The sequence below is a fragment of the Sceloporus occidentalis genome, unplaced genomic scaffold (genome assembly GCF_023333645.1).
Source record: "Sceloporus occidentalis isolate IW3139 unplaced genomic scaffold, rSceOcc1.0.p SCAF_4, whole genome shotgun sequence".
Lineage (NCBI taxonomy): Eukaryota > Metazoa > Chordata > Lepidosauria > Squamata > Phrynosomatidae > Sceloporus > Sceloporus occidentalis.
In genome coordinates, this window is record NW_028316984.1 from 189,589,905 (window position 1) to 189,847,291 (window position 257,387).

General features: G+C 41.3%; 3 protein-coding genes across 9 annotated transcripts; all 3 read right to left on the minus strand.

Annotated features, from left to right (window-relative positions):
• Positions 1 to 8,278: 8,278 nt before the first annotated feature.
• PLD4 (phospholipase D family member 4) lies at positions 8,279 to 25,029 on the minus strand. 2 transcript variants are annotated; one of them, XM_089523620.1, is made up of 10 exons: positions 24,953 to 25,029; positions 20,808 to 21,001; positions 19,773 to 19,956; positions 18,900 to 19,020; positions 16,808 to 16,935; positions 14,241 to 14,441; positions 13,283 to 13,422; positions 12,130 to 12,295; positions 10,522 to 10,618; positions 8,279 to 8,880 (listed from the first exon to the last, which is right to left on the minus strand). In XM_089523620.1, exons 1-10 carry the CDS (start codon positions 25,022 to 25,024, stop codon positions 8,654 to 8,656), a joined length of 1,530 nt encoding a protein of 509 aa, XP_089379746.1. In that variant the 5' UTR covers positions 25,025 to 25,029; the 3' UTR covers positions 8,279 to 8,653. The 2 variants fall into 2 exon arrangements, with proteins under 2 accessions (XP_089379746.1, XP_089379747.1); XM_089523621.1 differs by lacking the exon at positions 20,808 to 21,001 and having other exon boundaries at positions 24,953 to 24,986.
• A 6,204-nt stretch (positions 25,030 to 31,233) lies between these two features.
• Positions 31,234 to 152,771, minus strand: CEP170B (centrosomal protein 170B). Of its 4 annotated transcripts, XM_089522660.1 has the most exons (20): positions 152,604 to 152,771; positions 140,269 to 140,405; positions 132,963 to 133,052; positions 118,764 to 118,844; positions 111,120 to 111,176; positions 103,614 to 103,752; positions 74,377 to 74,493; positions 71,351 to 71,827; positions 69,634 to 70,391; positions 67,158 to 67,343; positions 64,841 to 64,970; positions 58,771 to 60,537; positions 53,623 to 53,869; positions 48,787 to 48,946; positions 45,731 to 45,754; positions 41,114 to 41,257; positions 39,591 to 39,679; positions 38,719 to 38,812; positions 38,249 to 38,300; positions 31,234 to 37,545 (listed from the first exon to the last, which is right to left on the minus strand). In XM_089522660.1, exons 2-20 carry the CDS (start codon positions 140,371 to 140,373, stop codon positions 37,304 to 37,306), a joined length of 4,959 nt encoding a protein of 1,652 aa, XP_089378786.1. In that variant the 5' UTR covers positions 140,374 to 140,405; positions 152,604 to 152,771; the 3' UTR covers positions 31,234 to 37,303. The 4 variants fall into 4 exon arrangements, with proteins under 4 accessions (XP_089378786.1, XP_089378787.1, XP_089378789.1 ...); XM_089522661.1 differs by lacking the exon at positions 45,731 to 45,754; XM_089522663.1 differs by lacking the exons at positions 45,731 to 45,754; positions 152,604 to 152,771 and adding an exon at positions 43,676 to 43,714 and having other exon boundaries at positions 140,269 to 140,393.
• A 60,694-nt stretch (positions 152,772 to 213,465) lies between these two features.
• ZBTB42 (zinc finger and BTB domain containing 42) lies at positions 213,466 to 227,173 on the minus strand. Of its 3 annotated transcripts, none has more exons than XM_089522664.1 (2): positions 227,074 to 227,173; positions 213,466 to 221,107 (listed from the first exon to the last, which is right to left on the minus strand). In XM_089522664.1, exon 2 carries the CDS (start codon positions 221,091 to 221,093, stop codon positions 219,639 to 219,641), a length of 1,455 nt encoding a protein of 484 aa, XP_089378790.1. In that variant the 5' UTR covers positions 221,094 to 221,107; positions 227,074 to 227,173; the 3' UTR covers positions 213,466 to 219,638. The 3 variants fall into 3 exon arrangements, with proteins under 3 accessions (XP_089378790.1, XP_089378792.1, XP_089378791.1); XM_089522666.1 differs by lacking the exon at positions 227,074 to 227,173 and adding an exon at positions 223,627 to 223,772 and having other exon boundaries at positions 213,466 to 220,932; XM_089522665.1 differs by lacking the exon at positions 227,074 to 227,173 and adding an exon at positions 222,836 to 222,973.
• Positions 227,174 to 257,387: the final 30,214 nt, after the last annotated feature.

Consider the following 257,387-nt stretch of genomic DNA (forward strand, 5'->3'; position numbering starts at 1 on the left):
TGTACTTTTTATATAATCAATCCATTATTTTGGGGTAATGCTAAAAAATGCCTCAAAAGACCAAAATCCCAATAAGTATAGCAGAGGGCCTAACAAAGAGCTTTCAGCCCTCTGAAGGGGGAGAAGTAAATTAAAATCCGATCCTATAACTCATGCTATCCTTGACATCCTTGGACATCTTGAATCCCAAGATGTTCTGGAAATACACATTTTTAAGGGAAATTGCATGATATTACCTCTGTGAAGAGAAAAGGGCCTAGTTCAAATGTTACCCTAGGCATGGACCCACTTGGTGTTCTTACCCAAGTTATTAATAACCTTTTAGCAGGGTGACCAGTGGTCCTAGCCACCAAGAAGGACATGGCACTGTGAAATGTCAGGCATTCCATAAAGAATGGAAGACATGGAAAAATAAAAGCAAAAAACAGTCATATAAATATAAATTCATGCTTGCTAGTCATGTTCGAAATGAAGGACATTTTGGAATTCCTCCTGGACAGAAGGGTGAAATGGAGGATATGTTTCGGGAGGAAAAGGACATCTGGTCACCCTGCCTTTTAGCTTCCGGCTCAGCACTCAACCCACAGTACAGAGATAATATTAACCTTTTATACAGGCTGAACAAAAGTGTCTACAATTTTTTTAAATGCTGTATGTGTGCTAAAACGCAAAGATATACAACTGAGCACAAAAGTTAGGATCGTACAAGCCATTGTTTCCCTATTAGCTTGTGTGGACGTGAGAGCTGGACAGGTAAGAAAGTGGATAGGAAGAGAATTAATTCATTTGAGATGTTGTGCTGGAGAAGAGTGCTGAGGATCCTGCGGACAGCCAAAAAGACAAACAAATGGGTCCTAGAGCAGATCAAGCCAGAAATCTCCCTGGAAGCCAAGATGATGGAGGTTTTCATACTTCAGACACATCATGAGAAGGCATGGCTCATTGGAAAAAAATAATAATGCTGCAAAAGGTGGAGGGAAGCAGAAAGAGAGGAAAGCCCCATGCTAGATGGATGAACTCTATTAGGGAGGTCATGGGTATGAGTTTGCAGGACCTGGGAAGAGCATTAGAAGATAGGGAGTCTTGGAGATGTCACATCCACAGGGTCACCATTGGTCGAGATCAACTCGAGGGCAGTTAAAGGTGTACTATTATTTTCTCTTCAGCTAACACAGCCTTCCTTCCTCCCTCAACATGATTGCTGCTGCTGCTTTCAGCTTTCTCCCTTCCCTTCCCTTCCCTCACGTTAAAGTTGATATTAACGCAACAGTTCCTTGGGCCAACTCAGAGATCACAAAATCCCAATGCAAACAGAAATATTTTCACAACAAATAACAGTTCTATAATTTTTTTAAAAAAAGTGGGGGGTGTACTCTCATTTCATGCATGGCTCTTAAGGGTATGTTATCTGGTCCTGGCAACTGAACTGCAGCAGAGCACCTATGGTTTGACTAAACTGTATTCACAAGGGTCTGAAATTCAAAAGATACAGCCATCTTCATTGCAGTTTCCAGACAGGTAATCATGTTAATCATTTGCAGCAAATTAACAAAGGGTAGGTCTACACAGTGGTGTCACTAGGGTTGGTATTACCCAGTGCAGTAACTCATGGTGCCACACACCCTACATTGACCTCCTCTCATAACACACCATACAGAATCTTTAGTAATGTGTTTTGTACTAATTTACTTGTAATGGCAATAGTTGTGACATAAACAACTAGCAAAATTAAATTTATACCTTTAAATTATGATATCATACACACAGAATAAATGTGTTCACCTATACATAGTTTCATGTGGTTAAAGTGAACATCTGGTAAAATGTGATGTTTTTAAAGATTTTTTTAAATTTCTTTGTAAAAAATTAAATTTTGATATTTTAATTTTTAAAAAACCATGGAGCCTCTCCTTTCTCCATCCACTGAGTCTCAGCCCACTCACACCATCTCTTCAGCATTTTGAACAGGCAAATGTCACAGCACAGCCCATTTCTGCCAAAATGCAGATGTCTGAGGAGCAGTGGTGTCACCCCCCTTAGGGTGCCACCTGGTGCAGTCCACACCCCTTGCACCCCCTCTAGTGATGCCACTGGGTGTACACTATAGAAATAATGCAGTTTGATACCACTTTAAGTACTGTATCTCCATCTTATGGAATCCTGAAATTTGTAGTTTTTACAAAATGTTTAATCCTTCATTTTCAAAGAAGAGCAGGTGCCTCACCCAAACTGCAAATGCCAGGAGCCTTGGCAGTAAAAGTGGTGTCAAACTGCATCATTTCTGCAATGTAGATGGACGCAAGGAGTTCTATGACACTAAAGACCAGTGGCATCACTGTGGGTGTGCAGGGTGTGTGAGGTGTTCAGACAATACCAGGTGACATTCTAAGGTGGGGTGACACCACTGTACCCCAAACATCTGCCTTTTGGCCGAAACAGGCTGTGAAGTTTGCCTGTGTCCCTTCAAAAGAGATGGTGTGAGCAGGGCGAGGCTCAGTAGGAGGAGAAAGGAGTGGTTTCAGGTTATTTGTTTAATTTAAAATTTCTTTTTAAAATTATTTTTAATAATATAAATTGCTTATTCTTTTTAAATTTTCTTTAAAAACATCACATCCTACCAAATTTTCACTTTGATCACATGATACTATGTACATATATATACAATTAGGCTGTACTTTTGATTTTTTTTTAATATAATATTTTATTGGTTAAAATTCAAAATGTTACTAACATTCCATTGTTTTATAAGCAGACTTTGTAAGGCAAATCATATTACATAACAGCGACATAACATACAACATAAGATACCACCTGACATAATCCTCACTCTAATATTCTGTCCTTTTCTTCTTCGCCAAATTATTCCTCTTCTTTGAATTCTTCTTCATATCCATACTACCTAATACTACTACATGCTACCTACCACATACATATCTGTGCATTTGATATTGTAACTGAAAGGTATAATCTTAATTTTGCTTGCTGTTTATGTCACAACTGCTAACATAACATTCCATGTTATACAGAATTTATGAGTAATTAGTACAAAAACATTACAAAGGATTCGGCATGGTGTGGTATGGGAGGGCGTTGATGGCAGGGGGGTGAAAGCATGAGTTACTGCACTGGATGACACCAAACCTAGTCATGCCACTGCTAAAAACTAATTCATTTATTATTGTACCTTTGTATCCATGGAGGATCAGTTCCTGACACACACACCCCACAGATACGAAAAAATACGGGACTTAATGGCAGTGCAACTTGCTCTCGGCCACTGTTTGGCTGTGTGCACACACCACCACTGCGGACAACAAGACTTGCCGTCCATGGAGGCTTAAATCTGCAGATGGCACGCCTGCAGATAGCAAGGCACCACTGTATATCCTTTTGTGGACTACAGTCCCTTTCATCAGATGGATCTTTATCCTGGGAAATGCTTGACTATCAGGCCTCAAACTGACAATGAACCTGACTTCTCATCCCAAGGATGCCTTGCCTAGAGCCTGCACGTCATCATGAAACTCTGTTATAAGGAAGAAACTTGACTAACCTTCACAGTGTAAAGCCCTCTGGACATTGTAGAATGCAGCTCCCATCACTCCAAGTTGTAATTACTAATGTCCAGGAGTGATGGGAGATGCAGTCTAAAAGTTTGAATGATACTGTTTGGGTGAATGAGAGGGGAGCTAACTAGGCCAGTGACAAGAATCATGAGAACTGATGGCCCAAAGTAAGGCTGCTGCCACACTGCAGAATTAATGGAGTTTGACATCAGTTTAACAGTTATGACTCAATGCTATGGAATGGTGGGACTTGTAGTTTTGAGAGGGATTTGATATAAATACACATTTCTATCACACATCATCATTAACCAGGCTGGCTTCAGCTGCTGTGAACTAGAATTTAGCCACATCTGAGGCCTTTTTATAGGCAATTATAGCAGAATGATTCCACTTCAACTGACAGGGCTGCACCCTAGGAAATCCTGGGGTTTGTAGTTTGGTAAGGCACTAGAGTTCTCTGGCTGAGAATACTAAAACATAATAATAATGTGGAAAGGCCCCTGGTGGGCCATAGATTATATTCAGCTCCATCAGATGAAAAGTTTCCTAGCTGACCTCTACCGACTGAACCTTTGTTAAAGGTAGAAAAACATATGTGCATATGCATACATACTTGTGGTCTTGGGGGAGGGAGGGAGCCCAAAGCCAGACAAGAGAAGATCTCCTAAATAAAAGAGATGGGAGGAATGTGGGATATATTTCCCCATAATAATGCCTTGTGTATGGTGGATTAGAAGCAGGCCAGCTATTGTATTTAACTCATTCTCTAAGCAATGAATCATAGAGCTGAAAGGTAGCTCAAGATTCATCTAATCCAGTCTCTTGCCAATGCAGTAGCAAGAGGTTGCAAGGCTGCAGTGTTATTCTGAGTTTAGTTTTCTGTAGCTCGAGAAAACAGGACCTGGAGCAATGGGTTCATACTACAGAAAAAGAGATTCCAGGTTAGCATTAGGAAGAACTTCCTGATAGTAAGAGCTGTTTGACAGTGGCACATGCTCTCTCAGAGTGTGGTAGAGTCTCCTTCTTTGGAGGTTTTTAAACAGAGGCTGGATGGTCATCTGTCGGGAGTGCTTTGTTTTTGTCTTCCTGAATGGCAGGAGGGTGGATTAGATGGCCCTTGGGGTCTCTTCCAACTCTAGGATTCTATGATTCCTCTGGAATGAGACACTAGAGGCTTACAAATACTGTGTAGTATTTGTGTATAAATATATAGTGGAAGTCAGTTTAAATGGTCTTAGAAGCTGTCCCACAGTTCACAGAACCAACATTAGATCATTTGAGGGGCAATCAGAAAGCTAAGATACTACCAGGAACAAACCAGGTTTCTTCTTAAAAAAAATTGTTCTCACACATCACAGATTGATGACCTTATCCTCAGCCAAAGGAGAGGGGATTTGCCCTGTTCTTCAAAATGGTTTTCCCTTTCTATGACATCCTCCAACCATTTTATTAGTCATTGTTATGGCCATCTTATAAAAAGTTAATACAGTACATAAATATGTATTCTTAAAATGAGGTAAAAATAATCCAGGACCAGAATTTCAAAAAGTGATCTTTTTGGACTGCAGCACTCACACACCCCAGTCTTCCCCTAGCAGTGTTAGCTGGGGGATTTTTACAAATTGTTTTTAAGGAGAAAAAAGGAACACTTCCAAGCTCTGAGTAGGACTCAGAGATATAGCCGTGTTAGTCTGTAGAATCTTTATGTAGAGAGATCTTGTAGCACCTTTGAGACTAAGGGCCAAAACAGAAGGCCTTAAAGAGGTAGCATGACACCACCCTTTTGAACGCTGAATTGGTGCCACAGCAACTGAATTGGCGCCACAGCTGGCTATTTACCAGTTCAAAAAAAGGTAGCAAAATGCTGCTCTTTCAGCCACCGTTGCAGCTTTGCAGCATTTCTGTGGTATGCAGGGTATAAACACCACACTGCTGGAGCATCACAATGCTGCCTGCCATCTGATCAGTCAGGCAGCTTGACGCCGGCTTTGGGGCATCATCAGGGCATGCGTCATCTAAATGCTATGTCCCACACCACCCCTAAGCCAGTGCTTATTGCCGGTCTGTTTGGGACCTAACTGAAAGAAAGAAGTTGGCAGCATGAGCATCCATAGATTTCAGTATAGTTCCTCAGATGCATTCCTCAAAATTTTCTGAGGAAGTAGACTGAAGTTTACAAAAGCTCATGCTGCCAACTTCTTTCTTTCAGTTAAATCTCAAATGTGCTACAAGATCTCTCTACATTCTGGATAGGACTGGTATGCCAAAATCCAGCAATGTGCTGTGACTGTAATTCTCCACCAGTACAGATCTACTGACCTGCCCCTTGTGCTCTGCCAGTGTGCCCCCACAACCATTCAGTGTCTAGGCAAGAACAGGGAATACTCAGGACTTCATCACACCAGGCTGCTATGCCACAATCACATTAGTAGTGTAGGAAATGCAAACATACCGGTTTGGGAACAGTAATTTTTGCACAGTCCCACAGTGCTGCTTTAATCCTGGGTTTCTGCATGCTGGCCTTCACAACACTGCCTTCCTGCGCTATGCCCTTCCCAGCATTCTTTCAACCTGTATTGCTCACCCATTAGTACCTGCCATTCTAATTGATCTGAAAAGTGGGTCCACAAACAGAAAGCAATTCAAGGGCCTGGACAGCTTTTTCTGGATTTGTTTGGGTGACCCTTTAAAAATCCCCCGTTCATATTGTTTAGTCTTAGAACTTTAAATATCTATTCCAGCAACCAAACTCAGACCCAGAAATGCATATTTATTTTATAGTTACTTATTTCATTTATATGCCACCTTTCTTCCCAGAGGGACCCAAAGCATCTCACAGACAAAATATTTAAAATCTCAGTAAAATTCAAAACATCTACACATAATATAAAATCACATAAAAATATACAAAAGTTAAAAATGTAATTAAAAACCCATCTGTTCCATAAAAACCACTCTGCTATGCGTGATATACCAAATGCCTGCCTGCATAAAAATGTTTTTATTTGCCAGCAAATGGACAGCAAGTAATTTAACCAGTCCAACACCCACAGTGTTCGTGTATCCTGCTCCGACATCCTGACCCTAACAAGCTTCAAGGCTACTAAAATTTCTCATCCATTTAAAATTAAGTCCCATGTAATTGCGATCTGACATTAACATTTTTCACTTTCGTTAATGGCCAGCTGGGACACAGATTTGCTGAATACCTCACCAAACTACAAATCCTAAGATTTCATGGGATGGAGCCATGGCAGTTAAAGTGGTGTCAAACTGCTTTCTTTCTGCATTGGGGCAGGTTGAAGAGGAACAGGAATACAGAAGGCCATACAAATTTAATTAAACTACCTGAATTTCTCAGCCATTTTTCCAGAAAGAATTGTGGACACGTTTTTCTAATTTTTGTGGTTCAGTGCTGCTGGGGTCTGTTTGAATTAAGGAACAGTGAGTGGTTTACAAAGCACAGCATTTGATGTTAAAGCCATTTAGCCATGTACGCCAATTTGTAATTTTTTTCAGACATTGCCACCTTGTGGCATTGTGCAAATGCAACAGTTGTTGCATAATTATTACTATTATTATTTTGATCTCTTTAATAGCATCTTTGGCAAGTACTTATCACACTGCTTCTTGTTGTGGTGATGTGAGAGAGCAGGCAATGGTACTTCACCTCTGCTTCAGGCAGTGGGGACCTGTCAATGAAAAGGTGCTCTCCACCCACAACTGAAATGCCAAAGACATTATGTGTTATCCTATTGTAATTGCACTTTGAGAGCCGGCATGGTGTAGTGGTTTGAGTGTTGGACTACAGCTCTAGAGACCAGGCCTGAAATCCCAGCTCGGCCATGGAAACCCACTGGGTGACTTTGGGAAAGTCAAACTCTCTCAGCCTCAGAGATGGCAGTGGCAAGAAACTTGCCAAGAAAACCCCACAATAGCTCTTCCTTAGGTTTGCCATAAGTTGGAAAAATTTGAAGGCACATAACAACAACAATAACAACGGCAACAACAACATTGCACTTTACTAGCTTCATGTGATAAACTCCTTGGCTGCAGTCTGCAAGTTCACACTTAGTGTTTTGTACAATTCCAGTGTCCTTTGTGGTTATGACATCTGGTCATTCTGCATAAGGGCCAATTTTTAGGGGCTCTTGTAACCCAGTATAGGTCTTTGGTCTATCTCCTTTCCTGTCCTATGATGGATTTCCAGAGACAACAAAAGTAGGTTTTGTAGTGGTGTCTCCTTCTTTGGAGTTTTTTAAAACAGAAACTGGGGTGTCTTCCAACTCTAGGATTCTCTGATTCTAAATTTTCTCATCAAGAACAACCTGAGTAATTACGCCTGTTTCTACCACAAATTCATACTGCTCTAGCCCTTCTGCTTTCTACTTAATATATATACCAAATATTCCAGCAGCTAGGATCCTGAGATTTTGGGGTGAAAACCTGAGATCTATGGATTTATTTATTGTTTATTTAAATAATTTATATCCCGCCTTTCTTTCAGTATCGGATGCAAGGTGGGGATGCCTCCCCATTCATGTTTTTAAGCACAATAAATTAAACATTAGCCACTGCTGCTCAGAAGAGATAATTTAAATAATAATTATCAAGTCTAGCAAATGTATTTCTCATGTTGGAAATTAAGTTTATTTTGTTTTATTTTATTTCTAACCCACCTTTCTCCCCGGAGGGACCCAAAGTGGCTCACAATAACAATTCTAAAAACATAGTACCATAAAATAATTAAAACATCAGCTAAAAACAATATAAAATTACAAACATTAAAACCACAATAAAACCACAAAATTCTGCATTAAACCCAAGTTCTGCATTGAACAGAGGGGAAAACAGCCTTTCCCAGATCACTTTTTAACATTTTATCAAGTGCTGCTTTTAAGAGCACATGGGAAAACCAAAGTATGTTTTCCAAGCTATGCTTTGAACAGTAAAGAGGCTACAGTAGCTTCTCCAAAACCATCTGCAGCATTAAGGAGTCTTGAATGGGCGAGGGACATGGACTCAAAGTCTGTGAAAACAGTGAGGCGACTGTAGTAGCAAAGACAAAAATTAGCAACAAAAATAATCTAGTTTTTAAAAAAACTTGTAAAGGTATCTTTCCAAGTACAGTCTTTCTGCCCAGGCAAGTCCTCCATATTTATTGCATATCTGGAATTCCAATCTCGTTCAAAAAGAAATGTCAGTTGTTCCTGTATTGTTGGAGTCTTCCTTGCAGGATTTATTGAAGACTGTCTGGCAATCAATCCCACACCTGCAGTGGTGGTGAAGTATTCTTCTGCCCAATTAGAAGTCCCTGGAGAGTTTACAAAACACAGAATATGAATATAAAAATACAATTTGCCAGTCAGCACCCTCCCACTCACCCACACCATGCAAAGCCCAGCGTTCTCCATTATGGCAAGTACTCATGGTGGACCTTGGAAAAAAATAATTCTATGACTATAATTGCCAGAATCCTCCAGCCTACATGGCTGTTTTGGTATCTGATAATAATCATTGAGATGTTGTTGTTTTTTTTAAAAAAAAAGCCCCATCGGTTGTTTTGAGCGTCCTTCATCCTCACAGGCTCCCAGTGAGGTTGATTTGAGTCAATTGACTCAGAGTCAAGTCACTTCAATTACTCAATTTAGGCTTGGCTCGGCAATAAATGACATGCTAATTCGACTTGACTCACAACTTGTGTATTTTTAGTGACTGACATGCTGGCCAGACTTCATCCAGAAACAGCAAACACATTAGGCAATGGGCTTGAGGCCTTCTAAATGGGAAGAGCCTTCTAAAGCTTTTTCCTAGGCACAACAGAAGGATCCTTCTAAAGCTTTTTGAAAATTTGAGACAGCTTCTCTGATGTGCAGTGAAGGCAGAGTAGGCCTCAGCTCCTGCCACAAGCCCATTGGTTAATGCATTTGGTGTTCCCATCTGAGAAATGCAGTTTGCACTATGGAGGCAAGTCTTGCTTGCTGCTCCTAGCAAAAGCTTTAGAAGGCTAGCTAGAAGCCTGCTTAAATGCCCCAAACCTTTCATCAATCAGTGATTCCCAAACTTTGGTCCTCCAGGCATTTTGGAATTCAGCTCCCAAAAATCCTGACCATTTGCCATGATGACTGGAACTGAAGTCAAAAAGACCTAGCGAACCAACGTTTGGGAATCACAACTACAGTGTCTTTTTTGCAGTAACTAAGGTATACCTAAGTTACATTATCATTGTAAGTTAATGTAACTTAGGATACTATGTGACAACTTTGTAAAGTCAAAGGCTTTCATGGTCGGCATCCATAGTTTTTTGTGGGTTTTTCAGGCTATGTGGCCATGTTCTAGGAGATTTTCTTCCTGACGTTTCGCCAGCATCTGTGGCTGGCATCTTCAGAGAACCCACAAAAAACTATGAATATCTTTACTCTTTAGGATCTTTTCTAGTTCTTTCATATCACCCTCCTCCCACCCAATTCCTAGTCTTCTTCTGATTTCTTGACTGCAGTCCCCATTCCAATCCATGTTTGATCCAAGGTACTTTTACTATTATGGAGCTGTGGTCTTACATAATAATAGCAGAGGCATAGCAGAGGATCAAATGCTAGTTCATGTTGTGCCTCTTGCTTTGTTGTGGGTATCGATACAACAATGAGGTGAATGGAAGGAGACTGTTTGGTATCATAAGGCAGTGTTCTGCAGCAAAGAGATATATGTGGTTTTTAAATGAACTAAAAGTAATTCTTTTAGTTACACATAAACAACAAGAATATAAAGATTTGTTGCTTCTTAAAAATGGGTAAAAAATAATAATGATAATAACCACTTTGTTTATTATTTTAAAAAGTAACTTTCTAGGATCTGGGAACAAAGGCACCAGAAAAGCAGCAGATGTAACCCAAGCTGTAACAAATACTTAGCAAGGTGTCCACACATAAACTTCACTCCAAGTCACAGCACTTACCAACATAGGCTGCCTTCTCAGTAACCATGTATTTGTTGTGATTCAGTCTTGCAAAAGGAATGTTGCTATGATTTCCAATTGGAACAATGAAGATTTTCTGATAAGAAATAAAAAAATGAAGACTGATGAAACCTTTTTATGATTGTATAAAACTGCACAAATTGTTTGCATTTCCAAATAATAGACTACAATAGAATAGCTTATGGCTATGTTACACGAGACTGATAACCTTGGAAATGGTCTGGACTTTTCTGTTCCATTAGCCAGAAAAGAGAATGTACAACTAGAAAGAATGACAGCACTTAGCAATGAATGGTGCTTTTTGAACCTACGTCATCTCAGAATTGCTACAACTCTAAAGGCAAGTCAATGTGATTATTCCCCTGTTGCAGATGCAAGGTCCAAGCTGCAAGAATGGTAGCTTGCCTCAGGCCACCTGGAAAGTTTCAAGCTTCAACCAAGTTCTTCTCAGTACAGGCAATTTTGCCTATAGCATCAACACAGTATGAACGTTTACCAACTGGCCAAATGAGGTAGTTATCTTGCCAAGTAATATGGAAGGTTTATACTACAGATCAGATTGCTATGTGCAGCCAAACAGTAATTTGTACAGATTCATTCAATCAGCTTATTAAGTGGATTCAGTGCTCTCCAATATCAGTTTAAACCCAGCCCTATTATCAGGCCTCTTCAGACAGCTTTTGGATCAGGAAAGGGCAGCAATTTGTTAGTTATTTACTAAGTTCTTGTTATATTCAAAGGGATCTTCTAGCACCTTCGCATACTGATATTCCATGGCTATATCTCTGAATTACTGTTGTATTGTTATTACCAAGGAGGCACTTATGGGATTTTCCACTTCATTTACCCAAAATAATTTGTCTGGGTTTTGTACTTGACTTGCTGGGAACAGAGATGACTTTTACTGTTTTGCCTCAGATAGCAAAATGTGTTCTCTGATTTCATTCTCTGTATCTTCAAGGCTGTAGTTTCTTAATGGTTATGATGCCAATTGTGATGATCATAAGATCAGAAGGTTGGCAGTTCGAGGCCCAAGCATCACATAACGGAGTGAGTTCCCGTCACTAGTCTCAGCTTCTGCCAACCTAGCAGTTTGAAAGCATACAAATGAATGTAGATAAATAGGTACCACTTCGGTAGGAAGGTAACAGGCAATATGGTTTTTACAGGAAACCTAAATTGAATTTCAGCTCCTTTCCTTCTGTGGTTTTCAAAACCAGTAATAGGATTTCTTCTACTCCCTTCTGCCTTCCTTGGTGTATTTCCACACATATACCAAAAATGACTTCAAGCATCTTGTGTGCTTGTTCAGTACATTTATAGGTGGGACAGAAAGCAAAAGAAACCATTTTAAATTGAATGTATGTTTTTTAAAACTTGCATTAAAGGTTGTGGAAAAGATGTATACAGTGTAGACGGTGTAAGAGAATTGTCACATTTTCACATGGCACATAGATATATGATTCACAAAAAGCCTTGGATTCTCTCTAGCTCCTTTTTACTTACTCTCCACTCTATAACAGGGGGGTGGCATGTGACCATCTTAAAAAAACACCCACTAAAGCCCCAAACATATATTTGCTTTACCACTTCTATTGTGATGTTGGCACTCGGATTGTTGAGGACACTCAGTGACTTCAGGTAGTGAAACATGGAAGAATCAGTATGGATCCAGCAGCTGACCAAAAGCCGTATTCGTATATTACAGCAAAGTGCCACATCTTTTAGAGCATTGTCGATGGGTGGCCAGTATCTGCAAAAGCACCACTGTGATGTTAGCAATGGAAAGTCTGTATGCACAGTTATGACTCTACTTTTGGCTCTCAGTTCTGTCTGAAACAAACATGGGGGGGAATGTTCAAATGAAAGATGGTATCCTTTTGCCTGCTTACTGATACCATCTATGTATCTCTGTTTAACTGCATTGATATACTAGTTTGTAGTTTAGGCCATTAAGACTTAATAAGTCTTCACAAGGGATGGGGAAATCTCACTTTCTCTCATGTTCACTAAAAAATCAAATTCTCCAAATATGATGGAAATGTTGGTATATTCTTCAAATACGTATAAAATGATAAAAAAATACACCCCCATCTGCACCAACCAAATTCAGTACATACTGTACAAAGTATGTACAGTACACACTGTATAAAGAAATATGTTGTACCGGCTACCTTGTAAGCATTAAAGTTAAAAGCATTAAAGAAAAAGGGGGGGAAAGAGCTGGCAAATCTAATTTAACCCCACAAATACAGGGTTGAATGTACAGGGTTTGAATCTTGGGTCTGGATGATCCAGTCTGTCAGGGTCAGTTTCTCTCAAATTAATTTTTTTAAAAAAACACCCAGAAACAAATTTCTCAGCCTTTGCTGGTTAATATTTGGTAACACCATCATCTAACTTCAGACCATTCACTGGGAGCAGCCCATGACATACACACATAACCCTACTCTTCTATATAAAAGGCATCTTCTGGTCAATCAGGATTTTGCTATTATTGCTGGAGCATTAGAGAACTGGCTGATCTGGGGTATTAGAGAGCTTGCCCTGCTCAGATTTTAAGATCTTTGTGATAGAGCTTTCTCTGTGTTTCATCACAAGTACAGCTGGTGAGGGCACAAGAGAACACCTTCTCAATAAAAAGTAAGTCCATATAATTCAAATGGTTTGCTTGTTGCTGAGACCACAAAATCAAATGGTATTTAGCTGAATAAGTACACATTCTGATTAAATCTGATACCTTGGTGGATGCCTGAAGCGGCTTGTGGGAAAATACTCCATCATGGAGACATATACATACTCTTCTGCCTCATAGATAACATCAAGAACTGCTACAAGGTCAAAGGTGCGACCCCCTGGGCAAAATGAAGGTGGAGAAGCCTAAAGCAAAGGAAAACTATAATTACTACACCATCATCTATTTATCCCAAGTCCGTTCAATAGCACACACACACATACAAACACACATAAGTCCCAGGTGCAAGAAGGCTTGTTTTAGGTTAATGCTTGCTGTTTTGGGCTCCCTCAAATTATAAAAGACATTTGTTTTTCATGGGCCTCATCCACATTACATAATAAACCAATTTTTGAGTCGAATCAATGAAGCGATTTAGGGCCGAATAGATGTTCACACTATTCAAACTGCAATCAAATCTGTCCATTTCAATTTACTCCACTTCACGTTTACATTCATCAAAATGGAGTTGCTTCACAGGAGCAAAAGATACAGAGAATAAATCAAAATGGAGTTGCTTCACAGGAGTGACCATGCCACAGGGAACCGAATGCAATTCACACTTTTGCTGAATCGATTCATTTAAAAAGATGCAGGGAATGCCGTGGATTTGGAAGAACCGATTCAACTGGGTTTACTGCTGCATCCCCCAATAAACCACATCAGAAATTCGGCGCAAGTGCGAACAACGGTCCTTTAAACTAGTTTACACTGGTTTGAAAATCAGTTTATTATGTAGTGTGGATGAGGCCATGAAATGTGTTGTCTCACCCATCTATGTTGCATTACGGACACTTTTTTTGTGATTGCTCATTGGAAGGTAAACATGATGTTAAATTTGTAAGTCTAAATTGTTGAGGCACATGTCTTTGGAAAGATCTGATTACATGGAAAAACATGCCATACAAAAGAGAATACACATTCTTTTTAATGTCTAGTATGACTCAGAGTCTACAGTACTTACAGAAAAATATGCTTTGGTGGAACTTCCATTGAATTGTACTTCCAAAGGGTTCTGCCTGTTGATATTGGTAGAGTAATTCCTTGGCCATGGAGAGGGGATGGTGGCATTTGGTCCTCCAAGATCCCAGTATGTTTTAAATGTTTTCCAAAGGTCATTAGCTAAGGAACTGCAATTATTGATCAAAACCCCAACCTCTTTCACCTGCAGAAAGCAAAACCCAAGTGAACAGCATTCCAAGCCAAACATACATACAATTTGTCTTCTTTGATATGTTGATACATTCTCTTTAGTACAGTGGATCCTTGGTATCTGCTTGGATTTCAGGACCACGTGTGGATACCAAAATCCAAGGATGCTCAAATCTCATTAAATACAATGACATAGTAATATGGTGTCCCTTATATAAAATGGCAAAATTAAGATTTGCTTTTTGGAATGTATATATTGTTTGAATATTTTCAAATCTTGGGTGCTTGAATCTATGAATAAAGAATCCGTGGATGTGGAGGACCTGACTGTATTATAATAACAGTTTTTAGTAAAAGCCTGCACCAAAGTATTACTTATTTATTAAAATATTTTTACCCTGCCCTATATCCAAAGATCTCCGGACATCATGCAATGAAGTCAGTTTAAACAATTCAAAATAGGAAGAAATAAAAATAATTTACAATTTAAAAATGTAATCAATTATCTAACAAAGTAAAATCATTAAAACCATTCAAAGATATAGCTGTGTTAGTCTGTAGAATCAGTATGTAGAGAGATCTTGTAACACCTTTGAGACTAACTAAAGAAAGAATTTGGCAACATGACCTTTTGTAGACTTAAGTCTACTTCCTTAGATGCATTTGACACTAAATTAACACCAAATGCATTTGAGGAAGTGGATTTAAGTCTATGAAAGCTCATGCTGCCAACTTCTTTCTTTAGTTAGTCTCAAAGGTGCTACAAGATCTCACTACATACTAATTAAAACCATGTACATATACAAATGAGATAACATCATTAGATTCCAAAGGCTTTGACAGAAAAAAACCTGGCACCAAAATGAAGTCAATGAAGGTAGCTATCAGGCCTCTAAGGGGAGGAAATTCAACAACCAGGGTGCGGCAATAGAGAAGGCCCTATCCTGCATCCTCACATAATGTATTCCCTCCCCCTATGGTACATAAAGAGATTACTGCACAGAAAAATCCTATTCTTTAAAAGGTCCTGGAGAAGCCCAGGTCAGGTACAGGATGAGTACTGCCTGGGGATGGAGCTGTTCTACAGAATCCATCCCTGTGCATTTACATCCTGCGCCTAGAGTGAGAATAAAATCTGTGCTAATTTCCGTAAAGAAGGGCTTTCCAGCAGACCTCAGTCTTCAGGCATATATATATATAGATATATATAGATATATATAGGGTGAGGCACTTCTTCATGTGAAAGTACCTAAAATTGCCTACTTTTTAAGGAGCTGAGTGAATCAATTAACTGAGGGCTGAATTCAGCATTTCCTCTGTAATCACATCATACTTTGTCTTTCAATTGATGGGGTGAAATAGATGGCCAGGAAAGTGTGGTCCAATGCCACTCAGCTACAAGCAGCCCAGGGCCACAGCAACTTCGAAAGTAGGCGTCTGCCACTGGCCCCAATGCACACCACCAGGAGCCCAGATTATCCCAGATTAACCCAGCTCATTTTTGCTCCAGTTGTGTTGGAGGTGTGTAGCATATAAATGGCATGCCAGAAGCCACTTCTTTTGGCCCATGCGCTTGGGGCCTATGTTGTTGGTATTAGAGTTCAGTGGTAAAGCAAATATCTGTATGCAGAAAATCACAGGTTCAAATTCTCAACAACTGCAGGTTTTTCTGTTTGTTTGTTTGTTTGTTTTTAAAGGATCAGGCAGTGCATAGAGTTGGAAGAGACTCCAAAGGTCATCCAGTCCAACCCCCAGCCATTCAGGAATACACAAGCAAAGCACTTCCGACAGATTGCCATCCAGCCTCTGTTTAAAAACTTCCAAAGAAGGAGACTCTACCACTCTCTGAGGCAGCATATTACACCGTTGAGCAGTTCTGTCAAGGATTGCCTTTTCTCCCCAGAGTTCAGTAAACATATCTTCTGTATTGGAAACAGTATAACTTTACTTCAGAAAACCCATAGGTGTTAGCAGGATGACATCTGCAGACAGAAGTGCCATCATCCACCAACATCGGCATAACATATGTCTTGCCCAAAGTTGCACAGGCTTCATCTAAATTTGTTCACTATATAAAACCTTCAGGAAGTTCTTCGTAATGTTTAGAACATAATGGGAAATCCATGTTCTTAAGACATGTGGGAGCTGCTACCAGTCATGGAATGCACTACTGGGCTAGACACACAAAAGGTATGAGAAAAACTATGAGACTGCTTTCTGTGTTCTTATGATATCACACTTAACATGAGAACTCAGTGATTCATCAGGAGAAAAGTAGTTCTCGTAAATGACCTTTTAGTACAGATTCAGTCACCTTGTTATATATTGTCAGATCAGTCTACTTTAATCCTCTCAATTTTCTATATTCAAATCTCTCACCTGAGTCAGGGCCCTCCAGTCCACATTGGCACTACCAAGAAAGATGTGTTTCCTGTCTACAATCCAGAATTTGGTGTGCAGGACACCATGAGTCAGCTGGCCAAAGTTTATCCTTTTTACATGGGCCCCTGTGAGAAAGGAAGAGATGCAAGTTTATGCACCAACAGGGGCATTGGCAGGGGATCAGCAGGGAGTGGAATGCGCCAGGTGACAACCTAAAATGTCTGCATTATGGCAGGAATGAGCTGTGGAGTTTACCCACATCCCTTTAAAACCCTGGAGCTCAGTGGAAGAGAAGCCATGAGTGCGGCAAGGCTCAGCAGACAGAGAAAGGAAAGGCCTCAAGTTAAAAAAGATTTTTTTAACTCTTATAAAAAAAATTATAAACATCACATCTTAGCTAATTTTCACTTTAAGCACATAAACTGTGTAAACATAGATACATTTAGGCAGTGTATAAGATATTATAATTTAAAAATAAAATTTTAATTTTGCTTTGTTTATGTCACAACTATTGCCATACAAGAATTACGATTTACAAGTAATATTAATACCAAAAACATTACTAAGAATTCTGTATGGTGTGGTATAGGAGGAGGTCAATGGGGCAGTGACACCATGAATTACCATACCAGGGGACACCATGCCTATGATATCACTGCACCAAGTAAGTCTTCAAACATCACCTAATTCCACATCTAGCCATAAATGTTTCTGGGTCAGACCTGATCCTGCGCTTCTGCAACAGCCCACCAGATTCTAAACTTGTACTATAAGTCAAGTCAGTACATATTGCCTTGAGGTAAAGGATAAGGCAGCTTTTCCATTCCAAGGACAAAAGGTGACAACTGAATAGTACTTGAACACTGATAATACCACAGCATACTGCAGGTCACCTGAGAACAACAGGCTGGTTTATAGGATCATAGAATAATAGAGTTAGAAGAGACCGCAAGAGCCATCTAGTCCAACCCCCTGCCATGCAGGAAATCCAAATCACAGAGCAGATACCTAGAATACACATCTCTGGACTCCAAAGGCCAGGAGGTGCCTCTACTGCTCCTGAGAAATATTGATGCACAGAATTATTATTGATCGTGTTTTAGCTAGGGGGTTTTATTGATGTTTTTATTGGTTTTAAGTTAGGAATGAATGATGGCTTTTATGATGTTGTATGGTTTTATCTTGGGGGGTTCCTATGTTATATAATGTATTGTTATTGTTTTTGTTATTATTGTTAACCGCCGTGATCATTGGAACGGCGGTATATAAATAAACCTTCATTCATTCATTCATTCATTCATTATTGTAGGGACAGAAAGTACTCTTTCACAGAAAATGCTGGGTCTCGTGCAAAAACTTTGAAAACTGCAGTTTTTGAATAAATTGAATAAATTCTCATGGTGGCAAAAAAAAATTGCTAAAATTACTTCATTTGAGTCAAGAATTGCATCTCCCCCTCCCCTAATGGTAGGGCCAGCTCACCTCTATGTACCTTCAAAATGCTAGCTTTCTTGTCCACTCCTCAGCCTCTGTTATCTTTCTTGATAACCATCTTGAACATTGCACCTACATTTTGAAATGCTCAGGAGGTCTGTTTACCTGGTTCTTTCTGTTTTAAATTTTTTGCAGGCAGCAAAGCCATGGTTCTTCTAACAACTAAATTAAAGATTTAAGTCTGGTTGTGTGTGTGTGCTGTTTTGAGCTGCTGAACCCTGGGCAACATTATAGTTTATCTAATTGCTTTGTTTTTGATATATGCATGGCTTTACAACATTATAATCATAGAATCACAGAGTTGGAAGAGACCACAAGGGCCATCCATTTCAACCCCCTGCCATGCAGGAACTCACAATCAAAGCACCTCCAATAGATAGCCATCCAGCATCTGCTTAAAAACCTCAAAATAAGGAGACTCCACCCCTCTCCAAGGTAGCATGTTCCATAGCCAAGCAGCAATTAGCGTCAGGAAGTTCTTCCTAATGTTTAGGTGGGATCTCTTTTCCTGTAATTTGAATCCAGCTGTTCGATGCTTTTGCAGGTCAATCTACTTGGCCAAAGGCAAGGTAGAAGAATTTTCATGTACAATTACCTTTTCTCTCCAGGATCTCAAGATCTGTGGAATGTTTAACTTTAGATGGCACACTTGTTGCAATAAACACAGTGATATTCTCCAAAAGTAGACTTTCAAATTTCTTCAGAATATCTTCACCCTATAGAAGAAAGATACCATGTTCTAAACCAGGGGTGGACAAAAGTGGCTGTCAGGTGCATGCATCATCCCAATGTAGGGTTGCTAGGTTGAACATGGGACACGGCTCCTATAACTTTATTCCTGAATGGATCTTGAAGCAGGACGAAGAACCGTAAAGCTCCCTCAAACAGGATAAAATCCCTGTCCACCATCACCTTCCAAATCCCAACCTGTAACATGGCTATTGCCATTTTATTTCCAAACAAACTGTTTTTCTTTGTTTTTCACTTTCTTTTCTTTTCTTTCATCTTTGTTTCACTAAATCACATTGTCACAACTCGAGAACTGTGTTACCAATACAAATACAAATTTAAAAAATGAACAGCATTCTGGGTAGGGCATAGGGCAGGAAGGCAGGGTTAAGGGGAGTGTGGAAGAGAACTTGAGGAACCATCAATGACAGAAACATCCCCCTTCACGCTAGTGGAAGGATGTGTGGTACGGAAAGCTTCCAATCCATTTAATATCCATGTCTTTACTAATGTGATGGTGGTGAGAACGAGGCTTATGTGATAAAGTCCTAAGATTCTAAAATTCTACAATTTTGTGATTCTATGAATATAAAGTAGGATGTTGAGAATTGTTTGTGGGTACTCTCTGTGCTGTGCTTTTCCAAAAGGAAAAGTTGGCTTGTTCCATGATTTGCCTTCACTCCCTACATCCACCTGCAGAATTTGTGTGTATTTTTTTAAAAACAGCTTCTTATCTTACCTGTTTAGATGATGTGTCATTGACACCGACATCCTCCCCAGTCAATGCCCAATAGTAAGAAGCCACGTGAATGCTTTCCTGGGTCATGTTTAAGAGCTCCATCCATGCTTGGTATAGTGGTTTTGCAGCACTGCTATTTGGTCCATATGGCATGTCCCAAGGGAGGCTTTCCACCAGCTGAAAACTACAGTGGCAAGAGTAAAGGAGCAGGAGCAGAACACGTTATAAACTATCTGAGGCATAAAATGCTATTTGAAAACATTGAAATTCTGGAACATGGCAACAACTATCCAGTCAGAATGCACAGGGAAGCCATTGAAACCCACAAACATCTCCACAACTTCAACAGGAAAAAAGAAACCCTTAAAGTAAACAAAGTTTGGCTACCAGTCCTGAAAAACACCAAAATCAAGACTGAGCCCATGCAAATGAAAACCACCCAGGCTCAAGGGGATTTCCCAGCAGACAATGGATCATTAATTAAATAAACACCCTGAGGCCTTGCCATTCAACAACAGATCAACACAGAGATTAACAGGTAAATCACTTCCTCTCATCCAAGGGTCACACAGTATGTATGTGTGTGTGTGTGTGTGTGTGTGTGTGTGTACCCCACTCACTCCCATGCCAGCATTCTCTGAAGATGCCAGCCACAGATGCTGGTGAAACGTCAGGATTAAACTCTTCCAGAACACAGCCACATAGCCCGAAAACCCTGCAAAAAACTATAGCAAATGAATAGCTGAATACTTTGTACTGTAGTTACAGGAAGACCACTGGAATAGGTTTCTATTCTTGGAGCTGGCTTTCAGACAGAAATGCTAAATAATATTTTAAAATTATTCCTGTCTTCAAGATGATGCCACGACAAGCATAGCCATGACATTGTAGCTAAACTTGCAATGCTACATGAAGAATCTCTGCAAGATTCAATTCTTTATGAGAAAAATACTTATTTGCATTATAAAAAATTGATAAGTAGTCCTGACTTTGATGATATAGAAATATAGATGTAATTTTATCTGGTTAACCTACGTGCATGAATCATTACAGCTGGGCTTGCTGTCCATCGTAGTCATTCTGTCTCTTCCAGTGTTTTGGTCATCATCCCCATGCAGGTATCTGTTAAGAACCATGCCTTCGTCCCTTACAAAGATTAAAGTGGAAGGTTTCATGATGTGATTTATTATCACAACAAGGAGCCCAGCAACTGCCAACAGTCCAAACACCTGGAATGATAAAAGAATTCACCTACCATGAGGGCTGTCAGCACTGAACACTCTCCTCCCAGGTGCAGAATTTGGAGAGTTAGTATTAAAAGGAAATACTGTAATGGCCAGAATTCTGGTAACATCTTATACATGCACAAGCTTTCCTGTGGAAACGATCAGACAGTTTTGTCTGATGTGGAATGTCTGGATTCAGTACAAGGTTGCAAAGGTTGTGTTGTGCATATGGTACAAATGTAGATGCACACATGCAGATGAATACACATTCACTTTTACATTCATTTGTACGCTTGGGCTGTATCTGGACTGCATAATTATAGTGATCTGATACCAATTTAACCCTCACCATCCTATGGAATCCTAGATTTGGAAAGTTAGTAAAGTGCTTAGAATTCTGCACCAGAGAGCTCAAGTGCTCTAATTGAGGGCAATGCACTAAAACTACACTCTACAGATCCCAAGATTACATGTGATTGAGCTATGGTGGTTAAAGTAGTACCAAACTGCTATAATTGTGCAATGTAGATGCATCTTTGATTATGCCATCTTGCCACTCAATACAATGATTGCATAGAACAATCAATGTGAAACTTCATGTGCAGAGATCTATGCTTCACAGTCCGAAAGCAGACTCTTGATATGCTAAAGCCATCCATAACTGAGTGATAACAGAATGATGCTCTGGGGCCAAAAGTGTGATTCAATGATTGCTGAGTTGGGGGTTTTTTCTTCAGAATATCATTATATTCATTCTTCTTAAAAGCAACTACCCAAGCCCTGCTCTGAGTCAGAAAGAATGCAAACTCAGTGGTCCTTGCAGTGGGCAGAGGTCCAGGGGCTGATTCATATTCAGTGGAATGAGCAGAAAGGCTCCCAACGCAACAAACATGACTTGCTACTTTTCGAATTGAGTGAAGTAATAGAGTGGCATAGCAATTTGAGTGTTGGACTGTGACTCTGGAGACTAGGGTTAGATTCCCCGCTTGGCCATAAGACCCACTGGATGATCTTGGGCAAATCACATGCTCTCAGCCTCAGGGGACGGCAATGGCAAGTGTCCTCTGAACAAACCTTGGCAAGAAAACTCCATGATAGGTTTGCCTTAGGATCCCAAAAGTCGGAAATGACTTGAAGGGACACAGCAATAACAATATATATTATTTCTGGGGGAACCAACATTTTTTTCATAATGTACCATATCACATTTGTGCCCCTTGGCTACAACTGTTTCTTTCTTTTCTAGAAATTTTCCATGGACTTGCATCTGAGGTACCAGACTGAGTCTACGAAAGGCCATGCTACAACTTCTTTTGCACAGTTAGTCCCAAAGGCGCTGTAATATCCCTTTGCATACTGACATCCCAGACTAAAACGGGTGTGTCTCTGAATTCAATATACTTGGACCAGCAACCAAATATTTACAAACACTAACCCGTTCAGGGATCACCATTTTGAAGAGCACTGGCCTAGAGAGCCACTCTTCGTTACATCTAGTGCTTGAAAACTACCTGACTCTACCATAGGGATAAAACTTGGGACACCTGCAAGCAAAGAAGAAATGGTAGTAAAACAGCTCGCTCATCCACGTTACACATTTGAACCAGAGCCAAGCCAGATGTCACAGGGGTCTAAGTTGGGACGATGATTTTTTTATTTACAGAAAAAGGGAGAAGAAGTGAAACTTGCCCTTCTTCACAACCACTCTTTCCTTTGGTTTAATCAATTTCACAGCAGCCTGGCTCTGAGACCAGATGCTCACAAAGAAGAGAGTAAAATATGTAAAGCCATAGAATTCAGTGAGATAATGCCTTTCTGGTGCTAACACTGGTCTCATTCCAGCACCCAGTCCAAACCTTCACTCAAATTTTGGGGGCCTCATGGACCATATGCATTGTGTTGCAGTTTGCGTGTTTATTGTTGGTTTATTTGTTTATGATATTTGGCTGCTTTTCTTTTTTAAAAAAAATATTTTAAATTAAACATGTGGTTCTTGTACACTGCCCTGAGATTTTCAGATATAGCACAAGACAGAAATAGCTTCTTTTTTAAAAAAATATCACATGTTCCTTTTAATATAAAGAGTAAAAGCACCCTCTTTTTATGTAAATAGGACACATACGTTCCTAAAATAGACACCTATCATACCTAGTGTGGCCCAGAGGAATACTTAAAACAAACTTGAAGGAGTTATATTATTAGAGCCAGCGTGGCATAGTGGTTTGTGAGACTATGATTCTGGAGACTATGGTTTGATTCTCTGCCCAGCCATGAAAACCACTATGTGACCTTGGGCAAGTTACACACTCTCAGCCTCAGGGGAAGGCAGTGGCAAAGCTCTTCTGAATAAATCTTGCCAAGAAAACTTGTGATAGGGTCGCCATATGTCAGAAATGACTTGAAGGGACACAACAACAATTATAGGATTATTCCTATTGAAAAAGGTGGTGAGTTCAGGCAAAAGGTACTTATGTGGAGCACTGTACCTCATTACATTCCTGCTATTGCTGAAATTTGAACCAAGGACCTTATAACCACAATGGCACGGCAGCTCCCAAGACTCTGAGTAGCCTCCACTGATGCACATGAGCCCATAGACAAGTTAAAGTGTAAATCCTTTCATTCATTAGTATCCAGTGGTTAACTGAATCAGATTTGGTCACTAAAATGAGTACCCAGATTGTTGGGGGCAATTAGCTTACAGTTGTAAACCGCTTAGAGACTGTTTTTAGGTGGTATGAAGCAGTATATAAATGAAGTTGCTATTGCTATTATGTTTCTTCAGTATAAGAATAATACATTTGCATGAACACACACATACACACAGAACTCAACCAGACAAAAACAAATGACAGTGATTGTCTTTCTTTCTTTCTTTCTTTCTTTCTTTTGCAAGTCAAAAAAGCAGTGATTTCAGTTCCCAAATTCAAAAACTAGTTTCATTTATCAAAAAAGATTGAAACTGCCAATCATTAACCTATACCGCATAGATAGCAGGTGGATAGGACTTCCTCTTTATATTTTTATCTTTTCTGAAAGTTAAAGTATGGTACTACCTTAAGGAAAGACAGAAACTCCCTCTCCCTTGTCCAAGCCAAATGCTACTGCCCTGAAACTTCTGTAACTGGAAAAATTGGCACCTGGATTTCTTGTTTTCCTCTACCGTCCCTGTTTTCTTTTCCTTAACTCGTGTTAGAGTATGAGCCCAAAGAAATCAGAACTGGTTTATTTTAACCTCTCGGTAGAAAAGTTTAGGTACTTTATAGGAAGAGGAGAAAGTAGACATCAAGATAACCCTTTCAGGAAAAGTCATATACCAGCTTTTTATTACTGTCAAAACCCTCTCTGAAAGCTACTGCATTTCTGAAAAACTAGGAGTCTACCTACACTGTAGAAATAATGCAGTTTGACAACACTTTAAGGGCTGTAACTCCATTCTATGGAATCCTGGGATTTGTAGTTTGTAGCCATCTCTGTCAGCATGCTGGTGCCTCACAAAACTACAAATCATAGAATTCTGTAAGATGGAGCCATGACAGTTGAAATGGTAGCAAACTTAATAATTTCTACAGTATATATGTACCCTAGATTAATCTCCTTAGAAATAGAAGGAAGTATTGATATTATTGTTTGTCTAAAGAGGCTCAGCGTTTTGGGAACTCCACAAACAGACTTGAACAAGGTAGAGTTTTGTTTTGTACAACATGTAAAGTGAGAAACTGACACTTGGGTCAGATACTTTTACCCTCTGGCAGAGCCACAATGGGGTTGGGAGTCATATTTTACGACTAGAAAATTAATGTTTTTGTTAGCCATATTGGCATAGCTAATGGTGAGGAATATGGGGCTGTGCAGTCCAACAATGTCTGGAAAGGCACACAATTCATTGGCACATCTGGTTTATTGACATTTTGCTGCCTATTTGATGTAACTGAGCTTTATTTTAGCACTTACCACCTGAATGCCTCTTTGCTCATTTGGGTGCAATTTCACATAGAAGGGCCCATTTGATGTAAGTGGTTTCATTACAATCCTTTTCATGACCTGTTTAACAGAGAAGTGTGCCATGAAAATAAGAGAAGCATAATGATCTCAATTGCTGTCAATAAATGCCATAAGCCATTGCTTTTTAAATGTTCTTCAGGATAACCTATCCCCATCAGCTGCATTCTTTCACCTTATTTGTTCAACCTGTATGCAGAAAATATTGTACGCAGAGCAGGCCTAGACTCAGAGGAAAGAATATCAACAGTCTAAGATATGCGGATAACACCATACTGCTAGCAGAAACCTGTAACAATTACTAAAGAACATCAAAAAGAAAGTGCTACGGTAGGCTTAATGTTGAACATTAAGAAAAACAGAAATAATGACCACAGAAGATTTACCAGAATTCACCCTAGATGACAAAAAAATTGAAATGATCAAAGACTTCCCATACCTTGGTTGAAACATTGATCAGAATGGAGTCTAAGACTAGGATTGGGAAGAGCAGCTATGAAGGAACTAGACAAGATACCCTACCTTTCCCCTGAGATGAGTTTTGTAGTTTGGTGAAACATGCCCACTGAGAAGTCTAGATACCTTCCCTAAACTTTCGATCCCAGGATTCCATGGGATGTTTCCATTGCAGTTAAAGTGCAATAAAGTACAACTGTGTAGTGTGAATGGAACCTAAAGTATAGATGGGAACTATGTGGCAAAAGCAACTGGCACTGAATTAACTCAGCAATATGGACAGGATGCTGCCATGGTGCCGCCACCCATATGGACTAGGGTTCCGGAGCATGCGGTTGCCGTGTGCTTTGGAACCTTAGTTTCGGTGCTGGTACACCACTTTTGGCTGGTATGTCTCAGGCCTCAGTTTGAAATAATAGTTTGTTTTGTCTTCCTATTTAAAACTTTTACCCTCTTGTTGCCTGACTGGTCTCTGATGTTGCTTGGCTATATGTGTCCTGCTTTTAATCTATGAAATGTTGTAGGGTATGCAAATACTCCTCAGATAGATTAATAATTTCCACAGGACTGACACAGGAGAGTTAGCATCAGCCCAGAATATGTTGGTGCCTCAAATAAGATACAAATCCTACCGACCCCTCACCAAGCCTAGGACTAACATATCAAAAAGGTCTCGCTATGTCATCTGAAAACCACTCTCTCCCCTGTGTCATATGAGTGAGCCCTGGTGGCGCAGTGGTTAAATGCCTGTACTGCAGCCATTCACTCAAGACCACAAGGTTGCGAGTTCAAGACCAGCAAAAGGGCCCAAGCTCGACTCAGGCTTGCATCCTTCCGAGGTCGCTAAAATGAGTACCCAGACTGTTGGGGGCAAATTAGCTTACTTGCTAATTAGCTTACTTGCTGTTCACCGCTATGATCTTTGGAATAGCGGTATATAAATAAAACACATTATATGAAAAAGCTGTTTTACCATGTTTCATGAAAAGACTTGTTCCAGTACGGGGATTTCCTTATTTCTTATTTTCCACCTTTCCACAGCACTCCTCAATGCTGACTGAGAGTATAGCTATACACAACAATTATATAAGTTTGGTACCACTTTAAGTGTCATGACTCCTTCTGCCAAAATCCTGGGATTTGTGACTTAATGAGGTCTACAGAAGTCTCTGCTAGACCTCTGTCCCTGAACTGCAGTGGAGAATCTCACGAATTGACAAATGCCAGGATCCTGTATGTAGTTAAAGTGGTATCAAACTGCTATACATGTGCATTGTAGATACACTCCAGGTCTAATGGGAAATCCAGTCCAGAACCTTTGGAGGGCCACACTGCATTAGCTAAAGGAGGATCAAGAACTCAAGAATGAGAATAGACTGAAAGAGTGAAGATGAATGGGCTCCTGCTCTCCCCCACTGTTCAACCATCCTTCTGTACTGTCTGATGGCTGGAGATATAAGTAAGTACTACTCAGAGATGGAAGAAACCACCAGGGTCATCTAGTACAACCCCATGACATGGGGGAACACATGATGAAAGCACTCCTGAGAGATGGCTATCCCACCTCTGTTAAAGACTTCTAAAGCTGAAGACTCCACCATGCTCTAAGGCAGTTTATTTCACTGCCATATGGTTCTTAGCATCAAGAAGTTCTTCCTAACATAAGATCATTGTCCTCCTAAAGCAGTGGTTTCCATTCTTTAGTCTTCCATTTGTTTTGGACTTCAAATCCCAGAAGCCATAGTGTACTTAGCCAACCAACAAGAATTATGGGAGTTGAGGCCCAAAACATCTGGAGGATGAAAACTTGGGAATCACTGTCCCAAAGAACATGGGGAATGCATACACTGTCATCATACTGTTTGCTGTTACCCGCCTTGATCCAGTAGAGGGAGAAGCGGGATAAAAATAAATACATTATTATTGTTATTATTGTTGTTGTTATTATTATTATTACAGAACTAACATGGCTCTGAAGGTCTCATAACTACTTCCTATGAAACCGCCATATACATTTGGTCCACCTAGCTCAGCTTTGCCCTCCCCGCCAAGTGATTCTCACCCTTTAGTCATCCACCTAACAGAATCCCTGATCATTGACCAAGCTGGTTAAGCCTTCTGGAAACTGTAGTCCACCTGGGACAGCAGTGTTTAGGAACCATTCAGCCCAGCAACAGCTTTCCAGGGACTCAGGCAGAAGTCTCTTTCCCAATACCTGCAACTCAAGGCCCTCTTTTAATGAGAGGTACCAGAGATTGAATCTGGAATCTTATGAGTTGCTCTGGATCTCTTGTTGGTGGGATAAATGAAATGTACACATGCCAAGCATCTGTTTTGATACTGATCTATGCCCTGTAAGAATCCTGATCCTGACATATCAAGTGGCCAATTGCTTTTTCTGGTGTCCTGAAAAGCATGGACACCAGGAGCAAGTTACAACTCCTGGTGCCATTTCCAAGCTTGTCTTAAAAGTCATCTGTGCCAGGTATATCCCAGATTATTATTTTTTTAAGACATACACTTACCTTCTTGGAAGCTGTCTCCAGGTGATGCAACTTTGCCTTGTTTGTTGTTTGCCTTCAAGTCGTTTCCAACCTATGGCAACCCTGTCATGGGGTTTTCTTGGCAAGTCTCTTCAGAGGGGGTTTACCTTGCCATACTTCAGATCTATTGGGAATGGAAATGGTTGCTATCAGCGCTGCAATAACACTCAGCAACTGTGAAGTGTTACTGGTGAGAGGCTCACCACAACAGATTTTTTCCCCCTTTTCTGTCTACATGCACCACTGGCTGAACTTCCCCTTTACAGCTAAAAAGTCGCAGATCTGATCACTATATATAAATAAAAGTCAGAGAGAAAGTGGCCATCAGACAGAACCGATCTGTGATATGCAACAGAGGCCAAGAAAGAGACAGTGACTTTTACTGGTGACAGTTAATCATTTTTCAAAAGCCTTGAAAATGCTAGGATAGATTTTTCAGGGTGAGAGCCATGTTAAGTTTGTTGTAGCAATAAAGGCTGCAATGGGATGTGAGGATGCCCAAGCCTAAAACCAGTTGAAGAGGCCTCATCTTTACCCTCCAAAAAGAAGTGAATTATTTGAATGAAAAATATTTTTGGATTTCAGGCCTTACCTGGAGGTCCTTTATCTTAATCTATATCATTATTAAATCCAAAATTGAGATATAAATAGATTCCATATTGCCACAAAGTTGTCTTTCACTATTTCTCTTCTTGCCACTTGATGCCTTAGTGGACGATCTTCACCTGAGAATTGATGGGGGAGTGTGTCCCTATTGATGTTTTGGACTTCTCATCAGTGTTTGATATCATCAACTATGGTATCCTTCTGGAACACCGGAGGGTTTTGGAAGTTGGGGGCACCGTGCTTCAATGGTTCTGGTCCTATCATCTGGGTAGGTTCCAGTGGTGCTTGGGGTCTCAAAAAAGAAGCTGTTATATGACATACGACAAGGTGCCATTTTATTTCCAACACTGTATAATATCTATATGAAATCACTGGGTGAGATCATCCAGAAATATGGGTCAGAGTGCTATCAGTATGCCAATGACATGCAAATACACGTCTCCATGCCGTCAGAAACGGCATCAGCTAAGGACCGAGTGTCTCCTCTGAATGAATGCCTGAAGGAGATAATGGGCTGCATAAGGAAGAACAAACTGAAACTGAATCCAGACAAGATGGAGACACTGTCAAGGATCCTAACCTAGGCTTGGAGGTGTGTCAGCCAGTCCTGGATCATGTTACACACCCCATGGAATTCACAGTCACAGTTTAGAAGGGAACAAAGGTTGTAAATTTTATGCATTGTAATTTCTGTATTGCATTTAGGTCTTTTATTTAGGGCTTTAAATTGGAAACAAATGTCGTGATACTATGGAGCAGCCCAAGAAGAAAATACATTGGGACTTAAACTGTGAAGGTCTTTGCAATATTCAGTTATAGCTGGACCCATTGAACCAGAAAGTGGTACACAAGCATTTTTGTGACACATGGAACTCTGGGAGACTTTGTCTCTGTGTGTGCGCGCGCGTGCGCACACGCATGCATCTGCACACATGCACCTTCAAGTTGCCTGTCAATCTATGGTGACCCCATGAATTTCATAGGGTTTTCTTAGGCAAGGAATACTCAGAGGTGGTTTTGCCAGTTTTTTCCTTTGAAATATAGCTCACAGCACCAGGTATTCATTGGTGGTCTTCCATCCAAATACTAACCATGTTCTGGATCCAGTATAAAATACAGTTGGCCCTCCGTAACTACAGATTCTTGATCCACAGATTCAACCATCCACGTTTTGAAAATATTTAAAAATATATAAATTCCAGAAACCACACTTTGATTTGGGTATGTTTTTTCCAGGAGCAACTGAGTAAAAACGCAAGGGAACTGTTAGTCTCACATAAACCGCACGAATGAAAATGGGTACACACTCAACAATTTTTGTGCTGCTCTCTGTTGTACTTTGCTTATTTTACTTATATGCCATCACATGTCCACCTATTTTTGGAACTGCTTCAGACCTTAGCCACCTTAATCCAGTTCAAAGGCAAAACTGTGTATTTTAACATAAAGTTTTTACTGGCAATAACTAAGCCATAAGAGAGGCCTTTAAACTTTTGAGAAGGGAGGACATAGAAAAGCTGGAGAATCACCAAATGATTATGTCATGGGGAAGAAGGTGTGGCAAAACCCAAATAGTCAAAGTGGGAGGGCTATTGTTAACCTCAGGGACTGAGGTTCCCCATCCTTGACACATAAGCTGAGGTTCAATATAGGTGCAACTGTAGATGGGAGTCTTTTGTTTTGGGGATTCCTGTAAAATCCACCCAACTGCCTCAAGACCGATTTCCTATTGAGCTCTCAACACAGCCCACCCCCCACCAACTCCCCCACCCCCATTTCAGACAGCCTTGTTGAGCCACTGTCACTTCCAACTTCCCCTGACTGGAGCTCTGCTTTGAACTGGTAAAAGTATTGCCTTACCTCAACCTTGCTACGCATTACTACCTTTAATTTCATTAGTTCTTTAGTTCATTAGTTCTTGTGTGTGAATGCTACTGCTAGAATAGTGGTTTTCCCCTTTTTGCTGTTAATCAAAAAACCTAAGTGGTACTTTCCACTGTGAGAGTTCTGGTTCTCGGACCTGTTGTACATAGGTGAGATCCCAGATATCGTTATCAAAGATCTCTTGCTGCTCCCAATTGAATAATTTCCCAACTGAATACAATCTGTGGATACCCTGTTGGGACCCCTTGCAATTTAGGTAATATAGGGTCACAAAAATCATAGTTAGAAGCAGCCACGAGGGCCATTTAATCCACCCCCTGCCATGCAGGAATACACAACTAAATGCTCCTCAGATATGGTCAAGCCAATCTGTTTAAGTATCTCCAAAGGAGAGTCCACCTCCCTCTGAGGCAGTCTATTCCAGTGTGAAACAGCTCTTACAGCAAACAAGCTCTTCCTAATGTTTTAGGTGGAATCCCTTAATCTTGGCGCTCATCTGCCCAGTCTCAATCCATCCCAAATCCAATCCTCTGTCCCATAGTGACATGTTCTCTAGTCTTCAGAAGACTGTAGTATATGCTTTCTTGTCTGTTGGCTCCCCAGCATTTAGTACATTGTCTTCCCAAGAATGAAACACTCAAAAAGGACTCCAGAAATTTGTGACAAACATCTATCTCCATTCATAAACTATCTCGCAGAAAACAGAAAGAATGATTTATTATAGCAAATTTGTGATAAAATTATATAAAATAACCATTTATTTTGTTTCGAAAGACATCCACATCATCACTTGGGAACAAAAATGTACAGATAAATTGCCTATCAACCAAACAAAATAAATTACTATTAAAAAAAACAAGAGAAAAAGAAAGCCCCACTCTCTATAGATGGAAGTGGGGGGGGGGGGGGCAACAATGAATCTTAAAATTGTACATCATATTTTGAAGGAGCATGTAGAAATGAAAGAAAAGAAAGACCAAAATAAATTAACTCCATTTAAACAGTTTTGACTTATACAAAGTTGAATTTCAGCTATACTTTCATACAGCTCAGCTTGCATTTGTGTAGCATGCAGATGGAATGGATGATCTTGTGGACATTTTTTTGTTTTTTTGAACAGCAGAAAATATTTTCAGCAGCATAACAACAGCAGATTATTTAGGCACAATTCAGCAAGGGGCACATCAGAAAGTGAACAGGTAGTTAATGTACTTTTTACAGCTGCAAAAGTCATGTGTGAATTTGTTGGATTCAAGAAAGAAAGAACAGAAAAGAAAACAACCCTAGCTTAAGTTTAACAAAATGAAAAATCAGTAGCATCTCGCACTTGTACATCTTTTTAAAAAGTAGATTATCTGTAAACATTCCAAGAAAACATTTTCGTTAATTTGCATAACGATGACACAGGGCCATTCACTCCCAACCACGTTAGCCCACAATCTGGACCTATTCTAAGGGCTAAAAAGCACAAGACAGGGAGCCTGCAATGAGAAGATCAGCAGCATCACTTATGTTGGTGGCACCCCAGTGCGCTCTGAACTCCCCTAGAAATGTCCCTGTAGAAGATGACAGCATTTTAGATTTTCCGTGACAGAAATCTCATGGAACTTCATGCCTGAGTGGTAAGACTTGCAAATAAAGCCCATGTTTAGCTCCAGGTGACTCTGAAATGGGATCCTGAAAACCAATCTCTGCAAATGAAGCTCATGTTTAGCTCATGATGACCAAGCATAAAACTTAGCAAGCTGATCTGCAAGGTACGGCAATAAGAAAAGGTCCTGCTATAACAAGCAGACATCTTTTACCAGCAGTCCTACTTCTAAATGTAGAGTGAACCATCTCTTGTAGTTTGGCCCTCAGTCTTTGAAAAAAAACAACAGACAGTTCAAACTTATGCAAAGACTCTGACCAGGGTAAAACTGGCCCTGTAGATTGCCACTTAATTCAGCTTTATTGCCAGCAGCGGCATAAGAACAGCACCACATTACTCTCTCATAGCAGACTGGCATTCTTTCCAGGATGTACATTCATTCAATCATAATAAAACAAGAAGTTTTTAACAATGATCATGAGAAAGAAAACATTTCTTGTCAAGCTTATAGAAATTTTCAAAAGGAATCCTGAGGCAACCAGACACCCAATTCACCACTGAGCTTCAATGGGATATAGGCTTTTTATTCCCCTGAAACATCACCAGCCAAATGTAGATTTAATTTAAAAAGAAAACATGCAATAACACACCAATAACACACACACACACACACACACACACACACAAACTCATGAAAACAAAATGGCTCATGACTCAGCCAGAGGAAAAACCCAAACACACACACACACAAACCCTGAAGAACTTGAAAGTCATGACCCCAACGTAAATTGGATCTGGACTATTCTAAAGTATCAGATGAAGGGTTAACACATTGTATGCAGCGTAAAGCAGGGAAAATACATATGGTTTGCAGCAAAGATGGGATATCTTTAGCCCTCTGATTGCTTGGGCTAAATGTCCCATCAGCAACCCACTATGTCCAATGATAAGGTATTAGAGGGAGCTGTAGTTCAAAACATCTGGCAAGTCAAATTTTCCTCACCCCTACATTAGGATTCAAAATTGGGGAAAAGATTAGTCATGTGGCTTCCTCTTTGGCTTCATTGCATCTGACACAATACAGACCAAACTGAAATATAAAACATACAGGCTTGATTTGGATTAATGTATGGTGCTGTGAGCAGCAGGATAGTAGGATCATACCATTATCACTTAGCAATCCTAATCAGGGCCCTAGGCTCCCTTAGTATTGGCATAAGGACATACTATGGGCATAAATTATGAGCACACAAAATGCCTCAGCCTCAAGGATCACTGCACAGACTAACATAAGAGAATGAACAAGTTGTTTAGGTGTACATTTGGTTGGTCCATATGTAGGCCCTATGCAAAAATTAGGAGGTGGACCAGATATACTTTTAGCTACAGTGAAGAGCTGGGTGATGGAAAGGTTCTGTGATCCAATTAGCCCTGTAGGCTATTCATTTGAAGTAAATTAAACAACTTTTAGCATAGTCCTGAAGAATAAATCAAGGATTATGAAGAACTGGATCAAAGATTACAAGATAACAATCCATCAAGCTAAAAATTGGTGGATACAGACATCAGTTCATCTTACTATGGCCAGCAAGAAAGTCATCACAAACAAGTGTTTGATCATGTGGTCTCATGAACTTACTATATGCCACTCACTACTTTTATGTTTTATTAACTGTACAGCCTTGAAATAGACATCTTACCACATGCCCACATCCGAACAAGATTATTTTTAAGGCTACATTGTAGTCCAGAAAAGTAACTTTTCCAAGCTCTACCCAGTTCTGCAGAAGATATTTCCCCAACATGGCTAACTGCTCTCAGAGCTGAATTTACGTATAACTACCATACAGGATTGAAAAGCAGATGGGGTTTGACTCTGCAGTCAGTCATTTGGAAATCCTGTCCTGTACTAATAAAAGCACTGATGTTATTTAAGCCCCTCAGAGCCAAGTATCTAAGAGCCTCATTGCATGGCAAAAGAAAGCCAAGATGGCACAACAGAGAAGTGGCTTTCTCCTTGCCTCTCCACATGACATCTTAGCACTTGTATTCTTTCCCAAGGGAGATGGTCATTAAAGTGTGCCTTTTGTCATGCTGGAAACATCCTGTTTAGCAAAAGGCACACTTTTATGATGAAATGGAAGTATGCGGAGCATACAACAGCATGCGGAGAGGCAATGAGAAAGCCGCTTCTCTATCGCTCCATTGCAGCTTTTTTTGTTGTTGTTGTTGTTATGAGATAAGGCTCTAAGACAGGCACACGTTACAAGACCAGATCAAATGAAATGGCATAGATCTTCCACAAGAAGTGTGGAGGGAAACACAGGAAGGCTGCATATTTTGTTCATCTGCCAGGACAATTTGATTTCTATCATCTCAGTGTGTGAAAGTTTAATGACAATAAACTTATTTTTCTCTATTACAGATATTTATACTCACCAATGCCAGGTCTCATGCACTTGTGTCTATCAGTTACAGCAACTTTCTTTTTCTAATCTCTACCTACAACAAACCAACAATTAGACCTTGAATAAGTTACTTTTCTGGACTTCAACTCCCAGAATCCTCCATGGCCAGTGGCTGTAGTGAATGGGATCATTTTTCTACTAGTAGAAATTGCCTTTTCCTGTTTATCCATGTCTCTACTCTGCCTCAAAGACGGTCTCCAAAGCCTAAGCAGATTTGGCAACATTAACTGGGGGATTCTAGGTGGTGTAGTTCCAAAAGGTAAGTTATTCAAGCTCTGGTCTTTCTCATTCATGCTATCTGGTATCCTCTTTGCTGGAGAGGCCAGGAATTGAATCTGGCAATGTCTGCATACTTACCACCTCCTCACCACTGAACTATGGCATCTCAAATATATTCCAAAAGATAAGATCAGTTTAAAACTCAGGAAGTCACCTCCATTGGTGAAAAAGCAAGTATGCAAAACTTGTGACTCTATTAACTTTCGCTCCCAGAACTCCTAGCCAACATGGCTAAACGTCGGGCATTATGGGAGCTGAAGTCCAAAACATTTGGAGGACCAAAGGTTGGGAACCACTGTCCTAACCAATAAAGCCAATGGTGTGAAATGCTGGAAGCTACAGTTCAACCTCTGGAGGGCTGCCTTCCTATTATACACCACCTGTTTTTCAAATGACCCGAACCTGCCTATTTTCAACAATTAAACAAGGGGCTTTTGTTCTCTCTCTCTCTCTCTCTCTCTTTTTTTTCCATAACTACTTCAGAACAAGAGGTATTTTATAAAATGCATTTTTCACTTTGTCAGTGGGCAAAACCAAGCAGTTCCAGCAGATGAACTTTTCATTCCCACCCACCCCCTTACAAACCAGCACTAATTTGGCAAATAGAAATAGAAAACCGTGTCTTTTAATTGGAAAAAAAATCTGGTATTCCTAATATCATGCATCTCAGAATCACTGCAAAATTAATCTTGGTGTTAACTGTATCAAAACATACAGTTGTACTAGTAATACTGTATTTAAGCATCACCTGCTTGATGTATTTATTCTCTTAAACCTAAAAGAAGTCACATATTTGGATACAATGGTAACAGGGTGGCACCAGTATTAGAAGAGAAATGAGGCTTAAGCTATTGCTTTGACAGTGATCCATCATTCTTGCTTTGTTTGCGTGTCCTGACCCACATGTCAAAAATGTATTTCCTTTTGGTATGAACACTTGAAGTAACAATAGTATGTAGAGTGTTGGAGGGAATAAGTTAATTGACATCAACACAGAGAACACACAAGGTTGAAACTATGAACCCCATCTAAGAAAATATCAGATATAATATTTCCAAGATCTCTGGGCACCCACATTCATGTAAGCTATGTAAGGCAATAGCTGGAATCGCAGCATAACCTGTGGCAACTTTTATGATCTTCAGTCTACATTGTGGAGAGTAGAGGTACTGCACATTGCCATGTTTGTGCTTGGGTATCTTCTAGCTCTGTGGCTGGCTCCAGAGAATCCCAAGTTGGGCATCAGAGCAGCACAGGGACCACTGACTCAATAGAGTCACTATTCCCGTTTCATATGGGGCATCCGAGAGTGAACATGAGATAATTCTTGGTGTGTGCACACTTTGTTAGCCAAGCAGTTTAAGCCTGGTCTGACAGCGAATGCTTTGCCCAAGGCCTCAAAAAATCCTGGAGCTGGCAGGACGTAGAGCTATGCCACTTCTGCTGCTGCTCAATACAAGATCTCTCTGAATGCAAGAGTGGCCTGTACTGTTATGTTCTTAAAGATATCAGTGGCATTTAGAAGAATCGAAAGGGATTACAGTTTCAACTATCCATCACTGCCCACTGCTTTTTATTCTCTCTGAAATTTACAGAAGACTCTGTAGATTGTATTAAAAAGCCATTAGGAACACATCAAAGCTTTGTTACACAGCAAATACCATGAAATGGTTTCAGATTGGCAACCTTGTTAGACAAAATCCTGACCACTCTTTGATTTGTGTCCCCTAAACCTCTATATTTGGAACTTCTCTGCTAAAGGAGCATAGGAAAAACAAAGATGGAAACTTATTCACTGGTTCTCCATCATCTGCACATTTTATTACCTGTCCCTAGTGAAATAGTGAAAGCCATCTGTTTGGAAGTAAAATGAATCAATGTCATCTTTGTTTTCTCCTTGTTAAAGGTTTGGAAGTCACTGCTCTTGGAAAAGAAATCTTCCTTTGCTGTGTCACTTACCCTGACAATGAAAAGTAAATTCTGGTCGAATGATTTAATGCTTTGTTATTTAAAAATAAATATACAGCACCAGCAGCCACCCAGTGCCCCCTGCAAGAAGGTACATTTTCAAAATGGAGCCTCTATACAACTAAACAAGTAGCTATGAACAAGCTAGATACAAGAACGTAGTAGTGCTTCGGCAGTATGGAGTGAAAAATATACAAAGCCAGTTTTGCTATGGCACATTGGAGGAATGATGCACTGATAGTTTTCTATTAAAATCGGAGTCTGCCTCTATGCTGAATATGTACTGTTCCACAGTGCTAGTTTCTTCCCACCCCGCTCACAAAAGGCATATACAGAGATCTTTCACTCACCCACCCCCCACACCATAGATTGTACCTTTTTTTTCTTTTGTGCAATGTGTTAGCAATCTAAACAACTGCTCCACGCAGACTTGCCCACAACCACTCATACACAATACTAACACCACGGTAGATTACATACAAGAGGATAAGCACTAGAAAATATTCCATCAGATGACGTATTTCTCCCCATCTGGAACAAACACAGTGCCATCCTGCAGGCTATTAGAACCAAAGTTTGATTTCTGTGCATAATTTCTTTTCTTGACAGGAGATAATGCTTCCAACATGGGTCCTGAAATGCTGTTAGCAGTCCTGACTTTAGCAGCTGCCGATTGTGGCATAGCAGAGGATGTTTTATTATTGGCAAGGATATCCAAGTTTCCACTTGGGTCAATGATGGCGTTTATAACTGCAGAAAAGAGAAAAGAAAGCATGATGAGATCTAGCCAGGAATACAAGCGGACTCAAAGCTCGCACATACTTTTCTTTTGCCCAGTGCCAGAACTCTGTGACTTGAAACCTGCCTACTCATATGCAAGCACAAGAATGTTGTTGTTGTGTGCCTTAAAGTCATTTCTGACTTATGGTGTTTCTAAGGCGAACCTATCGTGGGGTTTTCTTGGCAAGATTCTTTGCCTTCTGTCTTCCTCTAAGTCTGAGGAAAGTGTAACTTGCCCAAAGCCCCCCAGTGGGTTTACATGGACAAGAGGGGATTTGAACCCTGATCTCCCAGTCCTAGTCCAATGCTCCAATCACAACACACCATGCTGCTCCCTCAAACACATGAACTGTTTTTCTTAAAATAATATAACTGAGGCTAAACCTAGCAATATGAATGCTCTGTCTATGGTGTCTAATCTGTGATGGCTCTTTCACACACACAAATCCTCACTTGAATTTGTAGCCATTAAGCACAAAGCATGTTTCAGAAATTAGCAATGTAATGTTTTGGATTCAAACTCCCAGAATCCCCCAGTTGACATGGCCACTGGCCCTACTGGCTGGGGAATTCAGAGATCTGTAGTCCAGAAATTTATGTTTGCAAGCTCTGGGGCTTTTGTGTGTGAAGTGTTCCTTCTAAGTAAAGGGAAGTAAGGGAAATGGCAACAAACCTTCAAGTTGTTTCTGGACTCTGCGTAGCTCCTTCAGAATCGAGCTTATTTCCTAGCATGAAAGAACAACATGGTAAGTAACTAGAACACTGAGTAGGAACTCGGGGGGGGGGGGGATTCTATTGCTTCTTATGAAATCTTACATTTAGTTCTATGCCTGTTCAGCCCTTTCCTCTAAATTTGAATTTTTGTTATTCATTTAAAATGTGTATGAATTAAATGTTTACTTTTTAAGCTTGGTATAGTTATGCAACACAACCCCTTCAAAAACAGACAAGAGGGAATAAACTCAAACCCACAAGAAAGCCAAATCTGTAAATCCCAACTTCAAATAAATATGCTTACTGCCTACATTTAGTGAAATACTGTATAAATGTTTATGAACACAAGAGGCCAAGGATTTCACACAGATAAGATCTTATTTTAAAAGCAAACCACTCAGCACATGTTTTAGGACAAAGATACTGTACCTTATTCGAGGTTTTTAGAATTGGCACTTCATTTTCAGAATTAATTTTGGCTTCCATCTCCTCCCACGTTCGCTCAGTATTCTGGAACAGGATTCTGATACAAACACATAAAGGTTAAAATTTTGTCAAAAGCTTGAAAAACATGTTCAGAAATAAATGGGGCTTTTTAAAGCAGTAAATCATCTTAAGGTAAGAAAGTGTTTACACACAGTAGTCCCTTTTAATGGAATATTACAGAGACTCTTAGTGATCTATCAAGTATTTTTTTAAAAAAGCAAAAGCAAGACTATCTGTGGGCTAATCCAGATCCTTAAATTCATTGTTTGGAAAAAGCTGCAGTTTCTCATCATTGTGGAGGATGTATGTATGTGTTAATTCTCAAGTATCCTGAAGCTATTGGATGAAAAACTGTTTCATTATTCTTGGCATATATTGAGAATCTGAAAAATGGAGATTTATCACACACAACCCTAGATTCCAGTATTTATATGCCTACGTTTTAGCTCTGCCACATTAAAAGTTCATTCCATCTGTGCCTTCCTCTTAAGGAAGCAAAATTAAACAGCTGTCTTAGGCAGCAGGACAGGCAGCTCCTTGGTTCTTCTTCCTGAGACCTCTTGCTTCTGCACCTTGCAAGCTAACCTACTGTTCTAGGTGTGATGGAGAACACTGTCCCATTCTGAGCACTGAAGTAACTATCAACTGCCAGTCCACTGAGCTGATGGATACAAAGTAAAGAAGATGGTATTTTGCCCTTTGTCTCAAATGATCTGGACAACCCCTGCCAATTCTGGTTCAAGAACAAAGGGCAAAATGTGACAGAAGTGGGTGGATAGATCTTGGTGCAGTTCAGATTAAAGACATTCACTTACTTCATTTTCTCTGCCAGGTTCTCTGTGTTTTCTCGGATAGTGTGCGATAACTGGGACACTGGATTTAGCATCAAATTGTCAAAGATTACCTGAAACACAATCAGAAACAAACGATCATGGTAGCATTTCTTGCAATGGGAACTGGTATCTTTTCTAAAATATTACTACAACAGGATTATAATCCTGTGGTTGGGGGAATTTTCCACGGGATTTCAACTAAATCCTGATTGAGTGGTACAAGGGAAGGCAGCCTCTCAACTCTACCTTCTGAGACCCCTTGCTATTCTCAAGTGTAATGGAGAACACTGTCCTATTCTGAATGCTGAAGTAAAGTTCCTGTAGTGTATCACTGCTAGATGAAAACCTGATCTGATAAGTGGAGCTAAAGGGTGGCATAAGAAGCACGACCATCATAAGATCCTAAACAAAAATGCTCTCTTCTGATTTTGGCAGCTGAGCAGGGCCAAGCTTAATACACAGGAGACCACCAGGCAATACTAAAGAAATCTAGGTAGGACAAAAAAAAGAATAAGAGAATTTTAAGAGTTTGAAATAATTCTTACAGTAAATAACTTCTCTCTGCTGTTTAGGTGGAATCTCTTTTCTTGTCATTTGAATCCACTGGTTCATATTCCAGTCTCTGGAGCAGCAGAAAATAAGTTCACTTTATCTCCTCCTTCCCCCATGAGCATGCCTCATCACTTCTTTGATCAGTTTCAAAACTGAGTTGAAGACCATGCTGTTCAGGGAAGTATTCCCAGGCATTGCGTGATTGTTATTTGATGTTTTTAATTTGTTGCTGCCTTATTTTATTGAACCCTTTCCTGTATTAGTATGTAATATTTTATATGTATTATGCTATTATGTCATAGAATTTACGCATGGGCAGGTTTATTTTTTATCTATTTTACGGATTGTATGTACAGTGCTGTGTAAATCTACAGTGCCATATAATAATAATAATAATAATAATAATAATAATAATACCTTCAGATATTTAAACATGGCTATAATGTCATCTCTCAGTATTCTCTTTTCCAAACTAAACCTACCCAACTCCCTAAGCCATTCATCATAAGGCTCAGTTTCCAGACCTTTTGGTCACCCTTGTTGGACACACACCAGCTTGTCAATATCCTTCCTGAACTATGGGTCCCAGAACTGGACACAATATTCCAGGGCAGGTCTGGAAAGCAGAATATAGTGGGAATACTACTTTCCTTGTTCAGGACACCATGCTGCTTAAAACCCCTGCTAATCAGAATTCACAACACTGGGTTAGATCGCCCAGATGGTCTGGTACAATGCAAGGCCTTATAGGTATGTTTCTTGTGGCGTCTTTAAGATTCTGGGTTCAAAATTATAAAAATATGGAAATTTTGATGCCTTGGGCAAGGGGTTATTTTCCCCACAAGGTTTTTGTTTTAGTTTTGACTGGAAGCAGGGGGACATACATTTTAGAAATCCTGAAATATGTGTAATACTTACTTTATTAGCAAACCATCCAAGGGAGATATACCCACCTCTTCCCTGTTCCTTATCCTTGTTTTTCTTGTGAGATCCTCCTCTCGACTGTCATTCATATTTTGGTCAAAATCATGGAATCCCATTGACCCTGGAGGCACCTTCTGGTAGTTCAGACTTGCTTCTGGTATGTGTTGGACCAGCTTTAAAATAACACAGACATTGGAAGACTGATAGTATGTCCAGTTTAGGACAAGAAGTAAAAATATAGATTCAGAGAAAGAACCAAGTATCAAGTTCCCACCAAATACCAACCATAATGGAATGGCATAATATGCACAGCATGCTGATGCTGATGAAAATTGTATCATATGAAATTCTTCCTTTTCTCTCTTGAAATTTATAAGAACACAAACTCTATGGCACAATAACATCACACAGCATGCTTTCATGCCTAAGATCAACATTACTGGTTACAGTTGGCAGGAAATCAGGAAAACTCACAATATGATGATATCACATCACAAAGGGGGCAGGGGAGTTAATAATAATAATAATAATAATAATAATAATAAATTTATTTATATCCCGCCTCTCTAAAAAATGCAATTGGGGTGGCTTACAAAGATTAAAAAATATACAACCCTAAACCCTCAATCCCCCCCTTAAAAGTTGAGAATAATTCAACATATAATTCATTATAGTGGCAATATTTTCAGCAGCATCCTCATGACCTGTGTACTTCTAACCCTAATCAGTCTTTTTAAGTCATTCCAAAGACCTAAAGTCCCCCCCCCCTCATCATTACCTATGGTTAAAATATTATGTCATAAACTATTTAACAGCACATTCTGCTTATAATTCTATATTCAATAAGCTATTCAATTAATACTCCACCATATTGGTCTTTACTTTGTGCATATCAGTCCTACATGCAGTCAGTAAAATGGGTAAAGACGATGTGAGATGGGCTACTAGTGGTATGATGCATAGTAGTGTGCACCTCTTCCATTCCCCAGGTCCCTGCTGAAATGTTTAGATAGTGCTCACTTTAGAATAGAATTCCCATGTGCATAAATCCAATAAACACAAACCCTCTACATATCTTTTCAGCAGCATCCCTCCCCATGTTCACTGAACACATGAAAATGGCAGTGGGGCTGCATTCAGTGCCCTGTTTGGACCCTCACTGTGCCCCCTGGTTCTGCCTCCTGATCAGTGAAAGTGTGAACAAGAAAACAACATGCATGCACCTATATGAGCAGAGGCTGTTCAAAGCAAGTGGGGATCCCAAGTATATAACATTTCTGATTATGAAGAGCAGTGGATGAGGAATGTGTGATCCTTCAAGATGCTGCTGGATTGAAACTCCCAGCATCCCTCACAACTGGGTATGCTAGTTAAGGATGATGAGAGTTGCAGTGTAACAACATCTGGAGGCAAGTAACCAAGTTTGTATACACTGAACCATCAGAAAGCAAAGGTGTCATTAGCTCAACTACCTATGAAAAAAGTCTTGGATTTTTTAGTATTTCAGATTTTGGGATTCTGGATAAGGGAGACTTAGCCTGTATATCAGAAAAGTTAGGAATTCTTGTTACCGAAATGAAGGAAAATCTTAAACTATTGCATTATGAAATTTCTCAACTGACAAGACATCTCTCTGCCCCCCACAATAATATTTGGCATTTAGTATGAGACCCTTTTGCTGCGTACCAAATGATTGAGGGTAGGTCTAATGAGGTTGGCTGGTGCCTGCTTTTCCTATTCTCACCAGAAGCCCTTCGTATCCTGAGGGGTTCCGTTCCGGACACAGAAACCCCCGTAGATGCCAAAAAACATGGGATCTCAAGTTCCATTGGTGTTAATGGTGGCGCACTGTGAGTGCGGGCCTGCAGCCCCACAGCTGCATGCAAACACTGCCATTGGGGTGAATGGGATGGAGCAATCCACAGATAAATCCGTGGTTGGCAAAGTCCATGGTTGAGGTGGGCAGACTGTATGCAAAATATGGGCCCAGTCCTCACTGTATGCATGGAGGTTTCCCATTTAGAACATCTGAATATTCAAGCATCCATGGAAAAAGCTGATGGGAACACTGTTTTTGAGGGTGGTGTGAGCAGGTAGAGCTCTATCCTCTGCCCCACCCCACCCCCATTTAACAACGCAGTCTGGAAAACCCTAAAGCAATAGATTAACAACTATCTATATTTGTCATATGTGCACTAAGCTTGAAATGCATACATTCCACATCAACATTATGTCAAACGTCAGGAGGTCATTGGTCAAGGAAATGGATGCTGGAGTTAAGGGGAAAACATTAGTCCCTAACAAAATCCTTTCCTAACAAAATCCTTTCCTAGCCATCAGTCTTTTGAACTTGGTTTTGAATAAGTATAGTATGATAGGATGAGATGTGTGTATATAATTCTAAAGCACAGAAAAATGAAATTAAAAAAAAAAACAGAAATGAAAAAGGAAAGGTGACAAAGCAGAGAATACTGATATCATGAAGATTCAGAGCATTTTTAAAAAAAGAATTACATTCTTAGCTTAGAACCGATCAACACAGTAAAGAAAACACAGTGAAATGCTTGAAAGTAGTGGGATGGAAAATGCACCTGAGATGAAATTGCTGCCCGCAAAGATGAATGAGCAATCTGAAAACAGGAAGGGAAAGAAAAAAAACAGAAAGAGAGAGAACGAGATCAGTGTTGATCATAAGATTAGGAAAATCTGCACAGACATATACAGGGAGAAGAAGCCAAAGTGCAAGGTACAGGATAGTGTCATAAAGAAGGCAAAAATCAAATCAAAATAGCAGCAATGCTGTCACAGAAAGCTGCAACCTATCACACAAAGTACAAAGATCTCTCATACTGAGCTGGGTCTATTTTGCCCATAGCTATCTCCTCTGACTTCCAGTAGTTCTCTCAAGTAGTTAGTGTTTTCCTAGTCCTGGTGCATAAAATCCTTTTAACTAGAAATATTGGGGACTGAACCCAGAATGGACATACTATGCATGAAAAGTTATGGCTTTACCAGCGAGCTATGGCCCCTCACGTTTATGATATTATTCACTGTGGCAATCCAATATTTGCTAATCAAGGAACTTGGAACATATATGATAAAGTATCCTTCTGGTACGTAACTGTGTCAAAGAGAAAGAGGATTATGCAAAATAAACTGGCTTTTCTCAGTGTAGAATATGGTTTAAAACTGGTGCATAATTTTGATTCTATTTAAAGTCAGAATTAATTAATTAATTAAGGCTAGCAAGGGTGTGCAGAGAGGATGCCCTGCATTAGGAAAACAGACCAACCAAGTGCCACTGAAAAACACAGCGAAGTCTAAGACCATCGCTGTATTACATAGCTGTGATAATCCTTTAACTGTCATGGCTCTGTCTTAGGAAATCTTGGGATTTGGAGTTTGGTGAGAGTTCTCTGAAGACTTATAATTCTCTGTCAAAGCATTTTAGTGCTCTACTGACAGGACCGAACAACCTTCTAGCAAATAATCCTAAATACTATCAGTTAAAGAGGTAACAAATTGTTCTATTTGTGTAATAGCACTGAGTAGTATACTCTGAATGTAAGAATCCTTTGACAGCACACTGTCAGATGTCACCTGGATGGTGGGGCTTAGCTTGTAAAATCCTGGCAATAACTAAGTCTGTAGGGAGGAGATCTCCAATGCTCAAACCTAGACTGTCTCGGGCTACTCATTCCTCCACAACAATCTTTTGCCTCTGACAATACAGAGGATGCAACTGTGAGTTCTCAAAGACATGTTGGAGGGCTGGGGTTTCCATTTCAAGTTCAGAGCTTAGAAAAGTTACTGTTTTGGACAATAACTCTCCATATGCCAGCAGCAGCCAAACTTTATCCACAGCCTTACTACAAGAGCCTTTAAAAAGGGGTGAGCAATTGCATGACAGCTAGAGCCAATTGCCGCCCCCCCCCCAGCCCCTTCCATGGACCACACTCTCCCTCCCAGCAAACCCAAATACCTTTATTTTCCTCTGCAGATCTTTTCAAAATGGCAATCGGATGTGAAGGCACGTCTCTTCCTGTGGCCATTTTGAGAAGTACTGCAGACAAAAACAGAGGCATATGAAGGGAGTTCAAGATTCAGGCGTGTTTCTATGAGTGGGATGGGGTATTTTTTCATGTTTCATGCCTTTGTGTGAGAGGGCTTTCAGCATGATTTTAGGACAAAAACTGTCTGAAAATAATACCAGATTTTTTTTAAAAAAATTGAGAGGTTGAGAAGCTTTGAGGGACAGGTGGAAGAAAACAAAATGGTTTTCAGAGCTGCAATTTGCCCACTAATGTTTTAAAACATTGTGCTTTTTATTCTATTGTTTAATGTAAGGTGATTGCATTTTAATAGGTCTTTCCACTGTGCCCTTTTAACACCTATTATCCTCTTATAGCTTTGCCAGAAATCAGGAATCCCTTTTCTATCTAAATATAATCAAATTAGGTAGTTTATAGTGGGTGTTAAAATATTTTAGTTTCATCTAGAGGTTAGGTAGTTCATCCAGATTTTAGGGTGGGGGACTTGCATGTGTACAAAACACCACACACATACACACACACACAAAGAAGTCTGTATCTCTATTCTAATCTGTGTCATTGAAGGGGGTGCAAGTCTATTAATATTTTACTTACAGGCAATAAAAGGTCCATGTGAAACTGAGAGATAAGAGGAAAAATCATTATTTGGAAGCTCCAAACAAGACCTGCAAGTATGTAATTTAATCCTAATGTTATCTATTGTCTGCTGGAAAACTATATCATAAGACCCACTCCCACCCCATCCCAGTCAACAATACTGGGCAAGGGAAAACCTAGTGAATCCATGGGGGCGGGGGGAAGCAGCAAAAATATTTAAAGGGAAGGGGGCACAAAACCACTTCTAATACTGGGATGACCAGGTTGGGTAAAGGTCCAGAGAGTAGGCATTTTTAATAGACTTGTTTCGTGGTCTTGCCTTTGGGGGTTTGGAGATGGATTTGTACACTTTTATGATACCACTCTTGTAAACCATATAACAGTAAAGGAAGAAGACTTTATTCTAATTCCAGAAATGCAGGGCCAAAGAAGGCAAAGAGATTTTAGTGAAAAGTAATATAATCCAAGGGATGTAATTTTTTTTTAAAAAAAAAAATTGTAATACGAAAAGTGCAAAGGTGTGTGTATTGTTTCCTTCTTTACTCTACCTCCTCTTCCTTTGGTGTTCTCTCATGTTGAATTTTAGAGTGTAAGAACACTGGTGTAGAGACCGTTTGTTTGGTTAGGGATGTAAATCTTTGCATATTCCATTGTCACATGCAAAAACATATGATTTCAGAAATATTCTCCCCACTCCATGAGAATATATAAGTTTCTCTGCAAATTTTTTTGCACTATTCATACTTTGATACCATGCTGGGAAAAATTCATCCGCACAAAAATACATATGGCTTTCTGTGCATATATTTTGTTTTCTGCACCAAAGTCTCAGGTTTTGTGCAGAATATACATGTGGTTTTTGTGCAGTGAAACTACACATAGTGCTTCTGTGCAAAAATCTATGTATTAGCACAAATTGCATGAAACTGCACAACCAGCATAAAATTTACACAACACAAATACATTTCCTGCACAGGAAAACTGCATTCCATTCTCCTGCATGTGTTTTTAATACCAAAAAATGTGCCCAAATCAATGTATTTTGCACAAAAGAAGTCTTCTGGCCCAGAACATATTGTGCAATCAAATTTTCCCCAACGAAGTCCCAAAATGCAAAGGGATCTTGCATCTGATGAAGAATACTTAAGTCTATGAAACCTTATGCTGTCAAATTATTTCTGTCAGTTGGGGTCAAAGGTTTTGCAAGATCCCTTTGTACATTGATCCAGACTAACACAGCTATGTACAATAACATCCAAAACCAACAAAACAGTGATACCTTTATTGGGCCAATAAATAAAGTTTAAATTGTATTTCCTGAACTTTATGACTCTCTGTCTCCCAGAGCACACATAGCCAAGGAGGAGGAGTGGCCTCTGGCTAATGGATATCCTTCCATATCATCTTAACTAAGAATAACTGTATGAGGAATCTTAACTAAAAACAACTGTATGATGTATTGTGTACATTTTGGTTGGTCCAATAAAGGTATAGCTGTTTTGCGGATTTGGGATGTTATTCTACTTTGTTGTATGGCCAACACGACTACCCCTAGATATGTAACACAGTTATGCCTATGAATGTCCTAAAGTGTGAAGAATCTCACAGCTGGTCACCTTTCTCTGATTAGGATGTCTAGAGAGCTGATTCACTTCTTTTCTATCAAGGATATCAATACTAATAAGTATTCTTCACATCTTATAGACATAAAGTTTGTGTGCATTTTAATAATGCTATATGAATGTTAATCAGAAGAAGAACCATCATTAAGCCATAGTCCATCTGGGAGGAAGATGGCGTTCATGCAATCTTAATTGAAGGAAAAATAGTTGCAAATCTAATCTGCACAATGAAATAAGATGGAGAAGAAAATCTGAAATTAATGTAGAAAGGCTATTCTATCCAGTTATAGAATGATGAGGGGTGGGAGATTGTGCTAAATTTTAAATTATAATCTCTAGACTAAAAATTGAGTCTCAGTGGGAAGAGAACTGGACCAGATTAAAGCAAATCTCCACTATCTACCCTCAGAATTTGATAGATGAGACTTTAAGGAAGAAACTGAATACATAATCTAGGATGGAACCAGAAGTGATTCCACCATTTTGTACATTTTCCCCACCTCATCCCAGCCCAACATCAACTAATCTGTAGTCACATGGAACAGAAGTTGAGAAATATGTGATGTGATGATATCTAGTCACACACTTCAGAAACTGAGATTAGCAGAGCCCTGGTGGAGCAATGGTTAAATGTCAGTACTGCAGCCACAAGGTTGTGAGTTCAATCCCAGGGGCTCCAAGGTTGACTCAGCCTTCCATCCTTTTGAAGGTCGGTAAAATGAGTAACCAGCTTGTTGGGGGCAATTGGTTTACAGATCGTAAACCACTTAGTGCTGAGTTCACCGATAAGTGGCATAGAAATATAAACGCTATTGCTAATGCTAGCAGGCGAGAGGGAGATCTAAGCATGAGATTAATACTGTCAACTACAAACCTCTGTCTAGCATCATATCTCATTCAACACATTCTCTGCTCCTGCTTCACATTATTAGTTGCTAATGGAAAAATTGATGAAATGCAAAATGTATCAATGTCATGTTCATGTCATGAGTTTCATTAACAATGTTATGGGGGAAACTCAGTGCAGCACAACAGTTTTCAGTAACAAATTTATTTTTTATTATTTATTTATGTATTTATTTATGGGATTTATATTCTGCCTTTCTCCCAAACTAGATTTAAAACGGCTTACAATAATTTAAAAAGATACACACACACGAACTACTTCTTCTCTTATTTCCCTGTCAACCGAAAAATTAGCCAAGAAACAAAGAGGAGCACCTAAAATTGACTTCACTGAATTGGGATGGCATAAGAGAGAGGCTAAAGTTTCTCCATACTGAACAGAAATAATAGTTAAGGAGAAGGTAGGTAGAAATTCTAAATCCACAAGGATTAAGTAAGAGTGGAGTAGTCTGAGTGTGTGAGAGCCAAGAAAACTTCTTTTTGCTTCACCATTTTGTTTGTATCCACCTTAAGCTGTCATCTTACCTCTTCCCTTGCTGATATAGTAGAAGCTGGGGTGTTAGGCACAGAACTCTGGGAAGTGCTTGGTCCCGTTCCTGATGAACTCTGGGAATCTCCATCTCCAGCAACATCGTGAATCTCTCGAGCAAGAATTGCTACATCCTTCACCAAGGTCTGGCTTAACCTGGAAAATGGCATGAGTTAACTTGTGGGGTGATGAATATTTGGCTGCATATCATGGGAGCACAATCCATTAATCAATCTTATCTATAACATGGACATAGTGGGGAAAATAATTGGAAGAAGACTGTGTACTCTTTCATTGCACTCTTACCCAACGTTCTCCAACCCAGCAGCAATCTTGTACTACAAAAAACTCCTGCAATACTACACAACAACAATCTTGCACGAGCACAAAAAATTGCCACGTAATTTTATTATTCCAGTTTGCTGTTTTCTGGACAAGATTACTATTGTGCTATACTTAAATTGTGCACGATTGCTTTCTTTTTTTCATAGATATACTTGATTGTGTGGAAATTGTGGAGGGTTTTTTTGGGTACACAATTTTTAGGCAAAAAACCACATACACGTCTGCACAGAATAATTTCCTGGAACAATTTGGAGTGTGTGAATACCAGTGAGAAATGTGCAAAAATATTTATTTTCTCTGTATCAGGGTGAAAATTGTGGAAATTCTTAGTCCTCACTTGCCAAGATAAAATGGTCAAACATTAGCATTTCTGCTTCACATCTAAGTAGTATGATATACTGTGCTCTGATAATGGCTTACCAAGTTGTCAGGGACCTGTCTGACCCAATCCTACTACCACCAATTTTTTTTGGAACATAGCACAGATTGAACCTAGGATGCTGAATTCTGTGAGTTATGACTCCACCTTCTTAAAGTGGGAGATAAGGAGATCTTAGCTCTGATTCTACCCACAGTCCACTTCTGTGGGTTTAGGCTTGCCAAAACATGAATCTTTTTTTTAACGAGGACTGTCAACAGATGGAATGATTTTTTGCAGATTATCATAATTTGTTTTTAAACAACTAATAAATTATATGTCAATACATTTGCATTTTTCAATATGGCTCCCTGATTGACAGATTTTAAATTAACTTGCCCTTCAACCTGATTAAAATGAACTAACATTCATTATTAGAAAGTGCCTTTATTGTTTGCTTTTTTAAAAAAATCCTGATTTACTTTGATATAGTACAGTCACATAGTTTTTAAGATTAAACAAATACATCCTTAACTTTCTGCTTCAGTGATGCAGACTGGCCCTTGCTGACTAAAACCGTCACTCCCACTCTTGCAAAGTGAAACTCAAGCACCAGGACAGAATATAGCAACAGCAATAGAAAAAGCATTTACATTTCTAAACCATTTATCAGTGAACTGGCATTCCCTAAGCAGTTTACAATTTGTAAACCAATATGGTGTGGCATGCGGAATTATGCCACAATGGGGACGGAGTCAGGATGTGCGTCATATGGACGCCACGCCCCGACTCTTCCCCCAGGCCAGCCTTAATGGCCAGTCTGCACAGCCCTAAATCTATACTTTTCCTCCCTAGGGACATAAACAGTTAATCAACCCACCTTTAGTTGAGTAACATACTACACGTAGAATCTCTTTTATCTGGAATTCCAAAATCCAAAACATTTCAAAATCCAAAATTATCTACATGGGTGGCTGAGATAGTGACATCTTTGCTTTCTGATGGTTCAATGCACACAAACTTTGTTTCATGCAGAAAATTATGTATGTGTGAAACATAAAAGAATTTCATGTTGTTGTTTGTTTATTATTTATTTATTTATTTATTTATTTATTATTACTTTAACTTTCATTTTTATTTTTACTTCTTTATTTTAATCTGATGTTTACACATGGGTGCCGGTGTCTCATTATGTATATGCAAATGTTCCAAAATCCAAAAAACTCTGAAATCCAGCACACTTTTTCTGGTCGCAAGCATTTCAGATAAGGGAGACTCAACCTGTATTTACTCAAAGACATAGCCTTGTAGTGTGCTGAATCAGTACGTAGAGAGTTCTTGTGAGACTAACTGAAAGAAAGAAATTGGGAACATGAGCTTTTGTAGACTTCAGACTACTTCTAATAATGCATCTGAGGAAGTAGACTGAAGTCTATGAAAGCTCATGCTGCCAATTTCTTTCTTTCAACCTGTATTTAGTGATTCAAGCTGAAGCCCTACTTTTTATGCGGCGACCAGGGTTCTGCACAAAAAGTAACCGAAATATATTTCAGCTGTTTCCTTGGAAACAAAAAGTCACATACACACGACTGAACCAGTATTTAGGAACTGCATGACTAATTGAGTGACTAGGTTTGTCTAGGACTGAATCACTTTTTCCTAATGCTTCAATTACGTGATTAAGCCCAACATAAACAGGGGGAGGATTTCTTTTTCTCTTTGAAGTCTCACTTGCTATTCTGGACTGTGTTTCCCTTTTAATTCAGAAACTACGGCAGCAGAGGTGGAAGACTAAGACTGCAATTACGGGGCAGCCATCCCACAAAATTCAACAGAGCACTTGGCACCCTGATGCCAGGAGAATTCCAGGCAAGCATCCAGCTTTAGCATGTGCACTCCCTTAAGTACTTGTGATAACAATGATTTATTTTAGGAAACAGTACTGCTATCCCCCCTCCCCTTTGACTGCACATGGTGGGATGCAAAACATCTTCAGCCTTTTTGCATGCTCCTTTCTTTAAATGGAAAAATAATACCAACCGATAAACACTGCAACTTCAGTTCTAAAGACAGAAAAGGGGGGCTTTGGAGACATTACTGAGGAGGGGGGAGATCCTGAGGCCGGGATATTTCAGTCTGGGAAGGCCTGCCTGAAGAGATCCGTCTTGACAGCCTTTTTGAAGCTGTTCAAAGATGTTAATTGACGGATCTCGTCCAGTAGGTCGTTCCAGAGCCGGGGGGAGACAGCAGAAAAAGCCCTCCGGGAGGTCGCCACAAGCCTTGATTTTTGAGGCTGCAACAAGTTCCTCCCAGAGGACTGGAGAGCACGGGGAGGATTGTATGGGAAGAGGCGGTCTCTGAGATAGCTTGGACCCAAGCCATTTAGGGCTTTAAAGGTAATAACCAACACCTTGTACTTGTATATCTCCCAACCATCCACAGATGTTTATTTTCCCCTTTATTTTTAATATAAATTTCTCATTCCTTTTAAATTTATTATTTTTCTTTTTTAGATTTCCTTAACTATTTCTTAATATACTCCACTGTCATATCTATACCCCTTTTAGGTGACCAAGCCACCAAAACCCATATAAATCAACCTTAATAACCTTCTTGAATTTTAAAAAATCAACAAGCTTTGTCTTGTAACCCATTGATTTACATTAAACCAATATTAACACCTTAAATCCATAAAAACTATGTAAACTCTTGACTCAAATAGTCCCATTCCTGTCCACGTTGGTTCACTCAGGCCAAGTAATGCAATGTTTATATATTCTTTCATTTCTTGTTTCACTATGCCTAGTTTCCTCTGGTTCATGCTTCTCACATTCCATGTTCCTATGATATCTGTTATGAGGCTTTGGACTTCCCTTTCACCTGAGACTGTGTCAACAGCTCAATGATCTTTTGGCTTGAGTCTAGTTACCTCATTAGACACACTGCTACTTGTAGTTGTCCTCTGCTCTAATCCAGTAGCTCAATGAGTGGTATCTGACCTGGGAGTTTCATGTTCTCATTTTGGACTGTCTCATCATAGGATTTTCATGGTAAACAACATTCAAAAGGTGTTTTCTATGCCTCCTTCTGTGCAATTTTAATGAAGCATTAGCTACAGTGCCACTGTCAGTGTCTCTGAGAGATCCCCTGACAGTGTCACCACCCACTAGTACTGCTGCCCAGTAGCCGTGACACATTTACTCTGATTCCTCAGGAAAAGCTTGTCTGAAATGGGAGACCCTACCAGCAGCACTTTTGTCATCAGCATAGCCTCTTGCTATACAACTACAATTGAAAAAATTAATAATGCAGCTGGTTCAGGCTTTATTTCATTTTAATAATATAAACTAGAAATATTTCTGATATTTCTGCTATACCCATGGATTCTTTATCTACATTTTCAAGTATCCAAGGCTTGAAAATATTCAAAAAATATATAAATTTCCAAAACCAAAGCTTGAGTTTGCCATTTTATATAAGGGACACCATTTTATTATGCCATTGTATTTAATGGGACTGGCATCCATGGATTTTGGTATCCACTAAGGGGCCCTGGAACCAAGATCCAGTGGATACCAAGGGTCCACTATATATTATTTTTAAAGGAAATCGATAATAATTGTTTATTGGTGGTGTTATTATTGTTGTTGCTGCTGCTGTTATGTGTTATTACAGTGCTCTAGGGAACTCAGCATGATCGCAGTAAATTTAAAATAACCTTAAATGTGTATTAGAAAATGATACTGCCTTGTACTGAGTCAAATCTTTGAATTGTGTTGCCAAGTATTACTCTGTTATTTATTAGGTCAAGTGTACTGGGTGCTGCCTGGATCAACACCCAATACCCCAAAAAGGGTCCATGGATCATCCTGTCTTCCTGCTCCCTCTTTACTTTTGCTTCAGGAATCTTACCCACAGTACCCAGGAAAGCCTTCTCTCTCTCTTTTTTTTTCTGACCCATTGTTTCATCTTTTCCTGCCTCTTTTTTTCCCTCAGAAAGCATCTCCCAGAGTAAAAGTTCCACCATACTGGCTCTTTTAATGGCACACAACTGAATCCTTTATCCCTAGTTTCACCACACCTGCCCCTTAACCATGGCTTGGTCCATTGATCAAAACTCCCATCTCACCTGGCTATTTCCGCAATCTCTGCCGTCTGCGCCATAAAGTTGTAGGGATCATGTTCATCAAAATCTTCATCCTCCGTTTCTCTGCTGTTGCTGTGCTTCTGCTTATTCAGCCCGGTGGCTCTTGCTCTGGGCGTCTGGGTGGCTGTTGAAGTATGGGAGCGTTTGTGTTTAGGAGAGCTCTGGTTTGAGCCGTACTCCTCCTCGGAAGTGGAAGTATAATCTGAGCCCTGCTGTCGCCGCCTCGAAGCTTATAAAAATGAATTGGTTTCAGATGGCAGGTGAGGAAGAAGAAGAAAAGCAAAGGAAAGACTTTCAAACCAGCTTCTTAAAAGGAAGAAGTCAAACGTTAATACAAAACAGCCCAAGAAGGAGAGACGGGGCTAGAAAACTTCTGTGCATAAGACCAAGGAGCAAGAATTTTGGATGGATAAAAATTTAAACATTTCTTGTTTTAACTGTGGGTGGATACAGGTGTTCCTTTCGCCATATATTTTATCACACATCTGCACTTGAAAAGTGGTAGAATTTTTACTGCTGCTTGACAGAGTTCCCTGCCATGCATGTGCCCTACAATAAGCAGGATTATGTCATCTGCATATCTTGCTGTGTCCTTTGAGCTTCCAAGTGTGTGGAGGAACTTATATGGTTAAAGGGATCACACAATTCCCCTGCTCCCACAGCTCCACTGGCTACCAATCTGTTTCCAGGCACAATTCAAAGTGCTGGTTGTGACCTATAAGGCCCTACTATACAGCTCACCTCCAGGCTATCTGATAGACCCTATCTTATCATGTGAGGCTGCCCAGAACCTGAGATCCACAGGAAAGGCTGTTCTGCCACCTTCACATTTTGTGGGAATGTGAGAGAAGGCCTTTCCTATGGCTCTCCTTCCTCTCTAGGACAGCCCTTGAATTATTTAATGAGTGCAATCAGCATTCCTGGATGGCTGTCTTTCCTTTCCATGTTTGTTATGTTATTTCTAGCTACAAATCTTGTAAAAGGAATCCTAAGATTATAACTTTTTGCACGTTTTTAATGGTAATCTCCCCATCAGCCCTAGACAGCATAGTCAGAGGACCACACATGCCACATCCCCAGTGTGGTGCTTGTGATCCTTCTCCTAAACCATTCATTAACCCTTCACATAGTTAACTCAAAAGTAAAGATAGGACAATACCAACACGCAAACTATGAACAGGGCAAGACAGCTCCCATTGTTGCCTTTTGGTCATCATTTTATGAACTAATCTATCCCACTGTACTACTGTACTAAGGAGAATTTTATTATTGATTTATTTATTGTTTTAGATCAAGTGCAGAGATGAGATGAAATATATGGCAAAATGCCTATCCACTTCTGTCCTTTCTTACCATAACTTGACTATTTACCACATATAAAGAGGGTGTTCTGTATGAATCTCATGTTATTTCCTGGCTATCTCTTTCCATTCATCCCCATAGAATGAATGAAAGCATCTCCCATTTGTAGGAATTTTCTAACATGGTGGTGTGGTCCCAAATGTCAACCATGCACGGAAGGCCCCAGGAGAAACAAAAGAGCAGGTTAGACTTCCAGGTGTCCTCAGCAAGTTTTCCATTCAGGCAGATTCAGTTCCAAATATAGGTAAGTGCCTCAGGAGCAGGAGAGCAGAAAAAGGTGGTTGTTTACACATTCAGAAGAACTCCAAGCATTTTAAATAGACTGGAGGATAATGTGACAAGAAGCTTGTATCAGGATTGTAACCGGGACCTGCTGTATGAAGAGCAGGTGCTCAGTTGGCTCTCTCTCCCTCTCCCTCTGAACAACTCCATGCTTCAAATACCTTGGTGACAGCAATGTTAAGTCATCATTATCTGGTTATTTATTTCAAGATAAGTTGGGAGCCCCATCATTATCTCGGGACTCTCCTTCCTTATTTAATCTACTGTTTAAGATATTTAACAAATGATGGGGAAGGTTCAATTATCCCAGGATAAGGAACTGTGTAAACAAGCTTTTTAAATGAGAAAGAAAATGTCAACCAAAATTGTAGCCCCATTTTGGCAGAAACTCAGATTATATCCAGGTGACAGTTCACCAGAATTATGTCCATGGCATCTTGCACTGCCCTGCAGTGTTTGCACAGTACATTTTGCTGTACAGGCATTACACCTCTTATGCCCTAAACTACACGGCCCTGGTGGTTACAGCTAGTCAAGGGCAGAAATAAGTTGTTTTGCCTCCCTGGAACATTCTTTTTGCAGACTACAAAACATTCTGGGCCCATTCACACTACACAATCATAGCACTATTACTCTACTTTAACTCCCTTGGTTCCATCCTATAGAATCCTGGGATTTTTAGTCTGGCGAGGGACTAGAACTCTTTGGCTGATCAGTCTACATTATTCTGAACTGCCAATCCCAGGATTCCATGGGATGTTACCATAGCAGTTAAAGTGGAAAAATAGCACTATAATTACGTAGTGTGAATGGCCCCGCTTTCTCAGCTTCAGCACCAATGCTACTGTATTTGATTACAATATAACAATTCTATACAAGGTCCTATCAGATACCCTTGAAAGGAACAGGGCTATAAACTTTCCACAAAAGCAAAGACAGGATTGTATGCATCATTAGTAGAGGCTGAGAGGGAAGACACTATCTATCCCACAAAGCATGGTCTGGGTAGATTAACCACAAGGTCCAAAATCTCTACCAAAGAATTAGTGATGTTAGTAACATTAACGATATATTGTTTAGTAAAGATTCCCAAGTAAATTCTCCACCAATACCCATTAGTTGTTGCCACAAAGCAACAGAAGACAAAACCAATTCATTTCAAATGGCGAGTAGGCAAGTTTAGGGTGGTGAATCTCAGGAAAAACAACTCAGAAGCATTGTCCTATTCACAGGGTTCCATTACAAAATGCATGATAATTCAATCAGCAGAGGGATGCACTGTTCATAATATGCTCCACTATTCCCATCATATTGTTATTATATAGTGTCATTAATTTTAATGCCCTTGAGACATTTTAAATCATTTGGCTGTCAAGTACTGAGACTGAGAAAATTACTGTTTATACTCAACCATAAGTTGGCCTCATGTATAAGTCGAGGGCAGGTTTTGGGGCTAAAATTATGGATTTTGCCATGACCCGTGGATAGGTCGAGGGTAAAACTTGGAGGTTCCTTCAGTGTGTGTATGTGGCAAGAGGGACTCTCATTGATGCTTTTTGCTTCATCGTTTCAGCTTTCCTTTCATTGTTCACTCCCCAGACAGTGGGTGGGAGAGGGACTCTGTTTGTTTAAAAGCAATCACCCAGGACTCTTTCTGCTTGGCTCAAGAAATAAACTGCTTTGCTGACTGCATGGGGAAATGTGAAAGAGCAGCTATCACATTAACATACTGACCTATAAATAAGTCGACCTGGGATTTTGGGATCAATTTTTGAGCATAAATTTCTCAACTTATAGACAAGTATATACAGTACTTCTTTGTACTATGGCTCCTGAAGTGGACATTTTGGTTCAGCCACTATAGCAATCATTTTGCAGGCTCTAGATTCACAGAATCATACAATCACAGAGTTAGAAGTAACTGCCAGGGCATCTAGTGAAATGGCCTGCTGTGCAGGTATGCACAACTAAATAATTTTCAAAACATGGTCATCCATCTTCTATTTAAAGACATCTAAAGATGGCCTAAATACCCTAAAAGCAACAGATCTTGTCTAATCTTGGACGCTAAGCAGTGTCAGCCCTGCTTAGTAATTGGAAGAACACAAACAAAACCTGGTGCTGTAGGATATACTTCAGAGGAAGAACTGGCAAAACCACCTATGAGTATTTGTTGCCTAAGAAAACTCTATGAAATTTACAGGATTGTCACAACTCGACAGGTGACACACACAGATGGAGAATTAATTACTCTCCAAGGCAGTCCATTCCACTGCGGAAGAGCTGTTACATTCAAGAAGTTGCTCTTAATGTATAGGTAGACTCTTTTTTCTTGTAATTTGAATCCATCAATGTGTGTTCTAGTCTCTGAAGCAGCAGGAAAAAGAGCTCACTTCATCTTTTACATGATATCTTTTCAGATACTTAACATATTAAACCTTCTAAAGCAAAAGGCAGTGACTGATCAGTTATAAGGAACTGTACAAGCTCTCCCTCTAGAGGTCCATCAGAGCACAGCAACTTCCCACACTATCCATTTCAGTTGGTGCCAGCTTGTGGAGAGGGGGGCATTGTTTTACTTTTGAACTGACTCCCAAAATCCCCCGACCAAGGGTATGGGAGTTGTAATGCAAAAATAACACTTCAAAAGTGATGGTTAAATGCACAGGAATTAGCTAGTTCCTATAATACAATGTCGCATGACGTTTTCCCCCTAGATTGGGGTAGGTAACACATGGTGGACATGCTGCATATAACCCCTGTGCTACTTGTATTTGAGTCCCCACTTCTACTGAAAACTTTGCTGCTACACTGGTGGCAAAACCTCCACAATTTATCTGTTAAAACAAATTAAAACAAGCCGCCTTGAGTTCCTATACCAGGAAGAAGGCAAGCTATAAATAAATAAAATAATAAAATAACAATAATGAGTTGTGCATTCTCCACGTGCCTCTTTCCACAAAGAAATGAGGTGCCGTGGGAGCATAAAGTTGCTGACATTTAGCATGTTTTCCCTTTTGGCTGCCTGAAGAAGATCCTCCTTCATCACAGGAGACTTGGCAGTAAGAAGCCATTGAATATTCAGAAGTCACAAAGCAATTTGAAAGAAGAGCACTGAAGAGATCTGATAATTCCCCTTACTGGATCAAATCAAGTGAAGCATTTTATCTCTCCATCACAAGCCCACTAAGCAAGCTAACAAGTATAGAGGAAACTTCAATATACTGGGTACAGTGGATGGCTATCCATGTTTCCGAAAGTGGAAGCTATATTGTAAAAGCAACTAACTCTCCATGAAATACAAAGCCAGGGAAAAGGGAATAACTTTTGGGTTGTACACAATTAGAATTTAATATAAAATCCATAAGTGGCCTATGGATTTATTTCCAATTATTTCCTCACTTAGCTTAACTTTTTAAATGGTTAATTTTTTAAAAAATCCTAATGATAAACCATTTAAAGTAAGACACACACACAGCTACTCACTGGAAGAAGAAGAGTACTTAACACTGCTGGAGCGCGTCCTGCTAAAAGGCTGCTTGGAAGCAGCTACTGCTGCTGCCGTTTTCCTAGCTGCATTTCTGGCTTCTGAAACAGGTGGCTTTCGGGTGGAATAATACGACTCTGCACTGCGCCCAGAGAACGCTGGTCTTGGTGGTGCACTTTCAGAGTCACTTGGCACAGTGAAAGACCCTGCCCGTTTCCTTGGCATGGCAAGGATGTCCAGCCTTGACAATTTCTTGGTCTCCACGGGTTGCTTGGATGACACTCCTAGTCCCTCATGGTGAGATGCTGCTTTCTCTGTATCAGCACTCTCATTATCTGAGGTATCTCCTAATCGAGCACGGCGAAGTTTTGAGGCCCTTGTGGGTCTTGGAGTAGATAAACTATTTGACCTAGTGAGGACTTGTTGAATCTTTTGTACTGTTGGCGTTACTTTGCTATTCTCTTCTTTGGTGGACTGTGAGAAAGGCTTCTTTCTGGAGATAGGCCTCGAGATGGTTTGCTCTTGGTCAGAGGAAGCTATTTCACTTGCTGGTGAATAGGGGAGACTCCCACTCCGTTCATCATCTGTATAATCTAGAGACCCACCCATTCCTGTGCTGCGTTTTACTTGGAAACGTTTCGCATTTTCACCTTTGTTTCCCGTCTCAGGGGGCACAGTTTTCCGTTTCTCTGACAGCCTTTCACGTGCACTCGGTTGAACACTCTGGTCTTGAACAGATGGTGCAGAAGACTTCTCTTTCTGCAAACTGGTCACAGGCTTACGCTTTGGAGGTTGGCTTGGCAGGTTTTTGCCGCTCACCAAGCTGACGGTACTGGCTGTGTCCACATCTGATTCTCCAGACAATGAATCTTCTAACTGGCCCAAAGTATTTTCAGGAGCATCAAGCTGGTGAGTCTGGCAGAGGATTTTGGCTTCCAATGCAGCCAGAGCAGTTTCAGTGTCTTTAAGGAGAAGGTGGGTGTCCTGGTTATAATCCATACGATTTGCACGTGCAACATCAAGGTCTTTAAGTAGAGGGTGGCTTGAGATATGCGGTAACCTGTTCTGAGGAACACTGCTGCTTGATTTCTCTTTGGTAAAGCTTTCCTGCCGAACAAAAGATGATATTTCTTTTGTAGCTGCAACTTCCTGCTCTGGAAGAGGAAGACCCTGGTGTAATGAAATCACCATTTTACCATTTGAGCTAATGTACGTATTGCTAACCCCTGCTTTCACGGACGGCTTTCCAACTTTGAAAGGAGCCTCCTCTTTGTCCACCCGAGAAGGAGAGATGCTGGAAGGAAGCTTTGAAGGAACCCCTACCTCCTCTTCCTCATCGCCAATATAGAAACATGTCGATAGTGGATCACTTGATGCTCTCAGTCCTGAAAGCCTTGGCACTGTGTGCTGATGATTTTTGGTTTTTGCATTTTCAGCCCTTGCCTGTTCTGAAATTTTGGTGCCATCTTTGCCTTTCCTGCCTTTTTCTAGGCCAAAGCCATCATCAGATTTGCTTGCATCACTAAGGCTATCGGGATCCAAATCTTCCTGAATTAACAGTCGACTGGTAGGATCTACGCACATTTCTACCCCTTGGTCATTACCAGCATTCCTTGGGGATGCTTCTGTATAAGGCTCTTGACAAATTAAAATGGTTGGGGTTGGGCTTTCAGATTTGTCACCAGGAGGGAGCTGAGGAAGAAGACGTCTTGCCCGCGCTGCGATGGAGTTCTCAGAGTCTCCCACTCTAAAACTGGAGTCTTTCTCTAAGAATGATTAAAAGACATTGATCAAATTCAATAAAGCAAGAAGTGTAAATATTAAACATTCGCCACAATGTAGCATGTTACATACTCATGTAAGTCTTAAGAACCATGGTACAAGTTATACTTCTCACAGGAAAAGCAGCATAGCCCTCCTTGCAAAGCCTGAAAAGGTTACTTCTCTGAACATGTTAGCTGGGGGATGTGGTTGAAAAATCAGACATTCCAAGTTCTCCTTGCCTGTCTGAACTCTGACAGCTCCCTGCCTAAGGGTAAGGGATGGGACAAAAGAGATTAGAATCCTATCTGGAAAGAAGGAACACTTCTTTCTTTCTTTCTTTCTTTCTTTCTTTCTTTCTTTCTTCCTTTCTTTCTTTTCTTTTTTTAATTAAATACAAGTGAGACAAAGATTGACTATACAAACCTAATATAAACATAAAATTATTACCTATTTATCTAGTATAGTAAATATGATAATATGAAAAAGAACAAAGAAAAATAAGGAAGAAAAAGAAAAAGAAAAAAGCAATAAACGTAAAAAAGAGAGAGAGATAAAGGGCAGTCAATGACAAAAAAGATTAAATAGGTAAGATGAACAGAAAGAGAGAAAAAAAGAAAGAAAATAGGAATTACTGTATAGAATTGAAAATTAGAAAAAGGGACTTCCTTCGTCCAACAAAATCCTTCAGCATTCTTTTCATGCTTCTTACCTAATGTCACCTTAATATTTAATTACAAAACAAAAACAAAAACAAAGATCCTCACTTAAATCACGATGAATATCTTTAAATATTGAATACTACTACTTATAATAACATATACAGATGCTTCTTATATGAGCCTAATCAGTCACTCTTTAAAACCACAACTCATTATGTCTCCATATTCATTGCTTATATATCTTATCAGCTGTTCCCAACTTTGCACAAACTTTTCTTTCTATAATCATTTCCAGTTTCCATTGTTGGCTCATTCCCTAGAAGTCAGGGAAAGAGGAACACAGAAGAACATATGAAATGGGATGGTTAATAATGAAAGAAAGAAAGAAAGCCAGACACTCTTCTTCTCTTACAAGTCCATTCACAATTCTTGCTTATAGAGAAGATGGCTTCTGGGAAATACAGCTGAGCTTATTTTCCTTGCTCCTAATTGTTAGGTTCTGCCAGAACAATGTTTGCAGTTGGTTGTACCACAAATCTTTTTTTTTAATTATTTTTGTTTAAATTTTTGAAGTTATTACCTTTTCAGCAGCTATGAACAGAAGAGTTAATCAAGTGTTATGCAGTACAGCCTCACGTGGTCAGTCAGAGACAGAAAAATAAGCCCATTATTGCATTACACTAGGTAAACTGATATATAGGCCTTGGGAGCATTATTTTTTCATCTGCAGTGCCAGAATCCCCTAGTCCCCATGGCCACAACCCATTCAGATAGTGAGGATTCTGGGAGTTGTAATCCAAAAAAGTAATGTTTCCAAGCTTTGCTCTTGAAATACAGCTTAACATAACTGGAGTTAAGAACTAACAGTGTGTGCTTCTAACATTTTCTATTATCTACTGTGCTGCACTTAAATTTTTTTAAAGCCATATCATACTTTCAATACTTTGATTCTATACTTTCTTTAAGACTATTTCCCCATATTTATTTTAAAATTTTATGTGGTTCCTGTAGATTTTGATTGTAAGAGTTTTATAGATGTTAGGTCAAAGGTGAGCAATTGAGGTGGCTCGGGAGCAGTGCTGGTTTTCTATCCCTTCTGGTTTTGGGGGGAAAGGGGACATTTTTGGATGTTCAAAAATGCAGAGCATCCCTTTCACTTATTTTAAAACTGAATTGTCAGTCTTTTGAGGCTGACAGGGAAACAATATGTATCTTTTCTGTAATGTATGTACAAATTCCAGTCCATTGACAGTGGACTGAACAGAGACAATGGCTTCCTGGCACACTATTTATATTATAACACTAGTAAACACCCCAGTCTCATGAGGGCTTTCTTACCCAGTTTATCACACACTGGTAACCTCAGTGCTGGACTTTTCCATTTAAGCTACATTTGTACCAAGTTCAGAAACTTCAATATGGCAGCCATATTGATCACTGGTACATCTGAAGCGAGCAAGAATATCACACCAATACAGTGATCACTCTACTGGCTGTTAGTTAGTTTCCAGCAATGTACAAAGTGTTGTTCATTACCTTTAAAGCCCTATATGGTGAGTCAAAGTGACCTACAGGACCGCCTCCTCCAGTACAATCCAACCCATACACTCAGGTCCTCTGTGGGACATTTAATCCAACTGGCCAGAACTGTCACCGACTGTGGTTTTTAAACAGAGGCTAGATGGCCATCTATTGGGGATGCTTTGGTTCGTGTTCCTGCTTGACAGGGGTTTGGACTGGATGACCCACATGGTCTCTTCCAACGCTATAATTCTAGATTCTAGGAAAAACTCTATGAGTCTTCCCATGAAGAAATATGGAGATTTTCGGATGAAGAAAAGTCAGGAGTAAAAGACATACTCCCGGCTTAATCACTCAATTGTGCTGAATATTTTCAGACGACATCACACTCATCCAGGACTTGTCCAGTGAAGATCCAGGATTGCTCCAGCAACAAATCATTCATGGGACTTTCCCATGAATGTTTTTTTGCTGGGATGAGCATGATGAAGACCTATTTCTTCTGGCAAGCCTACGCAGAATAGGATAATGAATTCTAAATTGGTATATTTTCAATTTTCTGTTGGATGATTTTAATGTGCCCTGCGTATGTGTTTTAACTTAATGTGTTTAAATGGTTTTATGTATTTTAATTTATGTTGTACCTTACCTCGAGCCTTGGGGAGAGGCAGGTAAGAAAGTATTCTTATTCTAATAGCTCCTTTCTGGTTTCCACCTAAGATGACACTACATTTCACTAACTCCCTCCACCATTCAAATTGTTCCTACTGTCCTTGACTTTAGGCAACATCTTTCCTCCTGCCTTTGTCATTCAATGACTATCGACTATCATTAAAATTGAACTTGTCATGATACCCACAAGTTTTAAACTTCTATTGCTATTCACACATACAACCTGCTCGTTCATAGCTATAAAGGTATTTTCCTCAGTACTTCACTCCATGATTCTGATAAATTAGGTTTAAGTCTATGAAAGCTTATGTTACCAATTTATTTCTCTCAGTTTGTAACAAAGGTGCTACAAAATTCCTTGTATGCACACCAGCTCTGGAGGGGTTGTGTGTTTATGTGACTTAAAGGTGTTTGTCAGCTTAAGGTGACACCATGAATTTCATAGTTTTCTCAGGAAAGGAATACTCAGAGATGGTTTTGCCAGTTCCTTCCTCTGAAATATAGCCTATAGCCCTGGTATTTGTTGGCCATCTCCTACCCAAGGACAAAGCAGAGCTGATCCTGCTTCATTTCCAAGATTAGTGGGGATCGGGTTCCTTTAGAGGATTTAGGCCTTCAGTTGATGCTGCAAAAACAGTCCAGTGGGCTAGAGGCATCTCAGACCACACCTTGCCTTTACTAACATATTGAAGTTATGCTGGCAATTTAATCTACCTGCTATAAGATGTTATAGATCTAACCAGGATACATCCCCAAGTGTACAATCTGATGATCGTATAGCCAATTTACACTGATTTAGACAGGCTGATTTTTTTGCCTTTGATATGTGATTGACATCTATCTGCTTTATCACACTAGCGGGCAAAGGGGATTTAAACAAGAGTTAGACTAGATAAAACCAGGAAACGTCATGTGATAAACTTCAGGCATTTCCTGGTTTTCTCTAGTTTAACTCTCGTTTAAATTCTGTTTGCCTACTAGTGTGATAAAGCAGTATATGTGAATCGCTTGGCCTGAATAATTATGTTGATTTTCAAAAACATGTTTGGAAAAAGCTATATTTTAGTTTGCTGCACAAGGAATACTTTCTAGAAAAGTAACCATCTCTCTTAGGAATTGTTGCTGTTGAGTGCCTTCAAGTTATTTCGAACTTATGGCGACCCTAAGGCAAACCTGCATGATTTTCTTGGCAAGATTTATTTAGAGGAGTCTTGCCTTTGCCTTCTTCTGAGGCTAAGAGATTGTGACTTGCCCATGGTCACCCAATGGGTTTTCTTGGCTGAGTGGGGGATTCAAACTCCATTATGATATCCAGCACTCAAACCATTACACCAAAGTGGCTCTCTCTTGGGAATAAATCATTATAAATCTGGAACACTGAATACAGAAATAGGGTTACTTTAAATCATTTTTAAAGAAAAGTCCTTCGGTAATGGGAGAATGCTATAGTTACCTGTTCCAGCCTGAGAGGGCTGCTGGTGGGCATCTCCAACACTAGGAGAAGATCCTGAGTCTGTATAAGTATCTGCAAGGCTTGCCCATCTTGATACCCATTTTTGTCCTCCCGGAGAGGAAGAAGGTAACTACAAAGGCATCGGAGGAAAGACACAGGATTAAAATCATATTATCATCACACATGCATCATAATATAAAATATATCATTCTATCATTTGGCTTTTGGTAGCAACTGTGTAACTGATAGGAAGAGTATCAATTCATTTGAAATATAATGCTGGAGACTGCAAAAAAAAAAAAAAGTTTAGATGAATAGGTCCTAGAGCAAATCAAGCCTGAACTCTCCCTAGAAGCCAAGATTACTAAAATGAGACTATCATACTTTGGACATATCATGAGAAAACATGACAAACAAGGCTGCTTGGCAAAGTAGAAGGTTGTAGGAAAAGGGGAACATCACATTATAAATGGATAGAGTCAAACAAGGATATCCCAGTCCTGTGGGCTTTTTACACTATTTGTTTATTTTTTAAAATAAATATATTTATATCCCACCCCATATTACAAAATCAAAGGAGAGCATACAAGTAAAATAAATTTAAGTGAGTTAAAACAAATTAAATCTATGAAAGTAATTTTAAAAATTAAACAATCTAACAAGTTAAAAACAAGAAATAAAAGGTTAAAACAGTTTTAATTGGTGTTCATAAGAACATGAGTCACTGGTATATGTTGTGTATGTTGTATTAACATATATAGGGAATAGTGTGTGTACGTGCCTTCAAGTCCCTTGTCAATGTATGGCGACCCCATGAATTTCATAGGCTTTTCTTAGGCAAGGAATACTCAGAGGTGGTTTTGCCAATTCCTTCCTCTGAAATATAGCCTACAGCACCTTGCATTTGTTGACAGTCTCCCATTGAAATACTAAGCAGGGTTAACCCTTCTAAGCTTTCAAGATCAGAAAGGATTTGGTCTCTTTTGAGGATTAATCTAAGATTATTTTAAACAAGAAAAAAGATGTTTTTTTAAAAAAAAGTTGCTATGTTGGAGAGATAAGGAGAGTTGATTGTAGTGGCAGCAGCAGTGGTATTCTATTTTTTCTTGTGCATTAATATTTATGTAGGTGCCATTTTGTTCCATCTTGAAGATACAGTCCAGCCTTTGTATCCGTTGGGGTTCCACTCTAAACCTCCCTGGCAGGTGGCAAATTCTGCGGGTCCCATTATCTTCAACTGCAGCAGAACATGCACACAACCATGTTGGCATGGCGCATGCATGTGCCACCATTGAGAAAAGAGAGTCAGGACCATCTGCAGATGCTCCAACATGTGGATAGCAAGCCCAAAGAAAGGAAGAGCTGACTGTATTTATGGCAGAACTTCCTTCAGCTAGTGCATGTCTGAAACAGAACTGGACTCTTGAATTGCAAACCTGTACAAACTTTCTTGGAAGACAGCCCCATAGAATTCAGTGGGATGTACAAGAGGTGCACGAGACTGCACTGTTTTTTACACATATGTACAGAACTGCAGGCTAACAGTGAAATTTTTAATGCTGAAGTCCTATTAAGTTCAATAGGATTTGTCTTATACAAATGAATAGAGGATTGCAATCCTAAACAATTTGGGAGGATCTCTGTCTCTTAGGTAAGTAGGGATGAGATGACAGATCAGTTCATTTTCTGCTCTGTCAATCAGTCATTAGTCTGTTCTGATCCATTCCCACATTAATCACCAATTTCAAAACAAAAACCAGCCCCCAAATTCATAATTCTGAACAAATATTCTTACAAAATATACATTTATAAACACAAAAACATGTATTCTTAATCATTTCAAATTAATGTTTTAAGTGGATTGGTTGTTTAATGCTTTTTTGGTACTATTTGGTATTGTTTTGGTATTGCTATTTTGTTCTAAATAATAAATAAATAAAAAGTTTATTTATATACCGCCCTTCATACATCAGGGCGGTTGACAACATATATCAAAATACAATAAAAACATTCCACTAAAACCAACAATTACACAGAAAAAGAATTAAAAAACACTCAAGCCAGTGGCCATGCTGACATAGAGGAAGAGGTCAGGAAGCGGTCAGGGGCTAAGAGTCAGGGGTAGGCCTGCTCGAATAATGTTTTTAACCCCTTCCTGAACTGGGCTAAGGAGGCGGCAGAGCGGAGCTCGGCGGGCAGCGAGTTCCAGAGGTTCGGAAACAACCGAACCTGTGTTTTGAAACAATTATTTTTTTAACAAAAAATCATGGACACTTATAACAAGGCCTCAATCAAAAACAAGCTTCATTCCTTGTACCTGCATGTCTGCATGATGTCCACTAGCCACTTTGGAAGCAATGACTTGCATCATAGTCATCTTTGGGCCTGAACCATTCTCGCCAATCAAATGATGAGGTCCTAGTTCTTCTTTTTCACCTTTTATAACAGGCCTGAAGGATGAGGAAATTCTTGAAAATTCAGGAGATTCCAAAACACCAAAAACCTGCAAAATCCCAGAGAAAACAGGGAAGGCTTAAAGGAACATCATGAATTCCTAGTCCACAAAGCAATCATACCTACCTTTGTCTAGAACATAAGTTATCAACCTTTTGGTTGTCCAGATGTTTTAGACTTTGGCCCCCCAGAAGTCCTCGCCACTGGCCATGCCCTGGTGGGGGACACCGCTGCTGGAGGATCTGAGTTCACTTACAAAGCAGACCTTCCCAAAATGATCAAACTGATGGCACAGGTGACAAAGCTAAAATACTATCTTTTTCTCATGTTGTTTTCAGCCCTTTTTACATGTCGGAATAGAATTAGGAACTGAGCAGTCTTTTGGGGATCATTCTTATGTCATGAATAAATCTGTTCAATGAACATATATTTCCACTGATCTTTTAACACTTTTCATATTAGCATGTTGAAGTCAAGGGGACCGGAAGCAAGTGGACGCCTTCCATCCAAGCCTTGATAAGGTAAGAAAGCATCCCAACCATATCATTCTTGTAGCAATGTCTTCCAGGGTTGAATCCATGGGAAATCATTTGTGTGTGTGCTTTTAAGTCATGACCCCATAAATTTCATAGGGTTTTCTTAGGCAAGGAAAACTCAAGAGATGATTTTGCCATTTCCCTCCTCTGAAATACAGCCCTACAGCAGCTGGTATGCATTGGCTGTCTCCCCCATCCAAGTACTAACCAGGGCTGACCATGCCTAACTTCCAAGATCAGACAGGATATTTAGGGTATTTAGGCAGCACCCAATAGGAAAGTACAGGCTGAGTCTCCCTTTGGATGTTTTGGATTTCCAAGTTTTTTGGATTCTGAAATATTTACATATACATAATATCCATAATAAGATGCCTTTGGAGATGATACCTAAGTCTAAACATGAAATTCATTTATGTTTTGTATATGCCTTATACACATAGCCTGAATGTCATTGTATACACAATTTTTTAAATAATCTGATGCATGAAACAAATTTGTGTAAATTGAACCCCTTAGTGTAAATTGTCACTTAGAAAGCTTTTGTGGACAACTTTGGTTTTTGGAATATTATGGAATATTATGGATTTTGGAGTTCAGGATAAGGGAGACTCAATTTGTACCACTGCAGTAATGCATGGCTTAGAAATTCTCACATCAACTATATCCACTCCTGGAGAAAATAACTAGTTCCGAACAGGCTGCAGTTAAGGTGCATGGCATGCCTACACAATTTGTGACTCACCAAGCAGAAGTCAGTTAACCAGCCATATATTGTGGTCTGCCAACTGACTGATAGGCTCTTTAATTCTTGCCATTTCATGCAGGCACAGATGGTTTATCAGGCCTAGGCAAGCTGCTCAATACTGTTGGTCAGCTGCATTCACCCTGGTGGGTCACAAACTGTGAAAGCCCAGCTAGGAAAAAGTAGGAATGCATGTCTTTTAGATATAGCTTATACCCTGTGCCAGAATGGTTTTCTCTGGCATTTTGGGGGGAAATATATTTTTTCTTCCAGCTAATTTGGCAAGAAAAATAGTTCTGTCACTTCTGTACATGTGTAAACACATACACACTCAAGTACATAAAAATAATGTGTATGCACATATGCACACTATTTGTCTATCTTCTTCTCTGACTATCTATTTATAGTGTAGAGAAGTATTCCTTTATGAATGCCTTGATCTACAATGAAATGGTGCAGCTCTGAAATTCTTGTCACTTCATCTGTTGTTTGTGACAACTAGACCTCATTTGCTGTAACATTTTGCTCCAGTCCTGGCCTGATAATTCCTATCTTGGATCATGATTAACAGTCTGGGAGAACACTGGACACTGACATATTCCATCTTTCTAACGCTCCCATTTTTTCTCTAGTTTGCAAGATTGTATGAAGTTTCCCTTTGCACCAGCTTCAATTATAGTTACTTCTAACCAGATTTTCTATCATTAGAGTCTGAAGTTAGCAAACTAGAGTTTGAAACCTGATTAAGAGCAAAATGAGTAAAAAAATAACCTGATGTAAGAGAAGGGAGAATTTATTACAAGAACAGAGACTCAGGGTGAAGGTATGTGATCCAATGGCCCACTCCAGAACTTGGATAGGTTACTTTTTGGATTACAGTTCCCAGAATCCTTCAACCAGCAATAGCTACTGGCTGTGCTGATAGAAGAATTTTAGGCAAAATCAGGCATAAGAATCAGGTTAATTACCTTCACACCTAAGTGTTGTCTTACATAATCAGGAAAATTGTCAAGGGACCAAAACACACAAACTTCTCTGTTTCTAAGAAATATGGGGTTTACCTGATCAATCATTTTTCGAGCTTCTTCTACTTCTTTATCCTGTGACTCTGTCTCAATGGTGTAAGTGCCCGTTTCACTCAAGCTGTCATCTTCTTCATGCTTCCTAGTTTTGATCAACTTGGGATCCGCAACTGGCGAAGGGACTGTTTCTGGGGTTGGTGGTGCAACTACTACCCGTGGAGTGAGTGGGGCTGGCATTGGAGGTGGCTTCTCTGCATTGGCTTTTCCTGATTGAGAGCTCTCTCTTAAACACTCCGCAGCAAAATCCTGAGAGATCTTTGACTTCCGCCCAACACTGCCATGACTCTTCCTTGATGTGGAGGATGAAGACAAACTGACTCGCTCCTCTGTCTTCTCTCTCTTAAAAGAACCAGCCCTTGGAGTAGTGAATGAATTGGTTGGCCCTTTGGATGCTCCAGTGGTCAGATGCTGGGATGGCAGAGAACACCCTGGCTTCTCAGCAGGCACGTTAATCTTGCGTTTCTCAACTTTGGTCTTCAACGTGGGATCCACATCATTCTGGCTAGATTGGCCACTGTGGGTGAAAGACTGTGATCTCTTCTTCCGGGGTGTGTCTTCATCAAAGAACTCTATGACGAAGGCCTGCTGGTTGTGCAGCAGCTCCTGCGGGTCACGCCGAATTTGGCGCTGGAGCCTGGCTTGCTCAGATATATGATCATTGCTAGGAGTCTCCTTCTCTTGTTTGGGTGCTACTGGGTCTTCGGAGTCACTCTGGGTCCCATCTTCATGTCTGTTTCCTGTACAGTTGGTACACAATTAGTGGTGTCCTGGGATGGAGTATACTTACTCTTGTGCCAGCTAGAGCTTCAGAAAGTTGCATTTTTGGACTATAGCTCTCAGAATACCACAGCCAACATGGCAGAGAGCTGTAAACTAAAAAAAGCAACTGTTTCATGCTCTGGTACCAACACACAGCCATCTTGCTTCACTCCCTCCAACAACAGAAAGGCTTTTTCCCCCCTGAGTTTATTCAGTGTGTCATATATTTATGTTTATAGTTCTGGTTTTTTAGGCTTTCCTGATAAGCATTGATGAAAACAAAGGGCGTTCTTCCTCCTCTCCTCCCTCTAAGCAAACTTACCCTTCCAAAGGGGCAGGTGCAGTGGTGGAAAGGAGATTTGATGATCCCAAGAGAGGCTTTCCAGCCCTTCTTTCTAGCTACAAATGATGCTTACCACTGGCATTCATAGGATGTGTAGTTTTCTTAGCATTGCAGTTCAAATGATCAGTCAGGAACCACAAAACACTACACAGGACCATAAAACACTACTTCTGCAGAAAGCATTGCTATTGTACTCCTTCCCCAGATCTTGGAAAAGTTTCATTTTTAGAGACTACAATTCCCAGAATCTCATAGCACGAGAATCCCAAGAATTCTAGGAGCATTCAATCCAAAAAAAGGAACTTGTCAAAACTTTGATGTGAAGGGGAAACTAACATAATTTCAAGGGCAGCCAACTCTGACACTCCTCAGGAGGTTATGTTCATGTGGAAGTGCAGAGGAGCCAAGAATGACAGCGTGCTATAATAGCAGGTCAAACTCCATTTTCAACTTGGGCCACATTCCAAATGACTTAGGACAAGTGAGTTCTTGTTTCAAATGAATGTAATTTCAGCTTTCCTCCCTTAGCACTAGTTTTTCCACTCCTTCCTCTTTTTACCCCTATCTGGCAATTCATATTGCATTGGTGCTTACCCTTCAGAGTCCGCACATGAACTGGGAGGTCACTTTTGGTACTGTATACATCATCTCCCGGTGACTGCCTTCTTATGAGACTCGGGTCGTTCTGGACCAGCCAATCTGCCACTTTGCTCTCTGCTGAGATCATTTCTACGTGACCAGCTTCCTTTCCAAGGTTCCGTCTCTGTCTGAGTGAAAATTTGGTGACGTGATCTTTTATCTTGATTTTGCCCGGGGTGCAATCATCAAACTCAATGGTAAATGAAGCATGGCTCTGTACAACCGGCAGCACAGCTGTGTCAACGTCTTTGGTGGGGATTTCATGGACTTGTGCTTCGGGAGACTTCAATGGCTGTTGGAATTCCTTTGTTGGGATTTCAAAGTAGCTAGGTTCCCGTCGGAATGCAAATAGAGCATCACCTTGAGAATCCTTGTAGCCAGTGATATTGCCATTGATTTCTTCTTCGTGTTGGACTATATCTTTTGTTCTCTCTATAGGATCAAAAGCAAAATCATTAAAGATAATGCAGCTGGAAGAGGGAGGAGAAAAATACATTTTTTGCTGCATTTCTGCATATATCTACAGAGACCTGTGCAATCACTAAGGGTGCATTTGCACCACGTGGTTATGGCAATTTGATACCACTTTTACTGTTATGGCTTCATCTTACTGGTATCTGTACTGTGCTGAGGTACATAGAATCTTATGCTACAGAGCTCTAGTGCTCTCTTCTGAACTTCTCCACATGGCTTTTTCAGGCTGTTCTAAAGAAGTGTGTTTTTTTGCAATACAGCTCCTTGGCTTTTGCTGGTTATAACCTCCATATCTGTTCACTACATTCTTTGATGGGGGGATATTTGTAGTGATTGTAGGCTAACTGGCAGACTGTAGCTCCTTGTATGAGCCTGCCCAAGCCCCTGAAATCCTCAGGAGAGGCACATCTCACTGTTACAAGCACTGTTGCTTGGGACAAAAGATGGGCGATTTTCTGTGACTGCTCCTAGACTCTGAAATCCTTATCAGGGAGGTCAGAATGGCTCACTCCTTGCTATTGTTCCATCAGCAGGCAAAGGTCTTTTTATTCCAACAGGCTTTTAAAACAGAAAGGTTTTAAAGAATGGGCTGCGGATGGTGTATGTTTTAAATGAAATTATTGTAATTATGTTGTGGGTTTTTTTTTTACTGCATTTTATCTTTTTAAGTGCAGGTTTGAAAACACTGGAGGTGTCAAGACACACTGGTGAACATGAAAGAAGTGATTCATAGCTGGGATTGGGAAAGGCCGGCCTGACAGAGTCGGACATAGAGCCCTGGTGATGCACACCCAACTCCCGCCCATCAGGGTGTCCTGATGCCACGCATCGCTCTAGATGGCACACAGAATCATGGTGTGCCTCCAGCACTATGTCCAGAAAGGCTGCCATATAGCCGTGCCGCCGCGGCTCTGGTGCCCTTTCGAGGGCGCAAAAATGGCCGGATCTGGGCTGTAGCATGAGGTTGCAGCGACCCTGGCTTGGCTGAAGAAGGGACAGCTGGAGCCCCCCCCCCCTTCAGGGCTGTTTGTACAGCCCCTTTGTGATCCAAATTCTCCAGTGAAAATCTTAACCAGACAGGGATGATCTGACCACAGTCCTACCCCCGACTGGATTACTTCAATTTCGCTACCCTTGAAAATATCCCAGAAGCTTCATTTAGTGCAGAATGTGGCAGCCAATTCTGCACTCCATATAGACAGGCAACTGCTAATTCCAATTGGAGTATACTCATGTAATCAATAGATGAAGACTAGGGGTCAAATCCCGGCTCGGCCCATAGAAACCCACTGGGTGACCTTGGATGAGTCACACTCTCTAGCCTCAGAGGATAGCAATGTCTATCTACCTCTGGAGAAACATACTAAGAAAACCCTGTGCCTTGTGGTCGCCATAAATCAGAAAGGACTTGAAGGTACACAACAACAACAACACCAAGTCAAGACTCAGTAAATCCTAATGGTTCAACTGATCTACTCTATGCCATGACGATCAGTTGGATTTAGGCAACATTACATACATCCTCAAGGAGTTGCAAAAACTGCCTAAGCATTTTTGAATCCTATTCAAGTTTCTGGTGCTTATCTTAAAAGCCCCTTGATAGGCTGGTACCTAAATGCAGTAACCTCTCTTCCAGTATTAGCCCATCCAGGGGTTAAGAACATCAGAAAGGGCTCTTCTCCAACTACCTTGGGAACATTATGTACCAACAAAGGAGAAAGAATGCCTCTTATAGCATACCTGATATGGAATACCCTTCTCATGGAGGTTTGAGTGGTATCAACATCTGCAAGGGCTGTGCTGCTAGGTAAAAAAAACCTTTTGTTTGCAAAGACATTTTAATATTAGCTAGTTCAATCTGTCTTCTTGTTTTTGCTGCATCTGTCTTGATTATATGTTATATGCTTTCTGTATTAGTTTCACCGTCTTGTTATTTTATGGTTTTATTACTATCTGTGCACAGGACTGACATCTCTATAAATGAAAGGCAGTTTGTAACTAGACAAAACAATAAGTTTTAAAAACAGATAGACACAACAATAATTATAATACCGGTATTTCAGCATATAGATCCCCCACAGCAATAAGCTACTGAATAGGTACAGAGGGTTTGCACAGAAATGTGATTCTTTCATTTTTTTTTTTAATCCCTGTGAATGTAGTTCACATTTCCTTCATGTTTTGCACATCTGTTGCCTCAGAGTCCAGATTTATATTCCACCTGCCCCCCAGAAATGAAATTCAAATGGCTCACAAAGAGATTAAAACAGATACAGATAAAAAAAGTTACAGTGTTGTTGTGTGCCTTCAAGTTGTTTCCGAGTTATGGTGTCCCCAAGGCAAACCTATCACAGGGTTTTCTGAGGCTGAGAGTGTTTGACTTGCCCAGTGTTTCTATGGACACATGGAGATTCAAATACTGACCTCCAGTGTGATAGTCTTAACACTCAAACCACTATGCTATACTGGCTCCTTAACCAACATTAAACTAATTCAAATATATTTACCTGAATACTGTTCTTCTGGCCTTCTGTCATCTGTTGATTCCAACTTATTATTGGCATCATCCTCTCCCCACCACGACGGCTGACCATAAAGGGGTGTACGGTAAGTAGTTGTTGTCTCTGGGAATGGAAAAGGGAAACACAAACAAATCAATAGGGAGGAATATGTTTGTTGGTTGCAGATGATTACAATATTCTTCTTTATTCCAAAAATGCCTTTTTTAAAAATTAAAACCAATTTGTTTGTTTTTAAAAAAATAAGCAGCATGTTCTAATTCTGCTGCTCACTGTTTGCATCCGTGATGTTATCATTCCCCTTTTAACCCAGACACCAGATCACTTCAATTCATGTTTCTAGCCTTGGTTAGCTGGAGTGCCTGGATAAAGTTAAAACATGGTTAATTCCAGCAGAAATTCATGAACCAGAGGGGAGCACCTATGTTAGGCTGCTGCAGTAAAAACAACAAAGAGGCTTGCAGCATCATAAAGATAGAGTGTGTGTGTGTGTGTGTTTAGCATAAGCTTTTTGCGTGAAGTTCTGTAGTCCACAAAAGCTTCTTCCAGATAAAATTTATTATTTTACTTTTAAGGTTCCATAAAACCTTGCTTTTTTTCTAGGATACACACACACACACACACACACACACACACTTTAAACAAGGAGTATGTGACCTCAAGCTTTACAAATGTTGTGGACTTCAACTTCCATCAGTCCCATCCACCAGAACCAGTGATAATGGATTAAGACTGTGAAAGTACTCAACAACAAGAGAGCAGAAATTTCCCCACTCCTCTTTCAAACCTACAAATGCCTACTATTTTTCTTTGTAGGTGTTTAAAGAATTAATATATCATTTTGACTGAATCTTCTGTTTCAGTATGAAATGTACTGGCTGTTTTCAATTTGCTGGCAATCTCACCCTTTGCTAAAAATCCACAAATGATCCACAAATTTTTGTTTAATTTTTCGTATTGGACTACCCAAATACCCCAACATTTCCTTAAAGCATTAGCAGGGCTATATAGAGGATTAGAAGTGTGCAATGCAGTCCTACTAGTGTGTACTACAATGTAACCTACACCCCCATTTCAACAAAACTTCCAAGTAACTATTCATAGGATTGAAGTCTCAATGAATTTTTGTTTAATATTTAGACATCATTAATTCCAACACTGTTAAAATGTTCAACTGGTAGTTGGATTCAGAGAAACAATGCAAGATACAAAAGCTAGCTCACAGTCACTTTTGGGCTCTTTTACCCTAGACATTTAAAGCACTATGATTCCATTTTAATTGCCGTGATTCTGTCCTATGGAAACCTGGGAGTTGCAGTTTAGAGAGGGGCATTTAGGATTCTTGTCCAGAGAGCTCTAGTGCCTCACCAAAATACAAGCCCCAGGATTCCTCAGGAGCCAGGAAGGGCAGTTAAAGTGGACTCATAGTGCTATAACTGTGCAATGTCGAGGGGGCTAGTATCATATCTGCACCAGGCTTCAGTTCAGATGATGGGGAACTTTGGTTCTGCAGATGTTTTAGATTACATTTCTCTCATGTCCCTTGCCATCAGCCACATTGGATGAGTCTGATGAGGGAGCACAGGCCAAAATATCTGTATTGACAATGATGCCCTATTCCTGCTTTAATCATGCAATTGCACTGTGTTTTGGGGAAAATAAAGAAGGGAGAAGGGACACCAGGTACAATGTCTTAAACTCAGCGGGTTTTAGGAGGGAATATAAATTCTAACCAACAGATAAATAAAATAAATGATGGGATTTACCGTCCAAGAACATCCATAGGACCATAAGGAGCCCAACTCTGATCTCAACCAAAAGGCCTTTCATTGATTCTTCCCCAGTCTTTCCTCCAGATTCAGTAAATTATTCACATGACATTAAATCATAAAACAGCTTGAGTTGCAGATACTCAAGAGTTGTTTTAGATGTGAGAATAGCCAAGAGAGAACAAGAAACAAAGGTTGTTGAGCTTCCAGTTTTACATACATGCAGATGTTATCATGTCTGGCTAGCTCCACATTACCTTTCTCTTCTACAATCTAGCAACTAAGAAACATCCTTAATTTTTATTTTGTTTTATTAAATTACTTGTTTTTGTGCACCTCAAAATCATTTCCAACTAATGATAACCCTAAGGCCTATCACAGTGTTTTCTTGGCAAGATTTGTTAAGAGGGTGAGTTGTTCAGATAATATAATTCTCCCCATCTGGAACAAACGCAGTACCATCTTGCAGGCTATTAGAACCAGAGTTCGATTTTTGTGCATAATTTCTTTTCTTGACAAGGGATAATGCTTCCAACATGAGCCCTAAAATGTTGTTAATGATCCTGACTTTAGCAGCTGCAGACTGTGGTGCAGCAGAGGATCTTTTATTATTGGCAAGGACATCCAAGTTTCCACTTGGGTCAATGAAGGTGTTTTTAACTGCAGAAAAGAGGGAAGAAAGAATGATGATCACTAATCTAGAATAAAAGAGGAGTCAAAGCTCACACAAAAATGTCTGCTGCTCAGTGCCAGAACTCTGTGACTTGATACCTGCCTACTCATAGGCAAGTGCATGAATGTTTCTTGTTGCTGCTGCTGTTGTTGTGTGCCTTCAAGTCATATCCAACTTATGGAGATGCAATGACAGAGTTTCTTGGCAAAATCTGTTCAGAGGACTTTTGCCTTCCTCTGAGTCTGAGAGCGTATGACTTGCCCAAGGTCCCCCAGTGGATTTACATGGCCGAACAGCATCATGCTGGCTCTCTCTCCCTCTTTAAATAATATTATCATTAAGGCTACACCCAGCAATATGAGTGCTCTGTCTATGGTGTCTATTCTGTGACATCTCTTATACACACAGATCTTCACTTGAATTAGCAGTCATTAAGCACAAAACATGCTATAGAAATTTTTATTTATGGTGACCGTAAGGTGAATATATCACCAAGTTTTCTTGGCAGGATTTCATCATAGGGCATTTGCCACTGCCTTCCTCTGAGGCTCAGAAAGAGAGACAGTGGAATGACCTGCTAGAAGAGATTCAACAGCTGAATACACTGTCTAAATTTAAAAAATTAAAGACTAGTCTCTTCCAACAGGTTTATCCAGATGATTTTTAAATTGTGAATTTTAAATGTGGATTGTTTTAATATGTGTGCATCTTATTTGTCCTTTTAAATAGAAGTGAGGCCCGTTACAAACGGGCCTAAAAGTGTGCACTCCGCGCATGCTAGCGTTAGAAAGGGCCGTCCTTTCCGGATGCCCCCAACCCTAGCATGCGTGGAGCGCGCACAAAATGGCGGCAGCCATTCCACACGGCTGCCGCCATTACGACGTCACAACCATGCTGCCTCTATATGGGGCGGCGCAGACGTCACGCCGTCACGCCGTGCCAGAGCGCATAGTACGCCCCTTCCCCGGCTGCAAAAGGAGCTCCAAAACGGAACTCCTTTTGCCGTTTGCGTCGCTGGGCGCAGCCTTCAGACGGCTGCGCCCAGTGACGCAGAGGAGAAAGGGGCCAAGCGCCCCCTTTCTCCTCCTCCCCACCGCCGCGGGGTGTCCTTGGGGCTTGAAGCCCCAAGGACAGCCCTTTCCAGGCTGCAGGGAAGTGCCTTTTGCCGCTTCCCCGCAGCCTGGAAAGCGGCGGATTGGGGCCTCAGCGGCTGCTGCTCTGGCCATTGAGGCCCCGATCTGGCGGGGAAAGGGGCGGGTGCAGGCCGCCGCTTTTCGGCGGTCTGTAACCCGCCTGAGTTTTAATTGATGTCTTTTTAACTTACATTACTTGCCTGCTAATTGTTGTTATTCCTCATCTCGATACATGGTGTGTAATAATAACATTGTTGTTGTTGTTGTTGTTGCTCAAGGTCACAATGGATTTCCATTGCTAAATGGAGATTTTAATCCTGGTCTCTAGAGTCCTACATAGTCCAATGCCAAACCACTACACCATGCTGGTTCTTGAATTATTTATATTCTACCCTAAATCCGAGGACATTATTTGCATGTATTTAATATATTTAATTCAAAACAGTAAGAGTCATTTAAACAGACAAAAACCAAATTAAACAACCTGACAAGTTAAAACAAATCAGTTTAAAACAAGTTAAACAGTGCAAGACAATTTAAAACCAAGCACACATGCAAAGTGGGATTAAATCAACAAGAACTGCTCCATTTGTATAGTACAAAGGTGGGGACTGTGTGCCATTCCAGAGGTTGTTGAACTCACAGCATTTCACATCACTGACCATGTTTACTAGGTGTTCCAGTCCAAGAATATCTGGAGGGTCACAGAATTCCCACCCCGGTGTAGTATGCTTTGTCAGCAGCAGCACAAAACCAGTCATTCTTTGGAGTTTTCTTTTTTTAAAAAAACCCTCAATTTTATAAAATATGCAAGAAAAGAATACCTCTCTCCACATCTCCACAGCTATAATTAAGCAATTATAATTAAAAATACAGCTCATTTGATTAAATTAGTTAAAGAGGAAAGCAGATTACAAATTGTCAAATCCTGTATTGCTACAAAACAATGAAATATTTCAATTAATGTCAAAATACATTTTGCTAAAACCTTAAGAGAAGTTCTGATAGACCTGATGCTAATGTGAGATCAATAAAAGGAAGAGCTGTTGTTGATGTGTGTCTTTAGTGATGACAGTGAATACCAAAAACATATGCTAAGGAGGTCAAAAGTAGAAATTCATGGGATAACAATGCTTTCTCAGCAGCTGAACACAAAAGATTTTCCTCTACCTACAATTTCATGATGACATCTTTGTAATTTGGCCAAATGGAAAGCAATTACTTCACAAATTCCACCAGGATTTCAACAACTTCCACCCTAATATCATCCTGAGCCTGGAACAATCCACACAGCAAATGTATGGTCTTGACACCACTTACATATCCACCTGCCTCTAGTTTCCACTCAGAATATACTACCAAATCTATTGTTTACAGCCAAGCCCTCTAGTACAACCACATCTGCTCACAAGATCCACAAGACAGAGATTCAGAACTTTTGGATTTACAACAGGCATTCTCAAATTACAATACCCTCCCCTAAAGCGGAGAGGAAACAAACCAGCAATGCAAGATTATTACCCAGGAATCATCTACTAGAAGACAGACAAAAACCACAAAATGACAGAACACTTTTAGTGGCCACCTACAGTCCCTAGCTAAGAGTGATTGTTCAAACGCATAGGCCCGTTACAAGCGGGCCTTTAAATATGGACTCAGTCCGTACTAGGGTTAGGAAGGGGCAGTGCTTCCGCACCCCCCTAACCCTAGTACGGACTGAGTCCATACAAAATGGCGGCGCCCCTTCCACATGGGGGCCGCCATGACGACATCATGTCCACACCGCCTCTATACGGGGTGGCGCGGACGTGACGTTGTCGCTCCGCGTGAGGGTATTTAATGCGCCCTTTCCATGGAGCAGGAAGGAGCTCCATTTTGGAGCTCCTTCCTGGTTTGCGTCGCTGGTTTGCGTCTCTGGGCGCAGCCTTCAGACGGCTGCGCCCAGCAACGCAAGGGAGAAAGGGGCCAAGCGGCCCCTTTCTCCTCCTCCCTGCCACCGCGGGGTGTCCTTGGGGCTTGAAGCCCCAAGGACACCCCTTTCCAGGCTGCGGGGAAGCGATTTGCCATTCGTTCTGGCCGCTGAGGCCCCGATACACCAGGGAAAGGCGCACCTACAGGCCGCCCCAAAGGGGCAGTCTGTAACGCGCCATAATCAATGAGCTATAACCACTTCTGGAGACTAACATAGCCCTCTCATAAGCTCTGGGTGGCAGGTCTTTAGTGGCCTACAGACAACTTCCAAATCCTAAACAACCACCCACTTTAGGGTTGCCATAACTGTCAACCCCAAACCGGGACAAATGTAAAAAAATGTAGGATAAATGTAGGGCAAAATTTAGCCCCAAATGTGGGACATATTTTTAAATGGAGGACATGCGAAAAAATGTACTGATTTTAAAAAGCATTAATATAAACACATGTTTCTTAGGCATGCTCAAAATGGAGGACATTTTGGCATTATTCCTAGGCAGATGGCAGAAATGTACTTCTGTTTCTGGCCAAACACCTCTCCCCCCATTCCAAAACACACACAACAGCACATTAAACATCGCTTTATTTAACATGGCCTCTTGCATATTTCAGAGGCTTATTGCATAACCAAACCTTTTGGGTTTCACACTTAACATGGGTTAACATGACTATGCATATTTAACAGGTCAAGGTGGTTTAACAAGAAGTGGATTTGCCCTCGGTTTCAGATGTCTTACACCAACTGTACTTCTCAGAAGTGTGTATTGGTCAAGGTACTTTGATTTTTCTTCACTGCTCATGAGTTTGTAAAAATCAGAGTAACTTACATTGGCCATGCCTCACAGGATTGCTGATATCAATATCATCATCATCATCATCATCATCACAACAAGACAGACTTGTTAGCATTAAAAGCACAAAAAATACACCAAAAACACACTTTGGAAGGTTACACTCTCACGTTCAGAAACAGTGAGTGCATGCCTCAGAAGCTGACTGATATCAATATCATCATCATCATCACCACCACTATCATTGTCAAAACAAGACAGACTAATTTAAAACCCCCAAAAAACCAAGGCAGACCTGAAATGGCCACTCACCTCCCCACCTCTTCCTCCTCGGCGCCATGTGGCGCCAGGAAAGGGCGCTTTCCCCTCCCCCTGGCCCAGGGACCTACCCTTGGTGGTCCTCCTCCTCCTCCAAAGCTCCGCCTCCTCCTTGACACTGGCCAATGGCAGACTGGGGCTGGAAACTGGCCCGTTCCCACTCTTCTGCCATTGGCCAGCCAGCTTCAAGGGGACGAGCACTCCTTTCTTAGCCCAGTGCGCAAGCAGGGCACCACAAGCTGCCGCCAGCTGTGGCCCGAGGAACTGCTGCGGGTGGCGCGGCTGTGCAAAGGAGGAGGAGGAGGAGGAGGAGGAGGTGGGTGGCTGGCCACATGCATTTAGTGGCAGCATCGATGGCTGCATGAGCAGGGCCCAAAGCCAGGATTTGGCAGCAACCAGGACAGGACAAGCCTGGTACCGCCAAAAACGGGACTGTCCCGGGTGCAGCCGGGATATGGCATCCCTAACTCACAACAGAATACACAACATGGATGGTAATACAGGAATAAGACCCAGCCACAAATCAAGGTGCCAACTGTGTTCCCATATCTACTCTGGCACAATATTACAGGAGCCAACAACATCACCCACAATATGAGAGGTACGTTTTCTTGCTCTTCTTTCAGTGTGATATATGCCATCCTATGCCAGCAACATTCCTCTATGTTCTACATTGGACAAACAGGACATGATCTGTGCAAGAGGATTATGGGGCACAAATCTGGGATTAGAAATGGCAATATTCAAAAAACCAGTTGCAGAACATTTCAACCTTCCCGGATATGATGATAAGAGATTTACATGTTGTGATTCTTGTACAAGGACATTAGTACAAAGGAAGACTAGAAAGAAAAACAGGTATATTCACAAATTCCAATCCATTAGCAGGGGTATGAACAAAGACAATGGTTTCGTGACACACCACATACATTAATACAAGAGTTTTTGATACTACACTTATAGCAAAAGTAATCTTCTGAGAGAATTCTAAACCAAGGGAAACTGAATTTGGTAAGCAGATGCCTTGTTTTCGCACATCAGTGCTAACTGACTGCTATAAAGATCTGAAAGGCCTGTATCATCTTGTCCAGTCTTTGACAATTTAGGGCACCGGATATAATTTTCATCTTTCTGGCTTTTATTACATTCTGTCCAACTCCCACAGCTGTATAAATATGCTTTGCACCTGATGCCTTAATACCACTAACTACTGCATCCAAAGAAGTGAGTTTATATCCACTTATATCGTGCTAAAATAAAATCCAGCTAGTCTCAAAAGTGATGCCACATTTCTTTTCTTTTTTTCTCATCCTCTTTCTTTTTTTTCTCCCCCTCCCTTCCCACTTTTCATGAAGGAAAAAAGGTGACCAAATCAGTTTGAAATTATTTTCTTTCAACTCTTTCCCATTAAGCCTGGCACAATAAGCCAATTATTCCAACAGAACTACTGTTTAAACTCCTTTGTTCTTTGTTGCTGTCCCAGAATTCTTCCTAATGGTTCATCCAAACCTGATCTTCAAGGAGACTGTTCTCTCTTGCAAATATTAGCATTGCTTCTGCTGCAAGCTTTTTCTGTGACATGTGCAGACTTGCCCACTTCCATTTTTATTGGAAACTTCAAACAGCATTTTTACACAGTAGGGTACCTTATTCAGTAGCAAGATATCTTAAAATACCTATTTTGCTTCTAATAGATCAGACTTTGTGGGTAGCATGTCATGGTGCCCATTCCACAGACAGGAAAGTTGAAGATGAGGAAAGGAACAAACAAGACTTGTGATTATCTCTAAATCTGATAGCCAAAAGTCTAGTTCCCTCCTCTTTATATAGTGTTGTTTACCCACATTTTGAAATCATTATGGTCTGCATTCCCTAGCCACATTCTATATCATCTAAATGTTTCGTGGCCATTTTCCATGGAATGCAGAGGGTCTGTTCCTTCCTTCCTTCCTTCCTTCCTTCCTTCCTTCCTTCCTTCCTCCATGTGTATGCCTGTTCCTCCTCTTTCCCAGCTGTCCCAGGCCGTCAGCTGCCTCCAAAGAGGCAGCTGAAGGCCCAGGAGGGTGGAAGGCGTAAGTGCCACCCTGGAAGTCCCATCCCCGGAGGGTGGAGGTCCCATTCCCCATACCCGGTGCCAGAAGGCTTTTTAGTTTGGACACTGTCCATAAAAGGTTTGCCATCACTGCTCTATATCATCAACAGTTGCTAGCAAAGAAACCCAGTATTGGAACTGAGAAAGTTGTATCTGATCAGGGGTGAGCAACTTGCCATGTGGTCTTACATATGTTGCTAGAGTGCAGTCCCCAGCAATCCTCCATGGTGGTCACACTGATAGAAAATGAAGTCCAACAACATATGGAGGGAAGTTGTCTATCCCTGGATGTTAGGAAGCATAGGAACAGAATAAGACTTCATGGCTGCCATCAAAACTATGTGCCGCTTGGCTAGCATTACTTTTAATTTGGCCAGCATGACCAGACATCTTCCTTTCGCAGGACATGTCCTACATTTCAACCTTCTGTCCAAGAGGAATTTCAAAATGTCCTCCATTTTGAGCATGACTAAGAAGTTTATCACACTAGCGAGATCCTGTGGGAAAACAGGAGTTAAACATGATATAATGCATTTGTCCAAAGTTTATCACATGATGTCGCAATTAACGTGAAATAATGCAAAGTTAATCCGCAGTTAACGTGGAGGAAACCAGCAGCTTTTTAAATTCGGAACAAACCAAATGTAAAAAGCTGCTGGTTTCCTCCGCTTTAACTACGGATTAACTTCGCATTATTTTGTTTTAGCAGTAATTACTGTGATAAACTTTCCAAATTTGTAAGTTCTGTTTAAATTCAAATTTAACTTAACTGTCACGTAACTCCTGTTTTCCTGCGGGATCTCGCTAGTGTGATAAACTCCTAAGAATTATGAATTTACATGTATATTAGTGTTTTTAGCTTTTATTTTGTAATGACCTACATTTTTCCTGAACAATTTGCAGTGCCTTGACCTCCTTTGCCATTCTGACATCTGGTCACCCTGAAATTGTCCCCAAAGGATTTCCCTATTGCCAGGCACTTACAACTGCGAAGAGATACAATTCCACATCTACAAGGGCCAATGTGTAAATTGGGAGGGGACTGAACTCCTAGGTTTTTATAATTAACGTTTTGGGTACTTGAGGCCTGAGGCAAACTGGGATCTGTTTTCAGCCCTGCTGACATGATGCCAAAGAAATGATTCATGCTTTCATCCTTGGATTTTTGTGGGGATTTTTGTCGGGTTGTGTTTGGACTCTTTACTTTGGAGGTTCACATCACATGTATCTGTTTATAGGAGTCTCAAATTGCCAGCTCAGGATATCACCTTTTAGAGATCAGCCAAAATCTGAATTACACACTGATGCAAATGTTTAGGAAAGAAAAAAGATATCTAGAAATAAATATGTAACTTTAACTTGGGAAGTAAAGGGATCTTGTATCACCTTTGACACTTTTGACATCACCGTTGGCTTAACCAGAAGGCTAAGACCTACCTGTTCAGACAGGCTGTTAAAATAGAATGTTTTTAAAGCACTGGCTTGGTGCATTATATTGTTTTAACGTGTTTTAAACATTTTTTATCTATTTCAAATGTACTTTATATTTTAACATGCAATTTGTTTTAATATTGTAGTAATTTAATTCTGTTTTAACAAACTATTTTTGTATGTTTTAACTGTACTTTTTAAAAAATATTATAAGCTGCCCCGAGTCCCAATTTTGGGAGAAGGGCGGGAAATAAATAAATGTAATAAATAAATAAATAACTGTGAAAGAAGTTGTAGCATAAACTTCTTTAGCGTAGTTAGTCTCAAAATTACTACAAAATCCATTTGCATACTGATATTCCAGACTAACATGGCTACGTCTCTGAATTTAACTTGGGCAGTTCAGCTTGGGCGACTCTGGGAACTGTAGTCCAAAACAATTAATTTTTCCAGTTTCTGTTTTAGAGTATGTCCCGAGGCCAAAGGTTTGAGACACAGACACACACACAACACCTAGAAATAAAGCAACTGATGAGGCAGGAATTCAATCAGCAGTGCACACAGCATCAATGAAAAGTAACTAAACTGCTCTGTCATTTTAATGGTATTAGGAACCAGTCTATTAAAGCGTGGCTCATTAACCACCCATCTACTGCCCCCCCTCCACAACTTTCGTGCCAGTCTGTCCAGATGGCGCCAATTCATTCAAGAACATTTCTTGGCTCATCACTCCAGGCAGACAACCTAGGGAGGGGCATCCATTTAAACGACAGGATCGAGGTCAGCTGGAGCCCTTGCCTGGATAAATATTGAACTATCGGTGACAGCATGATGCAGTGAAAGCAACCGAGAGGCAAGCATCCTCTGCACAAATCAGTACCTCCAGCTGCAGCTTACTCAAAAGACTTGGGTGGGGGGAAGTCGGAGTGATGGAAACAGTCCTTGGATATTAGAACTGGCAAATGTAATATCGGAGCCATTGGTAATAATGTTTGAAAACTCCTGGAAAACAGGACAAATCCCAGCAGACTGGAGGAGGGCAAATGTTGTCCCCATCTTCAAAAAGGGAAAAAAAGAGGAACCCAACAATTATCGTCCAGTTAGTCTGACATCAATACCAGGAAAGATTCTGGAGCAGATCATTAAACAAAGTGTCTGTGAACATCTAGATGGCAATTCCATAATCACAAAAAGTCAACATGGGTTTCAGAGAAAGAAGTCATGCCAGACAAATCTAATCTCTTTCTTTGATAAAATTACCAGCTTGGTAGATGAAGGGAATGCTGTGGATATAGTATCTTGATTTCAGTAAGGCCTTTGACAAGGTTTCCCATGACATTCTTGCAAACAAGCTTGTAAAATGTGGACTAGACAAAGTAACTGTTACATGGATTTGTAACTGGTTGACCAGCCGAACCCAAAGGGTGCTCAACAATGGCTCCTTTTCATCCTGGAGAGAAGTGACCAGTGGGGTCCCACAGGGCTCTGTCCTGGGCCCAGTGCTATTCAACATCTTTATCAATGACCTGGATGACAGAACTGGGAGCATACTTATCAAATTTGCAGATGACACAAAATTAGGGGGAATAGCTAATACCCCAGAGGACAGGATCAAGATTCAAAATGACCTGAATAGACTAGAAAGCTGGGCCAAAGGTAACAAAATGAAATTCAACACGGAGAAATGTAAGGTATTGCATTTAGAGCAGAAAAATGAAATGCACAAATATAGGATTGGGGACACCTGGCTGAATGAAACTACGTGTGAAAGGGATCTGGGGGGCCAAGTAGACCACAAGTTGAACATGAGTCAACAGTGTGATGCGGCAGCTAAGAAGGCCAATGCAATTTTAGGCTGCATCAATAGAAGTATAGTGTCTAGATCAAGAGAAGTAATAGTCCCACTCTATTCTGCTTTGGTCAGGCCCCACCTAGAATATTGTGTCCAGTTCTGGGCGCCACAATTCAGAAAGGACATTGAGAAACTGGAGCGTGTCCAAAGGAGAGCAACAAAAATGGTGAAAGGTCTGGAAACCATGCCCTATGAGGAACGACTTAGGGAGCTGGGGATGTTTAGCCTGGAGAAAAGAAGGTTAAGAAGTGATATGATAGCCCTGTTTAAATATTTGAAGGGATGTCATGTTGAGGAGGGAACAAGCTTATTTTCTGCTGCTCCAGAGAACAGAACCCGGAACAATGGATGCAAGCTACAGGAAAAGAGATTCCACCTCAACATTAGGAAGAACTTCCCGACAGTAAGGGCTGTTCGACAGTGGAATGCACTCCTTCGGAGGGAATATTCTTCCTTGGAGGTCTTTAAACAGAGGCTGGATGGCCATCTGTCGGGGATGCTTTGATTTGGATTTCCTGCATGGCAGGGGGTTGGACTGGATGGCCCTAGTGGTCTCTTCCAACTCTACGATTCTATGATTCTATGATTTCATTGGACTGTAAGCCCCAGAATCCCTCAAAAGAGAGCTTTTTTAAAAAGCAGACATGAGTCACATCCAGCTATGTTTCAGAGGGCTGTTGCAGGTATGGATGAAAAATTCACCCTGGACCCCAGCTTGCTTTTGTTCAAGTCTAAGGGTTTTTAGGCATTAGATCTCTCTGGCTGAGATTTTTAAATGCTCCTCTCTAAACTACAACTCCCAGGATTTCAGAGGATGTTGCAATGGCAGTTAAAGTGGAATTAAAGTGCTATAGTTGATCAGAATGCAGTTATTAGATGACTGGGAATGGGGAAAGTAGCTAAAAGAACTAGAAAAGCTCCTAAAATGTAAAGTTACGTATACAACTGAGCACAAACGTTAGCATCGTGCAAGCCATTATTTTCTCTATTACCATGTACGGATGCAAGAGCTGGACAGGGAGGAATGCGGGTAAGAAGAAAATCAGTTCATTTGAAATGTGGTGCTGGAAAAGAGTGCTGAGGATCCCATGGGCAGCAAACAAAAAAACAAAAAATGGCTCCAAAAATCAAGCCAAAAATCTCCCTGGAAACCAAGATAACGTTGAGGCTGTCATACTTTGGCCACATTATGAGAAAGCATGACTCATTGGAAAAGGCAATAATACTAGGAAAGGTGGAGGAATGCAAAAAGAAGGGAAGACCACATGCTAAATGGATGGACTCTAGAAAGGAAGTCATGGGTATGAATTTACAGGACCTAAGCAGAGCAGTGGAGGATAAAGAGTCTAGGAGATGTCTCATCCATAGGGAGGCGATGAGTCGGGATTGACTTGAAGGCAGTTAACAACAACAACAACAACTTGTGCAGTGTAAAAGGGCCCTATGTGAGGTTGATTGGGATGCATATTAAACCAACACAGCAATGCTTCTGGGGGAGAATAACACTCATTCCCTCTCCCTAGCAATCGTGTTAAAAAGTCAATGAAAATAAAACAAATTATTACAAAGAGGGCATTGTACCAGCTAACTCCAGACAAAGAACTTGAGAGCTGAGCTAAAAATACTGTCTGGTCAAATCAGAGAAAGGAGAGCTGTGCATTAAATTAGGGCAGTGTCCCAAGAGATGGCTTTTAATTGATGACTCCTGTAGCTCTCATTGTACAGCAGTTCATTCGGTTTTCTTTGAACTCAAAATCTTTGCACACAAGTCCTCCCCTCACCACCACTTACGACTTCCCAAAAAAATAAAAAATTAAAGGGCACAGGAGGAAAAACCTGAGACACCAGCAGAAAAGAAAAGTGGAGCATTCCCTTTGCAACTGAAGGGCATGACAGACAATTTGTAATAAAAGCATTTGTTAGAAAGAAAAATCCATACTGCTGCAGTCTAACTCCCCACCCCCCCCACCCCCGCATTCATTATTAATAGCACTGCTTCCATCTCTAGCAGACAGATATAAAGCATTGACAGCATTGCTCCTGGAGGGGCAAACAATTTGAAAAGAAAAGAAGTTCTCCTTTAATCTTTCAAGGTTTAAATAATTCCTAAAGCCTCTATAAAGACGACCCTGCATATCCAAGTATTCTGCATCCGTGGATTCAACCACCCATGGCTTGAAAATATTCCCCCCCCAAAAAAAAAATTCCAAAAAGCAAGACTTGATTTTGCCATTTTATATAAGGGACACAACAGGCAATTTGAAGGGGTGTGTGTGTGTGTGTGTGTATATATACGCACATACATGCACACAAACACAATTTTACTACACCATTATATAGAACGGGACTTGAGCAGCCACAAATTTTGGTATCCACAGGGGTCCAGGAATTAAACTCAGAGGATACTAAAGGCCACTGTAATCAAGATGGAATCAGAGTCTGAACAAGTGTGCCCTGCTATCTAGGAGATTCTGGAAGGTATAGTACAAAAAAGAAACGTTACCAAGTTCTGACTAGAAAAAGACTCCTTCCCATCCTGATTTAGCTCTATAAATTATATAGGAAAAAGGACAACCAGAATTATGTACTTGGAGAGTTCAATCTTGCCCTCCCCAACTTGGCACGCTCCAGATGTTCTTGATCTCAACTTCCATTCTCCTTGACTAGTTTTAATAATAATAATAATAATAATAATAAGGGCTCTTGTTATCCACTGGGGTTTGGTTCCAGGATCCTGCATAGATACCAAAATACATGGATGTTGAAGCAGTGGCATCTCTAGGTTTTGTGTCACCTGGTGCGGTAACACCCCCCCCACTCCTATTGACATCTTCCTCCCATTTCAAACCATACAGAATTCTTAGTCATGCTTTTTTCTTTTAATGTTATTCGTAAATCGCAATTGCCATATACCCCTGAATGTAATGCTAATAGTTGTGACATCAATAACTAGCAAAACTAAAATTATACCTTAAAATTACAATATCATATGCACAACCTAAATGCATTTACATATACATAGTAAAGATTTGGTTAAGATGTGATGTTTTAAAGACATTTTAAAAAGAATAAAAATGTCTTGAAATTTCAAAAAAATTAAAATTTTAAAAATTTGAAATTTTAATTTTACAAAATTCTGGGGCCTCTCCTATCTCCACTGACCTTCACCCCACTCCCACAATCCCTTAAAGCATTTTAAAGGGAAGCAGATGGATGCCACAGCCATTTCTGCCAAAAGGTATGTGTTTGGGGATCAGTGGTATCATCCCCTCCCTTAGGGTGTCACCTGGTGCGGCCCACACACCCCTCACATCCTTAGTGAAAATATATAAAATGGCAAAATCAAGGTTTGCTTTCTGGAATTTATATTTTTTAAGTATTTTCAAGCCGTGGATGCTTGAATCCGTGGATTAAAAAAATACCTGGATAAGGAGGGCTGACTGTAATACTAATAATAATAATAATAATGGCAATATTCCATTTGCAAGTGGTTCCTTTGCACTGAAAACTGCATTTTTTGCATAGGAAATAGCTTTTTCTGCTATTTAGATGAATTTATGATTACACTTGGCCTTCCATATCCACAGTCTTTATCCACATCTTAGAAATATACCAAAAATATATAAATTTCGAAAAGCAAATCTAAATTTTGCTATTTTATATAAGGGACACCATTGTACTATGCCACTGATAATGGGACTTGAGCATCCACAGATTTTAGTGTCCACATAAGGTCCTGGAACCAAACCCAAGCAGATACCAAGGTCCCACTGCACATCCTTAGTTCTGCACATATGTATGTATGTATGCATTTACATATGTGTGTGTGTATATATATATATATATATGGCTAGGTTCAGTAAGCATGGCATAGCGGTTCAATTGCTGAGTGGTTGTCATTAAGCATGGTATAGTGGTACGACTCTGAAAACCAGGGTTTGATTCCCAGCTCAGCCATAACACCGCTGGGTGACCTTGGGCAAATCACAGGCAGGGGGCGCAATAGCAAACCTCTTCTGAACAAATTTTGCCAAGAAAGCCCCATTGGGGTTGCCATGAGACCGAAACAATTTGGGCACACAACAACATGTATTTGATAACATACACATATTTTATACAGAGATTATTTATTTCACTGTCAGTGATGTGCAGAGTATACACGTGCCTATTCTTTTTCCACCACTGTCACCATTCCCTTTGATTGAACAAGTTTCACACGTTTTTAAAACAATACAAAAACCTGCCCAAACCTGTTAAACAGAAGCAGAATAGGATAATCCTGCCTGCTAAAAACAGCAATCCCTCTTTCACAGCACCTTCTCTTCTCCAAGGAAAAATAAATAAATAACACCCATTAACCTAACAGTAACAGAAAAAGCAGAGGTCCAGCAGAATTCAATGAGATTTCTTTATAAATAGATATGTTTACATTCAAGGCATTAGTGTAGTGCTGATTGATGGAGCAAAAGCATTTTATACCAGCAGCATATCCATGGCACTGTATTTCAAAACCTATGCTTCCTCATGCATGCTCATCACTTCCAAAAGCCTGAAATTATAGCCTGCCTTGGTGTACAAAATTAAAATTTCAAAACCTACCTTTGGTCCCTGCAGAATCCTCTCTTGGCTGAAGAATTAAAGGAGAAGACTCTGAATGCTACAGGATACAGACACATGCTCAGTGGCTCATGGTGTGCTATACCTAGAGGACAATAACTTCTTCCTAATCTAATCAGAGGATCAGCTAATTCTGAAAGCGCAAGACAAGAGTGATCCTTCATAATCTTTTTTAAATGAAACATATTTTTAAAAATATACACATAAAGCGTAGGTTAACTGCTGCTCCGCTTTTCTGTCAATCAATAAATTATACTGGGGACTCAATAAAGTTTACAGGGCAAGTAATTATGCTTGCCAAGGCTTGCTTCGCTAGGGTTGCTGCTGTTGTGCATCAGTCACAACAAATTCTATGCGGGCTTTTTCAAATAATGCTTTAACATTTTTTGTTGTTGCTGTGTGCTTTCAAAGTCATCTCTGAGTTATCATGATCCTAAGGCAAACCTATCACAGGGTTTTCTTAGCAGAAGTTGCTCAGAGGGGTGCTGCCTTTGCCTTCCACTGAAGGCGAGATAACATATCCCAAGGTAGCCGTGTTAGCCATATAGCAAGAACAGTATCACCTAAAATCTACAAAAAAAGTGATACCTTTATTTGGACCAACCAAAACACGCATTACACATGTCACAAACTTTTCAAAACTCCACTCAAAAAGAAGCCAGTAAAACTACGAATCAAGCTGAGAGAGTGCGACTTGCCCAAGGTCACCCAGTGCCTGTCAATGGCAGACAGGGGAGTCGAACCCTGGTCTCCAGAGTCACACATAGTCTGATTCCAAACCACTGTACCACTCTATGGGCCAAAACACATGTCACTTTTAAGATATAGCTAGTGATCTTTCCCCTCATTTTTTTCTCAACAAGATAGCATTTAGCAATAGCATTTGCATTTCTTTTTTTTTTAATTTTTTATTAAACATTTATAAAAACATATAAAACAAACATTAACACACATCCATATAAGATACATTGACATACATTTTAAAAAGAAACAAAGATGGACAACAGAAAACACATAACACTAACGATCCAGGTATATTTTCCTTGTCTAGTTGATAAGTAATTTCTTAGATGGTATTTACACTTCTAAAGCTTACGTTTCTCAAGTTTCTTATCTATTAATGTCATTCCGAAAGAAGAGAAGAAAAAAATGTTAATATACTTCCCAAAGTCGATACAATTTATTTTCTATAGCAACTCCTTTATAGGAGAGGAGAGTAATTACATCTACTGTATGTCTTGTTGCATTGATTCATCATAGTATGCTTTCTCCCAAAGAGAAAAAGGAAAAAAAAGATCCCCTTACTTAACTCGTAATTGAAATTCTGAGATTAGATACTAATTGACAATTAATACTTGGTTTGCAATTTCCTCTTTCATTATTCATACTTTTTCTTTCTCTATATTCTTTAACCAGGCTTTTTCCAGTCTTTTTCAATTAGATTTATTTTTCCACCATAATTTTTTTTCATTCGGGCTGTCAATACATCCATTTCCATTGCCTCGTATAATTTATAATAGAAGCCATTCATCTTCTGTTGGTATCATTGGTTTTTTTCCAGCTTTTAGCATAGATGATTCTTGTGGATGTGACCATGTATAAGATTATTCGCTTATTTTCTTGTTCTATTTTTTTTGTTTATTTCGAATGTCATATTCAAGAGAAAGAGGAGTGGATCAAAAGGTATCGTGATCTGGAGAATGTCTACCATTACCAAGTGTATCTTCCGCCAGTATTTTTCAACTATAATATATCGTCAAGCTCTGTTTTATCTTTGTTAAATCCTATGTTTTTGTTATCTATTTTGTAGTGTTCCAGGAGTTGTCTATAGAGATACCAATCATTAAGAATGTTGTCCATTTTCATTTGATCAAGTGTTTTAAATTCTCCTCTCTCATTCAGAAGGTCTCTATATGTCAACCAGTAGGTTGCCTTGTACGATTTGGTTCTCTGGAAGAAGGCTTCTTGTGTTGAGACCCAAAGAGGTAATTTGTTAAAGAACAACTCTCTGTATCCCAACTTTTAGTAGTGCATTTCTAATAAAGTGATGGGAAAAGTCTCTGTTAACTGTGGATTTATTATACCATAAGAATGCATGATAACCAAATTTTAATTGAATACTTTCTAGTGTCAATAATCTATCGTTTTTGAGTCTGATCCAGTCCTCCATCCAACACAGGCATGCTGCAAAATAGTATGCTTTTAGATTTGGCAATGAACAGCCCCGTCGTAAAGTCTCATGGAGATGGCAGGAGAAGCCTCACACCCCCCGCCCCAGGGAGCAAGCCCGTGACTACAGGGATCCCGTAAACCAGGCCTGCAGCCACAGGGAACCCCACAGAGGGCAGGGGACCAGCTGGGTGTCCCTCCTCTTGTGGAGTGTCACGCGGTGCGGTCCGCACCCTGTGCACACACACAGTGACACTACTGGGTACAGCTTTAAAAAATGAATAAAATGCTTTCTCCTAATAATGTGGCAAATCTATTTACTAATATATTTATTCATTCTAATTAATTTATATACCACCCTTCTCCAAGAAAAGAACCTAAGGCAGCTAACACATAAAATAGTTTAAAACTTTCCAATAAAAATTTAAAAACAATTAAAATTATCTTGCTAAAACCGTATGAAATTACATAAAACATACAAAAAACATAAGGAGAACACACACCCCGCATAAAAGCCTCCCTGACAATGATTATATATTAATCTTGCATAAAAATGTCTTTGCCTGCCAGCAAAACGAAAGCAGGGAGAGGGCCAGCCTTGCAGTTCAGTTTGGAACAAACACTGAACATTTTAAAGGGGGGAATTCCATTTGCAACTACTATCTGAATAGATTAGATTTTTAATATAAAAACATGATAATTTTATGCCAAATGAGATTATATAATTGTATTATATATTAAGCATATACTGTCAGCCCTTCTCATCAACATATTTGTTAGCCACAGGTTCAAGCATCCACGGTTTGAAAATATTTTAAAAATATATAAATTCCCAAAGGAAAACCTTGATTTTGCCATTTTATATAAGGGACAACATTTTGCTGTGCCACTGTATTTAATGGGACCTGCGTATCCACGGATTTTGGTATGCACAAAGGTTCCTGGAACCAAACTCCAGTAGATACCAGGGGCCCATAAAATGTAAACTATAATAAATTCATAAATTACATAAAATTTAATTCATTTTATGTTCCTAAGGTAATAAAGTCCCTTTCAGTCTGTAAAAGATGCCAATATCATATTTTCCCCTCAGTTTTTCTGGGGGGAAAACATTTTTTCCCATGGTTTCCAAATTTCTGGAAATTCTACATTGCTAATAGGACCTTGTGAGATATTTAACCTTCTCTGTCAGAGAGCCCTGGTGCCACAACAAACTACAAATCCCAGGATTCCACAAGATGGAGCCATGGCAGTTAAAGCGGTGTCAAACTGCATTAATTCCCCACTGCAGGTGCAGCCCAAGGCATGCTACAAGCCATAATGAGAAACAAAACAGAATTATGTTATTCTGCTTGCATTTCTTCCTTAGTTTCTTGTGTCTTGTGGACACTTAATAAAGAGAGAAAGCCAACACACCAGTGAGTGAACTTTGATCAGCAAAGTCCTTGCTTTAATTTGCTAGAAGCAAATTACTAAATACCTAGAGGCTTAGCCCAACAGTTTTCTCCTGAAAGCTGCTTTTCTACCATCACTAAGTAAGCCCACTTTGCTGCTAAAGGTATTATGTTCTTCATTCCATTAAATGACTTAAACCCACTGAAAGAAAGATGACATAAAAAGGAGGCGTACGTGAGCTACAATAAGTGCCCAAAGCTGCAAAACCAGAAACCTGATGCATGCACCTTACGCTTCACAAGTGAACAACACTTTGGACACAGTGCCACAGAGTCCTTCTGAGACTGTTCTACTTCAGAGGGGAAAGATGTAGTATGGTTTATGCTTTCCCCCATTTGAATCTCTGCACTGCTATGGGGATCAAGCAATCTGAAAAAACACCCACCAGCCCACTCGTTGCTTTGAGACTGGACATCCCTCAGCATTAGAACTGAAGCAAGTGACAAGTTGTAGGAAAGGTCTTAGTAGTGGAATTCCATTTACGAATTTAATTCCTTCCTTTTATTCTTATGGTAATGGCTGTTACTCATCATTATTCTTTATTATATCATGATGGTTATGATTACAATGGTCCCTTCACATTTACTGTGTTAGGGGTGAAGGACCCCCATCAATGTGGAAAAGCCACAAATAAAAAAACACTATTCTTTTTACTTAAGAGAAGACCTCAAAGTCCTCCAGTGCAACTCTGTAGTCAACATCTGCCAGATGCTGATCATAGAATTATGCTGGAAGTGTTTTCTCTAGGAACCTTTAGGTTCTTCAACACAGCTCTATGGTCAACTTCCAGCAGCATTGCACTGGAAGACTCAGAGAAAACATATTACTGTATATATACTGTATATAATATAATGCTGATTCCCTCATTCCTCCCGTGGCCCTATCTTAGTGATGGTTGAGGATCAACAGAGGGATATCAGGGGTTTTACTTTTTAATTGTTGTTTTTATGCTTTGATATTGTGTTTTTAATATGTTATACTGTTTAATACTGTCTTAAGGGGGGGAGGGATAAAGTGTTTTTAATTGTTGTATTTTATATTTTACTGTTGTCAACCGCCCGGACTGGTTTCCCATAGGGCGCTATACAAATAAATATTATTATTATTATTATACTCATGTATAAGTTTTTAGTGTGAGTACAAGCAGTTATGCCTGCTGGAATTTTGTAAGTTCTTTGGCATTGTTTTCCTTTACTTCATCCTTTATATCCAACTTGCCCCTAAGTTTTACCCTCAACTTATCCATGGGTCGTGTGAATATCCATGATTTTGGCCCCAACACCTGCCCTCGATTTATATATGAGGTCAACTTTTAATCGAATACTGTATATACAGTAATCAAAACCGCAAATAATCAAAGCTGCAAAAGTCAAAGTTGCAAATGTGCAGGACCAACTATATATTATAATCATCATGATTATAATGTAAACATAATATGTAGGTGAGGAGGAGGAAGAGGAGGAAGGAGAAGAAAACATCAGTTAAAATAAGCAGATCACCATCACAACTACAGATTTAAATTTGTTGCTGTGTGCCTTCAAGTAGTTTCAGACTTACGGCAACCCTAAGGCTTGGCAAGATTTTTTCTGACTGAGACTGAGAGCGTGTAACTTGCCCAAGGTTACGTAGTGGGTTTCAATGGCTGAACAGGAACATAAATCCTTCTCTTCAGAACTGTAAGAGATTATCAGACGGAGGTCGGAACGCCCTTGTCCCATCTTTTTCCCATTCTTATAGCGCAATCGCACCCCACTGAATGACCTTTTGGTACAAATGGTTAATTGTCAAATGCCTGTTTCAATAAACAGGTCTTTATACCTGCCAAAAGAAAAAGGCAAAACAATGGCCAACCTTGTCTGTGGGGGGGATCCACAATTTAGGAGCAGCTACCAAAAAGGCCCTCTCATATGCCCTCACTAGACAGACCTGTGAAGAATCTTAAGAATCATGCAAGCTCATTTACACAGACAGCATCTTTCAAGTAATTTGAATCCAAGCCATCATTTCAAATCTTGTTTTTCTTGTTTCATCTCATAAGCACTCAAGAATATTTCAAGAATGGGAGGGTACATTAGTATTTTTAAAGAACAAAAAAGGAGCATCTGCTTGTAGAAAACTAAAAACTTTTTGACCTATTCCCTGGAAAGGGTCTCTCGGGTAATTCTATGACATCAATGTGGAATCTCAGGTCTGAGGCTAGAATTCCATTTGCAAGTTACCTGGCCTAAGGATAACAAAAATCTCTCATTTCACTTTCTCCCATATTCAACTTTTCTCTACTCTGCTTTGGTAAGGCCTCACCTAGAATACTGTGTCCCATTCTGGACACCATAATTCAAAAAGGATGTTGAGATGCTGGAGCGTGTCCAGAAGATGGTGACCAAAATAGTGAAAGGGCTGGAAACCATGCCTTATGAGGAATAGCTTAGGGAGCTCGGTATGTTTAGCCTGGAGAAGAGATGGCTAAGAAGTGACATGATAACTCTGTTTAAATATCTGAAGGGATGTCATATTAAGGATGGAGCAAGCTTGTTTTCTGCTGCTTCAGAAAACAGGATCCTGAGCAATGGACTCAAACTACAGGAAAACAGATTCTACCTAAACATTAGGAGGAACTTCCTGACAGTAAGAACTGTTCAACAGTGGAATGCACTCCTTCGGAGTCTCCTTTTTTGGAGGTTTTTAAACAGAGGTTGGTTGACCATCTGTCGGAGATGCTTTAATTGTGACTTCTTGCATGGCAGAGGGTTGGACTGGAGTCTAAAATCTATGAGTTTCTATCCCAAATATGAAGAAATATGCCAATTCTGGTAAATTCTTCGAGAAAGAACTGCAAATAAATTCCCTTTCATCTATACTAGCCAAATTCAACTTGATCAGCTACTTCCAGCATGGAGAAGACTATATTGTAACTGCCCATCATGTAAGTGTAAAAGATCAGGTGCCTCAAAGACAAAAGAAGTGACAGCATCACTAAAATGACTGAATTAGGGTTTCAAACTTTTAGGAGTTTATCACTCCAAGCCAAGGATGGGTGATTTTATCTGCCGGTTTCTGTTTCTCTTGCATTTTTCCCTCTCTCAATTTCTTTCCCTCTTGAGTCTGAGAAAATTGCTGAATTTTGGTAAATTCTTATCAAAAGCAAGCTGGACAAAATTCTTTACCCAAGGCTTGGAATATTTTTTTAAAGTAATTCATTATTTGCGAATTTTCATAAGTAGCTTGTTGCTATTACTTGTTATTCATTATTAACATACCATTTTTTAAGTAAGATATACATTTCAGTTTCACACCCACTGAATCAATGGGAACTTGGTAAATCAATGCTTATATAAGTTCTGTTGATGCAATGAGTCTACTCTATTTGGGACCAATTATTCTATTTTGGACCCTGAGGTATATCTAGTTGCTAGCCTCAACTACAACACACTAGCATTGTAAAAAAAAAAAAAAATACATATACATTTTCTCATCCTTAATGAAAAATAACCAGCTGCTGTGAGATTTTTCCCATACTTTTAGACTTCTTTGTAAAAAAAAATCATTCACAGAAAGTTTTAAGCAGAAACTGTATTTTGCACAAAACATCAGCAGACAATCTGTATTCTGAGGCTGCTGCCATACTGCAGAAATAAAGCAGTTTGACACCACTTTAACTTCCATGGCTCAATGCTATGGAATTCGGAGATTTGTAGTCTAGTGGGACTCCAGAGCTCCCTAACAGGGAAGGCTAAATATCTCACAAAACTACAAATCCCAGTATTCTCTAGCACTGAGCCATGGAAATTAAAAGTGTTGTCAAAACGCTTTATTTCTGCTGTGTGGCAGCAGCAGTTGGTCAGGCCTGATCTTCTGAATTTATCTAGTCAATGGAAAGGTATCATCTGCTCCAGGAAAATGAAAGAAATAAAAATTGAATGAAATTAAAGAATAAGAATATATTCTTATATATACTCCTAAACACCATTGTAAGACATAGGATAGGCCTCTTAGGGGCTCCGCCATAGAAATAAGGGCTCTGCAAGTCAAAAAGTTTGGGAACCCCTGGTCTAGGTTGAACTCCATCCCCATCTCCAAGAATTCACCTCAGAAGAGAAACATGCATTTCAAGCTACAGTATGCCTTAGGTACAGACTGGGCAAAAGCCAAGGATGGCCTTTGCCCAGTCAAACTTTCTTTCCCCCCACCCTCACCCCCTGCTCCAAACACTTTGGAAATGATACTAAAACTTAGCCCTCAAGCAACAACATATACACAGCTACACACCCATGGCTGCCTTGGGCCAACTCACAAAATACATTGTACAAGTAAAATGAGGAAGGCCAGCCAATATGTACTGTATGTAAGCAGCATGGTTCGTGCTGCTTCCCCTAACGCCATATGCTTATTGGCACATACCAATTATGTTCAGCTTGTTGGCACACACCAATTATATTCAGTATTGATGGGACTTTGAACACACATACCCTTTCCTTTCAGTTATCAACAGAACTACCCAGAGTGTGTTAAAATGGTAGTGCTGCAAAGAGTCAATCCATATGACAATACATGTAGTTGTGTAATCTCCAGCGGCTGCCAGGATGGTCGGGCAATGGATGCAGAAATTAATTACACTGGGGATTAACAACAGGGAGCACAATTATGTCTTGTGACACCAGACAGAGGATATGGTTCACATTACGGCTGCTGCCTGCCATTGGGTGGTTTCATTGGAGGGTGAGGAAAATGGTAACCTCCTTTCACCCTCCTTGACTGTCACAGCTAATCATGGGGAAGGGAAACAGCCCCTGCTAAATATGTCTGGCTTGCTCCTAGCAATGGAGTACGGTACCTGTCACATCCGCTGCAGCTGTCACAGGTAAACCTGACATAGATACACAAGCTATGGTAAGTAGGAGGGTGTGTGTCCTCTGTGCAGAGAGTAGAAAATGAAAAAGAAGTATATGTGTAACACAGAGAGAGAGAGAGCTCGAGTAAAAAACTAACATGGAAAGGACAGCTCTAATGCCCGATCTCAGCTTAGAGGGGATTTTTACAAGGACACAATACACGGCATGGAAGATTAAGGTCACAAGATTCATTGTAACTGGGGCCAGCCTCCCTACAGCCAGTTAAGGATCACATCCCTTCCCTTCCCTCCTTGCAACTGAAACTAGTTTTAACAGCATATGGAACGGATACATCCTCTTCTAACCCACAGCTGTTTCAAGGAGGACAGAAGGTCTTCAAAATGAGACTAACAGTACATTTTTGTTGAAGGGAGGGAAGAGGTCACACAGCCTTCTTAGTTTTAATCAACCCCACACCATGCCCTTTTTATATCAGTTGCGCTACACTGATATGGAAGGAGGGATTGAAAATAAACCCCTGCAATTTATAATTACATTACACTATCCTCCTCGATCTAGTACTTCCCTATCTCTTCAGGTACTCACGCTCTACACAAGCATTCCCCGATCCAGTGCTTTCCTGATTCCTGGACTACAAATCTCATCAACCCCAGCAAATACAGGTTTGTTGGGAATGACAGGAGCTGAGAGGCCTCTGGAGAAGACACTAGAGCTCTTCGACAGAGACTCTAAGTACCTTCCCAAACTACAAATCCCAGAATTTCATAGGATGGAGTCACAGCAGTTAGTAGTATCAAAATACTAAAACTATGGAGTGTGGAAGAGACCAATGATCCATCCAAGCCATTCTTGCGCCTTTAACAAAGAAATAGAAATGGCAGAGCAAAACAGTGGACAAACCTGTCCAGCCTGTATCTTTTTGGAGAAACTAACTCATGCATACAAACTAATATGTGTATGTCGTGTGTGTGTGTGTGTGTGTGTGTGTGTGTGTGTGTGTGTGTGTGACAGAGAGAGAGACGGAACACAACCTTTATGCAAAACACCAGCATCTTGAGAGGTAACACCCAGAGAGGGGAAAAAACTAAAACAAAGAAGAGATCAAATAGATTGGTGAACTTCCATTCATATGTTCTAACACTCACAGAAAACCTAAAAATCTTTTTAAATAAACAATGCTTTTGCTAACAGATAGCTAATGCTACATTATGTTCTATCCTGGGCCCAGTGCTGTTCAACATCTTTATCAATGATTTGGATGACAGAATTGGGGGTATACTTATCAAATTTGCAGATGACACCAAATTAGGAGGAGTATTGAATACCCCTGAGGACAGGACCCAACTTCAGAATGACCTTAATAGATTAGAAAGCTGGGCCAAAGCTAACAAAATGAATTTCAACACGGAAAAATGTAAGGTACTGCACTTAGGACGGAAAAATGGAATGAACAGATATAGGATGGGTGACACCTGGCTGAACGAGACTATGTGTGAAAGGGATCTGGGAGTCCAAGTAGACCATAAATTGAACATGAGTCAACAGTGCGATGCGGCAGCTAACAAGGCCAATGCGATTTTAGGCTGCATCAATAGAAGAATAGTGTCCAAATCAAGGGAAGTAATAGCGCCACTGTATTCTGCTCTGGTCAGGCCCCACCTGGAATACTGTGTCCAGTTCTGGGCACCACAATTTGAAAAGGATATTGAGAAACTGGAACATGTCCAAAGGAGGGCAATCAAAATGGTGAAGGGCCTGGAAACCATGCTCTATGAGGAACGACTTAGGGAGCTAGGGATGTTTAGCCTGGAGAAGAGAAGGTTAAGAGGTGATATGATAGCCCTGTTTAAATACTTGAAGGGATGTCATATTGAGAGGGAGCTGGCTTGTTTTCTGCTGCTCCAGAGACCAGGACCCAGAGCAATGGATGCAAGCTCCAGGAAAAGAGATTCCACCTCAACATTAGGAGGAACTTCCTGACAGTAAGGGCTGTGCGACAGTGGAACAAACTCCCTCGGAGTGTAGTGGAGTCTCCTTCCTTAGAGGTTTTTAAACAGAGGCTGGATGGCCATCTGTCAGGGATGCTTTGATTTAGATTTCCTGCATGGCAGGGGGTTGGACTGGATGGCCCTTGCAGTCTCTTCCAACTATGATTCTATGATTCTCAATGAAGATCCTATTCTACAAACTAACTCCTACTGATTTTAATGGCACTGGCGTTGAAGAAAGCATACGCAGGATTTACCACCATATGTTCATTTCCAGGTAACGATACACTTTGAATGTGAAAAAGGACTTTGGGTTCATGTAAACACATGGAAGCAACCACTGAAAAACAATAGTAAGACCTCCATCCCACCCCTACCCTATCCTTGCTTGCAACACATTAAAATAAAATAAAATTAATGTAAAAAAAACAGTGGAAAAAACACTATAAACTCTATAAACTTACAGGGTTAGCTGCTAATTACATTATCTAAAGCTCCCAGACTCTGGAACGACCTGCCAGACGAGATCCACCATATTACCACCTTGGAAGCCTTTAAAAAAGGATATTAAGACGGATCTCTTCTGGCAGGCCTTCCTAGACTAGGTTAGATCCATTAGACTTGCCTCTCCCCTCTGTTGACACTTCTATTGCTACCGATACCAAAAACGTTTTATACCATCACCTACGCCCCCCCCCCCCTCCTCTAGAGGAAGATTCATTTCTTCCGCTAATCTACCCGAAATTTTAATAGTTTTAATTTTTTGATGTTTAATCTCTTTTTATGGGTTGATCACTGTTTTTATGATTGGAGGGAGTGTTAGGGTTTTGAAATTGTAATTTTTAATAGTTTGATGTTTTATTTATATTGTTGGAATCCACTTTGATTCCATTGTGAAAAAGTGGAATACAAATAATAATTATTATTATTATTATTATTATTGTTATTATTATTGTTATTATATTCACACAGTAAGTCTTACAAAGAGAGAAAATTGTTATTGAAGCTGTTAACATAACAAATGGAAAGGAACTGGGGAAAAGAAGCTGAGGCACACTAAAGTTAGGCATGAGCCCCCATTGACAGGGCTGGGTTCCCACCAAAAACTCACTTGAATCTAGAATGTTCTGATCATGGTTCTGTGCAAGCACAGGACCCATCTGTGTGAGTTGCAGAGATCACAAAGAAAAACTGTTCATCAATGCATTTCTCCTGATGCTCACCCAAAACCTGCCCTCCTACAACTTAAACATGCTAGAACTAGCTTCACCTTCTGGAATTTCAAAGAACAATTTGTTGTCCTCTTCAAATAATTCTTGTTTCAATGTCAAGAAGAAGTGGAAGGCTTTCATGGCCGGCATCCATAGTTTTTTGTGGGTTTTTCAGGCATGAGAAGTACACCATGTTAAGTACATAAGAAGTATATTTCCATGTTAATCTGTTTATTGTGCTGTTGCTGCTGTTTTGCAGGACTGGTAGCCAATCATTGTTGGCAACAACTATCAGGTCAGAATTCACAGGGAAACCATCGAAATCGACAAACACTTGGATAGCTTCAACAGAAAAGAAGAAACCCTTAAAGTGAACAAAGTCTGGCTACCACTCATGCAAAACAGCAAAACCTGGAATAAGCAAATGCAAATGAGAAACGACACAGGGTCAGGGGCTTCCCCAACAGATAACGATCACTAATAAAGCAGATGCTAATCCTCTTTGCATATCCTCCCACCCTGAGGCACTTCCATCAACAACAGAACAATACACAGATTAACATGGAAATCACTCCTCCCTACCCAGGGTCACAGTGTGTGTGTGTGTGTGTGTGTGTGTGTGTGTGTGTGCGCGCGCACACACACACACACACACACACACACACTTCCAGGACAGCATTCTCTGAAGATGCCAGCCACAGATGCTGGCGAAACATCAGGAATAAACTCTTCTAGAACATGGCCACATAGCCCGAAAAAACCCACAGAAAACTCAAGAAGGAGAATCCAAGTTTTGCTGCCTCTGTCCCATAAGGACACTGTCAAAGTGCAAAATTAATGGTCTACACTTCCACTGTAGGGCTGAAGGCTAATCTTTATCAATCTGGTTTTTCTAAGATGGTTACCTGTAATAGCTTTCTTGTCGCCTTTCTCCAACTTGGCCTGGAGGGAGTCAGCGTCTCCACCATGTTCCATCGGCTGCTCTGCCCTTTTCACTGCTGGGCCTTTAAAACTCATCTGAAGTTGGCTGGTGTATTTCTCATGCTGAAAGAAAAAGGCAAGGAATAACAATGAGTACTATCCATTGTGGAGCAAGCAATAGTTGCAACCGAATCTCAGAATAACACCCAGTGTGGCACAGCGGTTTGAATGTTGGGCTATGACTCTAGAGAGCAAGATTCAGCCCCCATCTTGGCCATGAAACCCACTGGGTGGCCTTGGGCATGTCACATGCTCTCAGCCTCAGGAAGGCAATGGAAAATTTCCTCTGAACAAATCTTGCTAACAAAATCCCATGATAGGGTCACCTTAGGGTCATCTTAAGTTGGAAATGACTTGAAGGCACGTAACAACTAAGAACAGGCAAAGCTAAGTGCCACATAATTCTAAAACAAGGGTCTAGTATCCTATTGTCCTACACCTTGATTATTGCCCCCTATTATGCTGACTAGACCTGGTGGGAGCTGCAACCAGCAACTCCACCCCATCCTAGATGGAGGAATATCATCCCACCATGAAGGTCCTAATCATACCAACCACAAAGCCAGTTATAAACTTTTTTCTGTGCAAATAGACTTTCAAACTGAAAGGCCCCTTTTTTCTTTCCCATTGGAAAGATCTAGTTAGCCAACTGGTTTAAAGTTACTTTTTGGCAGGATCTTTGGCTATTTTTCTGTTTTCAAAAGCATTTTTTAAAAGTAACTGAAATGTGTCTCTTATTAAGAATGGTATATTAATAACATTTAATAAATAATAGCAACAAGTTTCTTCTAAAAAAATCACAAATAATTAATTTTTAAAAAAAAAATACCCCAAGAGAAGAATTTTGTCCAATTTGCTTTTCGTAAGAATTCACCAAAATTCTGAAATTTCTTCATACTCATGATGGAAAGAAATTGAGAGAGGAAGAAATGCAAGAGAAACAGAAACTGACAGATTAAACCATCCAGTTCTTTGGCTTGGAGTGATTAACTCCTAGAAGCCTGAGTTTAAATCCCTGGATATTCATTCAGTCATGTTAGTAATACTGAAGTAGGACTGTCACTTCTTTTGTCTTTGAGGCCCCGATCTGTTGTATTTATGTGATGGGCAGATACAATATGGGTTTTTCCATGCTAGAAATACTTGGACCAATTGAATTTGGCTAGTACAGATGATGAGGAATTTTTTTACAGTTCTTTCTGGAAGAATTTATGAAATTTTGCATATTTCTTCATATTTGGGATAGGAAGACATTGACTATAGAATCACAGAGATGGAAGAGACCGCAAGGACCATCAGGTCCAAGAACACACAGTCAAAGCACCCCTGACAGATTGCCACCGAGCCTCTGTTTAAAATCCTCCAAAGAAAGAAACTCCTCCACTATCAAACAGCTCTCACTGTCAGGTAGTTCTTCCTAATTTTGAGGTGGAATCTCTTTTCCTGTAGTTTGAATCCACTGTTTTGTGTCCAAGATTCTGGAGCAGCAGAAAAAAAGCTTGCTCCTTCATCAACATGACATCCTTTTAAATATTTAAACATGACTGTCATGTTACCTCTTAACTTTCTCTTCTCCAGGCTAAACATCCCCAGCTCCCAATATCATTCCTAATCACACAGGGAAAATCAGGGTTTAAACAGTGATTATCCCATGAAAATCACACGATCACGATTAAGATTTTCACATGACACTGATATTAAAGAGCTATTATCCCAGGAATAATCAGGCAATAAACAGCAACAAATCATTCATGGGGAAATCCTGTGAATGATTTGTTGCTGTTTATTGCCGGTTTCCCCCTGATTATTCCCGAGATAACGACTCTTTAATCGCGATACATGTGAAAATCTTAATCTTGATTGTGTGATTTTCCCAGGATAATCACTGTTTAAACCCCTGATTTATCCAATTTTCCCCGTGTGATAAAGTCCATAGGTGATGTAAATCACAGAGGCGCATAACCATTGCTATCTGCCCTGTTAGTTTCTCAATCATGTTAAAAAATTGAATTTTATTTCTATCCCAGGAAGCAATTTCATTCCTCACCTCATTAACATCTGCTGTTTAAAAATAGAATTAAACAAATGAGGGATCTGGCCAGGGGACACCAGTGTCTCTATCTAACATGGCCCTAAAATAACAGCTTTTGACAAGATACTGAAGCAGAGACAACAAGATGGACAAGTGTTTCCTGTTCTCAAACACACCTGTTTCAGGCATTTGAAAACATGGAATAAAACTTGTCTCTACCCTTCCCACCACACCTGTCCTGGGCAGAAGTACACAAACCTCCTGATACAAAAGACCAGTTCCTTCATTTGCTAAGGCAGGATTACCACTATGTATTTATGTATGCACAAAAGCTCTGTTTTGTACAAGATGAAAGATGGAGCAGAAAAGACAGCGAGAAGTCTTGGGGGAGCTGTGACTTGAGAACTGAGTTAGTCCAAAACTGAAAACTAGCTGACAGTTTTCATTTACACAGGGCTAAATCAACTAGAAAGTAAAACTCTGTTAGACTGTGTGTGCCTGAGAGCACAGGGAAGTACAATGTGTTTAGAGAGATATACAGAAGGCCTTGTATATATAGGCGGGTACAAACTGCCCAAAAAGGGTCGTCTGCCCGCGTCTTGTTTTGCTGCGTGAGGAAGCTGCAGTGGACAAACCACACAGCTTCCTCGCACAGCAAAAAGAACCCGCTAAAAGCAGGTTCTTTTTGAAGTGCGACTGTGATGCCGCAGTGCGCCAATGGCACACTTGCGACGCCACAATGGCTTTGTGACATGCGGACGCTAAGCATCCGTTGTGTCAAAATGGTGGCGCCCATCTGTACAGGACACCGCCATTTTGATGCCCTCATCACATGTGAGGGGCAAGGAGCGTCTGGAAGTGCCACCCCTCACACGTGACGATGGCACCCCATTGTGCCCATCTGTCCCGGGCCATAGTCTCCAACAAATTCAAGGTAGCATACATAGTACTTTTCTTCCTCACTTTGGCTTCACAATAACCTTATGAGATAGACCATCTTGAGAGAGATTGACTGAGCTAAGTATATTTCATGGCTCAGAGGGAACTACACTCCAGATTTCTGGAGGTCCAACCCTCTAACCACTACAACACACAACCTCTCTAGCAGATAAAGCATCTCTCTTTAGATCGCTGCCCCATCAACTTTCCACATAACTTGATGCAAGCTTTCCAGTTTTTACTTGCAAATTGAACTACTTACATAATGTTCCAACTAGCAAAAAAAAATAAATTTAAAATTAAAATTTCTTTTTAAAATATTACATATTTTCTCAGTTTGAGTTATCAACAAGGGACTTGCATCCTTCACCACAACTTTGCATGAACCAACAGTTCTCCAAGAATCATAGAATTGGAAGAGACCGTAAGGGCCATCCAGTCCAACCCCCTGCCATGCCATCTCAATCAAAGCACCCCCAACAGATAATAATAATAATAATAATAATAATAATAATAATAATAACAATGTTTATTTAAATTTCCCGCCTCTCCAAAGATCAAGGTGGGATTACAACAATAAAATCATTTTTAAAAATACGAATAATACAAAATACTAATACAATCAATAAAATACTAATATCGAAATTTTCAATTCTTATTAGTTCTCTAAAATCAGTTTATCAGTAGTCAGTGATCATAGTCGAGAGTGGAATATTGGCATAGGTTTTTTTTATATAAAGTTTGGTGGATAAGCCTGCCGGAAGAGATCCATTTTGAGTGCCTTCTTAAAGGCCTCTAAGGTAGTGATGTGATGGATCTCTTCTGGTAGGCTATTCCATAATTTTGGAACAGCTGCTGTAAACGCCCTGTGGGAAGTTGTCATTAATCTAGTATTATGATGTTCCAGTCAATACTTCCCTGATGTTCTGAGAGTGTGGGGCGGATTGAGGCGTCCCCGCAAGTAACTCAGGCCCAAGCCATGTAGGGCTTTAAAGGTGATAACCAACACCTTGTATTGCACCATCCAGACTCTGTTTAAAGACCTCTAAGGAAGGAGACTCCACTACACTCCAAGGAAGAGTGTTCCACAGTCGAACAGTCCTTACTGTCAGGAAGTTCCTCCTAATGTCCAGGTGGACTCTCTTTTCCTGGAGCTTGCATCCATTGCTCTGGGTCCTGGTCTCTGGAGCAGCAGAAAACAAGCCAGCTCCCTCTCAATATGACATCCCTTCAAATATTTAAACAGGGCTTATCATATCACCTCTAAACCTTCTCTTCTCCAGGCTAAATATCCCCAGCTCTGTAAGTCGTTCCTCATAGGGCATGGTTTCCAGACCCTTCACGATTTTAGTCACCCTCCTTTGGACACGCTCCAGTTTCTCAATCTCCTTTTTGAATTGTGGTGTCCAGAACTGGACACAATATTCCAGATGGGGCCTGACCAAAGCAGAATACAGTGGCACTATTACTTCTCTTGATCTAGACACTATACTTCTATTGATGCAGCCTAAAATCGCATTGGCCTTGTTAGCTGCCGCTTCGCACTGTTGACTCATGTTCAACTTGTGGTCTACTTGGACTCCTAGATCCCTTTCACATGTAGTCTCCTTAATCCAGGTGTCCCCCATCCTGTATCTGTGCATTTCATTTTTCCACCCTAGGTGTAGTACCTTACATTTCTCCATGTTGAAATTCATTTTGTTAGCTTTGGCCCAGCTTTCTAATCTTTCTAATCATAGGATTCTCAACATTTTGAGTTATTTTTTAATGAAGTTTCTAGACATTCAAGACAAAAGCTTGAATGTCTAAAGCCTTGTGGCCTAAGGGATAGGCGGAGCTGTAAATTATCATTCTAGAAGCAGCCTCAGCAAAGTACAAATCTGCCAATGCATGCAATGGGGATTAATCCTGATCCAAGATTTTTTCAGCACAATACACTGGGAATTTCTCATGGGAATTATTTCTTGAAATGAATGGGAGTGGTGGAGGGAAAATGTACTTCTGTTCTTGCGTAACTCCTATTCACAGCAATGCAGCTTGTACAGGGGAAACTCTTGATGAACTGTGCACAACCCATGCCACACTCATGAGGATTGAGAGCATGACCTGTCAACTCCAGCCTTCCAGATATCATTCGTGACATTCGTAAAAGATTGGAAATCCCTGATAGACTTTTTGGGAAAGAATGGAAATGAACTGATGGCAGTTGGTTAGTATGAGATAGTAAGGAGGAGGTTAAATGTAGATTACAGAGAGAGGTATGAATTTTTTATATATATAACAGTAAGATAGTTAGTCATCTAAATATTGCCTTGCTTTTTTCTCTATGGTTTTTCTTTTTCCTTCTGTGTTTGTTTTACTTTTCTAGCACTATTTCTTTTTTTCGTGACTTTTGTCCTTTGTTGGTTTAATATTTTTAATGTATGTATAAAACTTCAAAAGAAAAACTTTTAAAAATTCCAGACTTTCAGCTAGAGATTCAGTCAGCAGAATCCAAAAAGAATTCACAAGGATGAGTGTGCCAGAAAAACAGTTGTATTGCATATGGATATAGAGAGACCAGCACATTTATTTTCCCTGTTTGAAACCAATTGTTGTTACAAGAAGTTTAGGGTAGTAGTTTTACACTCACAACCACCCTGTAATGTGGATAAATCTCTGAGACAAGTGACCAACTAAAGGCCACAAAATTTGGGAATTTCAAACCAGCTTGTTCAATACTCCCTTACACCAAATTAGCTTGTTCAAAGCCACACAGGATAGTAGAAAGAGGGTCAGACTGTAAGCAGGAAGATTTGGGTTCACATTTCACCTCAGTCAGTTCCAAACTGAGCTGACCAGAACTTGTGTTCACTCAGTTCAGAGCACGGAAAAGTTATTTTTTTGGACTGCAGCACCCAGAATCTCCCAGCCAGTATGGCCAATCTCTGCTGCAAAAAATCAGCACCAACGAGGGAGTTTATCAGACAAGGAAATTGGAAGTATAATTCAATGGCAATCTGAACGCAATCATGGGGTTTCGCGTTATTGTGTGATAGACTACCACACGCAATTTCAGGCAATGAGAAGTCAGTCCGAACGCAATCATGGGGTTTCACATTATTGCATGAGAGGTGATCACATGCAATTTCGGGCAATGGGAAGTCAGTTCGAACACAATTCGAATTCATGTAAATTTGATGAACTAGCGAATTCACATGAATGTGTTCTGGCCCCACTTTCTTTTCATTCGAAATTAAGTGAAATTCCTCCTGTGTGATAAACTCAGAGGTTATATATATAAACAAATTTAGGGGCTAAAAAAGAATGTTGCCCCAAATATATACACATACATACTAAATAAACAAAATCTAACTCCAATAAAGCTACATAAATGTAACGACAGGGTTAGATAGAAATACAGAATGGTTAAATAAAGTAATAGTTTATTTAAGAATCACAAGATTCTGGAACAACTTGTTTCATAAATACGCTTCTTCAGATTCCTCAGTAGTTTCATGTTTTTTCTTGATACAAGTACAAATACAATTGGGGCTTGTCTACATGGATTCTTTACTCTGAATTCTCCTCAGGCTCACTGTGCCCTGTTTACATGATGCAAGTCCAAAACTCTGAATCAGGTGTGGACTTTTTTCCGCACCTCAATCAGCCTTTCCTCTCCTTATCCCAAACCAAAAACCTTACCTTTTGCTCCAGGTTTTCATTTCTCTGCACAGCAATGATGGGCAGTTGCCTTCCCACATGGTTCCCACATAGACTCGCTGTGGGTGCGAGTCACTCTGAAGTCAGAATGAAGCATCCAGCATCAATAACATGACTGGGCACTTTATTTTGCCCTGAGTGGGAGGTGGCAGACAACAGGGATCATGTGGGAAGGCAGCTGTTCATCATCAATGCAGAAAGAGTATGGGGAAAGTATGCCCCCCGGTACAGCTGTGAATGATGGCCTCCACATCAGTGGAAGACACATCCACTTCTAAATTTTAAGGAAACTACTTTAAGCCCTTTGCTGCGTGCCCATGACATGCTAGGGTTGCACACGCCCCGCAACCCTAGCACGTTATGGGCGCACCGCAGCTGCGTGGCACCATTCAGATGGTGCGCACAGCGATGACGTGCCAGCAGTGCAGTGTCCAAAAAGGGCTGCACCACTGGCACATCATCACGCCATCACTGGTGCTTCCGCGCGCTCCTTTCTTGCTGCACAGCAGCGCTGCACAATTTGGTTGCTATGGCGCTGCTGCAGAGCAAGGAGGGGCGCCTCTCCGGTGCCTCTTTTTGGCACTCTGTACCGCGTCCTTGATGCTGATGCAGAATATGGTTCAACACTTCTGATAGTGCTTTTAAACTTCTGACTACAACCCAGAGTGGATGCGTCACCCCACTGACATGGAAGAGATCAGCCACCACCACTTCTGAATTTTCACTTTTTCATACACAAAATAACACAATTGCTTACCTTTAGTGCTTCTTCTGGGACTTTATGTTGGATGTGTTCTAACACATACATATTAGCATGTAAAGAAAACATTAAGGAAAGACACAGGTTTAGAAAAACTCATATACTGTTACATTAACAGAAACCAGTGGAAACCACCTCCCACAAAAGTACTGCAATTGCATCTCAAAGAGCAGTCATGTTATGAAGTTCTCATACAGAAATAAATCTTTGGAAGAAATATATATTTGGAAGAGTGGTTAGAATAGCAGCATTATTAAGAAAGAAGCAGGGCAGATTCACCCTCTAGTACAATGTTGTTATTTAAGATTGGAGCGTGGTGTACTTTGTAAAATTGACTATTTTGTCAGAGTTTGAGAAGGAAGATAAGCAAATAATTTCTTAGCCAAAATTAGACTTACGAATATCTGGGGAGGAGAAGATATTGGACACCTTTAATGTCCAATCTGCATTAGTGAAAACATGACAGCCAGTGTAGTGTTGGACTTGGACTCTGGAGACCAGGGTTCAAATACCTGCTCAGCCATGGAAATCCACAGGGTGACTTGCACATGTCCCACTCTCTCAGTCTCAGAGGAAGGCAGAGGCAAATCTCCTCTGAACAAATCTTGCCAAGAAAACCCCATCATCACCTTAGGGTCACTGTAAGTTGGAAATGGCTTGAAAACTCACAACACCAACTTAATGAAAACACTACGACAAAGTGCTAAAATGGTGAAGACATTTTTCTGTTTTTATTATTGGTGATGGCAAGAAGGGGAGAAGAAGATGGCAGTCCCTGGGAATAGGAGAATTGATCACAGATGGAAAAGGTTATGAAAAACCAAGGAATTGCAAAAAGACTCACAATATACAGTATGACCCTCATATCTACAGGGGATACATCCCCAGACTTAACATGGAAGCATGAAACTGCAGATAACAGCAAACTCAATTGAAATGAATTATTTTTAGTGGAAGTTGACCACAGAGCCATGCTGGAGGACCTAGAAATTCCTAGGGAGAACACATCTCTAGATCTCTAGGTCCTCTTGTGCAACTTTATGATCAACTTTTGCCAGATACACACCACAGAATTGCACTGGAGGACCTAGAAAATGACTAGAGAGAACATATTTGTTCATATGTGGGTAAGTGAAACCACAGGTACTGGTCCCAAAAATACAAGAGTTGTACTGTATCTGAATAACATGGTTACAGATCAAAGCACAACAGCACAATCACAAAAAATGACACTACTTGGAACATGATTTATAGCTTCTTGGACAGAATCCAAATCAGTGCATGGTCCAATACTCCAGTCAAGAAATCCAGTAGACTGTGAGACTGAGAGGAATAATAATGCAGCAAGAAAAGCAAGAAAATAATAAGCAATCAAGAATAAGGGATGTCGGGAGAAGATTACATCTTTAAAACTCATGTCACAGAACAGTATCTAGGACTTGCCTACAACTAGAACAACCTGCAATAAAAAAAATCCCTAATCATTTCTACAAGGAAATCAAGTACTCAAATAGAAAGGAATGTGTGATTCAGAATCACATGAGAAGGAGAAAGTTAATGCTATGACATCATTCATCCTTGCCCCTTCCTTCAACCCCCACCTCTCCTCCACTTACACCTATCCATCCAGTTGCTATTAGATTAAGCCAGGCTTTCACTGGCAGAAAGAACATTTGCATCATTGCAAATGTCTAAGACATGACCTTGTGATACAGAGGGAACTTTATTTATTCCAAATAAATCTACTGAGGGGATGTTGTTCATGACAGAGCTTAGCTTTTTCAAAGAAATGGTAGTAGAAAGTGCAGCTAAAGCTACAACTTTTATCTGTTCACCTCATAGGAGCTTAGATACACAATAGTATAAACTCCAGTACAGAGCCTGCAAAGGTACCTTTGAAAAACAATTGGTTCCCTATATACCTTACAGAATTTGAGAAGTAATCCATTGCCATTATTCATTGCAATTTGAGGGGGAAGTAACTTGCATTATTTATTCTTCTTCTCGCTCATCTATTACTATTTCCTATTACAGGCAGCCTGTATTTTACGCAAAGGAACGACTTAGGAACCCTTCACATAATTTTAGCGTAAATTCTGGAACTCTATTTCTCTTACCTGAAATGAACAATGAAGTGTTCTCTCTAGGCATTTTCTAGATCCTCCAGCAAGATTAATGGTATACTTCTGCCAGAATTTGACCATGGAATCATGGTGAAAGACCTGGAAATGCCTAGAGAAGTGTTCTCCCTAGGAATCTCTAGGTGCTCCAGAGTGACTCTATGGTCAAAATCCAGCAGAGAAGCATTCAACAGAATCATGCTGGAAGACCTAGAAAATGCCTAGAGAGAACTTATTTTTTTCTGATGTGTGAAAGCGAACCCATGTTATAACCACCTCTATTGCTTACAACTTTTTGAGAGGAAAAAACATGGAAAGCAATGAGAAATGGCATAAAACATGAGAAATTTATGTTAAAATGTCTCTTAAAATGGTACTTTAAAAAGTAACCTAAAGCCATTACAGTACTTATTATATCAGTAAAGTAACTTCATATTTACTTCTCACATCTCTTTTGAAATGCAGTTTTGCTGCACCCTCACAACCCTAGAAAATTATTACCATGTTTGTAAACTCACTACTTTGAAGCTCTGCTCCAGGGCTTCACTGCCGCCCAGAGTAAATGCAGAAGCATATGGTGGTCTAAGTTTTATCTGAACTTTAATACACCTATCTAAGGAGTTATTCAGATGGTGTAAATAATCTGAGTAGAAAGTGGGTTGAATCTGAGAGATAAATCCCAGAGGTCCAAGAGGGTTCAGGAAAGGAAGAGGCACTAGGGACCACACTGCAAACATACAATGGCTAATGGAGCACACCAGGGAATTCCAAAAGAAAGCCAGCATGTGCTTTATAGACTATAGTAAAGCCTTTGACTGCCTAGATCATGAAAGGCTATGGAACGCCCTTAAAGACATGGGAGTACCAACACTCTGATAGTTCTGATGATGAATCTCTATTCAGGACAAGAGGCTGCAGTCAGAACAGAACACAGAGAAACAGAATGGTTCCCAATTAGCAAATAGGTCAGACAAAGCTGCATCTTATCACCCTACCTATTCAACTTATATGCTGTAAAAAAATCAGGCTTGGACACAGGAGGGGGGTGAAAATAGGAGGAAAAAATATCAATAATCTAAGATATGCAGATGTTATAATAGTAGCAGAAAACTTCACAGACCTGGAACAACTACTAAGAAAGATCAAGGAAGAATGTGCAAAGGTAGGTTTACAGTTGAACATAATGAAAACAAAAATAATAGACATGGAGGCCATGGACCAAATACACAAATTCAATCTAGACAGTGAGAAATAGTAAAAGAGTTCTCATACCTGGGAGAAAACACTGAGAGAAACGGGAATAGCAACCAGGAAATCAGAATAAGATTAAGAATGGGGAGAGTGGCTGTGAAAGAACTAAAAAAGATTCTAAAATACAAGGATATACAGCTAAACACAAAAGGTGGAATCACACAAGCCATTGTATTCCCTGTCATCATGTATGGATGTGAGAGCTGCACAGTTAAGAAAGAAGACAGGAAGAAAATAAATTAATTTGACATGTGATGTTGGAGAAGAGTGCTGAGGATCCCATGGACTGCCAAAAAGACAAACAAATGGGTCCTGGAGCAGATCAAGCCAAAAATCACCATGGAAACCAAGATGATACTGAATCTGCCATATTTTAGATACATCATGAGAAGGCATGACTCACTGGAAAAAATGATAACGCTAAGAAAGGTGGAAGGAAACAGAAAGAGAGGAAGGCTGCATGCTAGATGGATGGACTCTATGAAAGAGGTTACAAGTATGAATTTACAGGAACTAAGCAGAGCAGTGGAGGACAGGGGTTCTTGGAGATGTCTCTCCACAGGGTTGCCATGGGCCAAAATCAACTCAAGGGTGGTTAACAGCAAAAAGGTTTGTGAATTGGTCGACTCTGGAGATCAGGGTTTGATTCACTCTCATCTACACAAACCCACTGGGTTTCCTAGGGCAAGCATACACTCTCAGCTCCAGAAAACCCTGTGGTTGGATTGGCTGAGAGTCACCAAAAGTTGGAAACAACTTGAATGCACACAACAACAATCATATCATTTATCTTCTCCAGGGGATTCAGGAGTAAAGCTTCATATCCTAATCTGAGGAAGACCAGTGCTTGAGAAAAGATGACAGGAAGGTACAAAGATCAAGTTAATGGTGTTTAAAACATGCCTATTGCACCCAACAGCCAGGCTGGCATGGCATTTCTAGCCATAAACAAACAGCACAAGGAACATCCCATAAAAAGATGAAATTACAACAAATTCCATGGAGAATTTCCATGGAGAAGACTTTAGATTGGTCACATTCACAGTTGTACAGGACAGTTAGTTTGTCCTTTGTCCACGTGATGAAATGGGGGGAAGGCAGGAAAGATCATTTGCACAAGTCTGAAGATGCAAGAAAGAACTGTAAATGTTGCAGTAAAAAAACTGGCCAAGGACAGGACACATTTTTGGCACAGTTGGGAAAACCTCCTAGTTTTTTACACGGCAGACAGATGCATGCCCTTCTGCACGAGAACACTGCTGACTCAGGCAATGTGAAAAGATGGTGTGAGCCACAAAGAGCTGAATGAGAAGGAAGCTGGCAGAATGTTTTTTAAAAATATGACTAAGACAGTAAATAGTGAAGGAAAGAAACCAATCTGCAGGAATCAGACCTATGATTTTGTTCACAAGTTATTTTATTTCAACAAAAGAGTCCTTGTAATCTGTCCTCACCAACATACACACACCGCAATGACCTCAACACACACAAGGACTTTGGAGAGACCTATGACCAAGATCTAAAATGCCAGCTTTACCATAATCTGCTTAACACAAAAACAGAAAGGGAAAAACACTCAGCAAAACACTGCTTGCCACATAAAAGACATGTGGCAATAATTCTTGTGTTTGCCCAGACACACAGTCAGAATAGACAGAGATGAAGTAAAAAAGGGGAAAAAACAGAGAAGAGATAGGAATCATGACATCATTCAGGAAGTTGTTTAAAATCGATGCCTTACTAATCAGGAGGCAACTTTTGCCACTGACCTGATTATTTTGAACTATGGTTGTTTAATGAGGAAACAGTCAATGGGAGTGAGGGAGGATGAGAAGAGAATAGGAGGGTGCACATGTCTGGGATGCACACCACAGACCATACCATTGTCATATGGAAAGGCTCATCATAGAAAATATAGGATAAAAGGATCTTCAGATCTTTTATAGATAGAGGCAAAAAAATTGCGACATAATCTTCCTATAATCATACCTGTCTCACGCCCACAAATATGGTCAAAACAAGTAAAAAGAAACAAGAGGAATGAACAACAGAACAAAGTGACATGTTGTTTTTTTAGAGACAAAGGATTTCAAAATAATCAAAAGTAATCACATATTGCCTTCAAATAACCATTAAAATAAGCACTGGGCAAAATAACTGTTCTGAACAAGAATTCCCTGCTGAGCATCGGCAGTACAAAAAAGTAATTTTTCCATCTTCGGAATAAAATTCTGGCTAGCTTTCCATCTCGCTTTATCCTCTGTTCCAGTTCCAGTTGTGAGATAAATTGGACCGCATATTGGCTTTGCAGGGCATATCCTTTTTAAGAGCAGGGGGGAGCTCATCTAACAAAACAAGACAACAAGCATTTTGCATGGGATCAGTGGAAGAGGCAGAATAAAGTGAGCTTGTATCTTTTGAATTAAGGTTGATTGGTTGAGCTGTTTAGAAGCTTTTTTTTGGGGGGGGGGGGTTATGCTGTGAACCATATGCTCTACTTGAGTACATAGTTGATGGATGAAGGCTTCAGCTAAGAGGAAGTGAGTAACTGACTTGGTTGGAGACAAAGCTAGCAACCACTAGTCTTATGTAGTTTTCCTTCCCTTAGTTGCTCGGGTTTAGCAAACAGAATGAGGACAGTAGACATTTTGGAAGGACTTTCTGCAGGGGGGTTTGAGAGCAAACACTGGGATGCTGTTATACTGCCTAGATAGAGCTGAACACGGGAGCTATGTTCTTGCTTTGTATGCAATAAGTACAAGCCAGCTGTAGTGCTGGAGGAAAAGATACAACAGATTGAGGCCCATATATCTACATTCAGATTTATCAAAAAAGAGTCTTTCTGAACAGAGAACAGTACACTCTCCTGGAAGAATAACACACAGAAAATGCCTCTAAGGGAAAGGGAGAGGTCCAAGACACAGGAAGCATACATTGGGAAGAACATGAAACATGGAGATGGAACTATTAGGAACCATACTGTGACTCTGAAGCTACACAGTTAATTCCAAGCTCTCTCCTTGATCAGTGGTTATGGGCCGCACAACCACAGTCTCAGTCCTCAGAGATCACAGAAGACCCAAGAACAGTTTGATGGATGGAAAGGCTCCTGTCGTCGGTCCCCAGAGGAAGGAGAGATGTGTGGTGATGGTGAAAGATTCCCTGCTGAAAGGAACAGAAGTAGTGGTGTATGGCCTAACAAAGTGTCTCGAGAGCTGTGCTGTAATTCAGGGGTAAAAATTCCTGATGCAGCAGAGAGAGATGTCAAAATTCATGAAACTCACTGATCGCCCCATTTTGATCCACTTGAGGAAAAAACGATACTGCAAGATACAGCCTTCAACATACTGCAAGGGACTATGACACTCTGGATAGGAAACAGCCTTGGGCATAGGTTGTTATGTCAAAGAATACTAGAAGCAAACAACTGGCTCCACAGATGGTGTCACTGAAATCTGTGGATGGCAAGTCCATGGATACCAAAGACCACTGTACAAGATAAGATTTCAGCTAAACATTAGGAAGAACTTGTAACTGTAAGAGTTGTTCAACAGTGGAATGGACTATTCCAGAGTGTGGTAGTTAATTTATTTAGAGTATTTGTATCCCATTGTTCAGGCACAATGGCTCCCTTGGCAGCTTACAAATCATGAATTTGACAGACCTGGCTTTTCCTTCATTGGATGTCTTTAACCAGATATTGAATAGCCATCTCCCAGGAGTGCTTTAGCTGTGTATGTCATGATAGAAGGTTGAACTAGATGGCCTATAGGAGCTCTTCCAACTCTCTTATTCTGTGATTTTTAGAGATGCAAAATTTACTCTACACTCATAACATAATGTGGTTTCAAATAGCACAGACCTAGGTCATTCAGTGAGTTTCATGGCTGAAGTGGAATCTGAAATTGGATCGTTCTACCACAACATTTTGAGTTCTGCTCCCAACTGACTCTCAGAAAAGCAGGTGCATGAGAGCATGAGGATCAGGCCAGTGAAACGTATCAATGGGCTGCACCCTATACAAACAGCATTAGCTACCCGTGGTAATGATTCAATTCTATAAACCAATTGTCCAGATGTTGGACTGCCAGTCCCAGAAACTGTAGCAGTATAGCCAACAGTGAGAAATGACGAGACTGGCAGCCCAACAACAACTAAAAGCTATATAATATCATCCCCTGCTGTAAACCATAAGAATTAAAAAAGAAAAAGAAAAAAAGATATAAAACATAAAAACTGTGTGCAAGGTACCCTGTAACCCCAAAAGGATATCATAGCCGAAGCGGATCACATCGTTCAGTTTTAGCGTGATGTACTTCTGGTCAGGAATCCGTACGTCATTCACAAAAGTCTATAGAAAAAGAAGGATAAAATGGCATTAAAAAGACATTGCAGGGAGGAAACAAATGAGTAATCAACATGGGAAATTTTTGCAAGAACACCAGTTTGGCCTGAATAACTCATCTGACCTTTCTTGTAAGCAAACATCAGAGGCAACTGGTGACTTCCATGTCAGATGGTCAAGTACTTCACTCTTAGCTTTGGTATGAACTCTAAAGAAGCTCTCTGAGATAATGATAATGATGATATTTTATTTATATTCTGCCTCTCTGCGCAACACAACCAGGGCGGCTTGAATGTATCCCCCTCCTCTCCCAAGATTCAGCACCTTGGATAATTCGTTTAAAAAACTGGATTAAAATCCAGAGCAGATTCATTCCCTCATGGACATGGCGGTCACAAGCACCTCTGCCAAGTATTGGCCAATGCATTCTTTCCCTCTAGCCCTCTTCTCTACCTACTTCCATGCTTCTAAAGAAGTTTCCAACAGTATCAGAACACTTTCCACCCCAAAACTGAGGCCACAGAGAAGCAGCAATCATACTGTCCCAATGCTCTCTCCAGATGTTTTCTTAATCAGAAATATCCATATGCTGCTCATGCTGGCCCACAAAAATGTCATTCTGGAACTCAAATGGAATAACAATAAATACTTAGCATTTCTCTGTCATGTGAAAATAAAAAGCTTTTAAGATGCATCATGTCAATAATCCTTACAACTACCCTTTAAGGTAGACCACTTCTATGATTCCCTATGTTCCCAGCAGGGACCTGGACTTCAAAGATGTTTATTCACCTTTTGAGTTGTTGCCTGTAGGGAAATCTGAATTAATGATGTCCTGTTTTGTGGGCTGGTCTTTTAGCTAGTAAGTTACAGAAGTCTAGAAAGTGCTGTGTCTTAAACTGAAAGAGGAGTCAGAGTTTGGGGGCATGGGATGCTATTTTGATTAGAAATCCCAGAATCCCCAACGGAGCATGACCAGTGGACATACTGAATTACAAGTGTGGGAACTGTAATAGAAAACCATGGTTTTTCTCAGGTCTGAAGGGAGCATTATTTCTTGCCTGAAGTGGTATGTAAAACCCACCAAGGCTCAGATGTCCAGGGAGAAGAAAAAATAAAGAAAAATGTCTTTATACAAGATTGTGCTTCAATAAAGGCGATCAGGTTTCCAGATGCTCCTTGCTTTTAAGTGGTTAATCCTCCTTCAAAACACACTCTGACAGATGAAAACAGATGTCTCTTATTTCTCCTCTTCACAATTTCTTACTATTTAAGAGACAGCATTTATTTTGACTGCTACTATGCCACGTGGATTTGTCAGCCAATGTTTTACTGAGATTGCATCAGTCTCACAGGATTTTCTCTGACAAGTTGAATAGGAGAAGATCCACTCAGAACTCACAGATCTCAGCTTGTAGTCATCCAGTCACAGAGACTGGATGCCATGAATGTGCATCTTCTATGTGCAGATGTAGCCAAAGTATCTCAAAGTGGCATCATCTATCTCTACGCTGCAGCCAGAAGTTCAGATTGCCAGCTCAGGATTATCCCAAGCCCTGACATTTCTGGGCCAAAACCTGATACCAAGGTGATGCCATTAAGCGCTAGGCATTAGCAATACTACACCTCCTCTGAACTATTCTTCCCATGAAAACCCCATGATAGGTTCGCCTCAGAGTCCTCATAAGTCAGAAACAACTGGAAAGCACACAACAACAACAAAAATTAGGTACCAACCACTGTTGCTCACATTGTATCATTTAAAGACCCACATACAGTACATACACACACACACACACACACACACACACACACCATATTTTCCTATTTGGAAATTTTAAGGGAGAAATAAAGTCCTCCCTCCATTCTCACCATCTTGAGACTTGCATCCCTCACTTATGCGTGAGGAACAAACAGAGGGTGAATGAATGGGGCACGTGCCTGTGGTGCGCCCATGCCTAAATTCAAGCCAATGGGGCTTGAATATAAGCGAAACTCTGTTTTCGCAAGGGGGTCTGGAACAGATCCCCCGTGAAAAAGGAGGAACTGTAGTCTGTAAAGAGGCTGCTTCCAAGCCAAGGTGACATGGAGGGATTTTTCCTTCTCACTTACTTGGGAGATGGAATAAGGAACATTTAACCTAGACCTGTAGCTCTCAAATTGTGGAGCAAGACTCCTGGGGCGGCACAAGAGTTGCTTAAGGGGGAACAATACTAAGAGGCTCTGATACCTCCTCTTGCTCCTCTTCTGCCCAAATCTTTTCTGTCCTGGAAAGGAAGAGAAGCAAGAAGGGGTTTGGAGCCTCTGTTAGAGGAGGAGGAGGAAGAGAACTATTTCCGTATAAAATGTTAAAATATTAATATACATGATTGTGTGAACAAAATACACACACTAAACAAATAAAATATTTTTATATAATATGTTGTGGGGGGAGCACAATGTCTGCATGTAGACATAAAGGCTGGGCCACAAGGGTAAAAAGTTTGAGAAACACAGATCTAGCCTACTTCCTTCTAGCCAGAAAAGGCTGATGCAGAGCAAAGTAGAGGATAAGCCCTAACCTTAAAATAAATGGAAGTGAAGGAGGAAGCTAACTAAACAAAAGCATAGACCTCCTGCAAAATCTGTACAAATTGCAGCAAGAAATCAATTAAGCCTTGGAAACTGAAGCAAGCTGCTGCTCTTCTAGCTGAACTGGAGATAAGCATACAACCCCTTGTTCTTTATGGGAGATCAGCTCCCCAAAAGTGGAGGATCTGTACCCTCATGTCCTGCCTGAAGATGACCCTTGAAAACTGGAGACTCAGAGCCAAGCCCTGAGATTTGACAACCCTGAAAGAAACTCACAGCAGTATGATGAATTCAGTATGCTAGATAGCAACCAGTGTCAGGTAATTCTGTTTCCTATTTATTAGAGCAGGGTGTTCTTAAACTTCTGCCTGGAAAGGTATTTCCATAACTCAAGGCCCAAATATTTAAAATAAAAGACAGGCTTCACAAATATAAGAAACACAAAATAGCAAGCATAGTCAGTTTGGCAGAAGAGACTCAGTTTCTAAGGAATAGCCAGGAACAATATGTTTATATCAGGGCTACACTACAAGCTTGCTATGGAGACAGTGTGGCATAGTGGTTTAGGTGCTGCACTCTGGAGACAAGGATCCAAATCCCTGATCAGCCATGGAAACTCAGTGGGTGCCATAGGTTAACTCACACACTCTCAGCCTCAGAAAAACCCATGATTTGCCTTAGGGTCACCCTGAATTGGAAACAAATTGAAGGCACACAACAACAATAAGAAGCTTGTAAGATTTAGTAGGGAAAGATCCAACTGTCCTTCCCACCGTTTAAAAGGGTCCCTCTGCAACTCCATCATTATTCAAGAAATGTCTCTAACCATCAGCTATGGGGACTAAATCCTATATTAAATGGAACCAGACTTTGAGAAAGTCTGCTTTACTAGAATAAAACTTCTGGAAGCTTCAAGCCAGCCAGCTGCCATGCATTCTGGGACATTCTGAGAACTGTAGTCCCAAAAATTAAATTTTAACAAGTGCTTTCTTCCAATAGCTATTGCAGTCCGTATGTCAGCTTTGAGGGTGCATAAGGAACTCCAAAAGAAAAGGAATATTGCCTCCCCTCCACATTACACTGACAGGAATAATTTGGTCAGTGGAACAACGTTGTTAGATCGTGGCCTGTGTTTTGCAGGGGGTGGGGGATGTTTCACTGTAAAAGATACACGTGGCAGTTTTTGCCACTCCCCATCCAGCTGAGAGATTATTAGAGTGACTAAGTACAACATATCATTAAGTCCATAAACTGTTTTGTTTGGACTCTTGAACATATCCACATTTAAACAGCACTTTCTAAATATGGTATAAGATGAAGAGATGCAAGACAAATCATAGAAACAGTTATATGGATTTTTGCTTCCAAACCCATAATGCTATTATCAAAACAAATAATTGTTTCTAAATCATTTAAAATGCTTTTGTAGTTTTTTGTGGGGTTTTTGGGCTATGTGGCCATGTTCTAGAAGAGTTTGTTCCTGACGTTTTGCAGCATCTGTGGCTGGCAACTTCAGAGAACTGCTTTTGTATCAGAGGTGTCTATAGGGTGTGCAGGGGATGTGGGCTACACCAGGTGACACCAAAGGTTCCCCAAACATCTGCCTTCTGGCAGAAACAGGCTCTAGCATTCACCTGTATGCCTTTAAAATGCTGAAGAGATGGTGGGATTGGGACAAGGCTCAGTGGGAAGTGAAAGGAGAGGACCCCAGATTTATTTGTTTTTAAATTACATTGTTTTAAAACATTTTTTTAATTATTCCTCTTACATTACATCTTACCAAATTTTCACTTAAAGCACATGAAGCTATGTACATATAAATACATTTAGGATGTATGTGCACATTCTATTGCAATTTGAAAGTATAATTTTAATTTTGCTAGTTGTTTTACAGCACAACTATTGCCATTACATTCAGTGATGCACAGGAATTAAGATTTATGAGCAACATTAGTGCAAAGAAACATTAATAAGGATTCTGTGTGGTGTGGGATGGGAGAAGGCCAATGGAGGGGATGACACCATGAGTTACCATACCCGGTGACACCAACCCTAGTAATGTCACTGTTTGGTATACAAGCACATGTCCTTTGTTGTTTTAAATTTTTATATATTATCACTGCCTTTATCTCTTCGGTGGGGAGGGGGACCTGGAGACTGTACAAACTGACATTTTCTTTCTTTCGGGCAGCTTGACAATTTACTCAACAAATAAATATTGACTCAGCATCTTTTCTCTAACAAAAAAAACCCAAAACAAAACAAAACCTCACTTCCTCACAGTTTATAAAAATGAATAAATGAATCAGGGTAAGAGCAGGGAAAATGTATTTGTGACTGTCATATTGGAGAGCTCATCACCACAGCTGCCAAAAAAAATATACAGCTGACACTCAAAGGACATTGAACATTTCATCAAACATCATGAGCGAGTCTCATGGACTAATGACTTTAGAAATAACTGGATCCATCTAGATCAGTCTTCCCTACCTTGGCACCTTCCAAGTGTTTCAGTCTACAATTCCCAAAAAGCCCTCACAGGTACATCTGATGGAAAGTTGGGGTCTTCTCAGTAGCTTCTCCCAGGCCATAGAATTCCCTTCTTAGAAAGATGAGACCTCCACGTTATCTTTCAGCAGATGGGTGAAGGCAGTTTTCTTTTAGTAGGCCTTTGAAGACTGATTGCTCAAGGAGAACAAGGCTTTTCATACTGTGTTGTATTGTGTACTGTGGGCTTTTGGTATCCAGTGGGGTTTGGTTCCAGCACAGCGCGTGCATACCAAAATCCATGGATGCTCAAGTCCCATTAAATAAAGTGGCATAGTAAAATGGTGTCCCTTATATAAAATGGAAAAAATTATGTATTTTGTATTTTGGACAAAGGAGCAATTTAATATATGCAGATGGCACCATCTATGGATACCACAGTTCTATGGATACCACAGATTGCTAAAAAGATAAATAAATGGACAAATCATGCCTGAACTATCCCCAAAAGTCAAGTTGACTAAATTGAGACGGTCGTACTTTGGACTTATGAGAAGACATGACTAACTAGAAAATACAATAGTGTTTGGTAAGGTAGAAGGCAGTAGAAAAAGAGGAAGACCCCCTTACAAGGAAGCCATGTCCCTAAGTCTGCAAGACCTAAGCAGAGCTGTTAATGATAGGGTGACTCGGAGGTCTCTCATTCATGGGTAGGCATAAGTTGAAATCGATTTGACAAAACATTAACAGCAAAGCCAACTTGACTCCTGAACAGGAAAATGAATGGGATATAAATAAATATCATTATTACCATCACTGTCATTTACCCTGCCAGCATGGACAACATTCAGGAATGCTGTGAGTTGCAGTCCAAAACCTCTGTAGGGCCCAAAGTCAGGGAAGGCTTGTCGGTATGGCACATACAGTTTCTAAATTGACAAGACCATAGAGGAGATGTATAACAAAGCCAGCATATGACATCCAGTCCTGAATCTGTGCTGTCAGCTGCAAGAAACTGCTCATTCACTATTGTGGATGTGTAACAATATGGTTCACTCTCTTAGTATCAGCTCCAAAAATGCAGATAGATTGCAAACATGTGCTGGCATGCAAAAAAGCTTAGCAGCACATAGCTGCACTTGGCCAGGAAGTACATGGTATTGGGAAATTCAGAGAATCATTATTCTTTTTGCAAATGAGGCTTGCAAAGCAAAGGGAGCCAGAAAATTATTTGCAGTTTTACACTGCTGGATTTACATTGTGGCAGGCACAGACATACTTTTAGAATCATAGAGTTGAAAGAGACCTCAAGGGCCATCCAATCCAAACCCCTGCCATGCAAAAACTCACAATCAAAGCACCCCTAACAAATTACCAATCCAGGCTCTGTTTAAAAATCTCGAATGAAGGAGATTCACTTAATGTGTTTTTGAAAAGAAAGTGGCTAACAAAGCTTGGGAACAGTTAGTTTTTGTACTAGAACTCTCCAAGTTCTACAACTAGTGACCATTCTGTCTGGGAGTTCTGGAAGCTGCAATCTAAAGAAGCTGATTTTTCAACAGCAAGGGACCTTTTGATCCTTCTAAGTATTTGACATGGCTCATATTCCAAATACAGTAGGCCCTTGGTATCTGCTGGGGTTTGATTTCAGGACCCTCCATGGATGCCAAAATGTGGATACTCAAATCCATATATAATATGACACAGTAATATGGTGTCCCTTATAGAAAACAGCAAAATCAAGGATTACTTTTTGGAGTGTGTGTGTGTATGTGTGTGTACAGTGGGCCCTTACATTACGCAGGAGATCCGTTCTGGACCCCCACATAAGGCAAAAAACACACATGCTTAAGCTCCATTGAATACAATGGGACTTGGGCTTGTGGCATCGAACAGAGCGTGCGCCACAGGCACACACTCCATTCATTTTACTACAGTGCGGCTTCAGCGTAAGCTGAAAGCTGCATATGGCATGCCCACATGGCGCAGGCGCACTGTATTTTCAAGCCATGGATGATTGAATCCCTGGATAAAGAATCCGTGGATACAGAGGGCTGACTGTATTTCTTGCATGCAACACTGCCTAATCTCTATACAGTGCGCCCGCGCCATACGCGGCCTTGAGCATACGCGCTCAAACCTCAGCGCGCGCGCGGGGCGGAAGGGGCAGCGCGTCCCATTCAATTGAATGGGTGCGCGCGCCTGTTGTGCCCTGCCCGCGCCCGTGCCGCCGTGCACAAGCCCCATTGTTTCCAATGGGGCTTGAGCATAGGCGGAATTCGCCTTACGCAGAGGGATCCGGAACGGATCCCCTGCGTAAGGCGAGGACGAACTGTACAATTATAGAGCTCCATCCTGCTTCCTTCCCCCTCCCCCCAATATGTATCACTGTCTTCTTCTCTTTCATTTTTTTAAATTTGAAGTTAACTAGAGTACAGCATGACATCTGCACCACCATGTTTGCTAACTGTGATTGGCTTCAAACCATGGTTAGAAGCAGATTCGTACTGCAAAACTAATAAATAGCTGGTATACAAGATCTGTCAAAGGCTAAACAGCAAGTGAGTTTGTTCAATTGGGAAGTGGCCATTTTTGCTCTAACCAAAGCCACACCAAACCATACCTAACCTGGACATGGCATTCAGCCTTCAAAATACTGGTTTGAAATCTCCGCAGTAAGTAAGAAATTGATGGGAGAATCAATACAGTTGATGTCTACCAAAGAGTTGAATTTTTATCAGGATGGGCAACTGTGGTCCTCAAGATGTTGTGACCTACACATGCTAGAGTTGTAAATCCTTTCTTATCTCACTCACATGCATGAGACCAAGACACTGTGGGTTGTTGTTTTTTCTTTTGCCTACAAGACTCTTTTGCCTACAAGACTCTGACATTTTTTGTTCTGGCACTGACATGGATTCCTGCATTTGTAAGAACCACTTTTATGCAAATTGTACCAATTGTGCAAAACTATAACACCTGCTGTCTTGTGGCAAGGGTTCTTAAAATGAGCCCTTTGCATCTTTTGAGCCACACTTTTTGTGATTCCCCCGTGTGTGCTGTAAGGGAAAATATAGTAATTTTGTCCAGACTTTTTGTGGGGATTTTGCACAAATTACAGAAACTTATTCTCCTGCTTAAGGGGAGAATTCTTGTGGAGGCTGGCAGTTTCTCAGCAGACTGTCTCAACATGCCCAAACAGCCACTCTAATTGAGAATGAAAAATTCTGTGAATATTCTTCACATCTCTGCCATATCCTGATGATTATTTAACGCTAACTCCAAGGCTCACCAGCAACCTCAAGGCTTACCAGAGACCCAAATGAATACCATGGCCAGTATCAAAATCTGCTGAGACAGCAAAGATAATCAGACAGAACATAATGTTCATCTATTTCCCAGCAAAAGGAAATCACCAGTGCAACCATAGCAGACTATTTCCTCTATCTTATATCTGTACTAGTTCGTTCTCACACATGTATATCAAGACAGACCATTGAGCCATCAAGCTGTTTATGGACAACACTGATACGCAGCAATTGTTGTTGCTGCTGCTGTTATTTCTTACCCACCTCTCCCCATGGATTGAGACAGGGAACAGCAACAAATTAAAATAAACTGTAACAGGTATCAGTTAAAACACACATCAGTTAATACCACTTTAAAAGAACATATAAAAATAATTCATATTAAAAACAATCAATTCATAGTTTAAAATTCATGGTTTAAAAGTCATCTGAATAAACCTGATGGAAGAGACTGGTCTTTAATGCTGTTTTAAATTCAGACGGGATATCCAACTGTAGAATCTCTTCCAAGATCCCTCCCAGGCTTACATGGAAATTTTGAGGATTGTACCTGGATGCCACATCTGTACTTTACACGGTCAGTTATTAATGTGTGGCCTCTTCTTCTCCCAACTGGAGTTCTCTAAGGCACATGCTGGTCATCACTTTGTCCACAAAGAACAGATGACCCATATGGAAACAGGACTCACTGTTTTACAATGAGAAGGAACTTCAAAAGAACATCACAGTGACAAACCACTGAGTAGAAGAGTGTAATACAGGGCTGTGAATGCTCACTTAGGAGGCCTGAATACCTTAAAGGCACCAGATCCCATCTGATCTTGGAAGCTAAGCAGGGTCAGCCCTGGTTAGTACTTGGATGGGAGGGTGCCAACTTAGTTGGGACACTGCCAGGTGCTGTAGGCTACTGGAGGAAGGAATTGGCAAAATCGTCTCTGGAAATTCATGGGGATGCCTTCAGTCAAAAGATGACTTGAAAACACATACACACACTCACACACTTGGGTTTGTGTTTGCTTGGTAAATGGAAATGGGAAAAGAAAAAGATATAACATCCCGAAAAATCTCCTTGCTGAAGAATTATGAGACTATTATGGTCTGTCTGGGGGAAGCAGAAGGCCAGATATAGTGGTTTTAGCACTAGACTATGACTCTGGAGACCAGGATTTGAATCCCAGCTCAGCATGTAAATCCCCCTGGGTGGAAAACCCCATGATAGGTTTGCCTTAGTGTCATCATAAGTCAAAAAGAATTTGAAAGCACATAACAACAACAAAGTCTCAGAGAAATGTTACACATTTCTGAAAAAAGTGCAAAGTCTCAGAGAAATGTTACACATTTCTGAAAAAAGTGCAAAATGGGGAAATGTTTCTTTGTTTGCATGGATTAGTAAGAATAATAGCACCAGATAGACTGTATCTTTAGTGTGTATGCTTGTGTATTTCAAAAATGAATCCAATTTTTGAGGGAAAAGGTGGGATATAAATTCAGTAAATAAATAAAGGGACAGAGACATTTGTTACTGTAGTACGCCTTCCTGTTGTTTCTGACTTACGGTGACCCTATTATGGCGGTTTCTTACAGGGTGATCAGGTGTCTTCCTTTTCTAGGACATGTCCTACATTTCAGCCTTCTGTCCAGGAAGAATTCCAAAACGTCCTCAATTTTGAGCATGACTAAGAAGCATGAATTTATATTTATATCATTTTTAGCTTTTATTTTGTAATAGCCCAAATTTGTGGTGTCTTGTCCTCCTTGAGACTTCTAGCCATGCTGTTTTCTTGGCAACATTTGTTCAGAGGGAGATTTGTCTTTTTCCTCCCACTGGGTTAGAACCTCTGCTCAGCCAGGGAAAACTACTTGGTGACCTTTGGACAGAGACATGCTAAGTATATTTTGTACAAATTGCAGAAACCATGGTGGGGAGGAAAACCTGTTTGGTGTCTCAGTCTCCCATTGGACAGGAGGTCTCTCAGAGTTGGAGATGCCAGGCTGGGCAACTGTCAGGGCTCAGGGAGCCATACTGACCTCCTAAGGAAACTCTGAAGGCTACATCCCCTGTCACATCCCCCTCAAAAGAAAATCAAAATTGTATGCCCTCCAAACATCCTCTAGGAAGCATGGGGACGCAATTTCACCATGTTGGAGGCTGGCTGGGCCATTTTAGGTCCAAGAGAGAGACCTTTTTTAACAACTGGAAGTTAAGCCAGAAGTCAACTTCTGATGCACTTCCTATTAGAATAGCAATAGAAATAGCAAGCACATTTCTATACTGCTTATCAGTGCACTTAAGCACTCCCTAAGCGGTTAACAAAGGGTAAATTAATTGCCCCCAACAACCTGAGTACTCATTTTAGCGACCTTGGAAGGATGCCTGAGTCAAGCTTGAGCCCCTCGCTGGTACTGAAATCGCAACCTTATGGTTTGTGGGTGAGTGGCTGCAGTACAGGCATTTAACCACCGCACCACCAGGGCTCCTTGGAATTAGAAGACAAAGCCCCTGATGATTTAATATTAAGATAGGTGGGATACAACCACCCCTTTGAGGCGGCCTACACCCACCCCTTTCCCCTCTGGATTGGGGCCTGGGCATCCGCAGCAGCAGCCCCAGACGCCCCAACTCGCCGCTTCTCCAGGCCTTGGGGAAGCTGCAAAACGCCGCTTCCCCGCGGCCTGGAAAGGGTTGTCCTTGGGCCATGACAGCTGTGGGGAAGGGGAGAAAGGGGCCGCTTGGCCCCTTTCTCTCCGCATTGCTGGCATGGCTGTGTAAAGATCGCGCCAGCGATGTGTGCGGCAAAAAGGAGCTCCGTTTCAGAGTTCCTTCCTGCGACGCTGAAAGGGCGCCCCAAGCACCCTGCAGCGTCGCGGGGACATCACGCCTGCGGCATGCTGTTTGGCTGCGGCACGGCCATAACATCATAATGGCGGCGCCTGTGTATACAGGGCGCTGTCATTATCATGCCACCACGACATGCTAGGGTTGCAGGACGTGCAGTGGCACCACCCTTGGGCAACCCTAGGACGTATCCAGGCCGGTGCAAAGCACCTGTCTGGAAAGCCCCATAAAAATATTGATTTTCAAAGGAGCAAAGGGGGAGCAAAAAGCACACATACTGTATTTTACTGTAATAAGTATTGAAATTATGAGTATTATTTGGATTTTGGATTTGGTTTGTATGACAAGAAATAAGGAGGGGGGAAGTATGATTTATGTAATAGAGGGGAGATATAGGTAATGGGGAGAAAGTCTGTATAGAAGAAAAAACAATATGGAAGTTAAAGAAGAAAATATATCAGTGTATTAACAACTGCAGAAATATGCATGATGTAAGTTGATGTAATAATTTTATTCTAGTAAAATCAATTTTTTTTTTTAAAGAAGACAAAGGCCTGAAACAACGTCACAGTTCCTAGAGGAAATTTGGGGGCAATTTTAAAAAAAATAAATTATGGGATCCTGGGGGTCACTAAGATGACCCTGCAGGGCTGCATGTGGCCCACAACTCAAACTTTCCCCACCCTTATTCTAGATAAATTTACATGGTACTCACAGAGCATGAAAACTTAACTCCGAAAGGTCAGAATTCAAAGATATAGCTGTGTTAGTCTGTAGAATCAGTATGTAGAGAGATCTTGTAGCACCCGGAAGTCTATGAAAGCTCATGCTGCCAGCTTCTTTATTTTCTCTGCATACTTACTGTATCCTAAAGGTCAGCCAGCAAACAGCAGGTTTCAGTGTTGTTGTTCTTTCCTCACTCCAGGGCTCACCTTCACCCAACAAGCATTCCGGCCTGGGGCAAAGGTGGTGTGCCTATACTTGAGCATGACTCAGTGGTTCCTCATGCATCTCTTAGAGAAATACTTGTATTTCAAGTGTACAGGCCCTTGGACAGGCTCACTAAGTTCACTGTCATGACATTCCTTCCTTGCTCCAAAGTTTAACTGCTGATATATTGTTTTCTTCTGAGCAATTCTGTAGCAGCTGGCTATTCATAGAAGTAATGTCTAAGTAGTTGGTTATAAGGGGGAATTGCCATTAAACACTTTCCAGAGAAAGGTTTCTCCTGCAAGGTGCCTTCTTTTAATAGTTGTCCATATTTGTTCATTTAATGACAAAGTGTTAGGGATGGAGTTCTTGTTGCACGCCTCCAAGTCATTTGTTACTTGTGGTGATCCTAAGGTGAGAGCCAGTATGGTACAGTGGTTTGAGCATTGGACTCTGACTCAAGACCAGGGTTCGATTCCCAGTTCAGGCATGGAAACCCACTGGATGACCTTGGGCAAGTCACACCCTCTCAGCCTCAGGGGATAGCAATAGCAAGTACATTTCTATACCACTTATCAGCGCACTTAAGCACTCCCTAAGCAGTTTACAATGTGTAAGCCAATTGCCCCCAACAACCTGGGTACTCATTTTAGCGACCTCGGAAGGATGCAAGCCTGAGTTGAGCTTGGATGGCAATGGCGAGCCACCTCTGAAGAAACCTGCCAAGGAAACCCCATGACAGGTCCCCCTTAGAGTCACCGTGAGTCAAAAATGACTTGAAGGCACACAACAACAACAACAAGGTGAACCTATCATAGGGTTTTCTTGGCAAGTTTCTTCAGAGTGTGTTTGCCATTGCCATCCTCTGAGGTTGAGACAGTGTGACTTCCCCAAGGTCACCTAGTGGGTTTTTATGCTCGAGTGGGGAATTGAACTCTGGTCTCCAGCACTGCAGTCCAACATTCAAACCACTACACCATGCTGGCTCTCCCACACAATTATTAATCCTCCAAAATTTATTCAGTGCTATCATTTATTCTGGCACTTATCTACCTGTCTGAATGTGCTACAGACTTAGTTTGGAAAAATACAGAAGACTAAAAAAAGAAAAACAAGCCCAATAAAACTTCTTAACACTGAGAAATACAGTATGGGCAGATAAACATTAACAGGATAGACAGATTTTAAAATATACTACTGGTAATTAAAAGCCCAAAGTCATACTCTGATCTTTCCACTTGAAGAAAGCAGGTGTGAAGCAGGCCCTCCAACTTTTTAAACTAAGCCTCCTGTCCTTGCCATACTGAGAACAACCTATTCATATCAAGCAGAGACTTTCCCTATGGGAAAGGCTGCAGGTCAATGATAAAGCATATATCCTCTGCATGTAAAAGGTTCCATATTTAATCTTTGAATTCCCCAATAAAGATCTCCAGACCAGAAAATCTGCAAATATGGAGAAGTCAAGGCTAGTTAGTATGTTTAACAACAACAACAACAACAACAACAACAGCTTTTTGGTCCTCTAGGGCATTTCTGACATACATTCTATTCCCCCAAATCTGGGGTGACCAACTTTGTAAAACTAGGGTGGGTATGCATTAGCCCCATAGGAAACACTGGAGGATCACTCTGGTTTCCACACAAAAATCAATTTTTAAATTAAATTATTAATTTTTTGCTCTCAAATGTCTTTGGGCTTTAAAAAAAGGTCTAGCTTTACAAACATTACAAAGAACCTAACAGCAGTATGCCTAAACTGAACTAACCTAATCTATCTGACATGGGATTCCACTAGAACATGCTCAAGAGCCTCACAAAGTCAGCATCTTTCTTTGTTTGCTCAAGCCTAGTCACCTTATACCCAAAATGCTCCATTCTCTCCTAGCATACATCTCCAATCTCTTCTCAGCAAAGTAAAAGAAAAAGTGCAATCACAGAAATAAAGCCTGTGCCAATGCAACTTACTCAGCAGCCAAACCAGCTACTTACCCCATTTAAGCTTCCCAAATCCTTCACCCAGTGCTCATCTTTTTCCTTGTCATAGTTGATAACAGCATGCTGCTTATCCACACTGCGAGACTGGGGACAAAAACAAAATTAAATGTGAGGCTTGCAAGACATGAGATAGTTTCAACAAATGCAACAATGAACTTGACACTAGGGGAAAACAACCTACTGAAGGGAAGGAAAATGCAGCCCATGGGCCAAATATGACTCTCCAGAACCTGTATGCAGCACCCAACGTCTCCCTCCAGAGTTTTCAGCCCCAAACCTTAAAAAATCACCATAAAATGTGACAGTTCATTCCCCTTGCTACCGACTACCCATTCCCCCCCCCCTGAAAAAAAAACTCATTAAAAAAATCCAGGCTGAATTTCAGAACCAGAAGTAATGTGATGTTGTACCAGTAGTTGTCCATGTTGTTTAATTAAAGGAATGGCCTCTCTTCTTTCATAGTTTCTTGCCCCTGGGATAGATATATAAAGGACCCCCTGTACCACTTTAAATACCAATTTTATTCATTGTAATTGATAAGTAAATGCACTCCTGCCAAAAAAAAAACCAATGCATTGTACAGCATCACCTATTCTTGTGTACTAAATCCATACCTGATCTTAATACCTATTCCAGTGTGGCAGATCAACACGGATGGTATTTAGGAAACAGTAGAGGAAGTGGTAAACTTGTGTCTAGACTCTACTGTTTCAGAATGCAGTAGAAAGGAAGGTTCATATGACTGTTACAATAAATAGGTTTTTTTAAAAATACTATGAAACAAAAAATTGGGTACTGCAGGTACATGTGTTTCAAGAAGCACTTCTACATATCAAGGAGAACTGATGTAACATATAGCAGCTCCTAGCGATCACCTGTTAGCCTTCAAAAGGGGAAAGCCATGTACAAAGTTACCTCCTTTCAAGTCTTCTCTGATCTGAGCCATGGAATCTCTCCTCATACTTCAAAATTTGTTTTTGTGTTTGTTTTACGGCTTTATGAATTCTTTTGATATGACCTTCATAATGGACACCAAATGCTAGCTAACACAGTGTGCATGGATGCCTATTAAGGGAAGAGGACTTGCTCTCCCTTTCCATATCTCTGTACCCTCCTCTGCCCACTCCAAGAGAGATTTGGGGTGGGCTGCAGAAGAAGAATCCATTCAGCTGCTAGATGGACACTGCTGAAAAACAGCAAAGGTGTTTTGGTAACATCTGAAGCGCAGGTGCTCAACATGGCAATACCTATAGCCACATGTTCTACAATGGTCCAAAAATGCTGGCAGTTGTATTGATCCATATCGTCACATCAATTCTAGCAGTTTATATTTCCACCAGGAGTGTGGCTTTTATGAAGCCAAATAGCCGTTTGCTCTACAATAGGAATCTCTCACAACTCCTACCATTGTTGGAAAAATTCATCCCATTGCAACCATCTAGCTACTATGGAGACTGCAGTTAAGATTAATAGGAAAGAAAAGGGATGGCAAACAACTCTGTTGGCCTTGCTGACCATAAAGTCTCTTGAGTCCTCCTTCTATTACCACATTGGATTCAACCCCATAAAAGCCCATAACTGCCAGGACCAGGAGCAGACAGAAGGGAATGGGTTTTTCTTTTACAATTAATCTAGTTGGGGGCAGGAGGTTTTCAATTCTGGGAGACAAGTGGGATATAAATCCAATAAATAAATAGGTACTTTTTTATTTATTGCATTTATTTAAATTCCAGCCTTTCTCCCAGTATAGGACCCAAAGTAGCTTACAATCATTAAAACAAATTATGGCTTTAAAAACGTATTAATAGAAATGTATTTTTTTTAAAAAAGAAAAACACATCTATTTAAAACACAAGTGAAAACAATTTAAAACCTATTTAAAATGTAATTTCAAAAAGATAAAAGCAATCTGGCTTGGTTGAAGACCAGCTGATAGTCTCTTCTGTTGTTGTTATTGTTGTTGTTAACTACCATCTAGTTGGCTTCCACTTACAGAGACCCAAAGGGGTCAATGAGATGTTTATTATGCGAAGAGACCCCATGATATTCACAGTTTTTTCTTAGGCAGGGTATACTCAGAGGTGGTTTGCCACTGCCTTCATCTAAATACAGCCTATCATATCTGGTATTTGCTGGGGATCTCCCTTTCATTTACAAACAGACCTGCTTAGCTTCCAAAATGAGATGGAATCTGGTGATGTCCAGGAATTTGTTGTGGTGGTCAATTTATGGTGACCACCTAGCATGGAGTTTTCTTGGCAAGTTTTGTTTGAAGGGGGCTTGCCATTGCCTTCCTTTGGGAATGAGTGTGTGACTTGCTTAAGGTCACTCAATATATTTCCATGGTCAAGCAGAGATTCAAACCTGTCTCGAGAGTCCTGTACCACTACTCAAACCACTACACCATGTTGGCTCTCAACCATAGGTATCTTCTTCCTGCTCGTGCTTTTCAATGACTGATACATAATTGTCTCCAATTCTTGAGGAAACCTTGCCATCTTGACATATAATCAACAATAGCGCCATCCTCCAAGAATTTGTCCAGTCCCCATCCAAGCTGGCAGCTATCACCATTTCTCGCTGTAGGAAATTCTACAGTTTAACTCTGTATTGTAAGAAGAAATTATTCTTCTTACCTGTCCCCAAATCTCATACCATTCAGAATATACAGACATTACACAGGAGCTGTTTGATTTTAACTGTCATTGTGGTTCCATCCTATGGAATCCTGGGATTTGTAGTTTGGTGTAGGACTTCAAATTCTCTGCCACACAGCTCTAGTGAAGTCTCAAACCCTGATTCCTCAGATACTTGGGAATTTCAACTCCCTGATTTCTTAAGCATTGGCCATACAGGCTGGTACTTCTATGGAATTGGTCCAAATATCTGGAGGACCAAAGGTTGAGAACCCTGAGCAAACCATCCTTGGCTAGAGTACTAGAATTCTATAAGAAGAGAAAATACAAATCCCAAAATTCCAAGGAGCCATGACATAGTGTGCAGTGTAAATACACCTTTCGGTTCAGCAAACACATTTGGTGGATTACATATGTTGAACAGACAGTCAAGTACAATTACTCATGCCTACTTTGGATAGCCTGTTCTGTGTCTGTAGCCTGTTCATTAGCTGTACGCTTAGCCATCTGTGACAAGTAAACATTGCCTTTGGGCACCCCAAGAGGTCATCACTGTGATAGGAAAGTGAGACAAATCTACTTTGTGCTGCTTTGTGGTTGTCTGTCGTGCCCCACATTTGAGAAAATGTGGTACAACAATTTGTCAGTCATGAGACACTACACCAACTAGTTTTGAAAGGCCTGAACAGACATATCTTTTAAACTTATATACTTCATAATGGCTGGGGAGGGCAAGATTTGGCACAATTGGGCACTTGCCACTATGACTACTAATTCCATGCAATACTTAATTAACTTAGGAAATTCCACAGAGTTAAGTGGAGTCATGTGTAGTACGGCTCTCAAAAACCCACCAGCCATGATGAGTCTAAAACTTAAGCCAACTACGCCTTGCCAGTTTTGGCATGGTTCGGAGTGAGTATATATTAATTTGCATTCTTCCTGTCTATAAGGCAGTTGACAAATCTAGAATCCAAATGCCCATTAAGGCAATGTAGAAACCAGAGCACCAGTGCAAAACAAAAGCAGAAACTAGCAACTCATCCATCAAGCAGCTTTGCATTAAATGGTTAGCACCAGCAGCTTACTTCAGTTCCTCTCACAGCATACTCATTTCTCCTAGTCACAGATTGGGATAATCTCTTTTTTAGACTACAACTCCCACAATCCCTGTGCCAGTACCAATACAATTGTTGGACTGGGGATTCTGGATGCTGTAATTCAAAACAAAAAGTGATATTCCCAAACTCTGGTGTCAACACATATTTTGATCATCATAATGCTACATTAACCAGTTTTCTAAAAAAAAGACATGTATTCAGAAATCAATCCCACTGTGTTCAGTGAGGCTTTCTGCCTGCATCCTAAACAACCCAAAGACATTTGTGGGGGAATTTTTAATCCCTTCCATAAAATTCCTCTTTGGCAGTAGCACCTATGACTAATGCTGGATATTCTGGCATTAACTAGAATGCCTGGAGCATTGATTGGACATGTGTGAACTCCACAAGTCTGGGAGCATTTCCAAGTCTAAATACAGCACTCAAAGCAGACGCCCCACTGAATTTCTGGCAAACAAAAGGATGGCAGGATTTAGCCCACAACAGGCTCCAAGCATCCAGCCTCAACCTCCAAAATAAGGTGCAAATATAATCTACTTTTTCCACCAAATACCAAACTACAAACTGAATTTCAGCACGAACTCTTCCTTAATCCTCACAAGTATTTTAAGTATTTCTAAGCCATGAAGGAAGCACAGAAGGTTTCTGCAGTGATTAAGCTTCTCCCCCAAACTATCAAAATAGATTCAAATTTCCATGCTTATAGGCTACCATCTTCTCCTGCCCTGTACTATCCAAAGCAACTGATCCAGATTAATGCAGGAAATCAAAATGAAAAGGGGTTATATACAGGACATGCAATAAAAAACAGTGAATATCCATGCCAAAAGTTTTAAAAAGAAAACTGACTGTGAGGCATGCTTCCCTGAGCAGAACAGTGGCAATAATGTAAAATAAACAAGTGCTAAAATCTATTTCTGTACTAATCTGCAATATTATTGAACCTATTTTACACTGCCCTTCTTCCAGAGAATTCATCTTTTGTCTGACACATCTTTTATTCTTACAACAACAATCTTTTAATTAGCTGACTACTGTGGTAGCCCAGTAGCTGGGAACAACAGGACCCAAAGAGACACTGCAAGCTGTTTCAGATGCAACATTAAACCATACTTTAGCAATATGAAAGCAAGTTTCAATAAACCTCAGGCTTGCAGCTCATCTCCTTTTCTGGCAGAGTTGTGAAGAGGAATTGGAAAGTGTTTGCTTCCATTTTAAATTAACAGCTTGCTGTGTCTTCTAAAGTGAAACAATGCATCACTTCCTGACGCCCCTAACCCTAGTGCGTACTGGGTCCGTACAAAGTGGCGGCGCCTGTCCACACAGGCGCCGCCATCTTGACATCGCATAGCGTCCTGACGTCACGCAGCGTTAATGACATTGTGAATGTGCTATTGGCGCCTTGCGGCGTCATTAGCGTGCCGCGAAAAGAAGCTCTATTTTGGGGCTTCTTTTTGCTCCATGAGGGAGCCGCGCGGTTTGGCTGCTGTGGCTCCCTCGCGAAGCAACCAGCAGCACCGGCAGACCACCGCTTTTAGGCGGTCTGCAACGTGCCTATGATGAGTTGAAATAAGTCAGCTTCAAACCACAGTTTATGAATCCATCTTGTTTCACCTCACCCACACCTTAAAGCACGTCATCCACACCTTAAAGCTGGTAAATATAAAATTATAATGCAATCTCCACTTTGCAGTTGTTTTGTAGAGGGGGATGGGGAAACCCTGAATAGTCCCTCAATGGCCATTTTGTGACTAGTGAAAAGTATTGAAGATCAGAAAAGTATCTGGCTGTGTCCCTATAAGCAAGTGCAAAATGATTACACTATTTGCTTAGATCTCTGGAGTACCCTAGCAGATCTTTTTCAGAATAAACTATCAGCCTATGTCTGGCTATGAGACATAGCCAGAAGCGTCTGCAATCCCTCCATGCTCTCCACCAATCATGGAAAAGCCATTCAGGCAGGCGATTTTAGAAAAATTCTGAATCCAGAGGTAGGAAGATGCAACAGAGTTCCATCTGCATAACTCTCATGCTATGCTGGGTATTGCAGGATCTTGGCCTAAGTGTTACCAGAAAAATAGAGAACTACTTTATATTAAGTTGGGGCTTTTGGTTCATCTAGCCTAGCATCTTCAACACTGTCTAGCAGCAAATCTCCTGGGTTTTATGCAGGATTCCCTTCAAGCCTTACCTGGAGATACCAGGGCTTGAACCTGGAACATTCTGCATACAAAACACAGGCTCTACCATATAGCTGCTGCTAATAATGATGATATTCTTCTTGGCTTTACTTCGCGAACGAAGATTCAGGAAGGATTCATCCATGCTTTCTACAAGCGTGTTAATGACGTTGGATGTATCCTTCGAGCCTGCGCAATGGATTTTTCTGGTGGAGTGCAGCGTGCACAGAACAGGCCTCACCCTTTAAACCAGAGGTTCAACTGCTGAGGGCTTGACAAGCATGAGTGCTATCATTAAATTAATAATAATAGCATTGTTATTATATTGTCGTTATTTGCCATCAAGTCAACTTAGACGTATGGTGACCCTATTATGAAAGACCTCTAAGAACCATTGGTCATTAACAACACTGCTCAGGTGTTACAAACTCAGGAACACAGCTTCTTTGTGAGTCAATCCACCTGTCTTCCTCTTTTCTGATTGATTTTATTGGGAGCATTTTATTGGGAATTGTTGTTTTAACGTTATTTTAGGGTGGGAGGGAGTTTTAGGATGTTTTTGCTATGTTTTTACTTGTGACTTGCTGTGTAGCATTTTTATTGTTCTTTTGTTTGTTGTTACCTGCCTCGATCCAATACAGGGAGAGGCGGGATATAAATAAATATTATTATTATTATTTTCTGACTGCCTTTCACCTTATCATCTTTCCCAGTGAGTCTTTCCCATATTTCATGGTATGTCCAACATACAACAGCTTCCGTCTAATCATCCTGGTTTCCAGTGTGAGTTCAGGCCTGATTTGCGCTAGGTACTTTTTATTTGTCTTTTGGGCATTCCATGCTATCTCTAGAACTCTTCTCCAGCAATATACTATACAACAGTGTATTGTACAGTACATTATTGGTATTCGTCTTTCTCATACTATTCCATCACCACTTCATGGTGCGGCAGTGACTCTGGTTTCTCAAGGATATGGCAACAGAGCAGAAGCTCGAGCAAATCCAATTATATCTGATAAGATTTTGAGTACAATCCCAGAAATGGGCTGTATAGCTCTTTTGAGTACAATCCCAGAAATGGGCTGTATAGCTCTTGTCTAAGGACCAGTTTAGCAAAGCATAGGAAGACTGAGCAACAGGATGGCCAGCAGATAACAAGTTGGCCACAGCAACTCTGCATGAAATAGCTGCAATCTGTACCAATGGAGGAACTACCCACGCCAACAAAATCACAGATCTTCAAGGTATTTGAGGTACTGTTGTTGTTGCTTCTTTAATCCTTATGTTATTATTCATCTGAACCCTTGCTCTTGCTCAGAATGGAAATACATTGTGTTGCTTTGATCAAGCCAGGGATAGTTACCTGGAGCATCAGTTCACAGTCCTCCCTGCCAACAAATATCATCTCCCGAGGGAGCCGGTGGCGAATGCCCGCACTGCTCACCAGGAACCATGATGTCACACTCATTTTGGCGTTTGGCACTTCAACTTTTCACCATCCTAAATAAGAGAAAGAGAAAAATCCCAATGAGCTAGTAAACAAAACCAAAATTAAACTGAATTAAAACAAAATAAGATGTTTGCTGAAACCCATGTGCACTAAAAGGCAGGCATGTAGTCAAATTAACAGTCCATTTTGTTCTGTGACTGCAAAGGAAATGAGATTATTTGAGCTTGCTGTGTGGGGTGGTGGCTAGTGGGGGGGTCACAATTGGGCCCTGGCCCCCTAGCAGTCGCCTACCCCTATCTACATGAAGGGTAGGCAAAGAATGGCCCTGGAATGCATGTGCCCTCCAAAGTTCTTTCCGTGGTTCTCAAACCACACAGACTCTCCAGACTGTTCTTATTCTACTAAATGCTCTTTAATAACAACTGCTGTTGTGGTTGTTATTTTCTTACCCACCTCAACCTATGGATTGAAGTGAGGAACATCAAATTAAAATACGGCAACAAATAAGACACATGGTGGTAGGATTCAAAGGCCTAGTCATGTCAGTCTGGAAAATCAGTAAGCAAAGGGATCTTATAGATGCAAACTGCAGGAAAAGAGATTCCAGCTCAACATTAGGAGGAACTTCCTGACAGTAAGGGCTGTTCGACAGTGGAACAAACTCCCTCGGAAAGTGGTGGAGTCTCCATTCTTGGAGCTCTTTAAATAGATGCTGGATGGCCATCTGTCAGGGATGCTTTGATTGAGAGTTCCTGTATGTCGGGGGTTGAACTGTATGGCCCTTGTGGTCTCTTCTAACTCTACGATTCTATGATTCTATGATTTGAAACTAACTGAAAGAGACACGTTGCTAGCATGAGCTTTCGTAAGCTTGAGCCTAATTCCTCAGATGCATGTGGTGGAGTGGGACAGACATATATAGCCATCTGTGTGTGAAAATGTCCATAGAAATGCAAAACTTTGTGGGTGTGGAGATGAGGTAACAAAATCAGTTTTAACAATGATCACTGGGGGACAAGGCTATATGTTATGTGTTATAAATGGTTTCCTGGCATGCTAAACACATTCTAACACTAGCTAACCCTCCAGCCTCGTGGGGACTCTTATGGCCAGTTCATCGCACCTGCTTTTTGGTTCCCACACTGCATCCCAATACTCATTCATACGGTTATCTACAAACTTGGGCTTTAGGCAACATCCTTGCCTTGTCCTCCAATGTCCTTATCCTTGCCTTGTCACCTCATCTCTTGTTCCACTCCAACACATGCATCTGAGGTAGGCTCAAGTCTACGAAAGTTTATGCTACCAACTTCTATCTTTCAGTTAGTCTTACAGGTGCTACAAGATCCCTTTGCAAATAGACACATAATATAGTTAAAAACACAACCACAACAGTTAAAAAGCATAACATTAGTTTAAAAGCATATATATTAAAACAATCAATTCATGATTTAAAAATTCATGATTTAGAAACCATCAGGACAGGCTTGCTGGAAGAGACTGGTCTTCAATGATGTTTTAAACTCAGATACTGTGTGCAGTTGTCGATTCTTTTCTTCAGGTCTTTTTACAGTTCCCTAGCACTGAGCCAGGGCAGTTCAAGAGTACTCAAACTAGATTATTTCTGCAGTGTGTTTTGGACCTCTGTCTACTTTATCAGATGCAGTAGGGTCTACAAAAACCTATGCTACAAACCTCTCACTCATTTACTCTCTACTATTTAACATGCTACAAGATGCTACAGACTAACAGTACTATTTCTTTGAATATGAACCCAAATTTGTGGGTTTTGTCACCTCATAAAGCATCCCAGAGCAGAAAACTGGCCCCCAGAACCATCCCATTTACCCACCTCTGAGCAACACTATCTAGCAGTGACTCTTCAGGACTTTCAAAAGCCAAGAAGTCCTTCCCATACCCATTTGGAAATACCAAACATCTTGGAACTGAACTTGGAACCTTCTCTCCTACAGCACTAACAGCCCCCTCAGTTGATAAGTTCATCAAGTGTATATACAAGGGGAGCAGAAAGTATAGCTGCCTATGTAATTTCCATTTGTATGATATGCAAAGCTTAATGTGAGCTAAAGCTCACTAGAAACAAGGCCTGGAACTAGGACTGCCCGACTGTAGACTGCAGGGCGCAGGAGAGTGAATTCAGCAGGTGTTGCTCATCACAAAACCAGGTAACAACCAACACCCGCTGAAATTCCCTCTTTTGCACAACTATTAAATGGACAGGAACCTGCTTCAGTTTTCTGTCTAGAAATCATACCTGGAACATGCTATGAACCCCAAAAATTCAGCTGTCAAATAGACCACCCAATCTAAAGAGCAGTGTCTCTTGATCAAACCGATCTTTCAAAATTCTGTGACTTTCCATTCAGTACAAAGCACATAAGAAGTCCAGCACAAAAGTAAACGATTTCTTATAGGAGAGGGAGATGCAATGTCACTCTGTGTAGAATGGACATACACACATTGTCATTGCGTTCACAGATATAGGTAAATCTAATCATACAGTACTAGTCATAACAGGCTAGTCTGGACAAAAGCAATCTGAGATAAGATCAAAAAGGACTCCTTTCCTAGTATCTGTCAGTGTTACACTTGAGGATCCATCACTCTCTAATATTTATTTATGAAAGCATTTCACCATGCTTTTCTGTCTCCAAACAAGTTTTTTCCAAACTAATTAAACATCAAATAACAAAAAACAAAACTGAAGCCAGAAAATCAAAAGGAACCATTTAAAATCATCAGGCATACACTAAAACCCAAGTGGGAAAAGAATTTTTTTTTTTTACTTTGCAGCTAAACAAGGATGGAGCTAGTCTCAACCCCAAAAAGGTAATTCAGGGCCCGTATAGACAGGCCAAAATAAAGCTGCTTCCGGTCACTTTGGAGGTATGCTGTTTAAATGATGCATGCGTTCTAAGAGGCCAGAAGCCACACCAAAGCCACACTGCAGTCCTAAGGACAGGGTCACAGCTTTGTCACAGCTTCTGGCCTCTTAGGATGCATGCATCATTTAAACAGCATACCTCCAAAGTGACCCGAAGCAGCTTTATTTTGGCCTGTCTGTATGGGGCCTTAGTTTCCAAACCCAGGGTGTTGCTACAGAAAAGACTCTGTCTTGCTAACAGTAGAGCCTCTGTTGTGAAAGGACTGCAAAGATGATTTCAGAATATGGGTACGTTCTTATGGTAGTCCTTCAGGTATTCTGGCCCTAAACTAGAACATGGAAGGCTGGTAATGCTTTTAGTTGCTCCATTGCTTTTGGCTACAGCATAACATAGAGAAACTGAGTGATTACTACTCTCTCCACCTGCTCTCTCTACAACATACCTGTTGTAAGAACACTTGACAAATGCCAGGGAGATTTTCAAGTTGTGACTCTCATTAGATGAGTTGTGCTGGTTACTTATCTCTTAACCCAGGGTTAGGAAACTTTTTTTCCCTTCTACATATTTTGGACTACACCTCCAACAATCCCTTACTGTTAGCTAATATTGGGAGGGTTTGATAACAGGTATAGGCCAAAAATTTCCACATCCCTTTCTTACTGTAATCTACCCTCAAAGCTGTTGTAAATACAAAATGTAGTCTGGCTTCCTCTTAGCTACTTTTGCATGTGTAAACTATCCACGAAGAGGCTAGACATTTTTGTCCAGTTGCTGTGGTTGTTGTCCTTGTTGTGTGCCTTCAAGTCATTTCTGGCTTATTACAACCCTAAGGTGATCCGATCATGAGATTTTCATGAAAAGATGTGTTCATAAGACGTTTGCCATCTCCTTCCCCTGAGGCTGAGAGCATGTGACTTGCCCAAAGTCACCCAATGGGTTTAATGGTTGAGCTGGAATTGAGCCCTGGTCTCCAGAAATGTTCTTGTTGGATATTATTTTAATTGTTGGAAGCCGCTTTGATTGTTTCTTACAAATAAGCGGGATATAAATAAAAGTTTTATTTTATTTTATGAATGAAGGATTGGATAGTAAACATGGATAGTCACATGCTCTCAGCCTCAGGGGAAACCTTCTCTGAACAAATCTTGCCAAGAAAACCTATGATAGGCCTCAGGGTCATCATAAGTCAGAACTACAAGTCACACAACAACAGCAACCAACAATAAAATAAGGGGCCCTTCCACACTGCAGATCTATAATACTTTGATTCCACTTTCACTGTCATGGTTTCATCCTGTGGAATCCTGTGAAATACAATGGCATAGTAAAATGGTGTACCTTATATAAACTGGAAAAATCAAGGTTTGCCCTTGGGGATTTATAAATATTTTAAGCATTTTCAAGCCATGGATGCTTGAATCTACAGATACGGAGGGCCAACTATATAATCTCTGTCTATGTTATGAGACTGCACAAATTTTGTAAAACATGCTGAATTTGGAATAACCCAGCTTTTCCATTTTATTGGGGGTTTTTAAGACAGTGGTAACTCACAAACAAAGATAACTTCATAAACCTGTAAAGAGGTATCTGAATCACAAACACTACTCAGACCCAAGTTCAAATGGCACAAAAGGAAGGATGGTGTTTCCATAGAAATGAACTTCTATTACCTCTGCTACAAACACAGCACACGAAAACAAAGCAAATAGCCAAAGAGGTATTATACCTGCTTACTAGGTGGAACTTGTTTATATGCTGCAAAAGTATAGGTATAAGGGAGAGGGACAGAGTTAGGGGACATTGCCTTCTCCAACAAGAACTTCCCTCAATGAAATTTTCCTTCATTCCAAAAATGTCTAGCATTGCAGTCACTTAAAACTTCAGCTGAGCTTTTAGAAATATAGTTGAGCCATCAAAAGAAAAGGGGCATGAGAACAAAGGTGAACAGGAACACAACAAACTTAGGAGCCCTAGCTATGACCAATTTTCAGTATTCTACTCTGCAAAGGTAGATATTTGAGAACTGAAGAACATTTTCATGGGGATAGGATAGGATAAGACATTGCTGAGGATGGCAATGGCAAACCCCCTCTGAAGAAAGGTGCCAAGCAAACCCCATGATAGATTTGCCTTAGGGTCACCATAAGTTGGAAATGACTTGAAAACATATCACCAGCACAAGCTCAGAATATCTATTTGAGAAAGCAATGCTCTTATTCCCTCTCCACACTTAGCTGTTATTGTTGTGTGCCTTCAAGTCATTTCCGACTCATGGTGACCCTAAGACAAACCTTTCATGGGGTTTTCTTGGCAGGTTTCTTCAGAGAGGGTCTGCCATGGCCATCTTCTGAGGCTGAGTGTGTGTGACTGGTGCAAGGTTCCCCAGCAGGTTACCATGGCCGAGCTGGGATACATGTTACATTTAGCTACCACCTCTGAGCAGCCAGGCAAATGGATACAGAACTGAAAGAAGTTAGCACCACGAGATGAATTGTGGTGCACTGCAGCAAGTTCAGAAACTTCAGATGGTTGAAAACATGGCAGCCAGATTGATTACTGTGACATCCAGGAGTGAGCATAATACAGTAGGCCCTTGGTATCCACTGGGGTTTGGTTCCAGAACCCTCTATGGATATCAAAATCCGTGGATGTTCAAGTCCCATTTAATACAATGGTCTAATAAAATGGTGTCCCTTATATAAAATGGCAAACTCAAGGTTTGCTTTTTGGAATGTTTATATTATTATTATTATTATTATTATTATTTTCAAGCCGTGGATGCTTGAACCTGTGGATAACCAGGACTAGTTGGTGACGATCAGCAAGGTAACTTTTTCTGTGGCCACTCCTAGACTGTGGAATGACCTGCTGGAAGAGATTTGTCAGCTGAGCACACTGTCTGAATTTAAAAGAGCATTAAAGACGAGTCTCATTTGGCAGGCTTATCCTGATGATTTTTAAATTGTGAATTTTTAATGATGAATTTTAAATGTGTCCACCTTGTTTGCCCTTTTAAAATGATGTGTGTTTTAACTAATGTCTTTTTAACTGATGTTGTCTGTTAATTGTTGTTACTCCCCACTTTGATCCATGGGCAGAAGTGGGAAGAAATTATTGTTGTTGTTTAAATGTCAGTATGTGTTGTACAGAAGTGAGTGCTACAATCCTAAACACACTTACACAGAAATCCTATTGAAATCCATGGGCCTTACATCTGAGAGTACAACTACATGACATGTTTGATATGGCTTTAACAACCATGGCTCCATCCTACAGAATCCTGGGATCTGGAGTTTCATAAAAGTCAACAGTGCACTGCAGCAGCTAAAAAGACCAATGCAATTTTAGGCTGCATCAATAGAAGCATAGTGTCTAGATCAAGGGAAGTAATAGTACCACTGTATTCTGCTTTGGTCAGACCCCACCTGGAATACTATGTCCAGTTCTGGGCTCCACAATTTAAAAAGGATCTTGAGAAACCAGAGCGTATCCAAAGGAGGGCGACCAAAATGGTGAAGGGTCTGTAAACCATGCCCTATGAGGAACGACTTAGGGAGCTGGGGATCTTTAGCCTGGAGAAGAGAAGGTTAAGAGGTGATATGATAGTCCTGTTTAAATATCTGAAGGGATATCATATTGAGGAGGAAGCAAGCTTATTTTCTGCTGCTCCAGAGACTAGGACCCGGAGCAATGGATGCAAACTACAGGAAAAGAGATTCCACCTCAACATTAGGAGGAACTTCCTGACAGTAAGAGCTGTTCCACAATGGAACACATTCCCTTGGGCTGTAATGTCTTCTCCTTCCTTGGAGGTCTTTAAACAGAGGCTGGATGGCCATCTGTCGGGGATTCTTTGATTGTGAATTCCTGCATGGCAGGGATTGGACTGGATGGCCCTTTCGGTCTCTTCCAACTCTATGATTCTAAGAGCCTTATAATTCTCTGCAACAGAGTTCTAGTTCACTCCCCTAAACCACATCAGCACAGCTCTTTAACAGAGAACACTAAGGTCCCCATGAAACCACAAATATCTACCTGAAGGGGAAAGTGGAAGTTTTAGAATCACTGATAACAGCAGCATGGTAGCTGAGGAAAGGAGGTGCTGGGTTCTGGAACAACAGGAGAGTCAAAGCTTTTGCTACCATCTGTCCACTGCCATTACAAGATGGTAAAAGTAACTTACAGACATGTAAGGAGCATAAATGAACTAATAGAAAGCACACAAATAGTACCAACTTCAGTGTTAAGTAAAATATGCCAACAAATATGGAAAACAAAACTGTGGCCAACAGACTGGAAATGTTCAATATTTATCCCCATCCACAAAAAAGGAGACACAAAAGACTGCAGCAACTATAGGACCATTGCATTAATAATGCTTAAAAATTCTGCAACACAGATTCCAATAATATATAGAGAGAAAAATTCCAGAGGTGCCAGCAGCATTCAGGAAAGGCAGTGGCACCAGAGACCACATAACAAACATATCATGGTTAATGGAAGGCACCAAGGAATTCCAAAAGAAAATCAGCATGTGCTTTATAAATTATATAGTCAAGCATTTGACTGCACAGACAATGTAAAGTTATAGAACACTCTTAAAGACACAGGAGTGCCACTACCTTTGACAGTCCTGATGAGAAATCTGTACTTAGGACAAAAGGCAACTGTTAGAACAAAATATGGATAAACAGAATGGTTCCCAATTGGCAGTCAGGCAAGGTTGCATTTTATCACCCTACTTGCTCAACTTGTATGCAAAAAATATGCAGAGTAGGTTTAGACTCAGAAGGAGGAGGAATAAAAAGAGGAGGAAGGAACATCAACCAACTAAAATATGCAGATTACACCATATTACTAGAAGAAAACATCATGGACTTGAAACTGTTACTAAGGAAGGTCAATGAAAAAAGTGCAAAGGCAGTCTTGTTACTGAACATAAAGAAAACAAAAATAATAACTGCAGAGGATCTACATAAATTCAAACTAGACAATAAGGAAATTGAAACAGTTAATGATTTCCTGTACCTTGGATCAAACATTGATCAGAAAGGAGACTGCAGTCAAGAAATAAAAAGAAGATGAATAATGGGAAGGGCAGCAATGAAAGAAGTAGACAAGATCCTAAAGAGTAAAGATATAGAATGAAGCACTAAAGTTAGACTCATCCAATCAATTGTATTCCCCATAACCTTGTAAGAGATGGGCAGTGAAGAAAGCAGATAAAAAGAAAATCAACTTATTTGAGATGTGGTGTTGGAAACGGGTGCTGAGGATATCATGGACGGCCAAAAAGATAAACAAATGGGTGTTTGAAGAGATCAAGCATGCTATCTCCCTGGAAACCAAGATGATCAAATTGACGCTGTCGTACTTCAGCCACATCATGAGAAGGCATGACTTGCTAGAAAAGACAATAATGCTAGGACAGGTAGAAGACAATAGAAGGAGAGGAAGAGTGCATGCAAGAGTGCATGCCAAAGCCACACTCCAGTCCCAAGGACTGGACCATAGCTTTGGAACAGCTTCTGGCCTCTTAGGATGCACGCATCATTTAAATATAGCATATCTCCAAAGTGACCTGAAGCCCTGCCAAAGCCACGCTCCAGTCCTAAGGACTGGACCATAGCTTTGGAACAGCTTCAGGCCTCTTAGGACACATGCACCATTTAAACAGCATACCTCCAAAGTGACACAAAGCCGCTTTATTTTGGCCTGTCTGTACGAACCCATAGTTTAGGGCTTCATCATGCCTTCATCTAACTCTGCTTGTAAGCAACCCTTTTTTAAAAATATATTTGTTTCCTTTAACTCCAGAAGTTCTTAAGGAAAGTACTATTCCCTTTTTGCCTTGGCCCATGTCTCGCTCCCTTACCCAACATGCAAATACTATGAAAATACTGAGCCACTTTACGGGGCTGTTGTAAGGATTACATAAATAAGATATGTGAAAAGCTTCAAAGGCTCCTGAAGTACTATATAAAAGCCAAGTATGACCAGGCTTGCCAGAGTGAAAACTGGAGAGAGCTCCTATACCTACAGTGGTTGTGTAGAAGGAATTTTAGCCTGTGTTGCTTGTGTGACAAGTAGGACAAGCAACACCAGCTGAAATTCCCTCTTGTGGTTGTTAATTGTTGCCAAATCAACTTATGGCAGCCCTATGAATGGGAGACCTGCAAGTCACCCTGTTAATTTATTTTATTTATTTACTTACTTTATCTATATGCCGGATTTTCTCCAGGCCAGGACCCACAGCAACTGTAATCAACAACTCTGCTCAGGTCTTGCAAAGTTTTCTGCATGTCTGCATGTGCCTTCGAGTCATCCTGTCAACTTACGGCGAAAAACAAGGTTTTTCTTAAGCAAGAGCTGGTTCTGCCAGTTCCTTCCTCCGAAATATAGCCTATGGCACCTGGTATTCAAATGGCCTCCCACCCAAGTACCAACCAGGGCTGGCCTTGCTTAGCTTCCAAAGTCAAGACTGGTGCCTATAGACCGGACACAAACATGGAATGCAGAGGAGCCCTTTCCAGTTTTCACGCTGGCAATGCTAACCATGACTGAACTCAGGCCTCATTCTTTCTTCCTTCTGACACTAGATTTTCCCTTGCCTTCCCTCCCCAAACCCGCCCTTTCTTTTCTGGCCTGCTCTTCAAATGCATGCAGCCATGCTGCATGGACATGTTGGCATCTGTTGCTAGGAGGAAGGGAATAAACATGCCATACAACCTCCTATTGGCGCACAATGCAGACACAAGTCAGAGCATTAATTGAAGCCTGCAGCTTCTTTTTCTTCTTTTTTATTTTATTCTTTTTTCCCCTTTTACAGCCATTTGGCTGCTGTATCTTAATCAGCTCTCTTAACCCTCGTCCACAGCTAATGCTCATTACGGCCATCTCTCCCAGAAGGAGGGGAAGTTTGAAAGCCAAACACACAGGCAGACACCAGGGAAGGAGGCCACCACAATCCAGCTGATTTCTTTTTGCATTCTATTTTTTGTTCTAGGCCTTCACACACAAAAAAGTGGAGGGAGAAAAAGAACAGAAGGAGGAGGAAAAAAGAAAAGATGGGTGAGAAGGGGAAGGGTGAAAGAGATGGGATTTGTTCAGTGAAAGCACATGATTTGGGGAAGGGGGGAAACCATCACAATAGAGAAGCAGGCAAAGAAAAACATGCTCAAGGATGGCTAAGGGCTGAGCTGCCCAGGGTGGCTGGCAGCCACCAGATGCCAGTTCAACTGGCTGAGCCAGGCAATGCCTCCCAGCTCTGCCATCATTGACAAAGCCAGCCGTCCACACCCTCCTGGGCAAAGAGACAAGACGGGTGGGGAAAAGCCAGAAGCTACCCCACCGTCCCTCAATTAAAAAACAAAAACAAACCAAGGTGCCATGACCGTGCTGCCTTGCTTTATTTCAGCAAGCATTTGGCAGGTGGGCAAAGGAAAGGGGGAGAGGAGAGAAAGAGAGATGCAGTGAGAGGGAGGGAAATGAAGTGGCTTCAGTCCTCTGGGAGAAAGAGGACTAGACTGGCGAGAGAGACCGGCTTTCTTTGTTTAGAAGTGGAGGAGCAGAACAGGAACCAAATGCCATGGTGGAGACCCTGGAAGAACACAAAAAGAGGGCACTGCACAGGTGCAAAGGTCATGATTATTTTGATGGCAACAGAAGGGCCACAGAGCCTGGGAGGGACTGGCGAGGGAAAGGGAAGCAAAAGAGGGAAGCCAAATATTCCTGGCAATTCTGACTAGAGTGGCTCTATTGAATGAACAGGATTTACACTAAAATACAACAACAACAATAATAATAATTACTGTATTTATTTATATCCTGCCTTCCTCCTGGTAATATCCCAAATCCCCTAAACAAGGATACCTTTATTTGGTCAGCTGAAATGCACAGAACGCACAATGTGCTGAAGAAAAGCATCCCTTGTTTTGTGGATTTGGGATGTTATTGTACTTTGGCTACTCCTGACTATGTGTCCAGGGTTTACACCAGAGTCAGTTCACCCTTCTGAGGCTCTACCCCAAAAGGATTCATGCCAAAATTACCACTCACGTTGCGGCCTTCCATAATTTTATTCCCCCCCCCCTTTCCCCCCAGCCTTTTATTTTATTTCCATCTCTCCCAACAGGGCAAAATAAAAGGACAGGCTTCCAGTTGCCACCCTCCAGATGCCGGGCTCACCCGCTCTGCCTGCACCCACTCAAAAAACAACAGCCCCACACCCTACCTGCATCCCAGCTGCAAAAAAAGGATGGGGGCCAGTGGATGGAAACAAGCCCTAGACATCTGACTACAATGAGGCCTTCCTCTCCAATCCAGGGCTGTTTAGGCCATCCTCGGCATACCTCCCTCCTTCATCCTGTACCTCTTTGTTGCTTTGCCCATCTCACCTGGCCTGGCCTCCAAGGATGTTGGTTGTTGCAGTACCATCTCTCCTTCCCGTTCATATCTCCCTTTCCCTTTTCCCCAGATCCCCCATAACTGCATCTCCTCCCTTCCCAATGTCTCTTCTTCCCCCCACACACACCTTTTTTGGGGGGTGGGTCTTGGCCAGTTTCTCCCCCACCTTAGACCCCCGACCCAATGAATGCCAAACCAGTGGCCTGGCCCTGCAGCCCAGATCCTGCACCAAAAGGTGAAGACACCTTCCTTCTACTCTGCAGTCTTTTCCCCCCAGGATCCCCCCTCACAAGAATAGCTGGCTGGTGCATCACCACCCCATCTGATCATCCTCCTTCTCCTGAAGAGAAAGGCCACAGGCCAAAGGCAGAAGGAGGCCCCAGGAGAGAGGATCAGCTGCTGCCGAGCTGAAGAGGTAGACCGGGACCCAGCAGAAGATGGACTGGAAGATGATGATGATGATGGTGGTGGGGGTGGTGGTGGTGGTTGGTCCTTCCCTTCGCCCTGGTCCCTGTGCCCCCCTCCCCAGCCTTTCTCCAAGGTGCCCAAGTGTCCTAAAAAAAAAGCATAAACGCACTCCAAATCTCTTGCTTCAAGCGTTTGGGGGGATTCCTCCTGGACTGGAGGTAGGAATGGCAAAAGGCAGAGCATTCCAGAGGAGGGGGGATAAGAAAATGTAGGGCCATTCCGGACATAAAAGACAAAAAGACGCTCCAATAAAGGGTCTTGGATCCTATTCAAAATGGAAGGCCTCTTGGGGATGGAGGACGCGTCCGGAAAAAGGAAGAGCCAGGCACCGCAAAGCCCAGAAAACCTGTACCCAAGCCAAACCTTTCACACCATTGGCATCAATGTCAGTCCTTGCTTCTGCTCAAAATGGAGGGAGGGCCTTGGAGGGAATGGGCAGAAGGTTGGAAAGGAGGGCGCCCTTACCTTGCCTTGCCGAGGCAGTGGAGGAGCCCAGCCAAGGGGGCTCAGGGGGGCTTTGCTTTGGCTACCACCAGTCCATGGCTCCTAGCCCTCCTCCTCTTCCTGGCCCAGCAGGTTCCCAATTCCAACGTCAGAGAGGCGGCTCCCTGCCTGGGCCCTTTCCTCCTCCTCCTCCTCCTCCTTCTCTTCCCAAGCCCTTGGCCAGGTTAGGGCAGGCAGCAGGTGACGCCGGCTGGGCGGGCGGCGGGGGAAGAAGCCCTCCCCGGCGCAGAGCGAGTGGTGGCCAACTGCAAGAACAGCAGCAGGAGCTGCATTGTGGCCGGCGCTTGGGAGGAAGGGCTTGGGCTCCTGGAGGAGGGACCAAGAGGGAAGAAGAAGAAGGAGGACCCGCCCCTTGAAGGAGGGAGGGGCGGCCCAAGAAGGGGCTCCTCCACAGGCAGCACCAGAAGGGCACTGGGGGGATTGGGAGCCAGCTTGGGGCCCAATGGCTCTGAGGCAACAGCAGCAGCAGCAACAACAACAACAAAGAAATGGCTCTTGTAAGTGAGCAAACCTCCCAACAAACAAGTGACTTGGAGGCACAAACAACAGCAAAGAGCTGACTCAGGAGACCAGGGTTTGAATCCTGGCTTGGCCCTTTGAGTGACCATGGGCAGGTCACACTCTCTCAGCTCTCAGGAAGATGGCCACAGGGGAGAAAAAAACCCTGAGGAAACTTGCCAAGTAAACCTCCATGATAGGTTTGTCATAAGTCAACATGAGAGTCAAAGGCTTTCATGGCCGGCATCCATAGTTTTTTGTGGGTTTTTCAGGCTTGGTGGCCATGTTCTAGAAGAGTTTCTTCCTGACGTTTCGCCAGCACCTGTGGCTGGCACACAACAACAACAACAAATAGGTGACTCCGGAGACCAGGGTTTAAATCTTGGTTCAGTCATGGAAACCCACTGGGTGACCTTGGGCGAGTCACACTCTCCCTGCCTCAGAGGATGGCCCTGGCAAACCCCTCTCAAGAAACCTGCCAAGTAAAGCTCCATGATAGGTTCACCACCTTAGCGTTATTATAAGTCAAAAATGACTTGGATGCACTGTGCACACAACAACAGCAACAACAAATAGATGACTCTGAAGACCAGGGTGACCAGATGCCCTGAGTCCAAAGTAAGACAAGGCAGTGGCATCAGTAGGGGGGTGCAGACTGCGCCAGGTGACACTCTAAGGCGGGTGACACCCCTGCTTCTCAAGCTTCCACATTTTGGCAGATGTTTTTTAAAAATCCTTTTAAAACATCACATTTTAAATTATTTTTAATTTAAAATTTTGAAATTTGAAATTTCATTTTTTAAAAAAGTAAAGCTGGGGCCTCTCCTCTCTCCGGCCCTCACCCCACTCACATCATTTCTTCAGCATTTTAAAGGGACACAGGTGAACGCTACAGCATATATCTGCCAAAATGCAGATGTTTTGAGGAGCAGTGGTGTCACCTCTCCTTAGGATGTCACCTAAGTGTGGTCCATACCCCTTGTGCCCCTAGTTACACCACTCTGCAGAAAGGGGGGCTTCCCTTAGCCCAAAGAAAGAACTGCCTACAGACGTAGTGGAGGGTTTACTTAGTGGACTTAGCTGTTGTGTGAGCCAGCTGACACAATGGTTTGAGGGTTGCACTAGGTGACTCTGGACACCAGGGTTTGAATCCCGGTCATAAAACCCACCAGGTGACTTTGGGCAAGTCACACTCTCTCAGCCTCCTTCCAAGAAAATGGAGGCCATGACCCAATAAAATCTATAAACACTTATATCACAATCAATTTGAGCTGCTTAGTCTTCTTCAAAATGGAGGACTTTTTGGAATTCCTCCTGGAGAGAAAATGGAAATGAAGGACAAGTCCTGAAAAGGAGGGTGTCTGGTCACCCCGCCAGGGTGAGTCACACTGTCTCAGAGGATGAGAATGGTGAACCCTCCACTGAAGCAATTTGTCTGTGACAGGGTTGCCATAAGACAGAAACGACTTAAAGGCACATCACAATGGACCTGTTAAGCAGCAGGGGTGTTGGAAGGTTGTTGTTGTTGTATGTATTTATATCCTGCTTTTCTTTTTCAAAGTTGGAACTCAAAGCGGCTTACAATTTTTAAAAATTCAATTAAAAACATAACAAAAGTCAACACTGAAATAGAATTAAACAGTTTCTTGCTTCCTTGGTTTGTTTGCCTTTCCTCCAAATGAGGTAAGGTGGCATGCCTCACTTGGCTTTCCTCCTCACGCTCCTCTCCATTTTCATCTCCTATAAGATAAAAGTATGACTCACACTGTCTCAGCCTCAGAGGATGGCAATGACAACCCCTCTCTTTTTTATCCACAGATTAAACCATCCATGGCTTGAAAATATTCAAAAATAATATAAATTCCCAAAAGCAAACCTTAATTTGGCAAATTATATAAGGGACACTATTTTACTACTCCATTGTATACAATGGACTTGAGCATGCACGGATTTCAGTATTCACAGCGGGTCTTGGAACCAAACCACAATGGATACCATTGTAGCTGCCATTTCTGTTTAGCATGTCTCCTTTGACTCTGGGTAGTCCTAGGTGGAGGTCTAGCAGAGCAACTCGCTGGTGGTCAGGAAAGGCAAGAACTGTTTCTTTTTTGTGGCTGTACAACTGCAACCAATTTGATACCCAGGAGCACATGCCTCTTGCCACTGACTTGCCACAAAGCTGTAGCTCAGAGATGTTACATTGCAGGAACTGGCAGAAGTATACTGGCAGAGATTTATGCTGTGCCAGCACTGAACAAGATTTTGGCCCAAACTGACAAAAACCTGAAAACACAAATTTATTTCCTTACTTAATTGATGACCACTTTTCTCCTGGTATGGAATCTGAGGAGGCTTACAGCAAACCAACAAAGTGCAGCTTAAAACCGACTTGATACAAATGTTTAAGGAAATATATTTTTTAAAAAATTCTGTTTAAAAATACAAACAGTTTTAAAACACATTGAAACACAGCAAACAACAACAACAACAACAACAACAACAACAATAGTAGCATAAGACACTCAATTAAAAGATCCTTCTGGCACAACTAAGAGCCAAAACCCTGCTTTAAAAAGGGTCTCTGCTGGCAAAAAGAGAGCAAACAGGAGCAATACCTTCCATGGAAGGGAATTCCACAATTTGAGAAAAACTACCATGGAGATGAATTCTGTATTCTCCCATATTCCATATTTTCACATATTCTTATCACATGCACCAGTGATGGTAGCAGACTGGAGAAAAAGAGCTCCCCTAAAGATGCTAAAAGTTGAGCTGGCTCATTTTGGGAGATACAATCTTAAAACATTGCTTTAAAAAGTATAATGCCAATTTGGGGATTGGGACAAGACGGGAGCAGGTTGCTCTCTCATCCTTATTCCATCCATGACCACAGTCGCACAAAAGAAATTCACAGATGTTGTGCCGATTCAGTCATTGTCCCGTCAGTGAAGTGGAATTGTATTAACGGGTTCTTCAGTCAATACAAAATGACAGGAAATGAGGAGACAATTCCACTTCATTCACGGGACAATGACAGGATCAGCGCAACATCATATGAAAATATTTTTTAAAAAATATATAAATGTTATTGAACATAAAATCGAACAGTTACAAACATTTGAAATGAACTGAATTTCAAAAGAAACCTACACCTGTTGTCATTTTTTAATTAAATAAGAATACTTCCTTCATATAACATTTGTCTTGTGTGTTTATTACTGCCATCTTACATCGTTTCCCTATGTATTTGATATCTCCAGATAACGTCAGTATATTTCTCACTTTATTAATTTACTCATCAGTATTATTCTTAGAGTAAAATAGAACTTGCTTATAGGTGTACATTCCTAACTGTTCTCTATCATACAGTACTTCTTTCCATCATTTACCACAAAAAATCTTTAGTGTCTCACATTCCTTTTCAATTTTTTCCTCTTCCTTTCCATGAGCAATGCTTGTCATACAGTCCATTTCCATCATATCATATAGTTTTAATAACCACTCATCAATAGTTGGGATCTTGTTTAGTTTCCAATATTGTGCCAGAAGCAGCCTTCCAGCTGTAGTCATGTAGAGAATTTTACGCCAATGAAGGATTTCTACTGTCTTTGGAAGTTTATTTGCCATATTTTCTCTGGTTCGAAGTTTTCAAGTTCTGCATCCAATCTGAACCTGTTTGACAGTTGATGATAAAGAAACCAGTGTTTTTGTATTTCCATGGGCTTTATTTCTTCTATCGTTTTCAAGCTGTATTTGTTCATATCATTTTTTATTAATAAGCCCTTGTATCTTAGCCATTTGGAGATCTGTGTTCTGTTAAAGAGTGCCTCGTGGGGGGAGATCCATCCAGGGATTTTCCTATAGAAGAGTTGTTCTCAGAGGGGCGGGATACAAATAAATTTTATTATTATTATTTATTATAGCAACTCTTCTATATGAAAGTTTTTCACACAATCACTGTCATTTGCACTTCCTTGATGGGACAATGACAATATCGGCACAAAGTCATGTAAAAGTCCTTCCTGCAATTGTTCAGGAAGGACGGGACAAAGACGGGGAAAGGATGGGTCAGGGATGCCCTTTTCCCCATCTGATAATCTCCTCTTTCTCAACAGCCAGTCAGTTGCTTAAAATGCGCCTGAAAGAAAAGATCTTTACCTTCCAGCAAAACAATGCAAGGGCAGAGCCAACCTAGCTTCCTATAAAAATGAGTTCCACAACCGGGGAGCAACAACCAAGAAGGCCCCCTGTGTCATCCCTAGCAAACATACCTGGGATACTTTGAAAGAGCCAGCATGGAGTAGTGATTTGAGTGTTGGATGACTCTGGAGACCAGGGTTCAATTCCCCGCTCAGCCATGGAAAGCTCAGCCATGGAAACCCCCTGGGTGACCTCGGGCGAGTCACATACTCTCAGCTTCAGGGGAAGGCCATGGCAAACCTCCTCTAAACAAACCTTATCAAGAAAACTCCATGACAGAGTTGCCTTACGGTTGCCATAAGTCAGAAGCAACTTGAAGGCACACGACAACAACAACAACAAACATGCTTTGAGAATTATATTGAGCTGCATATTGACAATGTAACTATTTGTACATGTTCTCCCATTGTAGTTTAACCTACCATATACTTTAAAGATGATGTAAATATTGACCAGAATCATGTTGGTGTCATGCACCTGACTAAGTTCTGGTACACATGTGTTTGTGCTCCTTTTTTGCCATTGTGCAATAGACACATTCAGTTCATGTGATTGTGTAAGCAGAATTCTACTCTTCATTTCACTTAGTATCTTCCTCTTAGTCCTCAACTGCAGTAGAGCACTGTATAAATTTATACTATGCAAGTGCAGTATAGGATCTTGGCCAGGGAATGTTGTTTTGGTTGCTTGCATGTTTTGTTGTTATTGTACACCAGTCTGAAATCTACAGATGTAAGCATCTTATAAATATCCATATATAAATGAAAATCAATAGCACTTTGGACACAAATTGCAATCAAGAGGCAATTTTTAGCTGCAAACCAGAGGACAAAGAAACCCTCTACTGTGCACATAGCAATCTCAGTCTAGATTAGAGGCTTTTTTTCTTGACAGAAAATAACCAGCATAAGAGCACCTTTCTTTCACTCCCCCCACTCCACCAAACATGCTTGACATAACGCAGAGTGTGACCCTGCAAGACCCCTGTGGCAACTAAGAGCTACATTTATCATTCAGGCGTAAGCAAAAACGTGAGCTGTTTTCTGATCAATGCGCATATTAAAGGCAAAAAATAGGAAATGCATGTATTATTTACAAAAACATTGCAGCAAAAAACCCCTCACAGTGTGTCTTTGCAGATATTAGAGTACTCAGCATTCCTGGAAAACAATAACAAATCCGTTAGTGAATCAGAGCCATGTTTTATGCACACTTCATGTGCACTGTGTAGGGTGGCCAGAATGTGAAAAGGGAAGTGCAGCAGTCCTTTCTGCACACAGTTTCACTTACTGTTTATTGCTCCTTTACCTTTGTGATTTGCAAGACAAAAGAAATAATAGTCCTACTACAGATTTTTTGAGCTGAGGTTCAGAGGCTGCAATTTAAGAATATTTGAAAGGCTTAAGAGTAATGCCATCTTCAGCATCCCCCATAACAGCGTGCAGGTGGGTGAGGTGGGGTATAGGAGAGAATATTGGGATGTATCAGCCTGTGAACATTCCTAAAACACTTTCTGTATCCATCAAGAGCACCTCTGTTGAGCAAATATATAGATAAATATGATAGAGCGGCTGTTAGTGGAGACACACCAGAATCTAAGCCTCTTTTGAAAGAATTTCAAATATGTGTCAGGTTTCCCTTCCAATCTTCCTTTTAGGTAGGGTTGATCCTGTCAATTAGGTAGGGTGAGGCAGCTGCCACAGACAGTATGATGGGTGTATGAAAAGGAGAACAAGTGGTTGCTTATTATTGTTGTATTTTAGGACCAGGAATGGTCCCTGTTGGGTTTGTTTGTTTGTTTGTTTGTTTGTTTGTTTGTTTGTTTGTTTTGCCTCATATGCCCAAATAATTTGGCTGGCTTTGGGCACTGTGCACCTTGAGTTGGAGAGTGGAGGAGGTTCTTTGTCATTTTGCCACAGGTTGCAAAGGGTCTTGGGTCTGCCTTACCCAGCCCTGCCCTCTCAGTTGTACACTGTGGACAATGTAGAGGGAAACTGATACTAGCATGTAACTGTCTTTCAGACAATCTTGTGTACTCCATTAACAGTCTTTTCATGGAAATTTTCCGCATACGTTTCCAAGGAATCATAGTGTTACTCAGAGAAAATCAACATCTGTTAGCATTATGGGGTTTCATATTCTGAGAACCTAAACCAATAAAGGATTTTGTGCATGGCTCTGTTTGACCAAGTGCCTTTCTTCCTTGTCTCCATTTAATGCTCTGTATGAGGCCTAAATACCCCAAAGGCACCAGATCCTGTCTGATTGTAGAAGCTAAGTAGGGCCAGTCCTGGTTAGTACTTGGATGGGAAACTGCCAAGGAATATCAGGTGCTGCAGGCTACATTTCAGAGGAGGGACCTGGGAATACTCCCTCTGAGTATTCGTTGCCTAAGAAAACCCTAAGAATTTCATGGCCTAGCCATAAGGCAACTTGAAAGTGTACACACACAAACACATTTAGATCACTATGACTTTCTGAAGCTCCTCTCCCAGTGAGTTGCTGTGTCCATATAGCGTTCTGCCCTGCTGTCCTGCATCAGTGATGGGAGAAGGCCATAGATGTTACATACATTGTGAATGAATGAAACAGCCCTGCTAACAACTCAGACTATACGTCCATCTCAGAGCTTGCAAAAGTTCATTTTTGGACAACAGTTCCTATAACCCCTTTATTAGCAATGACTGCTGTGACTCACATGTCAGCAAACCAGTGAATCAACTCTAGATTTTAGTCTGAACTTAAAGGTGCTATCCAAGGTGCTCAACCCCCACTCTAAAATAGGTTGGATGTCTCCTTTGAGATTTAGATTAAACCCAAAATTGATGATCACCTAACTGACATGGAAACTAGCAGCTGCCACTGTTCCTGTTGTTGCTGTGTGCCTTCAAGTCATTTCTGATTTAAGGCAACCCTAAAATGAACCTATCCTGGGGTTTTCATGGCAAGTTTCTTCAGAGGGGGTTTGCCATTGCCATCCTCTGAGGCTGAGAGAATGTGACTTGCCCAAAGTCACCCAGTGGGTTTACATGGCCAAACCAGTGTTTGAACCCTGGTGTCCAGAGTCCTAGTCCAACACTCAAACCACTATGCCATGCCGGCTCTCTGAGTTCTGAAAATTGTAATCCCAAAATTTCACTGTTTCAAGCACTGGTCCATCTAGTGTTGGACAAAGTAAAGGTGCAAAGTATAGTGTTGGACAAAGTAAATATGCAAAAGATTACAATCTTGGGTTGATCTTTAACAGATGACAGATGGTAAAGAAAAAGGTATGACAATTAATTGCCCGTCATTCATGTACACAAACACACAAAAGAGTTAAACTTTTGCATAGCTGAGATACTATGATAGGTTAGTGTTTAGTCAGATTTGGCTACAATAACATATGCCTTAGTTACATCCCTTTAGATTACTGTAAAGCACTCTGGGTGGGACTGCTTTTGCAAAATGCTCCGAAACTTCCATTGAACCAAAGAGCTGTAGACAAATTGCTAAATGGAGCTGCCAGAAGGAGCAAACAACTACCTTGTCGCAACAGCTCCACTGGCAGTTGGTCCATTTCGAGGAACAATTCAAAGTGCTGGTGATGACCTATAAAGCCCTATATAGTTTGAGTCCTGGCTATTTGAAGAACTGTGATCCAAAACACTCTGCAGAAATAATCCAGTTTGAGACCGCTTTAACTGCTCTGACTCAGTGCTAGGGAATCCTGGGAACTGTAGTTGTTTGTGGCGCCAGAGCTCTCTGGCAGAGAAGGTTCAATGTCTCACAAAACTACAGTTCCCAGAATTCCCTAGCATTGAGCCAGGGCAGTTAAAATGGTCTCAAACCCAAATTATTTCTGCAGTGTGTTTTGGACCTGTAGCCCTCCCTTTATGAGCCCATGACAGTGCTAAGGGCGCCTCTACACTGTAGAAATAATGCAGTTAGGCACCACTTTAACTGCCTTGGCTCCATACTACAGAATCCTGGGATTTGAAATTTTGTACAAAGGTCTCTTCCCCTGGTAGCTTCAGTAGGCACAGACTTCTAGCTTGAATATCAAAACCCATTCCTTCTTAAAAATAACAGTTTTAATTCTATTACAAAGGGTTTAATATGGTTAGTTTCTGGGATTTTTTAATTTGCGTCTGATTTTTAAAATCTGGTTGTGAGCCATAAATCAAACAGATTAATAGATGATTAGAGCCATAAGGGGTGTCCTAGCCCTGAATTAGAGAATTAACAAAAGCATCAACTCTAGAGCAGACTCTCTAGTCTTGACACTTACCTGGGAACATTATAGTAGTTTTCAAAGAAGTAGCTGTCAGTGTGTCTTGAAACAAAAAGAGGGTTATAAAAAGGATGTAGCAGCACCTTTAAAACTAGGTGTTTTACGGATACAAAAATCACTTCTTTGAATGCAGTCTGTTGTTGTGTGCCTTCACTTCAAGTCATTTCTGAGTTACGATGACCCTAAAGCAAATCTATCATGGGGTTTTCTTGGCAAGATTTGTTCAGAGGAGGTTTGCCTTCCTCTGAGGCTGAGAGCATGAGACTTGCTCAAGGTCACCCAGTGGGTGTCGTGGAAGAGCTGGGACTCGAACCAGCTCCAGAGTTGTAGTCCAACACTGAAACCACTACATCATGCTGGCTCCCTTGGATGCAGTCCAGAATGATAATAAATGTATTATTATTATTATTATTATTATTATTATTATTATTATTATATCCCCGTAGCGTCTTACAAGATTAAGACAGCTATTGGATCACCATAAATTAGAAAAGACTTGAAGGCGCAAAACACCAAGAAATTCTTAAAGGTGCTGCTACACTATTTTTCTTTCTCCCTCCCTTCCTTCTTGTAATGCTGGAAACATTAGGAATTACCATTTCCTTAATAGTGTTAATGGGAACTGGCCAACAAATCCTTTGTTAGAGAGATTACCTGTTAATTGGCTGATGGATGCTGACTGTTAAAAGGTGATAGGAATTTAGGAAGTTGTCTTGCAGTGTGTGAGTCAAGCATTGGTCTATCCAGGCACTGTTATTGTCAACTTAGATTGGCAGTCATTCACTCACCAGGTTTTCAGGCAGAATTCTTTCTTAGGAAGATTCCTGGCATTCATTAATGGACCTCTGTCCAAGAACTTAAAGACACGGGAGTGCCAACACATCAAATAGTCCTAATGAGAAATCTGTACTCAGGAGAAGAGGCTACTGTCAGAACAGAACATGGAGAAACAGAATGGTTCCCAAATAATAATAATAATTTCTAAGGGAATCAATTGGTAAAGGGGTCAGACAAGGCTGTATCCTTTCACCATAACTATTCAACTTGCATGCAGAACGTATTATATGAAAAGCAGGCTTGAACACAGGAGAAGTGAAAATAGGAGGAAGTAATATCAACTACGGTATGTAGACGACACAATACTACTGGCAGAAAACTTCACAGACCTAGAGCAATTACTAAGAAAGATCAAAAAAGAAAGTGCAAAGGCAGGCTCGTGGTTGCACATAAAAAACAAATACAACAATCACAGAGAATTTACACAGATTCAACCTAGACAATGAGGAAACAAAAATAGTAAAAGAGTTCTCATACCTAGGATCCAACTTTGATCTGAGGGGGGACTGCAGTCAAGAAATCATAGGAAGACTAAGAATGGGGAGGTCAGCTATGAGAGAACTAGAAAGATCCTAAAATGTAAAGATATACAGCTGAGCACGAAAGTTAGAATTATATATGCCATTGTTTTCCCTGTTACCATGTATGGATGGAAGAGCTAGATAGTTAAGAAAGCGGATAAAAAGAAAATCAATTCATTTGAAATGTGGTGCTGGAGAAGATTGCTGAGGATACCACAGAAGTCAAGAAGTCAAACAAATAGGTCCTAGAGCAGATCAAACCAGAAACCTCTCTGAAAGGCAAGATGACTAGACTGCTGCTGTTGTACAGTGCTCCCGCGTCATACACGAGTGCGCTATATGGCTTTCAGTATCTGCTGAAAGCCGCACAGGAGCGCATGGGGCACAAGGGTAGGTGCGCCCCATTGCAGCTAATGGGGCGCACGCCCATGGCGCATGCGCATCGCCGCATTGCCGCACCGCCATGTTCACAGGCCCCATTCAGTTAAATGGGTCTTGAGCATGCACAGTATTTGCTTTACGTGGGGGAGTCTGCGTAAAGCAAGGCGGACTGTAGTTGAGCCACATCATGAGAAGACACAACTCATTGAAGAAAACAATAATACTAGGAAAAGTGAAGGGAAGCAGAAAGAGAGGAAAGCTGCATGCTAGATGGATGGATTCTATAAAAGAGGTCACGGATGTGAATTTGTAGGAACTAAGCAGAACAGTGGAGGACAGAGAATCTTGGAGATGTCTCACCTGCAGGGTCTCCATGGGTCGAGAGCAAGTCAAGAGTGGATAACAACAACAAAAATCCAAGAACTAAGCAGACCCACCCTTATTTAGCTTTCCAGGGTTGTATGGTGGGCATTTTGACACCATTAAAATTTCTCTCGTGTGTGTGTGTGTATTTTGTTTCCAACTTATGGCAAATCTAATGCAAACCTATGATGGGGTTTTCTTGGCAAAATTTGTTGAGGTTTTCTATTGCTTTCCCCTGAGGCTGAGAGAATGTGACTTGCCCAAGGTCAACCAGTGGGTTTCATGGCTGAGATGGGAATCAAACCCTGGTCTCCAGAGTCATAGTCCAACGCTCAAATTACTATGCCATGCTGTCTCCTAAGATTTCTCTTACCCAAAGTAAAATAAGGAAAGGGAGGGAGAAGATGTGACCCAGCATGGGGCAGGAGACTAGCCATTTGTCCAGTTTTGGAAGAAACAAAGACAGAAGCACCAAGATGCATGGACAACAGATAGCTTTAAGATATTGTGCTGCTCTGTCAGAAGGTCAAAGTGGAATGTTAGGTCTACTGCCTTGCAGAGTAACCTGTTATTTTACTCCACACACTTTCTGTTCAATCAGGGATCCTAAAAATCCCATATGCCTCCTAGTCAGAGATTCTCTCTTCTAAAGGAAAGCAAATTTGGTTCATGCTGCTCCTGGAACTTCTCAGAGAGAAGTTCATGCTGCTCCGGGAATGTCTCCTGGAACTACTCAAGATACGAGTACATGGTTCCAGACCCTACTTCAGGTCTCATATATTACCAGTGGGCTGTCTTATCTAAGAAGGTTGGGAGAGATGAGATGGAACTGAGGTGGGAAATGAGAAAGCATCCTTGAATCAGAACATCTGATCATGTTTTTGGTCACCAGCTGGCCAGTCTATGGAAATTTTTAAAAACTCAACTTTCCCCCCAATCTGGTGTCTTTTAGGTGGTTAGCACAAAACTGGCCATGCAGGCTGTTAATGATGGAAGTTGTAGTGCAAGTTGTAATCTGCTCCTACAGAATGAAGGAACCCTGTTGGAGGAGGGAGGCTATGCTGAATGAGAAGCTTGATCATTTCATTGTCTTCGACAGAAAAGCACATGGTTGTCATTGTTGGAGGATACAATTTGTTGGGGGAGATCTGAGAGGTGCTAAAGGACAACTGAAAACTAGTCTAAAAGGAAGGGCCACCTGTCATTTCCCCCCTATTACAGGAATAGCAGTGTCCCAGGCATTCATTAACAGCATTATATAAATCGACTTGTAATTTCCTCTAGGTAAAGACTGAAATGTTCTCCTATTTGATGAGAAATGAAATCTTGACACTCCATTGAGAAAATGCTCAAGTGCCATAATATCTTCTGCAATTTGTACCCTTTTTGGCACAACTAATTTTGGCAAACAAAAAAAAAGTCTGCACCAGTAACACCTAGTGGGGGGATTTTGTGAGTCCAAAAAAGAAAAAAAATATGCACAGATAATAATTGACAGTGTTGGCTACTTAGTTATGAACACATAAATAAGTAATGACTCTTGCATTCCAGGCCAAAGGGGAAAAATAGTTTTTGAAAAAATGACTGCCAATAGAACATTTCGGGGAGGGGGGTGGGAATGAGGTTTTTTAATGGTGCCAATAAAAATCTCCCAACACAACCATCTAAACTTAATTTCATGGATTGAGAACTATTTTATGTCATGGAAGAAAAGGTGAGGGAGAGACAATGAAAGGAAAGATATGTAGAAGAAGAGAGAGAACTGTGTAGATGAGAAACAGAGAAAATTGGACTTCTTACTGCTGTTAACTCCATGATGGGGTTGCCATAAATTGGAAATGACTTGATGGCACATAACAACAACAGCAATAACAACAACAACAAGGTCACCCAGATTTCTCTTGCCCAAAGTATAGTAAGAGAACGGTGTAGATTTCCTTACTTTGGAATTTGGTCATGGGTACTCAAACTCTGGCTGCATCCACACTGCAGAAATAATCTGGTTTGACACTATTTTATTTGATGCTACAGAATTCTGGGAGCTGTAGTTTGTTATGGCAGAGCTCTGGGGCTGCAACAAACTACAGCTTCCAAAATTCCATAGCATTGAGCCATGGCAGTTAATGTGGTGTCAAACCAAATTATTTCTGCAGTGCGTTTGCAGCCCCTGTCTTATATCTTGGTCATGAGAGAGGAGAAGCACCCTTTGACCGTTGCATGTTGCCCACTCTTGTATTAAGTAATTTATTTATCACCTTTCAGGCATCCAGGGTCCATGAGACAATGCTTAGCAGATAAAAACATTTACATCCCTAAATACTTAGATAAAAATGTTCAAAACAAACTTTAAACACTCCTTACAAATAATTTAATAATTTACATGGGGTGGTGCAGCCCTCTGGGCCCCAGAACATGTCCTCACTTGCATTTGCTCATTGTAAATCATAACATTTTTTAAAGGGACATTTCTAGTTACCTCAGGTTGGAACTACTCCGTTTGCTACTCAACCAATTTAAACTGGTATCACTATCCAGCTAATGGTAGAGATTCTGTGCTGAAGAGATGGAATGTAAATTGCGCTGGCAGAGTTGTGCATCCCGACTTCATTACTAATGCATTTGTTCATCTGCACATGTAACTATGAATTATTGGTTTGGCCCTTTGACCAGGGAAACCCTATGGAGGGCACTGTACTCTCTAGCTGAGTTCAAAAAGAGAGGGGGAGCTGAAGAGGGTCTGGAGCATTCAGGGCACCTTGAATAGGGTTGTGGGATTTTCAGTTATGTATTTAGGAGGGAACAAAAGGGGTACATTCCTTGTGGTGTAATTTCTATATTACATTTGCACGTCTTCTATTTTTTATTATGATTATTATTTAGGGCTTTAAGATTGCATCCAGATGTTGCAGTACTGTACTAGTGAGTAGCACAAGTGAAAGAGTTCTGGCACCTCACTGGATGCATAGATCATTCGGGACAGTGCATATGCTTCAAATTTAATATACAGTTTGTTGCATTGTCACTGAATATATACATTGGGACTTAAATTGGGACTGTGTTTGCAATATTCAATTACAGTATATGCAGCCCCATAGAACCCAGAAAGTGATACACACACACACACACACACACACACAATATATCTGCATGTACACTGAGCAATGTGCATGAGTACATACCTATATGCATTGCACATCAATACACACTGCACATTAGTGTGAGTGGCACCATATGCGCAGCTCCACTGCCACAAGCTTGAACAGAATACAGATGTTACAGGTGAGTCAAACCACTTCCATAGGAGAACTTAAATGCATGTAAGATACCAAGAAGATGCCAGTCAGTTTTTTTCTGATTCAAGCTCAGTGTTCAGCAATACGCACTTTCAGAAAGGTATCAAGCTATACACTTGAAAAGAGTCTGTGGTAGCAGCTTATTTTTATCAATTTATTTTTTAATTTAATATTTTATTTGTTTTATAACAATAATATAAATAAACAATACAAAAATAACAAAAGGCCTTGAAAAGTCATATAAAAGCTGTGCAGAATAACAATCTGAGTACTGTAGAGGTAGTATCAGGTCCCCAATAATACTCCTTTCCAAGGCCAACATATAAAATGCAAATATCTAAATATAACAGTAATAAACTTTAAAAACATTGTCACTTTAGGGTATGTAGGCAGTACTCTTCATAAGAAAATTGCACCATCCACTCTGCTCTTCTGATATAAATACTGTACTAGGCATTAAGTCTCTTTCACTGATATCTGGATGGCAAGGAGGGTGAAGGAAATTATCTCTGTATACCAGCAGGGTGATATTTTCTCTTCCTCTTTCTGACATTCCCTTTTCTTCTCTCTCTCTCTCTCTCTCTCTCCCTCCCTCCACCCAATAGGAGGGACAGATTGCTCTTGCCAAAGGTCTGAACAGATTGCTTGCAGATGAATTTTGAAAATAGGCTGCAAAGCCCCAAGCTGCAAATCGTGCACTGGTGACATTTTTTAGCCAGACGCTGCTGCCACTTTCCTGATGAAATAATTCCCTGCTTTGTTTTTGACTACAAGGTTCATCGATATGGATTACTGTCTCACCGCTTGAATATACAGAAGTTCTGATCTTGACGAAGTTACTTTATTGGACTGCATAACTCCCAGTATCCCACGCCTAGGGTTGCCATAATTGTCCACTAAAACCTGGGACACAATGCAGGACAAATTCTAGACCAAACTGTAGGACAACTGCAGGACAAAACTCAGCCCAAAATGTAGGACATTTAAGAAAAATGGAGGACCTTAAACGCCCAACATGGCTACTGGTTAGTGGAGCTGAAATGTTTCTGAGCTCGACAAAATATTGTTAATAGGCTTGCCTACTGACCATGAAAAGCAAAACAATAGCCTCTCTTGATCCTGTATCCTTGCAATCCTCAGAAGCAAGGAAGAGCAGTCAGAAGGGTGTCTGATATATTAAAAATGCTGTGTACACTGCCTGAGCAGAGGACTCCATACAGTTCGCATACATCATCCAGACAGCTGCACAGTGCTCAGGATTATTTTCCCTCTTCTTTTAATGAGCAATGGACAAGCACTTGGCAGTCCTCCAACCTTCTCTTAAACATGTAGGCTCCCTGGGGAAGAGTCTGGTCTCTTGCTGAATTTCACCTGCAGGCTGCCTAGTCAGGTTTAGAGCAGCCATGTACAAAATAAAAAAAGGCTGCCTGTGTTCCTTACAAAGTGTGACCAGAAGCTGTAGAAAAGCTGACTTGTTTTCTGCTGCTCCCAAAACTAGAACATGGCCCAATGGGTTCAAATGACAAGAACAGAAATTCCACCGAAATATTAGAAAAAACTTACTGTAAGAACTGGGTTCATTCATGGAACGGACTCTCAGAAGATGGTGTACTCTCAGATCTTCAAACAGAGGTTGGATGGGTATCTTTTGGGAATTCTAAATTCCTGCATAGCAGAGGGTTGGCCTTTGTGGTCCCTGAAGATTCTATGATTCTACTGAGTCAGAGGCATTTTGACTTGTATCAAGTCTACAGTGCCGTTGCATTGTATTGCATTTGTTAATTTATACCTTGCTTTTTCTTCCAGAGGTGTGGTTTAAAGTGGCTATCTGAGACTCATCCCTGGTCCATATAGTCATGTCTTCTGCACCCTGATACTGACCAGTGAGAAACCTCAAAGGTTACTAAAGACAGGCAGCTGCTTTGTAATATTTGCATTCATTTACAAACATACAAGCTGAGCATAAGGTGGATGTTCATAGGAGTAAAACCCCAGCAGATGCTGCAACTTTCTCAGCTCCCCCATCAGATTTTCAGGGAGCAGAGGTCACTTACCCAGCCTGCATCTTTCTTCATTGACTCTACTCCAAACCTGTTTCTCTCCCTGATTTCCTGCATCCACACAGAACATCCATACACTCTTTAGAACAAGAAAGAAGTTGGAGGAAGAGACATTGCAATATTTGCTGGCCGACAGAAACCATTCAGCAGCCATTGGAGGATTTGCCAGGCTAAACGTATGCTTATTAAACTGGTCCTGCATTAATTCCACCACCTTTCAGTTTGTTTGAAGATCCAGTTCAAGACATTGGTTCTTATAAGGGACTAAAGCAATTTGGTGCCAGGATACATGAAGGGTTGCTGCTCGTGTATGAAGGTATACATAAATTACAACATTAATCAGAAGTCCTACACACACATTAAAAGTACTCACCAATATTTATACACAATCGAAGAATGCACAACTACAAATGAAACAGTTTCCCTTACAGAACTCTGCATTTGCAACTGTGAACTGAATGTATCTATCAAGTAAAATCCAAAGAACTACTCTACAAACACAGGTGTAAAGGACCTTACATATGCCTATGATACCAACAGCATTCCAATAATTATTTTTAGTGTCTGCATGACTTTTGATTGTTCACAGGTGCTACTTTTCAAGAGTAGAATCAGTAGCAGATCCAGCAGTAATTCATAAGTAAAACATTGCTTTGAATGTCCTGGAGATTTGAAAAGCTGATAGGCAGAAAATGTAATCTGAGGCTTGTAAATCAGTCTCTTGGAAATTTGCACACTGCTGTTGTCTGAGGGAAACACACCCTGGGTTGCAAAAAGGCTTTGGTTTTGTGACCAAGGTCATTCAGAATAATGCTGGCAAGGGAATCAGGATTCTCAGTCTTTTGGCACAAAACACCGCCAGAGGTGGATGGGCCCTGACAGATAGCGGAAGAATGTGTGTAGAACATGACCCATTTCTTAAACCTCCTGTACTGGATCTCTATTTTACGGTGGGAAAATGATGGAACAGAGAGTGACAGAAACCTTGAACAGATAACAGCTCATGGCGAACTGTACAGTTAGGAAATGCCATCAGAAAGCACATCAGACAAAAGCAGAAGGATATGTCAAAGCAGCATTAAGAAGCAAATCTCATTTCTGTTTCCTGCTGCAGCAAAAATATCCTATGATAGCACCTAAAAAAGCTCCAAAAATGCGTCTCGCACACATTCAGAGGTGTAGCATAATGGGAACAAAATTAGGGCATTGCTCTGCCAAATGAAAATTCTGATCCCCAATGAAATTTTATTTCAGTCCATAAAGTTCTAGCATTGCAAAGAGTGAGACATTAAAAAATACAGAATCACAGAATTTTAGGAGATTATCACACTGCTTTTTCCCCAGTGTGCAGTGCAGATGTAGCCTACATGAGATCCTTTCAGACTGCAGACTGTGAGTTGCAGAGAACTATTCACACCTAAAACTTTAAATCTGTTGTGTCCATTTTCCTCAGGATCTTTGCCCAACCCTTTCACTTTGGATCCCTAAACTGCATTTCTAAATGCTCAACTAAAGTTTTACATTACTGTAAAGCTAGAAATTTGGATCCTGAAGGAAAATTTTCATTTATGGAACAGAATTCTTATTTGGAGGGGCAATGCCTTCATTTTGCATTCCCCCGCCCTGAGTAGTTACACCCCTGCACCTGTTGTGTTCCTTTCTTATATTAAGGCTCTGGCAACTCCACTGTGAGCTGGTCTACACTGTAGAAATAATGCAGTTTGGCACCACTTTAAGTGCTGTAGCTCCATCCTATGGGATCTTGGGATTTGTAGATTTACAAGGTCTTTAACCTTCTCTGTCAAAGAATGCATCCAGGGAGGAGCCATGGTTTTCAACCCTTAACCCTATTTTGCTCCAAAGTAAGCAGTCAGTGAAAATCCAGAGGTTTCCAGGAAATCCTGGAGTACCTCTGGTTCATTTGTCCATGTGGAGAGTTGGACTGGGTCTGATGCAGCAGATCCAGTTGTCCACACAGCAAGATCCACACCATCTCCCTTACTCTGTGCTGACTAGCTAAGTAGCTCCCTGCAAGTCCCTGGTTGGTGCACCACCACTTCACCTGAGGTCAGAACATGGAGCCCATGAGATTCATGAAGAGGAGGTAGAAATATGAGGGGGAAGTCTGGCCGAAGGTGATGGATGTGCACATATTTCACACCACAGTCCGACATTTACTGAGCGTTCTTATCTTCCTGGAAAACCATTTGGGCTGTGAGGTCATCCTTTCATCCCAAAGAGCACTGCCCCGGGACATGATTTTTTGGATATTTATACCACTTTATACCACTGCCTGGACACTAGCAATTCAGTCTAGTTTATAATCAGGCAGACACTCTGTCAGTTTTGACTTGGTACCTCATTAAACCGGCCAACCCACTTGCCTCTGTGGCTATTGAGCTTTCTCCGTTCTATTTTCCCATTGGCTTCAACCACACTTCCAAATCAATAAAGTATCACCGTTAGCAAAGCCTCCTCTATTCACCTTCTCACACCTTTGCTTTGTTAGTTCTTGTGTGTGCTTGTGTGTGTATTGATTAACTTCCTAATAAACTACAAAGCTCATTTGGAAATTGCCTCTGGAGTTCTGTGTGATTTGAAAATGTTATACAAAGGGTTGAAATCTCAAAGCTGTTCATTGCCCCAGCCAAAACATAACTGAACTAAGAAAATTCCCCTAAAGCATATTAATTTATGGGTGCCCTTCAGGGACCCCAGCATTTTGGTTAAGAAGATTGGTTACCAAATCCTGGAGATGTCACAGCCATCACACACACACACACACACACACACACCACACATTGTATGGCTGGACATCTCATAGAAGGGGATGTCTGATTGATCACAGGAGAACTTCATTCTGTCCTCAGCAGAAATGACAACATAACAAGCAGGCTTTACAAGGAGTCCCTGCCCATGACGAAATGGCAGTAGCAGCTTCAGAAACGGGACAGACCAGTGTTTGTCTGATGCAGTGTTGGCCAGCTGGCCCATGTGGACAATGACACACCATCATCACATCAGATTTGGCCAGGCGCTGTGGCTGCCATTGTGGTTAGTCTGGGACCAGTCTGGAGCACAATACTCCAAATTTGCCCTGGATTAAGCAGCCAGTGTAGACGAAGCCTTTGAATATGATTTGTGGTAAAGCCACTCCAGTAATCTAGGCACCCAAAAGAGAAATCCTTAACTGCCACTCCTGACACTCAGAGGCCACCTGCTTTATAATCCAGTCAGTGGAATAGTTATCCATAATTCTCTCTGCTATTTTTTTCCATGACACAAACCATCCTGGTTGCTTATTGTGAAGACACACCCAACTAAAGGTGGTGGCAGGTTTGGGTGTGCAACGCCAGTACCCTGGTGAGATCAAACTCTTTACCCAAAAAGGCTCTGAAGCTGAATGTAAAGTTCAAAAGGGGGGAAATTTAATTTAAAGAACAAAAATAAAGAGTTTTCTCCTCCCCAGCTCTAAACAAAAGATACTTTACAGTTTCAGCAATCTTCTGGATGGCATCTTTCTGGGTCTGACGTTGGTTTGCTCTCCTCACTCAATGGAGCTGGTGCAGGGTCTTTCAGCTCCTGAATTCCTTTATTCGCTTCCTGATGGTAACTAATTTGGCTGAGTACTTGGTAACTAAAATGGCTAAAGTACTTGGTAACTAAAAGGGCAAAACTGGTAACTAAAATGGCAAAATAGGTAACTAAAATGGCTAACGTGTAAGAAATGCCCTTTCTGGCTGTCTGGGCCTGTTTGCCACCAAAAGACAGCCCTCTGCCCGCTCACAGCAAAGACTGCTCCAAACTAAAAGGCTTCCAGCTACAGCAGAGCATGCTGGGAAAGGGCAAACCAAACCTGGAAATAATGCAGGGGATCCTACAGCTCCTCCCACAAACTAATACAAAGAACTTTTCTACACTAAACATACTATGGCCTGAACCAATGTGAAAGAAAATGCAGGGGGAGATTCAATCAGTCCTGGAATCCAGTCAGTGGAATAGTTATCCATAATTCTCTCTGCTGTTTTTTTCCATGACACAAACCATCCTGGTTGCTTATGTTATGTAAAAGTTGCCGAGGTACTTACTGAAGCCTTTTCATCCCAGCTTCTCCAGGAGCTGTTAGTCATCCTTCAGCTGGCAGCAGGAAAGTGAATACCGAAGACTGGAAGCTTGCTATGCTGAATACATGTTACTTGATGTTTTAAACCTAGGGTTGTTGGATCCCAAGGCCGCCCCCCCCCCCCCCTTGAATCTCCAGTTTTCATGGGTCATCTCCAGCAGGAGATGAGGGCACAGATGCTCCAGATTTGTGGGGCTCTGCCCCAGGGAAAGATTTCATAGGACTTTATGCATATCTCCCACTCAGCTAGGAGAGCAGCAGCTTGCTACAATGTACAAGACTCTCGATTTGTTTCTAAAACTTGTCAATACAACGGACCCTCCACATTCACTAGGGTTAAGGCACAGGACCCTTGTGAAAGTGAGGAAATTGCAAATAAAAAAGCACTATGTTTTTACCTGAGAAAACAACCTTCTAGGGATCTCTAGTTCCTCCAGGGCAATTCTATAGTCAAGATCTGCCAGACGTTGACTATGAAATCGCACTGGAGGACCTACAAATGCCTAGAGAAGTGCTCTCTCTAGGAACCTCTAGGTCATTCAGTGTAACCTTTTGCTAAAATTGACAGCAGAGTCATGCTGGAAGACCTAGAAATTCTAGAGAGAACATATTAATCAAATCTCTGAATAATCGAAGCTGCAAAAGTCAAAGCAGCAAATGCGTAGGGCCAACTATACTCTTCAGGGGGCTTACGTATTTATTTCATTAAATTCTTTTTCATGTCCAGTCATTGTAGTGCCAGGGCACACCTTCCACTCTGCTCTTCACCCACCTTTCTGGCTAGAAAGAAGTAAAATAGATTAATTGTTCTTATTCTATTTCCCAACTAAGTGAAAAGGAATAATCCCTTCATGTCACCTTGACAAGGAAACAGCCAGATCTCTTAAAATTTCCAAGTAGGATAATATGTCTTGGGTGTGTGGGTGGGTGTGTCTTTAAATGATAAAGGGCCCATACAGACAGACCAAAATAAAGCAGCTTTGGGTCATAGTTTTTTGTGGGGTTTTTGGGCTATGTGGCCATGTTCTAGAAGAGTTTCTTCCTGACATTTCACCAGCATCTGTGGCTGGCATCTTCACAGAATGTTTGCCTGGAAAGGAGTGTATTCTCTGAAGATGCCAGCCACAGATGCTGGCAAAACATCAGGAAGAAACTCTTCTAGAACATGGCCACATAGCCTGATAACCCCACAAAAAACTATGGATGCCAGCCATGAAAGCCTTTGATTCCACATGCTTCAGGTCACTTTGGAGATATGCTGTTTAAATTATGCATGCATCCTAAGAGTCTAGAAGCTGCGCCAAAGCCAAGCTCTAGTCCTTAGGAGGGCCAAACTGTGAGCAACTATTGGTACCTAATGCATCACCAGTGGGCATCCCTATGTCTTAGATTTTAATCCTAACACCTCGGGACCTGGGACAACTCTGAGCTGGCAAACCTATTTTCTTCCTGCAGTGTAGAGGAGAATGAACCTACACATTGATCCTTTGACTGTGTCTATACATACTGCCTGAATGACTACGAACTCTGAGATGTGCGAGTTCTGAGAAGCTCTCAGAACACAAGTGTCTCAATTTATGTTGGGGTTGCATTCCTGGACTTGCAATGTAAATTGAGACTGGTGTAATTGTAAAGGGAGGGAGCTAATTACCTACGGCAGCGGTTCCAAACCTTTTGTGACTTATGGGCGGGATACAAACCGCCGCTTTGTGGCGGTCTGCCGCCGCCGCCGGTTAGTCCGCGGGGGAGCCGGAGCCTCCATACGGTGCGACTCCCGCGCGGAGCGAAAAAGAAGCTCCAAAATGGAGCTTCTTCTTGAGTCGCGTTTGCAACGTAGTGAGGCGGCAGGGGCGCACTCGCTACGTCACAATGCCCGCAACACGTACGGACGCTCAGCGTCCAATACGTCAAGATGGCGGCGCCCATGTGGAAGGGGCGCCGCCATCTTGTACGTATAGGATACGTACTAGGGTTAGGGGGGTGCAGAAGCACCGCCCCTTCCTAACCCTAGTACATATTCTATACGTACTAAATGGCAGTATGTATCCCGCCATGGAGCCCTTTTTAGAATCAGGTTCTATGGTGGAGCCCCTAAGAGGCCTACCCTATATATAGATTGTAATTTTCCTGGAGAGGCTATGGAGTATCTGGGAAGTGCATGAGGCGCCCTAAGGGCTCCTCAGAGCACAGACTGGGAACTACTGCCCTAGAGAATAATTTGAGACCAGGGGGATGTGTTCCAACAGAGATGAAATAGGCACTTAGGGGCTGTGCAGACTGCTCCTGAAGGGGTGGCCTGCAGCCACCTCCATCTTCCCCACTGCATGCTGCAGCCACAATCTGGCCTTTCCACAGTGCTATAGCCATGGCACCACAGCTTTAAGGTGCTCCTTTGGCACTGCGTTGTGTAAACAGCACCATGTGGAGTGGCACACAGCATCATGCCACCATGGAGGCAGAGTCAGGGCATGTGTTATATGGATGCCATGCCCTGATTCCACCCTCAGGCTGGCCTTAATGGCCGGTCTGCACAACCCCAAAGTTTGCAATTGTACTCAACGCACCACTAGTTTTAAAGCATTTTAAACCATAAAACATCAAAGCTCACCTTTCCCAGGCTACAGAAATGTGCAGGTTCTCTGCAGGCAGGCAGAAGAAATAGCAGCTGCTTATCCCAAAGGGGGTTGGCTGAGGTGAGCTGCCTTGCCAATAGACAAAAGTTCCAGTTCAGAGCATTTGGGTGTTTATGTGGATGCTATATTGTGAATGAATAGGTGTTGTGCTTTTTTTTAATTCATGCTCTTTTCAATATGCTTTTAATTTCATTACATTTGATCTTAGCCAAAAGGCAGGAAAGCAACCTATTTGATAATAATTACAACGACATCTGGAGAAATATCAAAAGAGAGATGCAGAAATGGTCACGATTAAAATTCTCATTCTCAGGAAGAATCGCAGCTGTAAAAATGTCTATATTGCCTAAATTCAATTTTCTGTTTACCAACCCACTAATAATTGTGAACAAAACATCTTTCACCACCACATTGAATACTGAACTAAAAAAAAATTCTTTGGGAAGGAAAAAAACTGCATAAGACGGAAAACTCTAACAGACTTTAGAATTAATGGTGGCTGTGATCTCCTCCACTTAGAAAGCTACTACCAGGCAAGTGTACTTTCCTACCTTATAGATCTGGAGTAAACTTAAAAACAAAAAACTTTCAATCTTTTCTTCAGCTGGCATGCCTACATGTGGTATAAAAAAACCAAGCTCCCACAAAGACTTTACCCATCTTTTTTTTTCTTTTTCTTTTTTTTACAAAAAGCCATTTAAAGAAGAGATCAAAAACTTATTTTATGGAGAAATACTAGGATGGGTCTCCCCACAGGAAGCCTTCTTGAGAAGAAGCAGTAAAGATAATTTATGGTTAACATATAAATATATAATTAGGAAAAACAATCAGAACATATGGGAGATAATAATTATACAAGAAATTAAACATGAAAATCTTAAACATCACTGGTTTCTTCTAAAACAACTCCAAGAAAGATTTTTAAAAGATTCGGGGGGAAAAGGATTCACACACACACAAAACGAATTGGATAAAATCTTGGAAGAAAGTGAAGAGAAAACAATTTCCAAACTCTACAAACTATTGTTAGAAAGGAATTTAGAGAAAGAGACTATAAAACACTTCATAATATCATGGGGAAAAGATTTAGGGAAACTGCTTGAACTACAAAGTTGGCACCTAGCAAGAACAAGAACATTTCAGTTTACTAAAATGTCAAAGAATCTGTGAAAACTACCTTAAAATGGCCTATTGGTGGCATTTAACACCAGAAAAAATAGCAAAAAATTATAAAAATAATCAACACAACTGCTGAAAATGTGGAAACGTAAAAGGTTCTTGGATTCACATATGGTGGAAAATTATCCCCTGTAACATATGTAAGACCTTAAAAATAAGTTATAAAATGACTCCAGAAACATACCTGTTTAACATGATGGATAAAATATACAGTTTTCAAACAAGAAAAAAGTGGAAACAAATTTTATACATGATTTCAATAGCAAGAATCAACTTTGCCCAAAAAAAAATGGAAAGAGAAAGAAACCCCAAGCATCGACAAATGGCTGATAGACCTATTGGACGTTATTAATATGGATAAATTAACACATTCAATAAACAAAAAATCTTCAGAAAAAGTAGGAAAAGAATGGGAAAAACTAATAAACTTCTGTAAAAACAGTTGGAAATGAACTGGAATAATCAATTGTCAAAACATCAAAATAGTTTAAATAGCAAACATTAAGATGTTTGCACGCACCGCAATTGGATACAGCACAGGCTTGCCATCTGCAGATGCTCAAATCTGCAGATGGCGAGTCTGCATATACCAAGGTCCCACTGAACTCAATTTTATATCTTTGCTCTTTGGGATCTTTCCTAATTCCTTCATAGCTGCCCTACCATTACTAGACTTCTTATTTCCTGATTGCAGTCACCTCTCTGGTAAATGTTGGAAGCTAGGTAAGGGAATTCTCTGACCTCCTTGTCCAGACTAAATTTATGTATTTCTTCTGTGGTCATTATTTTAGTTTTCTTTATGTGCAACGTTAATCATGCCATTGCACTTTCATCTTTAACCTTCCTTTGTAGCTGTTTTAATTATGTGATGTCTTTCACCAGTATTATTGTGTTATCCTCATACCTCAGGGATGTTCCTTCTTCCTATCTACACTCCTCCTCCTTCTGAATCTAACTCTGCTTTTCTGATGTTTTCACCATATAAGTTGAACACATGGGGGGTTATATGATGCAGCCTTGCCTGACCCCTTTACCTATTGGGAACCATTCTGTTTTACCAAATTCAGTTATGACAGTGGTTTCTTGTCCTTGGTCCAGATTTCTCATCAGGACTATCAGTTGCAGCCCTTGAGTGCATTCCATAGCTTTTCATGATCTATACAGTCAATTGCTTTGCTACTGTCTATAGCACATAGAGCCAGCGTGGCATACTGCTTTGAGTGTTGGACCATAACTCTGGGAGACCAGGTTTCGATTTCCAGCTCGGCCATGTAAACCCACTGAGTGACTTTAGGCAAGTCACACTTTCAAGTTCAGAGCATGGCAAGGGCAAACCCCATCTGAAAAAACTTGCCAAGAAAACCCCTTAATAAGTTTGCCTAAGCGTCTCTATAAGTCAGAAACAACTTGAAGGCATACAACAACATAAAGCACATGTTGATGCTGTTGCATTAATATAAAAATACACTAGAGGGTACCCTTGAGTCATCATTAAGCAGATGTGTGTCTTGTCAGATCACTTAACTTGCATCTTTTTTTAACAGCTTACAAGAGAGAGATTAGTAGAATCTGATGCATTTACACTGAGGGAAAGGCATAATGCAAGAATAATAAAGGATTCTGATAAGCACATTCTTGCAGCTTAAAGGCTATTAAGATCTGATATTTTATAAAACATAATCCTGCTACTTACTGTCTCTAAAATGGTGAAAGGATCTGGTTGTATCAGGATGATTGTTGAGGTTTCACAGCAGTAAAGTTCATACTGAGAGCCAGTATGGTGTAGTTGTGTTGGATTGTGACTCTGGAGATTAGGGTTCAATGCCCCACTCAAGCATAAAAACCTACCTAGGGCAAGTCCTACTCTCTCAACCTTAGAGGATGGCAATGGCAAACCCACTCTGAAGAAACTTGCCAAGAAAGCCCTATGGTGCATTTGCCTTAGGGGCATCACAAATCAAAAATCAAAAATGATTTGGAGGCACACAGCAAAAACAACAACAACGACAACAACAACATTCATACTGTAGTTTTTTTGTGGGTTTTTCAGGCTATGTGGCCATGTTCTGGAAGAGTTTATTCCTGATGCATCTGTAGCTGGCATCTTCAGAGAATGCTGGTATGGAAGTGAGTTGGGTATATACTGTGTGATTCTTGGTTGAGAGGAAGTGATTTAACTAAGCATGACACAGTATATATGCCCCACTCACATCCATGCCAGCATTCTCTGAAGATGCCAGCCATAGATACTGGCAAAACGTCAGGAATAAACTCTTTCAGAACATGGCCACATAGCCCAAATAACCCCAAAAAACCTATGGATGCAGGCCATGAAAGCCTTCAACTTCACAAAGTTCATATTACATTTAAATCAAATATGGTATAAAAATGCAGAGCAGTGTTGCTGGAAATTCCTTTCAATGTGTATAACCACAATTTGTTGGAATTATACCAAAAAGAAAAGACACACACTGAAAGGAAAAGTCTCTTATTTCTAGAAGTATAATTGCAAATTTATTTGATATTGGATTGCCAATGCCTTTGCTATAGTTCATAGGGAATAGCCTGTTCCTTCAGTATAAGAGAATGTTCAATTCACATGATGAGGAATGAAATGGAGAGTAATGATTACAGTGACACTATTTCAACTATCAGCTACTTTGTACAGAAATACACAGCAAAATCTAAAATACTACTTTTGAATATATTCATTTCTTTTCCAGAGAAGTGATATAAGACCATTTAAGGTTTCTTATATGGTCTTATACCACTTCTCTGGAAAAGAGAAAACTTGGAAGTGATGTGACTGTTATGATGGTGGTGTGCCTTCAAATTGTTTCCAATTTAGGGAGACCCTAAGGCATGGGGTTTCCTTGGCAAGTTTCTTCAGAAGGGATTTGCCATTGCCTTTCCCAGAGGGTGAAAGCATATGACTTTCTCAATCACCCAGTAGGTATCATGACAGAGCTGGGAACTGGACCATGGTCTCCTCAAATATCTGAAAGACTGTCACATAGAGGATGGAGCAAGTGATTTTTTGTGTGTTTGTTTATTTTTGCTGCTCCAGAGAGTAGGATTTGAATCAATGGATTCAAATTATAAGGAGGTTCCAGCTAAACACAGAATCATAGAATTGGAAGAGACCACAAAGGCCATCCAATCCAACCCCCTGCCATGCGGGAACACAAAATCAAAGCACCTCTGATGGTCATCCAGCCTCTATTTAAAAACCTCCAAAGAAGGAGACTCCACCACACTCCAAGGCAATGTATTTCACTGTTGAACAGCTCTTACTGTCTGGACGTTCTTCTTAATTTTGAGATGGAATACCTTTTCCTGTAGTTAGGCAGCTTTGTGATGGTACAAGCTCTTTCATGGTGGAATGGTAGACTTCTCATTCCATGGAGGTTTCTAAACAGAGGATGGATGGCTATCTATGAGGCATATTTCAGCTGTGGATTCCTGAAGGGGCATGGAATTGGTCTAGATGAGCTTTCAGGATCCTTTCTAACTACAGGTCTATGATTCCCAGGCATTTGAGGAGATGTGACAGGCCAGCTATTAAATAGTGGCCTTTGGTTGATTTCTAATGTCTTTTTCCTTGGTGGGAAATATTGTTATGTATTTTATATTGTGTTCATCTTTTAATATATTTCTTTCAAATTTACTCAGACTACCGTCAAGGGAGGAATTAGATATGCTCTGCTTCTTGTAATCGCAGTCACTGATGATCCAGCCTTTTTTCCTGTATAATACTAGCCTGACTTCTGTTTCTCAGTTAGGATTACAAAAATTCACGGAGAGTAAGACTTTCAGCAGGTATTATCCATAGTGATGGGTTTATACTACCTACAAGGAGAGAGGTATCTTACCTTGGAATATCAACTGCTGGACAGCAACATCAGGAACAGGTTGATACCTCACACCTCTTGCTTGCAGGTTTAGCACATAGGGGGCTGAAACACTGACATTTTTGCTCTCTGATGTTCACAAACTTTTTTCCATGCACAAAATTATTTAAAATATTACCTATAAACCTACCTTCAGGCTATGTTTATAGGGCATATATGAAACATAAATGAATTTCCTGTTTAGACTAGGGTGCCATCTCCAAGATACCTCTTTATGTATATGCAAATATTCCAAAATTTAAAAGCACTTTCCAAGAGTTTCATATCATTGCAATTGTCTTGATTTGAGCTAAGGAATCAGCTCTACTGTTGTTCATCATGTTGTAAGGAAAGTCCACCACCCTCAAAGGCAGTCCATTCCATTGTCCAACAGCTTTTACAATAAAGATGTCCTTGCTAATATTTAAGTAGAATCTCTTTTCTTGTAATTTGAATCATTGCTTTATGTTCTAGTCTCTGGAGCTTCGGGTAAAAAGCTGACTCCAACTTCTAGAAGACATTCCTTCAGATATTTCAAGATGGCTATCATGTCATCTCTCTGTCTTGTCTTCTCCAGCCTAAATATACCCAGCTCCCTCCATTGTTCTTCATAAGGCTTGGTTTCCAAACCTTCGATGATCATGGTTGCCTTCTTGATGGCTGGACCTTGTGTCTAGAGCTTGGAGAGAAAGTTGTTTGGTTCACAAATGTACATTATAATATGCTTTCATGCCTATGCACAAACTGAAATTAAAATTTCATGCTAAGTTAGGGGTGGGAATTGCGTGGTCCTCTAGATGTTGGCAGACTGCAAATCCCAACATACTTCACTGCTGCTTGACAGGTTGACAAGGTGTGCTGGGCGTTACAGTCCAACAATTTCTGGATGCATATAATTTGCCCATCCTTGTACTACAACCACACTTTCCTGAATTCTCTCAGTGGAGTTCTCCAATCAGAAGTGCACACAGAAATATGCCTCTTAAGGGAAAGAGGATGTAAAATTTGAGTATTAGTAAACATAGTAAATATATTCAAAAATGCATTCAATTAGGTATGCCAGAGCTAAATATTATGGAATAGGAGAAAAGCACACACAAATGCACACACATATTTCTATGAGAATCTTAGGATAAATAATTTGCAGATTTCAAGAGGAACCAAATTTAAGACTGGAACAATTTTCAAAGCTTAAGACAAACCATATTTAACATTGTTTAAAAAAATAAAGAAAAACAATAATAATGGGCAGAAAAGAACACTCAGCCATCCTGCCTGGGATCTATGCTTGTTTTTTAAAAACAAAAACAATCACATACAGAGATGATTAATTCTGGCTAAATAACAAAACCAAGTTAGTAACAGAAAAGCAACAAATCCAAAAAGCAATGAATTAGAAAATGCATGACAGAGAATTGTCAGCACAATAGAGTTTTCTCCAAAGAACAGCCTCCTCTTCCCATCTCATGCCACATTCCAAGCTGTTTCCAAATGATGCAGCACAGAAGTGATTGCTGTTCAGGTTGAAACCACACTGTATTTTATGAGCATAAAGGGACTCCCATTTGTAAACTACCATCTATAATCTCTACCAGGGAAGGGAGTGGGCTGCCTCTGAAAATTGATCAGAAACTGCAACTGGCACAACTCTGAAATGGCATTGGCCACTTGGAACCCATTACACTAATTTTACAGCAATTACGCTGGCTCCCTGTTGATTCACATGCATTATTCGATGTGCTGATGTTGACCTTTAAATCCATGAATGGACAGGATGCATGACATGTAATGTTACAGACTTTGGTGGGGTAGAAATATTGTGTTTATCAGATAAATGATGGTAAATTGTGGTCATGTATAGTAGACATAATAAGGTAAGAATCTGTTATTAGATCTACCACACATGTCCATGTTATTGTTGTGTTCCTTCAAGTTGTTTCCAACTTATGGCAGTCCTAAGGCAGCTGTGTCACAGAGTTTTCTGGAGTTGAAATTGTCACCAACGCCACCCAAAAAATAGAATTTAACTGTGAAATGACACTTCCTAATTCACTAGCTTCCACTGAGGAAACATAATTTCTCGGGTAAGTAATTGTCTTTAAAAAGACAAAAGAAACCAAATATTGCAGAAAAGTGTGTTCTGCTTGTTCAGGAACAGAGTGTGGAAAAGTTATTTCTGTGGACTACCGCTACTAGAATCTCACAGCCAGCATCATTTATTGTGATCAAGATAAACTACTTCCCCTGCATTCTCCTGATCTACTAAGCTTGTAAGATAATACTTTTCTCCTGGTCAGGTAAGATCAATCTGTAATTGAGTGACAAATGGATGAAACTAAAGAAGTATGCAAAGGTCAGAAAAGATAACACAGGGATGGAGAAACCTCAGTCTCAAGGCTGAATATGACCCTCCTAGGATCCCAATCCACCCTTTGGGGGCCTATGTCCCCTTCATCATGACAATAACATGTCATGCCAAAAGAGTTTTGGCAACTGAATATGTATGCTGTTTTTAGTTAAAATCTTATTACGGTAAACGTTTAAAACAATTAAATAAACAATTCTGTTAAAAGCACAGAGTTAAAACATTGCTATATATTTTATATTTATTATCCTATTATTTCTTAGATTGTATGCCATAGGAAAGTTTACTCTTTTATATTTATTGTTTTTATGTACAGCGCTGTGCAAATCTACAGCACTATATAAATAAATAATAATAATAATTTAACAACACATTTAAAATTAAGAAGAGGAGGAGGAGGAGGAGGAAGAGGGACAACAACAACAAAGACAAAACCTCAACACACTATATTAAAAGACCCTTCCACCACAATGAATTAAGAGTCGAAGATCCATCTCAATAAAAAAAGGTCTTTGCCTGCAGGTGGAAAGAGAGCAGAGAAGACCCACTCTCATAGAAGGGGTCTCACAGCCTGGAACTCCATTCTAAAAGCCTGAAACTCTTCTCCCGAGGCTTTGTTACTGCTCATAAAAGATCCAGCCTAAAATAATCTTGTATTTCTTGTTCTCACCTTTTGCCTTTGGGCCCACCCACCACTGGAATGCAAGTTCTGAGAAAAATTGGGTTTGGCCTTCAGTCTCACTTTATAGTAGTATGTGGTAATTGATACCAGCCCTTATACACTAAAGAATTGTAGCACAGTTATTCCATGTAAACTGCCATGATTCTCCAGGAGTCTTTAAGATGGAACCAGGACAGTTAAAGTGGGATAACATACCTCCAACTGTCCTGATTTGGCAGCTATGGTCCTGATTAATCCTCTGCCATCCCATTTTTTCAGGTGCATTCAAAATGCCCCAGTTTCTCTTCCTCCTCCCGCTTTCTCTCTTTGGCCTTGGCTTATATCAGTGACTAAAAACTGAGTTCCAAGTGCAAAATTAGTTTGCACTCGGTTCAGAAGAGGGGAGGGAAAATGCTCAGGCGACCCCTCTTAGCTTGTCTGTTATTCCTCATTAATATAGTTTGTCACCTTGACCACCCTTTGATGTAGCTTAGCCACACATGCCCCAATAAGGATAAGAATAATAGTGCTATAAGAGCCAGAGTGGTTTGAGCACTGGACTATGACTCTGGAGAGCAGGATTCGAATCCCCGCTTGGCTATGGAAACCCATTGGGTGACCTTGAGCAAGTCACACTCTCTCAGCCACAGAGAATGGCAATGGCAAACCCCCTCTGAAGAAACTTGCAGAGAAAACCCTGTGATAGGGTCGCCATAAATTAGGAACAACTTGAAGGCAAAACAGCACACACACAATTTAACCAGGGTGGCTTAGTGGGTTGACTAGGACAACTAAGACCAGGGTTCAAATCCCAGCTTGGGCATGGAAACCCACATGGTGACCTTGGGCAAGTCACACTCTCTCAGTCTAAGAGGAAGGCAATGGCAAACCTCCTCCGAATAAACCTTGCCATGAAATCTTGCTATGAAAACTCATCATCTTAGGGTCACCATAAGTCGGAAACTACTTGAAGGCACACAACAACAATAAATTGTGCTATAATTGTGAAGAGGCTCCTGGTAACTTTCAAGAGCACCCTCTGACTACCCACACAACAGTGAGACTAAAGGAGTCTCCTTCCAAGTTAACATGGCTGTTCAGAGACTGAAAGTGAAACCCACAGGTCCCTCCACATTGAGAGTTTAATATAGTGTTTGTCCAGGCTGATCCAATGGGACCAAAATAATTATTCCAAAGAGAAAAAAAAATTAAACATATAATGCTTGATTCCCAGTGACAGTTTTGTGGGCCTTGGACAAAAGGTTTTTCTATTATCTCAGTGACTCACTTCCTGTCAATATTTACCGGGTCCTTTTCGATGCATTGCGGAAGCAGCTTGTTCACATCAACTGCTGGCTGCCAAAGTTTCTGCCCAGTTCATTATGCTCAGTGGTTTAATTTGAGTCATGAGCATGATTTGGCATTCAGTGTGTCCGATACTGTGTAATGCATGCAAGCCCAGCAAAGTGAATCAGCAATTCTTCTTTATAAAATTGCACTGGTCGCCAGTGCTGTTCAGGCTAAAGGACATTGTTCATGACTTGTCCCACACCACGTTCATAACCACCCACACTCTGTCTCTTTTAAGAGTATAAGGAAGCTCCACTCCTTGGTGATCCATGACATTGGGCCATTATTTTTCTCTCTGACCAGCCTCCAGGGGTACTGTGACAAGAGAGGCAAAACTGCCGCCGAAATAAGAATTTTACACTCCCAGTGATTCCCCCCCCCCCTCTGGTCCCCAAATTCCTAGCAATGCAATAACTTAGAACCCCAGTTGAGCATTTAAAAATATAGGAGTATATCACACGGAGCTTTTTGGTGGTTTTCTGGCTCAGTTCCAGCTCAGTTCCGGCTCAGTCCCGACGTGACTGCACTTCCAATGATGTGGTTTCATGTCGTAACATGAGTGTGTTATCAGACGCCATTCCTTTCTATGGGAGCTCCTTCCGAGGTGCTTCCTCAGTATTTCCAAAGTGACCCCTCATTTTGGTAAAACCGGAAAAAAAGTGACTTCAGAGAATTCGCTTCCAAGCACCCTTCGATTGCACTGCGATTTGATCTGCTGTGGAATGCAGCTTTGCTACTGCTCTGGTACTCCACTGCAAATGCCCCAGCTTGCAAATTTCCCATGATGCGGCACTGCAGTTTCCCCCCATTCCCTTCCAGTGGTCCTTCCACTTTCAAGGCAACCCGAGGGTGGGGAGTGATCCCTCCATTGTCGTTGGGGGTATTCCCCGGCCTCAGGCACACTTCCCGGGTGCTATGTTGGAGGGTGAGGTGTGTTTCTGGAGTAAATCGTGTGGAGTGTGTGTGTGTGTGTGTGTGTGCGCACGCGTGCCTAAATGTGAATATACAGATGTGTGTGTTTGTGTGAATGTGAATATACAGATATATATATATAATATCACATTCACGCAAACGCGCACACACACACACATATATCTGTATATTCACATTCACGCAAACACACACACACATATATCTGTATATCCACATTCACGATCCCCTGCCTTCTCCTGCATCCCAATCCTGGCCCCAGGGACCCCCAGCAAGCTATCCCATCATCCCCTGACTGCTTCTTCACCCTGATGAAGGATGACAGCTAAGGAGGGGGCAGGGAAGGAGGGCAGCATCCAGAACCCCACTGAGCATGTGCAAGGGTGCCAATTCGAATCGTTGAACCCTTCAGTGTGGTAATACAATGTGCACTCACTCCCCTTTGCTTGAATCCGCATCACGTGACTTGCTTGAAATAGAACTGACTCCACTTCCCCCTCAGTTTGGAAGGGCAGCAGAAAGGCAACCAGGTGTGATAAAACATCACGATTTAACATGAATTCGCATTGCTAGACAGGAGTGACTCTGGATCTGGTTTGAAAAAGCATCACACTTTGCATTGCTAGAACAGGAGTGACTGCGGATCCGAGCTGCAACCCCCCCCCCCCCCCAACATGTGATAAGGTCCATAGTGTTGGCATTCAAAGAAATGGTGCAGGCAAATTTACCCTGGGAATGCAACCACAGCAAGTATAAGAAATCTGAGTGTAAATGATTTTCAACGTCTCAGGCTGCATCTGCACTGCAGTTTGACACTACTTCAGCTGCCATGGCTCCATCCTATGGGATCCTGGGATTTGTAGTTTGTCGTGGCACAAGATCTCTGACAGAGAAGGCAAAATAGCTCACAAAATTATTGATCCCTAATTCCATAGCATGGACCCACTGCATTATTACTGCAGTTTAGGTGCAGCTGCATTCTCTGCAGTGTTAGAAACCTGGGAACTGCAAGGCAATTTAATGGGTGATGAATCCTTATTGGTGTGTGTGTGTGTTTGTTTGTTTATTTATTTATTTATTTATTTATTTATTTATTTATGGGATGTTTTCATTTTTTGTCTGAAGAAACTTGCCAAGAACACCCCATGTTAGGGTCGCCATAAGTCAGAAAGAACTCATACAACAGCAAACTATACATTAAGAGGCATACAAACCAAACACATCCCAAGGGTGCCATGTTGGGGAAACTGTGAGTCTCTTCCACAATTGTTTCCAAGCAAAGGGCAGTCTGTGGTGCATTGCCTCTGAATGTGGAGAATTTTTAAGAACAGAAGAACTAACACGGCACTATGCCATCCTAAATGCAACTGATCTTGTCTGATTTTGGAAGGTAAATAGCTTCCATTGACAGTCTTATCCTTCATGAATCTGTCTAATCCCCTTTTAGAGCCAAGTCACATCAGACTGTGGTCAAAATGGTAAAGAAGAACACACAGGTTAGGAGAGTGTGCCACAGTTTGCTTTTGCCTAAACCCACTGGGAAGGGGAAGTCTCTGTCCCCCTCACCTCTTCCCCCTGCTGAGATAAATAAGTACAAACTATTTTTGCACTTTTGGATTCAGTTTGGAAGTAAGCTGAAGACAAAGGGGATAAGTGGGAGGAAGAGAAAGGAACTGGGATATTTTGAAATCAGTTGAAAAGGTGGGTTGATTGAAGATCAAGCAGGACTGTCTTCTGCCAAATTGGGACAGTTGGTGGCTATTATATGTCTTAAATTGATCACTTCTAACATCACCAAATGACTTTGTGTTCCAATATTATGAGGGAGATAATATCCCCATCCTCTCTGCAGTTATCTTGTTGTGTGATTTCAAGTTGTATCAGACTTACAGCAACCCTAGGGACAACCTATCATGGGGTTATCTTAGCAAGTTTCTTCAGAGGGGATTTGCAATTGCCATCCTCTGAGGCTGAGTGAGTGTGACTTGCCCAAGGTCACCCTGTGAGTTTCATGGCTGAGCAAGGGATTCGAATCCAGATCCCCTGGAGTCTTAGAAGTTTATCGCATGGGGGGGAAAAAGTCCCCCGAAGCATTCTAACGAGCACGAGCACAGGCGCGCATGGAGCGTGATGGGAACCCGATGGGTCCCAGAATGCTAGTTTACTGCACGGCGGAACGCCGCCGCCGCCAACGGGCGTTCCCATCAGGTTCCCGATGTGTTCCAGGAGGTGCCATTTCTGAGAACAGTTTCAAAAGCATTCCCAGAAATGGTGCCTCCTGGAACACATCGGGAACCCGATGGGAACGCCCGGCGGCGGCGGCGGCGTTCCACCGTGCAGTAAACTAGCATTCTGGGACCCATCGGGTTCCCATCACGCTCCGTGTGCGCCCACGCTCATGCTCGTTAGAATGCATCGGGGGACATTTTTTCCCCCATACGATAAACTTCTTAGTCCAGTGCTCAAACCACTAGTTGTCTAATCCTCCTTTAAAGCTGTCTGATCAAGTGGCCAATAGAAAATCCAATACACTGATTATGTGATGCATGAAGAGGTACATCCTATTATTTTGTTCACTTTTTCTGTGCTGTGCATTTGTCTTTCAAGACATTTCTGGATCCCTCCTCCCCCACCCCCGAAAAAAATCCCAGAACTAAAATGCCCCAAATGTTTTGGGCCAAACCAGAAACGTATGGATTTGTTTACAAAAGACACGCTTTGCGGTTTGGCTGGGTATAAAGTGTGCAGCACAGAGAGAGATGTGCTCAGACAAATTGAAAATGCATTGAAGACTCCTGCAATGCAGCAGGGGACTTTGAAACATGGACTTAGAGCTGGAAATTGTGCTGCAAGAAAAGGGCTTTGGGGAAGGACCACAGCTCAGGACAGAATGCTTCAATCACATTGCATGAAGGCAGTCCCAAGTTCAGTCTGAAATTTGGCTTTACAAGCCTAATTCAATGGCCTGCAGTGTTTTCCTCTCAAAATATTTAATACACAGCATGCAGACTACATGACTGTTCATAGTGTCACTTCCTCCCTTTTAATCCTGGAATCCATTCACACTACAGAATTATAACACCATGGCTACTTCTGCACTGCAGAAATAATGAAGTTTGACACTGTTTTAACTGCCATGGCTCAATGCTCAGAAATCCTGGGATTTGTGGTTTGTTGTGGCACCAGAGTCCTCTGACAGAGAAGGCTAAATACTGTAGTTCACAGAACTACACATCCCAGAATTCCATAGCATTGGGCTACAACTATTTAAGGTGCGTCAAACTGTATTATTTCTGCAGTGCAGATGCAACCTATTATTCCACATTTACTGCTATAGTTCTGTCCTGTGGAATCCTAGGACTGGCCATTAAAGAAGAAGTATTTAAAATTCTCAGCGAGTTCTAGTGACTCACCAAACTACAAATGCCAGGATTCCATAGGAAGCAGACACAGCAATTAAAGTAGTACCAAAGTGTTGTAAATGTGCAGTACAAATGGACCCCTGCATGCTTTTTTTTTTAAAAAAAAAGCATATTTGCTTGATGAATAAACTTTGATTTCCAAAGTTTGAGCAGAAATTTTTCAGACATTTTGAATGGCCTCATAAAGAAATTACCGCGTTTTGGACTTTGTCTTACAGTGAATACACGGCTATCCCTGCATCTGTAGATCTGCATATCTAGAGAACTGCTGCCAGTCAATAGACATCCTGGTTGGGGATGGTGGGAGCTCTAGTCCCACACACCTAGAGGGTACCAGTTTTTAGACAACCTGAGTTAATGGATCAATTGAGTCTTTATTGGGTAGCCTCCTCCAAGAACCTAAACCTTCGTTCAGTAAGCTGTTATTTTCTGGCCAATTCAAACTTCAGAGACATTTCTTTTCAGAGGGCTGGGATGTACAGAAAACAGACCAGGGGGTGAACCACCCCCCCCCCCCCCCAATATCCTGGTATGAGATGCCATTATGCTGCCTGTCTCTGCTTGTGAGCTAACCTAGCTTCAAAAAAAGGTGGATCAATTATTCATTAAGTGAAAATGAAGACTTTTATGATACCAGATGTTTCTCAGGATGTTTGACACTGCCCATTAACTCACCCTTTGGTTTTAATTGCTTTAACTAATGGTTATATTCAAGGTTAAATAACTTCTAATTTGTTTTTCCCATAGTGACAGCCAGGAGCAAGAGCCCAACGGAAAAAGAGATGAGGCCCAAAGAAAGGATTAAAGTTGGAGATGTAGGACTAGATCTCTCTTTCTCTTTTCCTTTCTCTAAAAGCAGCAATGGGAAGACAATTTGGATTGAGGCCACACAGTGGGCAGATGGGTTTTTCCCTCTTCCCTGCCTCTGTCCATGCCAATCCCCAATGCAAATTGTTTTAATGATGGAGTAAATTGTTGATACTGATAGCTTCCCTTGAGTTGTCCCAAATCATCACTGTGGATGAAACATCTCCAAAACGCCATGTCCTCTACTCACTACTCAAATCCTCCAGGATTAGGCCCATGGTCTCTCTGACTGAGTCTAGCCATCTGGCTTCTGGTCTTCCTCCTCAGCATCATTGCCTTTTCTAATGAGTCTTTCCTTCTTGTGGTGTGTCCAAAATACAACAACCTCAGTTTAGGCATCCTGGCTTCTAGGGAGAGTTCGGGCTTTATCTGTTCTAGGACCCATTTGTTTGTCATTTTGGCCGTCCACAGCAACCTCAGTCCTCTTCTCCAGCACAACATCTCAAATGAGTTGGTTATCTTTCTGTCTGCATTCTTCATTGTCCAGCTCTCACATCCATACATTGTGATGGGGAATACAATGGCTTGGAGAATCCTGACTTTAGTCTTCAGTGTTATGTCTTTGCACTTTAGGATCATGTCTAGTTCTTTCATAGCTGCTCTTCCCAGTCCTAGTCCTCTTGTGTTTTCTTGACTGCAGTCTCCACTTCAATGTTTGAGCCCAGGTATGGAATTCTTTTGACTATTTCTATTTTATCATTATCTAGGATGAATTCATGTAGTTCTTCCATGGTCATTACTTTTCTTTTCTTAAAATTCAACACTAAGCCTACCTTAGCACTTTCTTATTTCACTTGCTTTAGTAGTTGTTCCAGGTCTTACAGGAAGGTAGATTTAGACTGAACATTAGAAGATTAGAAGAAATGTCTTGACAGTAAGAGCAGTTCAGTAATGGAACCAATTACCTAGACAGTTGGTGGGATCTCTTTCACTGGATGTCTACCAAAAGAGACTGGATAGTTACCTGCCGGGGATGCTCTTTTTGCATTGAGCTGGGGGTTGGATTTGACGGCCTATGGGGCCCCACCGACTACATGATTACTCTTTCCAGTCCCAGCTGTGACAAAGCACAATAGCTCGGAAACGTTTCTTTTTATAGTCCTTCTTCTATTTACCCTTTCCCCAGTTTGGGACTGAAGACACCTTACAACAGATTAAAATAAATATAGTCAATAGTTAATAGTTAAATGAAATATAAAAGTTAAAAAGTGATTTAACTATTTAAAAAATGAAAACCATTTAAAAACATAAACCATAAAAAACAGCACAACAAAGGTAACAAAGAGAAAATCCAGCATATTGTTTAGGCAGGGCAAGCCATGTATAATCAATCCTTAAAAACCTGTCAAAACAGAAAGTTTCCTGTCTTCAATAAGAGAGTTCGGAAGATACCAGTGTAACCTCTCTGGGAAGGGGGTTCCACAGCCTGGGAGCAGCCACCGAGAAGGCCCACTCCTGTGTTTCCACAAAATGTACTTGTGAGGGTGATGGGACAACTAAAGGTCCTCTGCAACAGATCTCAAAATATGGGCAGATATGTAAAGCAGAATAGGGTCTGCCATATGCTTTTTATTTCAATTCCTAGTATCCCCCAGCCAGCATGGCTGTGTAGGCTGGGAAATTCTGAGACTTGTAACTCTAAAACTGTTAAGAGTTCCAATCATTGTGGATCTCTCGCGTCAGGAGACCTGTAACTAAATAGATCTTTTGCTATTTCACACACTCCATATACACATATGGGTCAGGGTTTTTTTGTGGTGGGCAATGATGTTGACAGAGCCAGCATGGCATAGTGGTTTGAGTGCTGCATATGACTCTGGAGACCAGGGTTCGATTCCCTGCCTGGACATAAAACCCACTGGGTGGCCTTGGACAAGTCACATGCTCTCAGCTGCAGGGGAAGCCAATAGCAAACCTCCTCTGAACAAATCTTGTCCAGACACCCCAGTGATAGATTCGCCTTAGGATTGCCATAATTTGTAAATGACCTATGCCAAGTGCCATTATGTGGCAACTTCCAAGAATAGTTCTTTCAGGCACAGAGAATAAGAGTGTTCACTTCCTGCAAAGACATGTTGTAGAGTTAGCGTATTGCCCCTAATAACATGCAAACCTGGAAAACCTGTTCAATCCTCTGATTGCTCAGGATCAGCAGTATTTGGGAGGGGGGTTAACCCCTTTGGGTGGTTATCTGGTAGATGCCTGTGTAAAGCAAAATAGCACTGAAGTGAAGAATGAAACTAAAGGGAGCTAACCGAAAGCATAAGTGTAGGAAACATTTGAATCATAGAGTCATAGAATCATAGAGCTGGAAGGGACCGCAAGGGCCATCCAGTTCAACCCCTTGCCATGCAGGAAATCTCAATCAAAGCATCCCTGACAGATGGCCATCCAGCCTCTGCTTAAAGACCTCTAAGGATCAGGTGACTTTGATGTTTACACAAACTGATCAGATTTTCTATCAGGTATCTGAAATGACACATGTGCAAATGTCTACTGAAATACAGTGAAGGCAACACGAACAAGCAGTGGCCGAAAACGAAGAAAAAACCTTTCCTATTCCTTGAAAGGTTGCAAATGTGCTGAGGAAAAAACAGATCTCTAAAAGAAGGGAATTCCATAAATAGCGGTGTCACCAACAACTAGACCCTGCTTCTTTTATTTCTTATAATGTTTACATTATAAAGGGACCCAGTGTGGCATGGTGGTTTGAGGTCTATGACTCAGGAGACCAAGAGTTGATTCCCAGATGTCCTTGGACAAGCCACATACTCTCAGCCTCAGGGACAAACCTCCTTTGAACAAATCTTGCCAAGAAAACCCCACTATAGGTTTACCTTAGGGTCATCATATGGTTACCTTAGGTTTGCCATAAGTTGGAAACAACTTGAAGGCACACAGCAACAATAAAACATTATAAAGGATAATAATAATAATAATAATAATAATAATAATAATAATAATAGGATTTATTTATATGCCGCCCAATTACTGGGAATCCGGGCGGTTTACAACAGAGGGGATAATAGACAGTTCCCTGCCCTCATGCTTACAATCTAAAAATATGTGGATAGTCAAGAAGAGAAACAAATGAGTTCTAGAACAGGTCAAGCCTGAATTCTCTCTGGAAGCCAAGATGACTGAGACTGTCGTACTTGGTCACATCATGAGAAGGTATGATTCATTAGAAAAGAAAGTGATGCTGAGAAAGGAAGGAAGACCACACACCAGTTGGTTAGATTTTACCAGGAAGGCCCCCGGCCTGAGACTGCAGGACAAGGGATCTTGGAGTAGAGCAATTAAGGACAAGGGATCTTGGAGATGTCTCATCCATGAGCTGAGACTGACTCAGTTAATAACAACAACGTGTACACTGGCTCACCCATTACATACACAGAGATTACAACTAGAACGAAAGGAAGAAGAGATGACTCTTGGCCTTGTGATGCTTGTTTTCATATTTGTTGCCAAAGTGGGCTCCTTTCATTCCACCAACCATGTTTCTGAGATCATAATATTTGTTGTCAAATTACCTGGCACTTTGTCTTGATTAACCCAATGACATAAAGATGTGTTCAGCATGACTTCTTTTCCAGGGAAGTTCAAACCCACCCAGTGGGAAGTAGCTTCAGCAACAGTAGCACTGACTAGTGGGTGAAAAGTGACATTTAAAACCTTGTTGGAACATAAGAGGAAGGAAAAATGGCTTTGTAGAGAAAACAAACAGCAAGATGTCATCATACCTTAGCAGTGCTTTGTTTTAAGGATCAACAAGTCTTATAGGAGGCTCCTCCACCTGCTAAACAGAAGGCTGCTTTGAAATCTGCAACAACAAATTAAATTCACAAACTTCCAACAAAGGAGAGGTCACCACCTTCTGAGACAGTTAACTGCGTTGTCAAACATTTTTACATTGGCGCTGTACAGATGGGTGGATACGGCGCCCCCGTCACGTGCTAAGGGTTGGCCAAGGACGCAGCATCCGTACCGGCCTCACACCTAGTACGTGATGGGGGCGTCAAAATGGAGGTGCCCTGAACACAATGCCGCTGCCATTTTGACATAACGGCCGTGGAGCGTCCAAACGGTGCGGTGCAGCATGGCTGTTACGTCTTGGCACCCTTTCAGCGGCGCCAAAAGTAGCTCCAAAAAGGTTCTCCTTTCACGCCGCATATCGCTGGCGCGGCTTTTACACAGCCGCACCAGTGATACTGAAGAGAAAAGGGCTAAGCAGCCCCTTTCTCTGTCTCCGAGCCGCTGTTGGGGTGTCCTTGGGGCATGAAGCCCCAAGGACACACCTTTCCAGGCCGCAGGGAAGCAGCGTTTTGCTGCTTCCCCAAGGCTTGGAAAAGTGGCGTATCAGGGCCTCTGGGGCAGCTCAGGCCCCGATCCGTCGGGGAAAGGGGTGGGTGCAGGCCACCCCAAAGGGATGGTCTGTATCCCGCCTTAGTGCTAATAATAATAATAATAATAATAATAATAATAAATTTTATTTGTATTTCCCGCCTCTCCCTGCGGATCGAGGTGGTATCACAACAAAAATCAACATTGCAAAATACAAAGTACAAAATACAAAATAAACAACAATATTATCTAAAATACAACAATACAGCCAGCAACATTACTACCAGTGAGTTAAAATACCCAAGTCGCCGTCTGTTTCCCATGCTATCAAATCAGAAGTGGGAGTGTTCTTTGGATACAAAATATCCAGAAATTTTAACACTGGGGAGTGACAGTTTTCCTTCTTCTTTTTTTTAAGGTTAGGAAAATTGGATTTTTTAAAACATTGATTTTTTGAAAATGCAATATCAGAAGACTTTCCATAATGAAAATCACTCTGTTATTTTAGGAACATAAAATCCACTGTATAACCTGCCTTGGCAGGTGTCATGCTTGATATATTAAAGCTGTAGTCTATTTGGAAAATGATTACAATTTAATTTACTTTTTAAAATATTCTGGTTACAAATGGAGCGACAGGGTCCTAAATAATAAAAACCTCTTTGTTTTTGCCAATTCATGAAGAGCAAGCAAAAAGAAATCTATTAGAGACAGAAGAAACCAACATCAATGAAACGAAATTATTTTGTCTCTTCTAGTGCTTCATAATGCCAAGCAGACATAAAACACTTGTTCCCATAATAAAGAACTAAGGGGAAAAAGAGCAGGCATTAAGTGGTGTGAGATACAGTATATAAACATATGGTACATAAAAGTCTACCTGTTATATGGGTTTCAGGGGGAGAAAGTGTGTGTGGGGGGCCGGGGTCAATATGTTTACCTTGTCTTGACAATGTTTTATTCATCTTTCTAAAATAAAATATTCCATAATCCATTTTTAATTTTTTTATGGAAAAAAAGGGGGGGGGGTATTTTTTTAACGTTTCTATTTTTTCCAGGCTTTCACATCTCTACTTGTACTCTTCCTAATCTTTAGCTGAAATCTTCCTTGTAACTTGAATCCACTGGTTCGGTTCCAGACCTCTGGAGCAGCAAAAAAACAACCTTACTCCATCTTCCATGTGACAGTCCTTCAGATACATATTTGAAGATAGCTATCATAACACCTCTCGGTTTTCAGTGTTTGGTTTCCATATCATTTATCATCTTCATCTCCCTCTGTGCCAAAACAGGAATGGCTGGCAGTTGAATCTGGCATCAGGACATCATTGTCCACTGTACCTGAGAGCACAAGGCTAGCTTGGTACATGGTCAGACTGTACATCTCTTATAGCTTTGTCCAACAAAATGGGTACTGGACTAGGTGGAATGGTTGAGGGGCTGCCAGGATGAAAACATTCATTTTTTGGACTACAGTTCCTAGAATCCCCCAGTGACCATGCTGGCTGAGGATTCTGGGAATTATCATGCCAAAAATGTAACATTTCTAAGCCTGTGGGGAAGGACTATCACTTCTATCTTCTTTCCAGCATTTGTTCATAGAATCATAGAATCTTAGAGTTGGAAGAGACTACAAAGGCCATCCAGTCCAACCCCCTTGGCATGCAGGAAATCTCAATCAAAGCATCCCTGACAGATGGCCTTCCAGCCTCTGTTTAAAGACCTCCAAAGAAGGAGAGTCCACCACATTCTGAGGGACTATATTCTACTGCCAAACAGCTCTTACTGTCAAGAAATTCCTCCTAATGTTGAAGGGGAATCTCTTTTCCTGTATCTTCCATCCATTGTTCCAAGTCATATTCTCTGGATGAGCAGAAAACAACCTTACTCCATCCTCAACATCACATATTTAAACAAGGCTGTCATATCACCTCTTAACCTTCTTTTCTCCAGGCTAAACATACCCAGTTCCCGAAGTCTCTCCTCGTAGGGCATGATTTCCAAACCCTTCAATATTTTGGTCGCCCTCCTCTGGACACGCTCCAGTTTTTCAACATCCTTTTGAATTGTGCTGTCCAGAACTAGACACAGTATTCCAGGTGAGGCCTGACCAAGGCACAATAGAGTGGCACTATTACTTCCCTTCATCTAGACCCTATACTTCTATTGATGCAGCCTAAAATCACATTGGCCTTTTTAGCTGCCGCATCACACTGTTGACTCATGTTCAACTTGTGGTCTACTTGGACTCCTAGATCCCTTTCACACGTAGTTTTGTTCAGCCAGGTGTCCTCCATCCTATATCTGTACATTTCATTTTTCCGCCCTAAGTGCAGAATCTAACATTTCTCCATGTTGAAATTTATTTTGTTAGCTTTGGCCCTCCTGTCTAATTTATTAAGGTCATTTTGGTGGAATCTTGCCCTTCCCTGTAGGTTCAGGAAAAAACAAACTGCTCTAATTTTTCCCAGTTTGTGCATTTTTCCTCGTTAATGACTTTTGCCATCTTGGGTTGCTTGTCCACACGTGTCCCAGTTTTCATCTATGAAATGCTGTAAGGTAAAATGGGCCAGAGTTTGCTCGCCACTCAACTTTAAGAACTTACAGTATTTTTTTCCTTCACAAATGTCAGCATTGTTGTTAACTGCCCCCAAGTTGATGCTGACTCATTGTGACCCTGTGGATGAGACATCTCCAAGACTCCCTATCCTCCACTGCTCTGCTTAGGTCCTGCAAATTCAGGACTGTGTCCACCCTAATTGAGTCCATCCATCTGGCACGCAGCCTTCCTCTCTTTCTGCTGCCTTCTACCTTTCCCAGCATTGTCTTTTTGAATGAGTCATGCCTTCTCCTGATGTGGCCAAAGTACAACAGCCTCAGTTTGATCATCTTGGCTTTCAGGGAGAGTTCAGGCTTGATCCATTCTAGGACACATTTGTTTGTCTTTTAGCCTGTCCACGGTATCTTCAGCACATCTCAAATTAATTTTCTTCTTATCCACTTTCTTCACTGTCCAGCTCTCACATCTGTACATGGTGATAGAGAATACAATGGCTTGGGTGATTCTGACTTTAGCTCTCAAGTGTATATCTTTACACTTTAGAATTTTATCTAGTTCTTTCATCACTGCCATTCCCATTCCTAGTCTTCTTCTGACTTCTTGACTGCAGTTTCCATTCTGAACAATGTTCGATCCAAGGTATGGGGACTCTTTAACTATTTCAATTTCCTCATTGTCTATATCTCAGTATATTGGCCCGGGACAGACCATCCCAAAAGGGCAGCCTGCTGGTGGCCTATTTTCCTCCGCAGGGATGGCGCAGCCCCCTAATGGCACGCCATCACTATGGAGGAAAAAGAACCTGGTATTTCTGGGTTCTTTTTTGGGTGCCGCAATGAAGTTGCAAGTGCGCCATTGGTGCACTCATGACATGGCTTCTTGTCCTGGGGGACCTCAACATCCCCTTCGAGGCCAGTTATGGTCCAACTGGTGCGGCTTGGGAGTTCATGGCTACCATGACTGCCATGGGCCTGTCCCAATTGGTCTCAGGGCCCACGCATTCTGCTGGTAATACACTTGATGTGGTCTTCTGTACGGACATGGAGTCTCCTTGGGCAGAGGTAACTAATATCTCTGCCCTGTCATGGACGGATCATTTCTTGGTCGAGGCTAGTATCAAGGCTACTACCCAGATCCCCCCCGGGGGTGGCAGACCTATTAGGATGGTCCACCCTCAAAGGCTGATGGACCCCAAAAGGTTCCAAGAAGCCCTAGAGGGGTATATGGTTGGCACTGACGGTGATTCTGTTGACGCCCTGACTAACACCTGGGATGCTGATCTCTCCAGGGCTATACACAGCATCGCTCCCAAGTGTCCTTTCCGGCCTGCTTCCAATAAAAAGCCCTGGTATACGGAAGATCTCAGGGCAAGGAAGCGGGCTGTGCAACAACTAGAGCGCAAATGGTGGAAACATCAGCACTTATCCGATAAGACACTCCAATAGATGCAGCTAAGAATTCGTTCTATGCTGCACGTATTGCGTCCGCGGAGTCGCGTCCAGCAGAGCTGTTCAGGGTTGTGAGAGAGCTTACTCAACTGGCTCCCCCCTGAACCCAATATTGGAGTCATCTAAAGCCTGCTGTGGCAAATTTAACAACTTCTTCGCGGATAAAATCTCTCGGATAAGGGCTGATCTGGACACTGTTATTGGTTCAGAATCGAGAGTAGAGGCATCCAGAGCTTCCGTGGACTCAGTTGTACTGGATCATTTTGAGTCTGTAAGTACCGAGGATGTGGACAAGATCCTCAGTAGTGTTAGGAGGACGACATGCTCTCTCGATCCCTGTCCTTCATGGCTGGCAGTTCAAGGGGGAACGGTGGTAACAGAGATGTTGCACCGAATTATTAATTCATCTTTCAGGGAGGGCCGGTTTCCATCCAGTTTGAAAACGGCCATTGTAAAACCTTTGTTTAAAAAGCCCTCCCTTAACCCCCTAATTCGGAATAATTATCGGCCTGTTTCACTGCTGCCGTTTTTAGGGAAGGTGATCAAGAGAGCAGTTGCCTTCCAGCTCCAGGGGATCTTGGATGACACTGATTTTCTAGACCCATTTCAAACCGGCTTCCGGGCGGGCTATGGGGTTGAGACTGCCATGGTCGCCTTAGTCGATGATCTCCATCTGGGCATGGATGGGGGTAGCGTGTACCTGTTAGTGCTCTTGGACATCTCAGCAGCCTTCGATACCATCAACCATGGTATCCTTCTGGAACGCCTGGGGGGAGCTGGGTATCGGTGGCACTGCTTTGCAGTGGTTCCTTTCCTACCTCTCGGGTAGATTCCAGATGGTGGAGCTGGGGGACTGCCACTCCGATAAGAGGGCCCTTACATCTGGGGTCCCTCAGAGAGCGATCTTGTCCCCTATGCTATTTAACATTTACATGAGGCCGCTGGGAGAGATCATCCGGAGACACAGGGCGCGGTGTTATCAGTACGCTGATGACACCCAAATAGTCTTCTCTGTGTCTCCGACTGATGCAGTGACTAGGGATGGCATCTCTCCTCTCAATGCCTGCCTGGAGTCGGTAATGGGCTGGATGAGGGAAAATAGACTCAGCCTGAATCCAGAGAAAACGGAAGTACTTGTGATAAGCTCCCCCGGTCCAGGGATGGAAATTTTTCCACCTGTCCTGAACGGGGTCACGCTCCCCGTGAAGGACACTGTCTGCAGTCTGGGGGTGCTTCTGGACTCGTTGCTTCACCTGACTTCTCAGGTGGACGCGACAGTTAGAGGTGCCTGCTATCAGCTTCGGCTGATACGCCAGCTGCGACCCTACCTGGGCCGGGGGGATCTTGAAACAGTGGTACATGCACTGGTAACCTCTCGACTTGACTTCTGTAATGCGCTTTACATGGGGCAATGGGGCAACTCTTGTACCAAACTCGGAAGCTACAGTTGGTTCAGAATATGGCAGCAAGGCTGGTCACTGGTAGCTCCAGGGCCAGCCACATAACACCTATACTGGAAGATCTACATTGGCTGCCAATTCGCTTCCGGGCGCAATACAAGGTGTTGGTTTTTACCTATAAAGCCCTAAATGGCTTGGGCCCAGAGTACTTGGACGACCGCCTCTCCCCATATAATCCACCCCGCACTCTCAGGTCGGGCGGGAAACAACTTTTGAGAGTTCCTAATGTGAGGCATGTGGTGTCTGCACATAGGGCTTTTTCTGTTTCGGCCCCGCAGATTTGGAACTCTCTGCCTGACGAGCTCTGCTCGGCCCCCTCCCTGGAGTCTTTTAGGAAAAATCTAAAGACTTACCTCTTTCGCCAAGCTTTCCCTCATGCTTTCTAATGCCATTCCTCTCCCTTGTGTATTGTATTGTATTGGTTGCAATCATGCTATAGGTTCTTAACTGGTTTAACTAAGATTGAATGATGAATTTTTTTATATTGTTTGCACTGTACTGTTTTTTAATTTGTGGGGATTTTTTATCTGACTGTGTAACTTTTGTATGTTTTTACTATTGTTGTAAACCGCTGTGATCAAGGGAATAGCGGTATACAAATAAAGATTAATTCATTCATTCATTCATAAACGCCGTGCAGATGCTGTGCGATGCTTACGTCACAATGGTGATGCCCATATGGGTGGGACGCCATCATTGTTACGCCTCCACTGTGTACTAGAGTTAGGGACCATGCGGTTGCTGTTCAGTCCCTAACCCTAGTATCATCACCAGTATGCTGCTTGTTGGCGGTGTGTAGTGACTTGTATAGTTCCTGAATTAATGTCATCAGACTGAACTTCTTTTTTTCCCTCAAGGAGTCTCAATAGTGAATGAGTAGATCACTGCCACTGTTCTGAATGTGTACATTCTTCCCACTGTTGCATATGGGGGACAGACAGGTTTTGCAGGTTTTTGAAATGCAAACCTCTAAACCATGTCCCATTTTACTTAAGATGTGATAGTAGCAGAAACAAAAGTAGCGCACACACCACAGGATACAAATCCCCTTCATAAATAATTTTCTAGGTTGTATCTGGTTCCAACTAGAGGAGACCCACTGCAGTAAAGGAATTTATCTAGATACTGGTTCACCATTGATTCAATGAGTCTATTCTGGTTAGGTATAACCAATCAGTTTTTGGGTCTCAGTCTGTCCAGTTCCTCACAGACTAAAAAGAAACTCTATTTTAAAACTACACAATTATAACACCATGATTCTACTTTAAGTGTCCTGGCTGCATCCTATGGTTTGTAGTCTGGTAAGGCACTAACGCTCTCAGGCTGAAAATTCTAAATTTGTTGTTGTTGCATGCCTTCAAGTAGTCTCCAACTTAGGTGATCCTATGAAGGGATTTTGTTGGCAAGATTGTTCAGAAGAAGTTTGCATTTGCTTTTCTCTGAAACTCAGAGAATATGGCTTGCTCAAGGTCACCCAGTGGGTTTCCAGGGCCAAGTGGGAATTTGAACCCTGTTCTCCAAAGTTGTAGTCCAACACTGCAACCATGACACCACACTGGCTTCCTCAACTTCAAATCCCAGGATTGCACAGGAGGGAGCCATTGCTATTAAAGAGGTATCAAACTGTTACAACTGTGTAATGTTAAAAAGAACTAAGTCTCACAACTCATCACAACACTGTGTCCAAGAACAGAAATCTCATACCAACTTTGGACAATTGTGCATGGCTAAGTTGTGAAAGGGCCTTCTTAGTGGCTGCCCCAGGATCTGAAACTCCCTTCCAGAGAGGTTAGACTTGCTCTTCCCTACTCTCTTTCTGTAAATCTTTCTTTTTCAACCATCCTTTGAGGACTGATTGTACAAGGCCAGTCCCACCTAAAAAATATGCTGGATTTTCTATTTGTTATCTTTGTTGCATGGTTTTTTTTTATAATAGTTTGTCCTTTTAACTTGGTTCTAAGTTTTGTTGATAGTTTAATCACTTTATAACCATTGTATTTTGTGAAATTTTAACTATTTCTTTTAATCTGTTGTTAAAAATAATAAACAACAGTAGCTGGATTGGAGCCTGTGTGTTGCAGGGGCCTGCATTTTCAACTAGGTTTCTGGGAGACCAGGGTTAGACTCCCTGCTCAACCATGGTCACCACTCATCGGCAAGTCACATCTTTCAGCCTATGTTGTTATTTTATGTCAAGTCAACTTTGAATTATGGTAACACTATGAATAAGAGACCTCCAAGCTTCCTGGCCTCAACAGCTCTGCTCAGGTCTTGCAAACTGAGGCCATGGCATCTTTGAGCGAGTGAGGTTTCCCTCTTTTCCTACTGCCTTCCACTTTACCAAGGAAATGGAAGACCGCCTTGGAATATATTGTAGTTGACTTGGAAATACACAACAACAAAAAATAACCATTTCACCTGGAGATGTGTTGTTAATGATTGCCGCACAAATGTGAGACACTTTCCCCCAAAAAAACCACATGAACTAGCTTCTCATCCTCTATTAATAATTTCCTCTTCATCTGAACAGTCTTTCAAAGGTCAAACTTAATGCATTAGAATTAAAGATTTTAACACTCACTTCCTGGATTTGATTTCTCACCTTTGGCAAATGCTACCTGTATCTGCTTTTAATCATACTTTAAATTGTTTAATCATTTTGAAATATAACCACCCACCCTAATGTCTTCAAGATGGAATGGAACTATAGTGTTGTCCAGGGGTGGGGAACCACTAGCTGTCCAGATGTTTTGGCCTACAATTCCATCAGCCTCCCCCAGAGAGGGCCGCAGTCAGGGATCATGGGAATTGTCATCCAAAACATCTGGATGGTGAAAAGTGTCTCACTCCTGGTGTAGGCTCTATACCTTTAAGCAACAGACGAACCAAAACACTCCCAATATTTCACCAGTGTTGGATACTTTTTGATTATTTTTGCTTCCTCCCCTTCCCAAAAAAATCTATTCACTGGTTTCCAAAAGCTTCACAAAAAAAAACTTGCTTTTTCGCTCTCGGCTGCCCTCTCTTGCCCTCTCTGACATCATCCAATTAAAGCTGATTGGCTACATCGAGTTCTGATGTCATCCCTTTATCATGTGATCCCTGATTCGATAAGATCACCCATGTGGCTAATCCAGGTAAGAGGAAGAAACAATACCAGGAAAGGAGCAGGGGAACTTTCAAGGCAACTGCAACCAGCAAAAAAGGGCAGGAAGCAATATTAAAAACATTAAGATTCATACAATACTAAAGCAGGAGGGATTCTGACTTGCCAAAATGGCTAATTTCTCCCCCTCAATCAAAACTGCCCCCCTGTATCTAATTCAAATACAATAAATTAAATACAAGTAACACCATCCATTTATTTGCTGGCACCCAGAAGATCTGGACCAGACTTTTTGGATAAAAACTATCAGCTCTGCTCGCAAAAGTAGCCTCTCATATTGAGATCCACCTATTTGAAGCCAATCCACTCAGCTAATTCCTATACCTTTTCCTTGAATATCAGATTTCTGGGTACAGACCTAAGCATTTGACTCTTTGTTCTTGAGCTCATTCTTTCCATCACAGGGTCCAAAGGAATGCAATCTGTCCAGATGCCAGCACTTCTTAGGGAACTGGAATAGAGCAGCTCTGTGGTTTAAAGGGCTTATTCATAAAAGAGAAACCAGGGAAAGCTAGGAGTGTGTAAGGAAACAGAGTGCATCCTAAAGACTGGAAACTCCCTTAAAGCAGGTTGCCCATCCAGGACCTTCACACTACACAATTATAACACAGTTATTCTTTCCTATGGAATCTCAGAACTTGTAGTTTAGTGGGGCACTATTGCTCTCTGGCTGAGAATTCAAAATGCACCTCCCTAAATTGCAAGTCCCTGGATACTGTGCACATACCTTGCAATTATCCCAATTCAGTAGGGACAGTCCCAAATTATCCTTTGTCATCCCACTTTTCCAGCTGTTTTTAAAATGTCCTAGTTTCTCCCTCCTCCTCTTCCAACTTTTCCCCTTTGTTCTGGTTTATTTTAGTTGCTGCAAACTTGAATTCAAAGTGCAAAAGTAGTTAGCAGGGGAGACAGGGGAAGAGAGGTGGGATCTTGTGCTTTGCAGTAGACACAGGCAAAAGCAAACCGCTGAAGCCTCTGCTAGCTTGTCCTCAAAGAACATTAGTCTCTTGCAGCATAAAATGGAGCAAGGAAGGGTGGGAAAGTCTGGAGGAAATGTGGCTTTTGTGGATATAAACCCACTTCTTCAGATGCTGTACAAAGTGGTACCAGTTTGCCTGTTCTCCCTCATTAATATCTTTTACCATCTTGACCACATTCTCAGGTCGTTCAGCCATTTTGTGGAATATTGAAAGGTATGCTATTGGTGTGTGCTAACCAGAGCATAATCGGCCATTTCAATTTATTAGCTATGGGTGGGGAATCTTTGACCCTCCAGATGTTATTAAGACTCCAGAACCCGCTGCATAGCCAGTGGTCAAGCATGATGGGAATAACAATTCACAATCATCTGGAGAGCCACACATTCTCCACTACTGAGCTATACCAACATCAATGGCTCAAATTATGAAGGAAGACATTTAGCTAAAGGAGCACTCCATTCCCCAATAACAAAGATATACTCGATCACACTGTGATTTTAATCAAATGATGGATTCACTCCTTTTGTAGTGTAGTAGTAACTTTTAGTTACTTTTACAGTTACAAGAGTGGTTGTTGTTGTTAGCTCTCCTCGAGCCGACCTTGACTTATGACAATCCCATGGATGAGACATCTCCAAGCCCCCCAATCCTCCAATGTTCTGCTTAAGTCTTGGAGATTCAGGCCCACGGCCTCCCTAACTGAGTCTGGCCATCTGATGTGCAATCTTCCTCTCTTTCTACTTCCCTCTACCTTTCCTACCATTATTGTCTTTTCTAATGATGTGGCCAAAGTATGACCACCTCAGTTTAATCATCTTGGCTCCCAGGGAGAGTTCAGGCTTGATTTGTTCTAGAACCCAATTGTTTGTCCTTTTGGCTGCTTGTGGTATTCTCAGCACTCTTCTCCAGCACCACATCTCATATGAGTTAATTTTCTTTTTATCCACTTTCTTCACTGTCCAGCTCTCACACCCATACATGGTGATACAGAATACAATGGATTGGACAATTCTGAGTTTAGTGTTCATTTGTATATATTTCCTCTTTGGCATCACTCTGAGCCCTGGTGGCACAGTGCTTAAATGCTGGTACAGCCATGACATTGTAAGTTTGATCCTAGAGGAGGGCTCCAAGGTCCACTCAGTTTCCATTCTTTCGTAGGTTGGTAAAATGAGTTCCCAGATTGTTGGGGGCAATTGGTTTACACATTGTAAAACGCTTAAGGAGGGCTAGTGATAAGCGGTATAGAAATGTACTTGCTATTATTTTAGCATCTTGTTTAGTTCTTTCATTGCTGCCCTTGCCATTCCTAGTCTTCTTATTTCTTGACTGCAGTTTACTTTCTGATCAATATTTGATCCAAGGTACAGAAAATCTTTAACTACTGTATAAACTCATGTTTAAGTCTAGAAATTTTAATCAAAAAAATTGACTGAAAAAATCTGAGTCGACTTATCCATGGGTCAATGTAAGATCTGTAATTTAGCTCTTATTAAGAAAAGGAAACATCTCCTGGAAAAAGGCAGGGACTAATCCCCCTCTACCCTCTCATACATCCAACCTTTAGTGTGAGCACACCTTATGCCTGATGAAATTTTGTAAGTTCTTTGGCACTGTTTTCCTATGCTTCATTCTTTAGATCCTTTGTTACATGCCCCTAAGTTTTATCCTCGACTTATCCATGGGTCATATCAAAATCTATAATTTTGGTCCCCAAACCTGCCCTTGGCTTATACATGAGGTCGACTTATAGTCAAGTATATATGGTATTTCGATTTCCTTATTGTCTAGGTTGAATTTATGTAGATCTTCCACTGTCATTTTGTTTGTATGTTCAGCAGTGTAGACTCACTGAATGCCACAAGAACTCTCATGTGGTTCAAGGGCTGCCTTGTGCTCCTGCCTCATGCTCTGTTGTAGGTGTTGAAGCAACAAAGAAATGGGCAGAAGAGTGTTTTCTTCTTGTAATTTTCAGAGGTGCTTCCTTTAAAGTAATTAAAACTAACTCTAGAATTACTTTTGAGAAGGTGTTACTTTTAAAAATAATAAATATAATGGCAACTAAATACTTTGAGGGCTTGAAACTATAACTAATTACTTTTAAAAAACAAGTTTCCAAGCTCTGTTACTACCCATGTAATCTATCTGTTTCCACACAATTCTTGAGCTCACATAGTGTGATGTAGCGGCAAAAAAGCCAATGCAAATCTGAGCTGCAACAACAAGAGTATATTTTCCAGATCATGGAACAGAACAATAGCACTTTACTTGGCTTTGGTTAGGCCTCACCTGGAATACAGTGTCCAGTTCTGTGCGCCAGTGTTCAAAAAAGATATTGGCGAGCTGGAACATGTTCAAAAGAGGGCAACCAGAATATTTAAAAGTCTGGAAAACAAACCTATGAGGAACAGCTAAAGGAGTTGAATATATTTAGCTTGGGGGAGAGAAGACTGGCAGGTGATGTGCTGTATTTTCATGTTGGGCCATTTAACAACAGAAGGTAACGGGTTACATGTGACCACATTTTGCTCTCCTCTGGGTTAGAGAGTAACTCCTTGTTTCCCATCCAGCAGAGGCATATGCGCATGTTATATCACTAATAGGATGCCATTGTATGTGAATAGAACACTAGATTAAACAAGACTCTGGTCTGATCCAACATGGCTTTTCTTATACTCTTACCTAATGGATGCAAGAGCCAACTTGGCCTCTGTGACTACTGACTACTTTACTTTTCTGTTGTTAGTAGAGTTGAAATTGTATTTCTTGCTGTTTTGTGTACTTTCAAGTAATTACCAATATATGGTGACCCTAATATGAATCTATAACTGGGTTTTCTGGGGCTGAGAATATGTGACTCGCCCAAGGTCACCTAGTGGCTTTCCATGGCCAAGACGGAAATTGAACCCTCATTTCCAGAGTCATAGTCCAACACTCAATCAACTACCTATCTTTTTATTGCCCTCCTGGTCTCCACATGACCAAGAAAGGGAATAGCCTCTGCTTGAGCTGAGATCCCTCTAAACCAGCTGTTCCCAACCTGTGCTCCATTGAGCCTTTAGGGTTCCGCAAGTGAAAAAGGTTGGGATCCCCTTCTCTAGACTATCTTAACTGAGAACAGGAGAACATCTAAGACAAAATACATTTTTCTTCTCCTGTATTCTTCTTTGCCTGATGCCAGCAAAGCTTTGATAGCTTGCATGATGTAATTTTTTTTTTTCATTTCAGTTAGCCAATAAAGATATTGTTCTTTTGTAGATTTTGGGTTTTGTTTTATTTTTTATTTATTTTTGTATTTTGCTACATGGCCAACTTTCCTGAATACGTTGACTGGCTAAAAGATTTTCGTATCTCCCAAGGCATTTCCAAGACATGAAAGTTGCACTGTTGTTAATTGTTATACAATGTGGCATAGTGGTTCAAGTGTTGGAATGTGACTGTGGAGACCAGGGTTAGATTCCTGGCTCAGCCATGAAACCCACTGGGTGACCTTGGGCAAGTCACACTCTCTCAGCCTCACAGGGAAGGCAATGGCAAATCTCCTGTGAACAAATCTTGCCAAGAAAAAATCCGTGACAGATTCACGTTAGGGTGGCCATAAGTTGGGAGCAACTTGAAGGCACACAACAACAACGGTTCTTTGCATAGCACAGAAAAGAAGACAGAATGGTGAAGAAGAAACTGGAGGAAGGAGAAGAGGTGCAAGCAATTGGAAGGTCTTTTTTGGTGTTTGTCATATGCTTCGAGTTGCTTCCGACTTATGGCGACCTTAAGGCGACCCTAGCATGGGGTCTACTTGGCATGATTTGTTCAAAGGAGGTTTGGCATTGTCCTCCCCTGAGGCTGAGAGTGTGTGACTTGCCCAAGGTCACCCAGTGGGTTTCATGGCTGAGCTGAAAATTGAACCCTGGTCTCCAAGGCGGCTTGGGGGAACCAACAAAACCAAGGAGTCTCCATCCAGCAAAGGGCAAGAGGGAAGGCCTAGACTAGTGAATTCAAGCACGTGGCTGGATGTTACTTTGTTTGATCCTTTGGAAATGTTGTCATTTCTGGCCAACATAAGTTATTTTTGGCCAAGAAGCTGCCACTATTTTACTTTTTTCCCCACCCACCGCAACTCCGATTCCTCCTCCTTCTCCAGCTTGTGTCAATCCTCAACGGAAATATTGCAGTAGCTGTCGCTCCCGAAACACATAAAGGCCCAGGAATATTAATGGGTTTACTTGTTGTCGTCTTGTTCAAACCAGGTTGGCAAGTCTTAATTTTCTAGGACAAATCACTCTGAAAGGACACAGGCGCCAGCTGTGTGTGCAGAAGTGTGCAGCTGTGCTAAAGAAGGGGTGGAAGAAGCAAACAGGGAGGGGAAAAAATTACAATAAGCAAATTGTTTGGCTCCCTCAATTAAAAACGGGTTAGCAAATATTTTTAATGTGGGATGAAAGAAGCTAGTCAGTCGCTTGAGGAGACCTTTGTTTGGCTGCAGGATTGAGAATGGCAGCGCTCTCAGGATTTTGGGGCTGTGCCTAACCTCCCGGCTATTCTGTGATAATAAAAACAGTTTTTGTGTCAAAAGAACTTCAACCAATGCAGACGAAGACCACTGCAGCTTAGCTCGGTCTGCAGGGCTCAGTTCTGGAAGGTGAAAAGACGAAGTAACATCTTTCAAACGTGTGCAGAATGTTCCCATCACAAGATAGTATTGCAAGCCACCTCTGTGGATGGATTGGGTTCCCTTTTCACAGACTGACATTCTTCATACCAGTAACCTCAGAAGCAATGGCTATCACTTTTGTCACTCCATCAACTCAAAAAGCATCCCACAGATGGTACGGCTCCCTTTCAGCCACTTTTCCGGTCAGCTTTCCCCAGCTCTTGTTATTTCTGGATTTCTTGTGGGAAAGAAATACAAGTTATAAGAGGGGAAAAGGAAGTTCATGACCTGTATTTTCCTCACTGAGCAAGTACAAGGAGGGCATGTAGAGAGACTGACAAACATTGCCAGTACTTAACTCTCCTCCTTCCAAAGTAAATTACACTTAGTTCATCCTCATATTCATACATACTTCATTTTAATAGATGAAAACTTATAATTATGCGAGCCAGCATGGCGTAGTGGTTTGAGCGTTGGACTACAACTCCAGAGACCAGAGTTCGAGTTCCAGCTTGGCCATGAAACCCACTGGGCAAGTCATGCTCTCTCAGCATCTGGCAAAGGGAATGGCAAACCCCCTCTGAGTCCCTGTACTGGGATGAAGGCGGGATATAAATAAACATCATCATCATCACCATCATCATCATGCCAAGAAAACCCCATGAGAGGTTCACCATAGGGTTGCCATAAGTCAGGTACACAAAACAACAACACAATTGTGGTACTTTTCTCTTTCCCATGGGAGAAAGCAAGTATTATTCCTCTATATTCTCCCCTTATTCAAATGTCCCAAAGTGTTGGGGAAGAATTATTCTGTATAACAAAACATATAGTTTAGATCATGTTATTCCATTTTGGATATTTCTTCATTGGTCACCCATTCCTTCTATGATGCAGTACAAGCTTCTTGTTTCAGTGTTTAAACTCCAGCCCTCATTTATGTTTACTAGCCTGCTATAGATTTGCATTTTAAGACTTATAGGCTTCTTACACAACCAAGGATTTCCTCTTCCTTGGCTTGGCTCTGTCCTTCCTCATTTGCTGCTCCATACTCTTGGAATCGTCTCCCTGTACATTTGCAGACTGTTCCATCCCTCACTATTTTAAAATCTCAATTTAAAACTTTCTGGTTTTCTCATGCATTTGGAACTTTAGCTTAATAGCAGCTTCATTTCTATACTGCTTCATACCACCTAAACACTCTGCAGTTTACAACTGTAAGCTAATTGCCCCCAACAAGCTGGGTACTCATTTTAACAACCTTGGAAGGATGCAAGCCTGAGTCCAGCTTGAGCCCTTGGCTGATATTGAACTAACAACCTTGCAGTTTGTTAGTGAGTGGCTGCAGTACAGGCATTTAACCACCACACCACAGGTATTTCTCTTTGGCAATTATGTATCCATTCCAGTGAGATCACAGGCCTCTTTGTTGGCAGAAAACAATGGATTTCTCAAGAAGTCTCTAAGAAGACTAACGTCTCCAATTGTTTTTCCCCCCCTCCTGTTTGATTTGTAACATCTTGCCTGATGAAGAAGACCCTGGAGCTTCAAGCTTGCAACAATTATATTGTGTAAAGCCGAAGGTTTTCATGGCCGGCATCCATAGTTTTTTGTGGGTTTTTCAGGTTATGTGGCCATGTTCTAGCAGAGTTTCTTTCTGACGTTTTGCCAGCATCTGTGGCTGGCATCTTCAGAGAATGCATTCTCTGAAGATGCCAGCCACAGATGCTGGCAAAATGTCAAAAAGAAACTCTGCTAGAACATGGCCACATAACCTGAAAAACCCACAAAAAACTATAATTATATTGTGCATTTTGGTTGGCCAATAAAGGTATCACTGATGGACAATTTTTATAGGTTCAATAGGGATGCACAGATTTGACTTTAGGGGAGTAAAGGGTTCCAAGTCTCCAAAATTCCCAAAAGCTTCCGTGTTTTATACAGGAATGTGGTGTCAAAATTGGAAGCTATTTTAGATGGAGACAGTAGAAATGTGCCAACTTCGACTTCAAAATCAAAACTAAAAGGCATTAATCAGCCCCCCAAATCCACAGATTTTTTATCCATGGATTCAAGCATTCACGATTTGAAAATATTTTAAAATGTATAAATTCCAAAAAGCAAACCCTGATTTTTCCATTTTATATATGGGACACCATTTCACTATGTCACTGTATTTAATAGGACTTGAGCATCCACGGATTTTGGTATCCAAGGTGGATCCTGGAACCAAACCCCAGTGGATACCAAGGGGTCCACTAAACATTTGATAAATATACCATTTTATATTTTACCTTTGTAAAACGTACTGCCAAGTTTGTTGTATATTTACTTTCACAGCAATTAAGGAATGTTTCCCTGTTCAGGAATTTTAATCAATTTATATATTTTAATGGTCTATCAATGTAAATAGTGTGATGATTCACATGGGAGTGATAAAATGCTGTGTGCTAACCTTTTACTACAATCAGTCTGATAAATAATTAATATACATTTGCCATATAAGTAGGAGTCAGGGCTGGACAGTGGAAAATTGAAGAGTTGAAGGTCTGGTGTACAGTCTTGGTTTTACAAACCTTTCAAGCACTGATGTGAATCCTTGAAGACTCTAAATGATTTGAGGTCAGGCTACCTGACAGATCACTCTTATCCATATTTTCCCACTCATATACTCAGATCTGCTTCAGGTGACCTTGTTTGTTGGGCAAAACTGGTCTGGTTGGCGAGTATCAGACAGGGTTTTCTCAACTGATGACCCTATTATTGTAGAAATCCCTTCCAGTAAACTCTGGCTGCTGCCACACTGCAGGAATAAAGAAGTTTGATACTGCTTTAACTCCCATTGGTTAGTGCTATGGAATTCTTGGACTTGTAGTTTGGTGGGGCACCAGAGCTCTGGAAAGCAAAATATCTCACAAAGCTACAAATCCCATACTTCCATAGCATTGCCACAGTAGTATGGGGGTGTCAAGCTGCTTTATTTCTGCAGTGTGGATTCACCCTTAATTCCTTCAGTACAAGAGGCCTTGAAAAATTCACTCCTGCTTTTCTTTAACTATGTGGATGGCTTATCAGAGAGATCTTGGCCAGAATCCTGCTTGGGACTTACCTCCTCATAAGACTTATGGTGCAGGAATTAGAATTGGGCAGTTATGTAACATCTGTATCCACTGAAGGGCTGCTGTACTATTATTGTGTAGAGCTGCCAGCAAAATGTGCACTGGGATCACAGAATCCTAGGAGACCACAAGGGCCATCCAGTTCAAGCACCTGCAATGCAGGAATACACAAAGCACCTGAGACAGATGGCCATCTGATCTGTTTAAAAACCTCCAAAGAAGGAGACTCCAACAACCTTCGAGGGAGTGTCTTCCACCTTCAAGCAGCTCTTACCGTCTCGGAAGTTCTCTTCCTAATGTTTAGGTGAAGTTTCTTTTCCTGTAGTTTGAATCCACTGCTCTGTGTCCTAGTCTCTGCAGCAGCAAAAAACAAGCTTGCTCCATCATCAATATAGCATACTTTCAAATATATCAACATGGTTATGTCTCCTCTTAACCTTGTCTTCTCAGGCTAAACACACCCAGTAGTCAGAGGGCACGTTTTCAAGACCTTTCACCATTTTGGCTGCACCCCTCTGGATATGCTCCATCTGGTCAACATCCTTCTTGAATTGTGGTACTCAGAACTGGATGCAGTATTCCAGGTGAGGTCTGACCAAAGCAGAATGAAGAGACACGATTACTTCCCTCAATCTAAACACTCCTATTGATGCAGCCTAGAATTCTCTCGGTTTTTCTAGCTGCCGTATCACACTGTTGTATCACGTTCAGCACGTGGCCTACTAGGACTCCTAAATCCCATTCACATGTACTGTTGTCAACCCAGGTGTCCCCAATCTTATATCTGTGCATTTCATTTTTTTTCTACCTAATTGTAGCACCTTGCAATTCTCCCTGTTGAAATTCATTTTGTTAGTTCTGGTGGCCCAGCTCTGTAATCTGTTACGGTCATTTTGAATTCTGATCCTATTCTCTGGATCAGGTATTAGCTACCTGTTCTGCATTGGAACACAGAATAGAAAATGCCCAGACATGTTGGGATACTTTGGCTGGCATCCTGTTATTCATCTTCACAATCCATTAACAGGGTTTCTTAGTGCCTCTGCTACATAGTTAAATATACATAAACAAAAGTAACGTACACTGTGATAAGAGGATTCTAGCCACAATTTTCTTCTCTATCTCTGTTCACCTACCTAGCCAAAGTCCTTATTTCATGTGGCATTATATTTCTCCGTACATTTTTATGTGGACACCTTCACCACCCTCCAGGACTTTTTATAGAGAGAACAGACAAATAAAAAAGGGATTTCATTTATAACTCTAACATGTTTTATTTAATAAAGACAGCGGTTCTAATCACGATTGTCACAGTTTTTTCCTTTTAAAAAAACAGCACATACCAACACACAATTATATAAAAAAAAGAGAACTCCACACAGAAACTAAACACTAAGGGAAGTTTGTCGAAATCATTCTTTTTATGAGATTGTCAAACCTACACTAAACACAGCATAGAACTAACACTGAGGGAAACAGGGGAAATAGTTCACTATAAAACAGTGAAAGAATCTTTTTTTAATATATAAAATATAGTTCAATCCAGTAGCTTCTCTACATACTGTATACTATAAAAACTCTCCCACAAAAATTAGTGTCTTTAAATATACATATTTGAGTCTGAACTGCACCAAGATTAAAAGCAATTAAAAATAACTGATTTCTCTCTGGTTCTTTTCTGTCTTTCAAAACATTTAACTTCACAGTATCAGCTTGGAGAAGAAGACAAATCCAGTGTTTTGTTTTTCTTTAAGTAAAGCAGTATTAAGGTAAAATTGCAGCTCCAGTGAAATCAAAACCACAACGGAGCCAAAAAGGTTTCCAATTAGGCTCTTTGCAAGACAGAGCAGCTGCTGCATAATAATGAACAACCTTAAGTGTGCAATGTTTTAGTACTTTTCTATAGAGTAAGGAACATTTTAAAAATGAACAATCATGCTCAGAACTATTGCAACCTTTTAAAAAAAAATCCAAAGAACAAACATCAAAAAGTATTTAAAATAAAAGTGCAAAATTCTTTAAAAAAAATCAACCCAGAAAGACTGGGAAAGAACAATCTTTAACAGAAAGACAACGCTTCAACAATTCACTTAGGATGGGCACATCTGCCAGCTTTTTCACTCTAGTTGCATGCCCTTTGTTGATGTTTAAAACTGCCAGACAAGAGTCCGATGCAAACTTGTTTGAGCTCTGTTGCACCAGTACACTTCAATGGTATCAATATGGCACTTAACATTTATTTTTCAAAAACACCCAAAATACTTCTAAGAGTTATCATTGGGAAGAGGAACCAAAATCCCAGTCCAGAGACTGAGGCACTTGTATTCTTGCACTGCTACCCTATTAATTACAATAAGAGATACCAACTTGTTTGTAAAACCACATTCTCCACTGTAAATTATCGGGGTCATTCATCCAAGTGTGAAAAAAATTGTGCTCAAATGGCAGATCCTCCACATTATATGTTCACTGGCATCAGCAGAAAAAAAAAGAGGGCTACATTCTATGCACTCTTCTACATCTTCTCTCACTCAATTTTTAAACATGTAAAGAAATAGTTAAAATTACAGTTTTCAAGCTTGTTATTCTGAAAAAGCTCCAAAGTAAGCATTCCATTTAAAAAATCTAATAAATACTATATCAAGTATCATCAGGAGGAAAATATATATATATAACTTAAAATTTAAACAGAAAAAAAAATAACTTAATTTCTGAAGATTTTGTTCAGTGCTATTTCCAATCCAAGGGCAAAAACCCCCACCATGAAGTAAGACCACAGTACCACAGTCACACATCACAGGCATAAAGCACTCTGATATGTCTTGCATGTATTACCAAGAATATTTGTACAGTATCAAACGAAATTAGATTTAAACATACTATAAATAGAAGGCAATGTTCACATTATATGTGCACTCATCATTTAAGGGAAGAATAAGAGAATCTTACAATATATCATTTCTTATTTGAATATAAAGGAGTTGCTTTCTGCACTACTTAACACCCCCTCCTGCCCTACAGTGTTACTACAATGCTGTTGTTGCATTGCTCCTTCATAGCAGGAATTCCTGAACATGTGGACTGGGAACAAAAAGAGAGAACACATGTACACCATTGGAGGGGATCCACAACTGAGCATTAGTTCCTCTTGCTGAAGAGACAAGTCTTTTTTTTTTTTTTAATTTTAGAGGCTTGCCTCTTCAGAAGCAGGTATCACTGAAGCAAAAACAAATCAAGACTTCCGCTTGGCATGTGATGATCTCCCATAGCAATATGTCTCCCCCCCCCCCCCTTCTGTATGGGAATCTCAGTCACTGAAAGTAAATGCTGGGTCATGCTCTTTTCTGCAGCATAGCAGAATCTTGCCCTTGAGGATAAAATTATTCCAGTGCTTCCATAATATTCAACTTTAACATAAAAACAATCCAAGAAAGGGGTTTTCACTTTAAGGTAACCCCAAAATGTCAATACATTTAATTTAGTTCTCCTTTTCCACCTAGTCACTGAATGCCAATCATACAGAAATATATTCAACAATAGATTATTATGTTTAAGTGTCAGAGATTCAAAAATATAGTTTGCATGGGTATCAGAAGGCATAACTTGACATTCAATGATATAAGCCGACTAAGAGATTCTGGAATTGTGCAGGAATATGTAATTTTATTCTCCCAGAATTTTTTTCTAACTATATACGCTTTCAGTCCTTCCAAACCACGTCTCATTCATACCATACATACAGATCCCCCTGCAAAAAAGCTGATAATTTTTTGCTCACTCAGAATAAATCCTGTGAACAGCCAAGATTAACCATTTCCATAAGCCACTTGCTAATCAAAAAATAAATTGGCTAATTTGACCTATGAAGATAAAGCAGTTAAAATGCAGTCATGTGGCGAATGTAACTGAGCCTCTGCTATGTTCGTGTAGGAAAAATAGTTCATTTAGCATAAGCCACTGGTACCAATCCACCACAAGGAAATATAATTTCCTAGAATGCAACAAGAACATCCCAGTATTTTGAAATGCTAAAGGTTTATCTTTGAGGGAGATATCTAAAACTGCTTACACATTACAAAAATACGTTTAAATATTTGGGTTCTTTTCCCTTTAAAGGAAACTATATTTTAATGCAACTCCCAGATGGCACCTCTCTTTGAGGATCTGACCCCCTTGTAACTTCCTTGAGGCCCCATCCTTTTGGCCTTATCCTCCTTTTTCTTCAAACCCCAGGCCTCTCTCTCTCTCCACCAGCTGTTCCAGCCAGATGTGCTCCCTATAAGGGTCAGAGACAGCCCAACTCTTGCATGAGTTTCCAAAGAATGTTGAGGTGGGAAACAACAAGAAACACACAACAGTGCTGTACCCCCTACACAAATTATTGCAATACTTGAGCTTTGCTTCCATTTACAGCTCCCAGAATGCCCAGGTCAGCAAGGGAGATCCTGGGAATTGAAGTCTTCCCTCTTCAAACATTTCCACACTGTCTGTTTGTGTGGTCTATTTTTATGCAGCACTCATTAAACTGGAGATGCTCTCAAGTGCGCCAACCCAAGAGGGAGTCAATGAATAAGTGGAAGTATGTATGTGTGCAAAAGAATGATGATGATTAGTATAAGAAAATGTATGGCTATCTGGGTAGACACAGTTGTGCACCAGAATACATGGATGGTGTGCAGAATGATAACTTTTACTGGCTCACTTGAACATATTTAATCAGGCATGTGAATGAGGACTAGGGTTCCTAAACTCTTTGGAGCGGGGAGAACAAACTCGGTCCCTGTGTTTAACAAAAGTCTGAAATGTAGAAAAATTAAACCTAGGATGAGCTGCAAAGCAGGGCTGCACATGAAACCACTGCAAAGGGCCCAGCTACATGAAAAAGCTAGCTCAGAGGTGGAGACTCTATACTAAATCTCAGGTTTTCAATGACACTCCACAGTCTATTAGTGAAGTGGAAAGAAATGGCCCAGCGGCCACATGGAGTCCTCTAGCTTCTCAAACTTGCTAACTTTTATTTGTTTTGGACTTCAGCTCCCACAATCCGTCACCACTGGCCACCCTGGCTGAGACTTTTAAGTCCAAACCATCTGGGGGATCCATGTTTTGAGACCAGCTGCTTTAGATGGCTTGTACTATAACCCTCATAAGCTTCTTGCCATTACTAGCCATGGTACATGGAGCTGATGTGTATTGTAGTCCAAATTATCCCATAATGCTATACGTAATGCTATAAGTAAGTGAGGGCAGTGTTTGCACACCCATACAGCAGAAATGTGGGAAAAGAGTGGAATTGGATGGGGTAGTCAACACGGGTCACCTTTCACAGGCAAGATCAAGCCATGTAGGCATAACGCCACACTAGTGCTAAAATGCCAACCAGCCTAGCTGTCAAGCTCTCCTCAGCTTTGCTAAGCATATTGTGATTCAACATTCATGACAAACTGGATGGATGGGGGGATGAAGAAGAAAACGTTTGTGGACTGGGACCTCAGAACATATAAAATGGATCCAATGAAATATCTGAAAGGCTTACCTCCCTCCTACTGGAGATTTACTTGCCAAAAAGTGCTTTCTGGGAAGTGGGGGAGAACTAAAGAAAGACATTAACTGAGAAATATAATACTTGTAATGTATTCAGCATTTAGTAAGGATGATCAGAACTTATTGGCTAGGGGTTTAGCTAGAGGGTGGGGGCAAAGTGAAGGCATGCTCTCCCAAATAGGAATCCACCCCTCCTGTTAAATATCCCATCAGTTCCCATATTTCTAGCAAAGCAATAACTTAAAACTTCTGTTGAACGTTTGGAAACATGGTCTATGAATCCAAAGAAAAGGGACAGACAAAGTTAGAAAAGGGAACAGAAAAAGCAGTAAATATGAGTTCTAGGAGTGAAGCATTTTCAGTGTCTCACTCTCCGCAATATTAAAAATTTGGGGACCAAATGAAAATTTCTTACAGAGGGAACATAATTCTTATTGGGGTAGGAGAGCCCCTCTTTTGTTGGCTCTACCAAGGTCATTATGCTGTTAGCAGAGATGAAGGTGTCAAAGGACATGGGCATAGCAGAGGCAAGGAAAGGATGAATAAGACAGTAGCAGCTTGGCATGGGCAACCATCCAAGTCACCTTTCCCAGAGTGCCTTGGCTCTGAGAACTTCTTCCCCTGGAAGCCATATATGTGAGAAATAGCAACATGGAGTTGGCACCCATCTTCTTCTTTTGCCACTGCTGCTTGTCCTCTATATAAAAGTGTGGTGAACATATAACCACAAACATAACAGACTATGTCAGAATGCCTACTCCGTCCTAACTAGCCTCTCTCCTGTATTTTATACTGTCAATTAATGCAAACCCTATACAAGTAGGGTCCTCTCCTGTCATTCGCATGCCCTGTTTTTTGTAGGGGACAGAACGTGATAGTGGGGCCATTAATCTTTGCACATGGAGGCCCACATTCACACAAAAAGTTCTACACATATATTGGATGGCAAGGTATCCCACTCCAAATAAAAACCCCACATAATTATACTCTACAGAGGAATTAAGAACAATTCAATAGAAATGAAAAGGGGGGAGTATTTGTGAAGGCAAAAAGAACAGCAGCAAGGCAAGTGTGATTTGTTAGTGTTTTCAAAAGACAAAAAACTTTTACCACCTTCTGATAAAAGGAAGGGAATCTTCAGAAGTAGCATTACTTCAAAAGCCTCTTCAGGTTATAAGGATTCTAGACAGTCCCCTTGAGGCACACAGAACTCAAGATTTCTCTTCAGACACACACTGTTAAGTAAGGAGAACTCTGTCCTAGATAGCCCATCCTGCTTTTGAAATTATATTTCTGTGAAGCATACTGAAAATAAAAAAGTTTGGATCAAAAAGATTACATCCAGAGTAGGAGAGATATGGAGGTCATTAAGAACCTACGTGAGGGATGCACAATAAAGGTGTAAGTGATAATCTGGGGGGAAGGGGAGGTTGCTGTATTGACAGCACACTGTTGCACCCATGGTGCAGTTTTGATCAAGGATCATACTTTCTCTTTCACAGGATTTCTTTACCACATTTCTAGCTTGGTAAGAGAGCACCCACAAAATGAGAATTGCAACCAAGTATCCTTAGCATCAGAGCAGCCCTCTCTATACACCCAATTAAGCCAATCAATCGGGTTAAAACTAGCGTCCATCCAAGAATTTTGGATTAAGCAATCTGCAGATTTGCTAAACACAACATTACGGGGTAAGTAGCTGCAGACCTAAAACAGGGTAGGGGACGGGAGCAATGCATAAAGGCAGCCTTTCTCCCATGAAATGTAGACCTACATTCTCCCACCCACCCATCCCCTTTGTGATACCATTCACCAGAAGCAAACCGGCACATCCTAGGAAGTTGACCAGCATCTCTCTTAACACAAAAATACAAGAACTCAAACCACCAGTGACTTCACAAGGCCACAGTGGAATTTGCGGATGTGTCTATACAGGTCGCCCGACTGGGTGAACCGTCTCTCGCACCACTTGCAGCCATGTGGCTTCTCCCTGGTGTGGACCACTGCGTGGCGGCTAAGGTTGTGAGAGTACTGGAAGCTCTTCCCACACTGGCCACAGGTGTATGGCTTCTCACCCGAGTGAGTTCTCTCATGTCTTTTCAAGGTGTACATGCAGGAGAAAGTCTTGCCACAGAGAGTGCAAGTGGGTACTGACCCGTCAGGGGAGAGTCTGGTCCTGGAGCCATCCTTATCGCGGAAGTGAGAGCTGAGATGCAGCTGGAGGACATGAGGGCTAGGGAAAACCTTGCTGCACAATGGGCAAACGCAGATGTGCCCCGGGGGCACAAGGACACCTGAGGATGAAATGTCTGAGGAATCCATGTCATCCTCGCTCACTTCCCGCTCATGATCTACTTCTTCCTCCGGAATGTGAGAATCGCCGTTCCCCACAAACACACTTCCTAACCCTGTCATCAAACTCTTGGCAGAATTTTCAAAATGCCGACTCTCGGGGCTCCTCGCCTCCTCATCCGACAGAGACAGAGACTCCGGCTCATCTTTAATCAGAGGCTTGCTACCCTCCTGCGGCTCCTGCTCCTCCTCCTCCTCCGGCGGCTGGCCTTCGGAAGCCAGCTGTCCAAAAACGTAGGAGGGGTGGAAGGAATCTCTCCCAGCCACAGGCTTGAAAGACAGATCTAAAGCGCATTCTACATCACTGGGAGCCAAAGGGTGGTTAAGAGACCTTTGGGACAAAGGTCCCACCAAACTACTGACATTAGCTCTTGTTTTTCCAGCTGCCATGGTGTCAGATTCTGCATCAGTTAACACAGAGCCGGTGCTTCCAAGTTCGGAGGACCAATCTGGATAACCGCCACTCTTCTCTTTCTCAGCTGCCAATCTTTCATATTCCGCCACGATTAATTTTTTCTTATTATCCGGGCTGAGCTCATGCCCTAAGGACGTTCTGTCATCCAGACTCCGCACATCCAAACGGGCCACCCCGCCATTCATTTTCTCATCCCCGCACAATTCCTTATCTTTCAGCTTGCCCTTGCAGACTTTCACAATGTCGTACATGTGAAGGTAGCTGGCTGCAGCCAGCACATCTTCCACCGGGAGGCTGTTGAACTCCAGCTTGCCTTCGTACATGAATTCAAGCAGCAAGCCGAAGGCTGGGGCTGTGACAATGTCACTGTTCAGATGCACAATGTCCCTTTTGTCTAGCTGGTCCCTGTAGAAAAGATGGAAGTACATGCTGCAAGAGGCGAGAATGGCTCTGTGGGCTCGGAACTGAGCGTCTCCAACTAAAACAGTACAGTCACACAGGAAGCCCTGGTGACGCTGCTGACTCAGACACTGCAGTAACTGCCGGCTATGGTCTGGGAACTCCATTCTTCCTTCATAACCTGTTCAAAACAGGAAAAACTTGAATGCTACTATAAACCACAGGGCTTCTAAGCAGCTGTTAACAAGCAAACAGATTTGGCTTGGGGGGTGTAACTGGAGCCTGGGAGATAACAGTTCAACTGCGCATTGTCTGTACATTTTTTCTCCTTTTAATTTCCCTTCTCTTTAAATGTCTCCCCATGCCAGAACACCTGCTTCACTAAGGGGGGGGGGGATTCAGGAAAAACTACAATCTTAAAAGTAAAGTAAAGCCTCTAAGGCAGTATTGCCTGCAAGCTTCGTCTCAGCAATGTTCAAAAGGTTTAAGGTTGGGGGCGGGGGGAGAGACTTCAGAATTTTAGGCATTACTGGAAATCTTAATCTTCAGGGCAACACTGTGGTGACTTTAATTGAAACCAATGTGTTTTGCACACCCCACCCTCTCTGCCAACACTTTTAACTTTGTACACGAATAATTGTAACACACTGTTGTTTTTAAGCATGCTTCCCCCCCTTCCAAAACACACACACATCAGATAAACACAAACAGACACATGCCATTTGATAAAGCAAGAAATCACCATGGTAGGTCCTAAAAACAAAACGCATGATGAAAAAAGAAGTCTCTCTCTCTCTCTTTCTCTCTCTCTCTCTATATATATATACACATATATACACAGAGACACATAGACAAAATATATTTTGTGTATATATAAATGCATACACAAATTCTATATGAATATATACATTCTTATAAATACAAACACACACTTGTAAACATATACACAAACACACATACTTATAAACCCATGGACATGTTCTCTCAGGTCAAATACCCCCCAGTCAAACTCTTCCTTTATAATTCAAAGACAGAAGCCATGGTAATCTGGAAAATAAAAAAAATCAGTATGCAAAAAGGGACCTTGCAGCACCTTTGAGACTAACTTTGCATACTGATCTCCCTTTATAAACCAGGAGAAAGCCATCTTTCCTGACCCCCTTACCTTGAACACCTGGAAAGCAGGGTCTGGAGGGCTCATGGGGGGGGGGGGGGAACAAGACACTCCACAAAAAGCAACAAAAGTTGTAGAAGAGATCTAGTTGGGGGGGTGCCTGTTTCTGTTTTCTTTCCCCAGCTTTGTTTTGCAAGTGAGGTGCTTGGGATGAGAAGGGGGCTTTTGGCTAGCCAGGGGGAAGGAGGTTTCTCTGTGTGTATGGAGGGAGAGGGGGAAGAGAAGAAAAAGAGGGAGGGAGAGAAAGAAAAGAAAAGAAAAGAAAGAAGGGGGGAATGAGCCGTATGGGAAGGAGGGGAGGGAGTGCTCCGTTTGCTAATTACACCGCAAGCTGGAGAGTCAGCTGCTCTGACTTCACTGCGCTGGAAATGCTACCTCCAGCTGTGCCCCTTTTAATGCCATATGTTCCTTCAAATCTAGCTACCAGCCAACCACAGCTTGCTGCCTTTTAAAGTTCCACCAAGCCACCCCCCCTCCCCATTTATAGCCACCCATTCCACCCTTAAACTTCCACTGATCCCTTCTCTTGGTCCTAAAAATCCTCCTCCCCAGGCTTTCCATAACAATCTGAACCCCTGTGCAAAGGGATCCTGGAGCACCTTGGAAACTCACTGAAAGAGAGAAGAACTTTTTATTTTTGCAAACTCCAAGGTGCTCCAAGATCCCTTTGCACAGTTTCCCCCCCCCCCCAAACCCAGATGTTTCCTAACCACAAAGGAGGACCAAGCACCTTACCAGAAAAGAGCTGAAAAGCTTTCTTCTAACTCTAAATCCCTGCTTCTGAGTCAAAGGTGCTCCAAGTGGAGGGCATTTTGGTATTCCTCCCTGGGACCGAAGTTGGAAGTGGAGGACATGTCCCTGAAAAGGAGGACTCCTGATCACTGCCAAGCCAAAAAGCTCCACACATTTCTCAAAACACAACCCCTTGCTTCTGAGTCAAAAGTGATCCAAGTGGAGGACATTTTGGCATTTCTTCCTGGGACCGGGGGGATTTGAAAATGGAGGACAGGTCCTGGAAAAAGAGGACGTGTCCTGGGAGAAGGAGGACAGGATTAGGGCTTTGAATTTTACTCCTTTTCCTGGAGAGTTTGCCCTTTGGAGCGCAAAAGGAAAAGTTCCCAAGTTTGGGCCAACTTTCCTCCTCTTCCTCCTTCCCCACTTTTGGCAGGATCCCTCTTGGATCGGGGGGGGGAGGATTTTCCTTGGGATGCTCTCCGTAATCCCTCCCCATCCCCACCAGATCCGACACACACACTCTCTCACAACTTTGTCAAACAATCCCCCTTTTGTGTGCTAAAAAACAAAACAAAAACCTTGGCGCAAAGAGAGAAGGAAAGAGAAAGAGAAGGGACCCCCAAACCTCTCCAAAACAAGAAAAGCTCTCCAAATTACGCACAAGCCCCAACTCTCCAACATTAGTGGGGGGCTGCCTAGAAAAGGAGAAAGGCAGCCAACCCCCCCCCCCCCAAACCCTGCTTGTAGGGGAAGGGAAAGGGGGTGCTTTCCCCAAAGTGGCACCCACTCACCAGCCAGCTCTGGTCTTGGTCCTGGGTGCCACTGGAGAACTGCATGGGCTCCACTCTCTTCTTCTTCTTCTTCCCCAGATGTGAGAGTGCGCTTTCTTGTTGCTGGCAACCGACCCAGCAGTGCTTCTCTCTCACTCAATCTCTGGTGTGTGTGTGTGTGTTGTAAAGCAGGTTGTTAGCCAGGGCTGGCTCTCGCGATACTTCCCCCCTTTCCTCCTCCAACCAGTGTGTGTGTGTGTGTGTTTTCTTGTTGCTTTTCCTCCACCAACACACACACACACAATGGAAGAACCCTGACGCCTGGAAACGGCTGTTGCTGGCAAGCCCAATAATTTGGGGATTTTTTAAGGGGGGAAAGAAAGACAAATAGGGGATGGGGGAAGCCTGACTCTTTTCTCTTTCTTGTCCTCTCCACTCTTCCTTTGCATTGGTGAGGAAGGCGTTTCTCTGCTTCCACCAGCCCCTGCATGATGACCCCACCAAATGCAAAGGAAGAGGGAATCCTGCGTCCACACTGGCATGCCCTATCCCGCGCTGAATGCGTTATAAGCTTTCAGAGGGGCGCCTCCCTGGCCTTCCTTCCTTCCTCCTCTTAAGGCAGCAATGCAGTTTTTGCAAAGAATAAAAAATCATAATAACCACATGGTTGGGGAAGAAGGATTTTATTTTTATTTTAAAATATTTTTATTTATTATTTTATTTATTGTCTGCCAGCACCCAGAGGACCTTTTCGGCAACTGCTCCCAGATTATGGAACGGCCTGCCGGAGGAGATCCGTCACAACACCAGCTTAAAACAGCTTTTAAAAAGCTGTTCAAACGGATCTCTTCTGACAGGCCTTTCCTGAACAGATACCAACCACTATAACTATAACCTGAACTTGTTATCCCCTGAACTCTGCTATAACCACTGCCTGATTTGAATGCTTATTTTAAAGTATGTTTTAATTTTGTATTGTTCAATCGTTAGTTTAGAGGTGGGTGTAGGGTTGCCATAAGGCAGGACCTCCAAACCGGGACAAATGTAGGACAAATGTAGGGCCACATTTTCAAATGTAGGACACGTTTTTTAAAAAATGGACGACACATGAAAAAATTGATAATTTTTTTTAAAATGTGAATATAAATGCATGTTTCTTAGGCATGCTCAAAATGGAGGACATTTTGGCATTATTCCTAGACAGAAGGCTGAAATGTACTTCTCATTCTGGCCAAACACCCCCCCCCCCCCAAATTCTACAAGAACATTTCCCACTTCCAAGCTAGCATTTGCAAGATCACAGGCAGTCCCTTGTGCCACTGAAAACTACATTTCCCACTCCCAAGCCTTCTTAGCAATTCCCCCCTTCCTCCTTTTCCTTGCCCCCTCCAACCCCCCCAAACCCCTCGCCCCCTCATTTTCCCAGGTATGTCTCAACTTAGGAGGGATTTATGGGACAGATCCAAAGCCTTTTTTCTTTTCTAATGGGGGCAAAGCCTTGAGAAGCCCTGGACCCCTGAGAAGAAGAGGAGGGGGGCTTAGAGAGAGGAAGAAAGAGAAAAAGAAGATGAGGAGGGGGGAAGAAAGGAAGAAAAAGGAGAGGAGGAAGAGGAGGGGAAGAGGAGGAGGAGAAAAAAAACGGAATAACAAGAAGAAGGGGAAAGAGAAAGAGAAAGAGAAAGAGGGGAAGCAGCTTGCCTGAATGCAAATTCCTCCCTGCTTGGATGTTGCCCAAATAAGGAAGCAGAGGGCTGGCCAATAGAGGCAGGGCAGTGCAGCAGACCCCGCCCCTGCTGGTTTCAGTCCTCCTGCTGCTGCTGCTCCAGACAAACTGCATAGGCAGCACTCTATAGAAGGCAGGCAGCAGCCCTGGGAGCTCAGAGTTGGGCAGCCACCCGGGAATGGGGGCGGGGCGGGACTGGGCACGCCCCCCAGGGGGCGGGAAAGTCCCGCCCACCACCGTGAAATGGCAACCCTAGGTGGGTGGGAGATTGGAATATGGGCTTGTATTGTTTTAACTTGTAAGCCGCCCTGGTTCAGTTGCACAGAGAGGTGGAATATAAATGAATTTTATTATTTCATATATATATATATATACTGTATATATGTATAATGCACGCACACACACACACACGAGAAAAGTTGCATTGGGGATGTAACTTTGTAGGAAATGGAGGAGATCAGTAGGCAAAAGTGATCTATCTCCTTTCGCATGGTTGGTTTTTGCATGGAGGATGTAACTTTGGCAAAAAGGGGAGATCAGTCTGGAAAGGGATCTTGGAACACAGGGATTTTATAAGTGTTGCCAATTTCCGGGAAATTTCCCAGGAACAGGGAATTTAAAAACCTTTCCATGTCATTTCCGTGTTTGCTAGATTTCCGGGAAGATTCAGAGAAATTCAACCTTCAGGGAAATTCAACTCTCCTGCCCAAACATATCTTCCCGCCCAAAAAAACCCTCCCAACATACCTCCCATCCCAGAAGTCCCACCCCCTTTAGCCTTCCCATAGTGCTTTGCATGCACCCCTGATCCGGAATTCCTGCCCCCATTCCGGGAAATTGGGGGGGGGGCATTCCAGGAAGCCAATCAGGGGATTTCCTTCTAGGGTGATTGGCAACACTGGATATTATAGCTCTTCCAGCCTGACTTCCAGTGTTACAAGATCCCTTTCCAGACTGATCTCACTTTTTTTCTTTTTGCAAAAGTTACATCTTTGCTATGTCTTTGAATTGCAGCAGTGAAAGTTTGTCTCCCAAGGGTGCATCAAGATCCCTTTGCATTCTGATTTTCCAGACTAACTGTAGCACTGAAAAGTTGAGTTTCCAAGATTCTCCTTTGCGTACTGGTTTTCCAGAGTAACAGGACTACGTGTTTGAATTGTACCACTGAAAGTTAATCTCCAAGGTGGTCCAAGATACCTTTGCATTCATTTTTACATCCAGGATGTAACTTTGGCAGAAAGGGGAGGAGATCAGGCTGCAAAGAGATCTTGGAGCACTGAAAATCAAATCTCCCATACTGATTTTCTAGACTAACAGGGCTATGTCTTTGAATTGTAGCACTGAAACGGGGGTGTGCAAACCACACTGCAGAAATAATCTACTTTGGGACTGCTTTACCCGCCCTGGCTCAGTGCTAGGGAATTTGGAGAACTGTAGTTTTGAGGTATTTAGCCTCTGAGAGAGGTCTGCCGCCACCACAAACTACAATCCCCAGGATTCCCTAGCCCTGAGTAAGGGCAGTTAAAGCTGTCGCAAACTGGATTGTTTCTGCAGTATGTTTTGGACCTGTAAGGTTGTACAACATACCTTTGCATACTAATTTTTGAATCAACGATGTTAACTAGCCTCCTTCCCACTTACAAATAAATCGGTTTGCAATATGAATCGATGGATCAATTTGACAGTGAAGCATGGTTCACACTACATTTGCCCTGATCGCATTTTTTTCCTGTAAAATAACTCACTTGTCGTTCACATTGATGAATGAATAGATTCAAAATGGACCCGCTTCAGCCGACTCAAGGGCAAATTTAAATCGATTTCGATCCGCATCTCGCTCACACTTGCACTGAATCAATTTATCAAAAAAGATGTGGAAAAATCAGTGTAAAAAAGACACGCATTAAATGGGTCTATCTCATGGCCCCCCTCTCTGAAGCTATTTGGTTCAAGTGCGAACCAGGGTCATTTAAATTGCTTCAAACCAGTTTGCAAACCGGTTTAAAATGTAGTGGGGATGACAGATAGGGGAGGAGATCAGTCTGCAAAGGGATTTTGGAGCACTGAAAGTTAAGTCTCTGGTTAAAAAAATCTCTTTGCAGATTGATTTTCCAGACCCACAGGTTTAGGGCTGTGAACTGTACTACTGAAAATTAATCTCCAAGGGTGCTCCAGGATCCCTTTGCAGACTGAGATTTGCATCGAGGATGGAACTGTTGCAGAAAGGGGAGGAGATGAGTAAGCAAAGGGATCTTGCAGCACTGAAAGTTAGTCTCCAGGAGTGCCCAAGATCCCTTTGCAGACTGATTTTCCAGACTAATACTGCCAGGGCTTTGAATTGTAGCACTGAAAGTCTAAAAGTGCAAAGAGATCTTAGGGCACCGTTTGAGTATTCTCCAAGATCCCTTTGCATTCTAATTTTCCAGACTAATAGGGCTATTTGAATTGTAGCGCTGCAAGGTGGTCCAGGATCCCTTTGCATTGGTTTTTGCATACAGGATGTAACTTGGGCAGAAAGAGGAGGAGATCAGTCTGCAAAGGGATCTTGGACCCCTGAAAGTTGAAGTCTCTAAGGTGTTCTGAGATATCCCTTTGCATACTGATTTTCCAGACTAGCATGGCTAGGGCTTTGAATTGTAGTTAGGCTCAACGGTTGCTACAAGATCTCTTCTCAAACTGCTTTTTTCCTAGATTAACATGGGCATATCTTCGAATTTGAGCAGAAAGGAGAAAGAGTAGAGCCTTGGGAGAAATCGGGGTTGTTTTTTGGAGCAGTGGAAAAATTAACAATGCAACCCCCACCGAAAGAGAGTTTGACCTGGAGCATCCTAAAGCCCAGGGCAACTAAGGAAGGGCCCCCCAGCTACCTTCCTTTTCTTGGAGAAATTTCGGCAACCCATGCCCCCTGGCTGTTTGCAAACAGGATGAAGAGGTGCTGCTGAGCCTTCAGGACCTGCAAGAAAAGACACAGTGAAAGAGATCTGGGAGAGGAGGGACGCAAATTAGGATGGGTGGCAAGTGTTTCATATTTAATGGGGGGCCATACTAGAACCATGGTGGGGAACCTATCGCACATGTGCCCTCTCTGGCACGCCAAGCCATTTCTGAGAGCACACAGAGAGACAGGAGGGTGGGGGAAGGGGACGAAAAGATGCATGCCTGTTCCTCCTCTTACCCCTGTCCTCCTGGGCTTTCTGCTATCTCTGGGGTAGTCCCATCCGTGAATGCATTCATTCAGGGGGGAGCACCGGAAGCAAATGGGGCAAAATTGCAGCCTGGCATCATGGGAAATTTGCAACCCGGGGGTTTTGCGGTGCTGTTCCAGAGCACAAGCAAACTGGCATTCCACACCAAACCAATATGCAGTAAATTCGAACCGAGCCTCAATGCGAATCCTGTCAACTCACTTATTTAGTGAACTCTCCGAAATGAGCCAGTAAGGATTCAGTCCGGAAGCACCGCGGAAGCCCCACAGGAGGGGCTCCCATTGAAAGCAACCAGGTGTGAAAATACATTAACATTATAATGTGAATCTACATCGCTCAATTCGCAATCACCCTGGATCTGAGCTGGAAAAAACCCGTTTGATAAACGCCAATGTTTCCCTATGGCAGGTATTCTCCAATGATTCTCTGTAGGTGTTTCCCTGCAATCTAGTGCAAACAGCCTGATCCTAAAGTGCGTCCCTTCTGGAGTAGTGGTGCTCAAATGGGATAGTTTGGTCCACTTGATAACTTTACTTGCAAAAGTAATATGGGGCATTTTCCTTTGCTGAAAAGTAACGTTCATAGGCTTTTGCCTCACCTCTGCAGCCCTGCAAAAATGTACTCGGAAGTGGAAATTATTTCATACTGTCATGCAAAAAAAAATGTTTGCAAAATATTTGCAAAAGTTATAAATATTATAGCATGGACGTTTTGGTGCAATCCATGTCTCCTTAGAAGTAAATCACTTTGGGTTCAAGGGGGGCTTAGTCAGAGGTAGTCACAAATCTGCAGCCTGAATCATGGCTGTTTATATTCCGTTAGCTACAGCCACACTGCAGGAATAATCTGGAGGATTGACACAGTTTTAAAGGACATGGCTCCTTGTTCTGGAATTCTGGAACTTGCAAAGCTCTCATGCCCCCTAACAAACTACAAGTCCCAGAATTCCAGAGCATGGAGCCATGACCTTGTGTGGGCAGGGCTGGCATTGCAGGCTCCATCTTGCAAGGAAGCGGACTCCTCCCCTTATGGTCTCCCCCCCCCCCCCCCGTGCACAACAAACTTAGTCAAGTGTGGTACAACGGTACCTTTAATAAGAAAATAGCTTGGTGTCCAGTAAATAATAGCTCAAAACAAAAAGTCCAGCCTTTTAGTCAGCCTTTTCAACTTCCCACCAAGGCAGGGCTCGCCTCCCAAAGCTTCCCCTTTGGACTCCACCAATCGTCCTCCAAGACTTGAAGATCTCTGGTTGTCCACTCCCCCGAGTCAGCAGAAGTCCAGACTCCCTCCTCTCAAGGGTTCCACCGCCTCCCCTCCTCTCGGGGCCTCTGCCCTTGCCGATGGGCCCTTCTTGGAAGAGGCGCCTGGACTCCATCCCTCTCTAGACTCCTTAAACCCTGTTCTTTCCCTTGCCCGGCCACTGCTGCCCAACCAGCTCTTCTGCATCCATCCTTTTTCCCCACACGCCTCAGCCCTTCTCCTTTTATATCCCTTCCAGCTCCACCTCTGGGCTATACTTCCTCCTTCCCCTCAACCTCCACCACCTGGCTGCCCTTAGCCCCCTCAGCTCTCTCCACCTGGGTGAGTACCTCACTACACCTTGAAAGTGGTGTCAATCTGGATTATTCCTGCAGTGCGGATGAAGTGCTAGTCACCTGGCCCCCAAAAATGAAGAATGCAAGAAGGCGTGTCTTTGAAAATGCATGGCAGGTTTGCAGCCATATTTATTGGGGAAATCTAGATGCTTTGCAAAGATACTTCTCATTTGCAAAGCTGCTTTGCAAAACTTTTAAATTACTTAAACTGCTTTTAAGCTACTTTGCAAAACTTTTAATCAGTTTCAACTGCTGTCTTCCGTTGTCCTTTTGCCCGGTAAGGAGGACCTTACAGGCCAAGTGGAAACCTTCACTGGGTCCTCCTCCATTGTGGACACTTTTGCCTCATTTTGTCACTGATTCTGCCTTCAGCAAAAGGAGCGTGGCTTTCTCTTGGCAACCAGGACTGGGAAAAGAAAAGCAGTCCAGAAATCTTCCCATAAGCCTAAAGCATGTGGAGGGGATTGGGTCATACGACAGGCATGGCCTCTGCATCTGCACTGCTGAATTAATGCAGTTTGACATTGCTTTTAACTTCCATGATTCCATTTTATGGAATCCTGGGAGTTGTAGCTTGTGGTGGCTCCAGAGCTCCCTGACAGAGAAGCCTGTATATCCCACAAAACTAGAATTCCCAGAATTCCCTATCATGGAGCCATGGCAGTTAAAGTGGTGTCAAACTGCATTAATCCTGCAGTGTAGATGCAGCCAAAGTGGTGTCAACTGCAATTATTTCTGCAGTGTGAAGAAGGTGACTGGTGAGCAGAAGAATATGGTGGTGAGGTTCTCATCATCCCCCAGCAAAGTCGGTTCTCCATCATTTGCTGATTCTGCCTCTTAACCCTTTTTCTTTGGCCTAATAATTGCTAGGTGGGTTTGAGTTACAATTCCCACCCGCCCCACAAAAGCCCAACGAGAGTGTAATCTTATTCTTGAGCCTGGAAATGATGTAACTACAATTCCCAGAATCCACCAGCCCCCACTAACTTTATTCCAGATCTCAGGAGAATCAGACTGCAACTCCCACAGTCCTCAAGACAGCATCTAATCCGTTCCCAGAGCCCAGAAGCATTACCTTTTGATACTGCAACTCCCAGAATCCTTTAGTCACCATCAAATTTTATATTACATCTTGAGACGTTTATTTCTGAACTCCCCAAACCAATATTTAATCTTATTCTGTAGCCCAGGAACTTTACTTATTTTTTAGACTACAATTCCCAGAATCCCCAAACCACCTTCTAATCTTATCCTAGAACCCAGGAACATTACTCTTGAGACTACAATTCCCAGAATCCCCAAGACAGCCTCTAATCTTGTTCTAGAGCCCAAGAACATTACTTTTACAGGGTCAAAAATCCCCAAACCAGCACTTGCTTATTAGAGGGCCCAAAACATTATTTCTTAGAGCACAACACCCAGAATCCCTGAGGCTGCCACTTAATCTTATTACAAATCTTGGGAAATTTATGTTTCGGACTACAATTCCTTGAATCCTGCAGCCAGGGATTATGATAATGATTATGATCATTAATAATATCCTGTTTTTCTCCCAGAATTGGGTCTCAAAGAACGATACAATTAAAAACATACGAAAATAGCATTAAAATAGAATTAAACGATCATAGCCTTGGAACTGTAGCCTCAGAGTAATATTTCCAAGTTCTGAAATAAAATCAGGATGTTCTGTTGGCCTTCCGCAAAACACATGTGTTAATTTTAGTTGTTAAATTCATATCTCGTTTCTTTCCATAGGCTTCCTGTGCACAATTCTCCCCCCACCAGATTTTGGAACCATGGTCTCACAACAGCCATGTGAGGTAGGTTAGGCTAAGGCTGCATTCACACTGCAGAAATTATCTGGTTTGACACCACTTTAACTGCCATGGCTCAGTGCTATGGGATTCTGGGAACCGTATTTTGTTGTGACCCCAGAGCTCCACTCAAGGGTGCTGGAAGTAGGACAGATTGGCTGCATCTGTCTTTTACTGGATTATTCGTTTCCCATGCTGGCAATGGGGATTTTTTTTCCTGTAATAAACCTCAAACCCAGAGTGATATTGGAAACCTTACTTTTTTGGACTGCAACTCTCCCCAAAACTGCACTCAGCACAGCCTTCCCTGGGGGGTTCTGGGATTCAGAAAACTGATGTTTCCTCATCCTTTTCTTCCATCTTTGTCAGAAAAAATATTTATTTTAATCAAGGCCAGCTCAAAATTTTTCTATGGCCAGAAGACAAGGTGGGGTGTATGTATGTGCCATCAAGATCCATAAAATGTATGAGATACAGTAAAGTAGCATAAAAACAGTAATTATAATAGAGATATATAATTCCCTCTTAATAACAGCAGTACAAAGTTGGTGAAACAGTCCTAGATACAGATCAAGTGCATTATCTGGAACCTTATGTAATCCACTCTCCAGCAGTAGGGAATGGTGATAAAGAATTAGGCAGTTAAGTAAATGCACAATTCTTTATCACCCTACTGCTGGTTTGTCATGTCCTTGCCAGTCATAATGGCAGATGCATAAAATCTAGCAACCTTATTCATGATTTGTAAATCTTGGTCAGCAAGTGAAAAGATAAGCAAGGAATGCTCTGGGATGGTTTTGCCCGTTCCTTTCTCTGAAATACAGCCTACAGTACCTGGTCTCCCATCCAAGTACAGTCAGCCCTCCACATTTACGGCTTTGACTTTTGCAGATTTGATTATTTGCAGTTTCGATCAGATCAGTACATTCTCTCTAGGAATCTCCAGGTCCTCCAGCGCAACTCTACCAGACGTTGAGTTGTGCTGGAGAACCTAGACGTTCCTAGAGAAAACACTATAGGAATTTGTAGGTCCTCCAGCATGGTTCTGTGATCAATTTCTGGCAGATTTTGAGTGCAGAGTTGCATTGGAGGACCTGGAGATTCCTAGAGAGGTGTTCTCTTAGGTAAAAAGAATAGGTTTATTATTATTTGTGTTTTTTCCCCACATTCATGGGGTTCCTTTACCACTAATCCCAGTGAATGTGGAGGGAGAACTGTATTAGCCAGAGCTGACCCTGCTTAGGCCACATTCCTACTATGATTTAAAGCGAATTGCTGATCCAGTTATGTGACCATCGTTCCCATTCGAAACCAGTTCCGATTCTACTGTGATTGGTTTCAGTCATGATGAAGCAAGGCAAACACAAAAAACCTGCTCTTTCCAAAGCATGTTCAACAAGTGGGAACAAGGAATCTGAATCACATCATTCTGGAGGGGAGGGACTAATGGCAGAGGGGTGTTTACCATCCTTCCTCAGTTTTTGGTTGATCCACCATTCCCCCCCACCTCAGCGCTGCCTTTGTGCTTGTGTGACCTCTGGGCACATGGTGTTTTTTTTAATTGATAGAAGATTCGATTCATTGAATTTGCAACTACTTGCAATTACTTGGGTGGCAAGCCGAACAATCAGCAGCTCAGTGAGGCAAGTAGTTGCAAAACCAAAGAATCAAATCTTCTATGAATTAAAAAAAAAATAGTTCCCAAGTTGGGCTACCACTTATGTCACCAATGACACGCAGATGATTGACATGCATTTTGAAGTGGCACAAACTAGTGGGCATGACAATGTACCAAAAAAAGAAGCGATTACAAGGGGATAATGAAAAGATGTGCTTTCATTGTGGGAACAATGGACCTTTTGGAATCGATTCACTGACACGGAGCAAAGGCAAATCACAAACCGGTTTAAATGTAAGTGGGAATGGGGCCTTGGCTTCCAAGTTCAGGCAAGATCTAGTGTCTTTAGGGTACTCTTTTTTTTCTATGTGGAAGAGCCAACAGGACTTTCAGCTGATTTTGTTTTACAGCACTCATGGTGGGAAATTGTCTTCTATCATCACACATAAGGCAACATGCAACTAGACCCCAGTTCCTCACCTGCCGTCTCCTAGCATTGTTTTAATGTGTTGTGGAAGCCGCCTTGGGAGAAAAGCAGCATATAAATAAAGTTAATTAAATAATTAAATAAAATCAGTGGCCCAAAGCAACCAACTCACTCAGTGGCCCAAAGCAGCCAACTCACAGTAAAGCCGGCTCTCCCTTTCACAAGCATCGGAGGGTAGCTTGTTTGTCTTTCCATATCATCCATGGAATAGGGAAATCAACTCTGTGGCTGCTGTGGAAATGCAAGCTACTAGCCTTCAAAATGGCTACTAAAAACTTGCTGGCAAGTAAATCTTAAAGAGTTACAAATTATGACTTGTGACATCTCCATGGGACTTCCACATTCAGCGGCATTATATACCTCTGATTTCAATTTTCTGAAGAAGGCGATAGAAATTTCACTGGATGTCAGGCTGGCCCAGAGCTTGGAAAAGTTACATTTGAGGACGAATGTTATGTGCCTTCATGTCGTTTCCAATTTTCTGAGACCCTAAGTAGAAATTATCATGAGGTTTTCTTGGCAAGATTTGTTCAGAGGGATTTGCCGTAGCCTTGCATTATATCTGCCATAATCCTCCAGCTAACATGGCTACCATTCTGGTTGTGGGATTCTGGCAATTTTAGTCCAAAACATAACTTTCCCCAAATGCTGAGCACAGTGAATCCTTTGATCAGACTCTGCAGCTCACTTGTGAATTACTGAAACCCATAGGAAGAAAGAACAAATTTGGGCTGTAATTGTGTAATCCTGCATGGAAGAAGGTTGGGCTAAATATCTCTTGTGGCCCCTTGAAACTTTAAACCTCTGTGATTCTGTAATTCTGTGAGATGTGTTTCAGTGAACTTTATAATCAATGCATCGGCTAAAGAAGACAGTGTACAAAAGTTTATGCTGCCAACGTCTTCCTCCCAAAGGTGCTACAAGATCCTTTTGCATTTATACAGTAAGCATTGCCCATTTTCATCTTGATCTTATCCATATTTATGTGAAGTTTGTAATTGTTTCCAGCTTAGGGTGACCTAAGGCTACCCTATCACAGGGTTTTCTTGGCAAGATTTCTTCAGAAGATGTTTGCCATTGCCTTCCTCTGAGGCTGAGAGAGTGTGACTTTGCCAATGTCACCCAGTGGTTTTCCATGGCTGAGGAGGGAATCAAATCCTGTTCTCCAGAATCATAGTCCAGTGCTCCAACCACAACACCACACTGGTTTTCAGTGTGGAAGTAGCATTCTAGTACTGGGATTTAAATTGGACAAATGACCTTTCCAAACATGTTGCAGCCTTTATTTTTCCCATCCTACTGTCCACATGCACAAACACACAAAAGTTGACCTAATTTTTTGGTCAGTTTGACTGCTAGTCACTGCAGGATTTGCTGAAACTTGATGCTTGGAAAAATGTAGACAAGTTTTCCTGGTTTTGTCATTCAGCAGATAAATACCAGATACCTAGGGATTTGTGGGAGAATGACCTTTTCAGACAGATAGTTTGAATTTCAGATTTTGGAATAGCTCTGATCCCAAGGGACTCATTCATAACTTTTTTGTGTGGCCTTTGGCAGCCATGGCATTCCTTACCCATTGCATGCAGGTAAGTGTGTGACATGGGATCATGCACTGTTGTTAGCATGATCTCTTCTTCATAAGGCCTCTACATCTGCAGAAACATCTGATAAGATGCCCTATAACCAGATCCTGGAAAAGTTCCTTTTGTGGATCAGGCTCCCTAGAAACATACTGCAAATGTGGCTGCTGAGAAATTGGGCATGCTGACTGAGGGACTCTGGGGCTTATAGGCCATAAAAGTAACTTTTTCCAGCTCAGACTGTGGCAGCATTATGTTCTGGTCAAATGCCACTTTTAACACAAGCAATGTTGAACTCACTTGGGCATCCCTGCTCCATATGCATCCATCTTTAATTTATCTATTATTTCTCTCTTAGGTACAGATACACAGTCGTCCCTTTCGATCCATTCATTCTGCATCCATGGATTCAACCATCCGTGGCTTGAAAATATTTTAAATATATATATGTTCCCAAGGGGAAGCCTTGATTTGACCATTTTATATAAGGGACGCTATTTTACTATGCCACTGTATTTAATGAGACTTAAACATTTACAGATTTTGGTATCCACAGGAGGTCCTGGAACCAGACCCCTGCAGATACCAAGGGCCCACTGTACGTCAGTTAATAAAGCCTCTGACAAACAAGCTCCTTTTTACCAAGTCTTTAATGCCTGCCCAGACACCTTTTCATCCTTGTCCTCTGTCTAGTTGGAAGGTTGGCTTTTTAGCTGCATCAGCATTGGAACAATTGCAAAGGAGGGCAATTAGGTTGAAGCAGCATGCAATAAACAATGCAATGAAGCTTGAGCTGGGAAAGAATGGAATCTTCTGTAGCCCATCCTACTGTAGCAGTGTGTGCCTGCCTACAACAGGCAAGGGAAAGAGCTTGTTGTTGCTGTTGTTTGTCTTCAAGTCATTTCCAACTTATGACAACGCTAGGGCAAACCTATCATGGGGTTTTCTTTGCAAATTTCTTCAGATGGGCTTTGCCATTGCCATCCTCTATAGCTGAGAAAGTGTGACTTGCTCAAGGTCACCCAGTGGGTTTTTACATGGCTGAGCCAGCCACAACAGCTCCCTCCAAAATCCCTTATTGAGAGTGAAAAACAGAGGAAAAGGAGGAACGTAGATAAGTCTGCCTCACCAGCTAGCTATCTTAAACTTTTTTCTTTTCTTTTCTTTTCTTTTAATGTAGATATAGCCAGGAAAATGGAAATCGTAAGAAAAGTGGAAGCTGGTGAAAGAAAAAATCATCCTTGCATTTTGTTTTAGATGAACCTTGCAAAGGGTCCCTAGAAAGTTCACAATGTTTTCATTCATTTATGCAAATCTCACCGGACCTGTTTTGTTTTCATTTTAAATGTACATGTTGTCAGGTTTCGATGAAAAGTTTGTTGAAACATATTCGGCTGGGTTTTTTTAATTATTTGTAGTGCAGGAAATTATCCTTATTCTTTCCATGTTGTTTCTGTCTCTAGTACCGAATTTTTTACTAAAGAAGTAATGCTCAGGAACACATCTACTTATATCTGCATAAGGATCAGCACTCAGAAAACTTAAGTTTGTGGTTCTTTTGTTGCCACTGAAAGCCAGATGGAACAAGTATTCAGTTAATTTTTTAGTCTGTCATTAATTTGCCACTTTACAACTCCACCTATTGGGACCTGGGCTGTTGTGTATTTACCCTTCATTGTGCAATTCTGATTAAACAACCCACATTTCTCTGATTTAACATCAGGGAACACTCCAGTAAATAGATAATAAAGTGTATGGATAATGCAAACAAACAGCAATAATGAACAAATAAGTGAATAATGAACATCTGTTTTGCCAGGCTGGGGAAAAAAGCAAAAAGCAAAACCCAAACATTCAACTGCTGGACTCCAACCAATTTGATCTAAGCATTCAGAAAGTGGCAAACGGGGTGTATCCACACTGCAGAACTAAAGTACTTTGACACCACTATAACTGCTATGACCTATCCTACAGAATCTTGGGATTTGTTGTTTAGTGACATATTCAGCCTGGTCTGATAGAAGACCTCACCAAACGACAAACTCAGGATTCTGTAGGATAAGTCATGGCAGTTACAGTGGTGTCAAACTGCTTTACTCCTGCAGTGTGGATACACCCCTAGAGTTGCATCAGGCTAATTCTGCAGCATCGTTTGAGTGCAAAGATATATCATTGAATGCTAAAATGGGATCATCTGTGCCATGGTATTCCCATTTCTCGTGTGGCTGTGAAAGCTTGTGGGCACTGAAGAAATTTGATGGGAGAAAAATTTCACATGAAATGTGTGAAAACAGAAATCTGCATACGCCACTGCTATTGTTGCATGCTTTCACACACTATGGCAAGTCCCATAAAATGAGGCAGGGGGACCAGATGTCTTCATTTTCCATGACATGTCTTACATTTTGACCATCTTTTTCAGGAGGAATTTCAGAATGTCTTCCACTTTGAGCTTGACTAAGAAGAATGGATATATCTTTATATTTGTGTTTTAAGCTCTTATTTTTAATGTCCTACTTTTTTTAAGGTCCTCCATTTTGAGGTGCCTTGTCCTTCACGATTAGGACAGCTGGCCACCCAGTCCTAAGGCAAACCTATCACTGGGTTTTCTTGGCAGGTCATCAGAGAGGGTTTGCCAGTGCCTTCCTCTCAAATTGAGAGAGTGTGCCTTGCCCAAAGTCATCCAGTGGGTTTCCACAGCCAAGCAGGAATTTGAACCTTGGTCTTCAGAGTCATAGCCAGTATACCATGATGGCTCCCTACAGATATCATAGAATAACAAATGGACATATAAATGAATCTGAGAGGAAATCAAGACTGAACTTTTCCTCTAAGTCAAAATGACTTAACTAAGGATATCATAGTATGGGCGTATCAAGAGAAAACATGGTCCATTGGAAAAAACCCTAAAGCTTGATAAATCAGAAGGTAGTAGGAAATGAGAAAGTCCTAATACAGACGAATTGAATACAAGGACCTGCAGTCCTGAGTTTGCAAGATCTGGACAAGTCTCTCATTCATAAGGCCATTCATAAATCAAGATCAACTTGAGAGCAAATAATAAAAATTATGGCAAATGTAGGGGTTTATTTATGTATTTACTGTATTTAAAATGGTAATCATAATTAGTTTCTAACAATACTATACTTTTTAAATTTTATTTCCAGGATTTATATCTCGCCTTTCTCTCACAGTGGGATTCAAGGTGAGTGATATTTATTAAACAAACTATTAAACCAAATAATATATTAAATAAATATATTCTTTAAAGTGCTGTTTAAAATAATTTAATTATTTCTGGCCAGGAGATCTCAGTGCTAAGTACATTCGATAAGATCTTGCTGCAGTCTAAAACAACTGAAATACTTTCAAAAATTCCTATACTTTAGCAATGTTTTTGGAGCAAGTTGTTTACACATGTTGATGGATAACACATTGGACCCCTTCAGACAACCCAGTTCCTTAACGTATTTCATTATGTAGTTAGTACAGAAAGACAAATGTGCTCACTGATGCTTAATAGTTCTTTAACAAGTGTGTTCTGTAATCCTGTAAAATGAAGGTGAATCAAATTTATAGAATGGGGAAAACAATCCCCAAAAAACGGCAGATGTAACTAAGAGCCCTTTCACAGTACATTCAGCCCTCCATATGCATTAATTCTTTATCCACTGATTCAATCATCCATGGCTTGAAAATATTTTTAAAATACATACATTCCAAAAAGCAAATCTTGATTTTGCCATTTTGTATAAGATGTTTTTAATGGGACTTGAGCATCCATGGATTTTAGTATCCACAGGAAGTCTTGGAACCAAACCAAGGACCCTCTGTACACAGTTATAGTGCTATGCCTCCAATTTAATTAGCAATAGCAAGTACATTTCTATACCACTTAGCAATGTACTAAGCAGTTTACAATGTATAAGCTAATTGCCCCCAACAAGCTGGGTACTCATTTTAGTGACGTATGGAAGGATGCCAGGCTGAGAGGACCTTGGAGTCCTGCCTGGGATCAAACTCACAACCTTGTGGTTTGTGAGTGAGTGGCTGCAGTACAGGCATTTAATCACTCTGCAACCAGGGCTCCATACATTGCATACTTTAGTCCTATGGAATCTTGGGATTTGGAGTTTTGGGAAGGGGTACTTAGAATTCTCAGCTAGGGAGCTCTTGTGCCTCACCAAACTACAAAACCCAGGATTCCATAAGATTTGCCATGGCAGTTAAAAGTAGAAAATAGTGCTATAACCATGTAGGATTTTATCATACTAGTCACAATCACACTAGTTTAAGAATGGAAGCATACTGGTTTGGCATAATTCCGTATCACACTTTCCTCCATGATTGCACTTTGGTGATCCACATTTGCATGATCTGTTTCCCACACTGCCAAACATTGCCTTTTGGGAGGAAGCAGGGAAAATGAGCCATCAGGGCTGCCAAACACCACCCAAAGCCTGCTGTTATGTGAACGTGCCAGCTTCAGAAAGGTATTGGCCACCACAATGGTTGCAAAGGGAAGGGGAAGATAGGGTGTAGCAGAATCATACCCATTCACACCATGTGACTGCCCCAGAAGTAGAACTGCAGCAGAAGGGACCAGATGCCCTCCTTTTCCAGGAAATGTCCTACATTCCAACCTTCCCTTCAGGAAGAATTTCAAAATTTCCTCCATTCTGAGCAGGACTAAGAAACATAAATTTATATTTATATTAGCATTTTTAGCTTTTGTGTTGTAATGCCCTACATTTTTTCTTGAATATCTGACGTTTTGTGGTGCCTCTCCTTCGCGGTTAGGACATCTGGTCAACCTGAGCGTGCATAGACAGTCATGGAATAGCAGCAGAGACTGAGAGCTTATTGATGTGTTTTGCCCATCAATGAAAAGGTGCACTACAGTAATGCATACAAACTAGCAGCAGGACGGACATGACGTATGATAAGTACAGTCAAAGACACTTTTACCCTGTTAAAACTCTACTTTTCTAGCCTCATGTGATAAAGTCCATAGTGTGAATGGACCCTGACATCCTGGATCAAGATGCAGTAGCACCAATTTCCCCATTTGCAACTGGTCAGTTGGGACATGTTTTGCTCCAAACCGCTACAGAAATGCCCCCAAATGCATTAAAACATGTGAAAATACCTCCATCTACTCACACAAGCATCCCAGAACACCTACGGAAGCTAGATAGCTCCAGTTTCCTTTGCAATCCCTCTCAAAATGGCAACAGTTGTCCTCCTGTGTGGTATTGGATATTTACCCCTGCCCATAGGATTCACTTCCAAGTAAAACATGCATAGAATTGTTGGACAGGGAATGGGAACTTATTCCTCTGTGGTTTTCGACATTACCTTGCAGAAGGTTCAGCCAGCATTGCCAGTGCTGAAGGACTGTGGGAACTGTCATGAAAAATATCTGTAGGGCTACAGTTTCATATCTAAAAGTGCATTATCTTCATCATTCTTACAATGTAGCATAGTCCTAGCATTGAAGAGACAGTTCTTTATCTGGAGTCATAATGAATTGGCATGCCTATGAATGGATTTTTTTAAAAGGGAAGAGCCCCTACAACTGTCCTTATCCATCTCTCCCCAATCACACAGCCCCGCACTTTACTTTCTAAAAGCCAGTGATGCCATTTACTAATCTCGCTGAATGGCATCTTGTCTAATTTGGCTCATGAACTGCAATCCTACATTTCTAACGAGTAAGCCCATTGGGCACAATTGCATTTACCTCTGAGTAAATATGGATCGATATGCACTGCTAACCACAATGTGACACTAGCTTTCTCTACTTTAAAAAAAAAACAGACTTTGCACCAGCTGAAGCTTCTAAGAACATATTTTCAAGGGCAATCTCACACAAAATACACTGCAGAAAAAAAAATCCTTTACATTATATGGCATAACATGTGCAAATCAGCTCAGTAATAAAAGGAAGCATGAGAAACACATCCTGTTGAAAGACGAGTTCGTAAAGCGATGTTGCTATATTTAAAAATTGCATAATGCATTGTGTTAACAATTCCCGGGAGGCTGGTTTTTGTTGTTTCTTTACAGTCAAGCTGGGTAGCAAAGGCACTCTGGTGTATATCTAGGAGTTCAGCTGTCTTGGTAAGTGTTTTGCCATTCCAGAGTGATGTCATCTTTTGAGAAGGTCCATGCTTGAAGATCACTTCATCTGGATGGATGCTGGTCCACGTCATACTTCCTTAAAAATCCTGTGCATTGAGCTTCGTCTATGGAAGCGGCTATGCAAGGGAGGCAGTAGAATTTTAAGTGTGCCATTTAAAACTACAGGTAGGAAATCTCATTTTTGAAGTCTTCCAGGAGCTGATAATTCCCCGCAAGTAGAAAACTAACATGTCAGGTTAATTCCCTTCCTTCCCAGATTATGCCAGTGTTCTAATTGCATGGAGTTTCATTTTTTAAAGAGAGAATTCCAGAATGATGCTTCCCATAATGTAATAACAAGCACTGCAGTGTGCTCAGGCCTCTGCCCCCTTATTCTGCTACATGCGCATGTGTCACAACTGCACTTTTGTATGTGCTCTGAAAAAGCAGATAACCTGGAAAGTAGAGGTTGAGAAAGAACAATTCCATATGTCAGCTCCACAGACCCAGTAGAGTAGTAATAAATTTTGAAATAAAGACTTCCACCAGTAGTTTCTATACACCTCCACGAAGAGTGCAAAAATGGATGCCACTACATGGATCTAAAACGATTTTCTGGGATTTCTATCTCTGCCAAGACCAAGCCACTCCAAACAAATTTATTTATTTGATTGCTTGTTTGTTTTAAATCTCACTTTTTCCAAGCATGGGATCAAAGGCATTGTTGTGGTTGATGTGTCACTGTGTCCCTTCCTGAGAGAAAGGTTGCATAGAAACCTTTTGTTACCTTCAACTGCCTCTAGACCGTCTTCCCTGCCTGCAGCGGAACCTTCCTCAGGACGAGAGAGCCAGTCACACCTTCAACTGCCTCTAGACCATCCTCCCTGCAGCCATCTGAGGAGTGACTTTCATCCACCAGGCCTCCCTCAGCGTAAAGGGCCTCTCTTTCCTACATCCATCTGAGGAGTGACTTTCATCCACTAGGCCTGCCTCAAGGGAAAGGACCTCCCATTCCTACATCCATCTGAAGATTGAGTCGGATCTATTGGGCCTGCTTCAAAGGATAGAGTTTCCTTCCCTGCATCCATCAGCCACCTCTCCTTCCATCACTCTCAGCAGCTGGGACCTTGAGCAAAGGCTTCCAATCCCACCCCTTCCTTCTCTATTAAATCCCTTGTGCCTTGTGATATTTAGGCAATATTACCAAGTACAGTTGGCTATTATATTGCTACTTTTGTCATTGTTATACTTTCTTCTTTTGATTATCGCTTACTAAATCCTTTCCTCCCATGGCTCCACGCATCTCTCCTAACCTGATCCCTATTCGACCTCTTCCTATCTCCCAGCTTCCATTCCTCTGTTCACTCTGGAACTGTCGCTCTGTTGCTTCGAAAGCGACTGCTGTCCATGATCTTTTTCTCCCTAGATCATTTAACCTTCTCGCTCTTACTGAAACCTGGCTCCCGGCCCATGATACTACTACCTCCGCTGCCCTTTCTTTTGGCGGTCTCTCATTCACTCACACAAGCCACCCTGAGGGTCAAGGAGGAGGGGTCGGTATACTATTGTCCAATTCCTGCCAGTTTCAAGTGCTTTCTTTCCCCCCCAGCTATTGTTTCTCTTCATTCGAGTCTCACTGTATTCGAATCTTTTTTCCTTTACAGCTCCAGGTTGCTGTCATCTATCGCCCTCCTGGTTCTGCTACCCAATTCCTATCTGACTTTGAATCTTGGCTGACGTTTTTTCTATCTGATACAGTCCCTTCTCTAATCCTAGGTGACTTTAATATTCACCTTGACAATCCCAACAATCCTTCTTCATCTCGCCTTAGATCCCTGTTTGCTTCTTTTGGCCTTCAGCCTCATTCTAACTCCTCAACCCATTCCTCTGGTCACTGTCTCGACCTAATTCTTGCTGCTAAGTGCGTCATTTCTGACTACCTGGCATCTGATTTTCCATTGTCTGACCATCATTTAATTTCTTTTACTCTTACTTATATCCCACCTCCTCGTCATACTGTCCAGCGCCATTTCTGCGACCTTCAGTCTGTTAACTCTGACCATCTCAGTCAGACTTTGAATTCATCTCTCTCTTCTCTTGATCTTGGGGACTCTGCTGATTCAGCAATGTCTTTATTTAATTCCACTCTTTCTTCAACTCTTGACAGCTTTGCTCCTGTATCTGTACGTGTGTCTTCCCCCATGACTAGGCCTCAGCCCTGGCTCACTCCCACTATCAGGTACCTCCGGTCCTGCTCTCGAGCGGCCGAACGTCTTTGGAAAAAGTCTAGGGAACCGGCCAATTTCATTCATTATAAATTCATCCTTTTATCTTTTTCACGCGCTCTGTCTATGGCAAAACAGAACTATTTTAAATCGCTGATCTGCGCTATGAGAGGCGTCCGCAGCGTTTGTTCTCCTGCTTCAATACACTACTCAAACCTTCCTCTCCCCCTGTGTTCTCATCTTTTTCCCCCACTGACTTCGCCAACTACTTCATCACAAAAGTCACTACTATTCGATCTGAAATAGTTCCTCCCGACTTGCCCCCTACCACTAACCTCCTGGTACCTTCTACTAATAAACTCTCTGTGTTTCCCCCTGTTTCTCTGGATGAACTCTCTAAGCTGCTAAATTCTTCCAAACCTACTACCTGTTCTCTTGATCCTATTCCCTCCCGTCTCCTAATCTCTATAGCCCCTTCTCTTCTGCCCTCGCTCCTCTATATCTTTAATCTCTCTCTCTCTTTGGGTTCCTTCCCTTCTGACTTCAAACATGCTCTCGTTTCCCCAATTTTGAAGAAACCCTCTCTCGACCCCTCTTCTTTGTCTAGCTATCGTCCAATTTCTCTTCTTCCTTTTCTTTCTAAGGTCCTAGAACGGGTCGTTTATTCTCGCTGTATTAAGTTTCTTGAAGCCAACTCCATCCTAGACCCCTTCCAATCTGGCTTCCGCCCACGGCACTCTACAGAGACAGCCCTCACCAAGATCTCAAATGATCTCTTGCGGGCCAAGGCAAACGGCCTCTACTCTATTCTCATTCTTCTAGATTTGTCTGCAGCCTTTGACACTGTTGATCACTGTCTCCTGGTTGATTTACTTTCTGACCTTGGGTTCGCCGACTCTGCTCTCGACTGGTTTAAATCTTACTTGTCAGACAGATCTTTTGCAGTGGTCACGGGTGGTCAGACTTCATCCTCTGTTCCACTATCTGTTGGAGTTCCCCAGGGCTCTGTCTTGGGTCCCCTTCTGTTCTCTCTATACACACTGTCTCTAGGTAAACACATCAGTTCTTTTGGTTTCTCCTATCATCTGTACGCCGACGACACTCAGCTGTATCTCTCCACCCCTGACCTTTCGACGGGGCTTGAACAGCAAGTTTCTTCTTGTCTGACTGCCATCTCTCAGTGGATGCAGCTTCGGCGCATGAAGCTCAACATGTCTAAGACTGAGCTTCTTGTCTTTCTACCTAAACCCACCCTTCATTATTCCTTTTCTGTTTCTGTCGACGACACTTCTATTCAACCGGTTCATCAAGCCCGCAGTCTTGGCTTCATTTTTTACTCTTCTCTGTCATTTATTCCCGCCAAACTCTCTGGCTTTCCTTCATGAATGAAGATTCAGGAAGGACTCATCCCATGCTTTCTATAAGCGCGCTGATGACTAAAAAGGCCAATCCGAGATAAACAAGTCAGGTTGCAGAAAGCACAGCAGAAAGTCTCCTTGGGTGATGTTTCTGGGTTGTGGTTCTTTCTGCGTTGTCGTTTCTCTTTGAGACTTGTTTGGCGTGAATTTTTGAAAAAGGCTGCAGCGTCGTGGATAGTGCGTCTCCATGCCTCCCGATGCGAGGCCAGGGCAGACCATTGTTGGTGATCAGTTTGGCCGAGCCTGAGATGTTGTTTCAGGGAGTCCTTGTATCTCTTCTTTGGGGCGTCCCTCTTACGCTGACCCATGGCGAGTTCACCGTAGAGTATTATTTTTGGGAAGCGATGGTCCTCCATCCTAGAAACGTGCCCTGCCCAACGCAGCTGCGTTCTCCATAGCATGGCCTCAATGCTGGTGATCCCTGCTTGCTCAAGGACAGCAACATTTGTCACAATCAGTCCAATGTATATTTAGAATTGTGCATAAACAGCGCTGATGAAAGCGTCAAAGAGTCGTAGGTGTTGGCGATAGGTGACCCATGTTTCAGACCCATAAAGGAAAACAGACAGTACAATGGCTCTATACACACTGATTTTTGTGCTTCGCCTCAACTGTTTGTTACTCCAGAGTCTTGTGAAGCCTTTCGAATGCACTATATGCCTTTGTGATCGATCTCTTTATCAATCTTGGCATCTGAGGAGATGATGCTTCCCAGGTAGGTGAACTGCTAAACGGACTTGAGCACAGATTTGCCTATAGTGATGTGGGGATGGTAGTGTTCTTCCTCAGGTGCAGGCTGGTAGAGAACTTCCGTTTTCTTCAGACTGACTTCCAGCCCAAAGAGCTCTGTCACTAGGTGAACCAATGGTCTCCATATAAAAGAAATGTACTACATACAGTTGGCCTTCCTTATTTTTCATCCATGGATTCAAGCATCCAAGGCTTGAAAATATTCTTTAAAAGTATAATTTCCAAATAGCAAACCTTGAGTTTCCATTTCATATAAGGGACACCATTTTGCTCTGTCATTATATGTAATGGGACTTGAGCATCCACGGATTTTGTTATCCACGGGACTTCTGGAACCAAACCCCAGCAGATAATAAGGTCCCACTGTATAATGTATAATTTGTTGAGCAGCAAATGTAGGGAAACATTTCCACTGATGGCTTTGTTGTTGCTGTTGCTGTATGCCTTCATGTTATTTCTGACTTATGGCCACCTTAAGGTGCATCATGGGATTTTCGTGGCAGAATTTGTTCATGAGGGTTTAGCCCTCGCCTTAATCTGAGGCTGAGAGAGTACAACTTGCATGAGGTTACCCAGTGGGTTTCCATGTTGGAGGAGGATTCGAATCCTGATCTCCCAATGTCCTAGTCCGACATTCAAACCACCATGCCATCTCTCTTTACAATACATTAAAATGATGAACTAAATTCAATAGTGAGTCTCAACAAGAGGAGACCTACTGAAACAGTGGAAATTTGGTAAATCATAGTTGCATAAATTCCACAGATTCTAGCTGGGACCAAGAACTGAATTTAGTCCAGAGTTTGAGAACTACTGCATTAGAATATGTGGCAGATTAGAATGAAAAAAAGATCCAGAAGTTTACATTCTGGGTATGATAAAAGAAAAATATGAGAAAGAATTTGGGAAAATGTTATACTATATGATTACACCTGCTAGGATAATATATGCAAAAAGATGGAAAGAGACAGAGATTCCAGATACATCAGAATGGAAGATGAAGATGTTCATTACTTAGGGACACTTCAAGAGAGAAATTCAACCAGGACTGGAATAGGATGCATAAATATTTGATTTCACAATAATTTGAGAAGTATCTCTAAAAATCCACTTAGATTAAGGATGTATGATGTAGAAAATGTTTGGTTAATATAAAAAAGAGATAGGATATGTATACTATGTGTTTTGTAATTATTTGAATATAGAATGGGAAGCAAATTTTGGTATAAACAGTCTACTCAGATTCAAAGAAAGTAAGACAAAGGCTCTTGATAATAAATAGAAAGAAGAAGAAATAAGAGGTATATTTAATGTTCAATAATAGATTACAGTAACCAGGAAAGGAAGTATTATATGTGAATGAATGATTATTTGTTGGTTTTATGTATCTGTGTAGTATTTTTAGTTTGTATGGTTTTGATTGTAATTTTATAATACCAATAAAAATATCTAAAAGAAAAGAAAGGATATGTGGCGGAAGAATAATGTCATCAGATTGGCAATAATGCAGAACAAAACAACTGCATGGTACTGAATACAGGAAGTTAATACACATTAATCCAAGATTTATTGCTATGTGGTGAGAAGCTTGACCTGCAGTTTTTTCCCTGGATATTTGGCAATCCTAACTGGGAGATCATGTAAAGACATATGAAATACCAAAGTCAGAATCCTCCAGGCCATGATATTCCCCATTTCTATGTATAGATCCCATAAATAAATGTATGGTTATGAAAGCTTGACAGTGGAGAAAGTTGACAGGAAGAAAATGCTCCTTTGAAATGTGGTGCCGGGTGAAAGTTCTACAGATACCAGAGGCTGCTAAAATAACAACTTAATGGCTCTTGGAGCAAATCAAGCCTGAACTCTTGCTAGAAGCAAAGATGACTAAAGTGAGGTTCTTGTACTTGGACGTATCAATAGATGGCATGAGTTGTTGGGAAAAGATGGTGATAGAAATTTGTAGGAAAAGAGAAAGGAAGCCACAGCCCTGACTTTGCAAGACTTGAGCAGGGCTGGGGGATCCTGAAGGCATTGCTTTATAGCATTGCTATATCTCAGAGATGACTTGATGGCAAATAACAAAAAGAACAAACTGTGCTGTTCCATTGCAATTGGACATAACAAGAAATTGGCCTGATTCCCAGGCCAGATTATTTGTAATGTCTTCTGCTCTTGATTGGCAGTGTGTGTGTGTGTGTTATGTGCTTTCAAGTCTTTTCTGATTTATGGTGACCCTAAGGCGACCCTATACTGGGGTTTTCATGGCAAGATTTGTTCAGAGGAGGTTTGCCGTTGCCTTCCTAAGAGGCTGAGAACATGTGACAAGGTCACTCAGTGAGTTTCATGGCCAAGCAGAAATTGAACTCTGGTGTCCGGAGTCATAGTCCAATGCTCAAAGTAACACTCCAGAATCTCAGGCAGACATTACTCTCCCCAGTGGCTCCATTGTACTGAATCCTGGGCTTTCTAGTTTGGCAAGGCACTAGAGTTCTCTGGCAGAAGAACCTCAATACCTCACAAAACTGCAAATCCTGAGATATTAAATCCTAGGATTCCTTGGGATGGAACCAAGGCAGTGAAAGTGGAATTAGATTACCATAATTGTGTAGTGTGAAAAGGAAGAGAATCTGAGGCAGTCTTTCCCCACATTGCACATTTATAGCAGTTTTATCCCACTTTAACTGGTAAGGATCCATTTTACAGAATCATGACATTTTGTTTCATCTGGAACTAGAGATCTCTGGCAGAGAATTCTAAATACTCTACCTCAGGAAACTGCAAATAAGATGGATCCATGTCAGTTAAAGTGGTACCAAAATGCGATAATTGTTTGGTGTGAAAGAGACTGTTGTTTCCATTGGTAGTGATCCTTTTAAAATGGACAAGCATGCTACATTTCCAGAGGTTAATTTTGAAGCCCTCTGCCTGCGTAGACTTCCCAAACCACTATTTATTTATTTATTTGGCTTTCAGGAGTGGCAGGCCACTTTATAGAAAGGTTGCACCACCCCATACATGTATTATCTTAGATTTTTTAAAGAAAATCGTTCTTTTTTAAAAAAAAACGAGGGACCTTTTCACACTAAAAAAAAAAAGGGAGGGGAATCATACCACTGTGATTCCACTTTAATTGCCATGGCTGGATCCTGTGGAAATACTGGGGTTTGTAGTTTAATGGGGTACTAGAGTTCACTGGCTGAGAATTCTAAATACCCCTCTCTAAACTTCAGATCCTTAGATTCTATACGATGGAACCATGGCAGTAAAAGCAGAATCATAGCACTATAACTATATAGTGTGGAAGGGCCCCCAAAATGTACTCTGGTATCTTCTTTTTATTTTAAATCTTTTTTTGCATTTTGGGAAGTCCATGTAGTCCCCAGGAGGGCCAGAAAACTGGCCACCAGATAGCCTCAATTGCCCATCCCTGTTTAAAGAGAAAAGCAGGTGGAGAAACTCCTAGAAATATCAAGGGCTGGATTTAGGATCTTCTGCATGCAACGCATGAGTTTTATCACTGGTGTGTAACCCCACCCTATCCAGGTAGTGCATTTGATCTAGTGAAAACAGAGGAGTGTGTTTACAAGAGTTTCCTTTGCTTGGGAACCACCTGCCAGAAAATCGGTTTCTCTTCCTTGTATGTCTAGTCCACCCCACCCTTTTGCTTTGGTTATTATGGATTTCTTGCATGCTGTACTTTTATTGGTTGTTGCTATATTTTCTGACTTCCTGCCCTGGAAATGAGAACTTTGTCTTTGTTATTTGGTCTTCAAAGGTGTGTTGTTGTTTTTTAATTTTACTTTTTAAAAGCAGGAACAACTCAGAGAAGTAAATAGTAATTACAAGGGCAGGTGATGTCAGGTTTTCCAAGGTCAAATGATACCAAGGTACCAGTTAGGGTTTCTGTCTCCTTCCTTTTTTATCACTATTTTTCTTGGGTAGGTTGGAGACTGAAGAGGTTAAAAAAAGAACCAGGAGTAGCAAAAGGGAGGATGGGGAGAGCCTGAAATCATAGAATCGTAGAGTTGGAAGAGAACACAAGGGCCATCTAGTCCAACCCCCTTGCCATGCAGGAAATCTAAATCAAAGTATCTCCGACAGATGGCCATCCAGCCTCTGTTTGAAGACCTATAAGGAAGGAGACTCCACTGCACTTCGAGGGAGTTTGTTCCACTGTTGAACAGCCCTTGCTGTCAGGAAGTTCCTCCTAATGTTGAGGTGGAATCTCTTTTCCTGCAGTTTGCATCCATTAAATCAAAATATTATTGTTTATTGACTGTATTTTTTATTTTATACTTTGTATGCATTTTATTCCTTGTAATCCCGCCTCGATCTGCAGGGAGAGGCGGGAAATATAAATAAATTATATATTGTTATTGTTGTTGTTAATGTTAATGTCCCAGGTCCTGTTCGCTGGAACAGCAGAGAACAAGTTTGCTCCCTCCTCAATATGACATCCCTTCAAATATTTAAACAGGGCTGTCATATCACCTCTTAACCTCCTCTTCTCCAGGCTAAACATCCCCAGCTCCCTAAGTCGTTCCTCATAGGACATGGTTTCCAGACCCTTCACCATTTTAGTCGCCCTCCTTTGGATGCGCTCCAGTTTCTCCACATACTTCTTAAATTGTGGTGCCCATAACTGGACACAATATTCCAGGTGGGGCCTGACCAGAGCAGAATATAGTGGCACTATTACTTCTCTTGATCTAGACACTATACTTTTATTGATGCAACCTAAAATTGCATTGGCCTTTTTAGCTGCCGCATCGCACTGTCCACTCATTTCAACTTGTGGTTTACTTGGACTCCTAGACCCCTTTCACATGTAGATGTTTATCACACTATACTCTTAAAGTGCTACTATTCCACTTTGACTCCTCTAGCTGCCTCCTGTTGCATTCTGGGATTGGCAGTTTTAAGGAGGGGTATTTAGAATTCTCAGGCAGAGAAGTTCTGCCTCCTTAAAACTGATAAGTATACCCCCAATTCTGTCATCCAAGTCATTAATAAAGATGTTGAATAGCACTGGCCCCAGGACAGAGCCCTGTGGGACCCCACTAGTCACTTCTCTCCAGGATGAAAAGGAGCCATTCTTGAGGTCAACCAATTACAAATCCATGTAACAGTTACCTTGTCTAGTCCACATTTTACAAGCTTGTTTGCAAGAATGTCATGGGAAACCTTGTCAAAGGCCTTACTGAAATCAAGATATACTATATCCACAGCATTCCCTTCATCTACCAAGCTGGTAATTTAATGATCTGCTCTAGAATCTTTCCTGCTATTGATGTCAGACTAAATGGACGATAATTGTTGGGATCCTCTTTTTTCCCTTTTTGAAGATGGGGACAATGTTTGCCCTCCTCCAGTCTGCTGGGATGTTTCCTGTTCTCCAGGAGTTCTCAAAGATTATTGCCAATAGCTCCAATATTACATTAGCCAGCTCTTTTAATACTTTTGAATGTAGTTCATCAGGTCCTGGAGACTTATATTCATTTAGAATAACCAGGTATTCCTGTACTATCTCTTTACTTAATCTGTGCTGAATTTCCCCTATTCTGTCCTCTGCTGAGTAATTCTGTTGAGTAATTCTGCCTTTTCTCTGTCTCCTGTTAGCATTTTGCCATCTTCTCGATGCAGTGGCCCTACCATTCTTCCTTTTGCTGCGGACATATCCAAAAAAGCCCTTTTTGTTGTTCTTAACCTCTCTAGCAAGCCTGAGTTCATTCTGCACTTTAGCTTTTCTGACTTTACCCCTACACATGCCTGCTATTTGTTTGAATTCCTCTTTGGTGATTTCCCCATTTTCCCATTTCTTATATATATTCCATTTAAAACTTAGCTCAATTAAGTTCCTTAGTCATTCATCCTGGTTTCTTGAGAAACCTCCCATTTTTCTTCCTCACTGGAACTATTTGAGATTGTGCCTTCAGTATCTCTCTTTTGAGAAACTCCCATCCGTCCTAAACTCCCTTCTCTTTTAGTATTTCTGACCAGGGAATCACCCTCAGTACTTCTCTGAGTTTACTGAAATCCACTCTCCTCAAGTCTAGAATGTGTGTCTGACTATGACTGGCTTCACACCATGTAACTGACAAAGTAGACTCAGGTCTAAGAAACCTTATGCTATACATTCTTCTACACAGTTAGTCTCAAAGGTACTACAAGATCCCTTTGCATATTGATCCAGACTAACATGGCTATATCTCTGAAGTCTTGTGGCAATGCAGTGGAAATGCTATCAAACCAAAAGTGATTCTTTGCAGGTAAGCAGAAGTACCAAAAGAATAAAAAGATGCCCTTCCTTTTAAAACTCTACAGTCCACCAGTCAAGAGAGGGAAGTTTGTTTGCCTAAGAAAAAACAACTACCATGGCAAACTTGTACAGGCTGTTTTGGCCGCCAGCCTATAGTAACACTGGGCTGCCATTTCCCCTTTGCCGCCAAGCTCTGGACAATGTGCCGTTTTCAGTTTCATATGCAGAAATGAACAAAGAAGTAAATGATTGCATTCCCCCTCTTTTATTGGTGTATTTTTGGTTTCCCTCCAAAAGAGTTGTGCATGAAAATAATTTCTTTTAAAACCATATATATATATATGCAACACACCTTGCTGAAAAGGGCACAATAGTCAGCTGTGAGCAGAACTGAGTACTTGTAATAAAAATTAACAAAAGAAGGAAGCTATCAAGGGGGCAGTTTTCACACAGAGTTTGGCAAAGATGGTTGGGTTTTCCATAGTCTCTTGCAAACAGTGTAAGAACTAGTTGCATGTGCCAGTCCAGAAGAGGGGAAGTAATTCCCCATTGAAAAGATGACTGACAGCATGGGCGTACCTGTACAAAATATTGCTGTAAGAGTGATACCAGTTTAATTGCCATGATATCACTCAAAGAATCATAAGAAATAGTCATTTAAAAACTTTATACATAGATGGAGCGATCCACAGTACGTCCAACAAAAATGATGGCCTTCAATCTTGTATCCAATATATGTTGTTTAAATGTTGTAAATGTTATACAGATTGATTCTCCCATGTCCAAAATGCTTGGGTTTAGAAGAGCTTTGGATTTCAGACATTTTTAGATTTTGAAATACTTGCATACATAATAAGATATCTTGGACATGGGACCCAAGTCTGTACTGCACCTGAGACATTTTGTAATTTTCCAACCTTTCTACAAAATTATATTAAACATACAAAAGTTTAAAAACACAAATAGCACACAACTTGTACAAAAGCCTCCCTGACAAAGATTGTATATTAAAAGCTTGTTTGCATAAAAACATATTTGCCTATTGGCAAAAGCAGAGCAAAGAGGAGGTCAGCCTAAGCTCACATGGAAGGGATTTCCAGAGGGTGGGAGCAGCCACTGAGAAGGCTCTCTCTCATGTCCTCACCAAGCGATCCTGGGATGGTGTTGGGACCAAATTAAAGCCTTCCCCTTAAGACCTTAGACTTCTTGCAGGTTTGATCACCCTATCTCAGTGATGGTGAACCTATGGCACACGTGCCAGAGGTGGCACTCAGAGCCCTCTCTGTGGGCACACATGCTGTCACCCTAGCACAGAGTTTGCCAGAGTTTCTTACTAGAAAGCCAGAGGGACATGGCACTTTGCAATAAATAAGTGGGGTCTGGGTTGCAGTTTCGGCACTCATTCCGTAAAAGGTTCACCATCACTGCCCTATCTGTTTATTTATATGCTGAAGATACCTTATGTAAAGCAATACTAGACTCAGAGGAAGGAGGCATGAAAGTTGGAGGAACACCAGTTTAGGATATATAGATGATACCATATTAACAGTAGAAAATAGGAAAGACTTGGAACCATTACTGAAGAAACTCAAGGAAGAAAGTTCCAAGGCAAGTTTACAGCTGAACATTAAGAAAACAAAAATAATGACCACCAATGATTTATATCCCTTTAAAGCAGACAGTGACAATAGTGGAATAGTTCCAGATTTTCCATACCTTGGCTCAGTCATTAATCAGAAGGGAGACTATAGTCAAAATAATGAAAAGACTAGGACTTGGAAGGGCAGCTGTGAAAGAACTAGACAAGATCCTGAAGTGTCAAGCTTTGTCACTGAATACTAATATTAGGATTGTCCATGCCATCATCTTTCCCATTTCTATGTATGGTTGTGAAAGCTATACGATGAATGAAGCTGATAGGAAGAAAATCAACCCATGTGAAATGTGATGCTGGAGACAAATTCTACGGATACCATGGACTGCTATAAAGACAAATAAATGGGTCCTAGAGCAAATCAAGCCTGATCTCTCCCTAGAAGCCAAGATGACTAAACTGAGACTGTTGTACTTTGGACATATCATGAGAAGACATGACTGACTAGAAAAGAAAACAATTTAAATTGTGAATTTTAAATTATGATTTTTAGATGTGGATTGTTTTAATATGTCTTAATATATCTTATTTGTCCTTTTACATTGATGCATGTTTTAATTGATGTGTTTTAACTGATGTTGTTTGTTAATTGTTGTTGTCCCCCTCCTTGATCCATGGGGAGATGCAGGTAAATAAATTACTAAATTATTATTATTATTATTATTATTATTATTATTTAGTAAGGTAGAAGATCACAATCCAGATGGATAGACTCTATCAAGGAAGGCACAGTCTTGAGTCTGAAAGAGCTGAACAGAGCTATTGAGGTCAGGGTCACTTGGTCTCTCATTTCTGTGGTTGCCGTAAGTCAAAGTCTATTTGATGGCAGTTAACAACATCATTCTGAAATACCAAATATTTAATTTTTTTTTATTTTCAATTTTTCCCTATCAGATTGGGGGTCCAGCTTCACACCCAACACACAAATTGTCCCACTCATTCTGGCCTTCACATACTTCATAACAACTGCACCTTATGTGGAAATAATAATAATAATAATAATAATAATAATAATAGTTTCTTATCTGCCTCTCCCCAGGTGGGGAGGTAAGAACACAATGTCAGTTAAAACATATATCAGTTTAAAAGAACACATGAGACACAGACGTATTAAAACAATCTAGATTTAAAACAAATTGAATGTTGACTGGTTTTTCACAAAAATGTGAGTTTTCAAGAACATTTCTGATTCAGCAAGTCATTTAAAAATTCCACCCAAAAGATGGCAGTAATGTTTGGTAAAATTACCTGTATAAGAGAGCTCAATAATAATTAAAAATGCATTTAAATGGTGATTAGAAACCTTAACCAGTCTGACAGATTAACTAGGAGAAAGAAGGAAGCCAGAGGAGTGGCAGGGAAAGATTAAAAGACTTAATTGGCCTAGTAAAGTTCATTAGGTGAATGTGAAAGTGTTACCTATATAACATTGCTGAAGCATGCCACTTGACTTCCTAAATGACAGATACCTTAGACGACATTCCTGAAATTAAGTTAAATTAAGATAATGAGCCCTGCGAACCCAACCCTAAGCCAAGCGATTGCAGATCATTTGACCCTATTTTCAGTGTTCTTTATCAGGGATAAAGACAAAGCACCCAAGTGTCTGGCTAAATTGAGCAGAGGACGGTTGATGAACTATAAATGAATGCCCATCTTTAAAATGGGACCCGACAAGACTTGGAAAGGAAGACCCATTAACCTTTCTCGTGGCATTGTAAAGAAACAAAATCAAGAAGACCAACCTGAAAGGATGACTCTGGGTTGTAATTATTCAGAGGGCTTCAGAAGCAATTATTATCTCAAATGATATGGAAAAGATAGCTCAGCAGAAGGGTGACATCTATAAATGACACAGACCATCTTTGTACTTGAGCCATCTAATTAAGGCGGGATTTTTTTACCAGCATTTTCATTGCTTCTTTTAGTTTTACTTAGGAATGTATTTATTACTTTTCTATCGGGATGACCAATTTAAAACAAAGATTACTGTTGGTTACTTGTTACTTGTCAATTTTTCTAATAGTGAAATTATCGTATGGTGTAGTGGTTTGAGATAGCCAGTGTGATGTAGTGGTTTCAGCATTGGAGTATGACTGTGGAGACCAGCGTTCAAATCCCAGCTTGGCCATGGAAAGCCATGGAAACCCACTTGGGTGTGTCACACTCTCTCAGCCCGAGAGGATGGCAATGGCAAACCCCCTTTGAAGAAACTTGCCAAGAAAAGGCCTTAGGGTCACTATAAGTTGGAAACGACTTCAAGGCACAACACAACAACAACAACAACAAGTAGTGGTTTGAGTGTTGGACCAGGATACTGGGAGACAGGGTTTGAATCCCCACTTGGCAATGGAAACTTTCAGTGAGAGCTTGGGCAGTTCACAATCTCTCAGCCTTAGAGGAAGGTAATGGCAACCGCCCTCTGAACAAAACTTGCCAAAAAAATACTGTGATAGGTTCGGTTTAGGGTTGCCAAAAACTAGAAACAAATTGAAGAGATATGCAGTAACACGAATTTACAGCTACATTGCTCTACATTTATAACCTGATTTGCAGTGACTGTAACCACTTCGGAGTCTTCTTTGCCCAAGAAACTAATGAAATTCATGGGGTCGCTATAAGCTGAGAGGCGACTTGAAGACACATGCACACACAGTCATAGAGCTCCAGCTTCACTAAAGATAGAGGAGGAATATCACATGGTTCAATGCCAGCTCGTGCTTGTCTGTTGTGGGTGTTGAGATGACATTGTACCAGAAGTCAGTAGCATTTAAAACAAAGATTGGAAGTATTTACTGCCAGATACTTGTTACATGTCCACAACCATTGAGAAGGAAGAAAATTAAGTATAGACCCCCTCCTCCCCAGAAATTCTTTGCAAGTAGCAGCAACAAATCAGTTAAATAGGTGTGGTTTTTTTTGTGGGTTTTTCGGGCTATGTGGCCATGTTCTAGAAGAGTTTCTTCCTGACGTTTCACCAGCATCTGTGGCTGGCATCTTTGGAGAACTATGGATGCTGGCCATGAAAGCCTTTGACTCCACAAATCAATTAAACCTTGGATATTGTAGGAAGCTGGTGATGTCCTGGCGAATGTGGAAGGACCACTGTAGTCTATAAAAAGAAAGATTCAGAGTTTTATCGCATGTGGCCTGACTACCACTACAATTGCATTCCCTACACAGATGGAATGTTTGTATCCACCTTCTAGCTAGAAGCAAGTACACTAGATTAAATGTTTTTTATCTCATTTCCCAAAACAGGTAAGAAGGAAAAATCTCCTCATTTCACCTTAATCAGGGAACAGCCTGTTTAGCTAAGATGTC

Excerpts from the sequence above, each read along its gene's own strand:
- PLD4 (XM_089523620.1), bottom strand. The coding sequence starts at position 25,024 with ATGAAACCACTTACATCAAATGGGCCCTTCTATGTGAAATTGCACCCA. Across the intron at positions 19,957-20,807 it reads AGCTGTAATGATTCATGCAC|TTTTCAGCTGGTGGAAAGCC; the intron begins GTAGGTTAACCA and ends TTGCCACTGTAG. Across the intron at positions 10,619-12,129 it reads CCAACATCACAATAGAAGTG|AAAATCTTCATTGTTCCAAT; the intron begins GTAAAGCAAATA and ends ATTTCTTATCAG.
- CEP170B (XM_089522663.1), bottom strand. The coding sequence starts at position 140,373 with ATGAGTGTGACATCATGGTTCCTGGTGAGCAGTGCGGGCATTCGCCAC. Across the intron at positions 48,947-53,622 it reads GAGATTGCGGAAATAGCCAG|GTTAAGCCAGACCTTGGTGA; the intron begins GTGAGATGGGAG and ends GCCATTTTCCAG. Across the intron at positions 37,546-38,248 it reads AGTCCAGAAACAACTTGAAG|TTATAAACGCCATCATTGAC; the intron begins GTTTGTTGCCAT and ends TCTTTTCTGCAG.
- ZBTB42 (XM_089522664.1), bottom strand. The coding sequence starts at position 221,093 with ATGGAGTTCCCAGACCATAGCCGGCAGTTACTGCAGTGTCTGAGTCAG.